General features: G+C 48.6%; 6 protein-coding genes and 1 pseudogene across 7 annotated transcripts; 2 read left to right on the forward strand and 5 right to left on the reverse strand.

Moving 5' to 3' along the window:
- Positions 1 to 62,005: 62,005 nt before the first annotated feature.
- LOC149434687 (uncharacterized) lies at positions 62,006 to 67,278 on the reverse strand (annotated as a pseudogene).
- A 4,986-nt stretch (positions 67,279 to 72,264) lies between these two features.
- Positions 72,265 to 94,164, forward strand: TRAIP (TRAF interacting protein). Its single transcript, XM_089663512.1, has 15 exons — positions 72,265 to 72,416; positions 72,732 to 72,789; positions 76,126 to 76,209; positions 76,603 to 76,642; positions 77,721 to 77,848; positions 77,934 to 78,028; positions 78,531 to 78,644; positions 80,656 to 80,743; positions 81,911 to 82,000; positions 83,104 to 83,192; positions 85,054 to 85,209; positions 86,887 to 86,941; positions 88,841 to 88,966; positions 89,966 to 90,016; positions 91,649 to 94,164. The coding sequence occupies exons 1-15, from the start codon at positions 72,319 to 72,321 to the stop codon at positions 91,766 to 91,768; spliced, it is 1,392 nt and encodes a 463-aa protein (XP_089519638.1). The 5' UTR covers positions 72,265 to 72,318; the 3' UTR covers positions 91,769 to 94,164.
- Positions 94,165 to 100,017: 5,853 nt separating this feature from the next.
- On the reverse strand, positions 100,018 to 110,221 carry LOC149434689 (toll-like receptor 7). Its single transcript, XM_089663516.1, has 5 exons — positions 109,974 to 110,221; positions 107,806 to 107,870; positions 107,258 to 107,322; positions 104,855 to 105,049; positions 100,018 to 103,226 (listed from the first exon to the last, which is right to left on the reverse strand). Exons 1-5 carry the CDS (start codon positions 110,219 to 110,221, stop codon positions 100,146 to 100,148), a joined length of 3,654 nt encoding a protein of 1,217 aa, XP_089519642.1. The 3' UTR covers positions 100,018 to 100,145.
- Positions 110,222 to 118,193: 7,972 nt separating this feature from the next.
- LOC149434690 (toll-like receptor 7) lies at positions 118,194 to 121,877 on the reverse strand. Its single transcript, XM_089663510.1, has one exon. It carries the CDS (start codon positions 121,754 to 121,756, stop codon positions 118,931 to 118,933), a length of 2,826 nt encoding a protein of 941 aa, XP_089519636.1. The 5' UTR covers positions 121,757 to 121,877; the 3' UTR covers positions 118,194 to 118,930.
- Positions 121,878 to 136,747: 14,870 nt separating this feature from the next.
- LOC149434691 (toll-like receptor 7) lies at positions 136,748 to 150,545 on the reverse strand. Its single transcript, XM_089663517.1, has 2 exons — positions 150,513 to 150,545; positions 136,748 to 139,973 (listed from the first exon to the last, which is right to left on the reverse strand). Exons 1-2 carry the CDS (start codon positions 150,543 to 150,545, stop codon positions 136,890 to 136,892), a joined length of 3,117 nt encoding a protein of 1,038 aa, XP_089519643.1. The 3' UTR covers positions 136,748 to 136,889.
- Positions 147,076 to 193,705, forward strand: LOC149434692 (cadherin-related family member 4-like). 2 transcript variants are annotated; one of them, XM_089663514.1, is made up of 20 exons: positions 147,076 to 147,210; positions 150,473 to 150,610; positions 152,856 to 153,046; positions 156,523 to 156,685; positions 160,366 to 160,457; positions 162,851 to 162,943; positions 164,636 to 164,739; positions 166,228 to 166,358; positions 171,715 to 171,898; positions 173,496 to 173,646; positions 174,897 to 174,999; positions 179,216 to 179,428; positions 181,521 to 181,666; positions 183,081 to 183,228; positions 184,336 to 184,553; positions 184,970 to 185,109; positions 188,863 to 188,919; positions 190,949 to 191,048; positions 191,931 to 191,958; positions 193,187 to 193,705. In XM_089663514.1, exons 2-20 carry the CDS (start codon positions 150,544 to 150,546, stop codon positions 193,240 to 193,242), a joined length of 2,385 nt encoding a protein of 794 aa, XP_089519640.1. In that variant the 5' UTR covers positions 147,076 to 147,210; positions 150,473 to 150,543; the 3' UTR covers positions 193,243 to 193,705. The 2 variants fall into 2 exon arrangements, with proteins under 2 accessions (XP_089519640.1, XP_089519639.1); XM_089663513.1 differs by having other exon boundaries at positions 147,157 to 147,264.
- Positions 193,706 to 197,423: 3,718 nt separating this feature from the next.
- LOC149434693 (RNA-binding protein 6-like) lies at positions 197,424 to 243,235 on the reverse strand. The gene is given in 18 exon segments (XM_089663518.1): positions 197,424 to 197,653; positions 202,326 to 202,399; positions 204,787 to 204,870; positions 208,041 to 208,115; positions 210,385 to 210,747; positions 212,399 to 212,473; positions 214,717 to 214,800; positions 215,536 to 215,627; positions 218,484 to 218,535; positions 218,625 to 218,673; positions 220,139 to 220,236; positions 231,598 to 231,741; positions 231,743 to 231,756; positions 231,957 to 232,169; positions 233,501 to 233,561; positions 233,640 to 233,846; positions 238,913 to 238,980; positions 243,067 to 243,235. Coding segments are annotated over 18 exon segments (2,049 nt in total). The 3' UTR covers positions 197,424 to 197,526.
- Positions 243,236 to 245,152: the final 1,917 nt, after the last annotated feature.

Raw genomic sequence — 245,152 nt, forward strand, 5'->3', positions numbered from 1 at the left:
AAAAAAGTATAACAAAGTATTACAGAGGATACACAAGCAAAAGACAGTCTAGAAAACTATAATAACGTATTACAGAGGATACACAAGCACAAGGCAGTATAAAAAGTATAACAGAGTATACAGAGGATAACATTGTATTATGTTGTCCTTGTCTGTTAAACTTTGCTGTACTCTGATAATACTGAATATAGGAGAGTATAGCAAAATATTACAGAGGATTCAAAAGCATAACACAGCATAACAAAGTATAACAGAGGATAACCAAGCCGAGCATAACATTGTAATACTTTGTTCTAGTCTCTTATACTCCTTTATACTATATTGGGTTCTGTTATGCTGAGTATTACAGAGGATACACAAGCAAAAGACAGTCTAAAAAAGTATAACAAAGTATACTCAAGCGTATGAAAGTATAAAAAAGTATAACAGAGTATAACATTATGATACTTTGTTCTTGTCTCTTATACTCTGTTAAACTTTGCTGTACTCTGATAATACTGAATATAGGAGAGTATAGCAAAATATTACAGAGGATTCAAAAGCATAAAACAGTATAACAAAGTATACACAAGCCTACGACAGTATAAAAAAGTATAACAGAGGGTAACCGAGCATAACATTGCTATACTTTGTTCTAGTCTCCTATACCCTTTTGTACTGTATTGGATTCTGTTTTACTGAGTATTACAAAGTATACACAAGCCTATGGCAGTATAAAAAAGTATAACAGAGGGTAACCAAGCATAACATTGCTATACTTTGTTCTGGTCTCTTATACCCTTTTATACTGTACTTTATTCTGTTATACTGAGAATTACCCTTGCACAAGCACTTCCTGGTATAGGGTGACAACTCTGTGTCCCTGTCTCCCAGTTGTGCTCCTGCGTTGTCACCCTGTCATTCTTGCTTAAGCTCTTCCTGTTATAGGGTGACACAGAGGAAAAATACCTCCTGTTCAACTTTTTTTTCTGTATCCGGAACGCACCGGAACTTCAAGCGCTGATGTGACCTATGACACTGATAACCCTATCACCGACTTTCTGTGCGTTTTGGATGCAGAAAAAAAGCAACCGCAGCGGGGTGAACCCGGGCTCAGGAGCTTTTTTTAAACGCAAAATGTTGTGTTTTGGTTCAATAGACTTCAGTGGAGACGCTGCAGAAAAGCCTGTAAGCCTATTATTATTTTTATTTGTATTATTATTTTTTATTGTTTTAATTATTATTATTTTTACTATTATTATATATATATATAATTTAAATGATTATTATTTATTTATTATTATTATTACTAATAATAATATTAAAAAAATATATAATTATTTATTTATTTTTAATTATTATTATTTTTATTGCTTTAATTATTATTTTTATTATTATTATTTATATATATATTATTTCAATGATTATTAGTTATTTTTTATTATTATTATTATTATTATTATTTTTAGATCTTTTAGAAGAAAACAATTTGTATGAATTGGGTGATTATTGGAGGGTGTCAGGATGCAGCATTGATCTATAAAGAAGAGCGGCCAATCTTGGACCGTCGGTTAGATCATGACCAATCGATCTGTGTGTGTGGCTGGGGGGTAATGATGTCTCGGACCCCCCCCCATTCTCCATCAGTCAGGGGTGTCGGCGTCTTTCATGATATAATTGGATTGCAATGAATGTCTGTGGAGTCCTGTGACCGGCTGCGAATGACTCCAGGGTAGAGAGCACATGGGGTACAATACGGGATCTGTGCGATGGCCTGCAGGCGGGAGCTGGTGAAGGAGCGTGTGACCCCCCGCGGTGCACCATCGGGCCCCAACACAGTCAGGGCCGCGCCGGCACTGAAGGACTCTTGTGTTCTGCTGGATATAAACAACAACATATCCTTTATTTCCACTGACACCCCCCCCGATACCCCCAGCTCCTGGGCCCAGAACAGGACAGGACTGTTCCTGCGCACAATGGCCGATATTACTCCACATTTCCTGTAGAAGACATCTGCAGACATTCCGACACAATATGTACCAACCCTGCCAGGGGCATCAGGCCCCGACCCCACCCCGGCCAGGGGCCACGTCTTTCATTTCACCCCTTTGACTCGGAGTAGAACATTCCCCATATAATATCTATTTCCCATCTTAATATTTCAAAAGGAATTTTTAATGATTTTAAATTTGCAGCTTTTATTCAAATTAAATCCTGTCCTTTTCTAGGTACTTCCTGTTATAGGGTGACAACTCTGTGCCACTGTCTCCTAGTTCTACAACTGTGTTGTCACCCTGTCATCCTTACTCAAGCACTTCCTGTTATAGGGTTACAACACTGTATCCCTACCTCCCAATTGTGCTCTTGCGTTGTCACCCTACTATCCTTACTAAAACACTTCCTGTTATAGGGTGACAACACTGTATCCCTACCTCCCAACTGTGCTCCTGTGTTGTCACCTTATCATCCTTGCTCAAGCACTTCCTGTTATAGGGTGACAACACTGTGTCACTGTCTCCTAGTTCTACAACTGCGTTGTCACCCTGTCATCCTTGCTTAATCACTCCTTGTTTTAGGCTGACAACGCTGTGTCCCTGTCTTCCAGTTGTGCTTCTGCATTGTCACCCCGTCATCCTTGCACAAGCACTTCCTAGTATAGGGTGACAACATTGTGTCCCTGTCTCCCAGTTGTGCTCCTCTGTTTTCACACAGTCATCCTTGCTCAAGCACTTCCTGTTATAGGGTGACAACACTGTGTCCCTCACCCCCAAATGTGCTCCTGTGTTGTCACCCTGTCACATGGACTTTAGATAGAGACTACAAGTGGCCATTTCAGCATATATGACACAGACATGGTCTACTGTTGTCACCATAAACTGAGAAATGCTGTGCAGCCATCTCTACTACAGGTAAGGATCACGTAAATGCAAGATCTAATGATTTTCTCGTCTTTTCTTTTTTTTTTTTAGTGCCACCATCCTTGGTTTCAGTAAGAGGAATAGTGTCCCATCATTGGTGTCAGTGGGAGGAATAGTGTCCCATCATTGGTGTCAGTGGGAGGAATAGTGTCCCATCATTGGTATCAGTGGGAGGAATAGTGCCCCATCCTTGGTGTCAGTGGGAGGAATAGTACCCCATCATTGGTGTCAGCAGGAGGAATAGTGCCCTATCCTTGGTGTCCGTGGGAGGAATAGTGCCCCATCCTTGGTTTCAGTGGGAGGAATAGTGCCCCATCCTTGGTGTCAGTGGGAGGAATAGTGCCCCATCATTGGTGTCAGTGGGAGGAATAGTGCCCCATCATTGGTGTCAGTGGAAGGAGTAGTGCCCCATCATTGGTATCAGTGGGAGGAATAGTGCCCCATCATTGGTATCAGTGGGAGGAATAGTGCCCCATCATTAGTGTCAGTGGGAGTAATAGTGCCCCATCATTGGTGTCAGTGGGAGGAATAGTGCCCCATCATTGGTGTCAGTGGGAGGAATAGTGCCCCATCATTGGTGTCTGTGGGAGCAATAGTGCCCCATCATTGGTGTCAGTGGGAGGAATAGTGCCCCATCATTGGTGTCAGTGGGAGGAATAGTTTCCCATCATTGGTATCAGTGGGAGGATTAGTGCCCCGTCATTGGTGTCAGTGGGAGGAATAGTGCCCCATCCTTGGTGTCCGTGGGAGGAATAGTGCCCCGTCATTGGTGTCAGTGGGAGGAATAGTGCCCCGTCATTGGTGTCAGTGGGAGGAATAGTGCCCCATCCTTGGTGTCCGTGGGAGGAATAGTGCCCCGTCATTGGTGTCTGTGGGAGGAATAGCGCCCCGTCATTGGTTTCAGTGGGAGGAATAGTGCCCCGTCATTGGTTTCAGTGGGAGGAATAGTGCCCCGTCATTGGTTTCAGTGGGAGGAATAGTGCCCCATCATTGGTGTCAGTGGGAGGAATAGTGTCCCATCATTGGTGTCAGTGGCATGAATAGTGCCCCATCATTGGTGTCAGTGGGTGTCAGTGTGTCACCTGCCTGGGAGAGGTGTGGGGCTCGGTGACAAAGCTGAGACCCTCCTCCTGTCACCCTCGCAACCCTGGCCAGCCTGTGATTGTCAGTGAATGGCCTGCTCCCCCCTCCCCCGCCGCATTGTTCAGCATCATCTGAGTGAAGCTGAAGATCTGAGCCGCTCCGTACGGGAACATTACACCGGCCCCGGAAACCAACACCAGTCCCAAGGACCACTCAAGGGGGGCGATTATTACACCCCATGGGATCATATTGAAAGATCATTGGGTGGGAAATCTGCTGACAATTCATATCTCTGGCCGGAAGGATCTAAAGCCCCCATACACACCAGGAGAAGATCGGACGAATGATCGACCCTTTTTGGTTTTTGGCACGCTGGGCTCATATCGATAATGAAGGAGGTCACTAAAGTTCCGAAAATTCTACCACCACAACTGCCCGTGTATATGGTCATCATACAACCACAACTGCCAGTGTATATGGTCATCATACAACCACCACAACTGCCCGTGTATATGGACATCATACAACCACCACAACTGCCCGTGTATATGGACATCATACAACCACCACAACTGCCCATGTATATGGACATCATACAACCACCACAACTGCCCGTGTATATGGACATCATACAACCACAACTGCCCGTGTATTTGGTCATCAATAACCAAAACGGCCCATGTATATGGTCATCATACAACCAACACAACTGCCCGTGTATATGGTCATCATACAACCAACACAACTGCCCGTGTATATGGTCATCATACAACCACCACAACTGCCCGTGTATATGGACATCATACAACCACAACTGCCCGTGTATATGGACATCATACAACAACCACAACTGCCCGTGTATATGGTCATCATGCAGCCAATACAACTGCCCGTGTATATGGACATCATACAACCAATACAACAGCCCATGTATATGGACATCATACAACAACCACAACTGCCCGTGTATATGTTCATCATACAACAAACACAACTGCCCGTGTATATGGTCATCATGCAACCAATACAACTGCCCGTGTATATGGACATCATACAACAAACACAACTGCCCGTGTATATGGTCATCATGCAACCAATACAACTGCCCGTGTATATGGACATCATACAACAAACACAACTGCCCATGTATATGGTCATAATGCAACCAATACAACTGCCCGTGTATATGGACATCATACAACCAACACAACTGCCCGTGTATATAGACATCATACAACCAACACAACTGCCCCTGTATATGGTCATGATGCAACCAACACAACTGCCCGTGTATATGGTCATAATGCAACCAGTACAACTGCCCGTGTATATGGGCATCATACAACCAACACAACTGCCCGTGTATATGGTCATAATGCAACCAACACAACTTCCCGTGTATATGGTCATAATGCAACCAGTACAACTGCCCGTGTATATGGGCATCATACAACCAACACAACTGCCCGTGTATATGGACATCATACAACCAACACAACTGCCCGTGTATATGGACATCATACAACCAACACAACTGCCCGTGTATATGGTCATCATACAACGACCACAACTGCCCGTGTATATGGTCATCATACAACCACCACAACTGCCCGTGTATATGGTCATCATACAACCACCACAACTGCCCGTGTATATGGTCTTCATACAACCACAACTGCCCATGTATATGGTCATCATACAACCACCACAACTGCCCGTGTATATGGTCTTCATACAACCACAACTGCCCATGTATATGGACATTATACAACCACCACAACTGCCCATGTAAAACACAACTGCCCGTGAATATGGTCATCATACAATCACCAAAACGGCCCGTGTATATGGTCATCATACAACCACAACTGCCCATGTATATGGTCATCATACAACCACCACAACTGCCCGTGTATATGGTCTTCATACAACCACAACTGCCCATGTATATGGACATTATACAACCACCACAACTGCCCATGTAAAACACAACTGCCCATGTATATGGACATCATGCAACCAATACAACTGCCCGTGTATATGGTCATCATACAACCACCACAACTGCCCGTGTATATGGTCATCATACAACCACCACAACTGCCCGTGTATATGGTCATCATACAACCACCACAACTGCCCGTGTATATGGTCATCATACAACGACCACAACTGCCCGTGTATATGGTCATCATACAACCACCACAACTGCCCGTGTATATGGTCATCATACAACCACCACAACTGCCCGTGTATATGGTCTTCATACAACCACAACTGCCCATGTATATGGACATTATACAACCACCACAACTGCCCATGTAAAACACAACTGCCCGTGAATATGGTCATCATACAATCACCAAAACGGCCCGTGTATATGGTCATCATACAACCACCCCAACTGCCCGTGTATATGGTCCTCAATAACCAAAACTGCCCATGTATATGGACATCATGCAACCAATACAACTGCCCGTGTATATGGTCATCATACAACCACCACAACTGCCCGTGTATATGGTCATCATACAACCACCACAACTGCCCGTGTATATGGTCATCATACAACCACCACAACTGCCCGTGTATATGGTCATCATACAACTAGTACAACTTCCCGTGTATATGGTCATCATACAACTAGTACAACTTCCCGTGTATATGGTCATCATACAACTAGTACAACTGCCCGTGTATATGGTCATCATGGATGTGGGGCCAAAAGGAGAGTTCAGGATTACCCCTGGCCTGGTTGTGCCATTGACAGAGAAGTCAGTGGAAGGGGCAGAGGAAATATTAGGAGGTCGGTTTTGGATCGATTGAGTTTGGGGAAGCGGTGTGACACCCGGACTGATATGTCGGTCAGTAAGTCGGTGATACGTGAGGAGACTGGTGGGGTGAACTGAGGGGTAGAGACATAGATTTGGGTGTTGTCAGCAGAGAAATGATATTGAAAGCCATGGGGGGCCATCAGCTGACCCAGGGAGGAGGTGTAGATTGAGGACAGGAGAGGTCCAAGGACGGGACCTTGGGGGACCCCAATGGAGAAAGGAAGAGGAGAGGAGGGAGTAGAATCGTGAAGGACACTGAAGGTGCGGCGAGATAGGTAGGATGAGAACCAACGGCCAGCTCAGACATGGAGACCAAAGTCAACCGTATGGAAGGCAGCCAAAAGGACCAGAAGTAGGAGGACAGGATAGGGCCCATTGGGTGGAGTTGTTAGTAAATTGTGAGTTTCTGTGGCGGGTCGAGGGAGAAATCCAGATAATTGTTGATGTCGATTACAGGAGCGGAGGTCTGAGAACGGACTGATGCTACCAGGATGAGGCGGTCCTGGCCTCATAGGGAATCGGTTTCAGCATCGCTTTCTATGTGCAGAGAACACGGGACCACACAATCTTCCCCGAATAATTCACGATGTTCCCTGTACAGTATATTGTGTGCCGGCAGATCACTCGGATCTCATTATGATGTTCATCACATCTCGCATGATTCCTGAGAAAGAACGTCACTGTCCCAGGAACAGGAGGAGGCAGGGCTGCTGCTAGAAATCACGGGGCCCCGTACAGCTAACCTGACAGACCACCTCCCCCAAAAGAAAACAGTTTGCGAGGGTTCAGTTATGAATGAACACATTGAGTGATCGGTACTAACCACAGCTCGCGTGATTCCCGAGAAAGAACGTCACTGTCCCAGGAACAGGAGGAGGCACGGCTGCTGCTAGAAATCACAGAACCCCATAAAGCCAACCTGACAGGCCACCCCCCCAAAAAAAAACAGTTTGTGAGGGTTCGGTTATGAATGAACATAGTGAGTGATCTGTACTAATCACCCGTTGTGTTCATTTAGGAAAGGAAGGGGCTGGTAAATGTGACCTATATAGCGGACATTTCCCCCGCTCTCCATCCTGAAGGGTCCTATTGTGTGCTTGCTGCTGCTGGAGGGAAGGAGAGGAGGGAAGCCGACAGCTCTGCGGGGGTGGGGGGCACACAGGGGGGCCTGGGCAGCAGGGGAGAGGAGGGAAGCCGGAAGCTTTGCGGGGGTGGGGGGCACACAGGGGGACCTGTGCAGCAGGGGAGAGGAGGGAAGCTGGCAGCTCTGCGGGGGTGGGGGGCACACAGGGGGGCCAGGGCAGCAGGGGAGAGGAGGGAAGCCAGCAGCTCTGCGGGGGTGGGGGGCACACAGGGGGACCTGTGCAGCAGGGGAGAGGAGGGAAGCCAGCAGCTCTGCGGGGGTGGGGGGCACACAGGGGAGCCTGGGCACAGGGGCGAGGAGGGAAGCCGGCAGCTGTGTGGGGGTGGGGGGCACACGTGGGGGGCCTGTGCAGCAGGGGAGAGGAGGGAAGCCGGAAGCTCTGCAGGGGTGGGGGGCACACAGGGGTTCCTGGGCAGCAGGGGAGAGGAGGGAAGCTGGCAGCTCTGCGGGGGTGGGGGGCACACAGGGGGACCTGTGCAGCAGGGGAGAGGAGGGAAGCCGGCAGCTCTGCGGGGGTGGGGGGCACACAGGGGAGCCTGGGCACAGGGGAGAGGAGGGAAGCCGGCAGCTGTGCGGGGGTGGGGGGCACACGTGGGGGACCTGTGCAGCAGGGGAGAGGTGGGAAGCCGGCAGCTCTGCGGGGGTGGGGGGCACACAGGGGAGCCTGGGCACAGGGGAGAGGAGGGAAGCCGGCAGCTCTGCGGGGGTGAGGGGCACACAGGGGGGCCTGGGCAGCAGGGGGAAACATATGGTGCACAGGAGTGTTGATGGGGGGGCAATTACTGGAACCGATCCCCTGTATGGCTCTCTCTACAGGAGGACTGGTGCTTCCCTCGTATCCACGGCCCTAGGAGGAGGATACTTGAGGAGGCAAGGCAGTCTATTCAAATGAACGGCTGCTGTGCCTGCGCAAATCGCACAGATGTGAACCTAAAGGCAAATAGACTGTGCACTTCTTCTACAAAGTTACAATGTACAGTCCGATCACTGGGGGAGGAGACTATGAAAATGCTCCCTCCTCCTTCTACAAAGTTACAATGTACAGTATGATGACTGGGGGAGCAGTGACTGAGGAAATGCTTTCTCCTCCCTATACAAAGTTACATAGACAGTCTGATCACTGGGGGAGGGGTGACTGAGGAAATGACTCCTCCTCCTTCTACAAAGTTACAATGTACAGTCTGATCACTGGGGGAGGGAGACTGAGGAAATGCCTCCTCCTCCTACAAAGTTACAATGTACAGTCTGATCACTGGGGGAGGGGAGACTGAGGAAATGACTCCTCCTCCTTCTACAAAGTTACAATGTGCAGTCTGATCACTGGGGGAGAGGAGACTGAGGAAAGCTTCATCCTGCCTGCAGCAGACTGATGACATCATCTCAGCCTAGACATTTACCTGGGTTGAATGATAAAGGTGGAGCTTTTCTCAGAGCAGGGGCGGACTGACCATTTGAGCACTCGGGCACTGCCCGAAGGCCCGGGGTCAGTAGGGGGCCCCATCAGATGCCCCTGGTACCTTTCTTTGGCTTTTTCATAGGCTTTTTTGGTGTGGGCGAGGACACAGGGGCCCCATGATCCTCTATTGCCCGAGGGGCCCATGATCCCCTATTGCCCGAGGGGCCCATGATCCCCTATTGCCCGAGGGGCCCATGATCCCCTATTGCCCGGGGGCCCCATAAGTTGTCAGTCCGCCCCTGTCTCAGAGTGATACTGTTGCTGTACTTCTGTCACTGGGATATTCACAGATCTTGTCGGGGGCGCTTTTCGGTCTTTCTCTCTCCTGCTCCCAAGAGCGGGGGCCACAGACCTCCAGCCCTAGCAGGTCAGTAGGTCAGATATCAGTAGTATAGTGAGCTCGTGGCACATAGAAGTGATTAGGGATTGGCAATCCTTAGATATGACAATTGCATGTACTGATGGAGATCTGGCCATACATTATACAAATTCCTTTAGATTTACCCTCAGCTGTGTAGTGCAAGGGCCCGCATGATTGCATACAAACTGAACGTGTTGAGGTTTGACCTCGTATTGTATGGTTTTGGTAAATCTAAAGGATAATTGTATGAGAAATTGTATAATGTATGGCCTGCCTTCATGTTACTGACCACTGGCGGTGTTTGGAAAAGAAGAAAAGGTCCCCCGATAAGGTGTGTAAATATCCCGATGACAGGAATATCGGGATTACCCGTCACAAAGTATCGGCGGTGACACAAGTCTCTACACGTGGAGTGCGCAGACGGCCCCACCACAATAACACGATTGTGTCATCAACAATCACATGACGACTTCTGTCTGCAGACATTCCTGGAACCATCCGCTCCGCACATCACACAAGGACCCCTTTCTTCGTACGTCTTTCCTGTTTTAGAAGAAATATCCCGTGCCGCGTTGGCAGAGATTGGCCACATCTGACCGTACGGGTGTCAGGAGCTCATCCGTCTGTCATTACGATGATACAAGTAATCTGATTATCCTGGACGTGAAATGCGTCAGAGGAAAGTCGCAGTCTCTTCCCTGAAATAATTAACTTTTGGACGTCTAAACCTCCTATAATAAGAGGCCGAATACCGATCTGGGAGACGCGGTCATTGACGGGACCCAAATTTTTACTGGAAGAAAAACCCTCTCTAATCTAAAATATTAAACACGCAAACGGGGGCAAACCTACTGTGTCTTCAAATTTAGAAGGCGATTGGCCATTATGGGGTTGAATCCATCCAAGCCAGCCATTCTCAACTAGGGTTCCTTCAGAAGTGGTCATGGGTTCCTTGAGCTGTGGCTAATTCACATCCCAACTGATGGTGCCTGCAGAGTTCCAGGACCAACACCGCTTGGCAGAGCCAGCAGCATGATGGCAAGAGTGGCAACCGGTGCAAGACTACCATGTTTTCATGTTTAGGAGATTGCTGGCCATAAGGGTTGGATCAATCCAAGCCAGCCATTCACAACTAGGGTTCCTTCAGAAGTGGTCATGGGTTCCTTGAGCTGTGGCTAATTCACATCCCAACTGATGGTGCCTGCAGAGTTCCAGGACCAACACCGCTTGGCAGAGCCAGCAGCATGATGGCAAGAGTGGCAACCGGTGCAAGACTACCATGTTTTCGTGTTTAGGAGATTGCTGGCCATAAGGGTTGGATCAATCCAAGCCAGCCATTCACAACTAGGGTTCCTTCAGAAGTGGTCATGGGTTCCTTGAGCTGTGGCTAATTGACCTCCCAACTGATGGTGCTGCAGAGTTCCAGGACCAACACCGCTTGGCAGAGCCAGCAGCATGATGGCAAGAGTGGCAACCGGTGCAAGACTACCATGTCTTCATGTTTAGGAGATTGCTGGCCATAAAGGTTGGATCAATCCAAGCCAGCCATTCGCAACTAGGGTTCCTTCAGACACAGCTAGGGGTTCCTTGAGCTATGGCTAAATGACCTCCCTGCATAGTTCCAGGGAAAACACCACTTTGTAGAGCCAGCAGCATGATGAAAAGGTTGGCAACTGGTACAAGTCTTCATATTTAGGAGGTGGTTGGCCATAAATGGGTTGGATGCATCCAAGCCAGCCATTCTCAACTAGGGTTCCTCCAGAAGTGGTCATGGGTTCCTTGAACTGTGGCTAACTGACCTCCCATCTGATGGTGCTGCAGAGTTCCAGGGCCAACACCACTCGGCAGAGGCAGCAGCATGATGGCAAGGATGCCAACTGGTACAAGTCTTCATGTTTAGGAGGTGGTTGGCCATAAATGGGTTGGATGCATCCAAGCCAGCCATTCTCAACTAGGTTTTCTCCAGAAGTGGCCAGGGTTTGCTTGATCAGTGGCTGATCGATCTCCCATCTGATGGTGCCTGTACACTTCCAGGGCCAACAGTGCTTGGCAGAGCCAGCAGCATGATGGCAAGAATGGCAATGGGTGCAAGCCTACCATGTCTTCATGTTTACGAGATTGCTGGCCATAAATGGGTTGAATCAATCCAAGCCAGCCATTCTCAACTAGAGTTCCTTCAGACACAGCTAGGGGTTCATCGAGCTATGGCTAAATGACCTCCCTGCATAGTTCCAGAGCAAAACACCGCTTTGCAGAGGCAGCAGCATGATGGCAAGGATGGCACCTGGTACAAATCTTCATGTTTAGGAGATGTTTGGCCATAAATGGGTTGGATGCATCCAAGCCAGCCATTCTCAACTAGGGTTCCTCCAGAAGTGATCATGGGTTCCGTGAGCTGTGGCTAATTGACCTCACCTCTGATGCTGCCTGCAGAGTTCCAGGACCAACACCGCTTGGCAGAGCCAGCAGCATGATGGCAAGAGTGGCACCTCTGATGTGATGGGGTACCTTGGACGTGATGGGGGACCTCTGATGTGACATGGGGGACCTCTGATGTGATGGGGGGCCTCTGATGTGACATGGGGGGGACCTCTGATGTGATGGGGGGCCTTTTATGTGATGGGGGGTCTCTGATGTGATGGGGGGCCTCTGATGTGACATGGGGGACCTCTGATGTGATGGGGGACCTTTGATGTGATGGGGACCTTTGAAGTGATGGGGGGCCTCTGATGTGACATGGGGGACCTCTGATGTGATGGGGGACTCTGATGTGATGGGGAGCCTCTGATGTGACATGGGGGGACCTCTGATGTGTTGGGGGGCCTTTTATGTGATGGGGACCTCCAATGTGATGGGGGGCCTTTGATGTGATGTGGAACCTTGGAAGTGATGGGGGACCTCTGATGTGACATGGGGGACCTCTGATGTGATGGGGGACCTTGGAAGTGATGGGGGACCTCTGATGTGACATGGGGGACCTCTGATGTGATGGGGGACCTTGGAAGTGATGGGGGACCTCTGATGCGATTGTAGGGGGCAGCAACTGAAAAAAGTTTGATAAACACTAGACTGATCTTAGCTGGGGTTCCCTGAAACCTAAAAATGATCTCAATGGTTCCTCTGGGGTAAAAAGTGAGAAAGTCTGACCTGAGCACTGCATATGACTCCCTTTGCATTGTGACTTGCTTGCGACTTGATGCGACTTCAATGTGACTTTTATGCGATTGTGATGTTATGTGACTGAAGTCGGATACTGTAGCATCAAAGTCACATAGACCAAGACAATCCTTGCAACTTTTGTGATTTTAACATTGCAGCCAATGGCACAGAAGTTGCACCAAAAACGCAGAAAAGTGCAGAAACCTCTTTTTAAGTCGCTGCGACTTCAGTCACATTGATTAAAAAAGAAGATGTTTTGACTTGTCATGCGACTTTGCGTGTTGCGATGTGCATAAAATTGCATGATAAGTCACATCCGTGTTAACCGTGCCCTTAGAAGGTGGGCCTCCTCTTTGTCACTGAAGAGCCTTGTCCACCTGACAGACGGCCAGAAAGGTCAACTACCTGGAGTACCAGCTTGTTATACCCCTTGATTGCCAGGCCACTTCTCAGTCTCAGTCCTGCTATAAGACCCAGGACCTCTGATGGAGACCCAACTTTCCGACTCCGGGCTCTACGTTGCACCCCAGAACTCTTTGGTGGTCTTCAGATTTCATAATGCCACGCACACGGTCAAGACCTCCAGTGCCTGAAGCAGCAGAGCAACCCCAAAACCATCAGTGACCCCCCACCATGTGTGACTGTAGAGACTGTAAGTGACCCCCCACCATGTGTGACTGGAGGGACTGTAAGTGACCCCCTACCATGTGTGACTGGAGGGACTGTAAGTGGCCCCCCACCATGTGTGACTGTAGAGACTGTAAGTGACCCCCCACCATGTGTGACTGGAGGGACTGTAAGTGACCCCCCACCATGTGTGACTGGAGGGACTATCAGTGACCCCCTACCATGTGTGACTGGAGGGACTGTAAGTGGCCCCCCACCATGTGTGACTGTAGAGACTGTAAGTGACCCCCCACCATGTGTGACTGGAGGGACTGTAAGTGGCTCCCTACCATGTGTGACTGGAGGGACTATCAGTGACCCCCTACCATGTGTGACTGGAGGGACTGTAAGTGACCCCCCACCATGTGTGACTGGAGGGACTGTAAGTGACCCCCCACCATGTGTGACTGGAGGGACTGGATTCTTTGCTTTAAATACCACATTGCTTTTTCTAAAATCAGTACAATGATGGGCTTTACCAAAAATCTGGAATTTTGTTCCGTCTGTTCAAAGCACATTTTCCCAAAAAGGATTTTGGCTTCCTCAGGTAAGTTTTGGCAAACTCCAATCTGGCTTCCAGTATGTTTCTGTGTCATCAGTGGGGTCCTCCTGGGTCTCCCACCATATTTCTGTGTCGGCAGTGGGGTCCTCCTGGGTCTCCTACCATATTTCTGTGTCAGCAGTGGGGTCCTCCTGGGTCTCCTACCATATTTCTGTGTCATCAGTGGGGTCCTCCTGGGTCTCCTACCATATTTCTGTGTCAGAAGTGGGGTCCTCCTGGGTCTCCTCCCACATTTCTGTGTCAGCAGTGGGGTCCTCTTGGGTCTCCTACCATATTTCTGTGTCAGCAGTGGGGTCCTCCTGGGTCTCCTACCACATTTCTGTGTCAGCAGTGGGGTCCTCCTGGGTCTCCTCCCATATTTCTGTGTCAGCAGTGGGGTCCTCTTGGGTCTCCTACCATATTTCTGTGTCAGCAGTGGGGACCTCCTGGGTCTCCTCCCATATTTCTGTGTCAGCAGTGGGGTCCTCTTGGGTCTCCTACCATATTTCTGTGTCAGCAGTGGGGTCCTCCTGGGTCTCCTACCATATTTCTGTGTCAGCAGTGGGGTCCTCTTGGGTCTCCTACCATATTTCTGTGTCAGCAGTGGGGTCCTCCTGGGTCTCCCACCATATTTCTGTGTCAGAAGTGGGGTCCTCCTAGGTCTCCCACCATATTTCTGTGTCAGCAGTGGGGTCCTCCTAGGTCTCCCACCATATTTCTGTGTCAGCAGTGGGGTCCTCCTAGGTCTCCCACCATATTTCTGTGTCAGCAGTGGGGTCCTCCTGGGTCTCCTCCCATATTTCTGTGTCAGCAGTGGGGTCCTCTTTGGTCTTCCACCATAGCGTCCCTTTTTCATTCAGATGCCAACATATAGTGGGAGCTGACACAGATGTACCCTGTGCCTGAAGATCAGCTGGAATTTGTCTGGAAGTTGATGGGAGGTTTTTTAGCCACTAATCAATCCTTCGTTGCAATCTTTGATCAATTGTTCTCTTTGGTCCACGTCCAGGCAGATTAGCTACAGTGCCTTGGGCTGGAAACATCTTGACAATGTTGCGCACAGTGGACACAGGAACATTGAGATCTTTTGGAGATGAGCTTGTAACCTTGAGATTGTCCGTGCTTTTCCACCATTTTTGTTCTCCAATCCTCAGACAATTCTTTGCTGCTCTTTCTCTACTCCATGCTCCATGTGGCACACAACAGAAAGGTGGAGTCCACTTTCCACCATTGTACCCGTTTGCCGATGTGATTTCTACATTGTCAGCACCTGGTCATGGATATGGGGGAGTTTAACCACAAATGACAGGAGCATCACAAACTTGGAATGCAATTATTTCTTACAATTTTGAGAAGGTGCCAATAATTTTGTCCATTTTGGGCGTTGGTGTGGAATGTGTCAGGTTTGGCTTTTTGTTTCTCCACTTTTTTGTGTCACTGATACAAAGAAAAGAGATAAACATGAAAATGCCGAAACATTTGAAATTGCAACATTTTTCTGGGCAAAGTGGTGCTTTTTCGGAAATAAATGCGTATGGACCATACTTTTGGATCTATGCTCAGAAACAGAAATTTAATCTCCAAACACGGAAAGGTTTCTTTACAGTAAGAGCTGTGAGAATGTGGAATAGACTCCCTCAAGAGTTGGTTGTGGCCAGCTCAGTGGATTGCTATAGGAAAGTCCTGGATTCTTTCTTGGATACACAGAATATAACTGGATATACCATTTATAGGTAAAGTTGATCCAGGGAATATCCAATTGCCTCTCGGGGGATCAGGAAGGAATTTCTTTTCTCTGCAGGAGCAAATTGGATCGTGCTTTGCTGGGTTTTTTGCCTTCCTCTGGATCAACTGTTGGGTATGGGATTATAACTTTTTTTTTAGTAGTTGAACTGGATGGACTTTTTTCTTTTTTCATACTGTTGGCCATGACTGCAGATCTATGCTCAGAAAAAGAAATGTAATCTCCAAACACGGAAAGGTTTCTTCACAGTGAGAGCTGTGGGAATGTGGAATAGATCCCTCAAGAGTTGGTTGTGGCCAGCTCAGTGGATTTCTGTAGGAAAGTCCTGGATTCTTTCCTAGATACACAGAATATAACTGGATATAACTTTTATAGGGAAAGTTGATCCAGGGAATATCCGATTGCCTCTCGGGGGATCAGGAAGGAATGTTTTTTCCCTGCAGGAGCAAATTGGATCGTGCTTTGCTGGGTTTTTTTTACCTTCCCCTGGATCAACTGTGGGTATAGGAGTATAAAGTTTTTTATTTTAATAGTTGAACTGGATGGACTTTTGTCTTTTTTCAGCCAGACTAACTATATAACTATGTAACAATCTCTTTACCAAGAAAAAAAAGTTAAAAAAGAAACAAAAAAAGACCAAAAAACGAATAGGAAAGCAAACAAACATGAAAAAGGGTCAGACTCCGTGGACCACTTGGTCTGTTTCTGCTGTCATTCTTCTATGTTTCTATGTTCTGCATCCACTTGTAAAATCTCACATGTGCTTCGCTGGTCGTGTGAAGCATCAAAGTGGCATCTGGCCGATTTCCTGATGTCCTCCCGAGTCCTCTCCATGCCTGAGGGACAGAAAGCCGAGTGTAATGTCCTCTCAGCTTTGTTCTGAGCCGAGGAGGCTGCATCCATTGATGATGTGGGCCATTGACATGTCTCATCTGCATGGATCCCCCTGGTCAAGAGAGTGCTAAAAGGCTCAGTCTTCAAACAGGAGCAAGGACCTGGCTGAGATCAAAGGATTCCCCACCGCTACTAAGAGGACATCCAATAATTCCACCATTAACAGAGTGAGATGAAGAGGATGGCAAGACCTTCTTAGGAAGCCCCGGCAGCAGCAGAGTATTGTACTACATTAGTCATCAGCAACAATAGAAATTTGAATTTATAGTGATGCCATTTATTGGTTGTAGGGCCATCTTTCGAGGGATGTGTGCCTGAAGAAGAAGAAGCTAGCATGCCTGGAGAGCTTGCACCACAATCCATTTAGGTAGCCCTATTGTAGTCAAATCCTCGGAACATCTGAGGATCGGAATTGCTACTGCCGGCAAACAGTCAAAGTGCACATCGCCCGAAACCAGGTGACTAGAGCCAGTAGACAGGAAGCGGATGGCAGAGGCTGCAGGAGACCAGCAGCATTGAAATGGAACAAAAGATGAAAAAAACAAACATGGCAATTGTTTATAATACATGGTGCCCAGGACACACCAAAGCTGGCCAGAGACAGTTGGGTTTTTTTTCTCGTTCAGCCAGCACCAATGAGATGGCTGGGGGATTCCCCTCTATCGGGACATTGTACTCTGATGGTGGGACCTAGCTCTGACAGAATGCACCGATTGGCTGCAGCCTCTGATCAATAAACATTTTCATCCACCACCAAAGCTGCCCCCCTGACTCTTGACTACCCACTTAAGCTGCCCCCTGACTCTCAACCACCCCCAAAGCTGTCTCACCTAACTCCTGACCACCCCTCTAAGCTGTCCCGCCGACTCTCGACCACCCCCAAAGTTGCCCTCTCCTCTCTTAACCACCAAGTTAAGTTTTCCCCTCGACTCTTGACCACCCCTCTAAGCTGTCCCCCCCTGACTCTGAACCACCCCCAAAGTTACCCCCCCATCTCTTGACCACCCACTTAAGTTGTCCCCTGACGCTTGACCACTGTTTTTTAAGTTGTCCCCCATGACTCTCAACCACCCCTTTAAGCTATCCCCCCTGACTCTCAACCAAACCCAAAGTTGCCCCTCCCATCTCTTGACCACCCACTTAAGTTGTTCCCCTGACTCTTGACACCCACTTATAAATTGTCTCCCCTGATTCTCAACCACAACGAATGTTGCCCCCCATCTCTTGACCACCCACTTAAATTGTCCCCCCGACTCTTGACCACTCCTCCAAGCTGTCCCCCCCAACTCTCGACCACCCCCAAAGCTGCCCCTTTGTCTCTTAACCACCCACTTAAGTTGTTCCCCACCTCTTGACCACTGACTTAAAGGCTTAAAGGTTGTCCTCCATGACTCTAAATCACCCCTCTAAGCTACCCCCCCTGACTCTCAACCACAACCAAAGTTGCCCTCCCCTCTCTTGACCACCCACTTAGATTGTCCCCCAATTCTTGACCACCCCTCTAAGCTGCCCCCCCAACTCTCGACCACCCCCAAGTTTCCCCCCTGTCTCTAGACCACCCACTTAAGTTGTCCCCTGACTCTTGACCACCGACTTATAGGTTGTCCCCCATGACTCTAAATCACCCCTCTAAGCTATCCTCCCTGACTCTCAACCACACCCAAAGTTGCCCCTCCTGTCTCTTGACCACCCACTTATAAGTTGTCTCCCCGACTCTTGACCACCCACTTATAAGTTGTCTCCCCGACTCTTGACTACCCACTTATAAGTTGTCTCCCTGACTCTTGACCACCCACTTATAAGTTGTCTCCCCTGACTCTAAACCACATCCAAAGTTGCCCACATCTCTTGACCACCCACTTAAGTTGTCCCCCCTGACTCTCGACCACCCCTCTAAGCTGTCACCTGACTATCAACCACCCCCAAAGTTGCCCCGTCTCTTGACCACACACCTAAGTTGTCCCCAACTCTTGTCCACCAACTTATAAGTTGTCCCCTGACTCCCAACCACCCCTTTAAGCTGTGCCCCCAGACTCTCAACCACCCCCAAAGTTGCCCCCCCTGTCTCTTGACCACCCAAGTTGTCCCCAACTCTTGACCACTGACTTATAAGTTGTCCCCTGACTCCCAACCACCCCTTTAAGCTGTGCCCCCTGACTCTCAACCACACCCAAAGTTGTTCCTCTGTCTCTTGACCACTTAAGTTATGTGGGTAGTCTGGAGTCAGGTGGAACAACTTCAGTGAGTAGCATAGAGTTGGGGGGACAACTTCAGGAGAGGTGGAGGGTTGGAGGGGGGGGGTGATCAAATTTGGGGGTGGGACAAATTTTCCACATTGTCCGTTCGATAAATTTAATCAATCGACTTCTGTCGAGCAGGGACAGCCACACACTGAAATTTGACTGGTCCTTGCCGAAATTGGCCGCATCTCATTCCATTTATGGCCAGATTTAGGCCTCATTTACACTTACTATCCCCCTTCAGCTGCAAGGGCAATGGTCGGGGTCGGGGGGGGGGGGGGAGGTGTACACATACCATGGCTGCAATGCATCGTGATACAGCAAAACTGATCCCCCCCAATCACTCACAAAAGCAACCCGTTCAAGCTGAATAGGGCTGTGCTGCAACCCGTGCAATGCATGTATAGCTACATGTAACACCTCCCTACTGCCTGTGAAGTGAACTCTGAAGAGCAATCCACCACAGTTTGCTCTTCATAGGCCACTGCAAGTGTAAAAGAGCCCTGAAGCTGGCCATGAGCTACAATCTGATTGTACAATCGCCTTTAGATTTACCAAAACAATGTAATAGGACACACCTCAACAACCTATTCAATTGTATCAAATCAGGCAGGTCCCTTAACTACATAGTAGATGGTAGATCTAAAGGAGATTGTACAATCTGATTGCATAGTGCAGAGATAGGCAACCTTCGCCACTCCAACTGTTGTGGGTTTAAAAGTCCCATGAGGCTTTGCAAGACTTTTGACAGCCGCAGGCATGACTCTCGGAGTCGGGGGCATAATGGGAGTTGTACTCCCCCATAACTGGAGTGCCAAGGTTGTCTACCCCGGTATAGCGTATGGTCACATATTGCAGCTTACCAATCCTTAGATGTGGCAGCTGCATTCGTTTTATTTTTTTAGGCTCCCCCCCCCCTCTGTTTTCACCTGGTGATCTGGCCAGTATCACACCTCCTGTATTAGAGCACCACCTCCTCCCCACTCTGGATGAAGGAGCACAGGGGACATAGCAGGCAGCACCACAGTGGCTAAGTGGTTAGCACTTCCGCCTGGCAGTACTAGGGTCGTTGGTTCGAATCCCAACTATGGCTCCAGCTGCCTGGAGTTTGCATGCTCTTCCTGTGACTGCGTGGGATTCCTTCAGGTACTCCGATTTCCTCCCACATTCCAAAGACATGCTGGGAGGTGAATTGGCTCCTGTCTAAATTGTCCCTAGTATGTGTGAGCTAGGGACCTTAGATTGTACACCCCTTGAGAGTTTGGAAATTCGGGCACTGCCCAAGGGCCCGGGGTCAGTAGGGGGCCCCATGAGATGCCCATGAGGCTTTTTTGAGTTTGGGCAATGACACAGGGGATCCCCTATTGCCCGGGGGGCCCCATGAGTTGTCAGTCCGCCCCTGGGCAGGAGCTTACGTGTACTTGGCCTGATGGTGTCAGTGTGCTATTAACGTCTCGCTTTGAACATTTGCCGCCTGTCCTTGTGTTCGGCTCTCTCTTGGACAAATGTTTCCTCTTCGGAGGAGTGCTGTCACCTCCAGAACAAGACAACCAGCCCCTTCACAGGCAGGCGTAAGTGACCAGTTGAGAGACCCCTTCTGGGCCCAAATGGCCTCATCATGTGCAAAGTGCAATCTGTTCTCTATTTGCATTGCGCTCTGCCCTCACTCTGCCCCTTCCCCATCCAGATAAAAGAAATCTTTCCTGTTTCTGGAAGGTGTCAGGAGGCTCCTCTGGATGTCCATGGCTTCTACCGGCCCCGCCGCCTTCAAAGGCCCGTCTTCTCGATTTGTGAGATCCCTGTCTCGGTGATCAAACACGGGGTCATGTCTGAGCCAAGGCTTCCATCATCCCTGAGCTGCCCCCAGGTGGATGATGTTAGAGGATCCTCTGCTATTAATTACAGCAAACAGTTATCATATGTACCGTACAGGGGCGGACTGACAACTCATGGGGCCCCCGGGCAATAGGGGATCATGGGGCCCCTGTGCCCTTGCCCAAACTCAAAAAAGCCTATGAAAAAGGTACCAGGGGTATCTCATGGGGCCCCCTACTGACCCCGCGCCCTCGGGCAGTGCCTGAGTTTCCAAATGGTCAGTCCGCCCCTGGTACCGTACCAGTATCAGCACCGCCGCCGGGAGGAGCAGAATTACAAGAGAGATCTTCACTGGCATTTTAGATTGCAAGATCCTCGCACCAGTCATAGAGGAGCAGATGTGTCTTACCTCGAGAGACGGGGAGTGACATATGTCCTCTGCTAGATATGGCCAACCTAGAACACAAGCAGCAAATTCTGAAGCTGGGAATATTATAATAAAAATTTGAATCTACAATTTTACATTTGTTATCAAAATGCAGACTGTGTGAGCTGCTACACCCTTGTATTCTCTCCCGGTCACAGCAGAATGCCAACCCATTGTGAGGTTGACCTATCTCCCACCTGAGCTCAGAGTTGACACCTAACACTCCATCCTGGCTGCTGGAGGAAGGTTTTCATTTATTTTGATTTAATTTAAAATTTTATTTTCATGAAAAAGTCCATAGTTTCCTTTTCTGACCTTGATCGTGTTCAGATGCATTTCTGAACCCACCTGGCAGGGCCCTTGGTCACCTGTATCGGTCTAATCATCTGTGGCACAGGCACTCCGCACCCTACAGCTGCATGTATACATGCCTCTGACATACACTATATTACCAAAAGTCATGGGCCCGCCCTCCAAATCATGTGATTCAGGTGTTTCAGTCCCCTCCCAATCATGTGATTCAGGTGTTCTAATCCCCTCCCAATCACGTGATTCAGGTGTTCCAATCCCCTCCCAATCATGTGATTCAGGTGTTCTAATCCCCTCCCAATCACGTGATTCAGGTGTTCCAATCCCCTCCCAATCATGTGATTCAGGTGTTCTAATCCCCTCCCAATCACATGATTCAGGTGTTCCAATCCCCTCCCAATCACGTGATTCAGGTGTTCCAATCCCCTCCCAATCATGTGATTCAGGACTTCCAATCCCCTCCATGGACACAGGTGTATACAATCAAGCCCCTAGGCATGCAGACTGCTTCTACAAACATTGGTGAAAGAATGGGTCGCTCTCAGGAGCTCAGTGACTCCAAGCGTGGTCCCGTGATAGGTGGCCACCTGTGCAATAAGTCCATCCGTGACATTTCCTGGTTACTAAATATTCCACGCTCAACTGTTAGTGGGATTATAACAAAGTGGAAGCAACTGGGAATAACAGCAACTCAGCCACCAAGTGGTAGGCCACGTCACATGACAGGGCGGGGTCAGCGCATGCTGAAGCGCACAGTGCGCAGAAGTCGCCAACTGTCTGCAGAGTCAATAGCTAAAGACCTCCAAACTTGGTGTGGCCTTCAGATGAGCCCAACAACAGTGCGTAGAGAGCTTCATGGAATGGGTTTCCATGGCCGAGCAGCTGCATCCAAGCCTTCCATCACCAAGTGCAATGCAAAGCGTCGGATTCCGTGGTGTAAAGCACGCTGCCACTCGACTATAGAACAATGGAGACGTGTTCTCTGGTGTGACCAATCACACTTCTCTGTCTGGCAATCCGATGGACATGTCTGGGTTTGGCGGTTGCCAGGAGAACGGTACTTGCCTGACTGCATTGTGCCAATTGGAAAGTTTGGTGGAGGGGGGATTATGGTGTGGGGTTGTTTTTCAGGGGTTGGGCTTGGCCCCCTAGTTCCAGTGAAGGGAACTCTTAAGGTGACATTTTGGACAATTTCATGCCCCCAACTTTGTGGGAAGAGCTTGGGGATGGCCCCTTCCTGTTCCAACATGACTGCACACCAGTGCACAAAGCAAGGTCCATAAAGACATGGAGGAGCCAGTTTGGGGTGGAGGAACTTGACTGTCCTGCACAGAGTCCTGACCTCAACCCCATAGAACACCTTTGGGATGAATTAGAGCGGAGACTGCGAGCCAGGCCTCCTCCCCCGACATCAGTGCCTGACCTGACAAATGTGCTTCTGGAAGAATGGTCCAACTTTCCCATAGACACCCTCCTAAACCTTCCCAGAAGAGTTGAAGCTGTTATAGCTGCAAAGGGCGGGGCCAACTCAATATTGAACCCTACGGACTAAGACTGGGGGGGCCATTAAAGGTCATGTGTGTGGAAAGGGTGGGGCCAACTCAATATTGAACCCTACGGACTAAGACTGGGAGGCCATTAAAGGTCATGTGTGTGGAAAGGCCGGTGGCCCAATACTTCTGGCAATGTAGTGTATATGTGGAATGCCTGCACCGCAGAAGATTGGCTCATTACAGGTGACATCTTCCTGGCGGGCTCAGCCACATGGGTTCGGAAAGGTATCTGAACATGTTCAAGCTCATCTCTATTCCCACGTAATCCTGAAAGTGTGTGACTGGGGGGGGGCATTAGAGTAAATTTTTGTTTATGTAAAATCTTGCAAATATACATTTTGTTAATAAAAACATATTTACATATATACAAAAAATAAAATAAAAATGAATATATATAAACAAACAAAACCAAACAAGCTTACATCAGCAAATAACAGAAAAGAAAACTGATTTTTTCGGAAAATAACATAAATAGAACTCAATACAAAGAAACATAATTTTATTATCCGAAAACTACTAAATTATGCAAAACACAACCCATCCCCCACCTAAACACACATGCCGCCTTTTTCCAAAGATTTGATCTTATTAAAATCTAGGGGACGTGAAAGGACAGAAAGTGAAGCCACGCACTAAAAGACTGACAGACAGCAGCTACGGGGACCTGACATTCCTCCACACCTTTGTCCAGGCTCCCGGCCGCCACCTGTCCTTCTCAAGATCCCGAATCTTCCCGACCTCAACCAGAATGTTGTTCACCACCACCTCAACAGGAAGGACTTTTTTCCGCATGGAAACCGGACACCGTGCATTCCACGTGTAGTAGCGGACTACTCAGCTAACTAGAAAAAATGTCTCAAAATCAAAATCCCAGTGAGCCTGAAAGGCTCCGTAAGACCACTCCATGTAACTCAAGCGGGAAAGGAAAGGGATCCCCAGAGCCCCACCCACCCGCTTGTAGACTTCTATATTGAAGGGACACTGAAGCAAGAAATGGTCCATCGTCTCATCCACCCCACCGCACTCCACTCTTGGACAACCACGGTTCTCCGCAGAGCGATGCTTCAGGTTGCCCTTCACATAGAGTCTGCCATGGAACGAGAGCCAGGCCAAATCCCGAAACTTTAAAAGGATTCTCTCCAGATTCATCAAAGGCAGACCCTCCCTCATAACCGGGCCTGGGCCATCCCTCAAGGCCAATGGCTTGCTAAAGGCAGATTCAACAACCCTCCTCTCCAGGGCCTTCCTAGAAAGAGACTAAATTTCCTCCGCCGTCACTCGCCATTGCCGAAGCATTTTCAGACATGGGGCAACATAAGCCGGGAGCTTACCATGTTGGCCCCTCAGGCTTTTCACTGGCCTACCATGCTCCCAGCTCCATAGAAAAGGCCTAAACCAGGACTGAAAAATACCAACCCACCCAGGCGGTTCCTCTAAAAAAATTATGTTTCAAAAACGTCAGAGAAAAGAAAACCACCGGGTTGACCATACCTAGGCCACCCATTAAACATTAGAGTGTAAATTTTTTGTTTATTAAAATCTTGCAAACAAAAAACATCATAAAAATCATATTTACATATATACAGAATAAAAATATGTATTTTTAAACAAAACCAGCTTACTTCAGCAAAATAACAAATCCTGACCGTCACCTAAACACCCCCTCAGGCTAAGAAACGATTAAACATTCACCCCATACATGCAGACTTTCTTCAAAAATCTGATGTTACAAAATCTAGGGGACGTGAAAGGACAGAAAGAGAAGCCACGCCCCCAGAGACTGACAGACAGCAGCTACGGGGACCTGACATTCCTCCACGCCTTTGTCCAGGCTCCCGGCCGCCACCTGTCCTTCTCAAGACCCCGAATCTTCCCAACCTCACCCAGAATGTTGTTCACCACCACCTCGACAGGAAGGACTTTTTTGCGAATGGAAACCTGACACCGTGCATTCCACGTGTGGTAACGGACTACTAAGCTAACTAGAAAAAGTGTCTCAAAATCAAAATCCCGGTGAGTCTGAAAGGCTCCGTAAGACCACTCCGCGTAACTCAAGCGGGAAAGGAAAGGGATCCCCAGAGCCCCACCCACCCGCTTGTAGACTTCTATATTGAAGGGGCACTGAAGCAAGAAATGGTCCATCGTCTCCTCCACCCCACCGCACTCCACTCTTGGACAACCACGGTTCTCCGCAGAGCGATGCTTCAGGTTGCCCTTCACATAGAGTCTGCCATGGAACGAGAGCCAGGCCAAATCCCGAAACTTTAAAAGGATTCTCTCCAGATTCATCAAAGGCAGACCCTCCCTCATAACCGGGCCTGGGCCATCCCTCAAGGCCAATGGCTTGCTAAAGGCAGATTCAACAACCCTCCTCTCCAGGGCCTTCCTAGAAAGAGACTAAATTTCCTCCGCCGTCACTCGCCATTGCCGAAGCATTTTCAGACATGGGGCAACATAAGCCGGGAGCTTACCATGTTGGCCCCTCAGGCTTTTCACTGGCCTACCATGCTCCCAGCTCCATAGAAAAGGCCTAAACCAGGACTGAAAAATACCAACCCACCCAGGCGGTTCCTCTAAAAAAATTATGTTTCAAAAACGTCAGAGAAAAGAAAACCACCGGGTTGACCATACCTAGGCCACCCATTAAACATTAGAGTGTAAGCTCCTCTGGTGCAGAGACTGATGTGACAGCTGGTTCCTGTAGCTACCATTTGATGGGGAACCACAATTTTGAATTGTTAAATTCCTGCAGCATAAACAGATGTACTATTATAAAGGCAGCAGACACCTTTTGTACTGATATCTGCATTCATAGATGACCCCGGAGCAATTCGCCAGAAGCTGGAACAACAGAGCCAGCACCTGCCTGGCCTCAGCCGTATTGGTTGGGGTGTCCGGCTCGTGCCATCCCACTGACGGACAGACGTGTGCCTATCAATGCTACTTGTCCAGTGGTGAAAGGATCAATATAATCCTTTTCAGCAACTCTCCTTATCTGGCCCTCTTCAAATGATAATGGGAGATGACCCCGAGGTCTTACCCAGCCCATTAACCCCCACACTGCTGAAAAAGACCCCTAGCCTCCTGCCTCCTGGGGCCCAGCCCATTAACCCCCACACTGCTGAAAAAGACCACTGGCCTCCTGTATCCTGGGGCCCAGCCCATTAACCCCCACACTGCTGAAAAAGACCACTGGCCTCCTGCATCCTAGGGCCCAGCCCATTAACCCCCACACTGCTGAAAAAGACCACTGGCCTCCTGCATCCTGGGGCTCCGGTGGCCAGGCAGTAAGGGGTTAATAAAGAGGGTCTGCCAGGGGCCTGAGTGGCTTTTGTCATTTTAATGAAGCAAAATCTAATCAGGTTTGTATTGTCCTCAGAGGAGGGTGTCCCTTCCCCAGGGGACAAAGATGGGGGAGACCTCTGACCCGTGGCGTGAACCCCTCCGCCGCCACAGACCGAACCTCAACATCCAGAATGATGGAGAGGCGACCTCTGACCCCACACGAGGATCCTCTTTATATCATCTGATCGATGAAATGTCAGCGGATGACCCGTGAGGGCGGACCAGCTGGGCCTCCTGGATGACGGGAAGGGTTAATACGCAGCCGCCGGGACTGTCAGCTGATGCTGCATTTGTCTTCAACATTTTCTTATCTTCAAAGCCCCTGTAGGGGGGGCACTGGGAGGGCATTAATAGCATGAAAGGATTTCCTGACAATGATATCCAGAGCATTGCATTCACCTAAACCAATCTGCTTCCAATATCAGGGCCCCGGGGCCCGCGCTATAGAGCTCCGTCCTCCCACACATGGGTCCACCTCTATACTGACACCATATAGATAGAAAAGTATCGAAATGTATCAAAATGTACTAAAATGTATCAAAAGTATCGACATGAATTAAAATGTATCAAAATGTATTAAAAGGAATCAAAATGTATTGAATTGTATCGAAATGTATTGAATTGTATTGAAATGTATCAAAATGTATTGAATTGTATCGAAATGTATCAAAATGTATTGAAATGTATTGAATTGTATTGAAATGTATCAAAATGTATTGAATTGTATCAAAATGTATTGAATTGTATCGAAATGTATTGAATTGTATCGAAATGTATTCTCATCGTCATTTGTATCCTTTACAAAGTGCTGGACATCCCATACAAGAGCTACATACCGAGACAAAATACGAGGGGCAAGGATTGGCCTCAGCAAGTTCAAAATCTAAAGTAAAACAAACTATTTATTCATCTAATGCAGCGATGGTCAAATTGAAAATGATGGAGGGCCCCCCCGACACGTCAAGAGGGCCACAGAGTTGCAGCAAATATGTGAGCATTGAGGTGCATTGCATCGGATTAGGCAGCTCATTCATAATCGATGCGCTACAACGCAACTCGATGCCCCAAAATGTTGGTCCTGCTGCATTTTTTATATTGCAACACACACTGAAAAAGTATCCCCAGAATTGGTGTCGGTGAGTGTATTAACAACCTCCGGAATTGGTGTCAGTGGCAGTAATAATAACACCCAGCATTGGTGGCAGGGAGTACAATATAATGCCTAGTGTTGGTGTCAGTGGCAGTAATAATAACCCCCAAAATCAATGTCAGTGCTAGTAATTATAACACCCAGCACTGGTGTCAGTGAGAGCAGCTTTAACCTTTGCATTGATGTCAGTGGGTGCAATAATAACCCCCGGCACTAGTGTCAGTGGGTGCAATTATAACTCTCAGCAATGGTGTCAGTGACTGCAATAATAACCCCCAGCATTGGTGTCAGTGAGTACTATAATAACCTCCAGCATTGGTGTCAGTTGGCATAGTAATAATCCACAGCACTGATGTCATTGAGTGCAATAATAATCTCCAGCATTGGTGTCAGTGGCAGTAATAATAACCCCCAGCATTGGTGTCAGTGAGTTCAATTATAACCCCCAGTATTGGTGTCAGTGAGTACTATAATAACCTCCAGCACTGGTGTCAGTTGGCATAGTAATAATCCATACCACCGATGTCATTGAGTGCAATAATAATCTCCAGCATTGGTGTCAGTGAGTTCAATTATAACCCCCAGCATTGGTGTCAGTGGCAGTAATAATAACCCCCAGCATTGGTGTCAGTAATTATAACCCCCAGCATTGGTGTCAGTGGCAGTAATAATAACCCCCAGCATTGGTGTCAGTGTCAGTAATAATAACCCCCAGCATTGGTGTCAGTGGCAGTAATAATAACCCCCAGCATTGGTGTCAGTGGACACAATAATAATCCTCAACATCAGTGTCAGTGGATGCATAAATAACCCTTAACATTGGCGCCAGTTTGGACGCAATAATAATTTTTTAATTTGAGCAGAAAATCGTGCAAAACGCGCAAAAAACGCACCAATTGTGTGTTTCTATCCTTTTCTACGGGATTAAAAACGCGCCAAAAACGTGCACATCTGCCCAATTTGAGCTTCAGGCGTTCTGGAGATGTGAACCGTCTCCATAGAGCAATATAGATTTTTTTTCTCCTGAGCGTTTTGGAGCGTCGAGCTTTACGCTACAAAACGCTCAGGTGTGAATGCGTCCTCAGTGAGCCGGTCCTGAGTTTCATGACACCGCCACCAACAGACGCAGCCACTCCGGCCGTAACTGGCGCGGTCTCCAATGGCGGCCCCTCTCCTGTGTTTGTATACAATGTGCGTTTCCCTTCACATCCAGCTGAGCTGTGTCTCTTCGGGATATTTATGGCACAAAGTGGAGTCGGCGGCCTTTGATGTTGGGAAGACTTCCTGTCTTGGGATGACGATGCTGGCCCATATGTCCCATATTAGTGCTGGTACTCCCCCCCCTTCCTTCTTCCTCACTCATGATACCCTGCAGGTCAGCGATCCATCCATCACCGCGCTTCCAGGACTGCAACATCCAGGGTGAGGTTACACCGAAATCCCCGAAATCCCACTGGCTGCTGCCTCCATCTGTCCCCATATACTGTGACATGTGGTAACAATGTATCGCTGACATCCCTGAAGTATTTATGGATCCAGGACGTCTATGGGATAAACAGGAATTCAGACAGAATGGAGGGACAAGCCGGCCAATGACAGACGGGAATGTAAATTTTGGGATGATTCCGAAAACCGATCTGATGAAAGATTGCCGCTCCACCATTGCAGGTCTATGGATGAAATAATAGCGACATAGTTATTTATAGACGCGTTCTGCGGCGCCGGACCAATCACAGCCTCACTCTGGGGCTTTTTTTTTTAGATGAAAGGGACTTTAAATAGATCGGCGGCAGAGAGGACACCTCTTCCTGGCAATCACTGACTTCTAGGTGCTGCTGATCATTTGTCAGCAAGAGGCTAACGTCGTGCAATGTGTGCTTTAGGATCTCCTCTCCATAAAGAGGACCTGTCAGCAGGGGCGGACTGACAACTCATGGGGCCCCTGGGCAATAGGGGGTCATGGGGCCCCTGTGTCCCTGCCCAAACTCAAAAAAGCCTATGAAAAAGGTACCAGGGGCATCTCATGGGGCCCCCTACTGACCCCGGGCCCTCGGGCAGTGCCTGAGTTTCCAAATGGTCAGTCCGCCCCTGGCTGTCAGTGACGTGCCTTTCAGCATGACGAAGTTCCTGACATGACACAATACACAGAAAAGCTCCGCCTTTTATCATTAAAAAGCTGTCCTTAAGCTCCAGTCGGTGACTTTGCCTAAGCTGAGGTGATGTCATCAGTCTGCTGCAGGCAAGAGGAAGCATTTCCTCAGTCTCTAACCCCCGGGTGATCAGACTGTACATTGTAACTTTGCCTAAGCTGAGATGATGTCATCAGTCTTCTGCAGGCAGGAAGAAGCATTTTCTCAGTCTTGTTACTTTGTTTAAGCTGAGGTGATGCCATCAGTCTGCTGCAGGCAGGAAGAAGCATTTTCTGAGTCTCTTCTCCCCCAGTGATCAGACTGTACATTGTAACTTTGCCTAGGCTGAGATGATGTCATCAGTCTTCTGTAGGCAGGAAGAAGCATTTTCTCAGTCTTGTTACTTTGCCTAAGCTGAGGTGATGTCATCGGTCTGCTGCAGGCAGGAAGAAGCATTTTCTGAGTCTCTTCTCCCCCAGTGATCAGACTGTACATTGTAACTTTGCCTAGGCTGAGATGATGTCATCAGTCTGCTGCAGACAGGAAGAAGCATTTCCTTAGTCTTGTTACTTTGCCTAAGCTGAGGAGATGTCATCAGTCTGCTGCAGGCAGGAAGATGGCATTTTCTCAGTCTTGTTACTTTGCCTAAGCTGAGGCGATATAATCAGTCTGCTGAAGGCAGGAAGAAGCATTTCCTCAGTCTCTCTTCCCCCGTGATCAGACTGTACATTGTAACTTTGCCTAGGCTGAGATGTCATCAGTCTTCTGCAGGCAGGAAGAAGCATTTTCTCAGTCTTGTTACTTTTCCTAAGCTGAGGTGATGTCATCAGTCTTCTGCAGGCAGGAAGAAGCATTTTTTCAGTCTCTTCTCCCCCAGTGATCAGACTGCTTCATTGTTACTTTGCCTCGGCTGAGGTGATGTCATCAGTCTGCTGCTGGCAAGAAGAAGCATTTCCTCAGTCTCTTCTCCCCCAACAACCCTGCAACATTGTACCTGTGTCTAGACTGAGGTGATGTCGTCAGTCTTCTGCAGGCAGGAAGAAGCGTTTTATCAGTCTCTTTGCCCCCAGTGACCAGACTGCAATGTTGTAACTTTGCCTAGGCTGAGATGATGTTATCAGTCTGCTGCAGGCAGGAAGAAGCATATTCTAATTCTCTTCTCCCTCAGTGACCAGACTGCAATGTTGTATGTTTGCCTAGGCTGAGATGATGTCATCAGTCTGCTGCAGGCAACATGAAGCATTTCCTCAGTCGCTTCTTCCCCAGTTATCAGACTGCAACACTGTTACTTTGCCTAGGCTGAGATTATGACATCAGTCCGCTGCAGGCAAGAGTAAGCATTTCCTCAGTCTCTTCTCCCCAGTGATCAGACTGCAACATTGATGCTTTGCCTAGGCTGTGGTGATGTCATCAGTCTGCTGCAGGCAGGAAGAAGCATTTCCTCAGTCTCTCCTCCCCCCTAGTAATCAGATAGCATTATTGCAACTTTGCAACAAGTCCCAGAGGGCAGGGGCTGACCTATGGCAGATATTTGAGAATGCAGCCACTGCACAGGCACCATGATTTGCATGATTGTGTCATTTGTGAGTCGGCATCTCAGTCCAGGCAGTAGGTAGGTACTGTGGATGTTGGATGAGCAAAGATGGTGCCGTCCTCCTGGAGAGGAAAGCAGATGAAGGCATTGTCAGGGGGAGTACTGCAATTTCCGTGAGCGGTAATAAAAACCTAGAAGTATTATTCTAACACCGTCCTGAGTGTGCTGCTCCTAACTATATATATCTGCTGCCTAAACTGATTTCCATCAAAGAGTGCAAGCTCTTGTGCGCCAGACTTAACTGCCTTATCTATCATGGCATGTTACATTCTGCATTGTGTGACTTCCCCCAATTGTGAGCTCTGCTGGAATATGTGAGCTCTCACCCATGCTGCAAAACAAGTGTATGGTGGGCACTACTGAAGGTGCAAGACGGGTCCCAGAAGTCCCTACTGAATACACAGGACAACCAAGGATGGGTCAGATCATTCCCTACTGAATACACAGGACAACCAAGGATGGGTCAGATTGTTCCCTACTGAATACACAGGACAACCAAGGATGGGATGGAGAGACCCCTACTGAATATACAGGACAACCAAGGATGGGTCAGATCGTTCCCTACTAAATACACAGGACAACCAAGGAAGGGTCAGATAATTCCCTACTGAATACACAGGACAACCAAGGATGGGTCAGAACGTTCCCTACTGAATAAACAGGACAACCAAGGATGGGTCAGAATGTTCCCTACTGAATAAACAGGACAACCAAGGATGGGTCAGATCATTCCCTACTGAATACACAGGACAACCAAGGAAGGGTCAGATCGTTCCCTACTGAATACACAGGACAACCAAGGATGGGTCAGATCGTTCCCTACTGAATACACAGGACAACCAAGGATGGGATGGAGAGACCCCTACTGAATACACAGGACAACCAAGGATGGGATGGAGAGACCGCTACTGAATACACAGGACAACCAAGGATGTGTCAGATCGTTCCCTACTGAATACGCAGGACAACCAAGAATGGGTCAGATCGTTCCCTACTGAATATACAGGACAACCAAGGATGGGTCAGATCGTTCCCTACTGAATACACAGGACAACCAAGGATGGGTCAGATCGTTCCCTACTGAATATACAGGACAACCAAGGATGGGTCAGAAGGTTCCCTACTGAATACACAGGACAACCAAGGATTGGTCAGATGGTTCCCTACTGATTACAGAGGACAACCAAGGATGGGTCAGATCGTTCCCTACTGAATACACAGGACAACCAAGGATGGGTCAGATCATTCCCTACTGAATATACAGGACAACCAAGGATGGGTCAGATCGTTCCCTGCTGAATACACAGGACAACCAAGGATGGGTCAGAGCGTTCCCTACTGAATACACAGGACAACCAAGGATGGGTCAGAACGTTCCCTACTGAATACACAGGACAACCAAGGATGGGTCAGATCGTTCCCTACTGAATACACAGGACAACCAAGGATGGGTCACATTGTTCCCTACTGAATACACAGGACAACCAAGGAAGGGTCAGATCGTTGCCTTTTTTAAAGTTTTTTGATTGAGAGAACTCGGGACAGAAGACTCCAGACTTCAAGGGAACCCAGTCATGAAAGAACTCGGAATAGAAGACTCCAGACTTCAGGAGAACCCAGTCATGAGAGAACTTGGAGTAGAAGACTCCAGACCTCAGGAGAACCCAGTCATCAGAGAACTCGGAATAGAAGACTCCAGACTTCAGGAGAACCCAGTCATGAGAGAACTCGGAGTAGAAGACTCCAGACTTCAGGAGAACCCAGCCATGACAGAACTTGGAGTAGAAGACTTCAGGAGAACCCAGTCATCAGAGAACTCGGAATAGAAGACTCCAGACTTCAGGAGAACTCAGTCATGAAAGAACTCGGAATAGAAGACTCCAGACTTCAGGAGAACCCAGTCATGAGAGAACTCGGAGTAGAAGACTCCAGATCTCAGGAGAACCCAGTCATCAGAGAACTCGGAATAGAAGACTCCAGACTTCAGGAGAACCCAGTCATGAGAGAACTCGGAGTAGAAGACTCCAGACCTCAGGAGAACCCAGTCATCAGAGAACTCGGAATAGAAGACTTCAGGAGAACCCAGTCATGAGAGAACTCGGAGTAGAAGACTCCAGATCTCAGGAGAACCCAGTCATCAGAGAACTCGGAATAGAAGACTCCAGACTTCAGGAGAACCCAGTCATGGGAGAACTTGGAGTAGAAGACTCCAGACCTCAGGAGAACCCAGTCATCAGAGAACTCGGAATAGAAGACTCCAGACTTTAGGACAACCCAGTCATGAGAGAACTCGGAGTAGAAGACTCCAGACTTCAGGAGAACCCAGCCATGACAGAACTCAGAGTAGAAGACTTCAGGAGAACCCAGTCATCAGAGAACTCGGAATAGAAGACTCCAGACTTCAGGAGAACCCAGTCATGAAAGAACTCGGAATAGAAGACTCCAGACTTCAGGAGAACCCAGTCATCAGAGAACTCGGAGTAGAAGACTCCAGATCTCAGGAGAACCCAGTCACGAGAGAACTCGGAGTAGAAGACTCCAGACTTCAGGAGAGCCCAGTCATCAGAGAACTCGGAGTAGAAGACTCCAGACTTCAGAAGAACCCAGTCATGAGAGAACTCTGAATAAAAGACTCCAGACTTCAGGAGATCCGTGTCATGAGGGAACTCAGAATAGAAGACTCCAGACTTCAGACATCCGTGTCATGAAAGAGCTTGGGATAGAAGACTCCAGACTTCAGGAGATCGGTGTCATGACAGAACGCAGGATAAAACTGAGATTTATCACAGAGACTTCAATCAGGATCTTCCAGGATATAACAGGCCCGATGGTTCACTAAATAATTACTGACTGAGGCCAGCCCAATCTTCTAAAAACTCGAATGGTACAGAGAGAAGAAAGAAGCTGGCTTTGGAGTTTAAATTGCACAGTGTGTCTGAAGCTCGGCTCTTTTCCTTCACTGAACTCTGGGATAAGTAAAAATTGTCTATTACTGAATCTTATCTTTTACTGATCCCCAATTCTCCCTCTAGACCTTTATAGATTGCTGCATGGAGGGGTTAGCTGTACCAACCAAAGGCCCTGGAGATAGAATAGTCTCACTACTTATAATTTCCTCCAGTTGCTGTCCTTCATCCCCATAATCTGGGAAAAGTGACACCTCGTCTCAAATTACAGCATAGCTGTGAAAGGGGAGCCATATGGACGAGGATGACAGAGGCCATTACATTCTATTATAGAGCAGACGGCAATCTGTTCCTCACCAGTTAAGGGTCAGGGATACATCTGGAGAATTACAAGGGATAAAACTGACTCTGAGGAAAGAAGGAAAGCGAGCCAATAAAATGAGAGTCTTGTAATGCCGCGGTGGACAAACCACAGGAGCCAGCCAGATGTAGAATCCCGTAGTGCAGTGGTTCTCAATCACTGGGACATGGATGGCTGCCGGGCCGTGGCTTCCATCCTACTGGGCCTCCAGGCAGCCATGGATCCCCTAACCTCCCACAGTGCCTACCAGCTTTAGTAATGCCACTCAGCCATACATAAGGCACCACGGTGCCCCTCAGCCCCTCACTGTGCCCCCAACCTCCCACAGTGCCACCCAGCCATCCATAAGGCACCACAGTGCCCCTCAACCCCTCACTGTGCCCCCAACCCCCCACAGTGCCACCCAGCCATCCATAAGGCACCGCAGTGCCCCTCAGCCCCTCACTGTGCCCCCAGCCTCCCACAGTGCCACCCAGCCATCCATAAGGCACCGCAGTGCCCCTCAACCCCTCACTGTGCCCCCAACCTCCCACAGTGCCACCCAGCCATCCATAAGGCACCACAGTGCCCCTCAACCCCTCACTGTGCCCCCAACCCCCCACAGTGCCACCCAGCCATCCATAAGGCACCACAGTGCCCCTCAACCCCTCACTGTGCCCCCAACCCCCCACAGTGCCACCCAGCCATCCATAAGGCACCACAGTGCCCCTCAAGCCCTCACTGTGCCCCCAGCCTCCCACAGTGCCACCCAGCCATCCATAAGGCACCACAGTGCCCCTCAACCCCTCACTGTGCCCCCAGCCTCCCACAGTGTCACCCAGCCATCCATAAGGCACCACAGTGCCCCTCAAGCCCTCACTGTGCCCCCAACCTCCCACAGTGCCACCCAGCCATCCATAAGGCACCACAGTGCCCCTCAACCCCTCACTGTGCCCCCAACCCCCCACAGTGCCACCCAGCCATCCATAAGGCACCACAGTGCCCCTCAACCCCTCACTGTGCCCCCAACCCCCCACAGTGCCACCCAGCCATCCATAAGGCACCACAGTGCCCCTCAAGCCCTCACTGTGCCCCCAGCCTCCCACAGTGCCACCCAGCCATCCATAAGGCACCACAGTGCCCCTCAACCCCTCACTGTGCCCCCAGCCTCCCACAGTGTCACCCAGCCATCCATAAGGCATCACAGTGCCACTCAGCCCCTCACTGTGCCCACAGCCTCCTATAGTGCCACCCAGCCATCCATAAGGCACCACAGTGCCCCTCAACCCCTCACTGTGCCCCCAACCTCCCACAGTGCCACCCAGCCATCCATAAGGCACCACAGTGCCCCTCAAGCCCTCACTGTGCCCCCAACCTCCCACAATGCCACACAGCCTTTCACAGCCCCCCCCTTTCCTGCAGAGCCTCCAGCCTCCTTATACTGTCCCTGACCTCTAACAGTATCACCCACTGCTCTCTGTACAGGCTATGTAAAGCACAATGGTGATGTTACTGCCACTTTTACAAAGTAATATATGGGTTTGCAAAGACATTTGGTACACACACACTGTGGATTTATATCCTTTGTGGCTAATGAGGAATATATTTAAATAAATAAAACTTTTAATGCCTGGAGTTCAGCTTTAATAATACTAGCACAGCACGCAGGAAAATGTCTGCAGTTATGCATGGAAAATGGTTTTGTTGTATGCAGATTGAGTAGAAATCAGTCTGCCAAATGTCCTTTTTGGTAGGAAATGACCCTTGCCTATCTATCTGCCTTAAAATGGCCAAGATCTATACCCTATATACACCTCATATACTGTATACCCTCTATATACTCCATTTATATCCCATATACTGAATACCCAATATACACCACATATACACTCTATACACTTTATAACCTATATATACCCCATATATGTCCCATATAACCAATACATACCCCGTATATACTCCTTACATTGTATACCCGATATATACCTAATACATATACTATATGTACCCCATATACTGTATACCCTATATATATCCTATATATACATCCCATACACTGTATACCCTATACATACCCCATAAATAACACATATACTGTATACCCTATATATGCCCCATACATATCATATGTATACCCGATATACTGTATACCCAATATATATCCTATGTATACCCCGTATACTGTATGCTGTATATATACCCCATATACTGCACACCCTATATATACACCTCATATATACCCCATATACTGTATACCCTATATATACATAATATATATCCTATATATACACCCCATGCCCTGTATACCCTATACATACCCCACATATACCCCATAAATACCACATATACTGTATACCGTATATATGCCCCATACATATCCTATATTTACCCCATATACTGTATATGCTATATATACCCAATATATATCCTATATATACCCAATGCATACCCCATATACTGTATGCTCTATATATACATCATATACTGCACACCTTATATATACTCCATATACTGCACACCTTATATATACCCCATATACTGTATAGCCTATATATACCCCATATGTACCATATGCATGGGCAGCAGAGTGGCTAAATGGTTAGCACTTCCGCCTGGCAGTGCTCGAGTCATCGGTTCAAATCCCAACCACGGCACCACCTGCCTGGAGTTTGCATGTTCTCCCTGTACCTGTGTGGGTTTCCTCCAGGTACTCTAGTTTCTTCCAACACTCCAAAGACATGCTAGGAGGTGACCTGAGTCCTGTCTACAATGTCCCTAGTATGTGTATGTATGAATGTAAGTTAGGGACCTTAGATTGCACACCCCTTGAGGGTTAGGGACCTTAGATTGTACGCCCCTTGAGGGTTAGGGACCTTAGATTGTACACCCCTTGAGGGTTAGGGACCTTAGATTGTACGCCCCTTGAGGGTTAGGGACCTTAGATTGTACACCCCTTGAGGGTTAGGGACCTTAGATTGTACGCCCCTTGAGGGTTAGGGACTGATGTGAATGTACAATATATATATATATATATAAGGCACTGCGTAAACTGATGGCGCTATAGAAGTACCTAAAATAAATAAATATGTACCCTGTATACCCTATATATGCCCCATATACTGTATACCCCATATATACCCTGGTCTGTCATCATGATAAATGCTGGCTCGCCCTGTGGCAGACATATCACTATAGAGGGAATGTGACGTCATCATGCTGAGCTGCACAGATCTGCGCACCATGCTCCCTATAGGAGAATTGTGAGGATCACACAGGCGTGCTGAGCACTCACTGAATGTGGCGTACTGCCCATTCCTTCACAACAAAGCGCTATTGTAAAACCGCTTTCCATTTTGGCGGTATGTTGCCGTGGTAACACTTACAATAAAACACATCCAGCTGATATTCAGAAAATAGCGTCACACCATTTCCAGGAATACAATGTATCCACCCGGAGATCGGAATATTGTGATAGTGATACTTTGTATGGAGAGTCAGAGGACCCCGAGCTCGGGTGCAGGGACTGACATGTGACCGGACACCCCGGACTGGGTGCTGGCTCCCCAGGGATTCGCTCTTCACCTTGGGCCCCAATCACATCTTCCATGTGCGTTGCTTCTAAAACATTCCTGCTTGCTGCGTCTTTGATGAGCCGTCATGAAAACGCACGTTATATAGAGTTCAATCGCAATGCATCTAAAATACACGTAAAATGCACAGATATGAACCGGCCTGTAATCTTCAGTGAGGAGAATGCAACCACATGGTAAATCCTCCCTCCGGCCTCCCCTCCAGTCTTGCACAGGTGTACCGGCTCCTCCCCTCCAGTCTTGCACAGGTGTACCGGCTCCTCCCCTTCAGTCTTGTACAGGTGTACCGGCTCCTCCCCTCCAGTCTTGTACAGGTGTACCGGCTCCTCCCCTTCAGTCTGGCACAGGTGTACTGGCTCCTCCCCTTCAGTCATGTACAGGTGTACTGGCTCCTCCCCTTCAGTCTTGCACAGGTGTACAGGCTCCTCCCCTCCAGTCTTGTACAGGGGTGCCGGTTCCTCCCCTCCAGTCTTGTACAGGTGTACCAGCTCCTCCCCTTCAGTCTTGCACAGGTGTACCGGCTCCTCCCCTTCAGTCTTGCACAGGTGTATCGGCTCCTCCCCTCCAGTCTTGTACAGGTGTACCAGCTCCTCCCCTTCAGTCTTGCACAGGTGTACCGGCTCCTCCCCTTCAGTCTTGCACAGGTGTACCGGCTCCTCCCCTCCAGTCTTGCACAGATGTACCAGCTCCTCCCCTTCAGGCTGGCACAGGTGTACCAGCTCCTCCCCTTCAGGCTGGCACAGGTGTACCAGCTCCTCCCCTTAAGTCTGGCACAGGTGTACCGGCTCCTCCCCTCCAGGCTTGCACAGGTGTACTGGCTCCTCCCCTTCAGTCTGGCACAGGTGTACTGGCTCCTTCCCTTCAGTCTGGCACAGGTGTACCGGCTCCTCCCCTTCAGTCTTGCACAGGTGTACCAGCTCCTCCCCTCCAGTCATGCACAGGTGTACCGGCTCCTCCCCTCCAGGCTTGCACAGGTGTACTGGCTCCTCCCCTTCAGTCATGCACAGGTGTACCACCTCTTCCTTTTCAGTCTTACACAGGTGTACCGGCTCCTCCCCTCCAGTCTTGCACAGGTGTACCGGCTCCTCCCCTTCAGTCTTGCACAGGTGTACCGGCTCCTCCCCTTCAGTCTTGCACAGATGTACAGGCTCCCCCCCTTCAGTCTTGCACAGGTGTACCAGCTCCTCCCCTCCAGTCTGGCACAGGTGTACCGGTTCCCTCTCATTTCACTGCACACTGGGAGCTTCTCACAATGTGCATTAGAAGCTGCAGAATGTCAGACAAAGCTCCGCCTCATTTCCTAGCTGGAGGACACCCAGCATCCTCTGGCTCTTTCCTCCCCAGCGAAAGTGAAACTTGTGAGAGGGTAGAACTTAGGTGGCTTATTAGAATTCAATATGGGTGAAACGCGATAAAGGGCGGAGTTCAGGTGTCTAAATAAGACAAATAGTGGAGCTCAATACAGGCGAAATGCGTTAAAGAGCAGAGCTCTGGTGGCTTATTTAGAGAGCTCATTTCAGGTGGAACATGTGAGAGAGCAGAGCTCAGGTGGCATATTATAATTCAATATAGGTGAAACGCGTTAAGGGGCGGAGCTCAGGTGGCTTATTATAATTCAATATAGGTGAAACGCGTTAAGGGGCGGAGCTCAGGTGTCATATTATAATTCAATATAGGTGAAACGCGTTAAGGGGCGGAGCTCAGGTGGCATATTATAATTCAATATAGGTGAAACGCGTTAAGGGGCGGAGTTCAGGTGGCTTATTATAATTCAATATAGGTGAAACGCGTTAAGGGGCGGAGCTCAGGTGGCATATTATAATTCAATATGGGTGAAACGCGTTAAGGGGCGGAGTTCAAGCGGCTTATTCATAGAGCTTAATACGGGGTAGATGCATTGAATAGCAGAGCTCTGATGGCTGATTCAGGGCGCTAATTACAGGTGAAACGTGAGAGGGCGGAGCTCAGGTGGCTTATTAGTAAAATCCAAAATGGGTGAAACGCGTTAAAGGGTGGCGTTCGGGTGGCTTATTTGTAGAGCTCAATCCAGGCGAAATGCATCAAAGAGCAGCACTCTGGGGGCTTATTCAGAGCTCATAACTGGTGAAACATGTGAGAGGGCAGAGTAGAGTTCAATACGGGTGAAACGCGTCAGCGTGGAGCTCAGGTGTCTTAGGTCTTATGCAGGTGGGCAATCTGATCTCTCCTCCATCCGGAGCTCCTGCATGTGAATCCACCATGAAACCGCGTGCAGAGAAGCGGATGCACCGACACCATCGCACGTCCAAATGTGACACGCATGCAAGAGCGGGCGAACGGATCGGAATGCAGACGCTGTGCGTGCCCCTCCCCTGCCTGCATGTAAAATTTACAATGCAATTGTGCCCATGCAGCCGCTGCACCAGGACAACCTTCCCAATCACGTGACCACTGTCCTGATCACGGCGCAGTCCCTGTGCTGGGAGCGTGCATGCAGACAGGAAGTGGCTGCAAAGAGGTTGCGGAAGATCAGCAGCACTGAGCTGCAAAAAGGATGTTTTTTTTACAAAAAAAAAGGAATTTTAGGAATTGTATAAAAAATGTACATTGTGATATAAAATTCTATATAGAAGACGACATTGTATTTAGTTGGGGGCTGCGTGACCACCAGGGGCGGACTGACCATTTGGAAACTCGGGCACTGCCCGAGGGCCTGGGGTCAGTAGGGGGCCCCATGAGATGCCCCTGGTACCTTTTTCATAGACTTTTTTGAGTTTGGGCAAGGACACAGGGGCCCCATGATCCCCTATTGCACAGGGGCCCCATGAGTTGTCAGTCCACCCCTGGTGACCACCATATACTATACACACACAGTGCTCCTATAAAGAGAGAAGTGATGGGGGGGGGCGGTATTCCTGGCGGCAGTGAGGGGCTCCATCTGCTACTAATCAGGTTACCCCACAGAGCACACAGATCTGCCACTGTATATAGTTACAGAGGAAACGAGACGGGAGGGGGATGGAGGAAATGGGGGGGCATATGGGAGAAAGTTGCAGAACAGGAGGGGAGTAAATTTATACAAAGGAATTTGGGAAGTGACTCTCCGGCAGGCGAGGGGGGGGCGATAAAATAACTGCACACGCTGAACACTCACAACGGCATTATTTAAAAAAAGAAAAAAAAGCAGAAGTAGCGATGTTTGTCCTGTGCTGGTCACTGAGGAGGACGATCCTGCGGGGGTCACAGACGAGTGATGAGCAATCGGCACACCGACACAAAGATTCCATCGGAAGCAGCAAAGTGTGCGAAGCCCTGCGGTTCATTTTCTGCAGACTGAGCAGAAAAGTCTGTCCCCTGCCAGCGTGCTGCAGTTCTCTGCGTGGAAGCAGAGGTCTCTCTGCAGAGGTCTGGCCACCCCCCCCCCCATGCTGAGTCAGAGCTAGCGCTATCCAATCAGCTGTTCATCCCGTCCGATGATCGGAGCGCTCTAGTTCTGAGCCCGGGTTCACACGTCTGCGGTGCGGCACTCCAGATCCCCCGCCACCCTGTAGCAATTCAGAATCGCCCCGATATGACCGCTGTAATTGCGGACAATAGGGTGCCACTTGCCATGCGGTCTGCAAGTCGCATGGCATGACAAATCGCATGGCAAGTCGCGCCCGGTCACTTTCTATGGTTCATCGATCCATTCATATGCAGATAATTTCACACCAATGAGATTTCTCCTTTGTAATGAGCCCAATGGATGTGAAATGATTGGGAGACAAAGTCATGGTCATGAAATAATGGTGATCTGTGGCTGCTGCGCGGCGCACACCGAGCCCATCCCCCTCCAGTAACACTATAGGGGATCTATCGGTTATCCCAGAGCCACGTGGTGGCGTCACGCGGCGCGGCGCGTCTCTCCTGAGCCGTGTCACAATCTGCACTCTGTTATCTGGTGCTACAAGAAGGGGAACTCAGGCAGGAAGGGAAGTGCAGATAGAGCCCCGGCGCTGAATCAGACCTGAGTGTCAATGACTGGAGGGGGAAGAGAGGGCCGCAGGCTGGATGATAAAGGCGGGCACTTCAGATGATGGAAAAAAATGTGCCCCCAGCAATGGGAACACGCGTGGGGCTCATTCACACCAGACGCATGCATGGCTGGCTGTATTCCAGCTGCATAGACAAGGCCAGGTTATCCTCTGGGCATCGATCACACCATTACAGCTCAGTGCGGCGGAAAAAAAAAAAGAACAGCACGCTGCATTTCTCCACACCGAAAATGTGCGCAAAGGCACCACAATGCATCGCAGTACTCGTAAACACCCAAAGAAAGAAGAAAGTGACCCCCCGGGACAAATGCGAATGGAAAAACACAACTCAGCTGCATCCAATGTATGTAAATGTGCATGAAAAAAAAATACAGAAGACATGCAGTTTCTGGTGGGAATGGGCCCCTAGGCTCCTTGTACACGGGGTCATTCAGCTGCACCGCATCCCTCCTGGCACTATAGTGCGTCCGGGAGGGAAAGGTGCAGCGTCCAGCCCCCAAACAGAGAGGTGCAGCATCCAGCCCCCGAACAGAGAGGTGCAGCGTCCAGCCCCCGTACAGAGAGGCGCAGCGTCCAGCCCCCGAACAGAGAGGCGCAGCGTCCAGCCCCCGAACAGAGAGGCGCAGCGTCCAGCCCCCGAACAGAGAGGCGCAGCGTCCAGCCACCGAACAGAGAGGCGCAGCGTCCAGCCCCCGAACAGAGAGGCGCAGCGTCCAGCCCCCGAACAGAGAGGCGCAGCGTCCAGCCCCCGGACAGAGGTGCAGCTTCCAGCCCCCGGACAGAAAGGTGCAGCGTCCAGCCCCCAAACAGAGAGGCGCAGCGTCCAGCCCCCGAACAGAGAGGCGCAGCGTCCAGCCCCCGGACAGAGGTGCAGCTTCCAGCCCCCGGACAGAAAGGTGCAGCGTCCAGCCCCCGAACAGAGAGGCGCACAGTCCAGCCCCCGAACAGAGAGGGGCAGCGTCCAGCCCCCGAACAGAGAGGTGCAGCGTCCCCAGCCCCCGAACAGAGAGGCGCAGCGTCCAGCCCCCGAACAGAGAGGTGCAGCGTCCAGCCCCCGGGCAGAGAGGTGCAGCGTCCAGCCCCCGGGCAGAGAGGTGAAGCGTGCAGCCCCCGAACAGAGAGGCGCAGCGTCCAGCCCCCGAACAGAGAGGTGCAGCGTCCCCAGCCCCCGAACAGAGAGGTGAAGCGTTCAGCCCCCGAACAGAGAGGCGCAGCGTCCAGCCCCCGGGCAGAGAGGTGCAGCGTCCAGCACCCAAACAGAGAGGTGCAGCGTCCCCAGCCCCCGAACAGAGAGGTGCAGCGTCCAGCCCCTGGGCAGAGAGGTGCAGCGTCCAGCCCCCGGGCAGAGAGGTGCAGCGTCCAGCCCCCGGGCAGAGAGGTGCAGCGTCCAGCCCCGGGCAGAGAGGTGAAGCGTGCAGCCCCCGGACAGAGAGGCGCAGCGTGCAGCCCCCGGACAGAGAGGCGCAGCGTGCAGCCCCCGAACAGAGAGGCGCAGCGTCCAGCCCCCGAACAGAGAGGTGCAGCGTCTCCAGCCCCCGAACAGAGAGGTGCAGTGTCCAGCCCCCGAACAGAGAGGTGCAGCGTCCAGCCCCCGGGCAGAGAGGTGCAGCGTCCAGCCCCCGGGCAGAGAGGTGCAGCGTCCAGCCCCCGGGCAGAGAGGTGCAGCGTCCAGCCCCCGGGCAGAGAGGTGCAGCGTCCAGCCCCCGGACAGAGAGGTGCAGCGTCCAGCCCCCAAACAGAGAGGTCCAGCCCCCGAACAGAGAGGACCCTTAATGCCGGCACCATTCTGTAGAGCATTTATCTCCATCCAGCCACAGCCTGCCATAGACTTTGCCATGGACCCATCCAGGTGACCCCACTGTCTGTGTCTTCCCGTCCAGGTGACCCCACTGTCTGTGTCTTCCCGTCCAGGTGACCCCACTGTCTGTGTCTTCCCGTCCAGGTGACCCCACTGTCTGTGTCTTCCCGTCCAGGTGACCCCGCTGTCTGTGTCTTCCCATCCAGATGACCACATTGTCTGTCTTCCCATCCAGATGACCACATTGTCTGTCTTCCCATCCAGATGACCACATTGTCTGTCTTCCCGTCCAGGTGACCTCATTGTCTGTGTCTTCCTGTCCAGGTGACCCCGCTGCCTGTGTCTTCCTGTCCAGGTGACCCCAGTCCATGTGACCCCACTTTCTGTGTCTTCCCATCCAGGTGACCCCACTGCCTGTGTCTTCCAGTCCAGGTGACCCCGCTGTCTGTGTCTTCCCGACCAGGTGACCCCGCTGTCTGAGTCTTCCCGACCAGGTGACCCAGATGACTGTGTCTTCCCGACCAGGTGACCCCACTGTCTGTGTCTTCTCATCCGGGTGACCCCACTGTCTGTGTCTTCTCATCCAGGTGACCCCACTTTCTGTGTCTTTCTGTCCAGGTGACCCCACTGTCTGTGTCTTCCCATCCAGGTGACCACATTGTCTGTCTTCCCGTCCTGGTGACCCCATTGTCTGTCTTCCCGTCCAGGTGACCCTGCTGCCTGTGTCTTCCTGTCTAGGTGACCCCACTGTCTGTGTCTTCCTGTCCAGGTGACCCCAGTCCAGGTGACCCCGCTGCCTGTGTCTTCCCGTCCAGGTGACCCCAGTCCATGTGACCCCACTTTCTGTGTCTTCCCATCCAGGTGACCCCGCTGTCTGTGTCTTCCCATCCAGATGACCCCACTGTCTGTGTCTTCTTGTCCAGGTGACCCCACTGTCTGTGTCTTCCCATCCAGATGACCCCACTGTCTGTGTCTTCCTGTCCAGGTGACCCCGCTGTCTGTGTCTTCCCATCCAGATGACCCCACTGTCTGTGTTTTCCTGTCCAGGTGACCCCACTGTCTGTGTCTTCCTGTCCAGGTGACCCCACTTTCTGTGTCTTCCCATCCAGGTGACCCCGCTGTCTGTGTCTTGCCATCCAGATGACCCCACTGTCTGTGTCTTCCTGTCCAGGTGACCCCGCTGTCTGTGTCTTCCCGTCCAGGTGACCCCACTGTCTGTGTCTTTCCATCCAGGTTACCCCGCTGTCTGTGTCTTCCAGTCCAGGTGACTCCGCTGTCTGTGTCTTCCTGTCCAGGTGACCCCGCTGCCTGTGTCTTCCTGTCCAGGTGACCCTAGTCCAGGTGACCCCGCTGCCTGTGTCTTCCTGTCCAGGTGACCCCAGTCCATGTGACCCCACTTTCTGTGTCTTCCTGTCCAGGTGACCTCACTGTCTGTGTCTTCCTGTCCAGGTGACCCCGCTGCCTGTGTCTTCCTGTCCAGGTGACCCCAGTCCATGTGACCCCACTTTCTGTGTCTTCCCGTCCAGGTGACCCCTCTGCCTGTGTCTTCCAGTTCAGGTGACCCCGCTGTCTGTGTCTTCCCGACCAGGTGACCCCGCTGTCTGAGTCTTCCCGACCAGGTGACCCCGATGACTGTGTCTTCCCGACCAGGTGACCCCACTGTTTGTGTCTTCTCATCCTGGTGACCCCACTGTCTGTGTCTTCTCATCCAGGTGACCCCACTTTCTGTGTCTTTCTGTCCAGGTGACCCCGCTGTCTGTGTCTTCCCATCCAGATGACCACATTGTCTGTCTTCCCGTCCAGGTGACCCCATTGTCTGTCTTCCCATCCAGGTGACCCCGCTGCCTGTGTCTTCCTGTCTAGGTGACCCAGCTGTCTGTGTCTTCCTGTCCAGGTGACCCCGCTGCCTGTGTCTTCCTGTCCAGGTGACCCCAGTTCATGTGACCCCACTTTCTGTGTCTTCCGGTCCAGGTGACCTCATTGTCTGTGTCTTCCTGTCCAGGTGACCCCGCTGCCTGTGTCTTCCTGTCCAGGTGACCCCAGTCCATGTGACCCCACTTTCTGTGTCTTCCCATCCAGGTGACCCCACTGCCTGTGTCTTCCAGTCCAGGTGACCCCGCTGTCTGTGTCTTCCCGACCAGGTGACCCCGCTGTCTGAGTCTTCCCGACCAGGTGACCCAGATGACTGTGTCTTCCCAACCAGGTGACCCCACTGTCTGTGTCTTCTCATCCGGGTGACCCCACTTTCTGTGTCTTTCTGTCCAGGTGACCCCACTGTCTGTGTCTTCCCATCCAGGTGACCACATTGTCTGTCTTCCCGACCAGGTGACCCCATTATCTGTCTTCCCGTCCAGGTGACCCTGCTGCCTGTGTCTTCCTGTCTAGGTGACCCCGCTGTCTGTGTCTTCCTGTCCAGGTGACCCCACTGTCTGTGTCTTCCTGTCCAGGTGACCCCAGTCCAGGTGACCCCGCTGCCTGTGTCTTCCCGTCCAGGTGACCCCAGTCCATGTGACCCCACTTTCTGTGTCTTCACATCCAGGTGACCCCGCTGTCTGTGTCTTCCCATCCAGATGACCCCACTGTCTGTGTCTTCCTGTCCAGGTGACCCCACTGTCTGTGTCTTCCCATCCAGATGACCCCACTGTCTGTGTCTTCCTGTCCAGGTGACCCCGCTGTCTGTGTCTTCCCGTCCAGGTGACCCCACTGTCTGTGTCTTCCTGTCCAGGTGACCCCACTGTCTGTGTCTTCCTGTCCAGGTGACCCCACTTTCTGTGTCTTCCCATCCAGGTGACCCCGCTGTCTGTGTCTTCCCATCCAGATGACCCCACTGTCTGTGTCTTCCTGTCCAGGTGACCCCGCTGTCTGTGTCTTCCCATCCAGATGACCCCACTGTCTGTGTCTTCCTGTCCAGGTGACCCCAGTCCATGTGACCCCACTTTCTGTGTCTTCCCATCCAGGTGACCCCACTGTCTGTGTCTTCCTGTCCAGGTGACCCCACTCTCTTCATTTTTTTGTCCTGGTCACACAGGTATAAAAATGCACCCCAATAAGGACACAGTAAGGTCCCAGCTCTCCGCACTCCACCCAAAACTACAAAAGGAGAAGAAGATTAGCTGCCTTTGGTCTCATTGACACCTTTAGGCCCCCCTGGGCGGGGAAGGGTTAACCCTCTCCTGTGTCGGGCAGATGGTGAGGCGGCCTCGCCCCGTTTTTTGTCTGTACAGGTGAGGCCGGCCAGGTAGAGGTGGGTGTGGGGCGAGGCGGCAGCTGGCAGGACGCGGCCAATAAACGCGCCGCTCCTTCCTTTGTTTTTTTTCCTGGCGGTAAATTTGAAACAGAAAATTGAGGTGTGGAAGTGCGCGCCTCCGATGCACAGAACTGACTGAGCGACACCGCGCACATGTGACCCACAACGCATATTGGGGGGGGGGGGAGAGCGGGCGACAAGGGCGAGGATCGGAGGGCTGACTTTAGGTCATCAAGACTGAAGTTTTGTTATTCCCAGTCTAGTGACTGCATGGAGGAGGTCTGAATTGTCTGGATGGAGTGTGTACCCAGTGTCAGGGATGCAGGGGACACACAAAGGGGGCAGGTGGGGCCCCACAGTCACCATGCGGGGCCCCACACACAGCTCCATTCTCCCTGAGAAGAATGATTATCATATTTATATCCCATCAGTTACAATGTATCTAAACCCCGAGCAACAATGGAACAGCTTCCCGCCCATGTGGTGGCTGCATTTGTTTTCCTTTATTTTCACCGGGTAATGCATTTCCTGAACGAGGGTGACACCGCCCTCAGTACTATATCTATGAAGGAGCAGTGTTGTCTCCTTAGGACAGGACTAAAGGATGCCTCCTCCTCCTCTCCTCTTTAATATAGACCAGGGGTCTCCAAATGTTCTAAACAAAAAAAAAGTCGGTCCAGGATGTAGGGGGGCCTGACAGTATCAGTGGGAGGAATAGTGCCCCATCATTGGTGTCAGTGAGAGGAATAGTGCCCCATCATTGGTGTCAGTGGGAGGAATAGTGTCCCATCATTGGTACCAGTGGGAGGAATAGTGCCCCATCATTGGTGTCAGTGGGAGGAATAGTGCCCCATCATTGGTATCAGTGGAAGGAATAGTGCCCCATCATTGGTGTCAGTGGAGGAATAGTGCTCCATCATTGGTGTCAGTGGGAGGAATAGTGCCCCATCATTGGTATCAGTGGGAGGAATAGTGTCCCATCATTGATTTCAATTGTCCCTGTCACTAACTTTACAAATATCCATGAATAACCCTCTGATGTGTGACAATATACAGCAACAGGGTCATCAGAAAAGTTCCACCCTTAATCATTAAAAACCGTCACTGAGCTCCAGACAGTGACTGTGCCTAGGCTGCAATAACGTCATCAGTCTGCTGCAGGCAGGTAGAAGGTGGAGGGAGCATTCCCTCAGTCCCCCCTCCCCCAGTGATCAGACTGTACATTGTAACTTTGTAGAAGGAGGAGGAGGCATTTCCTCAGTCTCACCTCCCCCGATGATCAAACTGTACATTGTAACTTTGTAGCCAATCACAAGGTGAGAGGCTGCAGCAGGGGGCTGATCTGTGTCAAACATTTGTGAACACCGCCAAGAAGGGCACAGACACGAGAATATACAGGATTGTGTCATCTCTGAGCCGGCATCTCAGTCCAGGAAGCAGATGGTGACCCTGGACGATGCCTGAACAAAGATGGTGCCGACTTTCTAGGGAGAACATCAGAGGAGGGTATTGTCAGGGGGAGCCCTGCGATCTCGATACCTGGAGGGGTCACACTGACCATGCCGGACTTATCATGATACATGGATCTGATGATTGCAGGAAAGGCTTCTCACATCTCATCGCTAATGAACAGACATGGGTCTCTAGCAGTTGGGGTCCTCAGAACTACCATCAGTCTTCAGCAGCCACTGTCCAGCAGAGCATGCTGGGCCTTGTAGTCCCTCCACTGCTGATTGCCCATAGCCTGTATGTTCACGGGGGAGGGAGGGGAGCAGCTGGGCCTTGTAGTCCCTCCACTGCTGATTGCCCATAGCCTGTATGTTCACGGGGGAGGGGAGCAGCTGGGCCTTGTAGTCCCTCCACTGCTGATCGCCCATAGCCTGTATGTTCACATAATGGGGGGCAGCTGGGCCTTGTAGTCCCTCCACTGCTGATCGCCCATAGCCTGTATGTTCACATAATGGGGGGCAGCTGGGCCTTGTAGTCCCTCCACGGCTGATCGCCCATAGCCTGTATGTTCACATAATGGGGGGCAGCTGGGCCTTGTAGTCCCTCCACGGCTGATCGCCCATAGCCTGTATGTTCACATAATGGGGGGCAGCTGGGCCTTGTAGTCCCTCCACTGCTGATCGCCCATAGCCTGTATGTTCACATAATGGGGGGGGGGGAGTAGCAGCTGGGCCGTATTAGCAGCAGCTTGTGCAGTTCCATGTGGCAGCGATAAACATGGAGACATGGAGGGTATTAGTGGAGAGCGCAGCGACGTGTCCTGGAGAGTGTCCAGCTGCATGGGAACCGACTCCTGGAACCATCACTGATCCCACAGGAAAACCACCGGGACCCCTGACCCCCCCCCCATCAGACATTGTACTGCTCTATGGAGAGGACGGCTTCCTGCGCTGTGATTGCAGCTGTTTATTATAAGATGATGGAAAACAAGGCTGGGAGCGATCACATTCCAACATCGGGGACAGACAGGAGGGGGTTAAAGGACTGGAAAAGCCTCCACCAACCCAGCACAGACTTCAAGGGGAACTCCAGCCACAAAAACCCTCATTTGAATATACACTATATTGCCAAAGTATTGTCCCCGCCCTCCCAATAACTGAATTCAGATGTTCCAATCCCCTCCATATCATGTGATTCAGGTGTTCCAATCCCCTCCCAATCATGTGATTCAGGTGTTCCAATCCCCTCCCAATCATGTGATTCAGGTGTTCCAATCCCCTCCCAATCATGTGATTCAGGTGTTCCAATCCCCTCCCAATCATGTGATTCAAGTGTTCCAATCCCCCTCCCAATCATGTGATTCAGGTGTTCCAATCCCCTCCCAATCATGTGATTCAGGTGTTCCAATCCCCTCCATGGACACAGGTGTATACAATCGAGCCCCTAGGCATGCAGACGGCTTCTACAAACATTGGTGAAAGAATGGGTCGCTCTCAGGAGCTCAGTGACTCCAAGCGTGGTCCCGTGATAGGTGGCCACCTGGGCAAAAAGTCCATCCGTGACATTTCCTGGCTACTAAATATTCCACGCTCAACTGTTAGTGGGATTATAACAAAGTGGAAGCAACTGGGAACAACAGCCACTCAGCCACCAAGTGGTAGGCCACGTCACATGACAGGGCGGGGTCAGCGCATGCTGAAGCGCACAGTGCGCAGAAGTCGCCAACTGTCTGCAGAGTCAATAGCTAAAGATCTCCAAACTTGGTGTGGCCTTCAGATGAGCCCAACAACAGGGCGTAGAGAGCTTCATGGAATCTTGGATCTGTTTGTTTGGAATGAGCAGCGCACATTAGTTGAGGTCATGTACACTGCTCTGTGCACACTACACACCCAATAGTCCATAGTCCCCAATCCATAATCCACATTCCATAGCCAAGAGTCCACAGTACATAGTCAACTGTCCACAGTCCATAATCCATAGTCCAAAATCAATAGTCCACAGTCCTTAGTCCATAATCCACAGTCAAGGGTCCATATTCCACAGTCCCTATTCAAGAGTCCATAGAGCATGATCCATAGTCAAGAACCCATAGTCCACAGTCCATAATTCACAGTCTATAGTTCATAGTCCACAGTCTACAGTCATAATTCATGGTCAAGAGTCCATAGTCCACAATCCATAGTCAAGAGTCCATAATCCATAGTTGAGAGTCCAGAGTCCACAATCCATAGTCAAGAGTCCAGGGTCCATGGTCCATGGTCCATAATCCATAGTCAAGAGTCCATAGTTCATAATCCATAGTTGAGAGTCCATAATCCATAGTCAAGAGTCCACAATCCATCCATAGTTGAGAGTCCAGAGTCCATAATCCATAGTCAAGAGTCCAGGGTCCATGGTCCATAATCCATAGTCAAGAGTCCATAGTTCATAATCCATAGTCGAGAGTTCATAGTCCACATTCCATAGTCCATAATCCATAGTCAAGTGTTCATAGTTCATAATCCATAGTCAAGATTCCAGAGTCCATAATCCATAGTCAAGAGTCCACGGTCCACAATCCATAGTCATGAGCTCATAGTCCACATGCCATAGTCCACAATCCACAGTTCATAATCCATAGTCAAGAGTCCATAGTCTAACATCCATAATCGAGAGTCCATAGTCCACAATTCATAGGCAAGAGTCAATAATCCATAGTTGAGAGTCCATAGTCCATAATCCATAGTCAAGAGTCCATAGTCCATAATCCATAGTTGAGAGTCCATAGTCCATAATCCATAGTCAAGAGCCCATAGTCCATAATCCATAGCCAAGAGTCCATAATCCATAGTCAAGAGCCCATACTCCACAGTCCACAATCAAGTGTCCATGGTCAATTGTTGATTATATATAGTCAAGACTCCATAGTCCACAGTCTATCATCCACAATCCATTGTCCAGTTTCCATAGTCCATAATACACAATCCATAGTTTATAATCCATAGTCAAGTGTCCATAGCCCACAGTCTGTAATCCATAGTCCATCTCAGGAGTGAGCAATAGAGAGAGGATACAGTCCTACATACAGGGGGACCATGGAGAAGGAACGTAACCACTGAAAAACATTTGGAGGACGTTGAGAGGAATAGAAGGGACTTTTCTTAGTGCAGAATACATAGTGGAATAGAGCCGTCTCCTCTTTTTAACCAGAATTTAGAGTCACTTTAAATATCACCGTGTGCTCCGGTTCCAGATCCACTTACCCTGATCACAGTCCTGGGCGATCGGGCAAATTCCTAATTGCGCAGAAGCTGCCAGACCAATAATCAGATTTCATGTACATCTGCGCCGTACTATTGGATGACAATTATTACAGAAAATAAAACGAGCACCAATAATCCGCTCTCTCCCAAATTTTGACCTGAAAGTCCTTCATGTGACAACAATAGCTCAGCCTGACTTCTTACTGGAAACACTGCACCATGTCCTTTAAATTTAACCGTTTACCATCCAGAGTCTGGAAAGGTTAAAGGTCAGTTGTTGACATGAGGGTGTACTGTCAGGGGGTGTCAATGACAGGGGTCCTGATAGTGTGGAGTGGCAGTCAATTAGATAGACACATGGATAGGAGGAAGAGGGCAGCTGCTGGTATTGACACAGAGGTGAGAGATAAGAGCTGGGGCCCCCCCTGCACTGTGTAGGGCCCGCTCTGCAGGTGCTGTTTATTGGTTTACCTTATCAGCTACACAAGAGAGTTGATGATAAGTCTACACCCAACACAGACAGGTCTACAAAGAGGAAGTCTATGGGCCTTTCACTGTCCTGGGGTAACACCACCCATACCTGTTCCACAAAGAGCCCTCATTATTCCCAATGTGAAAGATACAACCGCTGACTACACCAATCACTGAACCGCAATGTACACATGTCCTGATAGGAGTCATCCAGGAGTCATTGAATGATAGTATCCTGAGGGACCACTAGCTCCACCGACAGGATTGAGGTGGAAATTCAACCCAAACTTTAAATCCTCCCCACTCCCTCCCCTCCAGTCTTGCACAGGTGTACCAGATCCTCCCCTCTAGTCTCGCATAGGTGTGCCGGCTCCTCCCCTTAAGTCTTGCACAGGTGTACCGGCTCCTCCCCTCCAGTCTCGCACAGGTGTACCGGCTCCTCCCCTCCAGTCTTGCACAGGTGTACCGGCTCCTCCCCTCCAGTCATGCACAGGTGTACCGGCTCCTCCCCTCCAGTCTTGCTCAGGTGTACCGGCTCCTCCCCTTCAGTCTTGCACAGGTGTACCGGCTCCTCCCCTCCAGTCTTGCACAGGTGTATCGGCTCCTCTCCTGGCCTGAAATGGCCTGCTCTGGTTTCACTGCACACTGTGAGCTTCTCACAAAGTGCATTAGATACTACACCAATTTAGAAAGAGCCCAGCACCTCTCAACCTTTTTTTTCAGTTGCTTAAAAAGGTATGTAAAGCCCCCCCAGTTTAAAATGTAAATGTTACTTAACAATGAGAAACCCCCACTAGATGAAATTAACTTCACCTCAGAAGTCCCACTTCATATCAGAAGTCCTCACATCACATCAAATCTCCCCCCCACCCCTTCACATGAGAGGTTCCCCTTCACATCACAGCCCCCCCTCCCTTCACTTCAGAGTCCACCATCGCATCAAAGGCCCTACACCAGAGGCTCCCCATCACATCAAAATCTCCTGTTTAAATCAGAGGCCCGCAATCACCACAGAGTCCCTCCGCCACCATCAGAGAGTCAAAGGCTCCCATCGCATCAGAGATCCTCCAGCAGATCAGAGGTCCCGCATCACAGACCCCAATCACATCAGAGTTCTTCCATCACAGGATGCTCGGGATACATTTTTGTACAACTAAATCTCACTCCTCTCCCGAATTCTCTTGGTAAATGCAATAGGAGTGCTCCAATGGGCTGCAGAGAATAGATTTACGAATAGGCCATACCCTCCTGAAGTCATCACTGAAGGACAGCTGAAGTCCTCTCTGGAAAGCGGCGAAGATGAGCAGTGCTGATAAGTGGTCAATTACAGGATGCTCATGATACATTTTTGAACAGCTAGAGCTCACTTCTCTCCCAAAACTCACATAGTAAATGTCATAGGAGTGTTCCAAAGAGCTGTTTTAGTGAACATCAACAGTATATGAACAGACCATGAGCTTCTGAGGTCACGACTGAAGGACAGCTGAAGACCTCTATGGAACGAGTGGGAGATGAGCAGTGCTGGAGATGAGTGATCAAGCACAGGATACTCAGGATACATTTTTGAGCTGGTAGACCTCACTCCCCTCCCGAACTCACAAGGCAAATGTCATAGAAGTACTCCAATTGGCTATTCTAGCAAACATTGATATGAACAGGCCATGATCTCTTAAGGTCACCACTGAGAGGCAGCTGAAGCTCTTTATGGAGAGGACAGGAGATGCAGTGCTAGAAATACAGTCAGGTCCATAAATATTGGGACATCGACACAATTCTAACATTTTTGGCTCTATACACCACCACAATGAATTTGAAATGAAACAATCAAGATGTGCTTTAACTGCAGACTGTCAGCTTTAATTTGAGGGTATTTACATCCAAATCAGGTGAACGGTGTAGGAATTACAACAGTTTGCATATGTGCCTCCCACTTTTAAAGGACCAAAAGTAATGGGACAATAGGCTTCTCAGCAGTTCCATGGCCAGGTGTGTGTTATTCCCTCATTATCCCAATTACAATGAGCAGATGAAAGGTCCAGAGTTCATTTCAAGTGTGCGATTTGCATTTGGAATCTGTTGCTGTCAACTCTCAAGATGAGATCCAAAGAGCTGTCACTATCAGTGAAGCAAGCCATCATTAGGCTGAAAAAACAAAACAAACCCATTAGAGAGATAGCAAAAACATTAGGCGTGGCCAAAACAACTGTTTGGAACATTCTTAAAAAGAAGGAACGCGCCGGTGAGCTCAGCAACACCAACAGACCCGGAAGACCACGGAAAACAACTGTGGTGGATGACCGAAGAATTCTTTCCCTGGTGAAGAAAACACCCTTCACAACAGTTGGCCGGATCAAGAACACTCTCCAGGAGGTAGGTGTATGTGTGTCAAAGTCACCAATCAAGAGAAGACTTCACCAGAGTGAATACAGAGGGTTCACCACAAGATGTAAACCATTGGTGAGCCTCAAAAGCAGGAAGGCCAGATTAGAGTTTGCCAAACGACATCTAAAAAAAGCCTTCACAGTTCTGGAACAACATCCTATGGACAGATGAGACCGAGATCAACTTGTACCAGAGTGATGGGAAGAGAAGAGTATGGAGAAGGAAAGGAACTGCTCATGATCCTAAGCATACCACCTCATCAGTGAAGCATGGTGGTGGTAGTGTCATGGCGTGGGCATGTATGGCTGCCAATGGAACTGCTTCTCTTGTATTTATTGATGATGTGACTGCTGACAAAAGCAGCCGGATGAATTGTGAAGTGTTTCGGGAATATTATCTGCTCATATGCAGCCAAATGCTTCACAACTCATTGGACGCCGCTTCACAGTGCAGATGGACAATGACCCAAAGCATACTGCAAAAGCAACCAAAGAGTTTTTTAAGGGAAAGAAGTGGAATGTTATGCAATGGCCAAGTCAATCACCTGACCTGAATCCGATTGAGCATGCATTTCACTTGCTGAAGACAAAACTGAAGGGAAAATGCCCCAAGAACAAGCAGGAACTGAAGACAGTTGCAGTAGAGGCCTGGCAGAGCATCACCAGCGATGAAACCCAGCGTCTGGTGATGTCTATGCGTTCCAGACTTCAGGCTGTAATTGACTGCAAAGGATTTGCAACCAAGTATTAAAAAGTGAAAGTTTGATTTTTGATGATTATTATTCTGTCCCATTACTTTTGGTCTCTTAACAAGTGGGAGGCACACATGCAAACTGTTGTAATTCCTACACAGTTCACCTGATTTGAATGTAAATACCCTCAAATTAAAGCTGACAGTCTGCAGTTAAAGCACATCTTGTTCGTTTCATTTCAGATCCATTGTGGTGGTGTATAGAGCCAATAATGTTAGAATTGTGTTGATGTCCCAATATTTATGGACCTGACTGTATGTGGTCAAGTACAAAATGCTCAGGATAAATTTTTGCTGTAGCAGACCTCCCTCCCCTCCCGAAGTTTCATGGTAAATGTCATAGGATTGCTCCAATGGGCTGTTCTAACGAAGATCAATATGAACAGACCATAATCTCCAGAGGTTCACCACTGAAGGATAGCTGAAGACCTCTATGGAGGAGATGAGCAGTGCTGGAGATAAGTAGTCAAGCGCAGCATGCTCAGGATACATTTTTGCACTAATAGACCTTACTCCCCTCCCAAACGCACAAGGCAAATGTCATGGGAGTGTTCCAATTGGCTGTGAACACCGATATAAATGGGCCATGATCTCCTGAGGTCACCGCTGAGGGACAGACGAAGCCCTCTATGAAACTGAGAGATGAGCAGTGCTGGAGATAAGTAGTCAAGCGCAGCATGCTCAGGATACATTTTTGCACTAGTAGACCTCACTCCTCTCTCAAATTCTTGTGGTAAGTGAAATAGGAGTGCTCCAATGAGCTGTTCCAAAGAACAGCTATATGAACAGGTCATGCCCTTCTGGGATCACCACTGAAGGACAGCTGAAGCCCTCTATGGAAAGAGTAGATGAGCAGTGTTGGAGATAAGTGATCAAGCACAGGATGCTCAGGATACATTTTTGCAGTAGTAGACCCCACTCCTCTCTCAAATTCACATGGTATATGTGATAGGAATGCTCCAATAGGCTGTTCTAGTGAACATCAGCATGAACAGGCCATGCTCTCCTGAAGTGACCATTGAAAGACAGCTGAAGCCCTCTATGGAAAGGGCAGGAGATGAACAGTGCTGGAGATAAGTGGTCAAGCACAGGATGCTTAGGATACATTTTTTCTCTAGTAGACCTCACTCCCTTTCTGAATTCTCACGGTAAATGTAATCGGAGCGCTCCAACAGGCTGTTCCAGAGAACATCTACATGAACAAGCCATGCCCTCCCAAGGTCACTAATGAAGGACGGCTGAAGCCTTGAGCGGAGGAGCACATCTGTAAAAATAAGAGTGGACCCAGGAGCAACTGCCCTCTTGATCCAGAGTTCCCCTGTTGGGTTCAGAGGGCAAACACGTTCCCACAGTTCAGAAACAACATGGCTGCTTGTCCTCCTCCCAGGGACGCATGACCACAAGGCTGCCTATAATGTATGGATAATGGCAAATTTGACTGAGGAGAACGTATGGAGATAATGGCTCATAATTGTGATAATCGGCCGCGGTTTGTAGACGTGTCACATATGTGAAATTTGCAGTGTTTGGACGTGGCGGTGGAATATGTTTGACTCTTTCTAAATAAATGATAAGAATTAATAATAATGATGGGATGGCTGGCTGTTCTCACAGTGGCAGGAGAGGGATCAGGGGGAGAGGGATAATGGTTAGCAGGCCGGGGGTAAGGAAGGGGAGGGGGGGGGGGGTCCACAGGAAATCTGCAGACACTCAGTCTGTCAGGGGAAGCTCTGCTCTCTCTCTTCTGAACTCGGAAACACAAGACGATTCATTGGGGTTGGGGGTCTGGGCGTGCGGAACACAGATCCAATTCATCGCCATGTATGACAGAACAACTCCAACCAAAGTCCCGGGACATCTCCACCCCCCCCAATCTGTGTGAGGTCCGACCCGCAGGACACGTTTGGCACAGAGCCGCCACGGGGGCTACAAAAAAAAGTGAAGGAAGAACGTCTTTTCCTTCCTGTAAGACCCAATTTACTATTTCTAGTGCAGCAATAAACGGAGAAGCTGATTGGCTGCTACTGGAGGGTTCCAAGAAAAGATTTGTTACAAAATATCCTTCGTGACAAATCCTGACACTGGTGGCCTCTTTCACAACTTTGATTACACGAGAACCTGATGAGATCCAAATGACTATAACCTCTTGGTGCCCACCTCGGGCTCTTTTCACAACTCGCCATTTGCCTGCAATTCCAAATCGCATGGCAATTGCAGGACAAAGCACGGCGCGTATTTGGACACCATTATCCTTTAAAACCCCAAACGTGATCCCGCAACAATCTATAACCCTCTTGGTGCCCACCTTGGGCTCTTTTCACAATTCGGGGTGCACACAGGGAAAGGGAGCATGTAAAAGTGAACAAACAGAAATTGGCAATCTCATGATGCACAGAAGGAAAGGGTCATTCTTGGGGTGCACACAAGGAAACAGTCAATTTAAGGGTGCACACAAGGAAAAATGTAATTCTTGGGGTGCACACAAGAAAACGGTCAATTTAAGGGTGCACACAAGGAAAAATGTCATTCTTGGGGTGCACACAAGGAAACGGTCAATTTAAGGGTGCACACAAGGAAAAATGTAATTCTTGGGGTGCACAGGAAGAAAGGGTCAATTTAAGGGTGTACACAAGGAAAGAATCATTCTTGGGGTGCACACAAGGAAAGGGTCAGTTTCAGGGTGCACACAGGGAAAGGGAGCATGTGAAAGTGAACAAACAGAAAGAGGCAATCTCATGATGCACAGAAGGAAAGGGGCAATCTTAGGGTGCACACAAGGAAAAGGTCATTCTTGGGGTGCACAGGAAGAAAGGGTCAGTTTTAGGGTGCACACAGCATATGAAAGTGCACACCAGGAAAGGAACAGTTTCAGGGTGCACACAAGGAAAGAGTCATTCTTGGGGTGAATACAAAGAAAGGGTCAGTTTAAGGGTTCACATAGGGAAAAGGGGGAATGTGAAAGTGCACAAAGGGAAAGGGGCAGCCTCAGGGTGCACACAAAAAAAGGGTCATTCTTGGGGTGCACAGGAAGAAAAGGTCAATTCAAGGGTGCACGCAATGAAAGAATCTTGGGGTACAAGTTCACACAAGAAAAATGGACGTTCTTGGGATGCATGCAGCAAAAGAAGAAATCTCAGGGTGCACACAAAAAGAGGGACAAGATTAGGGTCCATACTGAGGAAAACAGCAAGTTAGGGGTGCACACAAGGAAAGAGGCAATAGTAGGTGAATACGAGGAAAGAAGCCATCTTGGGGTACTCACAAGGAAAGGGGCATTCTCGGGTGCACACAAGGAAATATAGGGGTGAACACAAGGAAATAGGTGATGTTGGGGTGCACACGAAGAAAGGGGCGATGTTGCGGTGCACATGAGGAAAGCGGCGATGTTGGGGTGCACACTAGGAGGGGGGATTTGTTAGTGCATATAAAGGGGTAATTTTGGGGTACACTCCTCTGCCCAATGTTGGTAATGAAGAATCTCTTTTGCTGGGGTCTCTATGGTGGGTCTGCCATGTGGGAATAATCCGGAATTGTGTGTTTAGAGGAACAGACGGATTGTAGAACCTATAAAGGACCATTCAGCCAGAAAACACTCCTTGACACCTGGCTTTTATTTCCTTGGCGGAGGGGGAGGGAACAGACGCCAGGTGAGGGGGATCATGTTTACCTGTCCCTGCTGGCGGGGGGGTCACACGCTCCCCGCTCTGTAGTCTGCAGGGACTTTCATCCTTTCATCCCATCCTGGAGGCGAGAAGCCGCAATCAGAGGAAACAAATCTCAGATCACATACCATCACACCAATAGAGGACGGTTGAATCACCACCGCATGGCTGGACTGCTGGGACTTGTAGTTCCACCCAGGGGCGGACTGACAACTCATGGGGCCCCCGGGCAATAGGGGATCATGGGGCCCCTGTGTCCTTGCCCAAACTCAAAAAAGCCTATGAAAAAGGTACCAGGGGCATCTCATGGGGCCCCCTACTGACCCCGGGCCCTCGGGCAGTGCCCGAGTTTCCAAATGGTCAGTCCGCCCCTGGTTCCACCACAGATAACAGCGTTGTTCATATAGCTGCATTGCAATAGAAACAAGTTCCCATTGCTGCATCTTTAATGCGTTTCCAGCAAATGTGAATTACACAAAGTTCAATGACAATGCAAATAAATCCCCCGACACTCACTTCCCCCTCCGGCCTCCCCTTCAGTCTTGCACAGGTGTACCGGCTCCTCCCCTTCAGTCCTGCAGAGGTGTACCGGCTCCTCCCCTTCAGTCTTGCACAGGTGTACCGGCTCCTCCCCTGCAGTCTTGCACAGGTGTACCGGCTCCTCCCCTTCAGTCTTGCACAGGTGTACCAGCTCCTCCCCTTCAGTCCTGCAGAGGTGTACCGGCTCCTCCCCTTCAGTCTTGCACAGGTGTACTGGCTCCTCCCCTTTAGTCTTGCACAGGTGTACCGGGTCCTCCCCTCCAGTCTTGCACAGGTGTACCGGCTCCTCCCCTCCAGTCTTGCACAGGTGTACCTGCTCCTCCCCTCCAGTCTTGCACAGGTGTACCGGCCCCTCTCCTGGACTGAATTGGCTTCCTCTGATGTCACTGCACACTGTGAGCTTCTTACAACATGCATTAGAAGCTTCAGTAAGTCAGATAAAGCTCTGCCTCATTTCCTGGCTGGGGGACAACCAGCATTATCTAGCTCTTTCCTCCCCATCCTGACTGTCCTTGGCTCCACCCCTTTTATTCATTTCATTTTAGTTTCTGTCAGTCACACAGGTTCAGCATCACACATGGGCGTTGCATATGCAAATACAGCCTGCCTTGGAACGCCCACTCCTCCAGACTGACATCCACTCATCAAAGCATTTTGATATTTGCGTAACTCCTCCCACGGCTTTTATCAGGACAGGGGGCTCTTGGGAGGAGTACTGAAGCAGGGGGCTGTGATGTTTTCAGGAAGCAACGTACAGCCCCTCCCACCAGCCATGATCTACCTGCATTGCATAGAGAAGCATGACATCACTGGGTGTAAAATTAGGTCTATAATGAAAACGGAAATGTTTTATTTAAAAATGTCATGAGCATGTGGAGTGGGGGTGGGGAATATGTGGAAGGAGACAAGTTTTGGCCAATTTTATTCAATCTGTGTTCCTGCTGTAAAATTTTCCCTTTATCCTTCCCTCTGAAACAACAACAGGAAGTGAGACAAATCTGCACAATGGAGACACAGAAAACGCTGACAATGGTTCTGTACAAAAAAAAAAACTGACCGGAGTTCAAACTTCTGACCATTTCATTTGCACCATAAAAAGAGAAGAATCCTTCCATTGTGTAGAGTGGTGGAAAGTGAAGGGATTGGGAGTGACGGCCGCGGTGGGATTGGCTGGTTGGGTTTGGTCATATTCCCAGTTTTAAATGGAGGAAATGAGAGGGGCCCCTCCCCCCCGGACATCACATGGACGGCTTATAATCGAGATCACGGGTCGGATGATGACTCCCAAGAAATGTATTCCTGTAGACACTATTTCCATACAAAACCGTCTTCTTCCTCCGACATGTATCCACATGTATCCAGACACAAGAAACAGTCCGTGGCAGGGGCAGACTGACAACTCATGGGGTCCCCGGGCAATAGGGGATCATGGGGCCCCTGTGTCCTTGCCCAAACTCAAAAAAGCCTATGAAAAAGGTGCCAGGGGCATCTCATGGGGCCCCCTACTGATCCCGGGCCCTCGGGCAGTGCCCGAGTTTCCAAATAGTCAGTCCGCCCCTGGTCCTTGGGCTTGGCTTTGTTAGGGAATGTAACTTGGATAGGGTGAGGGGGTTATGAGACGCCCAACTTGGTTGCCGAATACCAATGGAGGACAATTTCCTTCTCTAAAAGACTCCAAGAAAAATGGCCAACGGATGACTGTGGTCCCCCGGGAACCCTGATAGTCTCTTTAGGAAAGTGACAGCTTCTGGGGCTGGGGTCCCCCTTTACTTCCTGCACAGCCAGACAACACGCATTTTCCACTTGTATCCAGACACAAGACACAGTCCTTGGGCTTGGCTTTGTTAGGGAATGTAACTTGGATAAGGTGAGGGGGTTATGAGACGCCCAACTTGATTGCCGAATACCAATGGAGGACAATTTCCGTCTCTAAAAGATTCCACGAAAAATGGCCAACGGATGACTGTGGTCCACCAGAACCCTGATAGTTTCTTTAGCAAAGTGAGAGCTTGCAGGAGCTCTGAGTCCCCTTGAATGGAAGTTTAGAAAAGTCCCAACTTGTAGGAGCCCATAGTCCCCAAAGTGAACAAAATACCAGCCCACCTGGCTGCGGTATCTGATCCCAGGACAAGGGATTGGGTAAGGTATGAACTGTCCCATGAAGACTTGCCAGAACTTGCATCCAGCAGACCTCTCCCTTCTAGGCCCTGGGGGTGTAGAGGAGCTCATACTGGCCTTGTCCTGCAGCTGTGGTTAAATCTGCTTTCAGGCCTTCTAGCTGGGCTGGTTCCTCTCCAAACTGGGCTGGTTCCTCTCCAAGCTGTGCTGGTTCCTCTCCAAGCTGGGCTGGTTCCTCTCCAAACTGGGCTGGTTCCTCTCCAAACTGGGCTGGTTCCTTTCCAAACTGGGCTGGTTCCTTTCCAAACTGGGCTGGTTCCTCTACAAGTTGGGTTGGTTCCTCTACAAGTTGGGCTGGTTCCTCTCCAAGCTGGGCTGATTCCTTTCCAAGCTGGGCTGGTTCCTCTCCAAACTGGGCTGGTTCCTCTCCAAGCTGGGCTGGTTCCTTAACAAGTTGGGCTGGTTCCTCTCCAAGCTGGGCTGGTTCCTTAACAAGTTGGGCTGGTTCCTCTCCAAGCTGGGCTGAATCCTTTTCAAGCTGGGCTGGTTCCTCTCCAAGCTGGGCTGGTTCCTCTACAAGTTGGGCTGGTTCCTCTCCAAGCTGGGCTGGTTCCTTTCCAAGCTGGGCTGGTTCCTCTCCAAGCTGGGCTGGTTCCTCTACAAGTTGGGCTGGTTCCTCTCCAATCTAAGCTGGTTCCTCTCCAAGCTGGGCTGGTTCCTCTCCAAGCTGGGCTGGTTCCTCTCCAAGCAGGGCTGGTTCCTCAACAAGTTGGGCTGGTTCCTCTCCAAGCAGGGCTGGTTCCTCAACAAGTTGGGCTGGTTCCTCTCCAAGCTGGGCTGGTTCCTCAACAAGCTGGGCTGGTTTCTCTCCAAGCTGGGCTGGTTCCTCAACAAGTTGGGCTGGTTCCTCTCCAAGCTGGGCTGGTTCCTCAACAAGTTGGGCTGGTTCCTCTCCAAGCTGGGCTGATTCCTTTTCAAGCTGGGCTGGTTCCTCTCCAAGCTGGGCTGGTTCCTCTACAAGTTGGGCTGGTTCCTCTCACAAGTTTTCCGGACACCAAGAGAAAAATGGTGACAGCAGATTGACAGCCTCAGCTCTGTTCCTGTGAACTGTGTGGAAAGGGGTGTGTCCCTTCCCTCCAATCAGCTCTCAGAGCTCTCCTCACTGAGCTCTGCAGTGTGGAATCTCAGCTCTCCTCACCCTTTTTTCTGAACTCTCAGACAAGCTTTTTAAATTCTGGACTTTGAATGGCTGTAGAGAAGAGAGGCTACAGATAAACAGGTACAACTTACATAGGAGGATTTGTTTCATATCTGAAAGGTCAGTCCCTTCACTGGATATATGTAAGGGATTACAACTACTTTAATCTGAGACTACCAAATCCCATCAATCCAGAGCCATGCAGAACTGCAGGATTGGGGGGGGGTCTATGGAAGGGTTGTGATAAAAACGTTTGCCTTGACATTCCCCCGGGTGAAGAGCGGCTGTCATCAGCAGTGATATGAGGTCATAGGCGCCCTTTGAAGCCGCCCAAGACAATGGAATGACAACGAGGCGAGGACGACGGGGCCCTTCATGTGACAGACAGCTCCTAACAATGAGCTCAAAGCTTGTGGTCAGCCGGCTGGAGTGATACGGCCTCCTTGTGACAACGCTGGAATAGCTGCCACTCTATTACCTGGAAAGTACATAAACACAAATACTACAGCAAAGTATCGGTGCGAATGAATGCAAAAAAAAAAACACTGCCAGGACACATATAATATACACATATAATGGCCAAAAAAAATTAAAAAAGCCAAAAAAAACCCCAAAACCAAAAAAAACTCTCCAAAAAAAAAAACAAAAAAAAGAAAAAAACAACAAAAATAAAACAATCCCCTCCCCGAAATAAATAAATAAATGAAAACAACCCCCCCCATAAAAAATAAAAACAAAAAAACAACAAAAATAAAACAACCGCCCCCAAAAAAATTAAAAATAAAAACGAAACAAAAAAACCCAACTAAAATAAAACAACCCCCCAAAAAAATAACCAAAACAAAGAAAAAAAACCAAGAAAAATAAAACAACCCCCCCAAAAAAATAAAAACAAAACAAAAAAGCCTCCCCGCCCAAAAAAAAATAAAAACAAAAAAAAAACCAACAAAAATAAATCAACAACCCCCCCCAAAAAAATAAATAAATAAAAACAAAAAACAAAACTAACCCTCTTGTATTGAACTGTATTGTTGCTGTATTGTCTCCCGTTATATTGTAAAGCGCTGAGCAAACTGTTGGTGCCATAAATCCTGTATAATAATAATAATAATATATAAATCCTGTATAATAATAATATATAAATCCTGTATAATAATAATAATAAAAAAAACAAAAAAAAACAAGCAAAAAAAAACAAGCCCCCCCCCATTTTTATTTATTTATTTATTTCAGGTACTTATATAGCGCCATCAATTTACACAGCACTTTACATATATATTGTACATTCACATCAGTCCCTAACCCTCAAGGGGCGTACAATCTAAGGTCCCTAACCCTCAAGGGGCGTACAATCTAAGGTCCCTAACCCTCAAGGGGCGTACAATCTAAGGTCCCTAACCCTCAAGGGGCGTACAATCTAAGGTCCCTAAGCCTCAAGGGGCGTACAATCTAAGGTCCCTAACCCTCAAGGGGAGTACAATCTAAGGTCCCTAACCCTCAAGGGGCGTACAATCTAAGGTCCCTAACCCTCAAGGGGTGTACAATCTAAGGTCCCTAACCCTCAAGGGGCATCCAATCTAAGGTCTCTAACCCTCAAGGGGCGTACAATCTAAGGTCCGTAACCCTCAAGGGGCGTACAATCTAAGGTCCCTAACCCTCAAGGGGCGTACAATCTAAGGTCCCTAACCCTCAAGGGGCGTACAATCTAAGGTCCCTAACCCTCAAGGGGCGTACAATCTAAGGTCCCTAACCCTCAAGGGGCGTACAATCTAAGGTCCCTAACCCTCAAGGGGCGTACAATCTAAGGTCCCTAACCCTCAAGGGTCGTACAATCTAAGGTCCCTAACCCTCAAGGGGCGTACAATCTAAGGTCCCTAACCCTCAAGGGGCGTACAATCTAAGGTCCCTAACCCTCAAGGGGCGTACAATCTAAGGTCCCTAACCCTCAAGGGGCGTACAATCTAAGGTCCCTAACCCTCAAGGGGCGTACAATCTAAGGTCCCTAACCCTCAAGGGGCGTACAATCTAAGGTCCCTAACCCTCAAGGGGCGTACAATCTAAGGTCCCTAACCCTCAAGGGGCGTACAATCTAAGGTCCCTAACCCTCAAGGGTCGTACAATCTAAGGTCCCTAACTCACATTCATACATACACATACTAGGGGCAATTTAGACAGGGGCCAATTCACCTACCAGCATGTCTTTGGAGTGTGGGAGGAAACCAGAGTACCTGGAGGAAACCCAAACAGTCACAGGGAGAACATGCAAACTCCAGGCAGGTGGTGCCGTGGCTGGGATTCGAACCAACGACCCGAGTACTGCCAGGCGGAAGTGCTAACCATGTAGCCACAAACCAAAAAAAACCAACAAAAATAAAATAACCCCCCTCAAAAAATAAAAAAACAGAAAAAAATAAACAAGCCCCCCCCCCCCCCTCAAAAAAAAAAACCCTTGGTAGACTTGATGGACCACTCGGTCTTTTTCTGCCATCACTTTTCTGTTTCTATGTATATCTTGTTATACTGCAAGTACTGTATCTGCATGATGATGGATCTAGGAGCTGCAGGGGGCCCAGCACCCAACTCCCCCCCCCCCCATAATAATTGTTCATTCTGTGCACAGAATGCTTGTATTGGAACTAATTGGAATAAGTGTTCCTATCAATGTGACAATGGCAGAGGATTGTGTATATGGACAGTCATCAGGATGATCAGTGACCGCCCTCTACAGACAGCCGCAGATCTGGTAGCTGATAATTCCTGATATCGGCCCTGTGGGGCAATCAGTGACTACAGATGGTCAGATCGCGGGGTATTCAGGGAGAATGTTGTAGTTGTTGTCAGTCGGCTCAGCATGACATCCACATTGAGGATCAGTTATACATTGAATGACGACTAACCTGAAATGCGCCATTCCTCTCCCCGTACTGTAATACACAGAGATCGATCGCATACTAACATTTTATATTCACTTAGAAATATATTGTTTCCAATTAAAAATATATATTTTTTACATCATAAAATATTTAATATTTATGAAATAATATTCAGTGCTATAATATTTGCAACCAGTTCCTTAAATTTTTTTTTAAATTTGCACCTTTATAACAACTTAATATAACCGATCGCTCTGCAGGTTGACTGGTTCCTGTAAGGTGACGTTGCTGAGAAGTGGACCTGAAGACACAAGGGGCACACAGGGGTGCACTTGGAGACACGGGGGCACACAGGGGTGCACTTGGAGACACGGGGGCACACAGGGGTGCACTTGGAGACACGGGGGCACACGGGGGTGCACTTGGAGACACGGGGGCACACGGGTGCACTTGGAGAAACGGGGGCACACAGGAGTGCACCTGGAGACAGGAGGGCACACAGGGGTGCACTTGGAGACAGGAGGGCACACAGGAGTGCACCTGGAGACACGGGGGGGCAACACAGGAGTGCACTTGGAGGCACAAGAACACAGATGGAGACATAGGGGCACACGGGTGCACTTGGAGACACGGGGGCACACAGGGGTGCACTTGGAGACACGGGGGCACACAGGGGTGCACTTGGAGACACGGGGGCACACAGGGGTGCACTTGGAGACACGGGGGCAGACAGGGGTGCACTTGGAGACACGGGGGCACACAGGGGTGCACTTGGAGACACGGGGGCACACAGGGGTGCACTTGGAGACACGGGGGCACACGGGTGCACTTGGAGACACGGGGGCACACAGGAGTGCACCTGGAGACAGGAGGGCACACAGGAGTGCACCTGGAGACACGGGGGGGCAACACAGGAGTACACTTGGAGGCACAAGAACACAGATGGAGACATAGGGGCACACGGGTGCACTTGGAAACATGGAGGCACACAGGGGTGCACTTGGAGACATGGGGGAACACAGGGGTGCACTTGGAGACACGGGCGCACACAGGGGTGCACTTGGAGACACAGGGGGCACACAGGGGTGCACTTGGAGACACAAGGACACAGATGGAGATACAGGGATGCACAGGGGTGCACTTGGAGACACGGGGGCACACAGGGGTTCACTTGGAGACACAGGGGCACACAAGGGCTCACTCGGAGACACGGGGGCACACAGGAGTTCACTTGGAGACACGGGGGCACACGGGGGTGCACTTGGAGACACGGGGGCACACCGGGGTTCACTCGGAGACACGGGGGCACACAGGGGTTTCCCTTGGAGCTTCAGATTGGTTTCATCTGCTGGCCCCATTAGCGGTCCATCTATGTGGATTAGCGGCAGAGCGTGGTGCGCAGTGCAGTCAGTGGTGCGGGGCGGTGTGTCTCCTGTACTAGGTGATGGATAGCCGTGCGTTTTACTATCAGTGATAGATGGTCGCAGCATGTATCCAGTGACGGATGGTTCTCATTACATAAAAGGCCCTTCACTTTCCTGCCCACAGATCCAACTCATTAGCCACTTAACTAGGAGACCCCGGCCAGCAGATCCTGCAAGATGAAAGCTGGACCCCAGCAGCCCCTCGCTCTGACCTCTGGGGGGGGGGTGAATTAGGTCCAGATTCGGCCCCTGGGGGGTGAAAACATTCTGTCAATCCTGACCTGATCCTTCTCCTGCCAAGGCACACAGTGAGGTGCACACTGACATCTTGTGGCAAACAACCGGTATTACAAGCAGAATTGTAACCGGTGTTGACCAATCGGCTTCCTGTAAATACAGATTATTTACATTTTATAACAGAAGAGTGATGGAACATCAGAGGCTCATGGAACGTTCCGAAACCACACGGGGCGCGTAACGGCGTCACATGACTGTCAGCAGAGGTGTGGCGCAGGTGTGACCAGGAGGGGACGCTGTTCCATTCACACAGCAACTTCCTATTTAGGCTGAGGATTGCTGTCAGTGCCTGCAGGTACCCGAGACCCCCAAATCATGTTCACTCCATGTAATAATACTGCCACATACTACAGGAGACGGTCAGAGACTGCAGACATAATACAGGAGACGGTCAGAGACTGCAGACATACTACAGGAGATAGTCAGAGACTGCAGACATAGTACAGGAGATGGTCAGAGACTGCAGACATAGTACAGGAGATGGTCAGAGACTGCAGACATACTACATGAGATGGTCAGAGACTACAGACATAGTACAGGAGATGGTCAGAGACTGCAGACGTACTACAGAAGACGGTCAGAGACTGCAGACATACTACAGAAGACGGTCAGAGACTGCAGACATGATACAGGAGACGGTCAGAGACTGCAGACAGACTACAGGAGACGGTCAGAGACTGCAGACATACTACAGGAGACGGTCAGAGACTGCAGACATACTACAGGAGACGGTCAGAGACTGCAGACATACTACAGGAGACGGTCAGAGACTGCAGACGTACTACAGAAGACGGTCAGAGACTGCAGACATGATACAGGAGATGGTCAGAGACTGCAGACATACTACAGGAGAGGGTCAGAGACCGCAGACATAGTACAGGAGAAGGTCAGAGACTGCAGACATACTACAGGAGATGGTCAGAGACTGCAGACATACTACAGGAGATGGTCAGAGACTGCAGACATAGTACAGGAGATGGTCAGAGACTGCAGACATAGTACAGGAGATGGTCAGAGATTGCAGACATACTACAAGAGACGGTCAGAGACTGCAGACATAATACAGGAGATGGTCAGAGACTGCAGACATACTACAGGAGAGGGTCAGAGACTGCAGACATACTATAGGAGAGGGTCAGAGACTGCAGACATACTACAAGAGATGGCCAGAGACTGCAGACGTACTACAGGAGACGGTCAGAGACTGCAGACGTACTACAGGAGACGGTCAGAGACTGCAGACGTACTACAGGAGACGGTCAGAGACTGCAGATGTACTACAGGAGACGGTCAGAGACTGCAGACATACTACAGGAGACGGTCAGAGACCGCAGACATAGTACAGGAGAGGGTCAGAGACTGCAGACATAGTACAGGAGAGGGTCAGAGACCGCAGACATACTACAGGAGAGGGTCAGAGACTGCAGACATACTACAGGAGACGGTCAGAGACCGCAGACATAGTACAGGAGAGGGTCAGAGACCTCAGACATAGTTCAGGAGATGGTCAGAGACCGCAGACGTACTACAGGAGACGGTCAGAGACTGCAGACGTACTACAGGAGACGGTCAGAGACTGCAGATGTACTACAGGAGACAGTCAGAGACTGCAGACATACTACAGGAGACGGTCAGAGACCGCAGACATAGTACAGGAGAGGGTCAGAGACTGCAGACATAGTACAGGAGAGGGTCAGAGACCGCAGACATACTACAGGAGAGGGTCAGAGACTGCAGACATACTACAGGAGACGGTCAGAGACCGCAGACATAGTACAGGAGAGGGTCAGAGACCACAGACATAGTTCAGGAGATGGTCAGAGACCGCAGACATAGTACAGGAGAGGGTCAGAGACCGCAGACATAGTACAGGAGATGGTCAGAGACTGCAGACATACTACAGGAGAGGGTCAGAGACCGCAGACATACTACAGGAGAGGGTCAGGGACTGCAGACATAGTTCAGGAGATGGTCAGAGACTGCAGACGTACTACAGGAGAGGGTCAGAGACCGCAGACATACTACAGGAGAGGGTCAGAGACTGCAGACATAGTTCAGGAGAGGGTCAGAAACTGCAGACATACTACAGGAGATGATCAGAGACTGCAGGCATAGTCACAGGGACAGACGGGAGTATGCATAGCTATTCATCCAGCTGCTTGGGGCAAAATCGAATGTTCCTAGGCTGCGCTCTCTTCAGGACGAATGTTCTCAAGTCGCAGGGCTGTAGTAATGGCAGATTCCTTCTTAACAAACAGAAAGTGAATCAGGAAAATACCACAATATGGCCGCTAGATGGCGCCGAGGATCATGAGGAATAAATCCGTCACCTGACCACACACTGTACAATCTCCTCTACATCTGTCCCCGCTCCGTAATGTAAGGACCTGATTGGACACAAATCGATTGTCTGCTTCAGATTTGTCTCTGTATTACAGACATCATTTTGGTAAATTCAAAGGAAACCGTACAGAGATTGCACCCCTGGTGTCCAACCTGTGACCCCCATGGTGATGTCAGGGGCCACATTTGGGGCCCCCTTTACCCGCCTAAATTGACAACCGCAGGACTGTATGCGCACATTGTAGTATGTATAGTAAAAAGATACAATGTAACTATTCCAGAGGAGGCTGGAGGGGGGAGAGCAATGAAATGTAACCATTGCTGACATGGGATCCCTCCAGAGTTGTTACATTGTATTCTCTGGGATCTCCAGCCCCCTCTACTGGCCGGAACGTGGCATTTCCCCCGCACTACCTTTATTAGAAACCCAGGGTCCTTCCGATTCTGGGGGGGCCAGGCTGCGGCCGGGGGGAGGAGAAAAGGTCAGTCAATGCCCCATATGTAGTGTCAGTGGGAGGAATTGTACCCCATCATTGGTGTCATTAGCAGGAATTGTTGGTGTCACTGGGCCCCATCGTGGGTATCATTGGAAGAATTTATGCCCCATAATTGGTGTCAGAGGAGGGAATTGTGCCCTATCATTGGTGTCATTGGGCCCCATTGTTGGTATGAATGGAAGGTATTGCGCCCCATCATTGGTGTTGTTTGGAGGAATTGTGCTGCTTAATTGGTATCAGTGGAGGGAATAGTGCCCCATCAATGGTGTCAGTGGTAGGAAAAGCACTCCATTGTTGGTGTCAGTGGGAAGAATTGTGCCCCATCATTGGTGTCAGTGAGAGGAATAGTGCCCCATCATTGGTGTCAGTGGGAGGAATAGTGCCCCATCATTGGTGTCAGTGGGAGGAATAGTGCCCCATCATTGGTGTCAGTGGGAGGAATAGTGTCCCATCATTGGTGTCAGTGGGAGGAATAGTGCCCCATCATTGGTATCAGTGGGAGGAATAGTGCCCCATCATTGGTGTCAGTGGGAGGAATAGTGCCCCATCATTGGTGTCAGTGGGAGGAATAGTGTCCCATCATTGGTGTCAGTGGGAGGAATAGTGCCCCATCATTGGTGTCAGTAGTAGGAATAGTGTCCCATCATTGGTGTCAGTGGGAGGAATAGTGTCCCATCATTGGTGTCAGTGGGAGGAATAGTGCCCTATCATTGGTGTCATTAGGCCCCATTGTTGGAGTCCATGGGAGGAGTTGCGGTCCATCGTTGGTATCATTAGAAGGAATTATGCCTCATAATTGGTGTCAGCGGAGGGAATTGTGCTCTATCATTGGTGTTATTGGGTCCCATTGTCGGTGACAGTGGTAGGAATTGTGCCCCATCAAGAACCCTTCCCCCCATACTATGTATAAGAGGGGTGAGGTGTTCTGTAGTCCTACCCCAGGATGACAATGCTGCTTCTCCACTGATTCAGTAAAGTGAGCATTGTCACCCTAGGACAGGAAATGTATTAGGACTACAGCCCCCCCCCCCTTGTGTTATAAAGGGAAGGGGAGGTGTTCTATAGTCCTGTCTTAAGGTGACAATGCTGATCCACAATTACAGAACAGCCAGTGTTGTCTATCTGGGACAGGAAATGTCTTAGGACTACATAACCCCTCCCCCATGTTATAGAGATAAGGAGGGGGGAGATGTTCTGTAGTTCTGCGCTAGGGTGCCTCACTGATCCACAGATACAGTGCAGTGAGTGAGTGTTGTCACTGTAGGACAGGACGTGTATTAAGACTACAGAACCCTCCCCCATACTATGCGCACGAGAGGAGGAGGTGTTCTGTAGTTCTGTCCTAGGGTGACATCACCATTCCCCTACAGATACAGTACAGGGAGAGAGTTGTCTGACAGGAAAAGTATCAAAGCTACAGAACCCCTTCCCCTCGATGATAGAATGGAGAGGTGTTCTGTAGTCCAACTCCTCTATAGGACATTTCTGGGGTTGCACTGTAAAGCGAACATGTCAGATCCATCTCTCTATGACAGGAACACCACACACTGCCCGATCCGCCACCACCAGGAGCCAGCCGAGATCGGACCGCAGAGATGTGGGGGTGTCAGTGGGCGGGGCTCGGTGAGCTCAGGCAATGCTTCCAGGCAGTGGGCGGGGCTCCTCGCTTCCCATAGGCAGAGTCTCCCGTCAATCTTCCGCTTCACTCCGCCCCCCAGATGGCTGCTCTCCCCCTTCCAGCCAATGAGTGAAGACGTCGCCAGCCGGGTGACGTGAGGACGTACGACGTGTGGGATCAGGAGAGGATCGCGGGAAAATCGAACAGGTCGGAGAGAAGATGCCGATTCGAGCTCTGTGTACGATCTGCTCCGATTTCTTCGATCACCAGAGAGATGTGGCGGCGATCAACTGCGGGCACACCTTCCACCAACACTGGTACAGACCCCTCCCCCCACCAACACTGGTACAGACCCCTCCCCCCACCAACACTGGTACAGACCCCTCCCCCCAGCACTGATATACCCGTCCCCAACACTGGTACAGACCCCTCTCCCCACCAACACTGGTACAGACCCCTCCCCCCAGCACTGATATACCCGTCCCCAACACTGGTACAGACACCCCTCCCCCCACCAACACTGGTACAGACCCCCTTCATCAGCACTGATATACGCCTCTCCCCCCCAACACTGTGATCTGTGAATGTATTCCCTGTGTACTGACCCCCCCCCCCCCTCTTCTCCTCCTCAGCCTCCAGCAATGGTTCAGCTCCGCCCCGAGCCGCACCTGTCCGCAGTGCCGCATCCAGGTAAATGTAATGGGGGCGGGTAGAGTCACCACCTGTTTTTGTCCTTGGGGGTGGTTTTTACATGCTGTAGCTCCGCCCAGCACCCCCATGACCATTATTGGTGGAGGTTGGTGACACGCGTTTCATCCTGATCCTGTGAGCTCTCTGCTGTCACTGGAAGTCAAGGGGCCCCAGAGATCAGGCAGACGGGCCCCAGAGATCAGGCAGACGGGCCCCAGAGATCAGGCAGACGGGCCCCAGAGATCAGGCAGACGGGCCCCAGAGATCAGGCAGACGGGCCCCAGAGATCAGGCAGACGGGCCCCAGAGATCAGGCAGACGGGCCCCAGAGATCAGGCAGACGGGCCCCAGAGATCAGGCAGACAGACCCCTGAACTTTGCAGGTAAACGTCTGCACTAAATGGAAGTCAGATTCCAGGCCCTCCTTGTAATAGAAATGTAAGGGTTTTTTTGGTGTGATACTCCCCCAGGGGTTAATGACATGTAAAGGGATGCAGACCCTGCAGCTTTCCTCATTAGAACGCTGAGGGTGCCCCGGGTGATTATAATGATTCCGACACCCCCCCAGTCTGATGAAAGAGCCATTTCTACACAATGGCAAAACTCAAACTCTTTGACAATTTTTAACCCCGTCCCTTTAACTAGACTTGGGGAAGGTCCGCCTTTTTATGTGACCTCTGTGATTGGCTGTCATACCAGGTCCAGACCCACTGGCACCCGATCATCGCTGGAGACGGAGAGCTGACTGTGACAGCTCAGCCACTGTGCTGGGGCTGCACTCTCGGCACTGAAACCAGGGCGGTCCATGGATGCATGTTGGTATTAAAGCCCGCCTTCTTTGCACATGCGCATTACGTGGGCTGCAAGAGATTGAAATCCCTGCAATGTACATACAGTAGGTCACTCTGGATTTTTTTTTCACAACAAAGGGGGAGGCGGGGTTATGGGAACAGATTAAGGTAAGGGTTCAAAAAAAAAAAATGACTTGTCAGGTTGCTTAAACTTGATGCCAAATGCAGGTTGAAGTTAATCCCTTTCATCTGCAGGAAAATGAAACAAATGCAAAAAGTAATGGCAGGAATACACGGTAAGAAAATCGACCGATCGGTCATCCTACAACCGATCGGCGTTCGTCCGTTGGTCGAAATCATGGCCCACATTAACCAATCGAAAAAAAATTGTTCGTCGAGCAATACATAGTGTTGACGTTGGAGTGATGCAGTGTGCGTGTGACCTTGTAGCCACATTCTTCCACCCAGAACGAGCGTTCAACGCCGTGCCGCCCAGAACGAGCGTTCAACGCCGTGCCGCCCAGAACGAGCGTTCAACGCCGTGCCGCCCAGAACGAGCGATTGGACATAAATCCTTGGATTTAATTGGATTTACGGATCCTTGGACATAAACATCCGGGTCATCTTCTGTTTCCACTCGTGTGATAGCGCTTGATAGATTTTTTTTCTGGTGACCGTCATACCACCACATAGAAAATCGATTGTTCGCATGCAAAACAACAACATTTTTCACTGTTGTTCAATCAAAGTTTTTTATGTTCACAATATAGTTTATCGCTTACAACATCCTGCTCATCAACAAAGAGAAAATCGGTCAATCATTTGCTCAACTAAATTTTTCGTATGATATTCTTACTGTGTATTCCTGGATTAACTGTCGCTTTCTCGGTTTAGAAACAATGTTGCTTTGTATCTCCCGTCTGATCGATGTTTATAAACAATGTTACTTTGTATCTCTCCATCTCCCGTCTGATCAATGTTTATAAACAATGTTACTTTGTATCTCTCTATCTCCCGTCTGATCGATGTTTATAAACAATGTTACTTTGTATCTCTCTCTCCCGTCTGATCAATGTTTATAAACAATGTTACTTTGTATCTCTCTCTCTCCCGTCTGATCAATGTTTATAAACAATGTTACTTTGTATCTCTCTCTCTCCCGTCTGATCGATGTTTATAAACAATGTTACTTTGTATCTCTCTCTCTCCCGTCTGATCAATGTTTATAAACAATGTTACTTTGTATCTCTCTCTCTCCCGTCTGATCAATGTTTATAAACAATGTTACTTTGTATCTCTCTCTCTCCCGTCTGATCAATGTTTATAAACAATGTTACTTTGTATCTCTCTCTCTCCCGTCTGATCAATGTTTATAAACAATATTACTTTGTATCTCTCTCTCTCTCCCGTCTGATCGATGTTTATAAACAATGTTACTTTATAAACATGGATCAGATGGAAGATAGATACAAAGTAACATTGTTTATAAACATCAATCAGACGGGGATAGAGATACAAAGTAACATTGTTTATAAACATCAATCAGACGGGGATAGAGATACAAAGTAACATTGTATCTCTCTATCTCTCAATCTCGCGTCTGACCGATGTTTATAAACAATGTTACTTTGTATCTGTTTGCCTGTGCGTTTTTTTTTTTTTTGTTGTGCTTTAATAAAAAAAAACCCGACAATTTTGAAAACAATATTTTTGACTTTTTGCTATAAAACATATCCAGTAAAGAAATTTTAAAAAACATTATTTATATGTGATTTTGCACACCCCTACCGCCCTGTAGCAGTATTTCTGCTATAGGGCGGCGGCAAAGAGGATAAACAATGTTACTTTGTATCTCCCATCTGATCAATGTTTATAAACAATGTTACTTTGTATCTCCCATCTGATCAATGTTTATAAACAATGTTACTTTGTTTATAAACCTTGAACATAGGAGAGATACAAAGTAACATTGTTTATAAACATTGATCAGATGGGAGATAAAAAGTAACATTGTTTATAAACATGGAACAGACAAGAGATATAATGTTACTTTGTATCTCTTTGTATGCAACAACTCATTGGGAATGGTCCACAAATGCAAGGGGGAGGCATAGAAGGACAGGGCGTACGGCATGCACCCTGTGCACTTCCATGACGTGTTGAACACCCATTGTCTATGACTGGGTGACCCCTTGACTCTGACGTCACACAGATATGTGGCCCGGTGTGCTGGGCTTTTTGCCGCGGGGCTACATATTTGCGTATCTCCCTTTGTGCTGGCTGCGCCCCGCATGGCTGAACCGATATGAGCAGAGTGAGCACAAGTCCCGCCACGCCTGATATTGGACTAGATCTACTAAAGGCACAGACGGTGATCAGAGTAAGGGGAATACGTCATAAGTAAGGGGACCCAATCAGGTGCAAGGGAAATGAGGAGAAGGGATTTGCGCTAGCACACGATTGGCTGTTGACTCCGCTTCATATTATTCACTCGCATTCCCTTTGCTCCGCCTCTTCAGTAAATGGACCTCATTGTCTTCTTTTAGGTGAGCAACCGGCAGATCATCCACAAACTCTTCTTTGATGTCGGCCTGGAGGACGACTCCACACTCGATGCCGAATCTCTGAAGGTAATTGCAGTTTTATGATGTATGTATGCTGAGGGCGGGGTCAGTGCTGACCACAACAACCAATCGGAATACTCTCAGCACCAGGATAACCTGCCGCTCAGAGGTGCCGGCCAGATGGAGCTGTTTGGTTGGCTGGCTGCACTCGTCACATCAGAAATGACAAAAACTTTATTGTTAAAGGCACAAACACAAGTGTACCCAGACGTGGTTCCCAACAATAAAGCTTTGTCATTGCTGGTGGCAACCAATCAGAGAACTGGCATTTTCCTTGTGGAAGTACATGAGGGCGACCAATCGGCTGCCTGTTTTGTCATTGCTGCAGTGACTTATCCCCGGAATAATGGAAGCTTCACTCTATGTACTATTCCTCTAAATTGTGTCATGTTATTGCAGAATGAAGTTGACCGAATAAAAGCCAGCCTCCACATCAAAGGTGAGTGCATCAAACGGGCAACTGCAGAGACTGCGGGAAATCTCCCCATTGTGGGAGGGGCAGAGACACAATTACTGCAGGGAAATCTCCCCATTGTGGGAGGGGAAGAGACACAAACTACTGCGGGAAATCTCCCCATTGTGGGAGGGGCAGAGACACAATTAATGCAGGGAAATCTCCCCATTGTGGGAGGGGAAGAGACACAAACTACTGCGGGAAATCTCCCCATTGTGGGAGGGGCAGAGACACAATTAATGCAGGGAAATCTCCCCATTGTGGGAGGGGCAGAGACACGATTACTGCAGGGAAATCTCCCCATTGTGGGAGGGACGCAGAGACAAACTACTGCAGGGAAATCTCCCCAGTGTGGGAGGGGCAGAGACACAAACTACTGGAGGAAATCCCCATTGTGGGAGGGGCAGAGGTAAACTACAGGAAATCTCATTGTGGGAGGAGCAGAGACACAAACTAGGGGAAATCTCCCCATTGTGGAAGGGGCGCAGAGACAAACTACTGCAGGGAAATCTCCCCATTGTGGGAGGGGCAGAGACACAAACTACTATAGGAAATCTCTCCATTGTGGGAGGGGCAGAGACACAATTACTGCAGGGAAATCTCCCCATTGTGGGAGGGGCAGAGACGATTACTGCAGGGAAATCTCCCCATTGTGGGAGGGACGCAGAGAAAACTACTGCAGGGAAATCTCCCCATTGTGGGAGGGGCAGAGAGACAAACTACTGGAGGAAATCCCCATTGTGGGAGGGGCAGAGGTAAACTACAGCAGGAAATCTCATTGTGGGAGGGGCAGAGACACAAACTACTGTGGGAAATCTCCCCATTGTGGGAGGGGCAGAGACACAAACTACTGCGGGAAATCTCCCCATTGTGGGAGGGGCAGAGACACAAACTACTGCAGGAAATCTCCCCATTGTGGGAGGGGCAGAGACACAAACTACTGCAGGGAATCTCCCCATTGTGGGAGGGGCAGTAACAAACTACTGCAGGGAAATTTCATTGTGGGAGGGGCAGAGAGACAAACTATTGATTTTTGTTGTAACACAATTGAATTTCCCATCAGAGAGGGAGAAGCGGGAATGTCAGGACTTGGTGGACTCCCTGCGGCAGATTCTGGATGAGAGGAACGTCACCATAGAATGTCTGGAGAAGAAGATTGGAGACTATGAGATGCTTTGCACATCACTGAAGGTACAGCGGACGCTGCAGAATATGTGGCCTTATTTTATAATCTTCTGTATGATGTTTGCATTTCTTTGTTCTTTTCGGTCTTTAGAAACAAATGAAATTTTTTGACGTGCAGCAGGCAGAAACCAAAACTGCCAAGGAGGAGGCCCGCAAGCTGCGCAATAAGCTGCGCTCACTAGAAAGGTTAGTTAGGTGGAGTTTTAGGTGATTGGGGGGATATTGATTGGTTAGGCGGAGCAGGAGGGTGATCAAGGTTGGTATAGGTTAGGTGGAACAAGAAGTCATTGGGGATGATATTGGGGAGGTGAGCGGCAAGTTGTCAGGGATGAAATTTTGGTTAGGTGATTGGGAATGGTATTGGTTAGGTGGCGTGCCGGGTGATTGGGAATGGTATTGGTTAGGTGGCGTGCCGGGTGATTGGGAATGGTATTGGTTAGGTGGCGTGCCAGGTGACTGGGAATGGTATTGGTTAAGTGGATCGCCGGGTGATTGGGAATGGTATTGGTTAGGTGGCGTGCCAGGTGACTGGGAATGGTATTGGTTAAGTGGATCGCCGGGTGATTGGGAATGGTATTGGTTAGGTGGCGTGCCAGGTGATTGGGAATGGTATTGGTTAGGTGGCGTGCCAGGTGATTGGGAATGGTATTGGTTATCGGAGCTATAACCTTTCCTTCCTGTTTTTCAGTATTGAGGTTTTGCTGCAATCCCGGAGACATGAGGTAGAGGAAATGGTCAGGGATATGGGGTCCGGACCGTCTGCGGTCGAGCAGTTGGCCATATACTGCGTGTCTCTGAAGAAGTAAGTTGCACCCTATTACTATGTGAAGAGGGAATCCCATGCCACTGTCCTTTATTCCCGGGGAAGAGGGAGTCTTTCTATTGCATACAAGTTGTTAAATGTATAGTTGCATTGTTAAATCCTCCCTGCGGCCTCTCCTCCAGTCTTGCACAGGTGTACCGGCTCCTCCCCTCCAGTCTTGCACAGGTGTACCCGCTCCTCCCCTCCAGTCTTGCACAGGTGTACCGGCTCCTCCCCTCCAGTCTTGCGCAGGTGTATCGGCTCCTCCCCTCCAGTCTTGCGCAGGTGTATCGGCTCCTCCCCTCCAGTCTTGCGCAGGTGTATCGGCTCCTCCCCTCCAGTCTTGCGCAGGTGTAGCGGCTCCTCCCCTCCAGTCTTGCGCAGGTGTAGCGGCTCCTCCCCTCCAGTCTTGCGCAGGTGTAGCGGCTCCTCCCCTCCAGTCTTGCGCAGGTGTAGCGGCTCCTCCCCTCCAGTCTTGCGCAGGTGTAGCGGCTCCTCCCCTCCAGTCTTGCGCAGGTGTAGCGGCTCCTCCCCTCCAGTCTTGCGCGGGTGTAGCGGCTCCTCCCCTCCAGTCTTGCGCGGGTGTAGCGGCTCCTCCCCTCCAGTCTTGCGCGGGTGTAGCGGCCCCTCCCCTCCAGTCTTGCGCGGGTGTAGCGGCTCCTCCCCTTCATTCTTGCGCAGGTGTACCGGCTCCTCTCCTGGACTGTAATGACTTCCTCTGATGTCACTGCACACTGGGAGCTTCTCACAATGTGCATTAGAAGCTGCAGCAAGTCAGATAGCGCTCCAACTCATTTCCTGGCTGGAGGATGACCAGCATTTCAGTTTTCAGTAATAGAGGGTCAGCGTCATATGTGGGTGTGACCTCGGGTGATCTTCATGCAAATGTAGCCGGCCTAAAACCACCCGCTGCGGCATACTGAGTGCCACGGGAGAAACATGGGTGCAGTTTTTTTTTTTTTTACATTTTTATTTTATTTTTTTATAATTTTTTGTTTTTTTTTACATACTGTCACCCTAACAGTACAGTGTCACCATGGTGACACTGTACTATTTTGTGGGGAGTGATGAAGATTTTGTTTTTTTTTTTTACGCTGATTGCTTTTACACCCATAAAGGTTGTAAAAGCAATAATTTCTCCTTCTCTCTGGCTGCATTCCTTCAGCCATTGAGAAATACGGTGTGAGCTGTGATTGGTCACAGCTTGTCACATGGTACAAGCCTGTTATGAATAGCCCTGTACCATGTGATCTCTGTGATCATTCACAGATTTCACACGTAGTAAGCATTGATGTCAGAAGTGACATCTTGCTTATTACTCTGCATGCGATCACTGATTGGCCAATCAGTGATCACATGATCGGGACCTCGCAGAGAGGTCCTGTACGATGATCGGTGTCTGGAGGACACAGTGGGCACTGGATCGCTCCTAGGGAGTGCGCACAAGCAGGGGGCGGGGAGGCCGTTTATATACAACGGCCGGACGGGAAGTGGTTAACGCAGATTGCTGTCATGCAGTGGCCAATGTCTCTGTTCAGTAGACATGCAGAGAATGCTGCAGGCCAGCAATGATCGAATCATGCAGTTTGTTTGCCGTTCAAACCCCCAGAAAGCCGCATGGAGCCCCCTCTGCCGCAACTTCATTCTAGCTGTATAAATATCAAAGTTGTGTATTTCAAGTGTCAGACATTCCCATGTACTGTGGATGATCGTATTCCTTCCCCACCGCCAGTGCCGGGCCTATAAATGTCATGTAATGGACGCACTTGTGCGGGATGCAGTGTCTGCTGGGGGAGGGGACGGCTCCACTTTATAAACAGTTTATATTCTCTTCTTTTGGCTGACCCCGGGTAAAAGACTCGTGTCTGGCACTTGTAGGGTCCCCGGGGTCACCAGAGACTCACTTTAGGTAAATAATTTATATTAGAGCACTCCGCTGAGCGGAAACAAGGTGCAGATGAGGATATAATGAGGATTTCCGCCATTAACCCCTTGCTCCCCTCTCCTCCAGAGAGTATGAAAACCTGAAAGAAGCTCGGAAAGTATCGGCAGATATGACGGAGAAGCTGAAGAAGGAATTGTTCGCTGCAAACCACAAGGTTTGTCTTTTTTTTTGTTTTTTGTTTTTTGTAACAATTTTTAATTATTTTTATTGATTTTTTTTTTTTTTTTTTTTTTTTTTTAGGAGTGACTCCACTTTTTTGTTAGAGTATTTTAATCCTTATGCTGCTAGCATTAGTAAATAGGAAGATATTTTATATTTACTTGTTTTAAACTTTAAATTGATAGTAAATGCAGTTTAACCCCTTGATGCCGACATCACACAAATATGCGGCCTCACAGAACTGGGCTTTTTTCCGTGGGGCGCATATTTGTGCTGGGAGCGCAGCGCACTGTGCGCTCCCAGCACAAAGACTGGGGTGTCACTTTTAACGATTGGGACCTGGTACTCCTGATTCCGGGTCACGTGATCGCTGTGATAGCCTCTGATTGGCTATCACAGTGATCAGTCACTGTACAGCCCGGCCCCCTTGTGTTTTTTTTTTTTTCTCTCTCTATGAATGGTGGAGAGCGATACATTTTCTCTCTCTAACTCCAGGCATAGAGGGAAAAAAATGTTTGGTAAATAATAAAAAAAAACAATAAAGATAATTTAAAAAAAAAAAAATACCTAGATCAAGGTTTGATCTAGTTCAGTGCCAGGGTAAGTGCTTGGGTCAAGATCAAAAGGCCAGGGTCAAAGGTCAGGATTAAAAAAACAAAACTTGGTATTAGTGTCAGTGTGTTTTGGGTAAACAAAAAGCAAACTGCGCACTATTGTTTCTGGGCTGTACTCCGGGTACAAACACACACATCTATGGTATCACTGCGATCGTCAAGAGCTGTAAAATTTATTTTGGGTGGTTCTTTGGTGGTAGGTTCTGGTAGTAACAAGAAACACATAGCTAAATTTAAAAAAATTCTTTTTTTTTACTATTTTGGCCCAGGTTTTCTTTGATAATAAACTAAATCAGGAGATATCCATTACCATTTACCATTCAATCTTGAAAGCCCAATTTGTCCTGAAAAAAACGCGGTATAATTCACCTGGATGTACAAAGTAGGTGTGAGGATACGGACGGTTTTTACTAACACATGTCAACGTTGCAAAATTGTGCTTAGGTGTTAAGATTTGTTTTACCCTTAGGCGTGAAGGGGTTAAAACAAAAAATATATCAAACATGTCATACTTACCTGTTCTCTGTCATGGATTTCCTCCTCCCCAGGCTCAGAAAGCAGAGATGGAGCTGCAGAAGATGAGGGATGAGCTAGGTGCCTCTCAAAAGGAGCTGCAAAATGCCGATAAGGAAATCATGGTAAGACACTGTGGTGACCCCATGGGGTAGATTCACTACAGCTGGAGCACTCAGGATCTGGTGCAGCTTTGCATGGGAGCCAATCAGCTTCTAACTTCAGCTTGTTCAGTTAAAGTGGAGTTCCAGCTGAAAAAATCTAAATAAAATCAGCAACTACAAAAACTGTAGCTGCTGACTTTTAAAATACAGCCACTTACCTGTCCCACGATCCAGCGGTGTCCTCACCGCCGCCGGTTTCACCGGCCGTCCTCACCGCCGCCGGTTTCACCGGCCGTCCTCACCGCCGCCGGTTCACCGGCCGTCCTCACCGCCGCCGGTTTCACCGGCCGTCCTCACCGCCGCCGGTTTCACCGGCCGTCCTCACCGCCGCCGTCCTCACCGTCGCCGTCCTCACCGCCGCCGTCCTCACCGCCGCCGTCCTCACCGCCGCCGTCCTCACCGCCGCCGTCCTCACCGCCGCCGTCCTCACCGCCGCCGTCCTCACCGCCGCCGTCCTCTCTCCCCTTGTGGCTTCACAGCCGGGTGCCCATGCAGGAGAAGCGCAGAGCTTTGTGAATGGCCCCGTAGTCTTCTAGGATCTGTCATGTGTCCCAGAAGACTACGGGGAGGGAGGACAACTTGCGCCTCCAATCGCCTATCACAGCGGAACCTTTTACCACAACCCCCCCCCCGCTCCCGAAAGGTGCCAGTCCTTAATGGGGAGCGGGTGAAAATGCATTAAAGCGAAACTTCCCCTTTTGGGTGGAGTTCTGCTTAAAGCTTTGGAAATCTGGAAACTCTGGGTATATATTTCACAGCCGGAGTTTTCTGGAAATAATGAAAGCTGGTATATGATTTGACTTTCCATCCTCCACACAAATCTGACATCCGTATTGTACAAGTATACAGTATATACTCCATCTCCACAGATTTGTTGGAGATGGAGCCATTGGTGGAGCCTTCCATTGATATGGTGGGGAGTCCTGCTTGCACTGGTACACCATCATATCTTTCAGAGGGACATTCAGATATTCTGTCCATCATGCAGGTCAGACACAGATTTGATGACCAGCCTTCTCTTCTGTGGGATGTTGTTTGATTTGATGCTTTTTTATTTTTCTTAGAGTTTGAAGAAAAGGATTGAGTTCTTGCAGAAGACACTGAGCACCCCGACTGCCACCAATGAAGCCCTTAGCCGCCTGATATTTGAGAGGTTTGTCAACAGCATTTTAATCCAGAAACTTTCCAGATTTACTGCAATGTGTCTATATTGGGGGAAGGGGGGGGGTCAGCAAACCAGCAATTTGTGGGCGTGGGGGCAATTTGTGGGCGTGGGGGCGTAGATCATAAATAATGACCCATATATTCAATGCCACGGGCTTTTAGAACTGCCTCCGCTTATCAGACCCCAAGCAGCACTGCAGAGCTGAGAGAATCCCACCCGTTCTGAAGCACTGGTCCCCCTTCTGCATCTTTCCTCTATCCAGAGGTGGATCTGCAGTGACTAGGTCACTGACTGGGGGGAGGGGGAAGAAAGAGCATTTTTGATGGGATATGATGGTGGCACAGGATGGAGGGGGGGGGGGGGGGTTTGGTGGCGCAGGATGGGGGTTGGAGGTTTGGTGGCACTGGGGATACCTATATGATAATGATGAGCAGTATTATATTGGAGGCACTACAATGGAGGCTCACCGACCACCAATGTAATATTATTATTATACAGGATTTATATAGCGCCAACAGTTTGCGCAGCGCTGTACAAAATGAAGGCGGACATTGCAGTTACAATACAGTTTGGTACAAGAGGACACAGAGGGCCCGGCTCATTAGAGCTTACAATCTAGGAGGAAGGGTTGAGTGACGCAAAAGGTAATAGCTGTGGGGGGGATGAGCTGATGGAGGAAATAAAAGGCAGTTTACTAGATAGAAAGAGGATAGGCTTCTTTAAAGAGGTTTTCAGGGATCGTCTAAAGGTGGATAGATTAGGAGACAGCCGGACCGATTGGGGTAGTGAGTTCCATAGGATGGGAGAAGCTTGGGAGAAGTCCTGGAGGTGACACGGGAACTAGAGAGTAGAAGGTCTTGGGAGGATCGAAGAGAGCGGTTTGGTTGGTATTTTGAGACCAGGTTGGTGATGTAGCTGGGGGCCGAGTTGTGGATGGCTTTGTAAGTTGTGAGTATTTTTAATGTTCGTTTGGCGAGTGGAAGCCAGTGGAGGGATTGGCAGAGAGGGGTGGAGGACACTGAGTGGAGACCAGTGGAGGGATTGGCAGAGAGGGGTGGAGGACACTGAGTGGAGACCAGTGGAGGGATTGGCAGAGAGGGGTGGAGGACACTGAATGGAGGACAGTGAGAGGGGTGGATGACACTGGAGGTCAGTGGAGGGATTGGCAGAGAGGGGAGAAGGACAGTGTATGGGAACCAGTGATGGGATTGGCAGAGAGGGGTGGAGGTCAGTGGTGGAATTGGCAGAGAAGGGTGGAGGACACTGAATGGAAGCCAGTGATGGGATTGGCAGAGAGGGGTGGAGGACACTGGATGGAAGCCAGTGATGGGATTGGCAGAGAGGGGTGGAGGACACTGGATGGAAGCCAGTGATGGGGTTGGCAGAGAGGGGTGGAAGGCAGTGGAGGGATTGGAAGAGAGGGGTAGCAGACACTGAACGGTTGGTAAGGTGGATGATGATAGATGATGTTGGTTGGACACCGCACTGACCAATGCAAGTAAAACATCATTTGGGGGGGGGGGGGGGTGGACAAGAAGGGGGAGGGGTTAGCGGCACACTGGCACCCAGTGTATGATTTATGTTAATGCACTAAAATCACTGGCCACTCCTACTGTAGTTTTGGCCATGCTTGTTCCCTACTTTACCCAGTGTTGTTGGGCTTCCATGTTTTTGACATTTTTCTGGAGTTGCCTGCCCTGGGTAGGCGCATGATGGATGCCCCCTGGTATAAATAATGGATGCTCTTATACTCCATGTGGACAGGGCTCTGTATAGCAAGTTGGGGGTCATCCTGAATTTTATCTCATTGTAACCATGTTCCATATTTTTTTTTATTTTTTTTTTTTAGCCCTGCTCCCATTGGACTAAAAAGGCCAAAGCTCCGCCCACCAATGTTAGGCGAAGATATAAATCTCGACCTTACCTTTGATATGGACACCCCGGAACCAAACCCATCCAAACCAGTAATCGCTCCCTTTAAGAAGTTGAAGCTCGATCGCGGAAAGTGAGTAATGGAGCTCTGTGCAGGGTGTTTGTGTCTGGGGTTAGTTCAGTTTTTATTTCATACAGTGGGGCAAAAAAGTCTTTAGTCGGCCACCAATTGTGCAAGTTCTCCCACTTACAAAGATGAGAGAGGCCTGTAATTGGCATCATAGGGAGACCTCAACTAACAAAATGAGAAAACAAATCCAGACAATCACATTGGCTGATCTGGAAATAATTTATTTGCACATTATGGTGGAAAATAAGTATTTGGTCACCTACAAACAAGCAAGATTTCTGGCTCTCACAGACCTGTACCTTCTTCTTTAAGAGGCTCCTCTGCCCTGCACTCATTACCTGTATCAATGGCACCTGTTTGAACTTGTTATCAGTATAAAAGACACCTGTCCACAACCTCAAACAGTCACACTCCAAACTCCACTATGGTGAAGACCAAAGAGCTGTCGAAGGACACCAGAAACAAAATTGTAGACCTGCACCAGGCTGGGAAGACTGAATCTGCAACAGGCAAGCAGCTTGGTGTGAACAAATCAACTGTGGGAGCAATAATTAGAAAATGGAAGACATACAAGACCACTGATAATCTCCCTTGATCTGGGGATCCACGCAAGATCTCACCCCGTGGGGTCAAAATGATCACAAGAACGGTGAGCAAAAATCCCAGGACCACACGGGAAGACCTAGTGAATGACCTGCAGAGAGCTGGGACCAACGTAACAAAGGCTACCATCAGTAACACACTACGCCACCAGGGACTCAGATCCTGCAGTGCCAGACGTGTCCCCCTGCTTAAGCCAGTACATGTCCGGGCCCGTCTGAAGTTTGCTAGAGAGCATTTGGATGATCCAGAAGAGGATTGGGAGAATATCATATGGTCAGATGAAACCAAAATAGAACTGTTTGGTAGAAACACAACACGTCGTGTTTGGAGGAGAGAGAATGCTGAGTTGCATCCAAAGAACACCATACCTACTGTGAAGCATGGGGGTGGCAACATCATGCTTTGGGGCTGTTTCTCCGCAAAGGGACCAGGACGACTGATCCATGTACAGGACAGAATGAATGGGGCCATGTATCGTGAGATTTTGAGTGCAAACCTCCTTCCATCAGCAAGGGCATTGAAGATGAAACATGGCTGGGTTTTCCAACATGACAATGATCCCAAACATACCGCCCGGGCAACGAAGGAGTGGCTTCGTAAGAAGCATTTCAAGGTCCTGGAGTGGCCTAGCCAGTCTCCAGATCTCAACCCCATAGAAAACCTTTGGAGGGAGTTGAAAGTCCGTTTTGCCCAGAGACAGCCCCAAAACATCACTTCTCTAGAGGAGATCTGCATGGAGGATGGGCCAACATACCCGCAACAGTGTGTGCCAACCTTGTGAAGACTTCCAGGAAACGTCTGACCTCTGTCATTGCCAACAAAGGATATATAACAAAGTATTGAGATGAACTTTTCATATTCACCAAATACTTATTTTCCACCATAATGTGCAAATAAATTATTTCCAAATCAGCCAATGTGATTGTCTGGATTTGTTTTCTCATTTTGTCTCTCATAGTTGAGGTCTCCCTATGATGCCAATTACAGGCCTCTCTCATCTTTGTAAGTGGGAGATCTTGCACAATTGGTGGTGACTAAATACTTTTTTGCCCCACTGTATTTCCTTTTTTTCCTCAGTTCCCCTGTTAAGAGCCCAGCAAAGAATACCTCGCAGGAGTCTAAAGCCTTAAAGGTGAGTGCCCTTTAAAGTGATAAACATGATGTACTTACCTGCTCTGTGCAATGGTTCTGCTCTCTCCCCCCTCGCTCTCTTGCTCTCCCCCCCCCCCGCTTTCTTGCTCTCCTCCCCCCGCTTTCTTGCTCTCCTCCCCCCGCTTTCTTGCTCTCCTCCCCCCGCTTTCTTGCTCTCCTCCCCCCGCTTTCTTGCTCTCCTCCCCCCGCTTTCTTGCTCTCCTCCCCCCGCTTTCTTGCTCTCCTCCCCCCCGCTTTCTCGCTCTCCGCCCCCCGCTTTCTCGCTCTCTCCCCCCCCGCTTTCTTGCTCTCCCCCCCCCGCTTTCTTGCTCTCCCCCCCCGCTTTCTTGCTCCCCCCCCCCGCTTTCTTGCTCTCCCCCCCCGCTTTCTTGCTCTCTCTCCCCCCCGCTTTCTTGCTCTCTCTCCCCCCCGCTTTCTTGCTCTCTCTCCCCCCCGCTTTCTTGCTCTCTCCCCCCCGCTTTCTTGCTCTCTCTCCCCCGCTTTCTTGCTCTCTCCCCCCCGCTTTCTTGCTCTCTCCCCCCCGCTTTCTTGCTCTCTCCCCCCCGCTTTCTTGCTCTCTCCCCCCCGCTTTCTTGCTCTCTCCCCCCCCGCTTTCTTGCTCTCTCCCCCCCGCTTTCTTGCTCTCTCCCCCCCGCTTTCTTGCTCTCTCCCCCCCGCTTTCTTGCTCTCTCCCCCCCCCGCTTTCTTGCTCTCTCTCCCCTGTTCTCTTGCTCTCTGATCCCCCTTGCTCTCTTGCTCTCCCCCTCCCGCTCTCTTGCTCTCTCCCCCCACCCCGCTCTCTTGCTTTCTCCCCCCACCCCGCTCTCTTGCTCTCTCCCCCCACCCCGCTCTCTTGCTCTCTCCCCCCACCCGCTCTCTTGCTCTCTCCCCCCCACCCGCTCTCTTGCTCTCTCCCCCCCACCCCGCTCTCTTGCTCTCTCCCCCCCACCCCGCTCTCTTGCTCTCCCCCCCACCCCGCTCTCTTGCTCTCTCCCCCCCACCCCGCTCTCTTGCTCTCTCCCCCCCGCTCTCTTGCTCTCCCCCCCCTCTCTTGCTCTCCCCCCCCTCTCTTGCTCTCCCCCCCCTCTCTTGTTCTCTCCCCCCCCCTCTCTCTTGCTCTCTCCCCCCCCTCTCTCTTGCTCTCTCCCCCCCCTCTCTCTTGCTCTCTCCCCCCCCCTCTCTCTTGCTCTCTCCCCCCCCCTCTCTCTTGCTCTCTCCCCCCCCCTCTCTCTTGCTCTCTCCCCCCCCCCTCTCTCTTGCTCTCTCCCCCCCCCTCTCTCTTGCTCTCTCCCCCCCCCCTCTCTCTTGCTCTCTCCCCCCCCCCCTCTCTTGCTCTCTCCCCCCCCCCCCTCTCTCTTGCTCTCTCCCCCCCCCCCTCTCTCTTGCTCTCTCCCCCCCCCCTCTCTTGCTCTCTCCCCCCCCCTCTCTCTTGCTCTCTCCCCCCCCCTCTCTCTTGCTCTCTCCCCCCCCCTCTCTCTTGCTCTCTCCCCCCCCCTCTCTCTTGCTCTCTCCCCCCCCCTCTCTCTTGCTCTCTCCCCCCCCCTCTCTTGCTCTCCCCCCCCCTCTCTCTTGCTCTCTCCTCCCCCCCTCTCTCTTGCTCTCTCCTCCCCCCCTCTCTCTTGCTCTCCTCCCCCCCCTCTCTCTTGCTCTCTCCCCCCCCCTCGTTCTCTTGCTCTTCCCCCCCGCTCTCTTGCTCTCTCTCCCCCCCTCGTTCTCTTGCTCTCCCCCCCCCCTCGCTCTCTTACCCTCGCTCTCTTGCGCCCCCCCCCCTCGTTCTCTTGCTCTCTCCCCTTTCCCTCGCTCTCTCCCCCTTTCCCATTTTTTTTCTATGTGTATACATCAATTCACAGTCATACTATATGTATCATACTTTAGTTCACTGGCCCCTTTGTGTTCTCAGACTGCGCCAGGTCACATAAACATTGATGAGGAAGATGAACCCAGGTTGCCATCATTTATAAAGAACTCTCTGCTGCACAAGAGACCGGTTGGGAGTATGTTACCTGCACAGCGGAACACAGGAGTGGTGAGATCTTCCCTTCAATTCGTAGCAATCAGCAAGCTCCAACTTTGAGCATCCCCACCCTCCCTCCAATTCACGGCAATCACCAGGCTCCAACTCCCGGCATCCCCACCCTCCCTCCAATTCATCGCAATCAGCAAGCTTCAACTTCCAGCAGCCCCCACCCTCCCTCCAATTTATAGTAATCACAAGGCTCCAACTTCCAGCACCCCCACCCTTCCTCCAATTTACGGCAATCACCAGGCTCCAACTTCCAGCATCTCCCTCCCCTAAAAACAGGTGGAACATGTACCATGTTCCGAAAGGTGAATTTATCCTTTAAAGCCCTGAAAAAATAGCAATCTTGTAACTTCTATCAGTGTCCAGCAGAGCACTGGTTAAAACTTATAGGGGGAGTTTTTTCTAGGAGGATGCAGAACCCCTGACCTCTGTCTGGGCAGTGCTGATTGGCCCTGTGCTGATCACATGCACTCTCCCAAGAAGAAAACCAAAAACTTCTAGCAATACACACCAAACTGAGCTTGTGCACAGTGTCTCCACGCGATGTCTTATCAGGAGATAAGAGGGAGACACTGGAAGAAGGGGAGGATCAGAGACGATGGGATCAAACCACATTTTTACACAATGCAGAGGATTAACCCCTTAGATCCCACAGTGAGTAACAAGCATGCTTTCCTGCATCTACAGACTGATTTCACTGTTGTGGGTTTAGTAACACTTTAATGGTGTGCAGTGCACAGAGCAAACCAAAGTAGATGTAAAATTAAACAACATTTATACTTGCTACTTATAAAATTAAATCTTTTGTCATTAAAAAAAAAAAAAAAAAGCCCAGCATCCTTCACCTCCTCCCACCTACTTCAAAGCAGTTCTCCTATTGCCCCAGTAGAGGCGCTTTTCACACTTGGACATAACAGTGCCTCCCTATTGACCACATCATTGGAATTAACTAATGTCCTTTTTTTTTTTTTTTTTTTTTTTTTTTTTATTATCCCCTCTCAGATCAGGACAGGATTTGACGGTCTTGGTGGACGAACAAAATTTATTCAGACTGTATCCTTCTACCCCCATAATAGGGGGTTATCCAGCAGCATGCAGTTAGCGGAGGGTGAGGTGAGGTGTTTGGGTTGAAGGTGGAGCATATGAAAGGAAACCGTAGCGGCACCAGAGGCTGGAGATTTAAAGTGGTTGTGCCCAGTGAAGTGACTGGCCTCAGGTGATACACAGAGATGAAACAAATCCTCCTGCATTTGTTGTACCTGTTTATCTACAGCTGTATTTCCCCTACTTCCAGACAAAATACAGGATGTACACAGGATCTCTCAAGTCTGAAAGGCAGGGGGCAGGACGCTGAAGTTACATCACAACCCTTCCATAGACACCCCCCTCCTCCCCATCCTGCGGTTCTGGATTGATGGGATTTAGTAGTTTCAGATTAAAGTGTTTGTAAGTCCTCACATAAACCCAGTGTAGTGACCGGCCTCAGGTGATACACAGAGATGAAACACATCCTCCTACATAAGTTGTACCTGTATATCTGTAGTCTTCTCTACAGCCATTCAAAGTCCAGAATTTAAATAGCTTTTTTGAGAGTGGGGACACCTGATGCAAAGGGGACGCTCTGGTGGGGACACCTGATGCAAAGGGGACGCTCTGGCGGGGACACCTTATGCAAAGAGGACGCTCTGGCGGGGACGCCTTATGCAAAGAGGACGCTCTGGCGGGGACGCCTTATGCAAAGAGGACGCTCTGGCGGGGACGCCTTATGCAAAGAGGACGCTCTGGCGGGGACGCCTTATGCAAAGAGGACGCTCTGGCGGGGACGCCTTATGCAAAGAGGACGCTCTGGCGGGGACGCCTTATGCAAAGAGGACGCTCTGGCGGGGACGCCTTATGCAAAGAGGACGCTCTGGCGGGGACGCCTGATGCAAAGAGGACGCTCTGGCGGGGACGCCTGATGCAAAGAGGACGCTCTGGCGGGGACGCCTGATGCAAAGCGGACGCTCTGGCGGGGACGCCTGATGCAAAGCGGACGCTCTGGCGGGGACGCCTGATGCAAAGCGGACGCTCTGGCGGGGACGCCTGATGCAAAGCGGACGCTCTGGCGGGGACGCCTGATGCAAAGCGGACGCTCTGGCGGGGACGCCTGATGCAAAGCGGACGCTCTGGCGGGGACGCCTGATGCAAAGCGGACGCTCTGGCGCAAAGGGGACGCTCTGGCGGGGACGCCTGATGCAAAGGGGACGCTCTGGCGGGGACACCTTATGCAAAGAGGCAAAGGGGACGCTCTGGCGGGGACGCCTGACGCAAAGAGGCAAAGGGGACGCTCTGGCGGGGACGCCTGACGCAAAGGGGACGCTCTGGCGGGGACGCCTGATGCGAGGGGGAACCTTTATGACTTTTTTTTTTTGGCCTACGATTATTTGTCAAATATATATGATGTGGCCCCCATTTTGAGAAGTTTAGAGACCCTGGCCTAAACAATTACTTTTACGCTGCTTTGGTGGGTAGAGTATCTCTGGCTTTACAAATGATGAGAATTCTGGGAAAGTCCAATCTTTTGAACACTGGTGTATGTTCTGCATCGTATTTATAATACAGGTTCTCTTTATTCTGTGATTCTGTCCCATAGCTGGGTAGACGGGTGCGTTGTATTGTACTTGATGTCCTTAACTTGGTTTCCAGAGCCCCATGACAGAAATCCGGCCTCTGCCTGCCAAGCTAAAGCGGAAGAAGGTGAGCCGGCCGGTGACGTCCTCTACTAGCACATCCAATCAGCCGCGGCTGGAGGACTTCCTGAAGTGAGATGATTTTCCTTCATATCTGTGGACTGTTATAAATTCTAATCCTGTGTATCAGGGTGCCATGTCAGTCCTCTGGACTCCATTCTAGACGAGAGGTTATATGGGAGGCGACTTGTCCTACGTTGTCACCCGATGGCGAGGGTTGTCATAGAACCATGTCCCTCCTTTATATTACTGCCTGGAAATCTACGATGTGAACGCGCCATTTTCCTGTGGTGTGTCTGGGCTGTGATTGGACCGGGGGAAGGGGCCTGCCATGCCATGCGGGCTGATTGGTCCTCATGGTATCCCAAACACCACAGACGCTCCCCCATCCCTAGAATATCACCTGATTCTATTTTTTTTTTTTTTAACTTTTAATTTATGACTTACCACTGATGCTTCGTGTACATAAAGACAAAACCCTTTTTCGTTTTGGGTGGAGTGGTGAAGGGTTGGAGCCCCTGTTGCTGTCTGTCTCCGCTGAAAGGATTCCTCTATTTGTCTAGGTGACCATTTGTTTCCCAGACAGAAAGTGGTGGGGAATCCAATTGGAGTTGTCCCCAGAGCAAGAAGTGAGGGGAAATCTTCCATTGGGGACAACTAAGAGGCGATTTCACTTCAGAGAGATTTCTCCCAACAAGTCAATATATTGATCTACTGCATCCAAAAAAAAATTAGTTTTGACTATACATTCATTTTGGAATGTATCTAAAGCCAAAAACTATTAGTTTTGGATAGGGTAGGAGATTATAACAACTGTTTTTTTTTTTTTTTTTTTTTTTGGGGTTTTTGGTTTTTTTTTTTTTTTTTGTGGATCACAAAGGCCAGGCTCACACCAACGACAGCATTTTTCATAAAACTTTTACTGGAGCAGTTGTGCACACTTGAACCCGTTTCATCCTGGAGACAGGCTCAGGTATAGGAATGAGTGGTATGACTCCGCCCATCAATAGAGTAAAATGCGTATTGTGAATTATGACATCTGTTTTTTTGTTTTTGTTTTTTTGTGGATCACAAAGGCCAGGCTCACTCCAAAGACAGCATTTTTCATAAAACCTTTACTGGAGCAGTTGTGCACACTTGAACTTGTTTCTTTTTGGAGACAGGCTCAGGCATAGGAGTGAGTGGTATGACTCCGCCCATCAATAGAGTAAAATGCGTTTTGCGAAGTATGACATCAGTTTTTTGTTTGGGGTTTTGGGTTTTTTGCTGATCACAAAGACCAGGCTCACTCCAATGACAGCATTTTTCATAAAACTTTATTGAAGCAGTTGTGCACACTTGAACCCGTTTCATCCTGGAGACAGGCTCAGGCATAGGAGTGAGTGGTATGACTCCGCCCATCAATAGAGTAAAATGCGTTTTGCGAATTGTTATGACATCTGTTTTTTTGTCTGTTTTTTTTTTTTTTTCTGGTTTGGTTTTTTCGTTCGTTTTTTTTTTGTGGATCACAAAGGCCAGGCTCACACCAACAACAGCATTTTTCATAAAACTTTATTGGAGCAGTTGTGCACAGTTGAACCCCACTGACCCATTTCATCCTGGAGACAGGCTCAGGCATAGGAGTGAGTGGTATGACTCCGCCCATCAATAGAGTAAAATGCGTTTTGCGAACTATGACATCTGTTTTTTGTTTTGTTTGGTTTTTCTGTCTCTTGCAGATCACAAAGGCCAGGCTCACACCAATGTCAGCATTTTTCATAAAACTTTATTGGAGCAGTTGTGCACACTTGAACCCCGCTGACACGTTTCATCCTGCAGACAGGCTCAGGCATAGGAATGAGTTGTATGACTCCACCCATCAATAGAGTAAAATGCGTAACGGAGGCGTGGCTTCTACTGGTACATAACCGAAACAATAAAAATTTAAGAAAACGCTGACGTGTGTGTGTGGTGGGCCAGTCATTGTTCTTCAGCAATCTATGGGGATCGTGGGTGAGCTCCATCCTGACTACACCTGCTCTGCTTGGACACTTTCATGCTATGTAAACTATGGAGCAGCAACATTTCTACCCCCTACTGTTTGTGTTTGTTTTTTTGTTTTGTTTTGTTGGGGAAATTTCTTTTCAGAGCTACCGCAGGGAGCAAGAGAAAATCTCCCAACAGCTGTCCCCATTGGAACATGTCTTTCTACTTCCTGTTCTGGTGACAACTGTAACATTTTGGATTTCCTATCTCTTTTAGTCTTGGTGACCAGGACAAATACAGTGAATTCCTCCCCCTCTCCCAACCCTCTGGGGGGACAACAATCAAAAACTAACCCCTTATCACTCCATTCCCAACTAAAAGGGCTATAGATGCACTTTATTGTTTTTTTTTTATTATATATTCAGGGAAGAAGCTGAGTTTTGTTGTGAATGAGTAGAATATTCTGTGCATGTTTTCTGTGCAAATAAATGTACATATAAGTGTGAAGCTTTCGGGTTTACTACTTTTACCATTTACAGGATGAAGGGTAAGAGGACCTGTTGCTGTATCCATTGAACATTCTGAAAGTGATATAACCATGTGATAGAACTCCTGGCTCTGCTACCCCCATCAGAGTGCATGAGAGATGAGGTGGTTTAGAGTCCTAACATATCCCCATCAATGACATCAGTTCTGGGAGGAGCGACGCTTTCAGTGTGCATGCATAGAGTTCAACACTGGGGGTACATTGTTGGCCAACACTACAGAGGAAAAAATTGGTTGATGATTGTAACATGAGTAAACGGCCTGTAGGTTACCAACAGGAGAAAAGAGTTCCTGAGTCTTCTATATGGATCCCGACAGGAGGAAGGAGGTCCTGATTCCTCTACATTGATCTTTAGATCACTAGAGGGGTCACCAGGAGGAGGATGGAGGTCCTGATTCCTCTACATAGATCTCTATATCACTAGAGGGGTCACCATCAGGAGGAAGAAGGTCCTGATTCCTCTATATAGATCTCTATATCACTAGAGCGGTCGCCATCAGGAGGAAGGAGGTCCTGATTTCTCTATATATAGAGATCTATATCACTAGAAAGGTCACCAGAGGGAGGAAGAAGGTCCTGATCCTCTATATAGATCTCTATATCACTAGAGGGGTCACCATCAGGAGGAAGGAGGTCCTGATTCCTCTACATAGATCTCTGTATCACTAGAGGGGTCACCATCAGGAGGAAGAAAGTCCTGATTCCTCTACATAGATCTCTACATCACTAGAGAGGTCACCATCAGGAGGAAGAAGGTCCTGATCTTCTACATAGATCTCTATATCACTAGAGGGGTCACCATCAGGAGGAAGGAGGTCCTGATTTCTTTATATATATCTCTATATCACTAGAGGGGTCACCATCAGGAGGAAGGAGGTCCTGATTCCTCTATATATATCTCTATATCACTAGAGGGGTCACCATCAGGAGGAAGGAGGTCCTGATTCCTCTATATATATCTCTATATCACTAGAGGGGTCACCATCAGGAGGAAGGAGGTCCTGATTCCTCTATATAGATCTTTATATCACTAGAGGGGTCACCATCAGGAGGAAGAAGGTCCTGATTCCTCTTCATTATTATACAGTATTTATATAGCGCCAACAGTTTGCTCGGCGCTGCACACTACAATGGGAGACAATACACGAGACAGTACAATAACAATACAATACACGAGGGGTTCAAGGGCCCTGCTCCTTGGAGCTTACAATCTAGGATAGATCTTTATATCACTAGAGGGGTCACTGGAAGGAGGAAGGAGGTCCTGATTCCTCTGTATAGACCTTTATATCATTAGGGGGGTCACCAGCAGGAGGAAGGAGGTCCTAATTCCTTTACATAGATCTTTATATCACTAGAGGGGTCACCAGCAGGAGGAAGGAGGTCCTAATTCCCCTGTATAGATCTTTATATCACTAGAGGGATCACCAGCATCAGGAAGGAGGTCCTGATTCCCCCTGTATATAGGAACATAGTCTGGCTGAAAAAAGACAAAAGTCCATCCAGTTCAACCATTTAAAAAAAAAAAAAAAGTTATAATCCTTACCCACAGTTGATCAGAGGAAGGCAAAAAATCCCAGCAAAGCACGATCCAATTTGCTCCTGCAGGGGAAAAAAATTCCTTCCTCATCCCCCGAGAGGCAATCGGATATTCCCTTGATCAACTTTACCTATAAATGTTATATCCAGTTATATTCTGTGTATCTGTAGAGCTCTTTATATCACCACCGCAACAGTTCAGGTAACACAGTGGGGAAGCAGGTACTCACGGATCCAACAGGGGTAGAAGCAGAACGCAGGTACCTGTGGAGTCCGGATCAGGCGGGTGGCCTCTGGCAGGCAGGCTGGGATAGTCTCTCCCCCTTCTGTGGGGCCTCTCTCAATCGCAGGCAGGCTTTCTCTGGCTGTCTCTTCCCTCCTGTGGGGTCTCTGTGAGGCTGGGGAGTAGACTTGCAAAGTCTAGTCACAAAGGTCTCGCCGGAGCTTGAGATCCTTTGATGACTGCACAACGGAATGAAAACAGAGCGCCCAGCATCAGCCTCTTAAACTGCTGCAGGACGCTCCCCGGTCGCCTTGGCAACCGGGAGGGGGGAAGGGAATACTAGACCCCAGGGAGAATCAGACTGGTGACAGGGACATCCTGGGGGGCAGGGATAATGTCTGCATAGATAAACAGCAAGTTAGGAGGTGTGCAGAGAGCTCCCAGCCAGCTGGCCGGGAGGGAGGGGGGCCCAGAGTAATTTGATTAGGCCATTGAATTAGGCCATTTGGCTGAGTGACACGGGACAATTGGAACATTACAGAGCAGGACGCTGAGGGCATGTGATACAAGGCATTAATAAGGGGATTAATAATTGGCAGGCTCCTATACCGTGACAATTGCATACATATTATTTTTTCTACATAATGTCACCAGATCAGTACAGTCTCATATGTCGAGTGTGGCAGTGATCGGGAATACTGACTGGTGACAGAATGCAAAAAAAAAAATTAAATTTTTGACCAGAGCAGTATGGTGCTACCAAAGTGACACTGTAAGACTCTGGGAAAGGTGATCAGGATTTTTTTTTTTTTTTTAACACTGACAATCACGGTTATAAGTAATCCTTTTGTGTACGATTGTGATAGCGGTGATTGGCCACAACTATCACATGGTACAGGTGTGCTGTGATTGGCCCTATCTGTACCATGTGATCACTGTGAACAATCACCAAAATCATCACAATAGTACACAATGAACGGCTATGAATGAAAGCCATTCATTGTTTACAACGGACCTGTGATTGGTCACAGCAATCACATGGTACTGGTACAACAAACTGTTTTCCAGGCACAGTGGAGGAAGATTGCGCTACAGCGTGGCCCCTAGGGCATGCGTGAGGTGTGTAACTGGGAGCACATCATATGACATCCTTCTGGGATAACAGTGCTCCTGCTCCGCTGTCTTTTTACTATAGGCCAGGCGGGAGATGGTCAGTTCTTGTGCAATGGCCTCAAAAAACGACCAATTTCAAGTGGGATGTTTGTATTTAATTTGGTTTGGATGATTGTCATTCTTTTAATGAATACGTTAATTTGGACTGTCAGCACGAGTACACAGAATGTGTTCAGGACCCCCATCACCCTTCAGAAAGGTTACAGCAATACTTCTGAGGTAGATAAATTACAAAATATAAAGTACACATAATAAATTTGCAGTAGAGCCAGTTGCCGAAGCAGCAGTAGACCAGGCAATCCCAGCACAAAGTACGGTTGGGGGATGTACCACCTCCACTGCTGCAAAAAGGGAGGGGAGGGGTGGTACTAACTAGGTACCAGCAGGTCCAGTTTTAAGGATTGGAGATGAGCAGCCCTGGAGACTTCAATCCAAGAGCTCGATGTTGCAGTACAATTGGAGTGGCGATCATGCAGGTAGGCTGTTCTTCCATCCTCCTGGTGAGATTACATTTTACAGACCCAATACTGATCATGCAGAATAGTTGTTGATCATCAAAGTCTGGGGATAAGCATCCTACCTACATCCAGGAGCAATCTCAGCCGGCTTTTCTTCGTTGCTTTCAGGGGTTCTGGAATTAGAGAGTAGGGCTACCGGCAAGGCCTCTGCCCACGATTATCGTAAAATTTATACTGATGCCATTAGTTTCTATATCATATCTATTATCAGAGAAGAGAGTTGCCTTCGCAAAGTATTGTTGAGACCAGGGGCGGACTGACCATTTGGAAACCCGGGCATTGCCCGAGGGCCCGGGGTAAGTAGGGGGCCCCATGAGATGCCCCTGGTACCTTTTTCATAGGCTTTTTTGAGTTTGAGCAAGGACACAGGGGCCCCATGATCCTCTATTGCCCGGGGGCCCCATGAGTTGTCAGTCTGCCCCTGGTTGAGACCCTCCATATCTAATGCTTTGCTCACTTTCTGCTCAATATGCTGATAGTCAGGCCTCCAGTGCTGCTGAAACACTCAACTTTCATAAATTGAGCTGATACAGCTGGTTTTGCCTTTGTTGAAAGTGGAGATGTTGTCCAGAGCAGCTTTCTACCACTGACGCAATATGTCCCTTGAAATAAGAATTTTAAGCTCTATCTCAATGGTTCCCTTAAGGCAGGGCTTGAAAAAGCCGTTCGCCAAATGCGAGGAGAAATTCTTGTGTGGCGAGCACAGATGATGGATGGAGCGGCTGCACCTGTGTTCCAAGCCTCATTGTGAAGCCGAGTTCCGGTTTTCCGGCTTCTGCGGCACCGCCATTACACTGGCAGCGCCGATGAGGGGATAGGTGCAGGAGAAGTCTGCTCTCTTCCGCTGAGAGACACCCTCTCCACCACCGCGGGGGACTCGAAGAGAGGTCTGCTTTCCACCGCCTTGTGGGACACGAAGCCCGCTCTACACCGCCTTGGGGGACACGAGGCCCGCTCTCCACCGCCTTGGGGGACACAAGGCCCGCTCTCCACCGCCTTGGGGAACACGAGGCCCGCTTTACACCGCCTTGGGGGACACGAGACCTGTTCTACACAGCCTTGGGGAACATGAGGGGGGACACGAGGCCCACTCTACACTGCCTTGGGGGACACGAGGCCCGCTCTACACTCCCTTGGGGAACACGAGGCCCGCTCTACACTGCCTTGGGGGACACGAGGCCCGCTCTACACCGCCTTGGGGGACATGAGGCCTGCTCTACACCGCCTTGGGGAACATGAAAGGGGACATGAGGCCCACTCTACACTGCCTTGGGGGACACGAGGACCGTTTACACCGCCTAGGGGGCTATGAGGAGAGGCCCGCTCTACACCACCTTGCGGGACATGAGAGGGGACACGAGGCCCGCTCTACACTTCATGGGGAACATGAGCGGGGACATGAGAGGGACACGAGGCCCACTCTACACCGCCTTGGGGGACATGAGGCCCGCTCTGCACTGCCTTGGGGGACATGAGGCCCGCTCTACACTGCCTTGGGGGACATGAGGCCCACTCTGCACTGCCTTGGGGGACATGAGGCCCGCTCTGCACTGCCTTGGGGGACATGAGGCCCGCTCTGCACTGCCTTGGGGGACATGAGGCCCGCTCTACACTGCCTTGGGGGACATGAGGCCCACTCTACACCGCCTTGGAGGACACGAGGCCCGCTCTACACCGCCTTGGGGGACACGAGGACCGTTTACACTGCCTTGGGGGATATGAGGAGAGGCCCGCTCTACACCGCCTTGGGGGACAAGAGAGGGGACACGAGGCCTGCTCTACACCGCCTTGGGGAACATGAAAGGGGACACGAGGCCCGCTCTACACTGCCTTGGGGGACACGAGGACCGCGCTACACCGCCTTGGGGGATATGAGGAGAGGCCCGCTCTACACCGCCTTGGGGGACAAGAGAGGGGACACGAGGCCCACTCTACACTGCCTTGGGGGACACGAGGCCCGCTCTACACCGCCTTGGGGGACACGAGGAGAGGCCCGCTCTACACCGACGTTGGGGACACGTGAAGGAGAGACCCGCCAACGGTGCACATCACTACACCTGCCAGCTTAAGGTAAATGACATTAACTAAACTTACATCTTTTAAAAGAGACTTTAGTTACTAAAGATGCAGGAGATAAACAAAAAAAATACAAAATGTTTACTACAGCTTTAAAGCTGTAAAACTTGATATTTTGATTGCACCCTATTGCTATTAAGCTATTGCTGTTATGTTTAAATTGGCATAATAAAGCTATAATTGCAGTTTTTTTAATATTTTGGACTCTATTCTAAAGAAAAATGTAATTTCATAAACTTTAAGGGGGCGTGGTTGGGGTGGGGTTGGAGGTGGACCTAGGCAAGATTGGGTGGCGCAACTGGTGGAGAGTAAGGTTTGTACCTGGCTAGTAGGTCTAGACTCGAAATTTTAAGCCCTGCCTTAAGGCATATGTTACTTGGGGAGTTGCTTAGATAAAGCTGGAAAAAAAACACTACTGAACTAACTGCTTTTGAAGGCGGAGGTCATAGGAGTGCCGACTGTCTAGTCTTAGGAGAACCCGAAAGCGGTGCCAGAAGTAGCCGTGTGCTTTGGGGTTCCTTGGCCAGATCAAGAATGTTGTTGGACAAATCCTTTTCCTGGTCAGTAAATAACGAGGCATTTTCATCTTGTGATCGAGAATCACCAGAACTACCACATCCTTCTTCTCATCCAGTAGTCTCTGATGTGACATTAAGAAGGCATGGCAGAGGACACCAGTACTAAATCCTTCACAATCAAGAATGAAGATTGTTCTCTTGCTTTTATATATGGCATCGTAAAGGTTCTCGATGCTCGATTTTCCAGCTAGCCAATCTCTGTCTTCCAGACATAAGTTAAACCTGCCCATTTCATGACCCTCCAACTGGAGCAGAAGGTCATGGTAGACCCAGTCGGTTATGGCATCGTCCTTTGTATTAAACACGATGAAGGCATCATACTCCTCGGTTGACTGTGCTGGTCTCTTTGAATAACATCTGATAGTTGCCAAAAGCACCTGACTTAGGTACCACAAGTCCCATGAAAAAAGCTTCAAGGTTAGGGTAACCACCAACCAGACAATCACCAGAAGCGATGAACACACAAAAGAAGCTTGACCATACAAGTCCTGACACGACTGGGGGTTCATAGAGAGAAGCAGCTTACCTCTCATACTGTCCGGTGAATCGCATTTCATTTTGGTGGAGAGGCCGGGAACTGTAACATTTGTCTCCATCAGGAAATGGATGAACCAACTGGTGTGACAAGTACAGTCAAATGGGTTTTTTTGCATCTCTAAGTATTGTAAAGTTTGGAGGAGCTTCTTTGGGAAACTGTTCACGTCTATGGTTTGAATCTGGTTTCCACCAAGGTACAGGGACTTGAGCTCCAGATACGATTCAAAAAATTCTTTGCTTACAGATGTAATTTTGTTAGATCTCAGATTTAAGTGGGTGAGCTTGCTTTTGATGGTTGTGATGTTGCTGTAAAGAGATTTTAGAGAGTTATGACTGAGATCCAAATGGGTAAGATTGTATAGATGGGCGATCTTCTCCCAGTGGAAGGAATACAGATTATTGTGAGAGATGATGAGAGTTTCAAGCGACAAAGGAAAATTTTCCAGAACCTTTACCGGGATGACCACTAGCTTATTGTAGCTGATGTCCAATAACTTCAGGCGGGTAAAGTTCGTAAACAGAGAAATGTATGTCTGTTTACCATATTGCCACACATTCATCAACTCATTGTTCCTAAAGAAAAGTTTCTCCAGTGAGGGGTTCTTAAGTTCTTTTGTTATTCGCAAACCAATCATGTTGTTGTTCAGGTTCAGTTCGATCAGATTGGTGAGATTTTCAAGGAAATTGAGCCTGTGGTTTACACCTTTTAGCATGAACTGATACTCATTATGGGCCAGATTTAATATTCTGAGGTTTGGTAGTTCACTTAAAGCCAAGTAATAGTACAAGTCAAATCTGTTGTACGAGAGATCCAAATGGCGCAGTGACTTCAGTGGCCCAAACTGATGACCATTTAAACGTTGGTTGATGTAGTTGTAGCTAATGTTCAGGCATTCAACGTCCTCCATTCCCACAAAGTTATCTGAATGAAGAGTCATCAGATTATTAAATGATAAGTCAGTGAACCGATTATAATGCCAGCAGTCTGGACTTTCTTCTGTAGTATCCTCATATTGTATGTTTGTGTCATGTTGAAGGTCCACCCAGCCAGCCACATAATCCTCATGTTGGCTAGAAAAGGAAGTTGAGAATTCATCAATTTTTTTTTCGTAGCTTGGTTGAAAAGAGATCAGATTTCCTGCCAAATCAACTCTGTGAATGTTCTTATTTAACAAAAGCATGCTCAGGTTTGCCTGTAGGATAAAGTTTGTTCTGAGATGAATTTCCTTCAGGTTTGGCAACGTGAGAAGAGATTGAATGCTGTTGGAATCTAGAATGTTGAAGAAGTACCCAACCAGGGAGATCTTCTTCAGAGACCTCATGGCAGCGGCACTGGGGTTTATAACCAATTTCTCATACATTTTATATGGTTGAAAGTTAAAATCTAAGTTCAAGGTTTGCACCTTTGTCAACTCTGAAAAAAATGTCTCCATTGATAAATTTAGCAAGTTGTCAGATAAATCCAAATCGGTCAAGCTGCTCAACTTGTCAAACAGAGAACTGTTGACGGTGGGAAGTGAATTTCCTCTGAGGTTGAGGTAGGAGAGGTTGGTGAGGCAGTCAAAAGCTCCAGGCCCAAGCTGCAAGGCACTATTGTTTTGGCAGGGAAAGCAAGGCTGGGCGGCATGGTCACACCTCTGGCAATTCCATTGAACATCCAGTTTCTGGAGCTTGGTGAGGTGGCACAGGTCCTCTTGGTCAATCTTCCAGATCTTATTTTCTGCTAGATATAATTCTTTGAGAGATGAAGGAAGGTTCCTGGGGAAGGAACTTATGTTATTAAAGGACAGCTCCAGTATTTCCAATGAGGTGATATCCATGAGAGCACGTTCTGAAATGTGGAATTCTCTGCCACAAGTGTTCCTGTAATAACAGTTCCATCCAATGTTTAAAGAGGCTAATTTGGTTAATGCAGCAAGGTCTCCCTCTGACAAGGTGTAAATGTTGTTGAGATAAATATTTAAGTGTTTAATGTTTTCTGGCAAAGGAGGAATTGTGGTCAGACTATTTCCACTCAGGTCCAGGATTTCTAGATGCTTCAGCTCAATCAATGCATCAGGTTTAATGGTCAGCCAACACTTCTCTTTGTCCGGTCTTAGGTTTGTTGGCTGGCAGTTGCTACTCATATTTAGGTTCTGCAGATTTGGCACTCCGGCAAAAGTTCTGTTGGTCAGATATCTCAGGTTGTTGTTCGACAGGTCAAATTCAATGACTCTGTCTGATGTGATCAGAGGGACATGCTTGAGGTCACGCCTATTACATCTCACAACTGTGGCGTCTTTTTCATCATCACATGGGAGAAACTTTGGAAAGATGCCGAGTGAGGCCGACACCCCAAATATCAACAGTAGAGTAAATTCTGGAAGATACCTTGTGTCCTTTTTTTAAAGAAAATGGAAGGTGAGAAAATGAGTTGGACTTTCTTAGTTAATATTGCAAATCTTAATACAGTTAGTATGAATAATGACATTTGTAGACAAATTGGGGTAAGTAGATGACTTCAGAGTCATGTTACAGATTGGTAAGATTGAATAAAGACACAACAATTTCCAATGTACATTGTGTTCACCAAGAAACACATCTAAATGTTTTTGGAATTTATCTACACTCTCTGCTGACACCACCAACTGTGGAAGGGAGTTCCACATCCCTACCACTCTTATTGCAATCAAATTCCCTCTTTAAGTGTCTCCTTTTCAGGGAGAATAGGTTTACTGTGTAGAGTATTTCCTCATAACTGAGGTCCTCCAACCCCCCACTTATCAGTTTTGTCGCCCTTCTCTGCACTCTCCAATTCCAGCACACCCTTCCTCAGGTTTGATGACCAAAACTGGATGGCATACTCAAGATATGGCCGAACCAGAGTTTTGTAAAAATCTTAGAATTATAGTCATATGTCTTGAGCAAATACCCTTTATAATACCTGCTAATAGTCTGCTACCCTTGCTTGCTGCAGCTTGGCATGTTGGTAAACCTTGGTCGTTGGGCGACTGCTTGCCTTCTCTTTAATTAGATTTTTTTGGACGGAATGGCTCCTGACAGCTGATTAGATCTACTGGGAATTCCATTGCAAATATAGTCGGGAAAATAATTATTTGATCCTCTGCAGATTTTGTAAGTTTGCCCACTTACAAAGAAATTAAGAGTCTATCATTTTTATCATAGGTGTATTTTAAATGATTGAATTATAGAATATCAACCAAAAATCCAGAAAAATAAACATTGAGTTGCAGTTCAGTGAGTAAAACAAGTATTTGATCCCCAAGCAAAACATGATTTAGTACTTGGTGGAGAAACTCTTGTGAGTAAGCACAGAGATGAGACGTTTCTTGTAGTTGGTTACCATCAGGCTCCTTCTGCCACCATCAGGCTCCTTCTAAGAACTTGACAGCATAATGCCCAGTTGTATCAGGAATCCAATATGGTGGCCAAGGCCCATAGATAGGGGGGTACAGGTAGGCTTCCTGTACCGGGCCCAGTCCCCATGAAGTTAGTAGGGTTGCCTGAGACCAGTGAGGGTGTGCCCCTGCTAGAGCACTTCTGGATCTTCTATTCTCGGAGAGCTGGGGCACCTGGGTCTGGATTAACTCCCATCATTTGATCTATGGATCCCCAGATCCTGCTACTTGAAGTCATCTGTTGGGGTTTTGAAAGGTACGGCTCAACAATACTGCTGCTTTGTGCTGGTGCTATGACTTACTTTTTAAACCCCTACCACTGTTAGCTCACTGTGGCCACATCCACAATTTACTGTGCCACTTCATTTTTCTCCTCTTGGTTCCCTAAAGAAGCCTCCAAATTTTTCTCAACCCTGTGGGGGGGGGGGGGGCGTTGAGTAAGCTGTACGGGACCCCAGGATTTCTAATGGGGGCCCTGGGCTGGCCACCTAATAATATTTTCTCTTTGATGCCTTTAATTCTGGGGTCCCCTAATAGGAATTTGAGCATGAAATGCTCTATATGCCACAAATTGCCCTTAGCAAAGGATCTTGAGACCTTGGTCTCACTGAGGACAACACCGTCCTCGGCAATCTCACTACCACCAAACAACTCCCGGCGTTTGGGAGGGGTGAAGCATCCTCCTTGAAGCCTGCTCCATTTCCTCCTTTCCCCACCACCAGCACCGAGCCCTCCTCGTCATTTTTCTCTGCTTCTACAAACAGTAGCATGTTCCTCATGTTGCTGTTCCTCCAGTGCCTGGTCTATAGGACACAGAGTGTTTCAGGAGGAGAGCAAGTACCCATCTTATTGCACTTCGCCATTTTGCTTACCTTGCGACGGTGATTAAATACCACCAAAAGAAAGCTCTATTTGTGTAAAAACAATTATGCAAATTTCATATGGGTACAGTGTTGCATGACTGCGCAATTGTCATCCAAAGTGCGACAGCGCTGAAAATTGGCCGAGGCAGGAAGGGGGCATAAGTGCCTGGTAGGCAAGGGGTTAAAACGCCCCATGTGCATGGAGTCTAAATTTTGAGATCCTCCATAGTAGGAGCACATATGAAATAACGGATAGATTAACCACTTGCCCTCCACCCTATAGCAGACGTACTGCTACAGGGCGGAAAGGCTGCGCAAAATCACGTGTGTGTGTGTGTATATATGTATGTATATATATATATGTATGTATGTATGTATGTGTGTGTATATATGTATGTGTGATATATATATACACACACACACACACACACACACACACACACACACACACACACGTGTGTATATATGTGTGTGTATATATATATGTATGTGTATATATATATATATATGTATGTATGTGTGTGTGTGTGTGTGTATGTGTGTGTGTATATGTGTATATATATATATATATATATATACATGATTTGCATTTCTGGGTAGGGGGTAGGAGGCACGTGCCTGCGCCGCCCTACCAATGCCGCTATTGGCGGCTGGGGATGTCAATCAGTGGGTCCCGGCCAGAACTCGGTGATCATCGGCAAAGCTGACGGGAGAGACCTGTGTGTAAACAACACAGGTCTCTCCCCTGTCAGCAAGGACATGCTGCTTTATATCTCTCTGCACAGCATGTCTCCAAAGTAAAACAGCGCACAGTGTAAAACAAATAAAATCAAAAGATTAAAATTCCAGCATATATCCCGCCGTTTGTAGACGCTATAACTTTCACATCAATCAACTAATATACAATTATTGGGATTTTTTTTTTAACAAAGACATAGCAGAATACATTTTGGCCTAAATTTATCAAGAATATTGATTTTTTTTTTTGGATATGTTTTATAGCAAAAAGTAAAAAAAAAATATATATTTTTTTTCAAAATTGTCCATTTTTTTTTTTGTTTACAGCAAAAAAAAACCAAAACCCACAGGTGATCAAATACCACCAAAAGAAAGCTCTAGTGTGGGAAAAAACTGACATAAATTTCATTTGGGTGCAGTGTTGCATGACCGCGCCATTGCCAGATAATGCGCAGTATCACAAAAAATGGCCTGGTCAGGTAAGGGGGGGGAATCCTCTGAAGGGTGAGGGGTTAAGAGAAGGTATGCCTGGAGGGAGCCCACCCTTCCTTAAAGGCACAGGGGCGCACTGGACACCCAGCAAATAGCACAATGGCAGCCAAGGTGTCCAGTGCTCCCCCTCACCAGTTAACCAACAGTACAAACAAATGGCAAATGTCCCAACCTATAACTGGCCTTTGCAGCAAGAAGCACATGGAAGAACGACGCATGTCAAACAACAACTAAGGAAAATTCCCAGCTCACTTACAAACCAGCCTGCAACATACTGAATTGTCCTGTCTAACAGTTTACATTAACACCAGGGGTTTACTATGCGTAAGCTGCAGGGCCACTAGGTTGGGGCCATTTGTAGAGTTGAAAAGAGGGCACCTACAAAGCCAGCTGTTGTGACCAGCTTACATGAAGACGCAGGGAACGGGGACGCAAAATAATCCCAGAGAGGACAGTTGGGTCTCTGACAGTGACCAATCCAAACCTCATCCTTGGTTAGCAGCTTACATGAAGACGCAGGGAATGGGGCAATTGAGGGCATTTTTGTTTTTCTTCTAATGCTCCAGCAGCTGTGGAAGAGATGGAGGGATGGGTGTAGGAGAACGCTGCAGAGGTTCAGGCCTTCTCTTGACCCTCTTCTATGTGGCCCCTATGACCCTTTTTCATACGCTTGCTAAGCCTCTGAAACATCTTGTGAGATTTCATCCACTGCCACTGGAGACTGCAGATGTTGCGGCTGCAGATGTTGCGGCTGCAGATGTTGCGGCAGATGCAACAGGAGATTGTTGTTTGTGTGGGATATGTGCAAAGCGAGGATTGATGAGAAGTGTGGGACCTTCGCTGTCAAATGTTCTCATTGAGGTGCTGCTCCCACTGAGCTCCGTGGTGCAGTCATGTGTTTCCTCATGCGGGTGGTACCCTGACGCCTTGTACTTTGACCACAGCTGGTACTTTGCATGCAGAGGCTGCAGACCACAACATAGCTGTAAGAAGCATTTATGTTAAACGTAAAATAATCCCAGAGAGGACAGTTGGGTCTCTGACAGTGACCAAAGCAAACCTCATCTTTGGTTACCAGCTTACATGAAGACGCAGGGAATGGGGGCAATTGAGGGCATTTTTGTTTTTTCTTCTAATGCTCCAGCAGCTGTGGAAGAGGTGGAGGAGAATGCTGCAGAGGTTCAAGCCTTCTCTTGACCCTCTTCTATGTGGCCCCTATGACCCTTTTTCATAGGCTTGCTAAGCCTCTGAAACATCTTGTGAGATTCAATCCACTGCCACTGGAGACTGCAGATGTAGCGGCTGCAGATGTAGCGGCAGATGCAACAGGAGATTGTTGTTTGTGTGGGATATGTGCAAAACGAGGAATGATAAGTGTGGGACCTTCGCTGTCAAATGTTCTCATTGAGGTGCTGCTCCCACTGAGCTCCTTGGTGCAGTCATGTGTTTCCTCATGCTGGTGGTACCCTGACGACTTGTACTTTGACCACAGCTGGTACTTTGCATGTAGAGGCTGCAGACCACAACAGAGCTGTAAGAAGCAGTTATGTTAAAAAACGCAAAATAATCCCAGAGAGGACTGTTGGGTCTTTGACAGTGACCAATCCAAACCTCATCCTTGGTTATAGCAGTGCATTTATGTCGGTCCTTGTGCCGCCATTTTCTCGGTATGGAAGTGGAGGTGTATCTATACATGGACTGAGCAGGATGGTGTTGTATCTGGTTGGTTTATACATATGTAACACTACCCTCTTGAAGGCCCGCTGGATTTGTTTTGGCTCACCCTATGGTCTGCACAACCAGGCAACATGCATTTTCCACACTTGCACATTTAAAGTCAGTAAACAGTCTTTGAGCTGGTTTTTGGTTGCTTTTTATTAAGAGGTTAACAACGTGAATGGAGTCTAGAGGAATATGGGATGCCCAAGGAACTGCAAACTTGAGGACAAACGTCTTAGCAACAGTACTGTAGAAAAATGTGGATCAAAAATAGCAACTGTCCCTGTTAAGGAGCACTGAAGTCTCCTTGGTGTACCTCCTTAGACCCCAGATGAATCCTGCTCTTCACCCAGCTGCATTGAGGGTATCCTTGTGCAAGGGATTCCAAGATCTAACAGTTAAGTAGTTCCGGATGAGAACTAGTTGGATATTGTACCTGACTGCCCTTTCCCCTTATCCAGCCCGAGGGTGCAGGAGTACTCACATTGTCCTGTCAGTGTGGTGAGTTGGTAACTGCTTTCAGGCCTTTTGCAGGGCTGGCTCCTTCCCTGCTGCTCAGGATGTCTTCCCTAGGAGTCTTTGGGCATTGGAGATCCTCCTGTCCAGAAACTAGCCTGTAGGTAGGCCCCCTTCCCTGGGGCCCCCTCCTAGGCTTTACACTCTAGCCTTCCTTTCAGTCTGTCTTCCACTCAACTCCGCTGCTGCTCAGGGTCTGCCACATTTAATGTTGTCCTTGGTCACTATGTCTAGACACCCGTTCCCTCAAACATGCAGATCTGGACCTTCTTCTCTCCTCTATCCCTCTTCCAGAAAGTTCTGGAATGGTGGAAGGGCTCCAGAAGCCCTGACCTGTAGAGCCTCCCAGCCTGTCCTGAGGTGAACCCACTGCCTCACTCCCAGGCTGACTCATCCCAGGCTGTTACCCAGCCTCTAACTACAAACAACAAGCCTAGCTACCTAGAGGGCACTAGACATATACCCATATATTTAATTTATAGTCATAAGGCGAATGTTGTATGACCTATATTTGTGTGGGAACTGTGAAATAATTCATTGCTGGCCAGTTTCGTAAGGATAGACTAAAAGATAGTGAATTAAAATTTCCATCTACTTAATCATTTGCACATGTCGGACTAGAATCAGGTTCAATTAGACCGTTGCCCTTTTTTTATGATTGTGAGATGAACATGAAGTTTAGATCTCCCAAGCATACACAACAACATAGTCCTGACCTGCACACAGAACAACTGCTAGCCAATCAACACAGCTAGCTTTTTGGGGTGCTGGCTGCCATCTGCTGGTTCCTATTATGTCAAGATTTGGTGACCGTCGTCTCCTCTCTGCAGCAAACATACATCTAGACGTTTCTGAGCTGGACCTTCATTCCAGTCACTCTACAGGCTTTTGGAGCAAATAATTCCAGGACTACAACAGGGCTTCCAACTATTTATGTGCTCCTCAGCCACCTACTGGGCACACCTCCCCAGGGACTGGCTACAGCACAATACATATTCATGCTACCCATTTGTCTTGGTCAACCTCCTATGTTCCAGAAGTCTCCAGAAAGCAGGGGAGAGCAATCAAGCCTGCAGCCTGTGAAACCCAGAACAGACAAAAGCACTCAACAGCCGCTCCAATGAATACAGCGGAGCCAACAAGAATTGGCTTAACATCTTAGCAACCTATCTACGAGGTGCTACAACTGACTGTGAGATGAACATGGTGTTCAGACCTCCCAGGCATACACACCAGACAGGACAACCACCAACCAGACTGCATTGGGTCCTTCAGGAGTTCCATGATGTGCAATGGCTACATACAAGCTCTGCAGGTAGAGGAGGCATCATGGCACACATTGTTACATTGCTGACACCAAATATCTCCATCAATATGTGAAGCTGAGAGGAGCACTCACCATTCCTCCACGTCTCCGGCTGTCACAGTTTGTGTGAAGGTCGGAGGTGGAGCTGTTGGTTCCTCACTCTGAAGTTCTCCTTTCAGTTCTGCAATCTGCTTGTGGTGTGTCCATATCATTACACTATATTTCCCATAATTCCACTCAACCACTTCATCAGCTTCTCGTAATTGGCTCAGCAAGGCAAAGAGTGGCAACATATACTGTGTTGTAGTTCTAACCGAAGATGAGAGAAATCTGGCTGTCATAGGTTACGACAATATCACCTAAACTCCGGAGAGGTATAAAAAACACCAAATGATGCAACTGTAATAATTTTTTTAAAATATTAACTATTTTTGAACTAAGTAGAAGTAGATTTGTAGTATCGATACAGATTATATTTCCTCCTGCAATCCCAGTACAGAGGGACACAGACTGGGAGGGGCAGCACCAAAGAACCGATCTTGGCTCCACTGCATACACATGTACTAGCAGTGAACATGCTAACAAGGGTCGAAAGTAGAAGGATGTCCCATCAGCGTCCTCCTGCTTCATTGTCCAGTCAGCAGGGTGGGGGCGTGTCCCTGGCCAAGGTGTAATACTGCGCTGTCCATTCAGCAGGATGGGGGCGTGTCCCTGACCAAGGTGTGCTACTGCGCTGCCTAGTCAGCAGGATGGGGGTGTGTCCCTGATCAAGGTGTACTACTTCGCTGTCCAATCAGCTGGATGAGGGGTGTGTCTTTGACCAAGCTGTACTACTGTACTGCCCAATCAGCAGGATGGGGGCATGTCCCTGACCAAGGTGTATGTCAGGGCTCCAGGTATGACCAGAGGTATGTGAACTGACGCAGGGAAACGCAGGCTTCAGATATGTTATAAACAAAATAATTTATTAATACTAACAATACAAAACGCAGTGCAATACTAAAACATAAACACAGTGCAAACAAACCAAACCACCCACAGATAACAATACATACAATGCAAGCGTCGTCAGGCAGGCCGGGTCAATAACAATCGGGCAGGTAGGAACAGGAGGAGCAGGCAGAGAGTAGTCAGGTCACAAGCCGGGTAAAGCAACTAACGGGCAGGTAGGTACAGGGGGTCAGGCAGAGAATGGTCGGGGTCACAAGCCAGGGATCAAACAGGAGAAGTCAGCAGAGGTCAGGATCAGGCAGGGTAGGCAACGAGTAAGTCAGGCAGGACCAGGAACAGGAATGCAGGTAACAAGATACAGGGGCCCATGGAAAAACACACACCAAGGCACAGACTGCAGGTCTGGCCATCCCTTAAATACACCTGCAATCAGCCTCAGGTGTTTGGCTGACTGCAGGGTTGAGTCTCTGATTGCTGAGAGCACCCGCTGGCCAGCCCTGGTACTGCAGCCCACAAGGCAGGTGAGTCCCACCATTATTGGCAAGTCCATTCCTGACAGTACCCCCCCCCCCTCACGGAGCGGCCTCAGGACGCTCCAAACAGTCCTAGCTGGGCAAAATGTTCCACCGCCCGGGTCTGGTAACTGGCGGGATATCAAAGACTGGCACATCGGGCAGGACTTCGGGCAGAGGCACATCGGGCTGGACTCCGGGCAGAGGCTCATTTGGCTGGACTCCGGGCAGAGGCACATCGGGCTGGACTCCGGCCAGAGGCACATTGGGCTGGACTCCGGGCAGAGGCACATCGGGCTGGACACCGGATCACCAGGCGGAGCAGCAGGCACTGGATCACCAGGCGGAGCGGCGGGCACCGGGCCACCAGGTGGAGCGGCGGGCACCGGGCCACCAGGCGGAGCGGCGGGCCCCCAGGCGGAGCGGCGGGCCCCCAGGCAGAGCGACAGGCATCGGGCCCCCAGGCGGAGCAACTGGCGCCGGGCCCCCAGGCGGGGCGGCGGGCGCCGGGCCCCCAGGTGGAGCGGCGGGCGCCGGGCCCTCAGGCGGAGCGGCGGGCACCGGGCCCCCAGGAGGAGCAGCGGGCACAGGGCCCCCAGGCGGGGCGGCAGGCACTGGACCCCCAGGCGCAGTGGCGGGCACCGGGTCATCAGGCACGACAGCGGGCTCTGAGTCAATTGGCACGACAGTGGGCACCGGGTCATCAGGTACCGGATCATCTGGCTCGACAGCAGGCACCGGGTCATCTGGCGCTGGATCGTCTGGCTCGACAGCGGGCATCGGGTCACCAGGCATGACAGTGGGCACTGGGTCATCAGGCATTGGATCGTCTGGCTCGACAGCGGGCATCGGGTCACCAGGCATGACAGCGGGCACCGGGTCATCAGGTACCGGATCGTCTGGATCGACAGCGGGCACCGGGTCATCTGGCGTTGGATCGTCTGGCTCGACAGCGGGCATCGGGTCACCAGGCATGACAGCGGGCACTGGGTCATCAGGCATTGGATCGTCTGGCTCGACAGCAGGCATCGGGTCACCAGGCATGACAGCGGACACTGGGTCATCAGGTATTGGATCGTCTGGCTCGACAGCGGGCATCGGGTCACCAGGTATGACAGCGGCATCGGGTCATCAGGTACCAGATCGTCTGGCTCGACAGCGGGCATCGGGTCAACAGGCATGACAGCAGGCACTGGGTCATCAGGCATTTGATCATCTGGCTCGACAGCGGGCATCGGGTCACCAGGCATGACAGCGGGCACTGGGTCATCAGGCATTGGATCGTCTGGCTCAACAGCGGGCATCGGGTCACCAGGTATGACAGCGGGCACTGGGTCATCAGGCGTGATAGGATCATCAGGCTGGGTACAGACATCAGGCTGGGTAGAGACATCGGGCTGAAGTGCGGGTGCCGAGGCACCAGGCTGAACCACGGAAGGCAGGTTCTCAGACGGCAGGCTAACCGGTTTGGATACTGGCAGGATGGTACTGGTTGGAAAGAATTTTCGCTTTTTTCTGGTTTTAACTACTGGAGCACTGCAAGTAAACGCAGGTCTGCAAACGAATGGAGCAGCTGAGGACAGAGAAGAGCTGGAAGATGGAACAGAGGAGGGAGCAGCCGCCACAGAGGACCTCTCCACAGGGCCAAAGAAAGGATAGGTGCAGCGAGTGGGAGCAGGGGACTGGTATGTGGTAGTTAGCAGAGTATACTGGGCCATCACTGGGGGTGCTGTCGGGGATGCAGGAAGAGTGCCTTGAGCAGAGGAACGACGTTGTAAGCTGACTGAGGCTGGGTGAAACAAGTCTGACCATGTCTGCAGTATGGGTTGAACAAAGCTGAGCTTACACAAAGCCTGTCTGGTCAAAGACTGCACTGCGTTTATACAATCCCTTAATACCTGTGGTGAACATGCAGCATAATGCTCCAAGAAGCAATCCACATCATCCTCTAATAACCATACCAGGGACTCTACCTGGTCTGCACTAAATGGCGGCAAAAAGTAATTCCTGCTTTAAGGGGTACCAGATGAAGCCAACTCTACACAAACCTGAATCAAAGGTTGCACCTCAGAGAACTCTGTGCCCTGATCTACTAGAACATGAGCGATCCGTATACATTCTAGCAGTTGATCCCGGGGATACTCCCTCAGAGTCTGATAAGCATATTCTCTGTCATCAAAAACCAGCAGCGACAAATACACAACCTCATCAAGATCCATCCTTCCCAGCAACAAGCCAAGATGGCCTCCCTGTGCAGCCACTTCTGGTCAGGATTGGCCTTGGTGTAATGTCAGGGCTCCCGGGTATGACCAGAGGTATGTGAACTGACGCAGGGAAACGCAGGCTTCAGATAAGTTATAAACAATATAATTTATTAATACTAACAATACAAAACGCAGTGCAATACTAAAACATAACACGGTGCAAACTAACCAAACCACCCACAGATAACAATACATACAATGCAAGCGTAGTTAGGCAGGCAGGGTCAATAACAATCAGGCAGGTAGGAACAGGAGGAGCAGGCAGAGAGTAGTCAGGTCACGAGCCGGGTAAAGCAACTAACGGGCAGGTAGGTACAGGGGGTCAGTCAGAGAATGGTCGGGGTCACAAGCCAGGGATCAAACAGGAGAAGACAGCAGAGGTCAGGATCAGGCAGGGTAGGCAACGAGTAAGTCAGGCAGGAACAGGACCAGGAACAGGAATGCAGGTAACAAGATACAGGGGCCCATGGAAAAACACACACCAAGGCACAGACTGCAGGTCTGGCCATCCCTTAAATACACCTGCAATCAGCCTCAGGTGTTTGGCTGACTGCAGGGTTGAGTCTCTGATTGCTGAGAGCACCCGCTGGCCAGCCCTGGTACTGCAGCCCACAAGGCAGGTGAGTCCCACCATTATTGGCAAGACCATTCCTGACAGTGTACTACTGCACTGTCCATTCAGCAGGATGGGGGCGTGTCTGACCAAGGTGTACTACTGCGCTGTCCAGTCAGCAGGATGGGGGCGTGTCCTTGAGCAAGGTGTACTACACTGTTGCCCAGTCAGCAGGATGGGGGTGTGTCCCTGACCAGGGTGTACTACTGTGTTGTCCAGTCAGCAGGATGGGGGCGTCTCCCTGACCAAGGTGTATTACTGTGTTGCCCAGTCAGCAGGATGGGGGTGTGTCCCTGACCAAGGTGTACTACTGTGTTGCCCAGTCAGCAGGATGGGGGCGTGTCCTTGACCAAGGTGTACTACTGTGTTGCCCAGTCAGCAGGATGGGGGTGTGTCCCTTGTCCCTGACCAAGGTGTACTACTGCACTGTCCAGTCAGCAGGATGGGGGCGTGTCCCTGACCAAGGTGTACTACTGCACTGTCCAGTCAGCAGGATGGGGGCGTGTACCTGACCAAGGTGTACTACTGTGTTGCCCAATCAGCAGGATGGTGGCGTGTCCCGTATTAAGATGTACTACTGTTGTGCAGGTACAGGACCTGTCAGTGCTATCTGATAGGGGTGTTCCTTCTGCAGCTTCTGGATTGATTGACTCCTCAGCTATGCCTTGGGGGACTGTAGCAACACCTTACCTGGATGAAGATGTGGGGCAGGCCTGTAATGTCACAGAGCGTAGAGCGGGAGGCAGGACAGTAATGGACAGAGAACAGGAGGCACAGCAGCATTGGATAGATAGGATATGGTAGCATTGGACTGGTATAGTGATCTATGTGCTTTAGTGGAGATTGTGCATTGTTATGTTTAATATCGTGAACTTCTGGAGGGTTATCTCTGTGGGGATAGTGCTTCAATATTTAGACTGTTAAGTAGGTTGTACATGTTAGTTTGGTAGGATGTACTAACTCTGCTTTATTCTAGGTGAAGGCTATTGGACTTCGGCTGCAGTATTAACCTATAACTGTGAATACCTGTGTACTTAGATAGCAATAGGGATTTAGTTAGGATAAGCTTTTCTGGGTGAGAAATGTATATATTTGCTATGCCACCTCAACACTACTTTTATTTTTGGTGGGAGATGCACTTGTTAGTAATTTATAGGTTTATTTGCTTCATATATTGGTAGGGCTCTGCCAGATAGACTGTATATACACTATATTGCCAAAAGTAATGGCCCCGCCCTCCAAAGCATGTGATTCAGGTGTTCCAATCCCCTCCATGGACACAGGTGTATACAATCAAGCCCCTAGGCATGCAGACGGCTTCTACAAACATTGGTGAAAGAATGGGTCACTCTCAGGAGCTCAGTGACTCCAAGCGTGGTCCCGTGATAGGTGGCCACCTGTGCAATAAGTCCATCCGTGACATTTCCTGGCTACTAAATATTCCACACTCAACTGTTAGTGGGATTATAACAAAGTGGAAGCAACTGGGAACAACAGCAACTCAGCCACCAAGTGGTAGGCCACGTCACATGACAGACCGGGGTCAGCGCATGCTGAAGCGCACAGTGCGCAGAAGTCGCCAACTGTCTGCAGAGTCAATAGCTAAAGACCTCCAAACTTGATGTGGCCTTCAGATGAGCCCAACAACAGTGCGTAGAGAGCTTCATGGAATGGGTTTCCATGGCCGAGCAGCTGCATCCAAGCCTTACATCACCAAGTGCAATGCAAAGCGCCAGATGCCGTGGTGTAAAGCACGCTAACACTGGACTCTAGAGCAGTGGAGACATGTTCTCTGGAGTGACCAATCACACTTCTCTGTCTGACAATCCGATGGACGTGTCTGGGTTTGGCGGTTGCCAGGAGAACGGTACTTGCCTGACTTCATTGTGCCAAGTGTAAAGTTTGGTGGAGGGGTGATTATGGTGTGGGGTTTTTCAGGGGTTGGGCTTGGCCCCCTAGTTCCAGTGAAGGGAACTCTTAAGGTGACATTTTGGACAATTTCATGCTCCCAACTTTGTGGGAAGAGTTTGGGGATGGCCCCTTCCTGTTCCAACATGACTGCCCACCAGTGCACATAGCAAGGTCCATAAAGACATGGAGGAGCCAGTTTGGGGTGGAGGAACTTGACTGGCCTGCACAGAGTCCTGACCTCAACCCCATAGAACACCTTTGGGATGAATTAGAGCGGAGACTGCAAGCCAGGCCTCCTCCCCCGACATCAGTGCCTGACCTGACAAATGTGCTTCTGGAAGAATGGTCCAACCTTCCCATAGACACCCTCCTAAACCTTGTGGACGGCCTTCCCAGAAGAGTTGAAGCTGTTATAGCTGCAAAGGGCAGAGCCAACTCAATATTGAACCCTACGGACTAAGACTGGGAGGCCATTAAAGGTCCTGTGCGTGGAAAGGGCGGGGCCAACTCAATATTGAACCCTACGGACTAAGACTGGGAGGCCATTAAAAGTCCTGAGCGTGGAAAGGGCGGGGCCAACTCAATATTGAACCCTATGGACTAAGACTGGGAGGCCATTAAAGGTCCTGTGCGTGGAAAGGGCGGGGCCAACCCAATATTGAACCCTACGGACTAAGACTGGGAGGCCATTAAAGGTCATGTGCGTGGAAAGGTCGGCGGCCCAATAATAGGGGCAATATAATATATACAAGACGATCCTGTGCCTCATGTGTTCTACCACCTGAATATTCCACGATCTCCGGCTAATACAACACTACTGACGAGAAAATAGTGATACTGCTAATTTATACTGTAAATACAATCTTTATTGCCAATATGTGGAATGCCTCATGGCCTTTGTTAATTGTTAACCTCCCTTTACCCCCTCCAAACTCAGAGATGTAATTTGCTTAGTTTCTGTTAGTTTTAAGCTCAGGTCAATGAGGACATGGCCTATTTTTGGCAAGGGGGTGAATCTAACACCTTCCTAGATAGGTGCAAGTATTAGCTAGATCTAGTTCCGGATCACCGTGATCAGTGGAGCTGCATTTTTGTTCTTAGGTAAATTTAGCATACAAATGCACGCTATACTTTTCAGATATTCAATTGTAAAAAAAATTTGAAAACCATTTTCCTTCCACTTCAAAATGATGTGCCACTTGGTGTCGGTCTATCACATCAAATCCCAATAAAGTACATTGACGTTTTTGGTTGTAACATGATAAAATGTGGAGAATTTCAAGGGGTATGAAGACTTTTTCAAGGCACTGTAGGTGTGGAGCAAAGCAAAAGAGCAGCATGAATATTTATACAGCCCAGGGGAGGGTGGCCCTGAAGGCTGCTGGGCGTCTGTATATATACTTTGAGACACAGAACAATCAGGTATTTTCCTGTAGGAGAGGAACAAAGCCTAAGGGGGGCTGGTTGCTGCCTTAGGTAACCCTGCCATGTGCTTGCTGTTCATGAAGCCTCAGCTGGTCTACCTGAGAACCTGCTTTGCTGAAGTTACAGAGAGCTGACTGAGGGGCTGTCATCTGAAGGACTAGTCTGGTATCACAGGAAAAAGGTGTTGCATGGATGTTGGAAGGAAGCAACCAACTTTCCAAGGACATTTGTGAGTACAGACTGCCGTGAGAGATCTGAGAGACTTTTCGTCTGCTGCCACCCCTCTGTACATTCACATCAGGGTTCCCTGAGATGTAATGGGAACTTTGCAATGCTCTTCTCTCCCGTAGAGGTAACTAGTGAGTGTTATGGCTGAATTGGGATATTATTCAAAACAAATTAGAGCAAAATTGTTTTTTTTATGACAAAATACAAATGTAGTTTATTAAATAGGAAACAAGATTCCCTTCTTTGAGGAAAATTTCATCTTTGGACAATCTTAGACTAGAATGGATTGTTTCATATTTGGGGTATAATAAATTCTTGGGGAATATTTCAGAGGGAAGCAAATAAGACATTGTGTCTTATTTGTTTCCCTCTGAAATATTCCCCAAGAATTTATTATACCCCAAATATGAAACAATCCATTCTAGTCTAAGATTTAGGTTAGACTTGACTAGATTATTACCGCCTTTATCTCAAACATACTTTTTTCCAGTTCAAAAGATGTTCAAAGCACCATTCTAAAAGAAGAAATTTAAGTTCTATCAACGGTTCACATCATATATATTCCACTTGGAGTTACTTAGATAAAGCTGGGAACAGCTTTATCCCTCCACTGGCTTTCCATTGCCCAATGGATAAAATTCAAAACACTAACAATAACATATAAAGCCATTTATAACACTGCCCCAAATTACATCACCGATCTTGTCTCTAAATATCACCCAAACCGTCCTCTCCGCTCCTCGCAAGACCTCCTACTCTCTAGCTCCCTTGTCTCCTCCTCCCATGCTCGTCTCCAGGACTTCTCCAGAGCTTCCCCCATCCTCTGGAACTCTCTACCCCAATTTATCAGACTATCGCCTACTCTGTTCACTTTTAGGCGATCTCTGAAAACCGATCTCTTCAGGGAAGCCTATCCTGCCCTCAGCTAATACTGGAATCTTCTACTCTTCCAACCAGTCCATCCCCCACAGTTACTTCCCTATGTATCACTAGCCCCTCCCTCCTAGATTGTAAGCTCCAAGGAGTAGGACCCTCCTATCCCTCTTGTATTGTTGCTGTATTGTCTCCCATTATGTTGTAAAGTGCTGAGCAAACTGTTGGCGCTATATAAATCCTGTATAATAATAATAATAATAACAGAAACTACTAAGCTAACTGTTTTTGGAGACGAGGATCATAGTAGTGTTGACTGTCTTCCCTTAGGAGAACCCGAAGGCGGTGCCAGAAGTAGCTGTGTGCTTTGGGGTTCCTTGGCCAGATCATGAATGTTTGTGGGCAAATCCTTTTCCTGGTAAGTAAATATGGAGACATTTTCATCCTGTGATCAAGAATCACCAGAACCATCACATCCTTCTTCTCATCCAGTAGTCTCTGATGTGACATTAAGAAGGCATGGCAGAGGACACCAGTACTAAATTCTTCACAATCAAGGATGAAGATTGTTCTCTTGCTTTTATATATGGCATCATAAAGGTTCTCGATGCTCGATTTTCCAGCCAGCCAATCTCTGTCTTCCAGGCATAGGTTAAATCTGCCCATTTCATGATCCTCCAACTGCAGCAGAAGCTCATGGTAGACCCAATCAGTTATGGCATAATCCTTTGTATTAAACACGATGAAGGCATCATACTCCTCAGTTGACTGCCCTGGTAGCTTAGAATAACGTCTGATGGATGCCAAAAGCACCTGACTTAGGTACCACAGGTCCCATGAAAAAAGCTTCAAGGTTAGGGTAACCACCACCCAGACAATCACCAGAAAAGTTGAACATAAAAAGAGTGTTTGACCATACAAGTCCTGACACGACTGGGGGTTCATAGAAAGAAGCAGCTTACCTCTCATACTGTCCGGTGAATCACATCTCATTTTGGTGGAGAGCCTGGGAACTATGATATTTGTCTCCATCAAGAAATGGATGAACCAACTGTTGTGACAAGTACAGTCAAATGGGTTTTTCTGCAGGTGTAAGTATTGTAAAGTTTGGAGGAGCTTCTTTGGGAAACTGTTCACGTCTATGGTTTGAATCCGGTTTCCACCAAGGTACAGGGACTTGAGCACCAGATACGATTCAAAAAATTCCTTGCTTACAGATGTAATTTTGTTAGATTTCAGATTTAGGTAGCTGAGCTTGCTTTTGATGGTGGTCATGTTTCCATAAAGAGCTTTTAGAGAGTTATGACTGAGATCCAAATGGGTAAGATTGACTAGATGGGCGATCTTCTCCCAGTGGAAGGAATACAGATTATTGTGAGAAATGATGAGAGTTTCTAGTGACAAAGGAAAATATTCCAACACTTTAACCGGGATGACCACTAGCTTATTGTAGCTGATGTCCAATAACTTCAGGCGGGTAAAGTTAGTAAACAGAGTAATGTATGTCTGTTTACCATATTCCCACACATTTATCAACTCGTTATGCCTGAAAAAAAGTCTCTCCAGTGAGGGGTTCTTAAGTTCCTCTGTTATCCGCAAGCCAATCATGTTGTGGTTTAGGTTCAATTCGACCAGATTGGTGAGATTCTCCAGGAAATTGAGCCTGTGGTTTACGCCTCTTAACATGAACTGATACTCATTATGAGCCAGATTTAATATCCTGAGGTTTGGTAGTTCACTAAAAGCCAAGTAATAGTACAAGTCAAATCTGTTGTACGAGAGATCCAAATGTTGTAGTGACTTCAGTGGCCCAAACTGATCACCATTTAGACGTTGGTTGATGTAGTTGTAGCTAATGTTCAGGCATTCAACGTCCTCCATTCCCACAAAACTATCTGAATGAAGAGCCATCAGATTATTAAATGATAAGTCAATTGATCGATTAAATTGCCAGCAGTTTGGACTTTCTTTTGTAGCATCTTTATTTTGTATGTTTGTGTCATGTTGAAGGTCCACCCAGCCAGCCACGTAATTCTCATGTTGACTGAAAAAGGAAGTTGAGAATTTATTGATTTTTTTTTTGTAGCTTGGTTGAAAAGAGACCAGATTTCCTGCCAAATCAACTCTGTGAATGTTCTTATTTAACAAAAGCATGCTCAGGTTTGTCTGTAGGATAAAGTTTGTTCTGAGATAAATTTCCTTCAGGTTTGGCAGCGTGAGAAGAGATTGAATGCTGTTGGAATCTAGAATGTTGAAGAAGTACCCAACCAGGGAGATCTTCTTGAGAGACCTCATGGCGGCGGCACTGGGGTTTATAACCAATTTCTCGTACATTTGATATGGTTGAAAGTTAAAATCTAAGTTCAAGGTTTGCACCTTTGTTAACTTTGAAAAAAATGTCTCCTTTGCTAGATTTAGCAAGTTGTCAGATAAATCCAAATGGGTCAAGCTGCTCAACTTGTCAAACAGAGAACTGTTCACGGTGGGAAATGAGTTTCCTCTGAGGTTGAGGTAGGAGAGGTTGGTGAGGCAGTCAAAAGCTCCAGGCCCAAGCTGCAAGGCACTATTGTTTTGGCAGGGAAAGCAAGGCTGGGCGGCATGGTCACACCTCTGGCAATTCCACTGAACATCCAGTTTCTGGAGTTTGGTGAGGTGGCACAGGTCCTCTTGGTCAATCTTCCAGATCTTATTTTCTGTTAGATATAATTCTTTGAGAGATGAAGGAATGTTCCTGGGGAAGGAACTTATGTTATTAAAGGACAGCTCCAGTATTTCCAATGAGGTGATATCCATGAGAGCACTTTCTGAAATGTGGAATTCTCTGCCACAAGTGTTCCTGTAATAACAGTTCCATCCAATGTTTAAAGAGGCTAATTTGGTTAATCCAGCAAAGTCTCCCTCTGACAAGGTGTAAATGTTGTTGAGATTAAGATTTAAGTGTTTAATGTTTTTTGGTAAAGGAGGAATCCTGGTCAGACTATTTCCACTCAGGTCCAGATCTTTTAGATGCTTCAGATCAATCAATGCATCAGGTTGAATGGTCAGCCAACACTGCCTTTTGTCTGGTCTTAGGTTTGTTGGCTGGCAGTTGTTACTCATATTAAGTTTTTTCAGATTGGGCACTCCGGCAAATGTTCTGATGGTCACATGTCCCAGTTTATTGAACGACAGGTCAAATTCAATTACTTGGTCTGATGTGATCAGAGGGACAAGCTTGAGCTTACGCCTACTACAACTCACAAGTGTGGCGTTATTTTCATCATCACATGGGAGGAACTTTGGGAAGATGGCGAGTGAGGTTGACACCCCAAATATCAACAGTAGAGTCAATTCTGGAAGATGCCTTGTGTCCTTTTAAAGGGAAATGGAAAGTGAGATAAAATTAGTTGGATTATATTCGGTAATATTGCGAATCTTAATTCATTAGTAGCATAAATAATGACATTTGTATACAGATTAGGGAAAGGAGATGACTTCAGCGACATAATGACAGTCATGTTACATATAAATGTAATTAATAACAGTGCAGCGCTCAAAATGAATTAAAGGCAGTATAAAGTCTATGCGATATCCGCGGTGTTGTCTGGATTTGATGAAAACCTCCAGAATTTTACTGCTTCAAATAATAGCAATGCGCACTCACCAGAAACGCATGGATTATGCGTATGTAGGAATAATCATCCCAGATGTCAGATCCATCGAAGACCAAGTGGTGGACATCCCTTTCACGGTGGGTCATCAAAGACTCCAAATCAGGTCCAGAGGTCCCCTTAAGGTCAGTCAGGTAGTCCACACTGATAGTAATGATCCCTCCTCTGGATGGTATAGGCACTTTCTCTGTGGGGGTAATAGCTCCACATAGGAGCCCCAAAAAACAGGTGCCAGAGATAGTGTAGTATGTTCTTGGATAAATTTTATTGGTCAATAGCTGTCCTCAGCCTCCCCTCTGATGATGTGCCTGTAGCACGAAAGGCCTAAGGAGGAGCTGTGCAGAGCGTGACGTCATTTCACCGTCGGAGCCACGAGGAGGCCCGGCGGCCATCTTTATTGGGGTCAGTACTGCTGTTTTTCACTTCTAATCAATGTTGTGATGTTCATACTGCCCTGTTTTGCTATTGACCAATAAAATTTATCCAAGAACATACTACACTATCTCTGGCACCTGTTTTTTGGGGCTCCTATGTGGAGCTATTATCCCCACAGAGAAAGTGCCTATACCATCCAGAGGAGGGATCATTACTATCAGTGTGGATTACCTGACTGACCTTAAGGGGACCTCTGGACCTGATTTGGAGTCTTTGATGACCCACCGTGAGAGGGATGCCCACCACTTGGTCTTCGATGGATCTGACATCTGGGATGATTATTCCTACATGCGCATAATCCATGCGTTTCTGGTGAGTGCGCATTGCTATTATTTGAAGCAGTAAAATTCTGGAGGTTTTCATCAAATCCAGACAACACCGCGGATATCGCATAGACTTTATACTGCCTTTAATTCATTTTGAGCGCTGCACTGTTATTATTTACATTTATATATGCATATTTTGAAGGTATTGTGGTTACCTGGAGTGTTCAAGCTGCTGAATGTATTTAAGAGAGCTCACTACAATTTGTTTTTAAAGTCATGTTACATAGCTGGCAAAGTTGAATGAAGACACCGGTCTATCCAGTTCAACGTGTGTGTTTTTCACTACCATTTTTAATATCCCTGCACAATGTGTTCGCTAGGAAACACATCTAAACATTTTTGGAATTTATTCAAACTCCCTGCTCACACCACTGATTGTGGAAGAGATTTCCACATCCTTACTGCTCTAACTGTAAAGAATCCCTTATGCAGTTTAAGATTGAACCGCTTCACGTCCAACTTCAATGCATGGCTGCATGTCCTCTTTGGAGAACTAAGATTAGTTTTGGTTTTCTCCCAATAGTACAAATCCCATTTAAAGACTTGTATATTGTGGTCATATACCTTAAGTGTCTGATCTCCAAGGAGAAGAAGTTCAATGCTTTAGTCGTTCCTGTTAACTGAGGTCCTTCAGCCCTCTTGTTAGCTTAGTTGCCCTTCTCTGGACTCTCTCCAGTGCATGGACATCCTTCCTCAGGATTGGTGGCCCAAACTAGACGATATGTTCAAGATGAACTTCATAAAGTGGTAGAATTATAGTCTTATCCACTGGAGGAAGTACGAGGGTCACAAAGCTCGCACTTGTGCTCGGTCTCTGGTGTTCCGCCAATGTGGGAGGTCCCAAGAGCCCGGACTGTGACTCTTCAGTGGGGTTGCTGGCTGCAGTACTCTGAGCTGAGAGTGTCTTTCTCACACAGCCCAGAGCCAGTGCTGACAGTTCTCCCCTGCCCCACCCTGCATGGATTGGAGAGGAGAGAGAGAGCTGCATCTATTCCTTCTCCTTCTGCCACTCTCCTCCTGTGTCCACCCCTGGAAGTTTGAAGCCCAGCAGCCAGATGGTGCATGGTGAAGATGAAAAGTGTTGACAACCGATGCCTGAGCCTCCATCAGGCCAGGGAGCTCACTCACCATCCACTCTGACTGAAGTCTCCCCCCTCCCTTCCCTCTCCTGCCTCCCAGTTAGTATACTAATGTAAGGTGGAACTCAGATGTAAGGGATGCTTTGCAGACTCTGATGCAAGGGGGCTTTGGTGAGCAGAGACCCCCTTAAATCACGATTCCCATTTACACCAAAGTCCACATTACATCAGAGCCCCCCTTAAATCAGGGTTCCCATAGCAGACTCAGATGTAATGGAGAACTCTGCAGACTCTGATATAAGGGGCAACACTGTGGACACTGATGTAAGGGGGAACTCTGCGGACTCTGATGTAAGGGGGGACTCTGATGTAAGGGGGATCTCTGCAAACTCTGATATAAGGGGAAACTGTGGATTCAGATGTAAGGGAGAGCTCTGTGGATTCTGATGTAAGGGAGAGCTCTGTAAACTCTGATGTAAGGGGGAACTCTGTAAACTCTGATGTAAGGGGGAACACTGTAAACTCTGATGTAAGGGGGAACTCTGTAAACTCTGATGTAAGGGGGACTCTGTAAACTCTGATGTAAGGGGGAATTCTGCGGATTCTGATGTAAGGGGAACTATGTGGACTCTGATATAAAGGGGAACTCTGCAAACTCTGATATAAGGGGAAACTGTGGATTCTGATGTAAGTGAGAGCTCTGCGGAGTCTGATGTAAGGGGGAACTCTGCGGAGTCTGATGTAAGGGGGAACTCTGCGGAGTCTGATGTAAGGGGGAACTCTGCGGAGTCTGATGTTAGGGGGCTCTGAGGCCTGTGATGTAAGGGGGCTCTAGTTACCAGTGATGTACACAGCCCAGCTTGCAACTGAGCCTACATGTCTGCCCTCAGAGCAAGCGCTTGCTATAGGGGCAGACACAGAAGAGGAGGAGCCTAGAGCCCCAATGGGGGACCCCAGAAAGGGCGGTTCAGCGCTGCTCTGGGCAAAGCCAATGCACACAGCAGGTAAGAATAACACGTTTTTTATTTTTAGGGGGAAAAAAATCCTGCAGAGCCGCTTCATTCCAGACATATTCTGTACAATTCTGCATTGTGGGAAGTTGACGTTTTTGATGAAAATAGTAACCTTTCAGAATACTGAAGTGAAATATTTCCAGGATTAATTTAGAACAAGGAAGTTTCACAAACGTTCACAATTCCCGTCACGACTCCGGACAAGCGCCCCCGGGCTCCACACATTGCAGGGTGAGTGGATCACGGTGACTGATTCACCCGATTCCGGGGTGTGCTCCGGGATGAAGAAGCAGCTGCTGCGACTTTCAGTTGAACCCTTTCACTGCCAAGTCTGTACGTTGCATGAACCTGACAGAGCTGCAGGGGGCTGTGTAATGTAGGGGGGGGGGTCAGAGCTGCAGGGGGCTGTGTAATGTAGGGGGGGCCAGAGGTGCAAGGGGCTGTGTATTGTATGGGGGTGTCAGAGGTGCAGGGGGCTGCGTAATGTACAGGGGGGGCGGGGGTCAGAAGTGCAAGGGGCTGTGTAATGTTGGGGGGAGTCAGAAGGGCAAGGGGCTGTGTAATGTGGGGGGGGTGCAGGGGGCTGTGTAATGTAGGGGGGGGGGGTCTGAGGTGCTAGGGGCTGTGCAATGTATGGGGGTGTCAGAGGTGCAGGGGGCTGTGTAATGTACGGGGGGTGGGGGGGGTCAGAGGTGCAAGGGGCCTTGTAATGTGGGGACGGGTCAGAGGTGCTAGGGGCTGTGTAATGTGGGGGGGTCAGAGGGGCAGGGGGCTGTGTAATGTATGGGGGGGGGTCAGAGGTGCAGGGGGCTGTGTAATGTAGGGGGTGTCAGAGGTGCAAGGGGCTGTGTAATGTAGGGGGGGGGGTCAGAGGGGCAGGGGGCTGTCATGTAAGGGGGAGCCAGAGGGGCAGGGGCTGTGTCATGTAAGGGGGGGCCAGAGGGGCAGGGGCTGTGTCATGTAAAGGGGGCCAGAGCTGAAGGGGTGCCAGAGGTGCAGGCAGGTGTGATGTGAAGGAGTAGCAGAGTTTCTGGGGGCTGTATAATGTATGGAGGGGCAGGGGCTGTGTCATGTAGGGGGCTGTGTATTGTAGAGGTGGGTCAGAGCTGAAGGGGCGCACAAGGTGCAGGGGGGTGATGTGAAGAGGTGCACCAGGTGCAGGGGGGGGTGAAGGAGTACCAGAGGTTCTGGGGGGCTGTATAATGTGAAGGGGTGCCAGAGGTTCCAGGGGGCTGTGTAAGGTAAAGGGGGCCAGAGGGGCAGGGAGTTGAGATGCGAAGGGGGGCAGAGGGCACAGCTGGGGGGAGGGCTGTCAGGGGGCAGAGGATACGGTTGTGAAGGGGGGGCTGTGATATGTAGGGGGACTGAGGAAAGAGATGGAAGAATCGGATCATGAAATAATAGAGGGGGCTGCGACGTGACGGTCATCACACAAACATGTAATTTGGACCTCCACTGGAATAACATTTTACTGATCCATGAATTTGAATTCAGTACCCCCGCTCTACAGGCTGCTGGAGGCAGACTGCATTGGGTCCTCCAGGAATTCCATGATGTGCAATGGCTACATACAAGCTCTGCAGGTAGAGGAGGCATCATGGCACACATTGTTACATTGCTGACACCAAATATCTCCATCAATATATGAAGCTGAGAGGAGCACTCACCATTCCTCCACGTCTCCGGCTGTCACGGTTTGTGTGAAGGTCTGAGGTGGAGCTGTTGGTTTCCTCACTCTGAAGTTCTTCTTTCTGCAATCTAAACTGCTTGTGGTGTGTCCAGATCATACTTCCACTATATAACTCATGATTCCAAGACAGATGACTTCATCAGTCCTGCGTGGCTAAGAGTGGCAACATATACTGTGTCGTAGTTCTAACCGATGAAAGAAGTTGGGTTATTATTGAACATGTACAGAACAAAAACATTTCTTTCATGTCTTTTATTCGTTTTCGACCAGATTTAAATTTTTCCAATCAAATCGAATTTGAAAGTGTTACTAAATCCAGCACCCCGCATTCATTATATCCGCTCTCCCCGGACCCTGCATTCATTATATCCGCTCTCCCCGGACCCTGCATTCACTATATCTGGTCTCCCCGGACCCCGCATTCACTATATCCGCTCTCCCCGGACACTGCATTCACTACATCCGCTCTCCCCGGACCCCGCATTCACTATATCCGCTCTCCCCAGACCCCGCATTCATTATATTTGCTCTCCCCGGACCCTGCGTTCACCATATCCGCTCTCCCCGGACCCCGCATTCACTATATCCGCTCTCCCTGGACCCCGCATTCATTATATTTGCTCTCCCCGGACCCTGCGTTCACCATATCCGCTCTCCCCGGACCCCGCATTCACTATATCCGCTCTCCCCGGACCCCGCATTCACTATATCCGCTCTCCCCGGACCCCGCATTCACTATATCCGCTCTCCCCGGACCCCGTATTCACTATATCTGGTCTCCCCGGACCCTGCATTCACTATATCCGCTCTCCCCGGACCCTGCATTCATTATATCCGCTCTCCCCGGACCCTGCATTCACTATATCTGGTCTCCCTGGACCCTGCATTCATTATATCCGCTCTCCCCGGACCCCGCATTCACTATATCTGGTCTCCCCGGACCCTGCATTCACTATATCCGGTCTTACCGGACCCTGCATTCACTATATCCGCTCTCCCTGGACCCTGCATTCACTATATCCGCTCTCCCCGGACCCCGCATTCACTATATCCGCTCTCCCCGGACCCTGCATTCACTATACTAAACACTCTCTAGCAATACACACCAAACTGACCATGTGCAGCTTGCCCCCAGGGCTCCATTCAGCAGATGGAGGAGATGGGAGGAGAAGATCTGTTGAGTGCCATTTCATGTCTCACCCCAAAAACAAAATCATCCCTCCTAGCAGACGTCATACTATCCTCAAATTTCCCATTTTAGCACAAATCCTATCTCCCAAATCCCCCCTCCTAGCACAACCCCCTCCAAATTACTCTTCCAAGCACAAAGCCGTCATCCCCACCCAGGTCCCCCCAAAATTCCCCTTCCTAATGCAAATCCTCTCCAGCCTTCTCCTCTTAACCCAAATTCCCCCATCCCCTCCTACCACAAATCCCCCCCCCAAAAAAAAATCCCCCTCCTAGCCCAAATCCCTCCACCCCAATCCCCCCACCTAGCACATATCCCCCCCCAATCCCCCCTCCTAATATGTCCCCCCCTCCAAACACATACCCCCCCAATCTCCCCTCCTAATATGTCCCCCCCTCCAAACACATACCCCCCTAATCCTACTCCTAATACGTCCCCCCCTCCAAACACATATCTCCCCCAATCCCCCCTCCTAAAATGTCCCCCTCCAAACACATACCCCCCTAATCCCACTCCTAATACGTCCCCCCCTCCAAACACATATCCCCCCCCAATCCCCCCTCCTAATATGTCCCCCCCTCCAAACACATACCCCCCCAATCTCCCCTCCTAATATGTCCCCCCCTCCAAACACATACCCCCCTAATCCCACTCCTAATACGTCCCCCCCTCCAAACACATATCTCCCCCAGTCCCCCCTCCTAGTCCTTGCATATTCTCAATCCCAAATACCCCCACTTAGCACATATCCCCCCAATCCCCCGTACTAATACATTCCCCCTCCTAACATATATCCCCCCCAATCCTCCCTCCAAATATGTCCCTCTCTCCTAACACATATCCCCCCAATCCCACCTCCAAACACATAGCTCCCCCAAATCCCCCCCCCAGTCCTTGCATTTTCCCAATCCCAAATACCCCCACTTAGCACATATCCCCCCAAATCCCCCGTCCTAATACACCCCCCCTCCTAACATATATCCCCCCAATACCCCCTCCTAGTTCTAGCATATTCCTGATCCCCAATCCCCCCAATTAGCACACATTCCCCCAATCCCCCCTCCAAATATGCCCCCCCAACACATATCCCCCCTGCAAACACATATCTCCCCCAATCCCCCCTCCTAATATGCCCCCCTCCTAACACATATGCCCCCTGCAAACACATATCTCCCCCAATCCCACCTCCTAATATGCCCCCCCCAACACATATCCCCCCTGCAAACACATATCTCCCCCAATCCCCCCTCCTAGTCCTGGAATATTCCCAATCCCAAATCCCCCCATTTAGCACATATTCCCCCCAATCCCACCTCCTAATACATTCCCCCCCACTCCTAACACATATCCCCCCCAATCCCCCCTCATAGTCCTAGCATATTCCCCTCCCCAAACCCCCCATCTAGCACATATCCCCAAACCCCCCATCTAGCACATATCCCCTGTCCTAGTCCTAGCATATTCCCCTCCCCAATCCCCCACCTAGCACATATCCCCGATCCCCCCTCCTAATACGTTCCCCCCCCTTGCTAACACATACCCTCCCCTCCAAACACATATCTCCCCCAATCCCCCCTCCTAGTCCTAGAATATTCCCCCTCCCCAATCCCCCCACCTAGCACATATCCCCCCTCCTAATATGTCCCCCCCCAACACATATTCCCCCAATCCCCCCTCATAGTCCTAGCATATTCCCTCTCCCGAGACCCCCCATCTAGCACATATCCTCCCCAATCCCCCCTCCTTATACATTCCCCCTCCCAACACATATCCCCCCAATCCCCCCTCATAGTCCTAGTATATTCCCTCTCCCGAAACCCCCCATCTAGCACATATTCCCCCCAATCCCACCTCCTAATACATCCCCCCCCCTCCTAACACATATCTTCCCCAATCCCCTGTCCTAGTTATAGCATATTTCCCCTCCCCAATCCCCCCTCCGAATACGTTCCCCCCCCCCATGCTAACACGTATCCCCCCTCCAAACACATCTCCCCCAATCCCCCCTCCTAGCACATACCCCCCCCCAATCTCCCCTCCTAATACGTCCCCCCCTCCTAACACATATCCTGCCAATACCCCCTCTAGTCCTAGCATATTGCCTCATCCCCAATCCCCCCCCCAGCACATATCCCCCCTCATTCCACCTAACAGCACATATCCTTCCACCCCAATCTCCCCTTTTAGCAAATATCTTTTACTGTTGTGGGTTTAGTAACACTTGAGTTGAATTTGAATAAAAAAATATCAATTCGATCCAAATTCATTGTGATGAATAGCTGGTTCTCTTCTATTGGAAATTTGAAATTAAAATTTCAGAAGATGATTATATTATTTCAATTTTATTCTATTCTACTTTTTTTTTTTTATTCTATTGTATTATATTCTATTCTGTTCTTTTATCTTCTATTCTATTTTGTTCTATTTTTTTATTTTCTATTCTTTTTTTTCTTTTCAAAATACAGAAATTTCTATTTTACTATATTCTAATCGAGTCTATTTTTTTCTATTTTTTTCCTATTCTTTTCTATTATATTCCTTTTATTTTATATTCTATACTTTTATTTTCTATTATATTCTTTTCTTTTCTACTCTGTTTTATTCAATTCTTTTTGAAATTCACATTTTGGAACACGGCTAAATTCTAACACTACTACACACAGCCTTTGAAGGAAATCAGTGATAGTCAGCAATATCCTTTTCAAATTCAATTTCATTTTCGAATTAGATTCAAATTTCAGACAAAATTTAATTTAGTTATTTTGGATTCATTTAAATTCATTACTATTGTAATTCCGAAATTCAAATACATCCGAATAGCAAAAATTTCATACGAATTTCAATTTGGAACAGAATGAACCACATGTCTAGTTGTTATAGGTTACTACATAATGACATCAGGCAATATCGCCTTAAAACTAAACTCCGGGAAGGCCAGGGGCGGACTGACAACTCATGGGGCCCCCGGGCAATAGGGGATCATGGGGCCCCTGTGTCCTTGCCCAAACTCAAAAAAGCCTATGAAAAAGGTACCAGGGGCCTCTCATGGGGCCCCCTACTGACCCCGGGCCCTCGGGCAGTGCCCGAGTTTCCAAATGGTCAGTCCGCCCCTGGGGAAGGCATAAAAAAAACATCAAATGATGCAACTATGTATTCGTTTTTTAATAATAACTATTTTTAAGTGGACTAGTAGAAGTACAGTGACTAAATGGTTAGCACTTTCACCTGCCAATACTAGGGTCATTGGTTCAAATTCCAACCATGGCATCACCTGCCTGGAGTTTGCATGTGCTCCCTGTGCCTGTGTAAGTTTCCTCCAGGTACTCTGGTTTCCTCCCACACTCCAAAGACATGCTGGGAGGTTAATTGGTTCCTGGCTACATTGGCCCTAGTATGTGTATGTATGAATGTGAGTTAGGGACCTTAGATTGTACATCCCTTGAGGGTTAGGGACCTTAGATTGTACGCCCCTTGAGGGTTAGGGACCTTAGATTGTACGCCCCTTGAGGGTTAGGGACCTTAGATTGTACGTCCCTTGAGGGTTAGGGACCTTAGATTGTACGCCCCTTGAGGGTTAGGGACCTTAGATTGTACGCCCCTTGAGGGTTAGGGACCTTAGATTGTACGCCCCTTGAGGGTTAGGGACCTTAGATTGTACGCCCCTTGAGGGTTAGGGACCTTAGATTGTACGCCCCTTGAGGGTTAGGGACCTTAGATTGTATGCCCCTTGAGGGTTAGGGACCTTAGATTGTACGCCCCTTGAGGGTTAGGGACCTTAGATTGTACGCCCCTTGAGGGTTAGGGACCTTAGATTGTACACCCCTTGAGGGTTAGGGACCTTAGATTGTACGCCCCTTGAGTGTTAGGGACCTTAGATTGTACGCCCCTTGAGGGTTAGGGACCTTAGATTGTACACCCCTTGAGGGCTAGGGACCTCATATTGTACGCCCTTTGAGGGTCAGGGACTGATGTATGTGTATAATGCTGTATACATTGACGGCGCTATATAAGTACCTGAAATAAATAAATAATTAGATTTGTAATTCCCGTAGGAGCAGCTAAATAGATGCCCGGATCCCTTTTCCCAGGAGTTCCCTTGCAGCCAAGCACACAATTCCGATCACTCTTCAAACCCGTTAACCAGTCCAGGGGTATGCTTCTCTTGATGCTTTCATAAGAACTTGGATAGGTGGTGGGTAACGGTGGGATACTCGAGTAACTAGCTGAGGACACAACTTTATCTTCAGAACTTTGAGCCACGTCCTTACACAAGCTGTTGATGGACTGAGCTTTGAAGCAACACTTTGAGAAGATTGACCTCCTTCCTTGAACATCCGAGCAAAGTCCTTCCACTTAGAATAAAATAGACTGATGTCTTCAGGACACCGGACACAATGTCCTCTTTAAACACAAAGGGTGGCAACAGCACACAGTCTCTAGGGTCCTTGGAAAATTCCCATATTCTTCCCATATTCTCCAGAAACTTTCCCCCCATAGTACCAGACTAGATCCTCATATGACAGCCCTCAGTCAGCTTCAGCAAAGTAGTCCTCCAGCTAGCTCCACTGAGGCCTTGATAACCCATCTGCACGTGGCAGAATGGCCTAGGGGGCCAACAGCCCCCCCTAGGCTGTGATCTCTTCTTCAGGGAAAAAGACCAGGCTGCTCTCAGAGTGGTTATACAGACTCCCAGTCACCATTTGGGCACTACTCCCCAGGGATTGGCCAGTCCTAGCATCTACCTAGGAGGGTGCTACATATAAATACATTTTTCAGGATATTTCCTTCTGTAATCCCATTACAGCAGCACAGAGACTGGGGGCAGCACCAAAGAACCAGTCTGAGCTCTGCTGCATACACATGTACTAGCAGTGAGCATGTTAACAAGGGTAGAAAGCAGAAGGATGTCCTATCAGTGTGCTGCTGTCCAGACAGTAGGGTGGGGGTGTGTCTTTGACTAAGATGTACTACTACACTGCCCAGTCAGCAGGATGGGGGGAGGTGTCCCTGACCAAGGTGTTCTACTGCAGTGCCCAGTCAGCAGGGTGGGGGTGTGTCCCTGACCAAGGTGTTCTACTGCAGTGCCCAGTCAGCAGGATGGGGGGGTGTCCCTGACCAAGGTGTACTACTGCAGTGCCCAGTCAGCAGGGTGGGGGTGTGTCCCTGACCAAGGTGTTCTACTGCAGTGCCCAGTCAGCAGGGTGTGGGCGTGTCCCTGACCAAGGTGTACTACTGCAGTGCCCAGTCAGCAGTGTGGGGGCGTGTCCCTGACCAAGGTGTACTACTGCAGTGCCCAGTCAGCAGGGTGTGGGCGTGTCCCTGACCAAGGTGTACTACTGCAGTGCCCAGTCAGCAGGGTGGGGGCGTGTCCCTGACCAAGGTGTACTACTGCGCTGTCCAGTCATGTTAAAAAAAATCTGAAGAATATATTTAAAATATATATATTTTTAAAAATATTTTTATATATGTTGTAATAAAAACACATTTCAACATGCAATATATATATACAGTCATGGCCGAAATTGTTGGCACCCTTGATATTTCTCCAGGAAATCATGTATTTCTCACGAAACGTATTGCATTAACACATGTTTTGCTATACACGTTTATTCCCTTTGTGTGTATTGGGACAAAACAAAAAAAGGGAGGAAAGAAAGCAAATTCGACATAATGTCACACAAACCTCCAAAAATGGGCTGGACAAAAGTATTGGCACCCTTTCACAACTGCGGATAAATAAGAATGTTACAAGCATGTGATGCTCCTGTAAACTCACCTGGGGCAAGTAACAGGTGTGGGCAATATAGAAATCACACCTGAAAGCAGATAAAAAGGAGAGACGTTCACTTAACCTTTGCATTGTGTGTCTGTCTGTGCCACACTAAGCATGGACAACAGAAAGAGGAGACGAGAACTGTCTGAGGACCTGAGAACCAAAATTGTGGCAAAATATCAACAATCTCAAGGTTACAAGTCCATCTCCAGAGAACTAGATTTGCCTTTGTCCACAGTGCGCAACATTATCAAGAAGTTTGCAACCCATGGCACTGTAGCTAATCTCCCTGGTCGTGGACGGATGAGGAAAATTGATGAAAGATTGCAACGCAGAATAGTCCGGATGGTGGATAAGCAGCCCCAAACATGTTCCAAAGACATTCAAGCTGTCCTGCAGGCTCAGGGAGCATCAGTGTCAGCGCGAACTATCCGTCGACATTTAAATGAAATGAAACGCTATGGCAGGAGACCCAGGAGGACCCCACTGCTGACACAGAGACATAAAAAAGCAAGACTACAGTTTGCCAAAATGTACTTGAGTAAGCCAAAAGCCTTCTGGGAAAACGTCTTGTGGACAGATGAGACCAAGATAGAGCTTTTCGGTAAAGCACATCATTCTACTGTTTACCGAAAACGGAATGAGGCCTACAAAGAACAAAACACAGTACCTACGGTAAAATATGGTGGAGGTTCAATGATGTTTTGGGGTTGTTTTGCTGCCTCTGGCACTGGGTGCCTTGACTGTGTGCAAGGCATCATGAAATCTGAGGATTACCAAAGGATTTTGGGTCGCACTGTAGGGCCCAGTGTCAGAAAGCTGGGTTTGCGTCCAAGATCCTGGGTCTTCCAGCAGGACAATGACCCCAAACATACGTCAAAAAGCACTCAGAAATGGATGGCAAAGAAGCGCTGGAGAGTTCTGAAGTGGCCAGCAATGAGCCCAGATCTAAATCCCATTGAACACCTGTGGAGAGATCTTAAAATTGCTGTTGGGAAAAGGTGTCCTTCCAATAAGAGAGACCTGGAGCTGTTTGCAAAGGAAGAGTGGTCCAAAATTCCGGGTGAGAGGTGTCAGAAGCTTATTGATGGTTATAGGAAGCGACTGATTTCAGTTATGTTTTCCAAAGGGTGTGCAACCAAATATTAAGTTAAGGGTGCCAATACTTTTGTCCAGCCCATTTTTGGGGTTTTGTGTGACATTATGTCATATTTGCTTTTCTGCCTCTGTTTTATATTTGTTCCAATACATACAAAGGGAATAAACATGTGTATAGCAAAACATGTGTTAATGCAATACCTTTTTTGTGTGAAATACTTGATTTTCAGGAAAAATATCAAGGGTGCCAACAATTTCGGCCATGACTGTACATATATATATATATATATATATATATATGTGTGTGTGTGTGTGTGTGTGTATATATATATATATATATATATATATATATATATATATATTTATTAATTGAAATATATTTTGAAATATATTGATTATGGCCAAAATTGTAGCATTTCACATATGTCAATATATTTGGGAACAATATTTTTAAAATATATTTTTCTTCCATGTGGGCAGGTACAGTATATCTAGTCAGCCTTGGTAGACAGTCTGAAATGTACGATGGGCATTACAATGTTGGTATGTAAATTTTTCTCCAAGCAGTAATGGGTTAACATATGCCCATTGTTTTCTGGTTGGTGGGATTGGAGACAGCCATTGTCTAGCAATTACTACAAAATGGAGGATTGCTTGGGTGGTGGGATGCGGTTGGGAAGGAGAACGATCCTTTTTTTTTGTTTTTGTTTTTTAACCAAAAAGTGTGTTATTACAGATCTGTTTGTCAGACTATTGAGCTCTCACGCTATCTTGCTCCTTTGCATACCTACAGCTGCCCTTTTCTCCACTACCACTCGTTACCAACCTTTGGCTTGTTCTTCGGCTACGCTTCCGCTTGATCCCAACCAGCAACCACTTGTCACCGATCTTTGGCCAGTTTACTGACTATGCTTCTGCTTGATTCCAACCTGCTCTATCTGCTACTGGACCCCAGCTTGCTCACCTCCTGGTGGGCCAATCCTGAGGACCATGACCTGGTACTTACACACAGCAAAAACCCATCTCCACCATCAGGAGCTCTGGTGAATACTAGTGCTTAGACCCCTCGGGTGAGACCAGGACTGCTGCTAGAAAGCCCCCCAAACCACAGGACCCCATACAGCCAACCTAACAAGGCCCCCCATGCGCACAAAAAAAAGCACAGTTTACTACGATTCAGTTATGAATGAACACAGTGAGTGATCAGTACCAGTCACTTATTGTGTTCATTCAGGAATGGAAGAGGCTGGTAAATTACTGGAACTGATCCCCTGTATGTTTCTCTTTGCAGCAGCTGAAAACCAGCTCTGGGCAGGGGGCGGGGAGAGGAGAAGAACCCAACTTTCAGCTGCTGCAGAGAGAGCCATACATGGGATTGGTTCCAGTAATTGCCCCGTTAACCCTTCCTGCCCACATCCAATTCTCCCAGCTGCCTGGGCCCCCTTGCAAGCCTGGGCCCCGTACAGGAGCACTGGTGGTACCCCCTTATCCACGGCCCTGGGTGAGACAGCATCATCTGCCAAGGTGACCTGCCCGTGTACTTATCCTGCTGGTCTTTCTACTGCTACAGGCTGGGAGAGTCTGCTTTTGGTGTACTTGTCATTGGTTTTGTAGACTACATAGTGTTTTATATCACTGTAGTTAAGCTATGCTGTATAAAGGCTTCAGAAGCACGGTGTTGCACAGTAACAGCACTGCAGCACCACCACAGGTACACAACCATCTTGGACAATGAAAGATGGTTTCAAATTTTGCATGTAATAAATCATAGCTGGATTTTGAAGAGTGAAGCAAATAAGACACAGTCTTTAGATTAGATTAGCACATTTATCTCAAAACTACATTTTTCCAACTCAATAGATGTCCAGAGCAGCATTATAAAATTGTACCTTGAGATAAAAAAAAATTAAGCTCTATCAGTTTTTCACATCTTGTATATTTCACTTGGGGAGTTGCTTAGACAAAGCTGGAAATAGGACCTACTGGGCAAACTGTTTTGGATAAACAGGAGTGGTCAAAGTAGCGCTGTCTTTTCTTAGGAGGACCCGAAAGCAGTGCCAGAAGTAGCCATGTGCTCTGGGGTTCCTTGGCCAGATCATGAACATTTTTGGGCAAATCCTTCTCCTGGTAAGTAAATATGGAGACATTTTCATTCTGTGATCTAGAATCACCAGAACCACCACATCCTTCTTCTCATCCAGTAGTCTCTGATGGGACATTAAGAAGGCATGGCAGAGGACACCAGTACTAAATCCTGTACAATCAAGAATGAAGATTGTTCTCTTGCTTTTATATATGGCATCATATAAGTTCTCGATGCTCGATTTTCCAGCCAGCCAATCTCTGTCTTCCAGGCATAAGTTAAATCGCCCCATTTCGTGACCCTCCAACTGGAGCAGAAGCTCATGGTAGACCCAGTCAGTTATGGCATCATCCTTTGTATTAAACACTATGAAGGCATCATACTCCTCAGTTGACTGCCCTGGTCGCTTAGAGTAACATCCGATGGATGCCACGAGCACCTGACTCAGGTACCACAAGTCCCATGAAAAAAGCTTCAAGGTTAGGGTAACCACCAACCAGGCAATCACCAGAAAAGTTGAACCTAAGAAGAGTGTTTGACCATACAGGTCTTGACATGACTGGGGGTTCATAGAAAGTAGCAGCTTACCTCTCATGCTGTCCGGTGAATCGCACTTTATATTATTTGAAAGGCTCGGAAATATGATATTTGTCTCCATCAGGAAATGGATAAACCAACTGGTGCCACAACTACAGTCAAAGGGATTCTCCTGCACATCCATGAATTGCAAAGTTTGGAGGAGCTTCTTTGGGAAACTGTTCACATCTATGGTTCGAATCTGGTTTTTACCTAAGATAAGGTACTCAAGCTCCAGATACGATTCAAAAAACTCTTTGCTTACAGAGGTAATTTTGTTTGAGTGCAGGTTTAAGTAGGTGAGTTTGCTTTTGATGGTGGTCATGTTGTTGCAAAGAGATTTCAGGGAGTTATGACTGAGATCCAGGTGGGTAAGGTTGACTAGATGGGCAATCTTCTCCCAATGAAAGAATTGCAAATTATTATGAGAGATGATGAGAGTCTTAAGTGACAAAGGAAAATATTCCAACACATTTACGGGGATGACCACTAGCTTATTGTAGCTGATGTCCAATAACTGCAGACTGGTAATATTAGTAAATAGAGTGATGCATGTATGTTTACCATACTTCCACAAATTCATCAACTCGTTATTCCTGAAAAAAAGTCTCTCCAGTGAGGGGTTCTTGAGTTCTTCTGTTATACGGAAGCCAATCATGTTGTTGTTCAGGTTCAGTTCGATCAGACTGGTGAGGTTCTCAAGGAAACTGAGCCTGTGGTTTACACCTTTTAGCATCATGAACTGATACTCATTATGGGCCAGATTTAATATTCTGAGGTTTGGTAGTTCACTAAAGGCCAAGCAATAGTACAAGTCAAATCTGTTGTAAGAGAGATCCAAATGGCGCAGTGACTTCAGGTGCCCAAACTGGTTACCATTTAGACCTTGGTTGATGTAGTTGTAGCTAATGTTCAGACATTCAACGTCCTCCATTCCCACAAAGTTATCTGAGTGTAGAGCCATCAGATTATTAAACGATAGGTCAACTGACCGATTATATTGCCAGCAGTCTGGACTTTTTTTTGTGGTATATTTATATTCTATGCTTGTGTCATGTTGAAGTTCCACCCAGCTTGGAATGTTATCCTCGTGTCGACTGAAAGAGGAAACTGAGAATCCATTAATTCTTTTTTCGCAGCTTTGTTGGAAAGAGATCAGATTTCCTGCCAAATCAACTCTGTGAATGTTCTTATTTAGCAAAAGCATGCTCAGGTTTGCCTGTAGGATAAAATTTGTTCTGAGGACAATTACTTTCAGGTTTGGCAGCGTGAGCAGAGATTGAACACTCTTGGAATCTAGAAATTTGAAATAGTACCCAACCAGGGAGATCTTCTTGAGAGACCTCATGGCAGCGACACTGGGGTTTATAACCAATCTCTCATATGTTTTGTTTGGTTTACAGTTGAAGTCTAAGCCCAAGATTCGCACCTTTGGTAATTTTGAAAAAAATGTCTCAGTCTCTAAATCTAACAAGTTATCAGATAAATCCAAATAGATCAAGCTACTCATCGTGTCAAACAGAGAACTGTTCACGGTGGTAAGTGAGTTTCCTCTGAGGTTGAGGTAGAAGAGGTTGGTGAGGCAGTCAAATGCTCCAGGCCCAAACTGCAAGGCACTATTGTTTTGGCAGGGAAAGCAAGCCTGGGCAGCATGGTCACACCTCTGGCAGTTCCACTGAACATCCAGTCGCCGGAGCTTGGTGAGGTGGCACAGGTCCTCTTTGTCAATCTTCCAGATCTTATTTTCTGCTAGATATAATTCTTTGAGAGATGAAGGAATGTTCCTGGGGAAGGAACTTATGTTATTAAAGGACAGCACCAGTATTTCCAAAGAGGTGATATCTCTGAGAGCACCATCGGAAATATGGAAGTCTCTGGCACACGTGTTCTGGTCATAACAGTTCCATCCAATGTTTAAAGAAGTCAGTTTGGTTAATCCAGCAAAGTCTGGCTCTGACAGTGTATAAAAGTTGTTGAGGTTCAAATTTAAGTGTTTAATGTTTTTAGGGAACAAAGGGACTGTGGTCAGACTGTTCCCACTCAGGTCCAGATATTCTAGATGTTCCAGATGGATCAATGCATAAGGTTGAATGTTCAGCCAGCACTGCTCTTCATCCACTCTCAGGTTTGTTGGCAGGCAGTTGCTGCTCATATTAAGCTTTTGTAGATTTGGCACACCAGCAAAAGTTCTGTTGGTCAGACGTCTCACTTTATTGACTGACACGTCGAATTCGATGACTCGGTCTGATGTGATGTGAGGCACATCCTTGAGGGAACGTCCTCCACATCTCACCACCGTAGCATTTTTCTCGTCATCACATGGGAGAAACTTTGGGAAGATGCTGAGTGAGGCAGACACTCCAAATATCAGCAATAGAGCCAATTTTGGAAGATGCCTTATGTCCTTTCAAAGGGAAATAGAAGGTGAGAAAAGGAATTAGACTTTACTTATTAATATTGTAAATCTTACTAAAATTATTAATAACATAAATGATGACATTTGTATACAGATCGGGGTATGAAGTCCTGGAGATGACTTCAGAGACAGGAATGAAAGTCATGTTGGTAAATGTTGGTCATTGGAGAATTCTAGTAAAAATATGAATTTTATTTACCTGGAACAGATTATTTTCTCTGTCGTTAGATGCGTTTAGACTGAATCACACCGTTCTGCTGATATTATTGCACCCTAGTACCGGCGGGTGAGTGAAGGTAGGGGGTACATCCTACAGCAGAGGTCTGTATGAAACTGTACCCATTGCTTTGCCTTACCAACCACCAATGTAAAGAGCACCAATATTTACACTGCCTGAGGTTTACTATTTGTTTCATTTGATGATCATTACTGAAAATAACTGCGTTGTAGTCCATGGGGGGAGGGGGTGTTAGCAAATTATCTGCTCTGCGTGTCAACTCTGCAAAGTATGGCACATTGTTTATTTTCTGTTTTTCTGTTCCCAGTATTATTAACTTATCACAATAATGTACTGTGAGCTGTACATACACCAGCCTATCTCAACCTTTTTAACATGGAGGAGCACTTCAAATAAACTTAGTTGTACCTTAGCATGGTTGTCAATGGGAAGAATGTCCCTTACATTGGTGGTCAATGGGAAGAATGTCCCTTACATTGGTGGTCAATGGGAAGAATGCTCCTTACATTGGTGGTCAGTGGGGAGAATGCTCCTTACATTGGAGGTCAATGGGAAGAATGCCCCTTACATTGGAGGTCAATGGGAAGAATGCCCCTTACATTGGAGGTCAATGGGAAGAATGCCCCTTACATTGGAGGTCAATGGGAAGAATGCCCCTTACATTGGAGGTCAGTGGGAAGAATGCTCCTTACATTGGAGGTCAGTGGGAAGAATGCTCCTTACATTGGAGGTCAGTGGGAAGAATGCTCCTTACATTGGAGGTCAGTGGGAAGAATGCTCCTTACATTGGAGGTCAGTGAGAAGAATGTTCCTTACATTGGAGGTCATTGGGTAGAATGCTTCTTAAAATGCAGGTCAATGGGAAGAATGCTCCTTACATTGGAGGCCAGTGGGAAGAATCCCCTTACATTGGAGGTCAATGGGCAGAATGTTCCTTACTTTGGGGGTCAGTGAGAAGAATACTGTTTACATTGGGGGTCAGTGGGAAGAATGCTCCTTACATTGGTGGTCAGTGGGCAGAATGCTCCTTACATTGGAGGTCAATGGGCAGAATGTCCCTTACATTGGGGGTCAGTGGGAAGAATGCCCCTTACATTGGAGGTCAATGGGAAGAATGCTCCTTACATTGGTGGTCAGTGGGCAGAATGCTCCTTACATTGGAGGTCAATGGGAAGAATGTCCCTTACATTGGAGGTCAATGGGAAGAATGCCCCTTACATTGGAGGTCAATGGGAAGAATGCTCCTTACATTGGTGGTCAGTGGGCAGAATGCTCCTTACATTGGAGGTCAATGGGAAGAATGTCCCTTACATTGGGGGTCAGTGGGAAGAATGTCCCTTACATTGGGGGTCAGTGGGAAGAATGTCCCTTACATTGGTGGTCAATGGAAAGTATGCCTTCCCTTTGGGTAGGTAAAATGACCATTGGTTTCAAACCAACCTCTGGAGGAACCCTGGTTGCGAATTGTTGGTGTAAACATTTTAGCGGGGGTTCCTTGGGACCTGTAATTTTATTTCAAGGATTCCTCCAGTGCAAAAAAAATGAGAAAGGCTGAGTTAAAAGTTCACAATGATCTCTAGCCCCGCATTCACTATATCCGCTCTCCCCGGACCCCGCATTCACTATATCCGCTCTCCCCGGACCCTGCATTCACTATATCCACTCTCCCCGAACCCCGCATTCACTGTATCCGCTCTCCCCGGACCCCACATTCACTGTATCCGCTCTCCCCGAACCCCGCATTCACTGTATCCGCTCTCCCCGGACCCCGCATTCACTGTATCCGCTCTCCCCGGACCCCGCATTCACTGTATCCGCTCTCCCCGGACCCCGCATTCACTGTATCCGCTCTCCCCGGACCCCGCATTCACTATATCCGCTCTCCCCGGACCCCGCATTCACTATATCCGCTCTCCCCGGACCCCGCATTCACTATATCCGCTCTCCCCGGACCCCGCATTCACTATATCCGGTCTCCCCGGACCCCGCATTCACTATATCCGCTCTCTCCGGACCCCGCATTCATTATATCCGCTCTCCCCGGACCCCGCATTCACTATGTCCGCTCTCCCCATACCCCGCATTCACTATGTCCGCTCTCCCCGGACCCCGCATTCACTATGTCCGCTCTCCCAGGACCCTGCATTCACTATGTCCACTCTCCCCGGACCCTGAATTCACTATATCTGGTCTCCCCAAACCCCGCATTCACTATATCTGGTCTCCCCAAACCTCGCATTCACTATATCTGGTCTCCCCGGACCCCGCATTCACTATATCCAGTCTCCCTGGACCCCGCATTCACTATATCCGCTCTCCCCGGACCCTGCATTCCCTATACTAAAAACTCTATAGCAATACACACCAAATTGAGCATGTGCAGCTTGCCCCCAAGGCTCCATTCAGCAGATGGATTGGGGACAGCAGAAGAAGGGGAGGATCAGAGAAGACAGGATCAAAGAGCCTTTTTACACAATGTGGAGGATTAACCCCTTAGGTTCCACAGTGGGTATAACGCTCTACTGCATCTACAGACTGATTTTACTATTGTGGGTTTAGTAACACATTAAGGCCTCCTCCTCTCTCCTCTACTACATTTGGCATGTCATTTTTTTTTTTGGAGGGGGGGGAGCAGGTACAGTTTTGACAGGTACTGCTCCACTTCCGCTTGGGTCACATGCAGGGTTAGACCCAGGCAGGGGCGGACTGACAACTCATGGGGCCCCAGTGTCGTTGCCCAAACTCAAAAAAGCCTATGAAAAAGGTACCAGGGGCATCTCAAGGGGCCCCCTACTGACCCCGGGCCCTTGGGCATTGCCCGGGTTTCCAAATGGTCAGTCCGCCCCTGGACCCAGAACTACAACAGGGCTGCTCCAGTCTTCCAACTATTTATGTGCTCCTCAGCCACCTACTGGGCACACCTCCCAAGGGACTGGCTACAGAACCATGAATATTCATGCTACCCATTTGTCTTGCTCAACCTCCTATGTTCCAGAAGTCTCCAGAAAGCAGGGGAGAGCAATCAAGCCTGCAACCTGTGAAACCCAGAACAGACAAAAGCAATCAACAGCCGCTCCAATGAATACAGAGGAGCCAACAAGAATTGACCTAACATCTTAGCAGCCTATCTACGAGGTGCTACAACTGACTGTGAGATGAACATGGTGTTCAGACCTGCCAGGCATACACACCAGACAGAACAACCACCAGCCAGACTGCATTGGGTCCTCCAGGAGTTCCATGATGTGCAATGGCTACATACAAGCTCTGCAGGTAGAGGAGGCATCATGGCACACATTGTTACATTGCTGACACCAAATATCTCCATCAATATGTGAAGCTGAGAGGAGCACTCACCATTCCTCCACGTCTCCGGCTGTCACGGTTTGTGTGAAGGTCGGAGGTGGAGCTGTTGGTTCCTCACTCTGAAGTTCTCCTTTCAGTTCTGCAATCTGCTGGTGGTGTGTCCTTCAAGATTCCGCTCAATGGTAGCTGACGGATCAGCAAATCGTGATTGGCTCAACCAGACGAAGAGTGGAATCCTATACTATGTCGTGGTTCGGACGGATGATCAGAGAAATCGGGTTGCTACAGATCACCGCAGAAAACTGAACCCCAGGAAGGTGCAAAAATAAAAAATTCTGCAACTTTGCAATTATTTATTCAATATTTAAAACTGAAGATGTCCAGTCAGCAGGGAGGGGGTGTGTCTCTGACCAAGGTGTCCAGTCAGCAGGGTGGGGGTGTGTCTCTGACCAAGGTGTCCAGTCAGCAGGGTGGGGGTGTGTCTCTGACCAAGGAAGGTGTCCAGTCAGCAGGGTGGGGGTGTGTCTCTGACCAAGGAAGGTGTCCAGTCAGCAGGGTGGGGGTGTGTCTCTGACCAAGGTGTCCAGTCAGCAGGGAGGGGGTGTGTCTCTGACCAAGGTGTCCAGTCAGCAGGGAGGGGGTGGGTCTCTGACCAAGGTTTCCAGTCAGCAGGGAGGGGGTGGGTCTCTGAGCAAGGTGTCCAGTCAGTAGGGAGGGGGTGTGTCTGACCAAGGTGTCCAGTCAGCTGGGATTGGGTGTCTCTCTGACCAAGGTGTCCAGTCAGATGGGATTGGGTGTGTCTCTGACCAAGGTGTCCAATCAGCAGGGAGCGGGTGTGTCACTGACCAAGGTGTCCAGTCAGCTGGGTGGGGGTGTGTCTCTGACCAAGGTGTCCAGTCAGCAGGGAGGGGGTGTGTCTCTGACCAAGGTGTTCAGTCAGCTGGGTGGGGATGTGTCTCTGACCAAGGTGTCCAGTCAGCTGGGATTGGGGGTGTCTCTGACCAAGGTGTCCTGTCAGCAGGGAGGGAGGGTGTCTCTGACCAAGGTGTCCAGTCAGAAGGGAGGGGGGGTGTCTCTGACCAAGGTGTCTAGTCAGCAGGAAGGGTGTGTGTCTCTGACCAAGGTGTCCAGTCAGCTGGGATTGGGTGTGTCTCTGACCAAGGTGTCCAATCAGCAGGGAGGGGGTGTGTCTGACCAAGGTGTCCAGTCAGCAGGAAGGGGGTGTGTCTCTTACCAAGATGTCCAGTCAGCAGGTAAGGGGTGTATCCCTGACCAAGGTGTCCAGTCAGCAGGTAAGGGGTGTATCCCTGACCAAGGTGTGCTACTTCACTGTCCAGCCAGCAGGTGGAGGTGTGTCTCTGACCAAGGTGTATGACTTCACTGTCCAGTGAGCATGGTGGGGGTGTGTCCCAGACCATGGTGTATTACGGCAGGGCAGGTCCAGGACCTGGCAGTGCTGTATGATAGGGGTGCCTGGATCAGAAAACAGACTCAAAAGAATTTAAAAATGTAAAAAATAGCTAATCAGCCCCTATACTGGCAGGATCAGGAGCATGTTTACATCCAAGTGTTGTCTTATTAGCCAGTGATCCTGGAATATTCAGGTGATAGAACACATGAGGCACAGGATTGTCTTGTATACACTATATTGCCCCAAGTATTGGTCGGCCGGCCTTCCCATGCACATGACCTTTAATGGCCCCCCAGTCTTAGTCCGTAGGGTTCAATATTGAGTTGGCCCCACCCTTTGCGGCTATAACAGCTTCAACTCTTCTGGGAAGGCCGTCCACAAGGTTCAGGAGGGTGTCTATGGGAAGGTTGGACCATTCTTCCAGAAGCACATTTGTCAGGTCAGGCACTGATGTCGGGGGAGGAGGCCTGGCTCACAGTCTCCGCTCTAATTCATCCCAAAGGTGTTCTATGGGGTTGAGGTCAGGACTCTGTGCAGGACAGTCAAGTTCCTCCACCCCAAACTGGCTCCTCCATGTCTTTATGGACCTTGCTATGTGCACTGGTGCGCAGTCATGTTGGAACAGGAAGAGGCCATCCCCAAACTCTTCCCACAAAGTTGGGAGCATGAAATTGTCCAAAATGTCACCTTAAGAGTTCCCTTCACTGGAACTAGGGGGCCAAGCCGAACCCCTGAAAAACAACCCCACACCATAATCCCCCTCCACCAAACTTTACACTTGGCACAATGCAGTCAACCAAGTACCGTTCTCCTGGCAACAGCCAAACCCAGACACGGCCATCAGATCGGCAGACAGAGAAGTGTGATTGGTCACTCCAGAGAACATGTCTCCACTGCTCTAGAGTCCAGTGGCGGCATGCTTTACACCACGGCATCCGACGCTTTGCATTGCACTTGGTGATGTAAGGCTTGGATGCAGCTGCTCGGCCATGGAAACCCATTCCATGAAGCTCTCTACACACTGTTGTTGTGCTAATCTGAAGGCCACACCAAGTTTGGAGGTCTTTAGCGATTGACTCTGCAGACAGTTGGTGACTTCTGCGCACTGTGCACTTCAGCATGCGCTGACCCCGCCCTGTCATGTGACGTGGCCTACCACTTGGTGGCTGAGTGGCTGTTGTTCCCAGTTGCTTCCACTTTGTTATAATCCCACTAACAGTTGAGCGTGGAATATTTAGTAGCCAGGAAATGTCACGGATGGACTTATTGCCCAGGTGACCACCTATCACGGGACCACGCTTGGAGTCACTGAGCTCCTGAGAGCGACCCATTCTTTCACCAATGTTTGTAGAAGCCGTCTGCATGCCTAGGGGCTTGATTGTATACACCTGTGTCCATGGAGGGGATTGGAACACCTGAATCACATGATATGGAGGGGATTGGAACACCTGAATCACATGATTTGGAGGGGATTGGAACACCTGAATTACATGATTTGGAGGGGATTGGAACACCTGAATTACATGATATGGAGGGGATTGGAACACCTGAATCACATGATATAGAGGTGATTGGAACACCTGAATCACATGATTGGGACGGCGGGGCCAATACTTTTGGCAATATAGTGTATATCAGGGGTGGTCTGTTATAGGACATGGGTTGTGCAGCAAGGTGACACAATATGGTACAGTGAGTGCACGGGGGGGTCCGGGGGACTGCGCTCACATGTGGGGGATCTACCATGGTATAATGTTGGATTTTTTAGCACTTGATTCATTTATTCCCGATTTTCGGTTAAACAATCCCTTCACCTTACTATAAGGCTGGCCATACACTATACAATGTTCTGCCCAATCTCCTTTAGATTTACCTTCAACTATGTAGTGCAAGGGCCCACCAGATTGGATACAACTGAAAGTGTTGTTTAGGTTTGACCTCCTATTATATGGTTTTTGGTAAATCTAAAGTAAAAATCTCAAGAAAATTGTATAATGTATGGCCGGCCTAATACTTTGTGACAACAACATCAATATCTCCCACTGAGAAAGGCTGGACAGGTCTTAGGTATCATGTGACCAGAACAACGAGCCCCTCCCCGGTCTATGCATGTGCCATTAATCACTGTTATGTCAGTAAATGCCGTGATCAGACCTCCCATGATAGCAGTCTGAGTATAAAGAGCCGTGACATCACATGTGTGTATGATGAGTCCCAGCATGTCCAGTGTTTACGGGTGGAGATCCCCGACAACTGAGCCGGGCTGGGAGGTGAGTGTTGTTAGTTACCAGCAAAGAAGGCGAGGAGGAGACCGCACAGGACAGGTAGGAGCTCAGCACAACATACTATATTATAGAATATGCCGGGGCTGGAGGACATGAAACATGCAAAATATATCATATATAACATAAGGACCGCATAGATCCTAACATGCCGACTATATCATATATAACAGAACGACCGCATAGATCCTAACATACCGACTATATCGTATATAACAGAACGACCGCATAGATCCTAACATACCGACTATATCATATATAACAGAACGACCGCATAGATCCTAACATACCGACTATATCATATATAACATAAGGACCGCATAGATCCTAACATACCGACTATATCATATATAACGACCGCATAGATCCTAACATACCGACTATATCATATATAACAGAACGACCGCATAGATCCTAACATACCGACTATATCATATATAACATAAGGACCGCATAGATCCTAACATGCCGACTATATCATATATAACATAAGGACCGCATAGATCCTAACATGCCGACTATATCATATATAACAGAACGACCGCATAGATCCTAACATACCGACTATATCATATATAACATAAGGACCGCATAGATCCTAACATGCCGACTATATCATATATAACATAAGGACCGCATAGATCCTAACATACCGACTATATCATATATAACATAAGGACCGCATAGATCCTAACATGCCGACTATATCGTATATAACATAAGGACCGCATAGATCCTAACATACCGACTATATCATATATAACATAAGGACCGCATAGATCCTAACATACCGACTATATCATATATAACAGAACGACCGCATAGATCCTAACATACCGACTATATCATATATAACAGAACGACCGCATAGATCCTAACATGCCGACTATATCATATATAACATAAGGACCGCATAGATCCTAACATACCGACTATATCATATATAACAGAACGACCGCATAGATCCTAACATACCGACTATATCATATATAACAGAACGACCGCATAGATCCTAACATGCCGACTATATCATATATAACATAACGACCGCATAGATCCTAACATGCCGACTATATCATATATAACAGAACGACCGCATAGATCCTAACATACCGACTATATCATATATAACATAAGGACCGCATAGATCCTAACATACCGACTATATCATATATAACATAAGGACCGCATAGATCCTAACATACCGACTATATCATATATAACATAACGACCGCATAGATCCTAACATACCGACTATATCATATATAACATAACGACCGCATAGATCCTAACATGCCGACTATATCGTATATAACAGAACGACCGCATAGATCCTAACATGCCGACTATATCATATATAACATAACGACCGCATAGATCCTAACATGCCGACTATATCATATATAACAGAACGACCGCATAGATCCTAACATGCCGACTATATCATATATAACAGAACGACCGCATAGATCCTAACATGCCGACTATATCATATACAGTTGCAAGACAAAGTATGTGAACCCCTTGGGATTACGTGGAGTTTTGCATGAATTGGGCATAAAATGTGCTCTGAACGTCATCTAAGTCACAACAATAGAAGAACACAGTCTGCTGAACATAATACTACACAAACATTAGATGTTGCCATGGTTTAATTGCACATAACATGTAAACATTCACAGTGCAGGGAGGAAAAAGTATGTGAACCTTTGGACTTAATAACTGGTTGACCCTCCTTTGGCAGCAATAACCTCAACCAACCGTTTCCTGTAGTTGCAGATCAGACCTGCACAACGATCTGGAGTCATTTTGGACCACTCCTCTTCACAAAACTGTTTCAGTGTAGCAATATTCTTGGGATGTCTGGTGTGAATCGCTCTCTTAAGGTCATGCCACAGCATTTCAATCGGGTTGAGGTCAGGACTCTGACTGGGCCACTATACAAGTACCTGAAATAAATGATATGTAACATGCTACATAATAGTAACATACTGTAGCAACCACTATAAAATATAGAACACATAACATGCTGATGATGTAGTATACTGCATAACATACTATATTATATATAAAAGACTGACTATATAAACTGGTGACTAGCAGGAACTCCCCCCCCCCCCCCCGAATCACTTCTTGTCTCTGCCCCCTACCCATCTCCATATGGAAGAAAAATATATTTGAAATGCTACAATTTTGGCCATATTCAATATATATATATATTACTGTATGTTAAAACTTGGTTTTTATATATTACAAAATATATGAAAAATATATATTTTTTTTAAATATATTCTTCAGATTTATTTTTAAAATATAAAAAAGGCATTTTTACATATATTTGTAAATGCAAAAAAAAATGTAGATTTGTATATTTAAAGACATACAGTATATTTTAAAATGTGTTTTTAAAAATATTTTTGATATATTTTGTAATAAAAACGCATTTCAACATACAGCATATGTTTATTTATTTATTGAAATATATTGAATACGTCCAAAATTGTAGTATTTCACATATATGTCAATATATTTGGGAAGAATATTTAAAAAATATATTTTTCTTCCATATGTTCCTACTCACCTGTCAGTACTGTTCCTTATAGAGAATACACAGCCAAGTATTTTGTGGCGCTAAGTCATTTGTATGGAATTTGTTAATGATAACAAAAAAAGCAGTACAGTAGATCCCTTTCAGCAGCAATAGACCCCCCCACCCCCAGCAACAATAAATTCCTCAGGCAACAATGGGCCCTGGCAACAAAATACCACCCCAGCAACAATAGACACCCAGCAGCAACAACAGATCTCCCATCAGCCAGCGTCTAAAGACTCCACAGTAGTCAGCAACAATAGACCCCTCCCTCAACAGTAAATCCCTTCCAGCAACAATAGACCCCCCTTCCCAGCAACAATAAATTCTTCAGGCAACAATGGGCCCGGCAACAAAATACCACCCCAGCAACAATGGACACCCAGCAGCAACAACAGATCTTCCAGCAGCCAGCGTCAAAAGACTGCAGCAGCCAGCAACAATATATCCGAATCTCAGAATTTCAATTTGAAAAGAAATGGGCTGCACATGTCTAATTTTTATATCTGTATGGAGTTTTTGGAACAAACGTATACAATACCCATATACACAGAACTCTGTTTTGGGAAACCCCGCACACCCTTTCTGGGAAGTAGAACCTGCTGGTGTCTCAGAGCCATCATGGTCATCCTGTCTCTGATCTTCTCTGTTTCCATACAGGTGACAACCCCCAGAGATTTGCGCTAGGAAAGACACCCACTTCCTCGCCCTGAGCGACCACACCTGAAGCCATGGGGTCCTTACCCCCCGCGCTGCTGTGTGTCACCCTCCTCTTCATCCACAAGACCTGGGGACAAGGTACATACATGACTGCAGTGCTGGGCACTCTGATCTCTTCCCCAATCTGCATTCCAGGGGTGTATTATACTTGTAGATCAGACCGGGTCAGAATTGACAAATCTGTGTTATTATTTACTGTCTTGTTTGCTGCTGTGTCCGTGCAGGTGAGCGCAGGAAGGGAGGAGATAGGGAACCGGGAGAGAAGGTGGAAGCAGGGAGGCAGAAGAGAGAGGTAGAGAAGGAGTAGGTAAGGAGCAGGGAAAAGGTATGGAAGGTGCGGGAAAAGATAAAGAAGGAGCAGGGAAGAGTTAAAGAAGGAGCAGGGAAGGGGTGGGGAAGAGGTAGAGAAGGAATAAGGAAGGAGCGGGGAAGAGGTAGAAAAGGAGTAAGGAAGGAGCAGAGAAGAAGTAGAGAAGGCGTAGGGAAGAAGCGGGGAAGAGGTAGAGGAGTAAGGAAGGAGCAAGGAAGAGGTAGAAAAGGAGTAAGGAGGGAGCGGGGAAGAAGTAGAGAAGGCGTAGGGAAGAAGCGGGGAAGAGGTAGAGAAGGAGTAGGGAAGGAGAGGGGAAAAAGTAGGGAAGGAGTGGGGAACAGGTAGAGAAATAGCTGGGAAGGAGCTGGAAAAAGGTAGAGAAGGAGTAAAGCAGGAGCAGGGAAGAGGTAGAGAAGGAGTAAGGAAAGAGCGGGGAAGAGGTAGAGAAAGATTAGAAAAGGAATGGGGAAGAGATAGAGAAGGAGTAGGGAAGGAATGGGGAAGAGGTAGAGAAGGAGTAGGGAAGGAATGGGGAAGAGGTAGAGAAGGAGTAGGGAAGGAATGGGGAAGAGGTAGAGAAGGAGTAGGGAAGGAATGGGGAAGAGACAGAGAAGGAGTAGGGAAGGAATGGGGGAAGAGGTAAAAAAAGGATTAAGGAATGAGTGGGGAAGAGGTAGAGAAGAAGTGGGGAAGAGGTAGAAAAGGAGTAGAGAAGGAGAGGGGAAAACATAGAGAAGGAGTAGGGAAGGAATGGGGAAGAGGTAGAGAAGGAGTAGGGAAGGAATGGGGAAGAGGTAGAGAAGGAGTAGGGAAGAAATGGGGGAAGAGGTAAAAAAAGGAGTAAGGAAGTAGCGGGGAAGAGGTAGAGAAGGAGTAGGGAAGGAATGGGAAAGAGGTAGAGAAGGTGTAGGGAAGGAATGGGGAAGAGATAGAGAAGAAGTAGGGAAGAAATGGGGAAGAGGTAGTGAAGGAGTAGGGAAGAAATGGGGAAGAGGTAGAGAAGGAGTAGGGAAGGAATAGGGGAGGAGGTAGAGAAGGAGTAGAGAAGGAATGGGGAAGAGGCAGAGAAGGAGTAGGGAAGGAATGGGGAAGAGACAGAGAAGGAGTAGGGAAGGAATGGGGGAAGAGGTAAAAAAAGGATTAAGGAATGAGTGGGGAAGAGGTAGAGAAGAAGTGGGGAAGAGGTAGAAAAGGAGTAGAGAAGGAGAGGGGAAAACATAGAGAAGGAGTAGGGAAGGAGCGGGGAAGAGGTAGAGAAGTAGTTGGAAAGGAGCGGGGAAGAGATAGAGAAGGAGAGGGGAAAAAGTAGAGGAGTAGGGAAGGCACAGGAGAGTAGAAGGAGTGGGGAAGGGGAAGAGCAAGGATGGAGAAAAAGAGAAGGAATAGGGAAGAGGAAGGGAATGAGTGGGAAGAGGTCAGAGAAGGAGTAGGGAAGGAGTAGAATAGGAGCAGGAAAGGAGCTCAGAAGGAATGCGGAAAGGACAAAGAAGGAGCGGGGAAGCGACAGTGTAGGAGCAATGAGGAGAAGGGGAAGGAGCTGGTAGGGAATGAGGAAGGTCTATACACTGCCAGCTTGTTAGAAAGCTTTATTGAAGACCCTCACTGGTTCTGCAGGTACTGAGATAGGCCATTAAGTGTAGCTATTAATCCTGGGGGTTGTAAAAGGAAAATGGTGATGGGGACTCTGATGTAAGGGTGGACTCTGCCCTAAGGGGGGACAACTAAGGTGGATTGTGATACAAGGGGGCTCTGATGGGGACCCTGATGTAAGAAGGACTCCAATGGGGATTATGAAGAAAAACTTCTTCACTTATTTATTATTCCATAACTATTTTTCTTCGGTCCTGTGAATATTTGTAAACTCTAGCATGTGGCCCACCTACTGAAAAGTTTTGGGGTCCCCCATGTATAGAATAAATGTGAGCTGTTAGTGTATGGCCTCTGTTCCTGTGGTGGGGCTCAGCTGGTGTCACCATGCAGATCACCCCCGTACTTTGTATCTTCTATTTGTAGTGGAGTTCCTCACCTTGCCAGACACGGTGTCCATTAAAGAAAGTTCTCCCATCGGCACCTCCGTTCATAACTTCAGTCTGATCAACTGTACCAGCAACAACCCCACCGTCACCATCACCAGCGTCATCCCACCGGTGAACTACTTCAACACCCCGTCGCAGACCGTCAGCGGTTCCGTCTTTGATCTACAGGTGAGACCAGTGCTGTCAGGGAGACACGGTACCCGCTGAGTGCACAGGGAATTACATTTTCAACTTTCAATTGGAGGATCAAACCGGAAAGCTGTGGACACAGTGTGGAAAATTCCCATGTCTGCTCCATTGTTCACATACACTATATTGCCAAAAGTATTGGGCCGCTGGCCTTTCCACGCACATGACCTTTAATGGTCCCCCAGTCTTAGTCCGTAGGGTTCAATATTGAGTTGGCCCACCCTTTGCAGCTATAACAGCTTCAACTCTTCTGGGAAGGCCGTCCACAAGGTTTAGGAGGGTGTCTATGAGCAGGTTGGACCATTCTTCCAGAAGCACATTTGTCAGGTCAGGCACTGATGTCGGGGGAGGAGGCCTGGCTCGCAGTCTCCGCTCTAATTCATCCCAAAGGTGTTCTATGGGATTGAGGTCAGGACTCTGTGCAGGACAGTCAAGTTCCTCCACCCCAAACTGGCTCCTCCATGTCTTTATGGACCTTGCTTTGTGCACTCGTGCGCTGCCATGTTGGAACAGGAAGGGGCCATCCCCAAACTCTTCCCACAAAGTTGGGAGAATTAAATTGTCCAAAATGTCGCCTTAAGAGATCCCTTCACTGGAACTAGGGGGCCAAGCCCAATTCCTGAAAAACAACCCCCCACCATAATCCCCCCTCCACCAAACTTTACACTTGGCACAATGCAGTCAAGCAAGTACCGTTCTCCTGGCCTCCGCCAAACCCAGACATGTCCATCGGATTGCCAGACAGAGAAGCATGATTGGTCACTCCAGAGAACACGTTTCTACTGCTCTAGAGTCCAGTGGTGGCGTGCTTTACACCACGGCATCCAACACGTTGCATTGCACTTGGTGATGGAAGGCTTGGATGCAGCTGCGCGGCCATGGAAACCCATTCCATGAAGCTCTCTACGCACTGTTGTTGGGCTCATCTGAAGGCCACACCAAGTTTGGAGGTCTTTAGCTATTGACTCTGCAGACAATTGATGACCTCTGCGCACTGTGCGCTTCAGCATGCGCTGACCCCACCCTGTCATGTGACGTGGCCTACCACTTGGTGGCTGAGTTGCTGTTGTTCCCAGTTGCTTCCACTTTGTTATAATCCCACTAACAGTTGAGCGTGGAATATTTAGTAGCCAGGAAATGTCACGGATGGACTTATTGCACAGGTGGCCACCTATCACGGGACCACGCTTGGAGTCACTGAGCTCCTGAGAGCGACCCATTCTTTCACCAATGTTTGTAGAAGCCGTCTGCATGCCTAGGGGCTTGATTGTATACACCTGTGTCCATGGAGGGGATTGGAGCACCTGAATCACATGATATGGAGGGGATTGGAACACCCGAATCACATGATTTGGAGGGGATTGGAACACCCGAATCACATGATTGGGAGGCTGGGGCCAATACTTTTGGCAGTATAGTGTACTTGTAAGGGTGTCTCTGTAAAAGCTAAACTATCCACTTTGTTTCCAATTAGGCAGGTCATTTTGCTACATAGTCATTAAATTGGAAATTGTGCAATCAGATTGTAACGTGTGGTGAGCTTAAGGCTGCCTGTCTCTCTGTGTTGCCAACACAGCTATTCTCTTCCTCTTGGCCTTGACAAGGGACCTCCTCTTGCTCAGTGCCCTTAACCCCCACTTCCAAAGCACCCGTGGTCAGTTGTCCTAGGCTGGAGCACTCAGGAGCTACTCAACCTGCCCCTGTGCCATGCCTTACATAGAAAAAAATGGCCTTAAATAGCATTGGGGTACGTCAAACATAGCTGAGATCCAATACATGGTGCCAACATGTGTGTCTATAGCCCTAGGGAAGTGGTTCTCAACCTGTGGGTCGTGACCCCTTTGGGGGTCAAACGACCCTTTCACAGGGGTCCCCTAAGACCATCAGTAAACACATATTTCCGATGTGTAAAGAGTAGCTACTGTGTTGAAAACAGCTACTGTGTTGAAAGCAGCCGTATTGGAGGTAAAACGACACTTCATGAATTATAATTACTGGGTAAATCATTCTATGGTTGGGGGTCACCACAACATGAGGAACTGTATTAAAGGGTCACGGCATTAGGAAGGTTGAGAACCACTGCCCTAGGGGATCAAGAAGATTTTTTTTTTTCCACTGGTGGAGAAAATCGAACCATGCTTAGGGAATTTTTATATGGAGGTTTTCATGTTATCTATTTGTTTATTCTGTTGGTTGAACGTGATGGACTTGTGTCTTTTTTCAACTTGACTCGTACTAGTAGGTTCTTGCTCCGTCCCTCTCAAGCAGGTTCCTGTCCTTGACCACACACTTACCAGAAGTACGACAAAGCTGGTTCCTTTATTTAAAAGGTTCCCTCATCCAAATTGACTACTGAGGTCTCTCGTGAGTTCAGTGTCCAATCAGACCAATGCAGGCACTGTATGGAACCCCTAAGGGTTCAATTGCCTTAGGAGACTCCCCTTTCCAAGCAGTATAGACACAAAGCCACCTACAGGCAGGAAGGCTAGCTGCACCTGCCTACATGCCGAATGAGAGGTGACTGGTGCCAAGAGGCCATACCAATGGCCAGTGACCGCTCACCCACGGAGTATGCACCATGCTCAACTTATATAGTCATTGATCATGGGATGTATTTGGTTTCTGTTTATTATAACACTGTTTTAAGAACTGTGACCCAAACTGAATTGAGCGGTGTCGCTCGAGTCTCCACCAGGTCCCCTTATGAAGCAACCGCTTGGAGTGCAGACAAGGACGGAGCTCGTTCCAGCTCTAAACCTCTAATGGAAAAGGGAGAAGTCCTGGAAGTCGCACATCTCTGCAAAACCCCGTAAGAAGGTGTATGACAGCCTCAGCCTGGGATCCAACCAGGCCACACATCCCAACGCGTTTCAATCTGCCCACTGAGCTAAGTCATGGGCTATTTCAGTGGACAGACTGAAATGTATTGGGGGGGTACCCTGGTTGGAGCCTGGGTTGAGGCTGCCATACACCTTCATGAAGGGTTTTGCAGATATGATCGACTTTCAGGATTTCTCCCTTTTCCATTAACTGTTCTCACAATTGTTTCATATGCAATTAATTATTTGTAGCTCAGAAAGGGGGTTAAAGGGGTTAAATGTCCTTCTGTCATGGAAATGCTATCTCTGGATGGAGCTGGGGAGGGTTTAAGGTCCATGCCATCTGTGTCCCCAATCAGGAGATTCCACCTTACTTCCTGTCCAGGTAACAACAGTTCTGGCACAGGAAGTAAAATCTGTGGAGTCACAGGCCGCTAACAGATGTTTGGACTCCTCCCTGCTCCATCCAAAACTAGGAAAGGGAATCTTTTCCCAGAGAAATGCAAACAGTATTGACTTTCAGTGCATGCTGGGACTTGTAGTAGCCCAAGGGCTGGACAGGGCACATGTGGAAAAGCCAGAACATGTGTGATGACGTCACGTGTATGTATGACCTCACTGTATTTTGTCTGTTAGATCACGCTCAGCAGCACGGCGACTCTGAACGCACAAGTGGTGAATGAATACATCCTGCAGATCACCGCCGTATGCGGCAATGAGACCATCATCGGTCAGCTGTTTGTCAATATCATAGACGACATCCCAGAGCCGCAGTGTGAGCCGAAGTTCTCCAGCCAAAGTAAGGTCCAACGCCTTGCCCATCGTCATTTGACCACACAGCGTTCAAGGGTACCAGTATTCCTATACATGGGGGGGGGGGGGGGGGTCACACAATAGTCAACCCCCACCTAGTAAGATGGAGGAGGTACACTTTAATGAACAACAGCAGAAAGTGCTTCAATTAAACTGTATCCAGAATGGATAGCGGACCGCATGGCGTCCTGACCGCCATCTATATGGAGCTTCCTGATAAAATGGACGGGCAATGCTGCATATGAAGCTCAGCAAGAGATGGGCCTCCAGATACCCATATGGAAGAAAAATGTATTTTAAAAATATTCTTCCCAAATATATTGACATATATTTGAAATATTAAAATTTTGGCCGTATTCAATATATTTCAATAAATATATATATATACACTGTATGTTGAAATGCATTTTTATTATACAATATATGAAAAATATATTTAAAAATACATTTTCAGATATACTGTATGTCTTTAAAAATACAAATCTACATTTTTGGAATGCATTTACAAATATATGTGAAAATATAGGTTAAAATGACTTTTTTTATATGTTAAGAAAAATTTGAAGAATATATTTAAAAAAAAATATATTTTTAAAAATATTTTTCATATATTGTGCAATATATAAAAAACGCATTTCAACATGCTATATATATATACATATTGAATATGGCCAAAATTGTAGTATTTCAAATACAGTGGGGCAAAAAAGTATTTAGTCACCACCAATTGTACAAGTTCTCCCACTTACAAAGATGAGAGAGGCCTGTAATTGGCATCATAGGGAGACCTCAACTATGAGAGACAAAATGAGAAAACAAATCCAGACAATCACATTGGCTGATCTGGAAAGAATTTATTTGCAAATTGTGGTGGAAAATAAGTATTTGGTGAATATGAAAAGTTCATGTCAATACTTTGTTATATATCCTTTGTTGGCAATGACAGAGGTCAGACGTTTCCTGGAAGTCTTCACAAGGTTGGCACACACTGTTGCTGGTATGTTGGCCCATCCTCCATGCAGATCTCCTCTAGAGCAGTGATGTTTTGGGGCTGTCGCTGGGCAACACGGACTTTCAACTCCCTCCAAAGGTTTTCTATGGGGTTGAGATCTGGAGACTGGCTAGGCCACTCCAGGACCTTGAAATGCTTCTTACGAAGCCACTCCTTTGTTGCCTGGGCGGTATGTTTGGGATCATTGTCATGTTGGAAGACCCAGCCACGTTTCATCTTCAATGCCCTTGCTGATGGAAGGAGGTTTGCACTCAAAATCTCACGATACATGGCCCCATTCATTCTGTCCTGTACATGGATCAGTCGTCCTGGTCCCTTTGTGGAGAAACAGCCCCAAAGCATGATGTTGCCACCCCCATGCTTCACAGTAGGTATGGTGTTCTTTGGATGCAACTCAGCATTCTCTCTCCTCCAAACACGACAAGTTGTGTTTCTACCAAACAGTTCTATTTTGGTTTCATCTGACCATATGACATTCTCCCAATCCTCTTCTGGATCATCCAAATGCTCTCTAGCAAACTTCAGACGGGCCCGGACATGTACTGGCTTAAGCAGGGGGACATGTCTGGCACTGCAGGATCTGAGTCCCTGGCTAGTGTGTTACTGATGGTAGCCTTTGTTACATTGGTCCCAGCTCTCTGCAGGTCATTCACTAGGTCCCCCTGTGTGGTCCTGGGATTTTTGCTCACCGTTCTTGTGATCATTTTGACCCCACGGGGTGAGATCTTGTGTGGAGCCCCAGATCGAGGGAGATTATCAGTGGTCTTGTATGTCTTCCATTTTCTAATTATTGCTCCCACAGTTGATTTGTTCACACCAAGCTGCTTGCCTATTGCAGATTCAGTCTTCCCAGCCTGGTGCAGGTCTACAATTTTGTTTCTGGTGTCCTTCGACAGCTCTTTGGTCTTCACCATAGTGGAGTTTGGAGTGTGACTGTTTGAGGTTGTGGACAGGTGTCTTTTATACTGATAACAAGTTCAAACAGGTGCCATTGATACAGGTAATGAGTGCAGGACAGAGGAGCCTCTTAAAGAAGAAGGTACAGGTCTGTGAGAGCCACAAATCTTGCCTGTTTGTAGGTGACCAAATACTTATTTTCCACCATAATTTGCAAATAAATTCTTTCCAGATCAGCCAATGTGATTGTCTGGATTTGTTTTCTCATTTTGTCTCTCATAGTTGAGGTTTCCCTATGATGCCAATTACAGGCCTCTCTCATCTTTGTAAGTGGGAGAACTTGCACAATTGGTGGCGGACTAAATACTTTTTTGCCCCACTGTACATGTAACTACATTTGGAAAGAATATTTTAAACATATATTTTTCTTCCACATGGGTAGGACCGCTATAGAATAATTCGAAGGGGGAATAGCTACTGGTGTTGTTAAAAAATTATTCTTTTCATATGATTATACAAATCTGACACGTTTCAGATGATTATACAAAAAAAAACACTTTTCAGGGTGAGCACCATCAGGGATAAAACCGCATTCACAATAGCATTACAAAACTCTTGTATCCCCAAAGAAAAGGAGGTGCCCACCTTGAAACATGTTGGGTTTTAATAATAACATTTGATAATTTATATTGTGTGACTAAAATATATATATATCACAGTGGCTAAATGGATAGCACTTCTGCCTGGCAGTAGTAGGGTCGCTAGTTCAAATCCCAAGCACACCACCACCTGCCTGGAGTTTGTATGTTCTCCCTGTGCCTGTGTGGGTTTCCTCCCACACTCCAAAGACATGCTGCCATCACCTTTACGTTTCATCCCATCATCCCCCAACACTGAAACTATATAGTAGAGACCCTCAAACAATGCCCAAGGGGGGCAAGCGATCCGAGGTACTCCCTTGGACACAGTTTGAGGGTCTCTACCATATAGTTTAAGTAACAGGGGATGATGGGATGAAATTCAAAGGTGGTGGCAGTCATAGTTCCTGCAGGACCACCCTAGCTTCTTCTCCCAGAATATCTGTAGAGGAGTGTCTGTGGTGTCCGCACTGAATTTAGGAATAATAGATCTAATCATTTTCTGCAGGAACCATGACTGCCACCACCTTTGCGTTTCATCCCATCATCCCCCAATACTGAAGCTATATGGTAGAGACCCTCAAACCATGACCAAAGGGAGCAAACGATCCGAGGAACTCCTTTGGACATGGTTTGAGGGTCTCTACCATATAGTTTAAGTAGCAGGGGATGATGGGATGAAACGCAAAGGTGGTGGCAGGCATGGTTCCTGCAGGACCACCCTAGCTTCTTCTCCCAGAATATCTGTAGAGGAGTGTCTGTGGTGTCCGCACTGAATTTAGGAATAATAGATCTAATCATTTTCTGCAGGAACCATGACTGCCACCACCTTTGCGTTTCATCCCATCATCTCCCAATACTGAAGCTATATGGTAGAGACCCTCAAACCATGACCAAAGGGAGCAAACGATCCGAGGTACTCCCTTGGACGTGGTTTAAGGGTCTCTACCATATAGTTTCAGAATTGGGGGATGATGGGATGAAACTCAAAGGTGGTGGCAGGCATGGTTCCTGCAGGACCACCCTAGCTTCCTCTCCCACAATATCTGTAGAGGAGTGTCTGTGGTGTCCGCACTGAATTTAGGAATAACAGATCTAATCATTTCTATCTCTGGACAGCTGGAGACACAGTACGAGTCTACTCCAATGTTCCGGCTTCCAGCTCCATCTACACCGTGGTGTTACGGCAACCTAAGTATCAACCGGTGACGGTAAGGGGCTTATTGCATAAAATGGAAAGTGGTGGCAGAAATATTGAAGTCTCACCAACTAAAGCTCAGCTCCAGCCAAAGCCGTTTATTTTGTTTGGGATGGAGCGGGGAAAGCTTAGAGCCATTGTCAGTCTGTGTCGCTGTGAAGACAGAAGGTGATGGAAAATCTCTCCTACTGGGACTCAGACATAAAAACTTGTTAGAAATGTTAACTTTTCCCCACTCCATCCAAAATGAGAAAAAAAAGTTTTAATGGAATAATGAACAAATTTTAATATACAGTAGGATCGTAATAGTGAGGTACAAAGTGTGATAATCCAGTGCCAGCAACCGGTATTCACCCTAATGGGGGCAAATCTCTGTATATAGTGTACATGTTACATAGTATCTCTGTATAGTGTACATGTTACATAGTATCTCTGTATAGTGTACATGTTACATAGTATCTCTGTATAGTGTACATGTTACATAGTATCTCTCTGTATAGTGTACATGTTACATAGTATATCTGTGTATAGTGTACATGTTACATAGTATATCTGTGTATAGTGTACATGTTACATAGTATTGCTGTGTATAGTGTACATGTTAGTTGTATTGCTGTGTATAGTGTACATGTTACATAGTATCTCTGTATAGTGTACATGTTACATAGTATCTCTGTATATAGTGTACATGTTACATAGTATCTCTGTGTATAGTGTATATGTTACATAGTATTGCTGTGTATAGTGTACATGTTACATAGTATCTCTGTATAGTGTACATGTTACATAGTATCTCTCTGTGTATAGTGTACATGTTACATAGTATCTCTCTGTGTATAGTGTACATGTTACATAGTATCTCTCTGTGTATATAGTGTACATGTTACATAGTATCTCTGTGTATAGTGTACATGTTACATAGTATCTCTCTGTGTATAGTGTACATGTTACATAGTATCTCTGTGTATAGTGTACATGTTACATAGTATCTCTGTATAGTGTACATGTTACATAGTATCTCTCTGTATACTGTACATGTTACATAGTATCTCTGTATATAGTGTACATGTTACATAGTATCTCTGTATGTAGTCTACATGTTACATAGTATCTCTGTATAGTGTACATGTTACATAGTATCTCTGTGTATAGTGTACATGTTACATAGTATCTCTGTGTATAGTGTGCATGTTACATAGTATCTCTGTATAGTGTACATGTTACATAGTATCTCTGTGTATAGTGTACATGTTACATAGTATCTCTCTTTGTATAGTGTACATGTTACATAGTATCTCTCTTTGTATAGTGTACATGTTACATAGTATCTCTGTATAGTGTACGTTACATAGTATCTCTGTATAGTGTACATGTTACATAGTATCTCTGTGTATAGTGTACATGTTACATAGTATCTCTCTGTGTATAGTGTACATGTTACATAGTATCTCTGTGTATAGTGTACATGTTACATAGTATCTCTGTGTATATAGTGTACATGTTACATAGTATCTCTGTGTATAGTGTACATGTTACATAGTATCTCTGTGTATATAGTGTACATGTTACATAGTATCTCTGTTTATAGTGTACATGTTACATAGTATCTCTCTGTGTATAGTGTACATGTTACATAGTATCTCTGTGTATAGTGTATATGTTACATAGTATCTCTCTGTGTATAGTGTACATGTTACATAGTATCTCTGTGTATAGTGTATATGTTACATAGTATCTCTGTGTATAGTGTACATGTTACATAGTATCTCTGTATAGTGTACATGTTACATAGTATCTCTGTGTATAGTGTATATGTTACAAAGTATCTCTCTGTGTATAGTGTACATGTAACATAGTATCTCTCTGTATAGTGTACATGTTACATAGTATTGCTGTGTACATGTTACATAGTATCTCTCTTTGTATAGTGTACATGTTACATAGTATCTCTGTATAGTGTACATGTTACATAGTATCTCTGTATAGTGTACATGTTACATAGTATCTCTGTGTATAGTGTGCATGTTACATAGTATCTCTGTGTATAGTGTACATGTTACATAGTATCTCTGTGTATAGTGTGCATGTTACATAGTATCTCTGTGTATAGTGTGCATGTTACATAGTATCTCTGTGTATAGTGTATATGTTACATAGTATCTCTGTGTGTATAGTGTACATGTTACATAGTATCTCTGTGTATAGTGTGCATGTTACATAGTATCTCTCTGTGTATAGTGTACATGTTACATAGTATCTCTGTGTATAGTGTACATGTTACATAGTATCTCTGTGTATAGTGTGCATGTTACATAGTATCTCTGTGTATAGTGTACATGTTACATAGTATCGCTGTGTATATGTTATGTGGTATTGCTCAGTGAATCCTTTGTCCATTCCTTGCAGTATAAGATCACCTCCCCCAACCCGTCTCCATTCACCATCTCATCCACTGGAAATGTCATGGCTCCTGCCGCAGGATTTGCCAACGCGAATCTGGTGAGTCAAACTGGAAACGAGGATTCTGGGGAACAATGTGTGTGTGTAGACCCCCGAGGATTCTGGGGTAGGATGTGTGTGTGTAGACCCCCGAGGATTCTGGGGTAGGATGTGTGTGTGTAGACCCCCGAGGATTCTGGGGTAGGATGTGTGTGTGTAGACCCCCGAGGATCCTGGGGAAGAATGTGTGTAGACCCCCGAGGATTCTGGGGTAGGATGTGTGTGTGTGTGTGTGTGTAGACCCCCGAGGATTCTGGGGTAGGATGTGTGTGTGTAGACCCCCGAGGATTCTGGGGTAGGATGTGTGTGTGTAGACCCCCGAGGATTCTGGGGTAGGATGTGTGTGTTTGTGTGTGTAGACCCCCGAGGATTCTGGGGAAGAATGTGTGTAGACCCCCGAGGATTCTGGGGTAGGATGTGTGTGTGTGTGTGTGTAGACCCCCGAGGATTCTGGGGTAGGATGTGTGTGTGTAGACCCCCGAGGATTCTGGGGTAGGATGTGTGTGTGTAGACCCCCGAGGATTCTGGGGTAGGATGTGTGTGTTTGTGTGTGTAGACCCCCGAGGATTCTGGGGAAGAATGTGTGTAGACCCCCGAGGATTCTGTGAAAGAGATTTTTACTGGTTTCAGGTGTTTTTTCGCGGAATTAAATTCTATTCCTGACACGTTGTCCAGTATCAGCCGCCATTGTTTCAGCAGTTGGGTTAAGGTACAGGTCATGTGATCAATCAACTTTCAATTTTGCAGCATTTTGCAGGGATGGCAGAAGTCATGTGATCTATCAGTTGCCATTGTCACAGCAGTTCAGAAGGAAGGCACAGGTCATGTGACCTATCAGCTTCTAGCAGCTGTTTCTATTGGTAAAATCCGATGCGTTTTCAGGATGGGCGCCATCTTTTCTCCAGGGATCAAATGGCAGGATCAGTAGCATTGTAATACTCTTTTTGTCCCTGAAGAAGAGGGGTTGCCCACCATGAAAAGTGTGGGGTTGTACTATCTAGCCCTGGTATGCACCCTATGGATATGATTCAGGGGTCTCTACCATATAGATGTAGGAACAGGGGATTATGAGGTGGTGCCAGACAAGGTTCCTGCAGTGCCATCATGGCTTCCTCCCCCAGAATACCTGGAGGGGAATTTGTGCACTGAATTTAGGAATAACGGATCTAACTGTGATCGATCAACTGCCATTGTTTGATCAGTTCAGAGAGAAGCCAAGAGTCATGTGATCGATCTACTGCCATTGTTTGATCAGTTCAGAGAGAAGCCAAGGGTCATGTGATCGATCAGCTGACATTGTTTGATCAGTTCAGAGGGAAGGCACAGGTCATGTGATCGATCAGCTGACATTGTTTGATCAGTTCAGTGGGAAGGCACGGGTCATGTGATCGATCAGCCGCCATTGCTTGATCAGTTCAGAGGGAAGGCACGGGTCATGTGATCGATCAGCCGCCATTGCTTGATCAGTTCAGAGGGAAGGCACAGGTCATGTGATCGATCAGCTGCCATTGTTTGATCAGTTCAGAGGGAAGGCACGGGTCATGTGATCGATCAGCCGCCATTGTTTGATCAGTTCAGAGGGAAGGCATGGGTCATGTGATCGATCAGCTGCCATTGTGATCTTCTAATAGCTGTCAGTGTAAAGGAAACCCCGATCAATCTCGCATTAACCCAACACATTTCTCCTTCCAGAACTATCGGCTCCAGATCCAGGTCAAGGACTCGGCGGGGAACACCTGTAATGGGACTCTCAATGTCATAGTCCTTCCTGTCTATCAAGACCACGTCAACTTCACGTAAGAGTGTGGGCGAGGGGGGGACGGGGGTCCTAAAAAGAGGGGAACGTCTATATTAGTACTAGCACCGTCCCGGGTGGAATCCCTGTACTGTGCCTGATCCTCCTGTACTGTGCCTGATCCTCCTGTACTGTGCCTGATCCGCCTGTAATGTGCCTGATCCTCCAGTACTGTGCCTAATCCCCCTGTACTGTGCCTGATCCTCCTGTACTGTGCCTAATCCTCGTACTGTGCCTAATCCCCTTGTAATGTGCCTGATCCTCCAGTACTGTGCCTGATCCTCCTGTACTGTGCCTGATCCTCCTGTACTGTGCCTGATCCTCCATTACTGTGCCTGATCCTTCTGTACTGTGCCTGATCCTCCTGTACTGTGCCTGATCCTCCTGTACTGTGCCTGATCCCCCTGTACTGTGCCTGATCCCCCTGTACTGTGCCTGATCCCCCTGTACTGTGCCTGATCCCCCTGTACTGTGCCTGATCCCCCTGTACTGTGCCTGACCCTCCTGTAGTGTGCCTGATCCTCCAGTACTGTGCTTGATCTCCCTGTACCGTGTCTGATCCCCCTGTACCGTGTCTGATCCCCCTGTACCGTGTCTGATCCCCCTGTACCGTGCCTGATCCCCCTGTACCGTGTCTGATCCTCCAGTACTGTGCCTGACCCCCCTGTACTGTACCCTTCTGACCCCCCTGTACTGTGCCCGTCTGACCCCCCTGTACTGTGCCCGTCTGATCCCCCTGTACTGTGCCTGATCCCCCCTGTACTGTGCCCTCCTGACTCCCCCTGTACTGTACCTGATCCCCCTGTACTGTGCCTGATCTCCCTGTACTGTGCCTGATCTCCCTGTACTGTGCCCATCTGATCCCCCTGTACTGTGCCTGATCCCCCCTGTACTGTGCCCGTCTGATCCCCCTGTACTGTGCCTGATCCCCCTGTACTGTGCCCTCCTGATCCCCGAATTGTGCCCTCCTGACCCCCCCCCCCCCCCCCATTCCCCATACTGAGCCCTTTGTGTTTATTAGTCTTTGATTTACGGCACATTTTCTTATTGTTTAAAATCATTTTTATTAAACTACTAATATTCATATGTTTAATTCTATCAACTATTTATGATTTAATTCTCGAGAGCGGGTGTGTAAATTGGGGTGGGCTGGTAGGGGCCCTAGTGCATTACTTTGCCCAGGGGCCCATGATGCTATTAAGACGGCCCTGACCCTATTCAGCCCCGGTGACCCTTTTTTTTGTGACCGGTGACCCTACAAAGTGCTGCGTCCCTTGTAACCCCTGAAGAACAATGTGTTATGATTGGATTATTCTCTGATTTCTCTGGATTTCATGGACAAGGCAGGGAAAGGGAAGTTACGATGTAGTTGCTTGCTGGCGTTCAGTCGCATTCAAACTGATACATTTTCTGATTTTCGCACAACTGCAGAGTTGCATTTCTGTACATGGACTGCCTTCTGATTGGTGCCTGGCTTCATCCCACACAGGTCATCCTCGTATAATGCCACCATACCAGAAAATGGCGGACCCGGCTATCTGGTGACCACATTGAAGGCGACTGGGAGTAATGTGGTGTACCAACTGATCAATCCCAGCAATATCTACTACATCGAACCAGGTATTCGACCGCCTGTGTGATCTGGAGAGCCAGTCTCAATGGTAATAGGTCAGACACAGAGCAATAGCACTGAGCCAGTGACAGCTCCCTCCAGTGGCCAATCTACAAATCTCTACATTCAATGCAATAGCCAAACCGTCTATATCTTCATGATTGTCGGTGTTACAAAATCAAATCTATGGAAACCAAATATCCCTCATATGATGACATCACTACTTCATATTAATATTCGGTCCAAAATCATAAAAACCATGGTTATGGTATAAGACACACCCCTTAATGTAGCCACACCCACTCTGTGTCTTTCCTCCTCACTAGGGATGAGTGACCTGGTTAAAGTTCGGTCCACACGAGGTTTGGCGCACCCATCAGGAAATCTGCAAACCCAAACATAGCCTCAAACCCTGCTAAAGTCTATGGGAGGTGAATCTTGGGAGGGGTTCTTTCAAGGCCAATTTGCAAGATTTTGGTGAGAAGAGGTGTAGCTAGCTGGGCACTGCCATGGCGGGGCGGGGGGGGGGGGGGTTCGGGGCATGTATCAATGCAAAAAAATGTTCTAAAAAGGAACATTCGACATGGAAAGGGTCATTTAACCCCTCGCCCTCCTGAGGATTTCCCCCATTCCTTCCTGACCAGGCCATTTTTTGCGTTGTGGCGCTGCGTTACTTTAACTGACAATTTTGCAGTCATGCAACGCTGCACCCATGTTAAAATGACTTTTTTTATATTTTTTGTATGTTAAAAAAAATTGGAAGAATATATTTAAAAACGATATATTTTGTAATATATAAAAAACACATTTCAACATGTAGTGTGTTTGTATGTACATGTATATGTGTATATATATATATATATATATATATATATATATATATATATACTGCATGCTGAAATGTTGTTTTTATATATCACAAAATATTTTTAAAAATATAAATTTTTAAAAAATATATTCTACATATATATGTATGTGTGTGTGTGTATATATATATATATATATATATATATATATATATATATATTGAATACGGCCAATATTGTAATATTTAACCAATTCAATATCGGGCACTTTTACCCCCTTCCTGCCCAGGCCAATTTTCAGGTTTCAGCGCTGTCACACTTTGAATGACAATTGCGCGGTCATACAACATTGTACCCAAACTAAAATTTTATCATTTTCTTCACACAACTAGAGCTTTCTTTTGGTGGTATTTAATCACCGCTGGGTTTTTTATTTTTTGCTAAATTAACAAAAAAAGACCAAAAATTAAAAAAAAAAAAAAAAAGTTTCTTTGTTTCTGTTATAAAAGTTTGCAAATAAATAATTGTTCTTCATAAATGTAGGCCAAGATGTATTCTGCTACATGTCTTTGGTGAAAATATTCCAAATTAGGATGTAATATTTAGTTTGTAGGAAAGTTATAGAGTTCACAAACTATGGGATAGATCTGAATATTGATCAATCCTGAAGTACTGACAGCCAATCTAATTTCTTGAGGTCCAAGAATGTCAGAACAGTACAGATATCCCCCAAATGTCAGAACAGTACAGATATCCCCCAAATGTCAGAACAGTACAGATATCCCCCAAATGTCAGGACAGTACAGATATCCCCCCAAATGTCAGAACAGTACAGATATCCCCCAAATGTCAGAACAGTACAGATATCCCCCAAATGTCAGAACAGTACAGATATCCCCCAAATGTCAGGACAGTACAGATATCCCCCCAAATGTCAGAACAGTACTGATATCCCCCCAAATGTCAGAACAGTACTGATATCCCCCAAATGTCAGAACAGTACAGATATCCCCCAAATGTCAGGACGGTACAGATATCCCCTAAACGTCAGAACAGTACAGATATCCCCCAAATGTCAGGACAGTACAGATATCCCCCAAATGTCAGGACAGTACAGATATCCCCCCAAATGTCAGAACAGTACAGATATCCCCCAAATGTCAGGACGGTACAGATATCCCCCAAATGTCAGGACGGTACAGATATCCCCCAAATGTCAGGACGGTACAGATATCCCCCAAATGTCAGAACGGTACAGATATCCCCCCAAATGTCAGGACGGTACAGATATCCCCCCAAATGTCAGGACGGTACAGATATCCCCCCAAATGTCAGGACGGTACAGATATCCCCCCAAATGTCAGAACGGTACAGATATCCCCCCAAATGTCAGGACGGTACAGATATCCCCCCAAATGTCAGGACGGTACAGATATCCCCCCAAATGTCAGGACGGTACAGATATCCCCCCAAATGTCAGGACAGTACAGATATCCCCCAAACGACCCCTTTTTGCAAAGTAGACAGTCCGATGTATTTCATAAGAGGCATGGAGAGTTTTTTGAAGTTGTATTTTTTTTGTCATAATTTTTCGGAAAATTAAAAAATTTAAAAAGTTTCACTATTTTTTTTTTTTACATATTGCCACCAGTGCAGTACAGCGTCATCATATAACTGGCATGGCGGTGATCAGGGACACTGACTGGTGACAGTATGAAAAAAAATAATTATATATTTTTTTTATTTTTTTTTATTTTTTTTAAGATTTTTTTTTCATATTTCACTATGACCAAAGTAGTACAATGTTACCCTAGTAACATTGTACTACTTTGGGGGAGTGATCAGTATTTTTTTTTTTTTTTTTACACAATTTGCTTATAGCAAAGAATTACTTTGCTATAAGCAAGCATTTACCTGAATGACATCGATTCATTCAGGTTTTTTTTTTTTTTTTGTGTGCTTAGCTGTGATTTGGCCACAGCTAATCACATGACATGTGCATGTGACCTGTTGTGACCATTCACAGCTAGGCACTAGTATACAATGGATGGCATGAATGAAGCCATCCATTTTATGCAACTGTCCTGTGACCTGCTGTGATTGGTCACAGCAGGTCAAATGGTACCGGTAACGGGGCCGATACTCAGATCTGTCATCGGCCGTGTCCAAGGTACACGGCCGGTGACAGATCGCGCTTGTGCGGGAGTGCGCCATATGGCGTCCACCCGGAACGCTGATGACATTTGTCGCCCGCCATTCGGCCATAGGGCGGGCGGCAAATGGTTAAAATATATGTCAATATATTTGGGAAGAATATTTTAAAATATATTTCAAATATATTTTTCTTCCATGTGGGACATTGCGTTTATGTGCCCTAAAATTAACTTTCATGTATTTTTTTACAGAAATTTTGTGCTTGAAACTGTTGCACAAATATCGTGTGACATAAAAAATTAGAACTACCACCATTTTATTTTCTACAATATTTGGGGGTCTTTAGGCCTAAAATAATTTTTTAAAACGTGTGTCCAAAAAACAAAACAAAGACTATTCTGCCCAAGATTCCAAATCACAAAGGGTGAATGGGGCCTTAATCTTGATGACTGGTTGCCACAGTGCCCAACCATGCTGCTCTACTGCTGCATTACGATGCCGCTCCTATTGCAAATGACAGGTCCCAAGCCGGCTAATGTTTGTAAACAAACCAGCTGGGGATCGTAGGTGACATAAGTGACCTAACAGGGTCATGACCGTATTTGGTCAATGATGTCACTTGTGATCCCCATGGGGTTTGTTTACATTGAGAAGTTGGGGGCCCATCCGGGATGACTAACAGGATCATGACCGTATTTGGTCAATGATGTCACCTGTGATCCCCATGGGGTTTGTTTACATTGAGAAGTTGGGGGCCCATCCGGGATGACTAACAGGATCATGACCGTATTTGGTCAATGATGTCACCTGTGATCCCCATGGGGTTTGTTTACATTGAGAAGTTGGGGGCCCATCCGGGATGACTAACAGGATCATGACCGTATTTGGTCAGTGATGTCACCTGTGATCCCCATGGGGTTTGTTTACATCGAGAAGTTGGGGGCCCATCCGGGATGACTAACAGGATCATGACCGTATTTGGTCAGTGATTTCACCTGTGATCCCCATGGGGTTTGTTTACATCGAGAAGTTGGGGGCCCATCCGGGATGACTAACAGGATCATGACCGTATTTGGTCAGTGATTTCACCTGTGATCCCCATGGGGTTTGTTTACATCGAGAAGTTGGGGGCCCATCCGGGATGACTAACAGGATCATGACCGTATTTGGTCAATGATGTCACCTGTGATCCCCATGGGGTTTGTTTACATTGAGAAGTTGGGGGCCCATCCGGGATGACTAACAGGATCATGACCGTATTTGGTCAGTGATGTCACCTGTGATCCCCATGGGGTTTGTTTACATCGAGACGTTGGGGGCCCATCCGGGATGACTAACAGGATCATGACCGTATTTGGTCAGTGATTTCACCTGTGATCCCCATGGGGTTTGTTTACATCGAGAAGTTGGGGGCCCATCCGGGATGACTAACAGGATCATGACCGTATTTGGTCAATGATGTCACCTGTGATCCCCATGGGGTTTGTTTACATCGAGAAGTTGGGGGCCCATCCGGGATGACTAACAGGATCATGACCGTATTTGGTCAATGATGTCACCTGTGATCCCCATGGGGTTTGTTTACATCGAGAAGTTGGGGGCCCATCCGGGATGACTAACAGGGTCATGACCGTATTTGGTCAATGATGTCACCTGTGATCCCTATGGGGTTTGTTTACATCGAGAAGTTGGGGGCCCATCCGGGATGACTAACAGGATCATGACCGTATTTGGTCAATGATGTCACCTGTGATCCCCATGGGGTTTGTTTACATTGAGAAGTTGGGGGCTCATCCGGGATGACTAACAGGATCATGACCGTATTTGGTCAATGATGTCACCTGTGATCCCCATGGGGTTTGTTTACATCGAGAAGTTGGGGGCCCATCCGGGATGACTAACAGGATCATGACCGTATTTGGTCAATGATGTCACCTGTGATCCCCATGGGGTTTGTTTACATCGAGAAGTTGGGGGCCCATCCGGGATGACTAACAGGGTCATGACCGTATTTGGTCAATGATGTCACCTGTGATCCCTATGGGGTTTGTTTACATCGAGAAGTTGGGGGCCCATCCGGGATGACTAACAGGGTCATGACCGTATTTGGTCAATGATGTCACCTGTGATCCCCATGGGGTTTGTTTACATTGAGAAGTTGGGGGCTCATCCGGGATGACTTCACCTGAAGCTCCTCCAACTCACCCCTCTAGTCCTCCTTCTGCTGATGACTATTGTAGACTGAGTGTCCAGGTACCAGATCCTGACCTATAAATGACACTGATTATATTAGTGGTGACACCTTCTACACACTCTCACCCTGGTCCCTGGAAGTCCAGGAGTTGGGTGACTCTCGGTAATGAATCTGTATGTGACCATACATTGCCTATTGTCCTTCCTTTAGCTTCTGGGACTATCAGAACAACATTTAACCTGGACCTGGACACCAACCCATCACTGGTCACCACCATCCTGCAGGTCCGAGCCTACGACCGCTACCAGCGCTCCGACAGCGCCACCACCACGGTCACCATTACTGTCACTGACGTCAATGACATCGCTCCGCAGTGCAGCCCCGCCATCGTGGTGTAAGTATGATCACATGACACAACACCATGTACCACATACTGTGTTATATCAGGACAGGACAAGTGGGACTGTGCAGAGTCCATACATACAGAACAAGGACAGATACCGAGAATGACACCCGACATCCAGGACAGGAGAAGTGGGACTGTGCAGAGTCCATACATACAGAACAAGGACAGATACCGAGAATGACACCCGACATCCGGGACAGGAGAAGTGGGACTGTGCAGAGTCCATATATACAGAATAAGGACAGATACCGAGATTGACACCCGACATCCAGGACAGGAGAAGTGGGACTGTGCAGAGTCCATATATACAGAATAAGGACAGATACTGAGAATGACACCCGGCATCCAGGACAGGAGAAGCGGGACTGTGCAGAGTCCATATATACAGAATAAGGACAGATACCGAGAATGACACCCGGCATCCAGGACAGGGGAAGTGGGACTGTATAGAGTCCATACATACAGAACAAGGACAGATACCGAGAATGACACCCGACATCCAGGACAGGAGAAGTGGGACTGTGCAGAGTCCATACATACAGAACAAGGACAGATACCGAGAATGATGTCTGGCATCCGGGACAGGAGAAGTGGGACTGTGCAGAGTCCATATATACAGAATAAGGACAGATACCGAGATTGACACCCGACATCCAGGACAGGAGAAGTGGGACTGTGCAGAGTCCATACATACAGAATAAGGACAGATACCGAGAATGACACCCGGCATCCGGGACAGGAGAAGTGGGACTGTGCAGAGTCCATACATACAGAATAAGGACAGATACTGAGAATGACACCCGGCATCCAGGACAGGAGAAGTGGGACTGTGCAGAGTCCATACATACAGAATAAGGACAGATACCGAGAATGACACCCGGCATCCGGGACAGGAGAAGTGGGACTGTGCAGAGTCCATACATACAGAATAAGGACAGATACCGAAAATGACACCCGGCATCCCCCACATGGAAGAGAAATATATTTCCAATATATTTAGAAAAAAAATGATACATGTGACATTTACAATATATTTCCTTACATGCAGTGGCGTTCCGAGGTAGGTGCAGGGGGGTGCGCGCACCTGGTGACACCGACCGCATGGGGTGACACCGGACCCGCTCCACGGAAAGGTAAGTTGTAAAGCAAGCCGATGATCCCCGCAGGATGGATGGGATCTGTGGATTGGGGAGCATACTGGATCGGACTCCAATCCATTATGCTGAATCCACAGATCCCATCCATCCTGCGGGGATTGTCTGAGGGGGTGTCACCAAGTGTTACGGCACCGGGTGACACCAACCCTAGGGACGCCCCTGCTTACATGTATTCTAAAAAATGTAAATTATAATATATTTTCCATAGGAATCTATATATATATTTTTTATAAATACATTCTTCAGATTTTTTTTTACATATAAAAAAGTCATGTTAGCACATATTTGCATTCCAGAAATGTAGATTAAATGTATTTCCGAAGACATAAATGTTTGAAAATTGTATTTTTCATATATTTTTGAATCTATAAGAACACAGTATATATATATATATATATCTATTGAAATATAATGAATTCCATGAACAGGGATCAGGTTCCACAGACGTCTCCTATTGGATACAAATTTGTGGATTTCGGCTGTACGGATCCGGATTACAACAGCACCGGCCTCACCTATTCCATCATTTCCAACGCCAACTCCCTGTATTCCTTCCGCATGGTGGGAAGTCAGCTGCAGGTGAGTGCGGAATGGATAAGGAAACTCCATAGGGGCCACATTGTTCCCACTAGGGGCCACGCTACCCTAACTTAGAAAGGCAGATGGGAAACCTGTCAGGAGTGACAGCAGAGGAAAGCGGCCAGAAATGAGAATTAGTGCTCTGGACTGAGACAAGGAAACACTATAGAGGGATATGCTTTGTTCATATTTTATGTCTGAGGTTTACAACCACTTGAGCCCGGGTTCACATACATGCGGTGCGGTATATCGCGTGTGATTAGCGCAGGAACCGCACTGCATTCCTGTACAAATCACATGCGATTTGTGTGCGGTGCGATCGGAGCCGTACATGTAATCGCACCCTGTTAGGGAGATCCATCCCCTGTTTTTGTCCTGTTTACGTTATCACCGAAAAGGAAAGAAAATGCCAAATTTTGGGTTGTCACCAGAACAGGATGGAGGGCACGTCTTTCAATGGGGACACTAATTCTGGTGACAGTCGCTTTAAAGGGATTTCCTCTCACTTCCTGTTTTGGCTATGAGACAGGACATACACACCCGCAGCGACGCGCATGAACGGGGTGCGATTCTGATGCGGTGCGGAATTCGCACAGAAAACGCTGAGAATTCCTCACTGCCTCAGCTGAAAGTGTAAATCGCTTGCATTCAAAATCTTGAAGTGATCCCCGCAGAGCTTCCTCCTCCTACGGGAGGCAATGGAGATGGTGGGCAGCACAGTACCTAATTGGTTAGCACTTCCTCCTGGCAGTACTCAGGTCGTCAGTTCGAATCCCAACCACGGCACCACCTGCTTGGAGTTTGCATGTTCTCCCTGTGCCTGCGTGGGTTTCCTCCGGGTACACCAGTTTCCTCACACACTCCATGGACATACTGGTTGGTGAATTGGCTCCTGTCTACATTGGCCCTAGTATGTGTATGTATGGATGTGAGTTAGGGACCTTAGATTGTATGCTCCTCGGGGGCGGGGACTGATGTGAATGTACAATATATATGTAAAGTGCTGTATAAACTGACGGCGCTATAGAAGTACCTGAAATAAATAAACATATATATGAGGTGGTGTAGTTTTGAGACTAGTTTCGTAACAGGCCAACAGATGACAGCACAAGGCTGCATGCACAGTCACAGGGGACACCAACCTTCATAAGTCGGGCTGATTTGTTGGAGACGAGTTTGCACATTATTTTGACTCTTTCTTCTAAATCCCAATAAAGACGAATCTTTGACATTTTCCCTCCTCTGCGCAGATCAATAAAACCCTGAATTACGACTCCTATGAAATAGCGAGTGTGAATTTCCAATATTCGGCCACAGTCGTAGTGACGGATAAAGGCAACCCGCAGTTGACCAGTAAGTTGTTTTTGTTACTTTATTTATTGGGCTGAGTTCAGTTTTTTTCGATACGGCGCTGCGTTACTTTAACTGACAATTGCGCGGTCGTGCAACGCTGCACCTAAATGAAATTTACATCCTTTTCTTTCCCCACGCTTTTCTTTCCTATAAAAAAAAAACCTGAAAATTTTGAAAAAAAGTATATATTTTTGCTATTAAACATGTCCAGCAAAAAGATTTAAAAATCAAATTTTGTCATAAATTTAGTGCAAAATGTATTCTGCTCCGTGACTTTGCTAAAAAAAAAATCCCAATACGTGTAAATTAATTGGTTTACATGAGAGTTATAGTGTTTACAAATGGCGGTATAGATACAGATGGCACAGGGCCAATCAGCACTGTCCAGACAGAGGTCAGGGGTCCTGCATCGTCCTAGAATAGAATGAAAACTCCTCCTACAAGCTTTAACCAGTGCTCTGTAGATGCAGTAAAGCATGCTTGTTATACTCACTGTGGAACCTAAGGGGTTAATCCTCTGCATTGTACAAAAAGACTGTTTGATCCTGTCTTCTATGATCCTCCCCTTCTACTGTCCCCAGTTCATCTGCTGAAAGAACAGAGCCTTGGGGGAAAGCTGCACATGCTCAGCTCGTGTGTATTGCCAGAGTTTTTTTTTTTTCTTGAGTGCATGTGATCAGCACAGGGCCAATCAGCACTGTCCAGAGGGTCAGGGGTCATGCTGCCTCATAGAACGATCAGGGGAGAATGAAAACTCCTACAAGCTTTAACCAGTGCTCAGATGAACACTGATAGAAGTCACAAGACTGATCTAACTGCTGATGAGAAAAGGTATTTAGCAGTTTATATTTACTAAAATAATTGCATTTCCATGTTGTGTGTACTGTGGGAGACCAGATATAGTGAATGCAGGGTCCGGGGGGACCCGATATAGTGAATGCAGGGTCCGGGGAGACCAGATATAGTGAATGCGGGGTCCGGGGAGAGCGTATATAGTGAATGCGGGGTCCGGGGAGAGCGAATATAGTGAATGCAGGGTCCGGGGAGAGCGGATATAGTGAATGCAGGGTCCGGGGAGAGCGGATATAGTGAATGCGGGGTCCGGGGAGAGCGTATATAGTGAATGCGGGGTCCGGGGAGAGCGTATATAGTGAATGCGGGGTCCGGGGAGAGCGAATATAGTGAATGCAGGGTCCGGGGAGAGCGTATATAGTGAATGCGGGGTCCGGGGAGAGCGAATATAGTGAATGCAGGGTCCGGGGAGAGCGGATATAGTGAATGCAGGGTCCGGGGAGAGCGGATATAGTGAATGCGGGGTCCGGGGAGAGCGTATATAGTGAATGCGGGGTCCGGGGAGAGCGTATATAGTGAATGCGGGGTCCGGGGAGAGCGAATATAGTGAATGCAGGGTCCGGGGAGAGCGGATATAGTGAATGCGGGGTCCGGGGAGAGCAGATATAGTGAATGCGGGGTCCGGGGAGAGCGGATATAGTGAATGCGGGGTCCGGGGAGACCGGATATAGTGAATGCGGGGTTCGGGGAGACCGGATATAGTGAATGCGGGGTTCGGGGAGAGCGGATATAGTGAATGCGGGGTCCGGGGAGAGCGGATATAGTGAATGCGGGGTCTGGGGAGAGCGGATATAGTGAATGCGGGATCCGGGGAGAGCGGATATAGTGAATGCGGGGTCCGGGGAGAGCGGATATAGTGAATGCGGGGTCCGGGGAGAGCGGATATAGTGAGTGCGGGGTCCGGGGAGAGCGGATATAGTGAGTGCGGGGTCCGGGGAGAGCGGATATAGTGAATGCAGGGTCCGGGGAGAGCGGATATAGTGAATGCGGGGTTCGGGGAGACCGGATATAGTGAATGCGGGGTCCGGGGAGAGCGGATTTAATGAATGCGGGGTCCGGGGAGAGCGGATATAGTGAATGCGGGGTCCGGGGAGAGCGGATATAGTGAATGCGGGGTCCAGGGAGAGCGGATATAGTGAGTGCAGGGTCCGGGGAGAGCGGATATAGTGAATGCAGGGTCCGGGGAGACCAGATATAGTGAATGCGGGGTCCAGGGAGAGCGGATATAGTGAATGCAGGGTCCGGGGAGACCAGATATAGTGAATGCGGGGTCCGGGGAGACCAGATATAGTGAATGCGGGGTCCGGGGAGAGCGGATATAGTGAATGCGGGGTCCGGGGAGACCTTAGGAAAATGTGTTCGAAAATTCTCCGAACATTCGAACGTTGTTTCAAAAAATTGTGCTTGCTTTCAACATTTGAATTGGGAATGAATGGACTTTACTGAAGGAAAACCACATCCACTGTTAGAAATTAGTTCGTTTTGAGAAAACTTTTCTATCCTGCTCCTTCCAACTTTCTCCTCACAATCAAGATTTGAGCCCACTAATGATTAAAAAAAAACCCAAAAAAGCAAAAACAACTTTCTTTTCAGAACATTCTTTTCCTAAGATGGTTTGTTCAAAATCCTACCGATCTATGTGTACTCCCCTCTATTCCTGTTCTGGTGACAACCAAGGCTGCTGTTAGAAAACATGGCGCCCCATACAGCCAACCTGGCAGCCCCCCCACCCCCCCAAAAAAACCACAGTTTACCATGCTTCAGTTATGAATGAACACAGTTAGTGATCGGTACCAATCACTCATTGTGTTCATTCGGAACAGGAAGAGGCTGGTAAATGTGACATATTTACCAAAACTGTCCCCCACTCTCCATTCAGAAGGATCCTATTGTGTGCCCATGGGAAGGAGAGGAGGGACGTCGGAAGCACTGCGGGGGGGTACACAGGGGGGCCTGGTCAGCAGGGGGAAACATATGGTGCATAGGGAGGGTGATGGGTGCAACAGGGGCGTATTTACCACAAGGCAAACAAGGCACTTGCCAAGGTGGCATTTTCCATGGGGGCAGCACCTCCCCCCAGAAGAAGGGATGAAAGAAGGGACAGGTGCATCATGGGGACCAGTTGGGATCTGAGAGATGCTGCGGGCTGCTTGATGGTGTATGTAGAGCCTGACTTACGTTGCTGTGAAGACGAATATCTTTCTCTCTATCACTGGGGAGGGGGGTTTAGTGGAAGGCTCTCCTAGGTGGGGGGCAGGGATGTTGGTCAATGACAGGCTCTCTCCGTGGGAGGGGTGGTGGTGTTGGTTCGTGTCCGTGGGGGCAGACAAGCTTTGTGTTGCCTAGGGCATACATAAATACACCACTGGGGTGCACCCAGGGGGGCAGTTACTGGAACCGGTCCTATGTATGGCTTTCTCTGCAGCAGCTGAGAGCCAGCAGGGGAGGAGAGGAGAAGAAGCCGGCTGGGGAGGAGAGGGGGTGAAGCCGGCTGGGGAGGAGAGGAGAAGAAGCTGGATGGGGAGGAGAGGAGAAGAAGCCGGCTGGGGAGGAGAGGAGAAGAAGCCGGCTGGGGAGGAGAGGAGAAGAAGCCGGCTGGGGAGGAGAGGAGGTGAAAGCCGGCTGGGGAGGAGAGGAGGTGAAAGCCGGCTGGGGAGGAGAGGAGGTGAAAGCCGGCTGGAGAGGAGAAGAAGCCGGCTGGGGAGGAGAGGAGAAGAAGCCGGCTGGGGAGGAGAGGAGGTGAAAGCCGGCTGGGGAGGAGAGGAGAAGAAGCCGGCTGGAGAGGAGAAGACGCTGGATGGGGAGGAGAGGAGAAGAAGCCGGCTGGGGAGGAGAGGAGGTGAAAGCCGGCTGGGGAGGAGAGGAGAAGAAGCCAGCTTTTAGCTGTTGCAGAGAGAGCCATACAGGGGATCGGTTCCAGATATCCCCCCCCCCCCGCCATGCCAATCACCCACCATGCCAATCACCCTCTCTGCCCACATCCATTTCACCTAGCTGCCTGGGCCCCCCTGCTGGCCTGGGCCCCGTACAGGAGGACTTATCCACGACTCTGGTGGCAACTATAAATTTCTGCCTGCGCACACTTCAGATGTTGTACAGAAAGCCAACTGGCAATGAGGATTCCTAGCGGCAGAAGAGGGCAGATGGAGAAATCTATCAGAAATTGTAGAGGGGACAGACCTGAAGAAAATGGGTATATGGGTGAAAATTGTGTATTTATACTTTTTTCAGGTCTGGAGTTACACTTTAACTAGTTTTAGAGTTCTTCTTTAACTATTCGTTTATTCTTCGAACCTCCCCCCTACCTTGGACACAGGAGGGGGGTCACTGGATGGAGTGACACATTTTTGTCCTTGTTTTTCAGCCAACATCCCGGTATTTATCACGGTGACCCCGGTGAACGATTATACGCCTGTTTGTGTCGGGCCGTTGACATACAGCATCAATGAGAACAGCCCGTTTGGGACCGTGGTGGGACAGCTGAATGCCACAGACGCCGACTATCCCTTTAATAACGTGGAGTACAGTATTATTGGTGGACAGAGCCCACCAATGTTCTACATCAACCCGAGAAGCGGTAAGACCCGGTCCTGTCTCACCTCCTTTGTTTTCCTTGTTTATATAGCGCTGACATAGGATGTAGCGCTTCACAGAGCCAGCAAAAATGTAAAAAAACCCAACAACTTTTGCTGCATTACTCTCTGGTGTTGTCCCAACACATTGACTGCTCTGGGATCCAGCACAGCTGCAAGTCAGGGTTGGATGGTGCCCAGTCCACTTCCTGTGAGCCCAGGGTGTCCAAGCTCCACCCCCCCCGCCCCAGGCTCATATGAAGAATGCTGTGGCGAGTGGCATCATTTCATTACATAGTGCCACCTTCTACAGCAAGGCGGTCACTCCTTTTCATCGTAGGCTGTATCTGTAAGACTAGATGTTCAGAGCACCCCCTTACATCAGGGCCGGTGGAGATCGGAATTAATGAGAGTTAATTCAGTTCACCTCCAAATTAAATCTGTGTTCAGTCTGGTATCTCCGGCACAGTGTTGGAGAAAGAAGCCTCCTAAGAAAAGACTGAGATATAGATGATGGATTGAGATGACGCTAAGGTGACCTTTATAGTCTCCCCATGGTTTGTCCTGGTCATATTAAAGCGGTAGTAAACCACGTCTAAAAAAATAAAAAATAAAAAAAGTCTGGTATCTCCAGCACAATGTTGGAGAAAGAAGCCTCCTAAGAAAATATTGAGATATAGATGATGGATTGAGATGGCGCTAAGGTGACCCCATGGTTTGTCCTGGTCATAATAAAGCGGTAGTAAACTGCGTCTAAAAAAAAAAATTAAAGTTTGGTATCGCTGGCACAGTGTTGGAAAAAGAAGCCTCCTAAGAAAAGACTGAGATATAGATAATGGCGCTTAACTGACCTTTTATTGTCTCCCCATGGTTTTCCTGGTCATATTAAAGCAGTAGTAAACCGCATCTAAAAAAAAAAAAATTCTGGTATCTCCGGCACAGTGTTAGAAAAAGAAGCCTCCTAATAAAAGACTGAGCTATAGATGATGTATTGAGACGACGCTAAGGTGACCTTTATAGTCTCCCCATGGTTTGTCCTGGTCATATTAAAGCGGTAGTAAACCACGTCTAAAAAAAAAAAAAAAAAAATCTGGTATCTCCGGCACAATGTTGGAGAAAGAAGCCTCCTAAGAAAAGACTGAGATATAGATGATGGAATGAGATGGTGCTAAGGTGATCTGTATGGTCTCCCCATGGTTTGTCCTGGTCATATTAAAGCGGTAGTAAACCACGTCTAAAAATATAAAAAATAAAAAGATCTGGTATCTCCGGCACAATGTTGGAGAAAGAAGCCTCCTAAGAAAAGATTGAGATATAGATGATGGATTGAGATGTTGCTAAGGTGACCTGTATAGGCTGTATCTGTAAGACTAGATGTTCAGAGCACCCCCCTACATCAGGGCCATGGAAATCGGAATTAATGAGAGTTAATTCAGTTCACCTCCAAATTAAATCAGTCTGGTATCTCCGGCACAGTGTTGGAGAAAGAAGCCTCCTAAGAAAAGACTGAGATATAGATGATGGAATGAGATTCCGCTAAGGCTACCTATATTGTCTCCCCATGGTTTGTCCTGGTCATATTAAAGCAGTAATAAACCTCATCTAAAAAAAAAAAAAATCTCCCGCATGGTAAAGGCATAATGTGCTAGTATGCATCGCACATTATGCAAAACCTATCTTAGCACGAAGCCCTCCAGCGACGTGCTGTCACCGCTGTAGAGGCTTCCATCTTCACCCAGTCTTCCTTCCGGGGTGTTGAGCTCCGGCAATCTGGGATAACGTCACTCCCGTGTATGCGCACGGGAGTCTCAGGACATGGCACACTGCTCTGAAGTAATGGCACGGGTAGACCATCCCTTCCGAGCACATGTGCTGCTGTAAGAAAAACCCGAATATCTCAACAGCGCACGTTTAGGAGATATTATTTTTACCTTCAGGTAAGCTTTATTATAAACCTTCCTGTAGGTAAACAATAACAAAATGGCTTTACTACCACTTTAATACCAAGAGAGCGTCAGAAATCAGGAATATCTATTAGTGCTCTCAGGCTTTATTGTGAAGGCCACCATCATCAATGTTCAACCATTCTACACACAGGACAGATCAATCTGCTTGGCACCCTGGACTACGAGAAGCAGACCACCTACAACCTGCAGATCCGAGTGGTGGATCTGAATAATGACATCATACCAGACCCAGTGCACCAGAAGACCAACGTGTGCTCCATCGTCATCAACGTGCAGGTAAGAGGTCAACCTGGAGCTACTGGACAAGCACAGGGACGCTCTGGGGATCCTTTTTCTCATCTGACCCATACAGTGTTGACCAGGAAAACCACAGCCTCTGTTCATGGTAGAAGGTTTTGAATGTTTACTTAAAATTGAAAAGTTATGTAAAAGTAAAAGATTAGAAAGTAGCAAAAATAACGCAGAGATCCTCAGAGACAAGGAAGGAATCTAACCAAAACTGGAAGCTCTAGGGCTCCAATTAGGGTTGCCACCTCATCCCTTTAAAACCGAACACATAATCAGCCACAGAACCCGTGTCATTAATAAGGTGCTAATTAAACTCACTTAGTGCCTTATGTGCAATAAATTAGCCTCAGAACCCATGTCAATAATATGTGTTCGGTTTTAAAGGGATGAGGTGGAAGCCCTAGCTTCAATCTTGGTTAGTGGCCACATAAAACCTCCCAAACAGAAACAATTTGCATAATAAAACATTCACTAATTTACACAAGCAACACATCATTAATTACAAGAGACATTAATTCCTGTTATTATGAAATCTCTTAATAGTGAGACTGAAACGCCCCAATACCTCATGGAGACCACACTGGCCATTAGTGATGAGCTGAACCCACCTGAGTTCAATCTGAAGGTTCAGCTGAACATTTCAAATGCTGAGATGCAAACCCAAACCCTACAGAAGTCAATGGGAGCTGAATTTGTCTTCAACTTACTCCATTTTGTAACGCTAATATCTGAAGGATTGGTAAACAAAGTACATGGGGGGTTGGGCACAGCTCTAGGAGACATGTACCAACATGTACCAATGCAAAAAAAAAGGGAAATAGTGGCTTTTTTTAATGTTTCATTTGCTATACAAGTTCAAAAAACTAACAACATGGGGTCCTTCCGAAAATCCATATCAGACCCTTTAGATCTGGGGCGCGGGCGTGGTGATATCCCTGACCCAATATGGACATGGCCATGTTTGGTCAGTGACAGGGGTGGACTGACAACTCAGGAGGCCCCCGGGCAATAGGAAATCATGGGGCCTCTGTGTCCTCTCCCACACTCAAACCACACCCAAAAAAAGCCTATGAAAGGTACCAGGGGCATCTCACGGGGCCCCCTACTGACCCCGGGCCCTCAGGCAGTGCCTGAGTGCCTAAATGATTAGTCTGCCCCTGGTCAGTGATGTCACCACCACCCCGCCCCTTTGCTTACATGACTGGAGATTCCCGGCCAGGTAAGTGAATGGGATCAGTGACATCACTGGTTATTAAGGTGCCTACTCCTTCCGGCGTCCTGAGCAACCATGGAGGGCAAGAAGCTGTCGTCCATTACCGAATGGGTAAGTTCACACAGGCTTGTGTGTGCGTCTGCTGAGAGCTTTCCAATCCACCTTCATCTCTCTGTATTGTCTTCCCAGGACTACAATGATAACCCCCCCATCTGCAGACCTCCATTTTATGAAAAGACCATCTACTCCACCCTCTCGACGACATCCTCAGTTGTGCCACTACAATGCAGCGACGTAGACGTTACAAATGCTGTGCTGCAGTACACCATCATAGGCGGTGAGTTGTCTTCCCAGTTTGAATTTTGCCGTTTTTTTTGAATGCCGGATTGCACACACCTCCATATAAGTGCGCACAAACACTGATTATCTGCGGGGGGGGGGGGGGGGGGAGGGGATTGGGGGAGAGACACCTCAGACTGAGCCCAAAGATGGCCATCATTGGTGTTCAGCACCATGGCATCTGCAGCAGCAGTTGTGAAACGGGTCAAGGAAGGTGGTTTTGGGTGGAGACATCAATGTATGCAGTTTCTTTCTCTTTTTTAACACATTAAATACAGAAGGAAGAGCCAGGTTTCAGATTGCAGCTTATATTTTTTATACTCAGAGAGTGGAGACGGCTCGTGGTAGCCAGCACCTGGGTTGTCCGTGTGGGATGAAAGGAGCAAGTCTGGAGCAGAACTATGGGTTTGGGTATGTTCCGGTTGGGATGGGGAGCTGCATCTGGGCCTTTAAGTGGATTTTATTTGTCCATCGCTCCATGATATGTCAGCAACTCAAAAACCATACCCTCCAGGTGAGGTCATAACTTGGGAAGGTTAGGTTGGTGGAGCTATGAAAGCCTGAGGACCTTTCTAAAAATCAGCAGAGCTGGATTAGTTGGGTGGTGGAAGCAGGGTCACCGATTGTGGGGGGTAGAGCCGTCCCTCTTGTACCAGGCCTGGGTTCCATCAGTTCGGGAGCAGGGGCTGGGGGGGGGGGGGGGGGGTAATCCCTCATGCTATGGCTCGGAGGACTCAACAGAGCCTTTCATGAGCATGGGCGAAACACAAATATGTCACCGAAAAGGAAAATTTTCAACATCTTGGGTTTTTTGGGCTACTAGCCGTAATTGTATCATATTTTTGTCAGTTTTTATTTCTTTTTTTATAAATGTATCCATTTTTTCTTAACAAATGTATCTTTTTATGGGTTCCAGGCAACATACTGCACAAGCTATTACATACCATGCAATTGTATCTAGCAGTGAGCCCTGTAATCAGGGGGAAGCTGATATGTAAATTGTATGTTCAGTGGGCGAGCGATGCACCAGCACGCAATGTTTGTCAGTCACAGGTTCTCTTTACCAACATCTCCTTTTTGTGTATGACCTCCTCTCTTCTTACAGGAAATACCAATAACCGCTTTTGGATGGCAAACAATGACGTCATGCACGACCCGTTCTCCTTTAACACCGACGGTGGTGTATATGACCCCGTAAATTATGAGCTCCTCGTCCTGGTGACGGACAGTACGGCCTCCCCGCAGTACAGCACCACCGCCACTGTGTTCGTCACCGTTATCCCTTGGACCACCACGCAGCCCACCACCACAATCACAACACCCGTGAGTAACTTTTTTTGTTCCAAGAAATGATCAGAAGTACATTTTGGTCCATGCGCAGTCAGATATCAGACAGAACTGTATCCAGAGAATCAGCAGATTGACCTTTTGATCAGGTACCTGTTGAATATCCAGCAATCTATTTAAGCTTTCTTGACTAGGGCAGGTGTGCGCTGCAGAGTCCTGAACTGCAGTGCTGAGTAACAACCAGCAGAGGGCAATGGCTCAAAGCTGATCATTATAATAGAAAGCAGAATTCATAAAGAGTCATTGAATGCAAGGCCACCGTTTATAAGAACCGCCAACGTTCTGCAATCTGCTTTATTGCCACACTGGGGCAGCACAGAGACAGCTGATATGTAATGGTTGGAAGTTTTTCTTTCACTCAGGTAAACTTCTGTAATGTTTTCTGTTTCCAGATTCCACAGAATCAAACAAAAATTGTGAATCAGACGCTGGCGTACTGGCAGCCTGACACCTGGTTCATGGTGATGATAACCATCACTGGAGTACTGCTCCTCGGTGCCATTGGATTGCTGACCTGGGCCCTGTGTACAAGGTTCGTCAGTGGGAAGAATGTCCTTTACATTGGTGCTCAGTGGGAAGAATGTCCCTTACATTGGTGGTCAGTGGGAAGAATGTCCCTTACATTGGTGGTCAGTGGGAAGAATGTCCCTTACATTGGTGGTCAGTGGGAAGAATGTCCCTTACATTGGGGGTCAGTGGGAAGAATGCCCCTTACATTGGTGGTCAGTGGGAAGAATGTCCCTTACATTGGGGGTCAGTGGGAAGAATGTCCCTTACATTGGAGGTCAGTGGGAAGAATGCCCTTTACATTGGTGGTCAGTGGGAAGAATGCTCCTTACATTGGTGGTCAGTGGGAAGAATGTTCCTTACATTGGGGGTCAGTGGGAAGAATGTCCCTTACATTGGTGGTCAGTGGGAAGAATGCTCCTTACATTGGTGGTCAGTGGGAAGAATGTTCCTTACATTGGGGGTCAGCGGGAAGAATGTCCCTCACATTGGTGGTCAGTGGGAAGAATGTCCCTTACATTGGAGGTCAGTGGGAAGAATGCTCCTTACATTGGTGGTCAGTGGGAAGAATGCTCCTTACATTGGTGGTCAGTGGGAAGAATGCTCCTTACATTGGTGGTCAGTGGGAAGAATGTCCCTTACATTGGGGGTCAGTGGGAAGAATGTCCCTTACATTGGTGGTCAGTGGGAAGAATGTCCCTTACATTGGTGATCAGTGAGAAGAATGCCCCTTACATTGGGGATCAGTGGGGAGAATGCTCCTTACATTGGTGGTCAGTGGGAAGAATGCTCCTTACATTGGTGGTCAGTGGGAAGAATGTTCCTTACATTGGGGGTCAGCGGGAAGAATGTCCCTCACATTGGTGGTCAGTGGGAAGAATGTCCCTTACATTGGGGGTCAGTGGGAAGAATGTCCCTTACATTGGGGGTCAGTGGGAAGAATGTCCCTTACATTGGAGGTCAGTGGGAAGAATGCCCCTTACATTGGTGGTCAGTGGGAAGAATGCTCCTTACATTGGTGGTCAGTGGGAAGAATGCTCCTTACATTGGTGGTCAGTTAGATGAATGTCCCTTACATTGGTGGTCAGTGGGAAGAATGTCCCTTACATTGGTGATCAGTGAGAAGAATGCCCCTTACATTGGGGATCAGTGGGGAGAATGCTCCTTACATTGGGGGTCAGTGGGAAGAATGTCCCTTACATTGGTGATCAGTGGGGAGAATGCCCCTTACATTGATGATCAGTGGAAGAATGTCCCTTACTTTGGTGGTCAGTGGGAAGAATGTTCCTTACATTGGTGATCAGTGGGAAGAATGTCCCTTACATTGGTGGTCAGTTAGATGGATGTCCCTTACATTGGGGGTCAGTGGGAAGAATGTCCCTTACATTGGGGGTCAGTGGGAAGAATGTCCCTTACATTGGTGGTCAGTGGGAACAATGCCCCTTACATTGGGGGTTAGTGGGAAGAATGTCCCTTACATTGGGGGTCAGTGGGAAGAATGCCCCTTACATTGGGGGTCAGTGGGAAGAATGCCCCTTACATTGGGGGTCAGTGGGAAGAATGCCTCTTACATTGGGGGTCAGTGGGAAGAATGCCCCTTACATTGGGGGTCAGTGGGAAGAATGCTCCTTACATTGGGGGTCAGTGGGAAGAATGCTCCTTACATTGGGGGTCAGTGGGAAGAATGCCCCTTACATTGGGGGTCAGTGGGAACAATGCCCCTTACATTGGGGGTCAGTGGGAAGAAGGCCCCTTACATTGGGGGTCAGTGGGAAGAAGGCCCCTTACATTGGTGATCAGTGGGAAGAATGCCCCTTACATTGGGGGTCAGTGGGAAGAATGTCCCTTACATTGGGGGTCAGTGGGAAGAATTCCCCTTACATTGGGGATCAGTGGGAAGAATGTCCCTTACATTGGGGGTCAGTGGGAAGAATTCCCCTTACATTGGGGATCAGTGGGAAGAATGCTCCTTACATTGGTGGTCAGTGGGAAGAATGTCCCTTACATTGGTGGTCAGTGGGAAGAATGTCCCTTACATTGGTGGTCAGTGGGAAGAATGTCCCTTACATTGGGGGTCAGTGGGAAGAATGTCCCTTACATTGGGGGTCAGTGGGAAGAATGCTCCTTACATTGGTGGTCAGTGGGAAGAATGCTCCTTACATTGGGGGTCAGTGGGAAGAATTCCCCTTACATTGGGGATCAGTGGGAAGAATGTCCCTTACATTGGGGGTCAGTGGGAAGAATGCTCCTTACATTGGGGGTCAGTGGGAAGAATTCCCCTTACATTGGGGATCAGTGGGAAGAATGTCCCTTACATTGGGGGTCAGTGGGAAGAATGCTCCTTACATTGGGGGTCAGTGGGAAGAATGCCCCTTACATTGGGGGTCAGTGGGAAGAATGCCTCTTACATTGGGGGTCAGTGGGAAGAATGCCCCTTACATTGGGGGTCAGTGGGAAGAATGCTCCTTACATTGGGGGTCAGTGGGAAGAATGCTCCTTACATTGGGGGTCAGTGGGAAGAATGCCCCTTACATTGGGGGTCAGTGGGAACAATGCCCCTTACATTGGGGGTCAGTGGGAAGAAGGCCCCTTACATTGGGGGTCAGTGGGAAGAAGGCCCCTTACATTGGTGATCAGTGGGAAGAATGCCCCTTACATTGGGGGTCAGTGGGAAGAATGTCCCTTACATTGGGGGTCAGTGGGAAGAATTCCCCTTACATTGGGGATCAGTGGGAAGAATGTCCCTTACATTGGGGGTCAGTGGGAAGAATTCCCCTTACATTGGGGATCAGTGGGAAGAATGCTCCTTACATTGGTGGTCAGTGGGAAGAATGTCCCTTACATTGGTGGTCAGTGGGAAGAATGTCCCTTACATTGGTGGTCAGTGGGAAGAATATCCCTTACATTGGGGGTCAGTGGGAAGAATGTCCCTTACATTGGGGGTCAGTGGGAAGAATGTCCCTTACATTGGGGGTCAGTGGGAAGAATGCTCCTTACATTGGTGGTCAGTGGGAAGAATGCTCCTTACATTGGGGGTCAGTGGGAAGAATTCCCCTTACATTGGGGATCAGTGGGAAGAATGTCCCTTACATTGGGGGTCAGTGGGAAGAATGCTCCTTACATTGGGGGTCAGTGGGAAGAATTCCCCTTACATTGGGGATCAGTGGGAAGAATGTCCCTTACATTGGGGGTCAGTGGGAAGAATGCTCCTTACATTGGTGATCAGTGGGAAGAATGCTCCTTCCATTGGGGGTCAGTGAGAAGAATGTCCCTTACATTGATGGTCAGAACTCAGAATGGTCTCCTTACAGCAGCTAAAACAATCACTGGCGTCATGCTGCCGGCTCTACAAAGTGGTGTTGGCTCCAGAAATGTGCACCACCATCCAATGGGAGGTTAAGTAGCCACATCTCAAGGAACCCCTAACAGCCTTAGGTGGAACCCCCAGGGAACCCTGGATGAAAATGGCTGACATAAGCAGTTTAAAAGCATGCTGGAGGTTCTGGGTGTGCAGGGCAGAGACAGAGCAGGCCAGGCCTCTAATGGAATCCTGCAAACCTGGGATTGGGGGATTCGGTTTTGCACCCACACCAGATGGCCTGTCCTAGGGACGAGCAGAACAATTTGGTTTCTTTGGGCTCTTCTCACAATTTGATAAATAAGACTGAACCAAGTTTCCATCTTGCATTGTCTCTTCTGATGGCCATGGTGGGCGCGCTCCATTCTGCACTCTATATCTCAACCCACTGGAGATTAATGGCGCCATTTCTTCTTCCAGATACCCGTTATGTGCCCAAGGTCCGAAAGATGCTACAGAGCCCCTCCTGCAGGACCCGTAAGTGACTCCACTTGTAGGTGTTAGCGATAACTGGCGCCCAAAGATACAAACTTTGGCCCACTGGAAGGAACCGAGATTCCACCAACTCATGGCCAGAAGATTGGTCGTATTTGGCGACGGGTTTCAGTGTCATCATATCTACCGATTTTTCGGTTTTATATACAAATATTGCGATGACGGCAGGTTTGCTTTCACGTCTTTTGGCAAAGGTGGCATTAAATGAGGATTTAGGGAGTAGGGAGTCCCCAGCACAGGTTTGGTCTTCAGTGGTCTACAACCAGTGTTCTTGGGGTCAGGTACATCGTTGGTCGCTCGTTTGCAACAAAGAAACGTGAAATGTTACAACAAATCAGATCCAGACAAATGCAATCCACTTCCAAAAGGAAAATTCCCAGATCCCCAGAGTAAGCAGCGGCTCTTATCTGCCAAAGCTGCGCCTCCTAATGTCTCTCTATAGAGCAACATGCTCTGGCTTTCCCATAAGCCTGCAAGAGGTCTGAGGGACACTTCTGAATTTTCTGGGGCCCCTTTAATTAGCATTAGGGGTCCAGTTTTACGTAAATCTGTCAAGAAAGAATTATTGGGCAGCCATTGCTGACCTACCTCTTCCAATGTCAGCTGCCAAAACAAGGGGGAAGACAGGAGGGGTGGCTACCCTGGGCATTGTAGTATCATGTGAAGGGGGGGGGGGGGGGGGTGCTGGCAGCAGATTAGGGGGAGGTGACTTGTGTTGTTGGGAGGGGGAATTTGGGAGGGGGCAACAGTGGGTAAGAATTGTTCTAGGAGGGGAAATTTTTTTTGGGGGGGATGGGTGCTAGGAGTGGTGACTTGGAGGGATTTGTGTTGGGAGGGGGGAGAGGATTTGTGCTAGGAGGGGGGATTTGGGGGCTTTGTACTAGAAGAGTTGAAATGGTACAATGGGGGGAGGGAATTTGTGGTAGGAGGGGAATTTGTTTTTGGGGGGGAAGGGGATTTGTGCTAGCAGAGATGATTTTGGGGTTTAAGTGTTGGGGGGATTTTAGCTAGGAGGGAGGATTTGGGGGGTTTGTACTAGAAGAGGTGAAATGGTAGAGGGGGGAGGGGATTTGTGCTAGGAGGGGAATTTTGTTTGGGGGGGAGGAGATTTGTGCTAGGAGGGGAATTTTGTTTGGGGGGAGGGGATTTGTGCTAGGAGGGGGGATTGTGGGTTTTGTACTAGAAGAGATGAAATGGTAGAGATGGAGGGGACTTGTGTTAGGAGGGGAATTGTTTTTTTTTGGGGGGGGAGGGGATTTGTGCTAGGAGGGAAATTTTTTTTTGGAGAGGGGATTTGTGCTAGTAGAGATGATTTTGGGGTTTAAGTATTGGGGGGATTTGTGCTAGGAGGGGAGATTGTGGGGTTTAAGTGCCGGGGGGGTGATTTGTACTAGGAGGGGGGATTGAAGGGGAATTTTTGCTGGGAGGAGGGAATTTAGAGTGGGGGGAGAGGATGTGCTCTTGAAGGGGAAATTTGAGGGGTAGAAAATTTGTGTAAGGAGGGGTGATTTTTCTTTTGGGGGGTTGGACAGAAAGATAATTTGAGCTGGGAGGGGGGGGATAGAGGGAGCAAAGATTTGTGTTGGGGGGGGGATTTCATCAAGGGGGTGGAATTGTTCTGGGAGGAGAGGGGATTTATGCTTCGGAGGGAAGCGTGCAGATTAGTGTTTTTTCGGGGGGGGGGGGGGGGATTTTTGCTGACACATAATGCTCATACATCTTGGGGGTGGGGTGCAGCTTGGCATGCGGTCTATGGGCACTGCCTGGCTACTACGCTGATCCTCTGCCTTTGCTGCTACGAGTCACTAGCCGGTCATACAGATCCAGACGAAGTAACTCAAAGCATCGTTCGGCTCCGCACAGAACCGGCTCTTTAATTAGGCAACTTAGTCGGTCGCCCGAGGCCTCGCGCTCCCAGGGGCCCCAAGGACACCTAACGTGCCTAAGGCATGACCAGGGCGCACCTCTGTGTCCGGCTGCAGGTGACAACCCCGTGTTTTCCTCCTTACAGGTCACTGAGGAACGCCGAGCCACCCGCCAACCAGAACCAAAAGCCGCCTCCCCCTTCCAAGGAGAAGAAGGATGTCTCTCCAGTCAGCCCGCTAAGCCTGGTAGGTGAACCGGATCAATATTGCCCCGCCCACAAGAAAAGTCATACGAAAACTCTTTGCACATTCGATGAATGGACGAATGTCTTTAGAAAATTCTTTTGCTTTTAACATTCGACTTTATAACGAATGTAACTTCTGAGCGATCACCACAGACACTGGCAGAAAATTAATTTGATCAAGAAAAGTTTTCCTTCCTTCGAATTTTCCTGTCACTTCTGTCGAAAGCGAACATCGATTTGACCCCCATTACCAATTAGAAAATCAAAGGAATATTCTTGAAATGAAAATTGGTGAATGAAAATCTATACGTGTATGGGCAGATTAAGTCCCCCGACCTGTACATAGGTATCCAGATCCGCTTCTGCTTGGGGGTGCATTTATGCAGAAATAAACAAAATGCATTGCTGTTAGTCTGATAGAACTGCATGGAAATTTGTTTTCTGTGAATGATCTCAGATGTTCTCTGCAGATCCAATGTTATTCATAAAAGAACAATACTGCATAATGGCCACTAGATGGCAGTGAGGAGCATACTCATTCCTTGTGATACTCAGCGCCATCCAGTGGCCATAATGTGGTATTTTCTCCATTCACTTTTTTTTCTAATGAATAACATTCGATCCGCAGAGAATATAGTCTGAGAACATTCCTTTTGTACCATTTGCACAGAAAAAATGTACACGTGTCTCTAATAATCCTGAACTGGAAGATTCTGCAAATGATAATTCTGCAGAAATGAAGCAGGCGTGGTCTCTGGGCGGGGTCTATATACGTAACATTCTCCTTCTTCCTGGTATTATCATACGGATGTATAAAGCATCAACCCCTTATATACTCTGCGATATTATTGGTGTGACTTGTCCTTCTTTTCTTTTCTTGCAGCAGTTTGACGGCAGAGCTCAGGATCCAAGTAAGTGTTTGCTCCGCCCACAGCGCAGCCTGCGGCCACCACTGCTAGCCATCCTAGAACTGCACATTCCTTTGGCCAAGACGATCAACTGACTATTTCAGATCATTTCTGCTGCCGAGGTCCCCCAGGATCCGGTACAGCAATGACCCGCAGTGTGCTGTAACCCAGGGCAACCACGTCTCATCAATGTACAGCAATGAGATTGTTTCTGATCAATATTCAGGAAAGCTCCGCCTTTTATCAATAATAGGCCATCCCTGAGCTCCACTTGATGGCTGTGCCTTGGTGGAGATGATGTCATCAGTCTGCTGCAGGCAGGAGGAGGCATTTCCTCAGTCTCCTCCCCTAGTGATCAGACTGTACATTGTAACTTTGTAGAAGGAGGAGGAGGCGTTTCCTCAGTCTCCCCTCCCCCAGTGATCAGACTGTACATTGTAACTTTGTAGAAGGAGGCGTTTCCTCAGTCTCCCCTCCCCCAGTGATCAGGCTGTACATTGTAACTTTGTAGAAGGAGACGTTTCCTCAGTCTCCCCTCCCCCAGTGATCAGGCTGTACATTGTAACTTTGTAGAAGGAGGAGGAAGCGTTTCCTCAGTCTCCCCTCCCCCAGTGATCAGGCTGTACATTGTAGCTTTGTAGAAGGAGGAGGAGGCATTTCCTCAGTCTCCTCCCCTAGCGATCAGACTGTACATTGTAACTTTGTAGAAGGAGGAGGAAGCATTTCCTCAGTCACCCCTCCCCCCAGTGATCAGACTGTACATTGTAACTTTGTAGAAGGAGGAGGCATTTCCTCAGTCTCCCCTCCCCCAGTGATCAGACTGTATATTGTAACTTTATAGAATGAGGAGGCATTTCCTCAGTCTCCCCTCCCCCAGCGATCAGACTGTACATTGTAACTTTGTAGAATGAGGAGGCATTTCCTCAGTCTCCCCTCCCCCAGTGATCAGACTGTACATTGTAACTTTGTAGAAGGAGGGGAGGCATTTCCTCAGTCTCCCCTCCCCCAGTGATCAGACACAGTAAACTGTACATTGTAACTTAAGAAGTCACAAGGTGAGAGGCTGCTTCAGGGGGCTGATCTGCGTCAGACATTTGTGAACACAGCCAGGACCAGCAGAGGTATAGGAGGCAGTAGTGCGTTTACATGCGGCTCGTATTGTCTGCCATGTTTATGGAGATGTTAAGTGTTTTCTGTCACCTCATTAACAGATTTCCTCCTCTGTCCGCAGTGACGGGACGGGAATATCTCTTCAACAGCTACACCGGGGAGCGGCGCTGGATATGAGGAGAGAGGGGCGCCAATTGGCCGACATCTAAGCAGAAAATCACAACAGTCCTAAAAGGGGAGCAGAAGAGTAAAGAAATCCACATCTGGGTGTCATTCGAATGATTTTGCTGAATCGTCTGTAAAGCCAAATGTATCAATCATTGTGTATGAGATCGATTCCAATCATTGTGTGCAGTGCCTCGTCTGATCCTGCAGGGGGAGCCAACAGCAGACGCTGGGAACAATACAACCTGTATGGACTGTACTGGCCACCTCCCTGCTTCACGACCCCGCCCACTAGCTATGCAGCACTGCGCTACTTTAACTAGTAATTGTGCGGTCATGGAACACCACACCCAAATGAAATGTATCATTGTTTCACACAGATAGAGCTTTCTTTTTTCTGGTATTTGATCACTGCGGCGTTTTTATTTTTTTTGTGATATAATCTAAAAAAAAGATTAAAAATTTTGGAATAATATTTTTTACTTTCTGCTATAAAAACATCCAAAAAAAAAAATCTGCTTTTATTAATGCATCACATGGAGACACATGACCAGAGCGGACACACAGCCAGAGCGCACGCAGAGCGGGGAGAGACACAGCCAGAGCGCACGCAGAGCGGGGAGAGACACAGCCAGAGCGCACGCAGAGCGGGGAGAGACACAGCCAGAGCGCACGCAGAGCAGAGAGACACAGCCAGAGCGCACGCAGAGCAGAGAGACACAGCCAGAGCGCACGCAGAGCAGAGACACAGCCAGAGCGCACACAGAGCAGAGACACAGCCAGAGCGCACGCAGAGCAGAGACACAGCCAGAGCGCACGCAGAGCAGAGACACAGCCAGAGCGCACGCAGAGAGACACAGCCAGAGCGCACACAGAGCAGAGACACAGCCAGAGCGCACACAGAGCAGAGACACAGCCAGAGCGCACACAGAGAGACACAGCCAGAGCGCACACAGAGCAGAGAGACACAGCCAGAGCGCACACAGAGCAGAGAGACACAGCCAGAGCGCACACAGAGCAGAGAGACACAGCCAGAGCGCACACAGAGCAGAGAGACACAGCCAGAGCGCACACAGAGCAGAGAGACACAGCCAGAGCGCACACAGAGCAGAGAGACACAGCCAGAGCGCACACAGAGCAGAGAGACACAGCCAGAGCGCACACAGAGCAGAGAGACACAGCCAGAGCGCACACAGAGCAGAGAGACACAGCCAGAGCGCACACAGAGCAGAGAGACACAGCCAGAGCGCACACAGAGCAGAGACACAGCCAGAGCGCACACAGAGCAGAGACACAACCAGAGCGCACACAGAGCAGAGAGACAGCCAGAGCGCACACAGCCAGAGCACACACAGAGCAGAGACACCAGAGCACAGACACAGCACACAGAGCAGAGAGAGACAGCCAGAGTGCACACAGAGCAGAGACACAACCAGAGCACAGACACAGCACACAGAGCAGAGACAGCCAGAGCGCACACAGAGCAGAGAGACAGACAGACACAGACCTGTCTCTGCACTCCATGTTATGTTGTGTATTACACAGACCTACGGTGACAGAGATTTCCCGCACACAGATGACGTCTTGCCCAGTAGGTTGGGGAGTGATAGTTTTATTTCTGCCATATTGACCCCCCCTTGTGCCCGGAGTTGGATGGTTTAGCCCAGGTGGGACATAGAACTAGGCTGGTGATGCAGATAGGACATGAGGTCTATACATGTGAACATATAAATGTCACGGACAACACGGTGACACATTGGCTGCTATAGGCACCTTTGAATTTGAAGTGATGAGCAGTGAATATGACACATGCACCAGGTCTAGTTTGCATTGCTCAGTAACATCTGTGTGATATCTCACTATTCCTCCCACTGACAATGATTGGTGTCAGTGGGAGGAATAGTGCCCCATCGTTGGTGTCAGTGGGAGGAATAGTGCCCCACCGTTGGTGTCAGTGGGAGGAATGCCCCACCATTGGTGTCAGTGGGAGGACTAGTGGCCCACCATTGGTGTCAGTGGGAGGAATAGTGCCCCATCATTGGTGTCAGTGGGAGGAATAGTGCCCCATCATTGGTGTCAGTGGGAGGAATAGTTTCCAACGAAGGGGCACTATTCCTTCCACTGACACCAAAGATGGGGCACTATTCCTCCCACTGACACCAATGATGGGGCACTATTCCTCCCACTGACACCAATGGTGGGCCATTAGTCCTCCCACTGACACCAATGGTGGGGCATTCCTCCCACTGACACCAATGATGGGGCACTATTCCTCCCACTGATACCAATGGTGGGCCACTAGTCCTCCCACTGACACTAATGATGGGGCACTATTCCTCCCACTGACACTAATGATGGGACACTATTCCTCCCACTGACACCAATGGTGGGGCACTATTCCTCCCACTGATACCAATGGTGGGGCACTATTCCTTCCACTGACACCAAAGACGAGGCACTATTCCTCCCACTGACACCAATGGCGGGGCACTATTCCTCCCACTGACACCAATGATGGGGCACTATTCCTTCCACTGACACCAATGGTGGGCCACTAGTCCTGCCACTGACAGTGATTGGCCACTAGTCCTCCCACTGACAGTGATTGGCCACTAGTCCTCCCACTGACAGTGATTGGCCACTAGTCCTCCCACTGACAGTGATTGGCCACTAGTCCTCCCACTGACAGTGATTGGCCACTAGTCCTCCCACTGACAGTGATTGGCCACTAGTCCTCCCACTGACAGTGATTGGCCACTAGTCCTCCCACTGACAGTGATTGGCCACTAGTCCTCCCACTGACACCAATGGTGGAGCACTATTCCTCCCACTGACACCAATGGTGGAGCACTATTCCTCCCACTGACACCAATGGTGGGGCACTATTCCTCCCACTGACACCAATGATGGGGAACTATTCCTCCCACTGATACCAATGATGGGGCACTATTCCATCCACTGACACCAATGGTGGGGCACTATTCCATCCACTGACACCAATGATGGGGCACTATTCCTCCCACTGACACCAATGATGGGGCACTATTCCATCCACTGACACCAATGATGTGGCACTATTCCATCCACTGACACCAATGATGGGGCACTATTCCTCCCACTGACACCAATTATGGGGCACTATTCCTCCCACTGACACCAATTATGGGGCACTATTCCTCCCACTGACACCAATGATGGGGCACTATTCCTCCCACTGATACCAATGATGGGGCACTATTCCTCCCACTGACACCAATTATGGGGCACTATTCCTCCCACTGACACCAATTATGGGGCACTATTCCTCCCACTGACACCAATGATGGGGCACTATTCCTCCCACTGATACCAATGATGGGGCACTATTCCATCCACTGACACCAATGGTGGGGCACTATTCCATCCACTGACACCAATGGTGGGGCACTATTCCATCCACTGACACCAATGATGGGGAACTATTCCTCCCACTGATACCAATGATGGGGCACTATTCCATCCACTGACACCAATGGTGGGGCACTATTCCATCCACTGACACCAATGATGGGGCACTATTCCTCCCACTGACACCAATGATGGGGCACTATTCCATCCACTGACACCAATGATGTGGCACTATTCCATCCACTGACACCAATGATGGGGCACTATTCCTCCCACTGACACCAATTATGGGGCACTATTCCTCCCACTGACACCAATTATGGGGCACTATTCCTCCCACTGACACCAATGATGGGGCACTATTCCTCCCACTGATACCAATGATGGGGCACTATTCATCCCACTGACACCAATTATGGGGCACTATTCCTCCCATTGACATCAATAGAAGACTTTTTTCACCTGTTGGATTATTCCCAGTAACACACTGTCTTAGGGTGACAACGCTCACTGTTGAGATCTGTGGGCTGGATTTTGGGAGGAGTTATGCAAATATCTAAATGCCTTGATATGTGACTGGGCAGGCTGTATTTGCATGTAGACCACCCTAGGTAACGCCCACTTTTGATGCTGAGCCGCCATGTTTCAATGAACTGAAGTCCAATGAATGAAGGGGCGGGGCAGGGACCATCAGGCTGGGGATGGAAGGGCTAGAAGGGCAGATACAATTCGGGGGCACCCAAACCTCGTCACAGCGCCCCCTCCAGTGCTGATTTTCAGAAGTTACAAAAGGAAAAATCAATGAATCATTTTAATATTATTTATTAAAAAACAGATAGCAGCGACACGGATTGTACAGAACAGACACAACAGGATGATTACATATATGTGCGGTGCAGGGGGCGGGGCTTATTCCAGCTCCTTATACCGCTCCAGGATCAGCCGCTTCATATTCTCCCGGTACGACTCTCCAGGTGGCTTCGGATTGGCTGAAGACTTGAGGCGCTTCCTCTCGCTTTTGTCACCCAAAAGTTCACTGCAACACAAAACAGAGGAAGTCACACATCGGGCGAGGGGACAAAGGATTGGCAGAGGACAGAGAAGGTGTCATGGGATTGGCAGAGGACACACAGGACAACATGGGATGGGCAGAGAACACACACAGGACAACATGGGATGGGCAGAGAACACACACAGGACAACATGGGATGGGCAGAGAACACACACAGGACAACATGGGATTGGCAGAGGAGACGCCACGGGATTGGCAGAGGACAGAGATGAGGCGCCGTGGGATTGGCAGAGGACAGAGATGAGGCGCCGTGGGACTGGCAGAGGACAGAGATGAGGCGCCGTGGGACTGGCAGAGGACAGAGATGAGGCGCCGTGGGACTGGCAGAGATGAGGCGCCGTGGGACTGGCAGAGATGAGGCGCCGTGGGACTGGCAGAGATGAGGCGCCGTGGGACTGGCAGAGATGAGGCGCCGTGGGACTGGCAGAGATGAGGCGCCGTGGGACTGGCAGAGATGAGGCGCCGTGGGACTGGCAGAGGACAGAGATGAGGCGCCGTGGGACTGGCAGAGGACAGAGATGAGGCGCCGTGGGACTGGCAGAGGACAGAGATGAGGCGCCGTGGGACTGGCAGAGGACAGAGATGAGGCGCCGTGGGACTGGCAGAGGACAGAGATGAGGCGCCGTGGGACTGGCAGAGGACAGAGATGAGGTGTCATGGGATTAGCGGATGGAAATGAACTGTCACAGGATTGGCAGAGGACAGAGATGAGGTGGCAGGAGGACAGAGATGAGGTGTCATGGCACTAGCAGAGGACAGAGATGAGGTGTCACAGGACTGGCAGAGGACAGAGATGAGGTGTCACAGGACTGGTAGAGGACAGAGATGAGGTGTCACAGGACTGGCAGAGGACAGAGATGAGGTGTGACAGGACTGGCAGAGAACAGGAAGGAGGTGACATGTGATTGGCAGAAGAAAATGGAGGCCTGTCATGTGCCACTGCTCACCTCCTGAGAATGTCAGTCAACTTGCCCTGTGTGGCTGGTGCATCAGTCCTGACAATCACGTAACAGAAAAGAATTCCTCCTCTCCTGTTACAGGTCAGAGACTCAACCCATCAACTGGACAGCCGAGGAATTTGCACAGGACAAAGCTGCAATGGACGCCTAAATCTTTCTTGTATGAGATCCCCTTTAAATATGGCTTCCAGCCCCAGAGGAGCGGAGACCTGCCACACACGGAAATCAGAGACAGAAGATCCGTGACTCAGCACAAAACGTATTGCGGCACCCCGGGGAGGAAATTTCTGCATCTGGTGTCAGGATGGAGGTGCCAGTCTACCGGTGCTGCTGGGATGGTGTCATCTGATCATGTATTTAGGCATGGTCTGTACAATCTGCATTGGAAGACTGAATCTCAGCTTTGGTTTTATATGGTGATCTGCTTACCGAGAGACACACAAACACAATCTGCTGCTGGTAACCCGCCGAGTCTGTCCCGGAACTGGACCTCTAGGACCTCCAGACAGGCACAAACCTCAGAACATAGACCCTCATTCCTATGCATGCTCCTATACTAGGGCAGGCAGCCTTGGCATGCCAGCTGTTTCAGAACTACAAGTCCCATGATGCATTGCAAGTTTGACAGCCATCGGTCTGACCTCTGAGGCATGATGGGAGTTGTAGTTTCACCACAGCTGGAATGCTGAGAATGCCTACGCCTGGTATAGAGCGAGGGTAAGTAACCTTGACATTCCAGCTGTGGTGAAACTACAACTCCCATCATGCCTCCGGGAGTCATGCCTGTGGCTCTCAGACGTGCACTGCATCATGGGACTTGTAGTTCCCCAAGGGTTGCCTTCCTCTGCTGTATACCATCTCAGAAATAGGATCTGAGAGGAAGAGGGAAACCTCCTATTACCAAATCAGGATTTCTTCCACAGCTGCAGAATCCTATCCCTCATGACACAAGACTCTCACTGAACCTGTGACCTGAGCTGATGACTACTCCTGTGACCCGAACTGATGACTACTCCTGTGACCCAAACTGATGACTACTCCTGTGACCCAAACTGATGACTACTCCTGTGACCCAAACTGATGACTACTCCTGTGACCCAAACTGATGACTACTCCTGTGACCCGAACTGATGACTACTCCTGTGACCCGAACTGATGACTACTCCTGTGACCCGAACTGATGACTACTCCTGTGACCCGAACTGATGACTACTCCTGTGACCCGAACTGATGACTACTCCTGTGACCCGAACTGATGACTACTCCTGTGACCCGAGCTGATGACTACTCCTGTGACCCGAGCTGATGACTACTCCTGTGACCCGAACTGATGACTACTCCTGTGACCCGAGCTGATGACTACTCCTGTGACCCGAACTGATGACTACTCCTGTGACCCGAGCTGATGACTACTCCTGTGACCCGAACTGATGACTACTCCTGTGACCCGAGCTGATGACTACTCCTGTGACCCGAACTGATGACTACTCCTGTGACCCGAACTGATGACTACTCCTGTGACCCGAACTGATGACTACTCCTGTGACCCGAACTGATGACTACTCCTGTGACCCGAACTGATGACTACTCCTGTGACCCCGAGCTCATGACTACTCCTGTGACCCGAACTAATGACTACTCCTGTGACCCGAGCTCATGACTACTCCTGTGACCCGAACTGATGACTACTCCTGTGACCCGAACTGATGACTACTCCTGTGACCCGAACTGATGACTACTCCTGTGACCCGAACTGATGACTACTCCTGTGACCCGAACTGATGACTACTCCTGTGACCCGAACTGATGACTACTCCTGTGACCCGAACTGATGACTACTCCTGTGACCCGAACTGATGACTACTCCTGTGACCCGAACTGATGACTACTCCTGTGACCCGAACTGATGACTACTCCTGTGACCCGAACTGATGACTACTCCTGTGACCCGAACTGATGACTACTCCTGTGACCCGAACTGATGACTACTCCTGTGACCCGAACTGATGACTACTCCTGTGACCCGAACTGATGACTACTCCTGTGACCCGAACTGATGACTACTCCTGTGACCCGAACTGATGACTACTCCTGTGACCCGAACTGATGACTACTCCTGTGACCCGAACTGATGACTACTCCTGTGACCCGAACTGATGACTACTCCTGTGACCCGAACTGATGACTACTCCTGTGACCCGAACTGATGACTACTCCTGTGACCCGAACTGATGACTACTCCTGTGACCCGAACTGATGACTACTCCTGTGACCCGAACTGATGACTACTCCTGTGACCCGAACTGATGACTACTCCTGTGACCCGAACTGATGACTACTCCTGTGACCCGAACTGATGACTACTCCTGTGACCCGAACTGATGACTACTCCTGTGACCCGAACTGATGACTACTCCTGTGACCCGAACTGATGACTACTCCTGTGACCCGAACTGATGACTACTCCTGTGACCCGAACTGATGACTACTCCTGTGACCCGAACTGATGACTACTCCTGTGACCCGAACTGATGACTACTCCTGTGACCCGAACTGATGACTACTCCTGTGACCCGAACTGATGACTACTCCTGTGACCCGAGCTCATGACTACTCCTGTGACCCGAGCTCATGACTACTCCTGTGACCCGAGCTCATGACTACTCCTGTGATCCGAGCTCATGACTACTCCTGTGACCCGAACTGATGACTACTCCTGTGACCCGAGCTGATGACTACTCCTGTGACCCGAGCTGATGACTACTCCTGTGACCCGAGCTGATGACTACTCCTGTGACCCGAGCTGATGACTACTCCTGTGACCCGAGCTCATGACTACTCCTGTGACCCGAGCTCATGACTACTCCTGTGACCCGAGCTCATGACTACTCCTGTGACCCGAGCTCATGACTACTCCTGTGACCCGAGCTCATGACTACTCCTGTGACCCGAGCTCATGACTACTCCTGTGACCCGAGCTCATGACTACTCCTGTGACCCGAGCTCATGACTACTCCTGTGACCCGAGCTCATGACTACTCCTGTGACCCGAGCTCATGACTACTCCTGTGACCCGAGCTCATGACTACTCCTGTGACCCGAGCTCATGACTACTCCTGTGACCTGAGCTGATGACTACTCCTCATTTCTATATTCCAACCTCCATGGAATCCCTCCGCTGATCACACGCAGGTATTAGTACCATCTCCTGGAAGTCCTTTGAAGTCTTTGCTCCTCGCCACACTTAGATTGTCAGCTCTTGTACATTGGACCCTCCCGTCCTAGAAGTCATTATTATCTAGTCAATGTGATTGCATTGTTCTCTGTACTGCATCTTCCATGTACACAGTAAAGAATACATATCCTAATAAAATTGTAGGTGTCCCAGGCCAGGCCCTGCCCTGGAGGTACAGAAGGTACACCTATCCTGGAGATGCTGCAATAAGCAGGATCTGGACACAGAGCAGATAAAGCTCTAAATCTCAGCAAGGGACATCAATGCGGGTCACACGACTTTCAGAGATGACACCGGAAATCATTGGTCATGGACAACCGTCAGTCCTCCAGCCATGAAGGAACCACAGGATCCAGGCTTTGGCTGACTAGATATGTTGGGGGTCCCTTAGAGGAAGGGCCCGCCTCGTACCGCCCGGAACTATGGGTGAGAGAGAATTTACCTTCTGGTATCTGCACCCTTTGCTTTCCTTTTCTCGAAAGTGTAGACCTCGGTGTCCAGGCCTTCGCCTGCCTCCTGCTGAGAGTAAAATAACATGACAGGTCTCCGTCATCGGGCCGACTACACTGCAGAGACACAGCAGGAACGTGTGGAGGGAGAACATGCGGGAGGCAGACGGAATGGTAGATGGTGATCATAGTGCACACACCCGGGTACAGATCAGGGACTTGAACACGGGGCAGTACGGGCCAATGGCAAGGAGAGAGCACACAGCAGGAAATAATGGTGGCTGACATGTAGTGCGCACACACCAGGCAGTACAGGTGGGTGACGGGCAGTGCGCACACACCAGGCAGTACAGGTGGGTGATGGGCAGTGCGCACACACCAGGCAGTACAGGTGGGTGATGGGCAATGCGCAGACACCAGGCAGTACAGGTGGGTGATGGGCAATGCGCAGACACCAGGCAGTACAGGTGGGTGATGGGCAATGCGCAGACACCAGGCAGTACAGGTGGGTGATGGGCAGTGTGCACACACCAGGCAGTACAGGTGGGTGATGGGCAGTGCGCAGACACCAGGCAGTACAGGTGGGTGATGGGCAGTGCGCAGACACCAGGCAGTACAGGTGAATGATGGGCAGTGTGCACACACCAGGCAGTACAGGTGGGTGATGGGCAGTGTGCACACACCAGGCAGTACAGGTGAGTGATGGGCAGTGTGCACACACCAGGCAGTACAGGTGAGTGATGGGCAGTGTGCACACACCAGGCAGTACAGGTGAATGATGGGCAGTGTGCACACACCAGGCAGTACAGGTGAATGATGGGCAGTGTGCACACACCAGGCAGTACAGGTGGGTGATGGGCAGTGCGCAGACACCAGGCAGTACAGGTGGGTGATGGGCAGTGCGCAGACACCAGGCAGTACAGGTGGGTGATGGGCAGTGCGCAGACACCAGGCAGTACAGGTGAATGATGGGCAGTGTGCACACACCAGGCAGTACAGGTGAATGATGGGCAGTGTGCACACACCAGGCAGTACAGGTGGGTGATGGGGAGTGTGCAAACACCAGGCAGTACAGGTGGGTGATGGAGAGTGTGCACACACCAGGCAGTACAGGTGGGTGATGGGCAGTGTGCAGACACCAGGCAGTACAGGTGAATGATGGGGAGTGTGCAGACACCAGGCAGTACAGGTGAATGATGGGGAGTGTGCAGACACCAGGCAGTACAGGTGAATGATGGGGAGTGTGCACACACCAGGCAGTACAGGTGGGTGATGGGCAGTGTGCAGACACCAGGCAGTACAGGTGGGTGATGGGCAGTGTACAGACACCAGGCAGTACAGGTGGGTGATGGGCACCAGGCAGTACAGGTGGGTGATGGGGAATGTGCACACACCAGGCAGTACAGGTGGGTGATGGGGAGTGTGCAGACAAGAGGCAGTACAGGTGAACGATGGGCAATGTGCAGACACCAGGCAGTACAGGTGAATGATGGGCAATGTGCAGTACAGGTGGGTGATGGGCAGTGTGCACACACCAGGCAGTACAGGTGAATGATGGGCACTGTGCAGACACCAGGCAGTACAGGTGAATGATGGGTAGTGTGCATACACCAGGCAGTACAGGTGGGTGATGGGCAGTGTGCAGACACCAGGCAGTACAGGTGGGTGAAGGGGAGTTTGCAGACACCAGGCAGTACAGGTGAATGATGGGCAGTGTGCACATACCAGGCAGTACAGGTGGGTGATGGGGAGTGTGCACATGCCAGGCAGTACAGGTGAATGATGGGCAGTGTACACATACCAGGCAGTACAGGTGGGTGATGGGCAGTGTGCACACACCAGGCAGTACAGGTGAATGATGGGCACCAGGCAATACAGGTGGGTGATGGGGAATGTGCAGACACCAGGCAGTACAGGTGAATGATGGCAGTGTGCACATAATAGGCAGTACAGGTGAATGATGGGCACCAGGCAGTACAGGTGGGTGATGGGGAATGTGCAGACACCAGGCAGTACAGGTGAATGATGGGCAGTGTGCAGACACCAGGCAGTACAGGTGAATGATGGGCAGTGTGCAGACACCAGGCAGTACAGGTGAATGATGGGCAGTGTGCAGACACCAGGCAGTACAGGTGAATGATGGGCAGTGTGCAGACACCAGGCAGTACAGGTGAATGATGGGCACCAGGCAGTACAGGTGAATGATGGGCACCAGGCAGTACAGGTGAATGATGGGTAGTGTGCACATACCAGGCAGTACAGGTGGGTGATGGGCAGTGTGCAGACACCAGGCAGTACAGGTGAATGATGGCAGTGTGCACATACCAGGCAGTACAGGTGAATGGAGATGCGTACAGAACACACGTGTACAGAACATGCAGCACAGGGCAGACACAAGAACACAGCTCTGAGAGGGCAGCGGAATTGTCCGCCATGCTTTTTGTAGAATCGCACCTGTCGGGCGCCCTCTTCCTCTCTCTCCAGCATCTCCAGCTCTTTTTTGGCCTGCTGCAACCTCCGCTGGATGCATTGATTCTCCTGTCAATAACATCCACATTCAGTCTCTTGAACCTCAGTACACACCTTCCCTGCCCCGGGGCTATTAAGGGGGATTCCCCCTCACCTGCTTCTCACCCCTAACCTGGAGACACACACAGGAACCCCCCCCTCCATACGCTGATGGCCACAACAAAGCCAGTAGAAGTCTTTTCTTTCTCATTCATTGATGGACACAGGAAGTCCTTCACCTTCAGGTTATACTGCCGCCCTACAGGAGGACTGGACACAAAACAAAACTGTGGGCCGGCCCAAAATAGCCCCCTCCCCCCACCAGCCTTATACCTAGGGCAATCTTCTGATCTTCCTCTCAACCAGACACTGGTATTTGGTCCCCTTGTCTGGTTCCATATTTTCAAGATGAGCGACTCCTTTTTCTTGGCTGCCAGTTTCTGTCTTGGCTACAGACATTTTTGTTTTGGGCATCCTGGATGGACCCTTTAGGGTGATTTGGTGATCATTCTTCACTTTATCACGATTTGGTAGTTCAGGTCACCATCTTCCCAGCTTAGTCTTACCAGTTTTCCTTGTCAGGATTTCGATGGTGATACGCATGTCTCCCAACGCATCCATCGGCTCCCAACCCGGCCACCGGCTCCCAACGTGGCCACCGGCTCCCAACGCATTTAATGGCTCCCAACGCATTTAATGGCTCCCAACCCGGCCACCGGCTCCCAACGCCTCCACCGGCGGCCACCGGCTCCCAACGCGGCCACCGGCTCCCAACGCGGCCACCGGCTCCCAACGCGGCCACCGGCTCCCAACGCGGCCACCGGCTCCCAACGCATTTAATGGCTCCCAACGCATTTAATGGCTCCCAACCCGGCCACCGGCTCCCAACCCGGCCACCGGCTCCCAATGCCTCCACCGGCTCCCATGCCTCCCAATGCACCCACCGGCTCCCAACGCACCCACCGGCTCCCATGCCTCCCAATGCACCCACCGGCTCCCAACGCACCCACCGGCTCCCAACGCAAGTCGACCATCTGCTCCTCTGTTCTTTTTTTCTACTAATTGAAAATTGCGGCCTCACCCGATACGATCTTCGGGCATAAAGTCAATTGTTCGTGTTGGGTCCGTTATCGATTGTTTCCAGCCACTTGGTTGAACTACTTTCGTCAGTCCCGAAGGTGAAAGACTTCCACCGTCTCGCAATGGATGAGAAAATAAAAACGGGATTTTTGTACTCACTTTAAAATCCTTTTCTTGGAGGCTACTGAGGGACGCGGGTCTCGTTATGCTCATGCGCAGTACTACTGCATGCTGGTAGTGGGAGGGGTTATCATTGGCTGGCCTACAGATTTTTGTTTTGTTTGCCAGTGTCCAATCCTCCGTTAGGCAGCAATAAATGTCCTGTGTTCCTCCGTGGACAAGGATTTTACAGTGAGTACAAAATGTCCTGATCCCAGAAGTGCGAGACAACACTGGATGCAGACATATATAGAGCTGGAGAGATTTCTACAAAACCCAGGAAGGACTGCGGCTCCTATTTACTCGCTAGGACAAATTTACAGAAAACATCTTAAAAGTGTAAGTCTGACGTCATCCTGTACAACGCAGGGCCGGCAGTCCAGCATTTTACAGGATGATGCGCAGGCCCCGCCCACATTCTCATGTCAAACAACAAAGGGGAGCACAGGCAGTAGCAAGGCATAATCCAAGTATATCACCTTATTCATCATTCCATAGGCCAGCAGGCTCTAAAGTGTGGCCTGGGGGGTCAAGTGAAGCCCTTTGCTTGCTTCTATCTGGCCCTATTTGGCATTATACCCCCATCATCAGTAACAATGAGGAACTATTCCTCCCACTGACACCGACCATGGGGCACTATTCCTCTCACTGACACCAAGGATGGGACACTATTCCTCCCACTGACACCAAGGATGGGACACTATTCCTCCCACTAACACCAATGATGGGGCACTATTCCTCCCACTGATACCAACGATGGGGCACTATTCCTCCCACTGACACCAATGATGGGGCACTATTCCTCCCACTGACACCGACCATGGGGCACTATTCCTCTCACCGACACCAAGGATGGGGCACTATTCCTCCCACTGACACCAAGGATGGGACACTATTCCTCCCACTGACACCAATGATGGGACACTATTCCTCCCACTGACACCATCGATGGAGCACTATTCCTCCCACTAATACCAATGATGGGGCACTATTCCTCCCACTGACTCTAATGATGGGGCACTATTTCTGTCTCTAGTACCAAAGAGGGGAGGCCATTTACTCCCACTGATACAGGACATTCGTAACATTCCAGCTATCCTGGCCTGGGGGGGTCAAGTGAAGCCCTTTGCTTGCTTCTATCTGGCCCTATTTGGCATTATACCCCCATCATCAGTAACAATGGGGAACTATTCCTCCCACTGACACCGACCATGGGGCACTATTCCTCCCACTGACACCGACCATGGGGCACTATTCCTCCCACTGACACCAATGATGGGGCACTATTCCTCCCACTGACACCAATGATGGGGCACTATTCCTCCCACTGACACCAATGATGGGGCACTATTCCTCCCACGGACACCAATGATGGGGCACTATTCCTCCCACTGACACCAATGATGGGGCACTATTCCTCCCACTGACACCAATGATGGGGCACTATTCCTCCCACTGACACCAATGATGGGGCACTATTCCTCCCACTGACACCAATGATGGGGCACTATTCCTCCCACTGACACCAATGACGGGGCACTATTCCTCCCACTGATACCAATGACAGGGCACTATTCCTCCCATTAATACCAATGATGGGGCACTATTCCTCCCACTGATACCAATGATGGGGCACTATTCCTCCCACTGACACCAATGACGGGGCACTATTCCTCCCACTGACACCAATGATGGGGCACTATTCCTCCCACTGACACCAATGATGGGGCACTATTCCTCCCACTGATACCAATGATGGGGCACTATTCCTCCCACTGACACCAGTGATGGGGCACTATTCCTCCCACTGATACCAATGATGGGGCACTATTCCTCCCACTGACACCAATATACCGGATCTGTTCTGCCCAGAAATTCACTTCAACCTATAAACCTGTCATGGGATGTCAGCCTACCCCGAGGATTTGTGACAGAGATGACGGACCGGATAGAGCACTCACCTCTTGCTCTCTCTGTTGCAGGTACTCCAGCTCCTTCCGGGACTTCTTCATCTTCTCCTGAATTGCAATATTTTGCTGTCAGAGAAAACCAGATTGCAGTCAGTGAATGGAGATGTAGGCCCCCCAGGGTAAGAGTAGGGGTGGTGAATGGTGGATGTAGGCCCTCCCGGGGTAAGATCAGGGATGGTGAATGGTGGATGTAGGCCCCCCGAGGTAAGAGTAGGGATGGTGAATGGTAGATATAGGCCCTCCCGGGGTAAGAGCAGGGATGGTGAATGGTAAATGTAGGCCCTCCCGGGGTAAGAGTAGGGATGGTGAATGGTAGATGTAGGCTCCCAGAGGTAAGAGAAGGGGTGGTGAATGGTAGATGTAGGCCCTCCCGGGGTAAGAGTAGGGATGGTGAATGGTAGATGTAGGCCCTCCCGTGGTAAGATCAGGGATGGTGGATGTAGGCCCCCCGGGTAAGAGTAGGAGTGGTGAATGGTGGATGTAGGCCCTCACGGGGTAAGAGCAGGGATGGTGAATGGTAGATGTAGGCCCTCCCGGGGTAAGAGCAGGGATGGTGAATGGTAGATGTAGGCCCTCCCGGGGTAAGAGCAGGGATGGTGAATGGTAGATGTAGGCCCTCCCGGGGTAAGAGCAGGGATGGTGAATGGTAGATGTAGGCTCCCTGGGGTAAGAGCAGGGATGGTGAATGGTAGATGTAGGCCCTCCGGGATAAGATCAGGGATGGTGAATGGTGGATGTAGGCCCCCCGAGGTAAGAGTAGGGATGGTGAATGGTAGATGTAGGCTCCCCGGGGTAAGAGTAGGGATGGTGAATGGTAGATGTAGGCTCCCTGGGGTAAGAGCAGGGATGGTGAATGGTAGATGTAGGACCCCCGGGGTAAGAGTAGGGATGGTGAATGGTAGATATAGGCTCCCTGGGGTAAGAGCAGGGATGGTGAATGGTAGATGTAGGTCCCCCGGGGTAAGAGTAGATATGGTGAATGGTAGATGTAGGCTCCCTGGGGTAAGAGTAGGGATGGTGAATGGTAGATGTAGGCTCCCTGGGGTAAGAGCAGGGATGGTGAATGGTAGATGTAGGCTCCCTGGGGTAAGAGCAGGGATGGTGAATGGTAGATGTAGGCTCCCTGGGGTAAGAGCAGGGATGGTGAATGGTAGATGTAGGCCCTCCGGGATAAGAGTAGGGATGGTGAATGGTAGATATAGGCTCCCTGGGGTAAGAGCAGGGATGGTGAATGGTAGATGTAGGTCCCCCGGGGTAAGAGTAGATATGGTGAATGGTAGATGTAGGCTCCCTGGGGTAAGAGTAGGGATGGTGAATGGTAGATGTAGGCTCCCTGGGGTAAGAGCAGGGATGGTGAATGGTAGATGTAGGCTCCCTGGGGTAAGAGCAGGGATGGTGAATGGTAGATGTAGGCTCCCTGGGGTAAGAGCAGGGATGGTGAATGGTAGATGTAGGCTCCCTGGGGTAAGAGCAGGGATGGTGAATGGTAGATGTAGGCCCCCTGGGGTAAGAGCAGGGATGGTGAATGGTAGATGTAGGCCCCCTGGGGTAAGAGTAGGGATGGTGAATGGTAGATGTAGGCTCCCTGGGGTAAGTGCAACTTTAACTGGCAATTGCGTGGTTATACAACACTGTACCCAAATTAAACTTATCATTTTTTCCACACAGAGCTTTCATTTGGCGGTATGTGATCACCTCTGGGCTTTTCATTATTTAAACAGAAAAAAAAAAATAAATACATTTCAAAAACAATATTTTAAATGACATCCAATAAAAAAGAAAACAAAAATCAAAAAGTCAAAATTTTTCCACACATTTAGGCCAAAGTGTATTTTGCTACAAAATCCCAATAAGTGTATATCTACTGGAATTTACGCAGCTATGACGCTATACTGGTAATGGCGGTGATCAGCGACTTATAGCGGGACTGTGATAGCGTGGAGGGCAATCCGGCACTAGCTGATGCTGGCTGGGAGGCACACCATTACATTACTAGTGGCATCAACACATTGATCAGTGCTAATAAGGTTTCCCCAAACATGCTGTGGCCAATCACAGTGTGGGTTGGCAGGGGGCCCACAGACCCGGAGGAGCCAGTCGTGTGTGTGAGTATATATATATATATAGTAACAGCCAGGAACGGACTGACCATTCGAGCCGCATGAGATGCCCCTGGCACCTTTTTCATAGGCTAATTTGGGTGTGGGCGAGGACACAGGGGCCCCATGATCCCCTATTGCCCGGGGGCCCCATGAGTTGTCAGTTCGCCCCTGGTGACAGCCTGTCCATACAAGGGGTTAGGCAATATCATGTACATTCATCTTGGGGGGGTTACCTTGTGCAGCTCCGACAGGTTCTTATGCTTCATCAGGGTGTCCTTACTGGGGAACTGCCTGCGGCACAACAAGCACACCAACTTCTTCCAGTCGATCATCTTGTCGTAGTCACTGGTGCTGGACGCAGCGGGGGCGGGTTTAGGCTCAGGTATCGGTTTAGGTGCGGGTTTAGGGGTGGGTATAACTATCGGTTTAGGCACTGGTTGGGGGGCGGGTGGTGGGGGTGGGGAGGCGGGTTTCTTCTTCTGTAATGGGGGCATCATCTCTGGATCTTTCTCCTCCTCCTCGTCATCTTCTTCCTCCTCTTCCTCGCTGTCCTCTGCATACGCCCCAATCAGCCCCAGCAGAGGGTTCACCTTTGGCTGTGAAGGTTACAAGTGACAAAGCCAGGAATGAGATACATTATCACGGAGAAAGTGCCCAGAAAATGTACACGGCTAAAACATGGCCATACGTTGGATCACACGTGACCCTACGGGGGGGGGTAATTTACTAAAACTGGAGACTGCAAAATCCGTCTCACTTCTGCACAGAAACCAATCAGCTTCCAGGTTTTATTGCCAAAGCTTAATTGAACAAGCTGAAGCTGGAAGCTGATTGGTTTCTGTGCAGAAGTGAGACGGATTTTGCACCCTCCTGTTTTAGTAAATCCACCCCCATGTGTCCTGCTAACCAACAATCACGTGACCCTGCGTGTCCTTACCAATCAGGATGGGAAGCAGGTCTGCATTATCACATATACAGGGGAAAACATTCTGTCGCTCAATGAAAACTACACTTGCTGGTAGGACATGGACAGCAAGCAGCAGATTACTAGAGGGAACAGTCAATTGGACTGGGGCACACAAAGGAAACATATGGACTTGTTTGTGGGACTAAGACAGTATGAGTTGGTGGGGCGGTATGTGGGTCTATGGCAGTGGTCTCCAAAGTATGGCCCGACACCAATGATGGGGCACCATTCCTTCCACCGATACCAATGATGGGGCACTATTCCTTCCACCGATACCAATGATGGGGCACTATTCCTCCCACTGATACCAATGATGGGGCACTATTCCTCCCACTGACACCAATGATGGGGCACTATTCCTTCCACCGATACCAATGATGGGGCACTATTCCTCCCACTGATACCAATGATGGGGCACTATTCCTCCCACTGACACCAATGATGGGGCACTATTCCTCCCACTGACACCAATGATAGGGCACCATTCCTCCCACTGATACCAATGATGGGACACTATTCCTTCCACCGATACCAATGATGGGGCACCATTCCTTCCACCGACACCAATGATGGGGCACTATTCCTCCCACTGACACCAATGATGGGGCACTATTCCTTCCACCGATACCAATGATGGGGCACTATTCCTTCCACTGATACCAACAATGATGGGGCACCATTCCTCCCACTGACACCAATGATGGGGCACTATTCCTTCCACCGACACCAATGATGGGGCACTATTCCTCCCACTGATACCAATGATGGGGCACTATTCCTCCCACTGACACCAATGATGGGGCACTATTCCTTCCACTGACACCAATGATGGGACACTATTCCTCCCACTGATACCAATGATGAGGCACTATTCCTCCCACTGACACCAATGATGGGACACTATTCCTCCCACTGACACCAATGATGAGGCACTATTTCTTCTACTGACTCTAATGATGGGACACTATTCCTCCCACTGACACCAATGATGAGGCACTATTTCTTCTACTGACTCTAATGATGGGACACTATTTCTGTCTCTAGTACCAAAGAGGGGACACCATTTACTCCCACTGATATAGGACATTTGTAACATTCCAGCTATCCTAAAGTCTGAAGGACTGTAAATTGGCCCTTTGTTTAGAAAGTTTGGGGACTCCCTGGTCTAGGGGAACATAATAATGGATGGGTGTGGCTTGCATGGGGGGGGGGGGTAGGTACTGGAATGCATGATCATATTCAACCTTTTGCCTCCTACAAGCACACAGGGGTCCCATTACCTCAGCAGGCTCCTCTTTCTTCAACATCACGGGGGGCGGTAATGGCCTCTTAAATGCCTCTTCCTCTTCTGTCTCCTAAAATAAAACCCGGGTTATACTTCCAGTAAAGCAGATTAAAAGTCAGCAGAATCTCCATGTGAAACCCAAATCCCCAGCAATGCTCTCAGAGTGCAGTGGGGGAGGCTCTCCGAGGGCAGTGGGGGAGGCTCTCCGAGGGCAGTGGGGGAGGCTCTCCGAGGGCAGTGGGGGAGGCTCTCCGAGGGCAGTGGGGGAGGCTCTCCGAGGGCAGTGGGGGAGGCTCTCCGAGTGCAGTGGGGGAGGCTCTCCGAGGGCAGTGGGGGAGGCTCTCCGAGGGCAGTGGGGGAGGCTCTCCGAGGGCAGTGGGGGAGGCTCTCCGAGGGCAGTGGGGGAGGCTCTCCGAGGGCAGTGGGGGAGGCTCTCCGAGGGCAGTGGGGTAAGCAACAAAGGATAACTGACTGGTCATCACATACAGGCAGCTGCCTATTGGCATTCGTCTCTTCTGTGTATGACGAGGAAGCAGCTTGGAGCTTGACACCCATTATTTCTGGAGTTCTAGACCCCGTCCGGGGAATTGACTAAGCTTTCTGCACCATTACCTTGGCACAGGAAGCTGTGGGGAGTGGTGTGTGTCACACTAACCCCTCGCCATCCATCCTTGAGGCGTTGGACTGCCTGTACCACCTCTGTAGGGTCCAGGTATGGCCTCATGCTACCAGTAGTGACACTGACCCCGGCCAAATGCAAAACTAGTGACAAACAGTCAGAAAATATATGTAGGGAGAAAAAGATCAGTGGCCGCCACCTGTAAAACCATTCCTGTTTTGGGGGTCTTCTCATTGTTGCCCATCTAGTGCACATGTTGGTAATTTCATTAACACCATTCTACCCACCACCTTTACCCCACCGTTACCCCACTCCATTCTTCCCCATCACCCACACCACTCCATTCTCCCCACCACCTTCACCCCACTCCAGTCTGCCCACCACCCTTACACCACTCCATTCTCCCCACCACCCTCACCCCACTCCAGTCTGCCCACCACCCTCACCCCACTCCATTCTCCCCACCACCCTCACCGCACTCCATTCTCCCCACCACCCTCACCCCACTCCATTCTTCCCCACCACCCTCACCCCACTCCATTCTCCCCCACCACCCTCACCCCACTCCATTCTCCCCCACCACCCTCACCCCACTCCATTCTCCCCCACCACCCTCACCCCACTCCATTCTTCCCCACCACCCTCACCCCACTCCATTCTTCCCCACCACCCTCACCCCACTCCATTCTTCCCCACCACCCTCACCCCACTCCAGTCTTCCCCACCACCCTCACCGCACTCCATTCTCCCCACCACCCTCACTCCACTCCATTCTCCCCACCACCCTCACCCCACTCCATTCTTCCCCACCACCCTCACCCCACTCCATTCTTCCCCACCACCCTCACCCCACTCCATTCTTCCCCACCACCCTCACCCCACTCCATTCTTCCCCACCACCCTCACCCCACTCCATTCTTCCCCACCACCCTCACCCCACTCCATTCTTCCCCACCACCCTCACCCCACTCCAGTCTTCCCCACCACCCTCACCCCACTCCAGTCTGCCCACCACCCTCACCCCACTCCAGTCTGCCCACCACCCTCACCCCACTCCAGTCTGCCCACCACCCTCACCCCACTCCAGTCTGCCCACCACCCTCACCCCACTCCATTCTCCCCACCACCCTCAGCCCACTCCATTCTCCCCACCACCCTCAGCCCACTCCATTCTCCCCACCACCCTCACCGCACTCCATTCTCCCCACCACCCTCACCCCACTCCATTCTCCCCACCACCCTCACCCCACTCCATTCTCCCCACCACCCTCACCCCACTCCATTCTCCCCACCACCCTCACCCCACCCCATTCTCCCCACCACCCTCACCCCACTCCATTCTCCCCACCACCCTCACCCTCTCCATTCTCCAAATGCAAAACTAGTGAAAACGTCAGAAAAGATATATAGGGAAAAAAATGTCAGTGACCTCCACCTGTAAAACCATTCCTGTTTTGGGGGTCTTCTCATTGTTGCCCATCTAGTGCACCTGTTGGTAATTTCATTAACACCAAAACAGCTGAAATGAACAACCCCCTCTGCTACTTCCCTGACCAGATCAATATCCCAGAAGTTTCACTGACTTGATGCTGGACTCGTATTACAAAGCCTTCCTTTCATTGTTTTGAGCCGTGTATATACCTGCCATACGTCGTTTTCACCTCTCAGACACGGAGTACGTGACTCCCGCTCACCTCAGTGAAGCCTCTTCTGGTGCGGCTGGGTTTCTCCTTCGTGTCCCTCTCAGACTCCTGGGAAGGATAATCATCCCGCTTTTGCTGCTGAGAGATGAGATGACGTTACTGAACAGATAGGAAAGGTGCACACAACTGTCACTGAGACATATTATAGGGGTGGGATTACCGGAGAACCCAGAGACTACCTAACCTCCATCAGCTCCGGCCTGTGCCAAGTGCGGGGCCCTCCTGTCAGGAGTTACAGAGTATGAGTGGGGCTCTTGGGGTGGTGTTAGATCACTGTAGAGCTATGACGTTATACTGGTAATGGCGGTGATCAACGACTTACAGTGGGACAGTGATAGTGTGGTGGGTAATCTGGTGCTTACAGACCCTTGCTGGGAGGTACACTGACACTGACGTCACTAGTGACACTAATACAATTATCAGATATAATACTGTACTAATGACAAGGGCTGGGGGAGGGGTTACCATCAAGGGGTGCTGCTTTTACTGGCGGTCTTTTCTTCTTGTATTTCATGGGGGTGCGCCCATGTGCATTGTGGTGCCTGCATTGCTGCCCGATCATAGCAGATTTACGGTGAGCAGGTCAGCAACTGGTTAATAAAAGAATGCTCCCACTACGGCCTCTACACCGTGTTCAGCCAAATGTAAAGATTTCTGTGATCGGAAAAACACCACGAATAGTATGGACACGTTTATGGAGAACAAAGCCAACGACAAACCGAGTGACATGGATTTATATAGGAGTGATATAGGATTGGCTCCGGGGGGAATAGCAGGGAACACATGGTACAGGAAGGGCAGAGATAATACCTCAGATTTGGGCTCATTGTAAATGGAGTCAGATACCGGATCCACGTAACATCCAGTTTTTGGGTCATAAATATAACTTGGACCTTCTTCAGCTGAAAAAGAAAAAGGATGCATGTCAAAGGAGCAACACCAACCTAAAGGAACAGAACATGTGACCACCTGGAAGAGATGGGGGGGATGGGCTCAAATCTCAACACCCAACCAGCTTGGGTATATGTCACTATCCACATATACCTCTTACCTATATTGGTATAAAAGGAGGATTCTTGTTTATTTTCCCCTAGTTTATGTCTCACTAGGCCCCGTCATAATATACCCACTGCCCCCCCAATCCTCACCCGTACCACTGTCCATATTGTCCCCCTCTGCCCTTGCCCGCACTCCCCTATCCCCCTCTCCCCACTACGCAGACCTGCTCCATTCTTCCCACCACCTTTACCCCACTGCCCTTACCGTACTCCATTCTCCCCACCACCCTCACCACCTTTACCCCACTCCATTCTCCCCAACCCCTTTATCCCACTGCCCTCACCGCACTCCATTCTCCCCACCACCCTCACCACCTTTTCCCCACTCCATTCTCCCCACCGCCCTCACCCCACTCCATTCTCCCCACCACCCTCACCACCTTTACCCTGATGCCCTTACCGCACTCCATTCTCCACACCACCTTTACCGCACTCCATTCTCCCCACCACCTTTACCCCACTCCATTCTCCCCACCACCTTTACCCCACTCCATTCTCCCCACCACCTTTACCCCACTCCATTCTCCCCACCACCTTTACCCCACTCCATTCTCCCCACCACCTTTACCCCACTCCATTCTCCCCACCACCTTTACCCCACTCCATTCTCCCCACCACCCTTACCCCACTGCCCTCAACGCACTCCATTCTCCCCACCACCCTCACCACCTTTTCCCCACTCTATTCTCCCCACCACCCTCACCCCACTCCATTCTGCCCACCGCCCTCACCACCTTTTCCCCACTCCATTCTCCCCACCTTTACCCCACTCCATTCTCCCCACCACCCTCACCACCTTTACCCCGCCGCCCTCACCCCACTCCATTCTGCCCGCCGCCCTCACCCCACTCCAGTCTGCCCACCGCCCTCACCCCACTCCAGTCTGCCCGCCGCCCTCACCCCCACTCCAGTCTGCCCGCCGCCCTCACCCCCACTCCAGTCTGCCCGCCGCCCTCACCCCACTCCAGTCTGCCCGCCGCCCTCACCCCACTCCAGTCTGCCCGCCGCCCTCACCCCACTCCAGTCTGCCCGCCGCCCTCACCCCACTCCAGTCTGCCCGCCGCCCTCACCCCACTCCAGTCTGCCCGCCGCCCTCACCCCTCTCCAGTCTGCCCGCCGCCCTCACCCCTCTCCAGTCTGCCCGCCGCCCTCACCCCTCTCCAGTCTGCCCGCCGCCCTCACCCCTCTCCATTCTGCCCGCCGCCCTCACCCCTCTCCAGTCTGCCCACCACCTTCACCCCTCTTCAGTCTGCCAACCACCCTCACCCCTCTCCAGTCTGCCCACCGCCCTCACCACTCTCTAGTCTCCCCACCACCCTCGCCCACTCGTCTTCCCACCGCCCTCACTTCCTCCCCCCCCCCTCTCCCCACCATCCTCAAAAGAAACTTCACATGCAGATGATATAAAGTTTATGAATTGATCTTCTGAGGAAGCAGCCCGATGTTGTGAAACATATTAAAGAAAAAAGCGTGTGCTTTTAACTAGCACGTGGCCCCATCCACTAGGCCCAAAGTACAGAGGTTGGACAAAATTATAGAAACACCAGGTAAAAAAATGAAATCGTTAGCGAATATGCTGTTGGACCACCTTTGGCATCCAAGATGGCCTGAACTCTCCTGGGAATTAACAAACGTAAGACTTGGATGGTGGAAAATGGAATCTGATACCACTCTTCATGCAGAGATGCCGGAGGCGGAAAACGAGCCCCAACCTTGTTCTCCAAAATGAACCATCATGGCTCTATGATATTAAGGTACGGCAACTGCGGAGCCCAAGGAAGGTGCCAAACTTCGTCTGCATGCTTGTCAAACCATCATTTGACAGCACCAGCTGTGTGAATCGGAGCGTTATCGTCTTGGTAAATGGCGCTGTCTTCGGCAAACAATGTCTGCACCATAGGGTGCACATGGTCGGCCAAAATATGTACATAGTCGCTGGCAGTGACTCTACCTATAATGGTGATGATGGGGACTGCAGAATTCCAAGATAGAGCTGCCCAAACCATGATTGCTCCACCACCATGCATTAACATTGGCACAAGACAGTCCTGGTGGTAAGCTTGGGATGGTGTTGTCCACATGTAGACACGTCCAATGGTTGGGAACAGTGGGAAGCTCGATTCATCTGACCGTATTCCAGTCTTCCATTGATCGATCGATCGATCGTCCACCATTTATGGGTGTTGCACCACTCTCTCCTCTTCCAAGCATTAATAATCGCTCACTAGTGGTTTGGCAATTGCAGCTCGCCCGTGAATGTTCTGCTTATGGAGTTCCCTCTGCACAGTTTTTGTGGATGCAGGCTTTGGAAGACTGAGACTGAGCTCTGCAGTGACTTTTGCAGCAGTTGTTTTCTTATTGGGGGTCACAATCCTGCGCAATGTCCTTTTGTCTCGGTCAGTATCTCGCGACATCACAAATTAATTGGCGACTTCAGTCACAGAGGCACTAACAATTTGCCCTCTTTGAAGCTCCGTAAGCTGACACGACTCCATATTACTAGCAGTGCACACGGTGAATGACGAATGGCTGTTAGCTAGGTGTCTCATCACACAGCAGAAGCAAAAGAATGTTCCATAGTGTTTCCATATTTTTGTCCAGCCCTATATTACTAGTTTGACAGTCTAGGTGGAGTTTTCAGCGGAAAGCAGTAGGATGTGCTCCCTGGGATATAATTTCACAAAATAATGGAAAGCTCACTTCTGAATCCCGGGTAGGTGAACGGTTTCCTCTGGCCTCTCTGTTTCCGGTTCTACATAGAGAATTGCGGAGGTTACACAACAATTCACAAAAGTCTGAATGCAAAAACCACCAAATCCCAGCCCCATAAATTCCCCTCACCTTGCCGGGAGACGACTTGTTGCCTTTCCCGGATTTGCCATGTTCAGTCCTATGAGAGGAACAGAAAACTCTGGTCAGTTTAGTGTGTTGGGAGGATTTGGGCCTTGCTGTGTACACAGCACACGTATGTCTGATGCTTTCTTAAAGCTCCACTCACACTGTAAAAAAAATAAAAGTCAGCAGCTACAAATACTGTAGCTGTCGACTTTTAAAAAACAGCCACTTACCTGTCCTCGATTCCAAGGTGTCCTCCCCGCAGCTCTGCTTTAGGCCCAGGTGGAAAAAAACTTTATAAATTTTGATTTCATTGTTTACCCACCTCCTGTCCGGCCCATGTATATAAACGGCCAGACGATGGCAGTTGAGGGTCGGGTGGCCGTTTATAAACGGCCTCCCCGCACACTGCTTGTGCGCACTCCCTGGGAGCACGCAGCACCACGATCCAGTGCCCGCTGTGTCCTCCGGACACAGTGGAATACCGATCGTCGGACGGGGACCTCTGTGCGAGGTCCCGATCATATGATCACTGATTGGACAATCAGTGATCACATGCAGAGTAGTAAGCAAGATGTCACTTCTGACATCATTGCTTACGACATGTGAAATCTGTGAATGATCACAGGGTACAGGGCTATTCACAACAGCCTTGTACCATGTGATAAGCTGTGACCAATCACAGCTCACACAGTATTTCTCAATGGCAGCAAGAATGCAGCCAGAGAGAAGGAGAAATGATTGCAAAGAAAAAAAAAAAAAAAAAAAAAAGGAGGAAGGATCTGAATGCCCCATCCAGACTAAGTGGACTGGGGGAGAGAGAAGCAGAACAATGAGCCAATAAGGTGTGCTTGCTGCAATGCATGAGGCACAGGGGCGTATTTACCACAAGGCAAACCAGGCACTTGCCTAGGGCGGCATTTTTCAGGGGGGCAGCACCTTCCCCCAGAAACAGGGATGGGAGAAGGGACACACGCCATGGGACCCAGGTGGGATCCGAGAGAGGCTTTGGGCTGCTTGATGATGTATGTAGAGCCTAGCTCTTGTTCCTGGGGATGTCTGCAGCTCTGAAGATGAGTGTCTATTGCTGGGGGGGGGGGGTTAGTGGAAGGCTCTCGCAGGTGGGGGGCAAGGGTGGTGTTGGTCAATGTCAGGCTCTCTCCGCGGGAGGGGGAAGGGGGGGTAGTGTTGGTTCCTGTCTGTGGGGGCAGACAATCTTAGCGTTGCCCAGGGCAGCACAAAACCTAAATACACCACTGATGGGGCACTCTGATAGGAAGACAGTGCAGAGTGACAGAGAGGTGACATCAGTCTGCTGCTTCTCCTTTCACAGTCCAGTCACAGGCTGACAAATCAGGTGACCTGCCCTGCCAGCCAGGGTTGTCCTGTGTGGCGGAGCTGTGTAGATCTCAGGACTGATGGACAGGAATGCAACTATCATGTCGGGCATAACGGCTCATATGTATCTATAATTTCATCCCTGTTCGCGCCTGGAGTTCAACTTTGATGCACAAACTTACCTCCTCTGTCCAACTGCCAGATCCACGGAAATCGTTTTCCCATTAATGGTGAGAGGAGGTTTCAGATCACGCACCAGGACTGTCAGACGTATCGCCTCCTAGTGGCAAGAAAGGAAACGGCAAGGAGGATGACTTTCATGGATGAAACATCTTCTAACAGTATTCTATACAAAAATACAAGGACTTCCCGTAGCAAACACTCACGTGTGATTTCAGTTTGTATGACAAAAAAAAAATTACAGCTGGCATTTGATTGGTTGCTATAGATTAACACCTTTTTTCATAAATCTACCAGCTTAAAGTGGAACTTCACTCCCTCAATCAGCATGGACTATTGTTAATCCTCATTCTGCTATCATCAGTAAATAAATGAGAAGATAGATTATATTTACTTGTTTTTACTTTTTTTTTTACACACATTTCTTTAGTTACTTCCTGGTTTCCATGCCTAGGCAAATGATGTCATACATCCGAGCAGTCTTCAGGGACAAGGGATTTTCTCAGTTAAGCACACCCTCCTGCCTGAGCTAGGGGCAGAAGGATTCCAGGAAGTGCTACATGAATCATCTGCCCTTACTCAAGATGGCCACGGCCAGAAATGCTAGAGGTGGGGTGGGGGGTTTCTAAGTGATTTCTCAGCAAAATAAAACATGGAAACATTGATCGATGGAGGAGTTTGCTTTGCATATTAAAAATGAATTAAAGGGCGCTCGTGAGCAGCAACCAAGATGGCTGCTTTGTAAATTAACTCCTCGGCCGCCGGACACATCGGCCGATTTTCTCTCCTCAGGGGGGGTCCCCCTGTTTCCTCCCTGGCCCCCTGTCTCTCTGGTGCCCTGATGGTCAAAAAAACGCCGGCCGCCCGTGCCTCCAGCTCCCGGCAGGCTGCTCCGGAGTTTGCGGCCTACCCGCCGGAGATCGCGGCTGAAGCCGGGGCCTCGATTTTGGGCCGGCCGCCGCGGACTTCCAGGACCCCGGCCACGGGTTCGCGGCTCCCGCCCGGGACCACAGATGGAGCCCCAGCCGCGATTTTGGGTCCCCCGCTGTCACCATCCATAGGTGGGTCGGACCCTGGCAGTGTAGAGGACCTGGCACCAGAGCCATCCCTGCAGTCTCCCATCCCATCTCTGTGGGATGCTGAGCTCCTGCGCCGATTCCAATGTATGCTGCAGTCCGAGTTGTCCTCCGCTACCTCCAAGCTGGCCGACCGTCTTTCGCAGGAGATTCGCGAGTTGGGCAACCGGACGAACGACCTCGAAGATAAGATGGACGCTGCGGCCACGGTCATGGAAAATCACGAACAGGATTTGTGCGACCTCAAGAAAGAATTGGCGGACGCGCTGCTACGGCTTGAGGATTTCGAAAATCGTTCCCGCCGTGGCAATCTGCGGTTAAGGGGTATCCCGGAAACGGTCGCGGATCTTACTTCCACTGCTACAGCTCTGTTTCAGGAGCTGACACCCGCTGTTCCCATTGACCGGCTTGAATTTGACCGCATACATCGTGCGTTGGGCCCCAGACGACCGGATGGGCCCCCGAGGGACATTATCATCAAGTTTACGTATTACCGCACTAAGGAAACTATCCTCTTGGCGGCCAGAAACAACCCTGACCTCAGCTTCCAGGGGCATCGCTACCAGCTCTTTGCGGACCTCTCTCAGACCACTCTTCAGAAGCGTCGCCAATTGAAGCCCTTCACTTCGGTCCTGGTGAAACACAGTATCAAATACGCTTGGGGCTTCCCGTTTCGCCTCACCTTCACCTACCAGGGCCGCAGTCATTCTGTGGTTACGCCGGAGGAGGCCCATTCTCTTCTGGAATCTTTACACCTTCTTTCGCCTGAGGCTGCGAATCGGAGCCCAGCTCATTCATCTGGATCCCCGGCAAGGCCGCTTCTTCCAAGCCGCATCTGGGAGCGGTCATCCAATAGGAAGAGGGCCCTCCCTCAGACCTCTTCACGATCAAGTCCTTCCTGTTCTTCTCCGGGCTGAAGATGTGTCTTGGACTTCCCATGTATCATCTCACCGATGGACTTCCTTGACGGGACCGTGAGTTTGGCCCTTAGGGCTCCCCCAGTTTGTCAGCATTACGGGTTGGGACTGCTCCATTGTGCCCCCTTGGGTTCCTTCCCTGGTTGGGGGGGTCTCCTCATGGATTCGAGAATTATGACTTTCTGCTGCCGCAGCCTATTTTGGGCCTGGGTGATGGTATTCCGGTTTTTGTTGGTAGCACGGAGTGAGGGTTCCCTCTGGTTTCGGGGTGGGAGGTTGATCTGGTAGGCCCGGTTGGGTGGGAGGGGGTTAGCCCCATGGTTCTCTGGGTTGCTATGGGGAGGTCATCACGGTGGCCTAGCTCCTTTAGTTTTATTGCTTTGGTACCCCGTTCTACTGTGTTTAGTGCCTTATTGCCCTTTTGCCCCCTGGGGACTTATGTTTCTGATGTTTCCATTTGCAGCCATGTGTCCGGTGGTAGAGCCACCCCTAACTGGTATCCTTCCTTTGTAGGATGCACGTCACCATTGGCGTGACACGATTGCACTATTGTATATTCTTTTTGTGTACTTTTCCTTCTTTCTTTGTTTTTTTTTGTCCTTTGGTTTTTTTTTGTTTTTGTTTTCTGCAGGGTTCCGGGACGCCACGGTCCGATCGCCATTGGGAGCGGAAATTGCTAGCTGCTTTATGGTTTCTTCTGCTGAGCGTGTTGCTCTGATGCCGCCATGGCCTCGCCCCTTTTGAAAATTCATTCGCAAAATGTTCAAGGCTTTAATTCGCCTCAGAAGCGGGCTAAAGTTTTTCATCACCTCAAATCACAACAAATTGATGTGGTATGTTTACAAGAGACCAGGTTTTCTCAGTCCTCCGCCCCGCGTTATCTTTCACCTCACTATCCCACCTTTTACACGGCCTCGGCCCCTGAGAAGCGTCGGGGTGTCCTGATCGCTTTTAAACGCAATCTCCCCTTTGTCTGTGCTAGGAATATAGTGGACCCCACGGGCAGGTATCTGCTTCTGCAAGGCACCCTCTGGGATCAGGAGGTTACTTTTGTCTCTTACTACGCGCCTAATCGTTTTCAGGATAAATTCTTTTCACATCTTTGCACCATTGTTTCCCGACACTCCAAGGGTCTTCTTGTTGTTTTGGGGGATTCAAATGTTACTTTGGATTCCGCATTGGATAGGCGCTGCGCACGGGGGGCGGTCCCTTCTCATGACTTGGTGCTGGAGGAACGTATGCGCTCTCTCCTGCGGACAGCAGGGCTGGCGGACGTCTGGAGGGAGCTTCACCCAACGGAACGCGACTTTACATTCTATTCCAGTCCTCATGATAGTTTTTGTAGAATTGATCATATATTTATGCAGGTTCAGCAGCTTCCCTTGGTCAGGCGGATAACTATTCCCTCCTCGCCTTGGTCGGATCACGATCCCTTGGTACTTCTCCTTGCCCTCTCTGGGTCAGAACGGCGCCCATTTCATTGGCGCATCAATGATTCTTTATTGACCACTCAGGCTACCTGCCAACAAATAGAATTTTTTTTACGAACATACTTCACGGAAAACGCGGGATCGGTCTCCTCGGCAGTGCCCCTATGGGAGGCGCATAAGGCCACGGTGCGGGGTCATGTTATACAGCTGGCGGCGGTCCGGAAGCGGGAGCGGGAGCGCCGACTTTTGGAGCTTCATTCTCTCCTGGCCTCTGCGGATGCGCGTTGGAAGTCCTCTCCATCTGCGGCCCATAAACGCGCTCGGGACGCTCTGGCGGCAGAGTTAGACCTACTTGCCTCTTCAGAGGCGGAACGGGCCCTGCGTTGGACCAAACACAAATTTTATTCCTGTGCTAATAAGCCAGGCCCGATGCTGGCCAGGAAACTCAATTCTGTGGGGAAACCCCATAAACCGATTCGACTGCGACTTCCTACAGGTGGCTGTACTTCTAATCCCCAGCAGATTGTTTCCCGTTTCTCAGACTTCCTTGCACGCCTCTACGCTAAACCAGATCCCTTCCCCGTGGCTCAAGCAGAGGCATTCTTTCAAGATCTCCGACTTCCTGGGTTATCCGAGGCAGCACAGGTGGCACTCAACGCCGGTGTCACTGTACCAGAAGTGCTCCAAGCTATCAAATCTTTACGGTCCACCGCGGCAATAGGTCCCGACGGCTTTTCCGGTCTTTATTATAAGAAATTCTCAGCCTTGTTGGCGCCCTTTTTGGCTGAGTATTTTAATGCGTTACGACAGGGCTCCTCGCCCTCCCCAGATGCGCTTAGAGCGCATATCGCCATGATTCCTAAGACGACCGATGATGTACAGGAACCGCAAGCCTTCCGGCCTATTTCTCTTCTTAATGAAGACCTGAAGATATTGGGCAAGATCCTTAGTTTCCGCATTAATAAATATTTGCGTAGCCTGGTCCACAGGGACCAGGTAGGGTTCGTCCCCGGGAGGCAGGCGGGTGATAACGTTCGTAAGGTGGTCCATCTGATACATTTTCTGCAACAGCGGAAAATCCCGGGATTCTTACTGTCTTTAGACATATATAAAGCCTTTGATTCTCTATCCTGGGAATATCTGCGGTTTGTGCTGTCTCGTTGGGGTTTTGGGGATTCTATTCTTTCTTGGATTCAGGCCTTGTATTCTTCTCCTTCGGCCTCCGTCAAATACGCTGGGTATTTTTCAGATCCCTTTCCTATTGGGCGAGGGACGAGACAGGGTTGCCCCCTGTCCCCAGCGCTCTTTGTCCTGGCGCTTGAGCCGTTGGCTTTGGCGCTTCGGACCGATTGCAATGTATCGGGGGTTCCTTACGCGGGACAGGAATTCAAACTGAACCTTTTTGCGGATGATGCCCTCCTGACTCTTACTAACCCCCTGACGACGCTTCCTAATTTGCAACAGGTTCTTGAGCGCTTCTCCTTGATTTCGGGTCTCCGTATCAACTTGGATAAGACTGTCGCCCTCAATATTACTTTGGCTTCAGATTTGGTTTCGCGCCTACAATCCCACTTCCCTTACAAATGGGCTTCCTCTTCTCTTGAATACTTAGGCATTCGCTTGACCCCCACTTATGACTCACTGTTTGCTGCGAATTACTATCCATTGCTTAGCTCTCTATCCTCTCTTATGCATTCTTGGCAATTTCCGCACCTGTCTTGGATAGGACGGGTTCATTCGGTGAAAATGACCATCTTGCCGAAACTGTTGTATTATTTTCGCACACTCCCGGTGCGGGTTCCCCCTCATTTTCTTCGGTTGCTTCAGGCGAAGTTAATGCGTTTTATCTGGGCCGATAAGCACCCCAGAGTATCCAAAAGTACGCTTTTTGCCCATAGACTTCAGGGTGGTCTTGGGGTGCCTAATGTGACTAAGTATTATCAAGCGAGCCAGATTGCCCCGCTGTCTATGTTGCACGCCTCTTCCGACGTCCCCCTCTGGGTCCTGTTGGAACTACCTAATTGTGCCCCTATTGCACTGTCGACGCTTCTATGGCTTCCCCCTGCCCTGCGCCCTATGGCACTGAGTCCGATGTTACTTCATGGCCTACAAGTTTGGGACTCGGTGCGTTACTCTGGTGGTCTGATGTCACCTTTTCTGCCTTTGCTCCCAATTATTAACAACCCTCTTTTCCCGCCGGGTTTGGATCACCCAGGGGCGTTTTCTTGGTGGGTGACTAATGGTTTTTCGCAGGTGCGACACTTTTTGATTTTTCGGTCCTTTCCCACCTGGGACTCTCTTCGGGAATCCCGGAATATCCCCCCGGCGGAATTTTTTCGATATCTTCAATTGCGACACTGGCTGCTCTCGCTGCGGGGTACTTCTGCGTTCCCGTACCAGAAATCTGCCTTTGAACAGCTCTGCCAACTGCGTCTGGGCTCTCCGGGCCTTATATCCCTTCTTTATGCAGCTCTGAACAGACGCTCGTCGCATACTTCTCTTTCATATGTTGTTCAGTGGGAGCGCGACCTGGGAGTGGCTGTGGATCCGGAGGACTGGAATAAGGCCTGGTCACTCATAGCTAAATGCTCATTTAATACGACCACACTGGAGGCAGCCTATAAGGTATTGTTTCGTTGGTACTGGGTTCCGGCTCGGCTGGCCCGGGCTAACCCTGCCTGTAGTGATCAATGTTTTCGGGGTTGTGGTCATCGTGGTGATGTATTACATATCTGGTGGTCATGCCCGAGACTGTTTCGTTTTTGGTCTCGTGTATTTGGCCTCCTTTTCACCTTGTTCCATCTCTCCATACGCCGGGATGCTCGGTATGCCTTGCTTCATTGCCCCATACCGGGCCTCTTAGCTCACCAGCAGAAGTTGGCTTCCTATCTGTTTTTATCCGCCACTAGGACAATTGCTCAGGCCTGGAAGAGTCCGTTTGTCCCTCTTCAGGGGGTGCGGGATCGTATGACCACTATGATGCTCAACGAACAGATGTCGAGTATCCGCAACGACTCCCAACGTAAATTTTTGAAAATATGGGAGCCGTGGTTGCAATATGCCCTTCCCTCACTCCCCCCGGCTAGTCTGGGGATGTAATGGCGTTCGGTATTGGCGCTCTTGAATCCCTGCTCTTTGCCCCCCACCCCTTTTTTTTTTTTTTTTTTTTTTTTCTTTTTTTCTTTCTCTCTTTTCTTTTTTCTCTCTCTCTCTGTTTTTGGTGTGACTGGACAGCTGCATTTAATTGTTATAATCAGTTACATTACTGTTTTGTACCTTATGTGCCACTGATAGCCCCTGCGTGGGCGTACCTTTTGCCCTGTTGGCATTAGAGCATTGTTTTTCCTTTTTTTTTTTATTTTGCATTTTGTTTATCTGTGCAATTGATAGCCCCTGCGTGGGCGTGTTTTATTGCCTCTGTTTATACTGTTTAAAAAATTTAATAAAGACCATTGAAATAGAAAAAAAAAAAAAAAAATGAATTAAAAAGCGTTTTTGGTTTCCAGTGCTTAGATGCAGCGTAGTTCCACAGTAAGCACCTCCCATCTAGCCGGTGTATATAAACGGCTGGACGGTGGCAGTGCAGGGTCGGGTGGCCGTTTATAAACGGCCTCCCCGCCCCCTGCTTGTGCGCGCTCCTTGGGAGTGCACGGCACTGCGATCCTATGTCGGCTGTGTCCTCCGGTCACAGTGGAACACCGTTCGTTGTACGGGACCTCTGTGCGAGGCCCCGATCATGTGATCACTGATTGGCCAATCAGTGATCACATGCAGAGTAATAAGCAAGATGACACTTCTGACATTGCTTACTACGTGTGAAATCTGTGAATGATCACAGAGATCACATGGTACAGGGCTATGCACAACAGCCTTGTATCATGTGACAAGCTGTGACCAATCACAGCTCACTCAGTATTTCTCAATGGCTGCAAGAATGCAGCCAGAGAGAAGGAGAAATTATGCTTTACAGCCTTTATGGGTGTAAAAGCAATCAGTGTGTAAAAAAAAAAAAAAAAAAATCTTCATCACCCCCCACAAGTAGTACTGCTAGGGTGACAGTATGTAAAAAAAACAAAAAACAAAACAAAAAACACAAATAATAAAAAAAAAAATAAAAATGTAAAAAAAAATGTTTAAAAATAATTTTTGGTTAAAAACTAATTTGGGTTATTTTTTTTATTTTTTTTTACTGAAAAGATAACTGAATACATTTTGGCCGAGATTCATGATGAAATATTATTTATTTGCAAAATTTTATAAGAAAAACTTTTTTTCAAAATTTTTGGACTTTTTCATTTATATAGCAAAAAAAATAAAAATCCCAGCGGTGAATAAATACCACCAAAATAAAGCTTTATCTGTCTCAAAAAAATGCTAACAAATTCATATGGGTACAGTGTTGCATGACCGCGCAATTGTCATTCAAAGTGTGATAGCACTGAAAGCTGAAAACTGGCCTGGACAGGAAGGGGGGGAAAGCGTCCGGACTGGAAGGGGGGGAAAGCGTCCGGACTGGAAGGGGGGGAAAGCGTCCGGACTGGAAGGGGGGGAAAGCGTCCGGACTGGAAGGGGGGGGAAAGCGTCCGGACTGGAAGGGGGGGGAAAGCGTCCGGACTGGAAGGGGGGGGGAAAGCGTCCGGACTGGAAGGGGGGGGAAAGCGTCCGGACTGGAAGGGGGGGGAAAGCGTCCGGACTGGAAGGGGGGGGGGAAAGCGTCCGGACTGGAAGGGGGGGGGGAAAGCGTCCGGACTGGAAGGGGGGGGGGAAAGCGTCCGGACTGGAAGGGGGGGGGGAAAGCGTCCGGACTGGAAGGGGGGGGGGAAGAAAGCGTCCGGACTGGAAGGGGGGGGGAAAGCGTCCGGACTGGAAGGGGGGGGGGAAAGCGTCCGGACTGGAAGGGGGGGGGGAAAGCGTCCGGACTGGAAGGGGGGGGGGAAAGCGTCCGGACTGGAAGGGGGGGGGGAAAGCGTCCGGACTGGAAGGGGGGGGGGAAAGCGTCCGGACTGGAAGGGGGGGGGGAAAGCGTCCGGACTGGAAGGGGGGGGGGAAAGCGTCCGGACTGGAAGGGGGGGGGGAAAGCGTCCGGACTGGAAGGGGGGGGGGAAAGCGTCCGGACTGGAAGGGGGGGGGGGAAGCGTCCGGACTGGAAGGGGGGGGGAAAGCGTCCGGACTGGAAGGGGGGGGGGAAAGCGTCCGGACTGGAAGGGGGGGGGGGAAAGCGTCCGGACTGGAAGGGGGGGGGGAAAGCGTCCGGACTGGAAGGGGGGGGGGAAAGCGTCCGGACTGGAAGGGGGGGGGAAAGCGTCCGGACTGGAAGGGGGGGGGAAAGCGTCCGGACTGGAAGGGGGGGGGAAAGCCGGACTGGAGGGAAAGCGTCCGGACTGGAAGGGGGGGGGAAAGCGTCCGGACTGGAAGGGGGGGGGGGAAAGCGTCCGGACTGGAAGGGGGGGGGAAAGCGTCCGGACTGGAAGGGGGGGGGGAAAGCGTCCGGACTGGAAGGGGGGGGGGAAAGCGTCCGGACTGGAAGGGGGGGGGGAAAGCGTCCGGACTGGAAGGGGGGGGGAAAGCGTCCGGACTGGAAGGGGGGGGGGAAGCGTCCGGACTGGAAGGGGGGGGAAGCGTTTGGACTGGAAGGGGGGGAAGCGCCCGGACTGGAAGGGGGGGAAGCGCCCGGACTGGAAGGGGGGGAAGCGCCCGGACTGGAAGTGGTTAAAAACAAATTAAACAGTGTTTTTGGTGCTTAGTTGCAGTGTAATAATGATCTCTGGGATACTCACCACCAACCTCCCGAATGTTCTTATAGCTCTCATGAACGTTGATATGCTTTGCATCATTAAAGTGGAACTGCACCGCATCTGAGCACCACAAACCAGAAATGCTTTTTAATTCACTTTTAATATTCAAAAGCAAACTCCCCCATCCATCCAGGTCTCCATGCTTTTATTGTGCGGAGAAATCATTTAAAAAAAAAAAAAAAAACACCACCTGGAATTTCTGGCAGTGGCCATCTTGAGTAAGGGCAGGTGATTCATGCATTATTTATTTCCTGTAATCCATCTGCCCTTAGCTCAGGCATAGGGTGAGCTGAGAACCCTCCCTCCCCTACCTGAAGACTGTTGGGATGTATGACATTTGTCTAGGCATGGAAACCAGAAGTAACTGAAGACATGTAAAAAAAAACAAAAACACAAAAAACAAGTAAATATAATACACTTTCCTATCTATTTACGAACATTAGCAGCACAAGGATTAGAAATAGTCCATGCTGACTGAGATAGTGAAGTTCCACGTCAACAGTAAAATTTCTGTAAAAAAACAAAAAACAACACTACCTGTGACATTAACTGGTATTTTTATTTTACTGGAGTGACTGGACTAAGTAGGAGGGTGCTCTATGGTGCCTGACATCATTCCGCCTTTCCTTTTGGGCACCACACAGAACTATGCATCTTATGCATTGGGACGGTAGCGTCAAATGTGGGCGGAGTTAAACAGAGACCAGAACAGACAGGCAATAGGTTCCTGCTGACATGTCAAGTCATGTTCACTGTTACTTTACTGCTGACGTGATGACGTCAGGGAAATAGCTGATGGGGGGAAAAAAGGGGGGAGGTCACCCAATCAGCCAAGTGTCCAAGGTTTACCAAAGCAGCCTCTGACACATACTGTAGATGTACTTATAAGGAGCTGACACTAGAATTATACAGTTGTCAACATCAGTTATACTGGACATGGCATTAAATAGACATGCAAATCTAAATCTGCGCTGGATCCAAGGACTGTATGATTTACATAACGCACATGTGCACTCCCTTCACCTGGTGTCCAGAGGGTATGGGACTCATCTATATAACAGCACCATCTTCTCTGCCCTCCTATGCCAGCAGCCAGTGCCCCCTCTGGGGTTAGAGGAAGTGGTACCGCTCTTTTAGGTACATTACAGCCGATACACTCTGTAACGGGAGTCACTTTGGGTGGGGGGCCCATGGAACCCAGCTCACTTTGGAGAGGTGGGGAGACCCCTGTCTCAGCTCCCCATATCCCTATTATGTGTAAGTCACCCTGTGCCCGTTAGGGGTACAGGGTGATTTGTCCTAATATTGGGGAGGGGGGTTGTTGATTGTTTGGTGTTATGTGGTTGCATCCCATTGTTCTATTGTGTATCTTGCTTGGGAGCAAACTATTATGGGATGTGTTTGTGTATTGGCTTGGTGGTGGTTGTGGTGGTGGTTGTGGTGGTGGGGGGGTGTTTCCAGCAGCCCTCCTTCCTGATGGGACTGTCTGTTGGTGTGTCTCGTTACTAAATGTAGATTGCCCCGCCCTGTGTCATTATGCAGGGAGGGGGGGATTGTTCCCTTGAATGTATATATCTTGTATATGTGTTAAAATAAAGTAGTCTATTTCCTGGTTTACTTCAAGACTGTTGTCATCTAGTCTTGTATGGTCAGCTGTGGTGTCTGTGGTTGTTGTTCGGACAGGGAAGCGGTATTCTAACGGAAGTACCCAAGCGCAGTGTGGGGTCGGCACCATTACACACTCCTATAAGGAGCACTGTCACCTTGCCCTAAATGATGTGTTTGCAATCTTCCCTGCCATTCCATGGACCAGCTATACTCATCAGCACTTCCTTTTGGGCCCTACCTCTATTGCAGCTGGCTGCAATACCTCTTCTGGGTATAGAGGAGCATGTGACAGTCCTCAGGTCTAGAAGCCGATTTCTAGGCCCAAGCAATAACACATGACGCTGGGAGTGACATCATCACACCTATTCGTGTCCAGCACGCTGGATTTCAGTGCTGGCAGGCACGGGCTACAAGGCAGCCCAGGTGAAGCGATCATAGCTGGGTTGGGGTGGCTGTTTACAAACGGTCACTTTGCTCTGCGTGGGCTGGGAGATGGCATCTCTTTAAATAACATCGCCTCAAGAAAGGCCTGAGATAATCCTGTTATGTAACATCCCTCTGCACCCACCTTCACATAGCAGGCTGAAGGCAGGGTGAGCCGCCTGCTCCTCAGCGACACGCAGAACACATCTCACCTTGTGATTTTTAAGGTCTATAAAGCCAAATCCCCGATGGTTGCTCTTCCGATTCTTCATGATGCGGACATTACTCGGAGACAACTGTACGTAAGGCTGGAGAGCTTTCACCACACTGTCTGGAGAAGTGTTCACACAGATCCCCCCTGATGATGACGGCTGCAAAGAGATAAAACAAAGTTTAGTTCACCTCTCGTCCTCCAGGAGGATTCTGCCAGCAGCCAGTGACTTCTGATTGGGAGTCATGAAGGACCCAATTCTCGCGCAGATGTTTCACCACAATGTATACTGCTAAAAACAAGAAAAGTGCGAATGACTGTGAGAACAGCCCTCAGCACTTTCAGGATCATTCCACTCACTTGCGCTCTCAGAGTCGGTCTTCTTCGCTCCCTTGCTGGTCTTCGGCGGGGGGCTCCTTTCCCTAGGCGGGGTCTTATCCTTCCAGCGGTCTGGGCTGCGACCAGGAGGACTGCGTTTGGACTTGCGCTTTTTGCTGCGCTGTGGCGTGGAGGACAGGCTGGGTGGGGTTTTGGGTTCTTTATGGGCGTCTCTGATAGACAGATGGTCAGTACCTGCAGGAGGAGACACGGGGAGAAAGCAAGATGGAGAATTCGCCTGTTTTAGTGTATAAATTATATGTAAGATCTCCAGGAAGTAAAACACCGAAACATTGGAAGTTATCTGCAAATAGATTTGGATGATCTCATGCAGACCATAGACGGGTCGAAAACCGGACGTTTAAAAAAAAAAAAAAAAAAAAAAAAAAAAAAAAGAAAAATCGGTCGTTCAATGGGCCGACGTTACCACCAATGGTAGAAAAAACAAAAAAAAATTTTCGTCCCATCTACGGCCGGCATTTAATTACTTCTGTCCCTGCAGAGAGCTCCGCTATTATATTTGACATGAAAAAGTATTGCGGTTGCAACAATGTATCCATTTGTATCACTTCGGATACAGATGGTTTTATTCTGATACAAATAGATACATTGTTGCAACCGCAAGGCTTTTTATATAAAATATAATAGCGGACTGGAATTCTTTTTCTTCTTCTTGCAGGTCACGGCTCATGCGCAGATTTTTTATCAGTAAAATGATCGGCCGATTTGCCCATCATTGCCGGGAAAATCGGCCTATTGGCAAAATCGGCAGATTTTTTTCCAACTTTACCGATAAAAAAAATTGTGCCAAAAAATGGCCGACCAATTAACCCACTAAGGGTGCGAAAATCGGCCAATTTTCGACCTATGGCCGGCATTAGTTCTTAGGCCTTGTTCACACATGGTGTAGTATAACGTGTGTCTGTGCAAGGGCTGCTTTTACCCCCCATGGGGATGCTCAGGTGTTCCATGCACCCCCATTCAGGCTGTCCTATAGATATCAATTAGGACACAACATCTGCACGGACACAGCCGCTGCTGCCAATATGACATCCATGTGGGTGCAGGTGTCCCTGAACTGGCTGCGCTATTAGTACGCCCCATGTGAACAACGCCTTAGACAAAACAGAGCAGAAATATGGAAAACTGTCAGAATTTTTAAGGTTACACCCATATTTAGCGCATTCCCTACCCCAAGTGGACACCCTCAACCCCCAAAACAGTTGCCTCTCTGATAAAAAAAACAAACAAAAAAGACTCTCACAATGCCAACATGCTCCAGGGGAAAGGAGCCTCATTCATCAGTGGCTTTCAAATCGTATACAGGTGAAACTCGAAAAATGAGAATATGGTGCAAAAGTTCATTTATTTCAGTGCTGCAACTTAAAAGATGTAACTAATATATGAGATAGACTCATTCCATGCAAAGCAAGATAGTTCAAGCCGTGATTTGTCATCATTGTGATGATTATGGCATTTTATCCGTCGTAAATGGTCCCCATAAAGACAAAGCAGCGGTCACTCACCGGCCCTCAGCGCACTGCACTGCCAGCATCGTTCTTTGGACAACACGTTGACAGCGTTACACTGCGGGAGAGAAAGCACGGATCACAAAGCCAGCCACGTTTCGGCGAGTTCCGTTATCCACAAAGAATGATTACTCACCTGAAGACACGCCCATCGGTCGGAATTTGGAATATATTTCAGGTTGACTTTTTTCCCTCTAAAATGTAGAACGCCCTGAAACAACAACACAAAGCGACATTGCAGATACCGGCCAGCAAGATGAGTGCCAGCTGTGGGGTTCAACCATGCAAACCCAACACAGCAGCCAAAACAAACTGGACTATGAAACCGGACAGTCTGAGAGGGTCATGACTGGCCAAACTCTGCTGGTTTAAAAATTAAAAAAAAAAAAAAAAAAAAAAAAAAAAAAAGAAGATGGAGACAAACTTTCCTTGTGCAAAACCTGAAGTTTCAGAAACTACAAAATGACGGAATATTTTAAAATATATTTTCAGAACTAAAAATAAATTATACAAATTTTTTAATAATAAATATAAAATGTGGCCAAGTACTGTAAAGCATCAGTAAACCTAATTTATGCCGCACACGAGGGCAATGCTCAAGCATCGGCCAAGCATGGCATTTAGCCAAAAGTGTCCAAAAATAATAATAAAACCTCTCATTTGATTTTACGAGGGGGTCACATGTCCGTCATTCTACCTCTAGCCGCAAAGGCTGTGGAGCTTCAAATTGCCATGGTCATTAACCACCTAAGGGGCATGTCTGCCTATATAATCACGACAGCAGTGTGCGCTCTTCTAACCCAAGCTCCAAGGCTGTGGGCGGAGCCTCAAATCACAGTTGTCAATAGCCGGCTAAGGGGTGGGTCAGGAGGCGTCTGACTGCATAATTATGATCAGGGGCGGACTGACCATTCGAGCAGTGCCCGAGGGCCCGGGGTCAGTAGGGGGCCCCATGAAATGCCCCAGGTACCTATTATAGGCTTTTTTGGGTGTGCTTTGAATCTGGGCAAGGACACAGGGGCCCCATGATCCCCTATTGCCCGGGGGCCCCATGAGTTGTCAGTCCGCCCCTGATTATGACGACAGCAGTGTGCGCTCTTCTAACACAAGCTCCAAGGCTGTGGGTGGAGCCTCAAATCGCAACGGTTAATAGCCAGCTAAGGGGCGGACCAGGAGGCGTGTCTGCCTGTATAATTATGACAGCAGTGTGCGCTCTTGTACCAAAAGCTCCGAAGCTGTGGGTGGAGCCTCAAATTGACCCATCACCAGCTAAGGGGTGGGGGCTCAGAAGGCGTGTCTGCCTCTAATGATGACAGCAGTGTGCGTTCTTCTATCCCAAGCTCCGGCGCTGTGGGTGGAGCCTCAAATCACAGTAGTCAACAGAAAGCTAAGGGGCGGGTCAGGAGGCGTGTCTGCCTGTATAATTATGACAGCAGTGTGCGCTCTTCTACCCCAATCTCCAATGCTGTAGGTGAAGCCTCAAACTGACCCATCACCAGCTAAGGGGTGGGCCAGGAGGCGTGTCTGCCTCTAATTATAACAGCAGTGTGCGTTCTTCTACCCCAAGCTCCGACGCTGTGGGTGGAGCCTCAAACTGAGCCATCACCAGCTAAGGGGAGGGCCAGGAGGCATCTGCCTGTATAATCACAGGCAGCCTACTTTGCGCCTTACGTTTGTACAGCATCCTGTACACCAATACTGCAAAAGTGCAGGATGGCCTGACACCAAGGAAGTAAATGGGTCATCTTGTTGTCAACAGAAAGGAATTTGAAGCTGCTGGCAGGATCACCAGGTAACTGGGACACAAGAATACAGAGCAAGAATGGGCACGTAGGTATTAGTAACTAGAAATAACATTTGCAAACTTTTCCGATCACTTCAAAGCGGTTGTAAACCTTAAGACATGAAATACGAACAAAGCATATCCCGCTAGAGTGTGTGCTTGTCTCAAACCAGAGCACTAAGTGTAATTTCTGTCTGCTTCTTTGTTCCTCTGCTATTATAGCATGAGTCACTTCTGGCAAGTTTTCCTGACACCAAGAGAAAAGAGGTGACAGGGGAGGGAGCTCCAGCGCACAGTCTATGATTCACAGCCTCAGCTCCTGTGTGGAAGTGGGGGGTTGTCTCTTTCCCCCAATCAGCTCTCAGAACTCTCCTCACTGAGCCATGCAGTGTGTACTCAGCTCTCCAACCCCTTTTATTCTGAACTCTTGGAAACGCTTTATAAATCTGGACTTTGAACAGATGTAGAGAAGAGAACACTGCAGATAAACAGGTACAACTTACAGTGGGTACAGAAAAGAATCACCCACCTTTAAAATAATCACATTTTGTTGCTTTTCAGCCTGAAATTAAGTTTTAGTTTTATCCTGCTGTATTTATTCAGTGCAATGTATAACATCCAAGTGAAAGATATAACACCAACATGTCAGAAAAATAAAATAAAAAACACATTATTCGAGTTGGAAAAAGGATAACCTCACTTCCTAAAAATGACTTGTAAACTCAATCAGATGTAACTAATCACCTCAATGGCACAGAAAACCATTTGACTATCAACTGTGATCAGCTGGGGTCATTTTGATTGGCTCAGCATGAAAAGAGCTTTCCTGGAGCTTTTCAGTCCGATAGTGCAACATAAGCAAACAATCCACTATGGGTGGAAAGGCACTGTCACCGGGATCTCTGGGATAGAGTTGTGGACAGGCACAAGTCAGGAGATGGATGCCAAAATATTTAAAACGTTTTATCAATACCTAGAAGCAGAGCGAAGCCTATTATGAAGTGGAAGGTATTTGGTACAACACAGACCCTCCCTGGATCAGGACGTCGCTCCATACTGCATGAAGGAAACTGGTCAGAGAGGTTACCAAGAGGCCTACAGCAACTCTGAAGCAGTGTCAGGAATTGGATGACAAAGAGCGGTCATTGTGTGCATGTGACACCAAGATCACAAATCCTCCACAAATGTGGCTTGTATGGGAGGGGTGCAAGAAAAAACCCGCTCCTCAAGAAAGGCCACATGCGATCACCACTGAGCTTTGCTAAAACGCACTTTGAAGATTCTGAGGTCACATGGAAAAAGGTGTTCTGGTCAGATGAGACTGAAATGGAATGGTTTGGCCTCAACACTAAACAATATGTCTGGTAGAAATCCAAACCAACTCACCATCCAAATCCCACCATTCCTACAGTACAGCATAAGGGGGGAATATCCTGTTATGGGGGGGTTTCTCTGCAGCAGGGACTGGAGCACTTGGCAGGATAGAAGGAAAATGGATGGGGCAAAATCCCGTCACATTCTGGAGGAAAATCTGCTGCCCTCTGCCAGAAAGTTGTCAATGGGAAGAAGGTTTATCTTCCAACATGGGGATGAGCCAAAGCACACCGTAAATATGACCCCCCCAGTGGTTGGAGGAGGTGGTGAATGTCCCTGCATGACCTAGTCAGAGTCCAGACTTAAACCCCATTGAAAATCTGGGGAATGACTTGAAGACTGCAGTCCACAAGCGGTCACCATGAAATTGACCCGAATTTGAGTCATTCTGCAAAAAAGAGCAGGCAAATATTGCAAAGTAAGCAGAGACATCCCAACAGACTAAAGGCTGGAATTAAAGCAAAAGGTAGTTCAACAAATACTGACACAAGGGGATGATCTCTTTTCTGACTCAGTAATTCTGTTTTTTTCTGACATGTTGGTGTCATATCTTTCACTTGGATGTTATAAGTTGCACTGAGTAAATACAGCTGGATAAAACAAAAACTGTGTGTCTTAATTTCAGGCTGCAAAGAAACAAAGTGTGAATATTTTAAAGGGAGGCGATACTTTTCTATACCAGCTGTAAGAAGGATTTGTTTCATCTGTGTAACATCTGAGGCCACTCACTTCACTGAGTATACTGTGACCCCCGGTTCACACCTATGGGGGCGTGCATTTGAATGGACTCCCGTGCCCGTGACACGCAGGGAAAGAAGTCCCTACACTTCTTTGGAAAATGCAGCCCGCACGGGAACCTCAGTTCCCAGTACGGTTGCATTTCCCAGTGCGGGCGGCGTGCCATTAGAACTAATGGCCCCCGCCCTCAGGTCCGCAATTCTGTGCGGGTGATGCAGCTGCACAGATTTTTGTGCAGATCCGCAGCGGCACCACCCGCACAGATGTGAACCTAGGGTGAGGGTTTACAACCACTTTAATCACTTGCAGAAAGCTGTCAGGTGTCCAATGAAATCTTAATACACTCGTTATATGGCTTCTCAATTCTCTAAATCAGTGGTTCTTAACCTTTATAAAACCAAGGCTTAGTAAATTCTTCCAAAAACTTCCATGCCCCAACAGCAAAAAAATAAAGTCTGTACTCACACAAAAATATAGGAATACAAAATATGTATTGAAATGCCGGGAGGCCCTGGGTGTCACTGGGATTGGGGGAAAGGGGCTGGGGAGTGGGTAAGGAGAGTCTACAGATTGGAGGCCATGTAGAGGATGAGGTTTCTGCAGGAAGCTGTGGGGGGCACTATGAAGGGCTGGAAGCTCTGCAGCAGACTAGGGGAGCTGTGGGAGGCTGGGTAGCACTATGGAAGCTAGAAGGCACTGTGGTAGGTTAAGGGATCTGCACCTCACTGGAGACAAGGGAGGTCAAGTACTTGTGGTTGTGGAGTGAGTCAGGAAAGTCTACAGCAGATTTGGTGGCCATGTAGGGGATGAGGTTTCTGGAAGGGCACTGTTGGAGGGTGAAGGACTGGAGGTTCTGCCGCAGACTAGGGGGCATTTTTGGCCCCTATGAAGGTTGAAGGACACAATGGGAGGTGGAAGGCACTGTGGTAGGTTAAGGGATCTGCACCTGGCTGGAGGCAAGGGAGGTCAAAGCCTGGTGGTTGTGGAGTGAGTTAGGAGAGTCTACAACAGACTTAATGAAAATGTAGATGAGGTTTCTGGAGGAAGCTGTGGGGGGCACTGCTGGGGGTGAAGGACTGGAGGCTCTGCAGCAGATTGGGGGCACTGTGGGAGGCTAGGTTGCACTGTGGGAGGTTGGAGGACACTATGGGAGCTTGAACGCACTGTCGTGGGTTAAGGGATCTGCACCTGGCTGGAGGCAAGGGAAGTCAAGGCCTGGTGGTGGAGTACCACTGATCTGAAGTGAGGGGAAAATCCACTCGGCAGCTTAAACTAGAACAAGTTTCCCCACTAAAACATTCGCAGGTGAAAACTATAAGTTTGGTTTTCCAATCACTTCCTTCCTTTTTAGACAATGGTAACTAGGACAAATAGGAGATGAATCTCTCCAGTAAGAACACATAGTGATAAAAGTAGTGCAGCTCCTGAACTCCAATGTTGTCCCACTGGTATAAGAATTGCAGTGGTATCTGGACAGAGTAGGAGTGGATTCTGGGTTGGCAGCTTTTTCATACCATAAATTTCCAGTTTCCTTGACTTGTAACTAAATGGACCTGAGACTGAAGTGCCAAAAAGAATTGATCTAGAATATGAATTCTAATATAAAATCAGATTAAAAGACACTCACAAAGAAAGGGGCCAGAAGATCCCTTAATCAAGGCTTGAAGGCAGTAGATACTGGACTGAATTAAAAGCAAAGTATTTAGCACTTTAAGTCCAGTTTTAGGACCATGTAGAATCCAAATGTAGGGCTTAACATGTAACATGGTGTCACGTGAACCACCCAAGCGCAAAACAACCCCTCTCTGACAGCTTGTAGGAGTTCTACTCTACAGCAGCTGTGAAGATTTAAAATTGGTGTGACTTTTAAGGCTCTGCCCACACAGCCACGTCATTCATTCAGAGACCTTCACCTCTCACCTATTAGTTCAACCTGATGTCCCAATTAGAAGAACATGCAAGTTACACCCACCCATAAAATGTACAATCCACCAAACACTGGAAAGAGAATACAACTTGCACTGGGTTGGTGCAGATACAAAAGTCACCCAGTGTCACAGCAATTGATGCCATCCCTACCAGGCAAAAATGACAAATGTACCAATCACAACCAGGGCCAGCTCCAGAATCATCCAATGGAAATATACAGATATAGACAACAGAGGTGACAGGGCACAACATGAATATGGAATAAGACAGATTAAAAATCACTGAAGATAACCTCTTAGGATCACGCAAACTGTTAATGATGAATACATCTGTAACAGTCACCAATCAGTGAAGACAAACTGTACAGCACCTGACAGTCTCTAGACCAGTCTCTCTCAACTTTTATACCTCAGAAGAACCCTTGAATTAATTTTTACATCTCAGGGAACCCCTGCTAAGATTAATCCATTGGGAGTCATTAGGAAGGTGCCTCTTACAATGGTGGTCATTGAGAAGAATGACCCATACATTGGTGGCCAGTGGAAAGAATGTTCCCCTTACAGTGATGGCTAGCATGAAACCTTTGAAGATCATTGTTGTCCTGCTACTGGATCTGCCAAGTGGTAATGGACCTAGATCTATGATGGCACCATCAAACGGAAGATCATTTAGCCACAGCTCAAGGAACCCTCCCTGGCAACCTCTAGAGCAGGGTTTCTCAACCAGGGTTCCATGAAACCCAAGGGTTCGTTCAGAAGCTGCTAGCGGTTCCTTGAGCTATGAGCAATTTCTGCCTTTCATAAGGTTTCACTGACATCATTGACCTTTCAAGTTATCTGTAAGGGGGCAATTCTTCCCAAAGACCACAGGTGTAAGGAACACATTCTTCTCACTGACCATCAGGCTAATGTATCATGAGCTGTAGATATAGTAATTTTAAGAAGGGGTTCCTTAAAACTAAAAGGCCATTTTTATAGGGTTCCTCTGTTTTTAAAAGTTGAGAAGGGCTTCCCTAGAGCAACCCTAGGATTCCATAAAACGCTGGTTGAGGATGATGAGCTGTAGACAATTACTGAAGAATAATGTGTCTTCAGATTTTCAGCTCAATTTTTTCTCCATCGATGTTCAATGACACACAGACCTTCATTCCAAAGAAAAGTTCTCTAGAAGGTATTTCAGGACAAAGGGCTGGAGAGAAATCCCTCTGGTAGAGCTCTCAGCACTACACCCACCAGGAATCACAGGTAACTATGGAGTAATTGAGCTCTCCGTACTACCTCTCCCTATACACACCACAGGGAGCCTTCCAACTATTATACTGCACACTGCAGGATAAAGAATGAGAAAAATAATGCTGATTGGAAACAAAGAATGCACAAAGAAACCATGATGGCATTTCTTACAGCATGCAATGTCGTCCTCCACTATGGTTCCTACAGTGTATCCAGAAAGTATTCACAGCGCTTAACTTTTGCCACATTTTGTTATGTTACAGTCTTATTCCAAAATGGATAGAATTCATTTTTTTGCTCAACATTCCACAAACAATACCCCATAATGACAGTGTCAAAGCAGTTAAGTTTTTAAATCTTTGCAATTTGTTACACTCACAATTGAGCATTGGTGCATCCTACTCCCACTGATCACCCTTGAGATGTTTCCACAACTTGATTGGAGTCCACCTGTGAGAAATTCAGTTGATTGGACATGATTAGGGAATGCATAAACCTGTCTATAGAAGGTTCCACAGGTAACAGTGCGTGTCAGAGCACAAACCAAGCCATGAAGTCCAAGGAATTGTTCGTAGATCTCCGAGACAGGATTGTATCAAGGCACAGATGGGTGCAGAAAAATTTCTGCAGCATTGAAGGTCCCAATGAGCACAGCGGCCTCCATCATCCGTAAATGGAAGAAGTTTGGAACCACCAGGAATCTTCCTAGAGTGGGTCACCTGGCTAAAATGAGTGATCGAAGAAGAAGAAGGGCCTTAGCCAGGGAGGTAACCAAGCACCCGATGGTCACTCTGAAAGAACTCCAGTGTTTCTCTGTGGAGAGAAGAGAGCCTTCCAGAAGAACAACCATCTCTGCAGCACTCCACCAATCAGGCCTGTATGGTAGAGTGGCCAGACGGAAGCCACTCCTCAGTAAAAGGCAAATGGCAGCCTGCCTGGAGTTTGCCAAAGGGCACCTGAGGGACTCTCAGACCATGAGAAACAAAACTCTGGTCTGATGAAACAAAGATTGAACTCTTTGGCCTGGATGCCAAGCATCATGTCTGGACTAAACCAGGCACCGCTCACCACCTGGCCAATACCATCCCTACAGTGAAGCATGGTGGTGGCAGCATGCTGTGGGGATGTTTTTCAGCGGCAGGAACCGGGAGACTAGTCAGGATTGAAGGAAAGATGAATGCAGCAATGTACAGAGACATTCTTGATGAAAACCTGCTCCAGAGCGCTCTGGACCTTAGACTGGGGCGATGGTTCATCTTTCAACAGGACGACGACCCTAAGCACACAGCCCACATAACAAAGGAGTGGCTACGGGCCAACTCTGTGAATGTTCTAGAGTGGCCCAGCCAAAGCCCAGACTTGAACCCGATTGAACAACTCTGGAGAGATCTGAAAATGGCTGTGCACTGATTCTCCCCATCCAACCTGATGGAGCTTGAGAGGTCCTGCGAAGAACGGGAGAAATTGACCAAAAATAGGTGTGCCAAGCTTGTAGCATCATACTCCAAACAACTTGAGGCTGTAATTGGTGCTAAAGGGGCTTCAACAAAGTATGGAGCAAAGGCTGTGAATACTTATGTACATGGAGTTTTTTTTTGTTTTATATTTTTAAGAAATTGCAAAGATTTCAAAATGAACTTCTTCCACATTGTCATTATGGGGTATTGTTTGTAGAATGTGGAGGAATAAAATGAATTCAATCCATTTTGGAATAAGGCCGTAACATGACAAAATGTGGCAAAAGTTAAGCGCTGGGAATACTTTCTGGATGCTCTGTATATGTTCTGAATAGGTAATGGCTCTCCTCTTGTTCAGAAAGATGAGGTTTGATTACTGCACCACCTCCACAGATGCCACCACAATCATATATAACTGGACAATGACAGACGTTGCGCCACACAAGAAAATGTGCACATAGCAGCCATCTGGAAAGACACCTAAAGAGAAAAAGGTGCATTGTAGGTCAGATCTACTTGTTTTTGGGGTGCTTCTCGCAAGCGCTGCTTTTGGTTTTACATCCCTGGGCAAGACATCTAGCTCACTTGAGTGATGATAGTGGTGTGGCGGAGGCGAAGGCAGAACCAAGAATTCTGGACAGCTTCATACCCCAATATAATAAATGTATTATCTGCACAAATACTTGTAGCTCAGTTTAGCCATTCTTGTGGTTGTATGCTTCATAAGCAACACAACTAGCTCAGTGATCTCACTTCTCTACACTACAGATAACCAACATGGCTTGGTCACCATCCTTGCCCTAGTCTGCTGAATGGACCATGAAGTGGTCAGTCTGGACTCTTCCATTCTATGGCATTTCCTGCAATAGACTGACAGCATACACATTAACATTTTCTTGTTCAGACCCGCGAGATCAACATGAGAAAGCACTAGATTCCACCCTTCAAGCTAAACAGCGTCTTCCCCTTCGACTATTGCATACAGAGCCATTGACACCTACGGCTGTCTGAAACCGCGAACAGTAATTGGATCTGATTGGACGCAGTCACCTGTGAGCTGACAAATTTCCATCCGTCTTCTTTGATTTTTCAGCTGAAGTTGGTCATGCTGGATGGTGCCAATAGGGACACCGGCAGCTTGACTTTCGGCTGATTTGGCAAAAATTGTCTGAAAAGCGAGCTGCGTATGGTCAGCATAAGTCTGGGTTCTACACGGCATTACCGAGAAGCGATATCAAGGCAGATCGAAATAATTTAGCTAATGCTATAAAGGAATACTATTTTGTAGAAAAGAAAGAAGGAAAAAAAGGAGGGGGAGGGAGAAAGGAGGGAAAAAGAAAAAAAAAAGTGGAAAGGAGAAAAGATAGAGAAGGGAAAGAAAGGGAGGGGGAGAGATATAGGAGGATGAGGAGAAAAGTGAGAAAGAAAAGAGAGTGGGAGAGGAGAAAAAGGAAGGGGGAGTCTCGGAAGGGGGAAAGAGGGAGAGAAGAAAAGACGGGAGAAAAAGTGGGCAAAGAAGAGAAAAGAGTGGGGGGAGAGAGGAGGAAAAAGAAGATGGAGGAAAAAAAAAAAAAAAGACGAAGAGCGGAAAAAAAGGGGGTGGGGAAGCGGGGGAGGAGAAAAGAGGTGAGAAATAAAGTGGGGCAAAGAGGATAAAAAGAGTGGGAAAGACAGGAAGAAGGGAGAGGAGAAAGAGGGGCGAGGAAGGAGAAGATTGTGTGTGTGGGGGGGGGGGGTACTACGAAGAGGAGAAAAGATAGGTAAGAAAGATGGGCTAGGAGAAGAGATGAAGAAGAGAAAAAAGAAAGGCGGAGGAGGAAGAAAAGATAAAGGGAAGATGGAGGCGAAAAGAGGCAGAGGAGAATATGGGGGGGGGGGCAAGTGTGTGAGTGGAAGGGGGAGAAGGAGAAAAAAAAGTGGAAGAGAGAGGTGGGGGAGGGAGAAAGAGAAGAGGTAGAAAGTGGGAGAGGAGAGCAGAAAAAATGTTGTGAGAGGAGACAGAGGAGGAGGAGAAAATATGAGAAAAAAAAAATTATAGGGAAGGAGGATGGAGGGGAAAGGGGGAGAGGGGAAGAGGGGGGAGAGGGGAAGAGGGGGGAGAGGGGAAGAGGGGGAGAGGGGAAGAGGGGGGAGAGGGGAAGAGGGGGGAGAGGGGGGAAGAGGGGGGAGAGGGGAAAAGGGGGGAGAGGGGAAAAGGGGGGAGAGGGGAAAAGGAACCCTCTCCCTTTTTCCCCTCTCCCCATTTCCCTTTTTCCCCTTTCCGCTCCTTGATCCCTTTATGTATTCCCTCCCTTCCCCCGCATTGACAGCCCCTCCCTTGAAGGGAATGGGAAGGGCAGAAGGAAGGGGAAGGGGGCTGGGGGCTTTATTCCGTGTTCTTCTTCTACAGCAAGTTCCCCAGCATTTCCTGCGCCTCTCTACAACCACGCAGACCTGTACAATGGTAACTGCCCTCCCTATGAACCATGCAGCTTGTGGCATAACACTTCAACTTCTATTTATCAGCAATTCCAAACCTTTCAGACACGCAGAGCGCCATGTAGTGGAGGATGTACCGCTATGATCATGTGACCGAGTAGTGCGGGTACACTAAAACTAAAAGCTGTAACCGCAGTGCCTTAGGAGGTAAACCTATGAGACGTTTGCAATGTGACACAGAAGATTACTCCAGAATCCAGCTGCCTGCACTTTTCTGTTATGAAGTATGTCCCACGTTGTGCAGGCGGCTGGATCCCGGGGAAGTCTTCTGTGAATGGATGCCCAGTCCTCCTCCAGGTTCTGAACTTCCAGTCTGCTAATCATTAACATCTTCAGGCAAAACAGCCATACAGATGATCTGGCGGGGGGGGGGGGGGGGGGGGGGACACCTTCTATTCTCCATAGAAGTTCCTCTGATGATTACATTGCTTGTAGCACAATCTGTGAATGGGGGCAAGTCAGGAAGAGGACGGGGCATCCCAGCTGTCAGAGACATACTTCACTACAGGTAAGCGATTTCACTAAAGCCGTAGGGAATTTTTTTTTTCAGCTTTGATATTATGGGGTGTATATCTGATTTTTAGGTTTCTGTGCTGGAAAGACTGTGATACAGAATTTGCCATCCCTTTCACAGAATTACTGGCAGTTCTAGGATTCT

The sequence above is a fragment of the Staurois parvus genome, unplaced genomic scaffold, assembly GCF_062004578.1.
Source record: "Staurois parvus isolate SC_StPar_1 unplaced genomic scaffold, SC_StPar_1.0 ptg001704l, whole genome shotgun sequence".
In the NCBI taxonomy this organism is placed as follows: Eukaryota; Metazoa; Chordata; class Amphibia; order Anura; family Ranidae; genus Staurois; species Staurois parvus.

Bases quoted from the DNA above. Each gene is read 5' to 3' on its own strand.
- TRAIP (XM_089663512.1), top strand. From the start codon at position 72,319: ATGCCGATTCGAGCTCTGTGTACGATCTGCTCCGATTTCTTCGATCAC. The intron at 85,210-86,886 runs GTGAGTAATGGA...TTTTTTCCTCAG, and splicing joins TTGAAGCTCGATCGCGGAAA to TTCCCCTGTTAAGAGCCCAG. The intron at 88,967-89,965 runs GTGAGATCTTCC...ATCCCCTCTCAG, and splicing joins CACAGCGGAACACAGGAGTG to ATCAGGACAGGATTTGACGG.
- LOC149434689 (XM_089663516.1), bottom strand. From the start codon at position 110,221: ATGACAGCCAGATTTCTCTCATCTTCGGTTAGAACTACAACACAGTAT. The intron at 107,323-107,805 runs GTACCACCAGCA...TGCTTCTTACAG, and splicing joins TCAAAGTACAAGTCGTCAGG to CTATGTTGTGGTCTGCAGCC. The intron at 105,050-107,257 runs GTACCACCCGCA...TGTGTCCTATAG, and splicing joins TCAAAGTACAAGGCGTCAGG to ACCAGGCACTGGAGGAACAG.
- LOC149434690 (XM_089663510.1), bottom strand. From the start codon at position 121,756: ATGAGTAACAACTGCCAGCCAACAAACCTAAGACCAGACAAAAGGCAG.
- LOC149434692 (XM_089663514.1), top strand. From the start codon at position 150,544: ATGGGGTCCTTACCCCCCGCGCTGCTGTGTGTCACCCTCCTCTTCATC. The intron at 156,686-160,365 runs GTAAGGTCCAAC...ATCTCTGGACAG, and splicing joins GCCGAAGTTCTCCAGCCAAA to CTGGAGACACAGTACGAGTC. The intron at 175,000-179,215 runs GTAAGTTGTTTT...CTTGTTTTTCAG, and splicing joins AGGCAACCCGCAGTTGACCA to CCAACATCCCGGTATTTATC.
- LOC149434691 (XM_089663517.1), bottom strand. From the start codon at position 150,545: ATGGCTTCAGGTGTGGTCGCTCAGGGCGAGGAA. The intron at 139,974-150,512 runs GTGGGTGTCTTT...TCCCTTTGAAAG, and splicing joins TGGTCGCTCAGGGCGAGGAA to GACATAAGGCATCTTCCAAA.